Source organism: Pongo abelii, chromosome 5 (genome assembly GCF_028885655.2).
Source record: "Pongo abelii isolate AG06213 chromosome 5, NHGRI_mPonAbe1-v2.0_pri, whole genome shotgun sequence".
Classification (NCBI taxonomy): Eukaryota; Metazoa; Chordata; class Mammalia; order Primates; family Hominidae; genus Pongo; species Pongo abelii.
The window spans coordinates 56,265,300-56,553,657 of record NC_071990.2 but is presented as its reverse complement, the minus strand read 5'-3'; the positions used below and the strand labels follow the sequence as shown (position 1 = coordinate 56,553,657).

The following is a 288,358-nucleotide window of genomic DNA, read 5'->3' as shown; positions in this document are numbered from 1 at the left end:
AGAATCACATGAGCATCTGATCAGAACCTGAGACAAATACTATGAAAATAGAGCTCAAGCTTCCCTAAGAGTAGAAGGATCTGACTTTCCAAGAGGCAAGGTGTGGCCAAGGGATAGATGGTCTTCCTCGGGAAGGTGATGTTTGTCTGAGACAGGAAGTATGAAAGGGAGGTCAATAGGGTGTAGAATGGAATAGGGTGGTCATTTAGAGGTGTAGGAAATATTCTGGAGAAATTTCTAGGTAAAGAGTAGCATGTGTAATAGCTCTGGGGATTGAGGGAGGCATAATATAGGCTCTTAAGTGAGCTAGTGAGCCCCAATGCAGACAGTGAGGGAAAGGTAGAGGAGGCCTTCCTTAGGGAAGAACCTGAGAGGCATGGAGAAATGGACAAGAGACAGCACTGCATGTTGGAGGCTGGGGAAGTGGAGAGAAAATGTGCATGGATGTAGTGGGGAAATGGTTGTCTAGTGGGAACTGTACCCACTTTTCAATTTTGCCTAAGGACAGCCTTCCCTTACACCCATGCAGTTTTCTGCTTAAGAGTTTATATATCCTCCCACAAACCCATAACCTAATCTAATAATGAGAAAAACATCAGACAAACCCAAACTGTGGCAGATTTTACAAAATACCTGACAACTACTTCTCAAAACTGTCGAGGTCATCAAAACCATGCAAAATCTGAGACACTCAGAGCCCAGAAGCACATGACAAATAAATGTAATGTGGTATCCTGGACAAGATCCTGGAACAGAAAAGGACATTAGATAAAAACTAAGGGAATCTGAATAAAGTATGGACTTTACTTAGTAATATCAATTTAGGATCTTTAATTGTAACAAATGTATGATACTATTGCAAGGTGTTACTAATAGGGAAAACTGAGTGTAGCGTATGTGAGAACTCTCTGTACAATCTTGCACTTTTCTGTAAATCTACAACTATTCTAAAATAAAAAGTTTATGAAGAAAAGTTCTCGTAATTCAGAAAATGAATTTTGAGGGTTTCTGAGTGCCAGCAGCCCAAATCCCCAAACTATATGATATAATTTGGTTCTGTGTCCCCACCCAAATCTCATCTCTAATTGTAATCTCCATAATCCCATGTGTTCAGGGAAGGACATGGTGGGAGGTGATTGGATCATAAGGAGCGGTTTCCCTCATGCTGTTCTCATGATAGTGAGTGAGTTCTCATGCGATCTGATGGTTTTATAAGTGTTTGACAGTTCCTCCTTGACATTCTCTCTCTTGCCTGCTGCCATGTAATATGTGCCTGCTTTCCCTTCCTCCATGATTGTAAGTTTCCTGAGGCCTTGCCAGCCACGTGGAACTGTGAGTCAATTAAACCTCTTTTCTTTATCAGTTACCCAGTCTTGGGTAGTGTCTTCATAGCAGTGTGAAAACACACTAATACACTATATATGCTAAAATTTCTGAACTTCACGGATCAAATACAATAATTCTATTGAAGATTCCACCACTTTCTTCCTTAAACAAAATAAACATCTCTGCCACACATTCTGAATTTGTTCGATGAAGGTAAAATTGCTTACATTAAACCTTGCATTCTAGTCATAATAAGCCTTTTTAAATTCTCTAACCAGGTTATCTGAGACTTTTATCTTCCTTGGTTGATCCCACTACCAGAACATACTTTTGTTTTTTCTGGGCTACAATAATGCTTACTCCTTTTTGGTATGCCTGCCCAGCTTTAGTGACAGTTCCTTCTAGAAGCTATCTCTGATTTCTTCAAGTGTGTTTCCTTTCTTTCCCCATCGCTCCTTTTGCCTCATTCTATCACAGCACTAGTCACACTATTTTGGGGCTAATTATTTACTTTCTGTAAGCTCCTAGGCAGGAACCCACGTCTTATTCAATGTGATATTACCAATATCAGTCATAATTCTCACAACTACAGCAAGACAGTCAAATAGTTTGGTTAAATGAATAACTGAACAAGTGTTGGTAATCCCTTTAGGATACCTTGAATCATATCACAGGTGCTGTATAAATGCACAAGGATAACGTCTAAAAACTTATCTCTTGCTCACCATAGGATGCTGTGATGAGAAGATTTTGGCTACAACAAAAACAGATGGCTCATCAAGACTGTCAAATGGGTCAGTTGGTATCCTGGGCATCACATCACAGTGAATTTTGGATTTTCTTCCTAAATGAAATAAGCAGAAGTCAGTGGAGCATAAACCACCTCCTTCTGCCCCATCCCCCACCAATGGAAATTGAGAACAAGGGTATTTGGCAAAGAAGTTTATTAAGGACTTGGTAGAACAATTATCTCCAAACTTCTTTTTTCTTAAGGAATCCACTCTTGAGAAGTACAATTACTGCTCCATTTAATCTTGTGACTCACTGTATCAGAGGAGGCAGAGGTGCCTCCCAAATTACGAAGCAACTTGGAGGCAGCTGGGAAACTATTTCATGCTTACTTATGGGTTCAAGCTATACTGTCTGACAATTTTTCTTTGTCCTCTAGAGGTGTGTCCTTTGAGGTCTTCCTGCAGCTGGGAACCCAAAGCATTCTAAGGGCCCTGTGAGGCTTGTAGTACCCACTTGCCTTTTCCTCAACTCACATAGTATTTATTTTGGGAAAGGAGGGTCATGTTCCTCATTAGTCATATTGCTGACTGTCCCTTGATCCCCAGCCCCAGAGTATTAAATGGATGGAACGAATTGGATTTAGGGCACTGTGCTAGAAGGATGGGAGTGGGTAGAGAGGGTGGTGGGATATCATGAGAAGCAAATGGAGTTTCAAAAAAGTAGGGTGGAGAGTGTCACAGAAGAGCTCAGAAAGGCGTTTTGGAGAGTGCTTGAAACACTTAAGAAGGGAATGGGATTCAATTTCTTCGGATTCCTTTCTTGGACTTTAAAATGTATCAGATTTAGTTCACAGCCTTGTTTCCTGTGGACATCTACATAAAGACAGCAGTGTCCACTCAGTGGCAAGATGTAAACTGCTCAATTAGCAATGGCTGATGGTTCAAGCTGGGTGTGAGAGAAGAGAGCAATGAGGAGCAGGGCAGGGGAAGTTTGCAGTATATGCCAGAGGAAAGTGACTCTGGTAAGAGGCAAGAAGTGGTGTTTGAATTAGACCAATAATAAATCCATGAAAATCCATGCTGGCACAAATCAATACTAAATCTTCATTACTTACAAATTTAGTTGTAAGAAGAGAAGTTAAAGCCAAGATGAAAATGCCAAAGGAAGCTAAAACACTTTGGTCAGCCTACATTTTTTTTGGCTTCCTTAAATATTCTCATACTAGCTTCTGATTCTGCATTAGCAAATTTGCGTATCAGTTTACTACTTACTGCTTAGAACCCTGTTGTCTATTGTCTTGTTAATAAATTGAGATTTCAATTACCAGAGTTACATTCCAAGAAAATGATCAAAAGATGATGAATAAAAGATTATTGTTAATCTTCATGGAAGAGAAACTCTACCTTGTTGACAAGAAGTAGTTCTTTTATTTAATCTTTGATTTCTAATTGATACCACTTGATGATGGATGTTGGTGGATGGGAGTCAAGAACAGAAAAATAGCAGAGATAGAGGTTGCATTTGTGTTTCCAATGGGAGCAGTTTTTCAGGTGACATTTTTTTCAGATTTGCTTATTATTAACCTACAGCTTCTTCTGAAAGTAGCCTCTCCCATTAAGCTGGAAGGTATTGCATTCTTTCCTTATCATCTCCAGGGAAGAAGTCTTGAAAGGGAGACACTGCTATTAGCTTTTTTTCTCTACCTCTCTTTCCTTTTTCTGCCTGCAGCTCTCTGACCTCACTCTGACAGCTCACTGACATGACTATCTCCAAGATCACATGTGGCCTCCTGATGAACAAATCCAGACAGTGCTTGCAAGAATGTATTGTATATGATTTTTCTGTTCCATTTGACTTCAGGAAGTCTTTGTATTTGTTGAAACTTTTCCTTGGTTTCTGCTTTTCTGATCCTTCTCTTGAGTGACGGCTCTTTCTTTGTCATTTTCTTCTCTTATTCTAACATGTCATTTTCTTCTCTCTTATTCTAAAATGGTACTGACTTTGGTCTTACTCTTTTTGTATGTTCTATACTTTTCCTCAGTAGATTCTTTGCTTGTTAGCTATGGATAGACCCCTCTCAAAAATGCATGATCTAGTCAAAACCTTCCTTTTGAGATCTCCACAAAAATTTCTGACTGCTTTCTAGATAGTTGCACGTAGATATTACACAGGTCTTCAATACAACTTGTTCTTCACAGAATTTAGCATTCTTATGCCATGTGCATAAACCCATTCCTTTTCTAGAATTCCAAATTTCATTTGATGATAGTGTTGTTTAACCAGTCCCCATGCCAGAAAGATATACAAGGTCAGTTGTCCCATCATTCTGTAGATCAAATCTGTCCCCAGTGAAGTGGATTTTACTTGCATATCTTTCTCTCTGTGTTTTGAAAACAATACAAGTAATATGTAATTATTGTTAAAAATTATATGACCCAGAAACATAAGGAAGAAAGAGAAAAAAATTCTCCTTGAATCTGTCTGGTCCATAAATCCCAGATTGCACAATAAAATTCTGTCCACAGCCCAAAGAAATAGCACCCCTTCAGCCACTCTTTGGGTCTGCCCTTTGCACACCCATTACATAATCTGCTCTGGGTAAGATGGGCCTAGAGAGGTAGAACTACACAGCGGCTTCAGTGAATCTGTGTCTGAGACACCCAGAGTATGATGTGAAAGGTAGCCCTATTGCACTGTCCATGGGAAGGAGAGTAATCCTGGCCAGAGGCAGAAGGGTTGTTGCTGAAAGAGGCCCAGATGAAGTCCAGGGCTCAGGGCAGAGAACCCACTTGCCTAAGGGTAGCAATAGCGCATAGTGTAATGCAGGTTTCATTTGAATTAATGCAGAAATTGAATAGGGCCGAGACTACAAATCATTTATTTTGTTTTTTATTCATTAGATATTGAGTTTTTACAATAAACTGAGTCCTGTCCATGTACAGAAGAAACAACTGGTGAGAAAGCACAATTCCTATTTTCAAGGAGTTCTCATTCATACAGAACACCTTAAGGTTTTATGTAGATCTTTAGCAATGTGGTTGGACAGGCAGAGACTATAATATTAATATGGAAAAATTCAGTGGTGACTATATTTCTGTGAATATTCTCTAAGTATTATAAATAAATGTCATATTGCTAATATCAGATTAAAGTATTGTAATTATTTCAGAGTGTAAAATGAACTTAGAGTCTATTATGTAAATTTTATCTTCAAGAGAAGGGAAACTTTAGGCTTTAGTTCAGGATTGCTGATATCCATTATTTTGAGTGCACTGCCCTCTGGTGGTTTGAAAAGCACTGTTTTCATTTTTGTTGGTTTTCCCTAAGGCTCCCTAGAAAGAAAAGATCTAGGGGTCTTTGTTGACAAGATTTTTGACATTGTGAATTTTCTCATTCAGATTTGTTGTTCTATTTATTCCTTTTTTTCTTGCAAAGACTTCCATACTTATTCAAATTATGTTAAAATAAAATTGAGCAAAATAACTACCTCATGGAGAACTGTAAACAATATTCTGAGAATTGCAGAACCAATTCTAATAAGATTAGGAGAGAAATACCTCATTAAAAATTTTTAAGATTTATCAGAATAAATAAACATGAAAGAATGGCCCAGAAACTCTGCAATGCTCAGCTAAAAGAGAGGAGGCTTTCAACAAAATACAAATACAAAAAATATTATATTACAAAAGATATTATAAAGATATCGTAGTATGAAAACTGTGGAACTACTGTCAAAATAGACATAATGATAAATAACATAGAACTAAAAAGATTACAGTTACAATTTTTTTTGGTTTTACAAATGTAGCATTTCTAGGCTATTAGCCTATTTATCAAATAACATTAGAATAACTGTGCTGCTTGGAAAAAAATTTGAATTGATACTCCAAGCTTACATTAAAACACTTGATATGTTGAAGTTTAAAGAAAGAAATAAAACTAGGAATATTACAGAGAAATAATTATGTTATTTTGGGTTGTTAATGGCCTTTGAAATGACATCAAAGTCACAAACTAAGAGGAAAATTTTTGTTGGTTTGTTACATAAATAATAAAATATATTGATAATAAGTAATATAGTGTATGGCATTAAAAGCAAATGCACAGAACAGAAAAAATTGCAATATATGATGGAAAAGGCACTATATAATAGTGCTGTATAAAGAACTTACATATTCATAAGAAAAAGTTCAAGAAGAGCCAATTCATAAAGAAGTATTAAAGGAAAATGAACAGAAAATGCTTTATTTTGTAATCACAGGAATGCAAGTGAAAATAGCAATGCAAGATTATTTGTCACACATCATGTTGACCAAAAAGGAAGCATTGACAAAGTTCTGGGTCATTTTGGGGAAATAGGAATTTTATATACTTGTGAATGAGTATAAAGCAATGTCAGTTTTTTCGAGAGTAATATTGCAGTGCAACATGTAAATATACTTCAAACATAGCAATTCCAGTTACACTAATTTTCTAAGAATGCCATCACAAATCTGAGCAAAACTATGTACTTTTAGGTTGTTTACAAAGCTGGTTGAATTTTGTGTCATTTTTATTTTCTATTTTATGTTCTTATACATTAGTCTGAATTTTAAAAATTATTTCCACTAATCTTTTAAAATTTTCATGGAATTGACAAATAATAATTTTAGTCATGTGTCACCTAACGACAGGGATTTCTTCTAAGAAATGTAACCTTAGGGGATTATGTATCTTTAGGCATAGTATGTAAGTACAGTGTACTAAGTACTATAAACTGTAAGTACACTGTGTAGTAGGTTATGAAAGTATAGTGTGTAGTAGGTTATATAAGTACAGTGTATTTACATAAACTTTAGGTCACTGTGTAGTAGGCTATGTAAGTACATTGTGTAGTTGGCCATACCATCTAGGCTTTATGTAACTACTTTATAAACCTAGATGGCATAGTCTTCTACAAAACCGGATTATACGCTATAGCCTATTGCTTCTAGGCTACAAACCTGTTCAGCATGTTACTGAATACTGTAGGCAATTACTACACAATTTGTGTATCTACACATATCTAAACTTAGAAAAGGTCATGCTCTATGATGTTATAATAACTAGCCCACTAGGCGATAGTAATTTTTCAGCTTCATTATAATGTCATGAGACCACTGTTGCATATGTGGTTCATTGTTAACCAAAACATTGTTATGTGGTACATTACTGTATATATTATATATTTATGAGGAATAGTGAATCCTTACTATAACAAATGTTGTGATAAATGCTGGAGGTACAATGAACAAGATAAATCCACTTAGTTGGAAGAGTTTTCTTTGCTACTTTAAAAATTAAGTAAAGCAATGTAATTGCTTACACTTACTTTGGCAAATAGCTTTAAAGGGTTAATTACAGCTTTATATTGTTTGTAGAATAGAGATTCTATTAAATGTAGAATGCATGAAAAACCTCTGTAAACAATGATCTGTGGATTTTTATAGGATCTTGTGTTATATCTATGTATCTGCATGCCTATCTTTCCAACTGTACAGTAAACTCCTTTAAGGCAACCATGTATCATTATTTTGTCCAGAACTCCTAACGCAATGGCTTCCATATGGAAATTGTTTAGCAGTTATGTGCTTTGGAGCTGAGATGAAAGCTAAAAACACATTTTGGATTAAGAACAAAGAAATCGTGACAAATTGTAAGCAATTCAGTTCTCACTCTAGTGTTAATTTAGCTCCAAATACATACATTTCAACTAGAAATCCTGTATCTTGAATTCTGTTTTTAGTTAGTTCTTTCTCAATAAAAACAAAATCACTGATAAACCTGAATCTGGTGGCGAAGGTTCTAAGTTCTGAGCTGGGATGGCCTGCATTTCTCATTTCCCAGGGTCTCCTTACGTGGGGTTCAGTTCACTTCTTGCTTCTTATTAATAAGGCAGAAAGATCTTAGTTTTTGCTAATGTACTTACTTAGCATGCAGTCTTTGTTAAAAACTCCTATCAAACATTTTGTTCCCATTCTGTTTTTTTTCTGCACAATTCTACAAAGTATAGGAATTTGGTGAGGCAATGGAGAAGTACTTCAAAACTCTCTTTAGAAGCAGAGGTGTAAACTAACAGACATTTCCTGGTGGGTGACACCATCATACTTTGTTTGGAATATGATTAAAATATACCTCCTTTGGCAGCAGCAAGAGGGTTTAACCATTTTACACCAAAATTCACATAGATGACATATGTATCAGTTTGTAGGTATATACAAACCCGAGTAATCATTTATTTTGAGAAGTCGTTGTTGAGTATACAGCCATACCCAGTTTGCAAGTGTTTCTGAATTGCAAACATGTGCTTTATATTTTGAGACCTAGTGAACCACATTCCCCTAAGAATCTGCTAGCAAAAGTGTGAGAAAGCTTCTCAGCATGTTAGTTCCTCTCTGTTATTTCTAGTTAAAAGTGTCTAAAAAGAAAGATGCCTTCACCAGCAATACTGAATATCTATACTGACACTCTACTTTGACTATCATAGAAGAGGTCTTGCTGCTGTTTTGGAGAGGACCTTTTAAACCCAGCTAAAGGACAATTATGAGGAATTGCTCACTTTTTGATGGTCGTTCTTTTGTTTTGAGACGGAGTCTCGCTCTGTCACCCAGGCTGGAGTGCAGTGGCGCAATCTCGGCTCACTGCAAGCTCCGCCTCTCGGATTCACGCCATTCTCCCGCCTCGGCCTCCCTAGTAGCTGGGACTACAGTCGCCAGCCACCATGCCCTGCTAACTTTTTTTTTTTTGTATTTTTAGTAGAGACGGGGTTTCACCGTGTTAGCCCAGGATGGTCTCGATCTCCTGACCTCGTGATCCGCCCGCCTCAGCCTCCCAAAGTGTTGGGATTGGGATTACAGGCGTGAGCCACCGCTCCCGGCCTTGATATTCATTCTTAATGAATCTACCATGTCTTTTGATGAGAGAAAAATCTGGACTCTTGAGGAACAATTTTGGAACAATTGCTAAAATTTTAGATAAATGTATACTACAACCAGTCAATTCTGTTTTCAGAAGTCTGACCTATAAAACGATAAGGACAAGTGAGTAGTTACAGGTATAATTAAAAATGTTTATTTTAGTATTTTTTGTGATAGCAAAACAATAAATAAGACAAATCAGTATAAAGGCTTATCAATAGAAGAATGGATAAATATATTTTGTTATATCATAATGTGAAATACCAGACAACTATTAAAATGGAAATTAAAAAGGCATATATGAAGTGACTTGTAAAGATAGATATATCCATATATTATGAAGTGAAAAAAAGGAATTTTGAAAATATGTATTAATTAAAAAATTCTAGACGTAATAAATGAGTTCAGCAAGATGGCAGGACACAAAATTAATATTAAAAAATTAATCACATTTCTATACAGTAACAACTAACAATCTAAAAATAAAATTATCACAATAATTTCATTCACAATAGCATCAAAAGGAATAAACATACTAGGGAATAAATTTACCAATAAAACTTCAAGACTTGTACCATAAAAACTACAAAACATAGTTGAAAAAGTTGAAGAAGATTTAAATAAATGGAAAAGCATTTCAGGTTCATGAATCAGGTCAGAAGACTTAATATTGTTGAAATAGCAACATTTTTCAAATTGATCTGTAGATTCAATACAATCCCTACCAAAATACCAGTTGGCTTTTTTTCCCCTAGAAATTGACTAGCTGATCCTAAAATTCGTATGGAAATGTAAGGGACCTAGAATAGCCAAAAAATTCTTGAAAATGGCAATAAAATTGGAGAACTCACACTTTCTAATTTTATTTTTTATTTTATTTTATTTTATTGAGACAGAGTCTAGCTCTGTCACCCAGGCTGGAGTGCAGTGACACCATCTCACCTCACTGCAACCTCCACCTCCCAGGCTCAAGAGATTCTCCTGCCTCAGCCTCCCAAGAAGCTGGGATTACAGGCGCGTGCCACCACACCTGCTTAATTTTTTTGTATATTTAGTAGAGATGGGTGTTTTGCCATGTTGACCAGGCTGGCCTTGAACCCCTGACCTCAGGTGATCCACCTGCCTCGGCCTCCCAAAGTGCTGGAATTACAGGCGTGAGCCACTGCACCCTGCCATCTAATTTTAAAACTTACTACAAAGCTTTAATAATCTAGACAGTGTGGTGATGGCAAAAATATAGACATGTAGATCAACATAATAATATAATATAGAGTTCAGAAATAAACCTTTCCTTTAGTAGTGAATTGATTTTCAACAAGATAATAAAGCAATTCAGTGGGGGAAATATTCTTTTCCACAAATGATGTTGGGGCAACTAGATAGCCACATTCAGAAGAATGAATTTGGAGCCTTATCTCGCATTATACCCCAAAATGTACTCAAAATGAACCAATGAACAAAATGTAAGAGTCAAAACATAAAACTCCTAGGGGGAAAAAAAAAACATAGGAACAAGTCTTCATGACTTTGGATTAGCCAAGGACGTCTTATATATGAAACCAAAACCACAAATGATAAAAGAAAAATAATTAACAAGTTGAACTTCACTACAATTAAAAATTTTTGCTTCAGACAACACCATCTACATGAAATGGTATCCCATCTACAGACTGGGATAAAATACTTGGAAATCATGTATCTAATATGGAATTTGTATCCAGAATATATAAAGAATTCCTATAACTCAATAACTGGAAAGCAAATAATCCAATTAAAAATAGTCAAACGATTTGAAATAGATATTTCTTCCAAGAAGATAAAAGAATATTCAATATGCACACTAGTAGATGTTCATCATCATTAGACATTAGGGAAATGCACATCAAAACCATAATGAAATACCTCCTTATAACCAGTAAAATGTCAGTAATAATAAGTACAGACAAAAGCAAGTATTGATTAGCATATGAAAAAATTAGAACTCTTACATTTGCTGGGAATGTAAAATGGTGTAGCCACTTTAGAAAATAGTTTGGCAGTTTGTCAATGTTAAACATGAAGTTACCATATGGCCCAGCAATTCCACTTCTAGGTATCTATCCAAGAGAAATGAAAACAAATGTCCATAAAAGACTTGTGCACAAATGTTCATAGCAGCATTATTCATACAAAACAAAAAGTGGAAACTACCCAAATGTCCATTAACTGATGAATGGATAAACACAATATGTTATACCCGTATAATGGAATAATATTGGACAATAAAAGGAAAGGAAGTACTGAAACATGCAGCAACATGGATAAACTTCCAAAACATTCTAAGTGAAAGAAGCCAGACAGAAAAGACCACATATTGCATGATTCCATTTAAAAAATGTCCAGACTAGGAAAACCTACAGAGACAGGAAATAGATTAGTGGTTGCCTATGACTTGGGGGTTGGGGCTGGGGGAAAAGGAAATGACTGCTAAGGTTTCTTTTTCAGTGGATAAAAATGTTCTAAACTTTGAATGTGATAATGGTTGTATGAAACTGTACAATCACTAAAAACCAATGATTTCAAAAATGAATAAATATTATGGTATACGAATTAATTCTCAATAAAATTAAAAAAGCATTATGTGTAACAAGATTCAATTTTTGTTTAAAAGTACATATATGTCTATGTGTTTAAATATCTATATTTTGTTTAAATATATGTATATGTATTTAAATAAGCATAGAAAAAGATGGGACTATATACATTCAGGAAATTGTTAATGACTCTAGGGAGGGAGGAAGAAGGATTGGGAGGGAAGTATTCAAACCCTACTTTATTCAATTCTGATTTATTTTAATATGTTTTAACACACAAATTGATTTAGTGTTTCTTATAAAGAATAAGTCCATCATAAATACATACTCAGTAGATTAGTATAATACATCATGAATATAGCTCTTGTTAATGATGGGACCTGTTCATTCGTCAGTTAATTATTGACACTAGACTAAGTCCTGGAGATAAAAAGGTGAATGATATAGTTCCTGATTCCAAAGAACTTACATCTAATTGATACAGAACTATAAAAACAAATCATATTTATAACTTGAACACTGTTTCTCTTTTAAAAAATCACGATTTCTCATAATACTATTTTATATCAAGTGGGAAAGTAATATAATTTTTTTCCATATCACTATTTAAAAATCACTTTTCTTTATAACATTAAATAAATAAACCTTAAATCTGCTTTCTCTTTTATATAAGATTAACAACTACAGTGTTTTCTTGGATGCATGGACATTATGAAAACAAAACCCTAGCATACTGCATTTACTTCTACATCCCTATAATATAAGTATTTCCCTATCCTTTAATAGTCCACCCATTTTTAGAATGAATTATAAAAATTATTTATCTGTATAAGTTATTTTATCTCTGTATTTATCTATAGAATGGACCAATGGTTGTCAATAGCAACAGTAAGAGTTCTGAAGTAATGAAAATGAACAAACTTCAGTTAAGCTTAATTTGCAATAAATAAAGAGTATTTGTGTAGTATTCACACCTTTTTTCAGTAGCTTGCTGGGAAAATAATTCAATTACAGTTTATAATTCTAATCAGGTTCACTTCAGTCAGACGAATTCAAATAATTCATGTATCACCCTGTTTCTCTGTTTAGTGATTTTCCATGTATCAAGTTGTGACATTTGAAAATGTAATAGTATTTTACAAAATTAAAAATATCTGACATAGGGAAAATGTATAATCTTCTGGAATTGAGGTTTGACATATATAGCGCTAGAACAAGATTTTTTAAAATTATGCTTTCTTTATATTTTTAAATTTCTGTTAGTATAGGCATTTTCCATGCATGCATTTATTCGAGATACATTTATTGAACTGTTGCTAAATTCCACACACTCTTTTAGGTAATGAGGAAGGGAAAGTGAGTAGGATATAGTCTCTGCCTTAAGGACTCATGGTCTCTCTAGAAAGATAAATAATAATAATGGTAAGAAGCAAAGTGGTAGAAAGTGAAATGAAGAGATCCATACAAAGGTGATAGCAAAGAAATCATCAAAGAAGTATCTGAACATAAAAATGTATTTAATTGAAGTACATGCAAAGAAAAGGAACTAAATAATTTTATTAACATATTAGTATAAAATTGATTATTGCAGCAAGGGTCTTGAAATCATAGATAAAAAATTAAAAAATTTAAATGACTTCAACTTGGGTCTTAAGAATGTTAATGCATTGTAAGAGGAGATATCTTATTTAAAAACAACTCAAATTTAAATTATATTTAAAAATTTTAATGCTATGGCATCATAAGTCAAAGCAATATTGATACTTTCTATTTTTCTTTTATTCCTCTAGTTTAAAAAGTCATTTAAAAGTGAAAACTAAAGTTGCTTTTGAAAAAAAATACTTTTTTAAAAGTAGCCCCTCTTGTTACACAAGTGTATTAGTTGTCTGATCTCTCCACCCTTTCTACTTTCATTCAAAATAGAAAGGTATGTCAGCATCTTGCTGCCAGAGTCCTTGACTCATGTGTCCTTTGAAACCCTTTATCATTTCAAGTTATAGTTATTTGTAGAGACATTTTAGCTTGTCCAGACTATAAGCTCCTTGATGACAGGAGCTTTGCCTCTTTATTCTTGCATCTGCCACAAATCCAGCGTAGTTCTTGTAGAAATAGGTGCTCTGTATTTATAGCATGCATAAATAACCGGCTACTAATCTAAACTTGAGCTACTGAAATTTACATCTCTCCTAAATGACAAATGTTGACTTAGAAATATTTCTCTAAAGTCCCTGGAAAAAATTAATCAGAATCTAAATATATCATATCACTTCTTCTGTACAGTCCAGCGCAACTATTCTTCCAGGCCCATAAAAGTGTCTGGGACATTTGCCACAATGTATTACTTTAAAATTTAAAGTTTCAGCACTTTTGAAATTGTTTTCCCTTTTAAATGCTTTCAGAATAGTTAGGATTTCCTGCCACAAGGTAGCACTAACAAGCACACTACCTTGAAAACAAAAAGGATTCACTGGGATCTAGACTCTTATTTCCAAAATAACCTAAAATAATCAACTAGATCTAAATAACATTAAACAGATCCACAATTAAATATTTGAAGAGACAATGACATGCTTTGGAAATTTGTTAACTTATTGCAGTTCATCAAGTATAGATGCCTTTCATTGTAACTGGCAATATTCTTTTTTGTATGACTAAGAAGGAAAATACATTGCTAATTAAACAGTAATACAATGCTTTCTTATCACTTAGAAATTTTGTTTTATACTTATTGAAAAAGTTATTTTGTAATTATTAGACATAGATGTTTACTTTACATTACACTAGACTGTTCCCACGTTTTTCTGGGTATATGGTAACTTTTTTCGTTGTTGAATCATACAACAATCTTTTTGAGGGCATTTTGTGGCTATTACACTCAAGATACGTGCCCCAAATGGACAAAACTATTAAAATTGTGACCAAAGAAATAGCTATTATGAAGTTGGTACATGCTTAGGCATAACAGTTGCATTGAGAATGACACCAGAACGACAGTAAATTTAAGATGGCTGATTAAAATACCAATTTCAGAGGTCATTGACTATTTTGTTATGAAATAATTTGAAGTTAGAATGAATAAAATACAGTATGTTTAACTTTTCCTGTGTTAATTCAACTCAAACTTTAGGTGATAATTGAAAGCCCTGTTCCAAGTTTTGAACTACTTTTCCCACAGCAATGTCTATTTTTACTGTCGTTTTGAGAAAGCTTGTGCCCAACCTAGTCAAAAAGAGGTCTTTAATTTGCTCTCCCACTACTACTGAACAGTTAGAAAGACACACATTTTAGTGTCTGACTCAAATATTTCTTCCAACTCATGAGACTAAAGAGGAAATGAAGAGGCAAGCTCACAGTCCTCTGAGGTTAAGAGTTCTATGACTAGATTCTTCCCAATCACAGGAGTAATTTTCAACTTTGATCTTTAAAGGGGTAAGATATATGCCCCAGCCCCAAAATCATCTTTCTAATTGTACTTAGATTTTACTTTCTGTGTCTTACCAGTGTCTTAAAAGGAACTTGGCATTTGAGACTTTTCTTGCTTTGGCCAGTGCTAGAACATCGTCTCTCTCACTCTCATATGGTTGAAGGCTTATTGGAATTTCAAAAAAATGTCCATAGGAGATCCCACTTTCCTTAATTCTGTATTTAATGATTCCAATTTAGCACAAACATTAGGATTCAAGAAGGGTTATATATTTTAAATATATTTATATTTTAAAAAATATAACCTATGTTTTAAAAATATATTTTTTATATAAATTATATAAAAACATTAATATAGTTTATATAAATTATATAAAAATATTAATATGTTTATATAAATTATAAACATATTAATATAGTTTATATAAATTATATAACATTAAAATACATTTTATATAAATTATATAAAATTATAAACATAACATTTATATATTTTAAAACATATAAATGTATATTTTTTAAAGTTCTAAGAAAGACAATAAAATCTCAGTATAGTACAAACTGAACTCATCATTTTTCTTTTAATCTTTTAAAATTCTGTGTGCTCCCTCTTGAGGGTTGATGATAATTGCCATTCACTCTGTTGTCCAAGCCAGAAACCTGAAACATTCAAAGATTTTTCCCATGGAGGCTCTTATCTCCAGTCTTTAATTAATTGCCTGTCTCCCACTCTAGGTTTTAAGCTTTGATAGGACAGAGATCATGATTATCGTGTTTACTTTTGCAACCTCACTCCCTGGTACATCATATATATATTAAGGTAAAAACTCAAATGAAAATTTAGTTACTTTGTGCTTTAAGCAAGTGAACTCAGTTATTTTTAGTCAAGGACTGAGGTTGGAGGGAAGCATGGATTTTAATCTCCTACATTAAAGATTTCATTTTGTGCTTATTTTGTACCTTAATAGGGCAAACTCATGCATGGTGCCTAATAATTGCTTAAGACAATCATAGTATATACAATATTTTAGAATTAAAAGAGAACTTAGAAATCAGTTTATTCTAAATACCAGGCCCAAGGATGCTATATATTATCTGAATTTTTAAAAAGCAGCAGCAATGATGCAGGGGTTGGGCAGTAGGTTTGACTTGAGTTTTCTTTGTGTCTCTGGGAGTCTAGTGTTGTTAACAGAATGTCTTTATAAACAAATTAAAAATTGTTGGGTTCAACTTACTTTCTGATAAAAAGTTAAAGAATCATTTATATCTGGCTCTGACTTTGGCTGGTAAAGTTAATATGTTAACTGATACTTTGATATTGAAATTTAAAAAGCATCTAAATATGGATTTCTTTTCTGGGGTATAAAAAGCACTTTGGAGGATATTCAAGACTGTTACAAGTGAAATGAGAGGGAAAAGTTATAGAAAGTTAAGCCTTTCATTTCTTAGTTTTGACAAGCTAAATCCAAGTAGTAAGAGGCAAGATAGTATCCTAATAAAGCATGCCTCACGGGTTGTAATTGAGTTTATCTGTTGTCATCTCTAGCACATCCAGCTGCCAAGAATTTTAACAATCGCAGGAGGATTAGGGAAGCTGTATACAGTTAAGTTGGTTAATGAAGTAAAGTGTTACAAGAAGTAAAGTGTTACAAGATGGGAAAAACATTCAGCAAAAATTGACTTTGGTTTGAATATGTCATCTATTTGCTTCTTATTTTGAAATAAATTATGTAGGAAGAAATGTTATTATCCTCTATACTTTCTATTTACTGTCTTTGTTGGCATCAATTGTTCACTAAAAATATACTTATTAATAGAAAATATTTTGTAGAAAAAGGGAGCGAGGAGTGTTTTAATACCTATGGAATCCTTTCTAAGTGCCAGATATGTTAGGTGCTTAGAGCTTACAGTAACCTTATTGGATGGTTCTTATTATTTCCATTTTAGAGATGAGGAATGTGAGGATTATGGATGTTAAGTATCTTGCCCACAGTAAACTGGAAACCAAGATGCCAGGTGGAAGAGTCTGGATTCAATTGCAGGTCTGTCTCAACACCAAGTTGATTTTCCTTCTACTCCCTTTTGGCCGCTTCCCACTCCACTACAGCCCTGTAAAACATTTTTCATATGTTCTAACTCAGATTTTGGCTCAGTGCATGGAAAATTGCATCTACAGGACATCAGAGCATAAAGTTAGTCTTTCTTGCTATTACAAACATTTTCTACTACAATAGTAAATCAGAGAAAGAATAGATCACATTAAGATGATTCTTATTGTTTGCCCCAGAACTACAATCACGTTTTATTACATCCCAAACAAATATACAACATTTTAAAAGTGGTTAAAATAAAAACAATAACTCTTTTTGAAGGTTAAAAAGAAATATGATATGCTGGTACAAGTAAGCAATTGGGAATCCTAAAGGAATATAATTTGGATTTAATGTATCTTCTCATGTTCTCGTCCCCTACCATTACCCTATTTTACGAGAAAAATAAAGAATAAAGGTAGTTTACTTTATTTCTCCTTCACCCTGAAATCTTCCCTATTTCTATTACAACAGCTACTATGGCTGCCAGCAAAACTTTCTCTGGTCCTTTGAGATTATCAATCAGCTTCAGAAGAAGGGATCAAATGGTGTGTGTGGAATTCTTTTCATTATTAAAGAACTAGCTATTACTTGATCAGAATGGAATTTGTTTTTCCTCTTTTAGGGCAGCAAATGGTTAAAGGATAATACAATTTAAATCAGAGGAAAATCAATAAAAATGTCATCATAAAACTAAAAGTTAAGGCTAACGTATATAATGATAAATTCAAAACCATCTATCTAAGACTGAAGTTATTAATAACATATGCTTAACCATAATTTGAACAATTTTATTCAAAATAAATAGTTCAAGTACTTAAGGAGGCTATCCATTATAACTGATTTTTATTTTTAAAGTTTAACAATCATATATTTAATGTAGTAATTACTTTAGAAATGTATACAACTTGGATATTATTTAAATATTCAGAGAACTCATTCCAAATCAAAGTGATATATTTGAAGCCTGCACTTCTTTGGGTCAACATTCTTATCTGAAACGTAGGGAAACCTATGTTAAAGCCACAAAATGAAATTACCCATGTTAATGGCTTATGCTTAAATAATAATCTTATAACATGTTGCAACAAATACAATAAATACTAATTTTCTCACAGGTAAGTTTTTACATATGTTCAGTGAGTTTGTTATTCAGTAAAATGAGTTAGAAAATAGCTCTTTCCTTAAAAAGGGAGATTATAGCACAGGTTTTGATAATTTAATTAAACGTAGCCCTTCAGTTTACAGTCATTCATTTACACAGTATAAATCTTAACACATCCACATCACAGCACCATAATCAATTTAAGAAAACATTAATAACAAAAAACTACTCCAGGTTCCCAAAATGTTAGCTAATGCCTTAAAGTGATTATCTTCTAGAGTCCCTGTGAAAAGTATTCTTTTAGTTAGTTCGCTTATTAAAGAGTAAGAAAGAAAGATGCTCTATATAACCTACAGAATCACATGACTAAAAAAAAAAAACTTTACAGTTCAATATATATTATGTTGTGTCCTTGATGGTTTGAGAATTGACATGTTAAATAGAACAAAACTACAGTTATATTTTCTTACAGAATGGCCTAGATTCTAAGACTGTAAATTTCTCTCATGAAGTTTGTTCCTAATTCCCTAATTTTTTGTTCCACTTGAGAATCCAAGAGTAGGAACGGTTGGGAAGATTCCTATTTCACCACCTAGAAGAAAAATCAAAGCTCTGCTTTGAACATGATCTTTCCCTTTTCATCAGTAGTGTGGGGTTTTAGGAGAGGTTAACCATGACTACATACCAAAATCCAAATTTGGAACTAATTGAAAGATAGATATAGAAGTCAGACGTAAGATGGGGAAAATATCAGCTTCAGAGGAGACTGAACCTGGAGAGACAGATGTGGTGCTGGCATGTGGCCACACTGGACCTTCTAACCTTGCCTGGTGAAGTACATAGGTCTGTCCACCCAGTTGTTGGAATCACAGGCCCCCCTGACAGGGGCAAAGTGGTTTCTCCTGATAGTGGAGAGGGCATCTGTAACTGGAAGATACGTTGCTTTAATGGAGAGCTCCAAAAGGTGAGCAGCGTATCATAAAACTCCTTTTTCCCATATTCCCCAATCCAAAAAGAAGAGTAAGAGAATGAGCAAAGAATGCACTTACTAGACAGTATAAATTTCTTTCTCCCTAAGACAAAGGTAAGAGTGGGAGATGTGTGTTCTCTCTCAACCCTAAATTTGCATGTGAAATTGCTGCCTAGTCGGCCAGTGCAGTGGCTTACGCCTGTAATCCCAGCACTTTGGGAGGCCGGGGCGGGTGGACCACGAGGTCAGGAGATGGAGACCATCCTGGCTAACATGGTGAAACCCCGTCTCTACTAAAAAGACAAAAAGTTAGCCAGGCGTGGTGGCGGGCGCCTGTAGTCCCAGCTACTCGGGAGGCTGAGGCAGGAGAATGGCGTGAACCTGGGAGGCAGAGCTTGCAGTGAGCGGAGATCACGCCACTGCACTCCAACCTGGGCGACAGAGCCAGACTCCGTCTCAGAAAAAAAAAAAAAAAAAAGAAATTGCTGCCTAGTCATTATGAATTTACTAGGGCAATAGGCAAAAAATGCTGTGTTAAGTAATGTTGACCATCAAGAAGAAAGGGGATTGTTGCAACCAAATGGATGCGTGGAAACCAAGACTGGGATGGAGGGTGGAGGTGGGTGGTGGAGGGAAGGATGCCTGGGGATACTTCATTCTACTGCTATAGCCAATAGTAAACATTAACACAGTACTACTGCATCCTACACAGGCTTCCTCAGAACAAAAGATAAAGGTTTAAATCACCCCGCCAGAGGAAAATCTTCACTAGCTGACGGTGGCCGAAGGTAAGGAAAATAGGGAATCAATGGTGAAGGAGAAAGTTATCAATTATAGTTTAGAACAAGTTGCTGAAAATGAAAACTCTGGTCTCTGTCTATTATCCTTAATGTGTTTCCTCTTCCTTTTCTTTCTTTTTCTAGTGCATCTAGGGTGTATTTACTGTTTTGCCCAAAGGTTGTAGAATATTGGGAAGGCACTGTCAAGAAACTGTGAGAATGAATATTTCCCAAGATTCAAGATTCAGAGAACAGAGGCCCTATAGCATTACACAGAACATTCTCTTATTGATGGTCCTTACTCTGTGAAAAGTTTGTTAACTTCAAAGAAATATAAACTTTCTGTATCACTAAGTATAGAAATACTCTCTATGTTACCCATTATATCTTGTATAAAAATACAAGATAGAGCAAAAAACAAAAAGAGCTCTGCATTTGAAATAATTAATAGGACATAGAGAATTGCGGATCTCAATGATGATTTCCATCTTGTTAATGCCTGCTTGTAACAAACTGAAAAAATAAAATCAGAAACAAGTGAGGTTATGATATTTTCAGGAAATAGCAATGGATAATAGACTTTACTCCATGAAGTCCTGTTTTATATATATATAAATTCCTAACCATTACTAAAAATCACATTTTTATTTTCAAAATAATTTTTATATACAACTCTAAAAGAGATCAGTTTTAGAGGGTGCTTCTGGAAAGCATACTTTCTTCTTAATCAGAATGCTTCCTTAATTTGGGAGGATTCTCCATTTTTGGTCTTCCTCTTTTGAGCTGTCATTAAATATTAATTTCTAATATCCAAATACATAACTGGTGCCATCCCTATGGAAATAAAGAAGAGATAAATGTAATGCAAATGGCTATGGTAGTATTTAATAAAATATACCTTTCTGGCGTGTTCCGATATTTTAATCTGGTGTTTTGCCTCTAATGGATCCAGTTAGATTTCATATGAATATTCCTCCCCTATAAAATGCATCTTTAAATATATATTTTTCCTTTCTTTCAGCATGTTTATTTTACTATATCATTTTTTCTTTATTTTCAACTTTTCCACCGCTTCTTAAGAAAAATCATTCATATGGGGCAACAAAAAAAAGAGCTGGCAGGAAAGAAAAATTTGATGGAGGCTAACCGAACGTGAAAATTGAAAATCAAATGGGTGAACCATATTCAGAAGCAGACAAAGAAACTTTTCCTGGTGAGTGTTTCAGGACTGAAGTGGCTTTGTGAAGACATTGGGAGAGATGGTAGATTGTTTAGAAGTGTGTAGCCCCCTTCCCCTCCTCCCCGCTTTATTGCTCCTGCTCCCACTATGTGAGATGCCTGTGCCCTCCCTTTGCCTTCTGCCATGATTGGAAGTTTCCTGAAGCCTCCCCAGAAGCAGAAGCCACTACGCTTCCTCTACAGCCTGCAGAACCGTGAGCCAATTAAACCTCTTTTCTTATAGATTACCCAGTCTCAGGTGTTACTTTGCTGCAATGTGAGAGTGAACTAATGCAAAGACTAAGTTATAAAATGAAGGGAAGATTTTACTTTTATGATATGGATTTTTAAATAAAGCTGTTCTAGTGACATCTAAAATAATTTGTTACTTACCTGAGATTCATTAACTAATACAGAGCGCAAGGGTTTTTGTGTTGTGCAATGCAGGTACTGCAGGGTATTATTTAAATAGGGTTCCTCATTTAGCTAAAAATCAGTGATAAGAATTGAATGGTTCGGTTTAAAAGTGTACAGGGCTAGGGTAGTGAAAAATAAGTTTGTCTGTTACATTCAGAAGAAAAATTAAAATTCTTAAAGTGACTTATTTGTTTGGGGAGCCAATTTTTTTACTTTTGGTGTTTTCAGAATAAAAGGGTGTCATAACAAGGGCGTCTCTGGATTTGGGCCCAGAACAGTGTGATTCTGTTCCACCCATGCTGAGAGCCACCTGCACGTGTGTGGAAGCCTATTCACAGTCTCATGTTGGCATCTCTGCAGGTCTTTCTTACACAGAGGGGAAGACATCTATCTCAGATATCTAGAGTGGCCAACCATACCAGTTTACCTGGGAGTTTCCTGGGATTTGGGACCTTCAGTGTTAAAACCAGAGCAATCTCAGATTGCTCTGGGGTCTCTCTCCTCCATTTTCAGTAGAGGATTAGACATTTTACCACTAACACAGAGTGAGTAAAGAAACATTGTGGCCACTGTGTATCAATGAAGTGGCCTTAATATCCTGATGGGAGCCAGATATTTTTCTTTATCTCTCAGCTAATCCTTCAGAATCAGAAGGTGGCAGGTCTGAAATCTTCAGATAACTTCTTGCCACACCTCTTTGATCAAGGAGTCATTAGATCTTTCACCACTCTCAGAGAATGAACAAAAAACCCCCAGTTATCTTGGTCACATCTCAGTGATGATCTGCAGTGCAGCTCAGATCAGAGGCAGATGTGTTTCCAGAAACCTCAGTTGATGTGCTACAACCAGGTGGGTGATTATCCAGAGGCATATACTTATTTTAGGCATTTCCCTTTGGCAAAGTTTAGAAGAGAAAGTTGTGTTAATCTTCAGGCATAAGTAGTATAATCTGTCACCTCGGGGATGTCAATCTAAATGACAGAGAGAAGCTGTCTAAAAGAAAATGATAGTTATTTGGGAATAGAGCTCTGTAATGGGAATGTACATGCCATAGTGAACTCTGCATATTCAGAGAGGTGAAGACAGGCAAAGGTTTTTAAAGGAAAAAATGAGGAGCATTACATCATTGTTCTTGGCTACAAGGATCAATAACAAGAGTGGCGCCAGCTGGAGGTTGGACAGGCAGTTGCAAGGCAGATGTCCTTGCAGAAGTATTTCTTGTATAAGTTTGTGACGGCCTTTTTGCAAAATTGTGGTTTCTGCAGTCTTTTGTGATAGTTCTTGTTATCAGTCCTGTGTGCTGGAGAACTTTCCATTCTTGACCTTTCCTGGCTCTATTTGTTAGGGTTTTCTTTTGTTTGTTTTTGTTTTTTTTCACCAAAAGTGAGTCTATATAAACTCTAACAACTTTCACAGGGCAGCAGAACCAAGCTGTCTTTTGGATGTCTTTCTCTGAGAGGATCTGATGACCAGATATTTCTGGAATTAACTTTGCATTTATTAATCTTTGAAGCATTTTGGGGTTCTGGTTCAGAAGATAGCCTGTGTATTCTTTTTGCCAAAATCTCTTCAGCAGAAATAGTCATTTGATATGGATTTTCTGATTAATAATAACAATAACTTGGAGTCTCCCTTAATTCTGAAATTTATGGTTCATTTATTGAATACAGTGTTATCCTTCACTTCTATGTCTGTCAACTTCTGCTTGTTTCCCTCCACCTCACAATTTTATTGAATAAACTTCTGTTGTAGAAATATAAGTTGTCTGATAGAGCTGTTTAAGGTTCTCAATTTTAAGCTAAGGGTTTTTCTGTGAATATCCATTGGAATTTTGGCCAGTTTTGGTTAAGAAGTGTCATGTGGCATTGTGTTTGTTTGTTTCTCCTACAAGACAACTCATTTTTCAGTTTGAACTGGAAAATAGTCTCTTTATTGTCAATTTTTGTTAACATATTTCATTTTCCAGAGAGAAAGGAGAAAGGAATGGAAGGGAGTGGAGGGGAGAGAAAGAGAGAGAGAGAGAGAGAGACGTAGAGAGAAAGACAAGAAAAGAAAGAAAATTTAAAAAAGAGAAGCAAAGAAGTAAAAAAAAAAAAAAAACAGCAGCAGGTAGGCAGGCAGGAAGGATAAAAAAATAAAAGAGTGACAAAACATTCTTTATTTCTTTAAAGAATGTGGAAGATCCTCTAGTTAAAGTGTTGTGTGTGTACAGGGCTTTAGTATTCTGGTGAAGAAATGGCTATGTCCAGCCTGCTGTTTGATGTGGACTTCCTGGGCTGGCTGTCTGTTGATGAGTCTCCATAGGATCCATTTCTTGGCCTGGGTGGCTTAGAATCTAAATTTTATAATTTTACTCAGGTATGATCAAGTTTCTAGTGAACTCAACGAACTCAATTAAAATATTGATTGAAGGGCATGTCTGCTCTTGTACCATCTAGCTATGAAACAACATTATAAAAGACAAAGTAATTTGAAAAAGTTTTAGAAAATAATTAAAATAAATCAAGATCCTACTGTCGCAGGTTCTGCGTTAATTATAATTGGGAAAGGTATCAATTTGAGTAAGATGTTTCAAATGTAGATGGAAATGTTAAACACAACCAATGAAGTATTGTGTATTGTTCTGGAAAAGTCTTTACAAAGATTTATGATATCTATATTCTTATTAGCATCATGCCAAAAAAGTGACACTTTCACTTCTTGTTCCTAGAAAGTCTGATTTAATTTGGCCTATTAAAAGCATGCTATCAGTGATTAGTTTCCTTCTACTGGCACATTTTACTGTCCTTTTTTTTGTTTTGAGACGAAATTTCACTCTTGTTGCCCAAGCTGGAGTGCAATGGCGCGATCTCAGCTCACTGCAACCTCTGCCTCCCGGGTTCAAGTGATTCCCCTGCCTAAGTCTACCAAGCGGCTGGGATGACAGGCATGTGCTACTACACCCAGCTCATTTTGTATTGTGAGTAGAGATGGGTTTTCTCCATGTTGGTCAGGCTGGTCTTGAAATCCTGACCTCAGGTGATATGCCTGCCTTGGCCTCCCAAAGTACTGGGATTACAGGTGTGAGCCACCGTGCCTGGCCACTGCTTTTTTTATTATTTGCAATTATAATTAAGGTTTATGATCTTCAAAAATAAAATCTTGAAAATATTAAAAATAAACCATAGCATTTAAAGTATGCAAAAGCTCCTAAATATTGAAGTCTAATTATTGTTTTCCAGCAGTGTCATATTTTAATAAGGAGTTGAAAATATTTCCATGTACTAATATTTAGCTCTTTCTACAAAGGATATTTTACAGCCTAGAAGAACTTATAGAGACTGTGTAAGTACAAATTATACTAGAGAGGACAAAACCATCTATTTTATATATCATGTGATAAAATAATCTATTTTTATATATATTATAAAAATAGACCTTTTATATATAAAATCATATTTTTAATATATATTATAAAAATAATATAATTTTATATATATTATAAAAATAGATCATTTCATTATGAAATTCTCTATACGTTTTTGTTTTTTCTCATTTCTCATCATATATGGCTTAACAGTAATGCTGTATCTCTAAAACTTAATGACTTGACATGTAGCGTCTAAATAATTATTATGTTGTACAATAAACAGGGAAAGTCACTTAACTTCTTCGGCCTTTTCTATTCTTTAGAATGAAAGTTAAAACCCCTCTAACATGTGGAGTTCTTGGATGAAATGTGCTTTAAAGTAAAATGGTTCCTCTGTTTACTTAGTTTGACATTACTCAGCCTTAGGACTGTTGACTTCTGTTTATTGAAAAAGGTGTCTCAGAATGAAGAATATCTCTTACCAGAGATGCAATTCTTGTGTTTGCCTTAGAGCTGTGCTTATTGAGCACAAGGTCTTGTCATAATAGGCACTTGATTTATATTTATATTTACCCCTCTTCTGTGATATTTGCAAAATGAATATGTGACCTGTCATGGGAAAGTTCTGCCTTCAATATCTTTCTTTTCCTAATCTAAATTTATGGGAGAATCTGTGGGACTGAAATTAATGGAAATTACTCATGTTATTAGTCCAGATTCCTGACTTTTGTTTCCCTGTTACTGGTAAAACTTCAAGACCCGTTTCTTCTGGGTATAAATCAGGTATGACTAATATGCTTGGTAAGAATAATTTAATCAATTATTTTGTTAAAAAATACCTATTTATCATGACATGGAGCAAGTCATGGATTCTTTTGCAGCCTAATTGTGAAAAAGACACAGCTCAATTTCAGAGCTCTGCTCCATGTCCTCTAAGGTAGCAAGGTTGAGTATTCTTTGGCACAGCAGAACTTAGAGAAATTGGGATGATAGTAGTGGGTTCTGCATGGTAGTTTTGATTTAGAACTAGAAGTTGACCAATGTGTTGTCACTGGTTTGTATCTGGCATTGAATATTTCATAACTTGAAGTTTACGTCCTTACTTGTGAGACTCTTAAGATCTATAAAGAAGAAAAAGCATATGAATTTTTTTTTTTTTTTTTTTTTTTTTTTTTGAGACAGGGTCTTGCTCTGTCACCCAAGCCAGAGTCCAGTGGTGTGATCTCAGGTCATTGCAACCTCCACTTCCCAGGTTCAAGCGATCCTCCTGCCTCAGCCTCCTAAGTAGCTGGGATTACAGGTGTGCATCACCATGCCTGGCTAATTTTTATATTTTTGGTAGAGACTGGGTTTCGCCATGTTGCTCAGGTTGGTGTCGAACACCTGGGCTCAAGTGATCTGCCTGCCTCAGCTTCCCAAAGTGCTGGGATTACAGGCACCACTGCACCTGGCCAGAAATTGTTAATAAAAGTCAACAATCTTAACAAAATAGAAGTAGTAATTTAAAATTTGATAGTAACATTTATGTTTCAAATTAAAAGTCAGCATCTTTCTCTTCAGTTGTAATGAATGGTATAAAAACTGCCATTATTATCATTATTAGCCAGGCTGTTCCAGAAATATTGGCTTATGCAATTAGGAAGGTACACAAAATAAATGGTAGGAATGCAAACTTCAGCCTTTGCAGATGTTACAATTACACAACTGGAAAACATGAGAACATGTTTTCTGAACTAAAAAAATAATAGTAAACGTGATTACAAAAGTGAGTAAGTTATTCAGAAAACAAAAAGATATAAATCTTCATCCAAATAATTACTGGATAAAATATAAAATGGAATAATATATTGTAGAAACAAAAATAATTGTGCACTACCAATATCAAGATAGCTATAAAAAAACTTTAATGAAAGGCATGAAAGAGACTGAAGTGAAAGTACAGATGAAGACATACTTTGCTCCTGGACAAGAAGACTCAGTAGTATTAAGTTATTAACACTGTCTTAATTTATACTTCCTTAATAAATTTTTATAATGCAATCTCAATAAAAACAAGGTTATTTTTAGTGAAAGCAAAGTGATATTAATTTGAAAATAAACTAACATTAAAAAACACAGAACAATTTCTAAGAAGATGAATAATAAAGGTACGGCAGTCCCAACTTAGTGTTACAATATTTTATAATGTGGGAGAAACTAAAACTGTGCTTTACTGGAGTATGAATAAGCAGATGGATCAGGAAAGAGAACAAAGAGTCCAGAAATATTCATAAGTGTGTTTCTGGCTGAGAACGACTTAATGAAATCAGAACAGATCTCATCACTCACTTGATGCAAATTACCATCTTCATTGCAGCAGAATAAACTGGTTCCAGTTTATTTAGGTCATTTAGGTTTGGTGATAAAAGGAAGAGCTACTACCAGCCTCCTTGTATTCCTTTGTGTAGGTATTTTCTCTCTTCCACCAAATCTAAATTTGTTTCCTCTCCCTCTCTCTCTTTTTATCCATTGCTTCCTATTTGGGGCTTTTCTACCATTATCATGGAGTTGTTTTTTAAAAATGCAATCATTTGTGCCCCTTGTCTCCAGGACCAAACATTTATATTAAAATACATCAAATGTACTCAAAGGGTCTTTCTCTAAACTAACATGTAGGTAAAAAATGTATGGGGATAGATCTTTTTGTTTAAAATTTTTAGAGAAACAATATATTTTGATGGGGCTTGATTTAATAGCGTTTGTCAATTAACCAAGTTACATGAACTGGAATGAAAACATGCAGGTTTCCTGTGCTACGCACCTTAAGAGCTGTGAAAAACAGCAAGACCTTGGCAAAGATCGTCTTCAGAGGACGAGCAATCTGGTTTCAGTAGGATCTCTCCATTTCGTGCAACTCATCCTCTATCTCTTAAATCCTCTGCCTTTAAGTCTGCTCTTCTCTGCACCTTACAGCCTTCCCTCCTCTTCCAGTATATAGGCTCCACGATTCAGCTGATTTCAGAGTCATCCCTGTTTGCTCATGGATTTTCTTAAGGATCTCCACTTCCTGAAGCAAAGTTGTGCAGATGTTTTTCATCAAGCTTTGGTCAACTGAAAGGAAAAAGTGACATTTGCCAAACTATTTATCTGTCTTTTAATTCATCCTTAGATGGCGGGTCATGATTCAGCATGGATTGTCAACAGTCTGTATCTTAAACTCTTTTTATTAAGTTTTTATCTGTGAGATAGACATCATTTTCCATTTTCTCACACCAGTGGCTAGTACTCCATTGGCTGAATTTATTCCATCTCCATCAATTTCCTTCCTTATTACACATGCCCCTAGATTCAGAGTCAGTAGCAACCCCCATCATCAGTACACTGCAATTATTCAGAACTTTAATTTCAATCATTTTGTAAGTGAAAACTTCTATGTCTGAGACTTCTGGCTTAATTTGGTTTGCTCTCTGACCTGAGTATTATTATAGGAATTATTAAGAAATTATTTTAGGCAGATAGAAAGGATAAGGGGTCCCTTGGTAAGGTTTTTTTGTCTTTTAAAGCAGCTCCAGAAACATTTCTTGTCTAGCAGAAAAGCAGCTTGAAGGGCCAGGCTGGCAAGCTTTGATAGGCGAATGCAGGCCATTAGAAACTGGGTCCATCCAATATGGCGATTCCGCCCTCTTCTCCTTGTCACCCCCTATGGCAACCATCATGGCTGTCCCCAGAAAACCCCACATGTGCAGGACATCATGGCACCCTGCATTTGCATATTTAAAGGCTAGGGTGAGAGGGCCAGTTTTTTGGCTGGCTACGTGAATGACATACCTGGTCAAACCAATCCCCTGGGCCCTATGCAAATCAGACATCACCTTCTCCAGCCTCCTAGTATCCTAATATACCGCCGTTCCTGCCTCCCCCTGGCCTGCCCCCTACCACCCCAGCACTTGGGGTTTCTTCTCTGGGTTTGGAGCCCCCTCCATCTGTCTCTGTATGGGGGAGCTTCTTCCTTCTTTATTTCTTGCCTATTTAACTCTCTGCACCTTAAAACCACTCCATGTGTGTCCCATATTGTTTTATCTAAATCGGCGTGAGGCAAAGGACCCTGGTGTTCCTCCAGTCATCGGAGCCTTATCAGTATGTTGCTCAGCCCACCTGTTGATTTCTCTTCTGTGTTCTTCTTACATCTGATATTTTCTTCTTAAGCAAAGGATTTTTATTTGATTTTCTCTTTATTAGCTTGGCTTCATTAAAGGACTTTGTTGCCTTTGAAAATTTTACTGACTTCCTTATAAGAGTAGCTGAGCAGAAATAAAATGTAATATAATACTAGTTCTATTATCTGCTATTTAGAAGACAGTCTCTATACAGTTAAGAGATGTTTAAAAATACTCTAGCTTCCTTCAAACTTAATGTCTGTCAATTACAAATAATTCACTTGTCAATTCCAACTTGTAATTAATATCAAATGTTGTCAGTCGTTACCATGTGGCTGTTTAAGCTTGTTATTTCTTTCATTTCAAATTCCCAGCATTCATTTATTATATAAAGTGTGAATGAGATTCTTAAGAAATAACTTGGGATGAATTTTTAACTTATTTATAGCCTATGCTAGTGGTTTGCAAACTTTACTATTTATCAGAATCACCTGAAGGCCTTGTTCTAACCCTGACTGCTGGATCCCACACACAGAGTTTCTATCTGGTAGATCAGGGGAGGGGGTAGAAGAATTTGCATTTCAAATAGATTCAGGTGATGCTGATGCTGCTGGCCTGAGGATCAGACTGATCTACATTCATGTAAGAATTTTACAAACATTTTTGTTTGCATCTTTATTTCACTTAGTTTTAAAATTTCACCAACATACTCCATTTCCTAAGTTCTAGAATCTGATGTTTTATATGTAATGCTATATATTAAAGCTCTTTACAACACATACATACACTAAGACGTGTTCCTGATCCTCTTTACATATTCCAATTCCTTTTGCCAGAAACAAACATTTTCTACCCTCAGAACTCCTGATGAACATTAGATCAGGCTGGTTTTTTATCATCTAGGGCAACAATTGGTATCTGAAAGAACTGCAGTATCAAAAACTCTAATACTTGGGAATAAAAGAGGACAACAGAGGATAAATACCAAAGTAGGTGTTAGAATAAAAATGCCTAAATAGAATAATGGCATGTTTGAAATTGCTGGGCAATTTGAACATTAGTGCCTAGAAATCCAGGAAGTCACCCAGGAGCTGAGTTGAGGAAGGTTTGGCCATAAGTATATTTATAAACAAAGATAATCCTACAGATTCAAAGCAATAGCTATAAACAAATATCTGCTTTGAAAGAGCAAAAGACTTTGGCCTCACCTAGTGAGTCAGTGTCCAATTTGACTCTGTGACATGTGGACTGTCTTCTCTCTAGAGAAAAATTGGACACCAGAAGCTGTCCTTGCAAGGCTCTACTGGCCCTTTGTCTTCCAGGAAGCCTTTAGGCAATGGCTTGACTGTCATTCCTTGTGAAGTCTCAATTGCCAGGTGTATTTTATTGTCTTGAGAACCTGTTGATTCTTTCAAACCACGAATTCCTCCAACTTCCCATGGTTCTCTTGGGGGAGTTCTATTATCCCAGTTTTTTTCTGCAAGACAAAGCTCCTTTTCTTTTTAACATGTCTGTCTTCTTTCACATTATTATGACTCTCATGACCTAAGTGTTGAATCTTTTTAAAAGTTCCTTTTAATTATTTTATATAATTATTTAAAAATTTCTGCCTTTTAAAAAATGCTTGAGTCTTATTTTTCTATTTCATACTGATTTGTTCTGTTTGTAACTTTTCAAGCTTTTCCTTGTAAAGATTATAATAGAAGGAGTATATTTCATAGATCATGTGCCTCATGATAATTGAGAAAATCAAAGCCAGCTCAGTAGCAATAGCTGAAAAGAAGAAAACATAATTAATGTTATATGTTGATATCTAAGGAGGCTAATAATAAGTTATGCTACTTTCTTCACCTCCAAAGTTCAGAATTAATTGAGAACTAAGACACAAGTGTCAGGCCTGTCAAGATATCAGTCTTATTACAGATAAATTTAATAGGAACTGTGGATGGGAACAGGGGGCCAAATGAAAATTTCTAATTTTCCCTTCTAAGTTTAAATTACTATCTAATCATAGACTGGGATGACTACAGTTTCATTCCTCACCCACCCCAGCTTCATCACAGTGTGTGCCACGAGAAACTTAATGCTTGATGATTAGTTCTTAAAACTTAGAGTTGCTAAAACTGTAAGAAAAATGAAAACAGTTACCTAAAAGAACAGAATTTGCTAACAGGATTTTCAAAAACCACAAAGTAGATGGAATCTTTACTTGAACTCCATAGAATTAGCTTGGAAATAGTAAAATGAATGAGTTCAGATATATAGATGAATTAAGAGGACTTGCAAGCAATGTACATTGCTAATATCAATTGAACTCTTAGAGCTAATTTCATGAGTTTGGGCTTTCATCCAAAATTATTATCTATCAGGCAATGGAACACTGTGGAGAGCAATTCCATTTGTAATCTGAAATAGCTCAGATTTATGTATTCTGCTGGTATAGCCACTCAGAATAAAGATGTCCATAAGGCATGTTCACACTGAGAGCATTTCAGCATTTAGGTTCAGCAGATGGACCACAGAGATCTGCCAAGGGAAAGAACTTGATAAGCCTGGGAATAATGCCATTGCCTATGAGGACAAATTTCAAAGGAGGATTTTTGTCTACCTGTCTCCAATTAGCCTAATGAACACACATCTATATTTTAGGGCCCTCTGGGCACTTGGGCAATATGTTCAGTTCTCTTCTGGGCTTCATGAAGGAAGCTGAATGTTGTGACTGCTTACTTTACATATTATTTCAACTTGAATAAAAATTAGTGAAGTTTCAAACATCTGTCAATAATTCAGTTCAATCATTTTAAATCATTCATTTGTTAACATTTATTGAAAACTAATAGATACCATACATCATGAGAGTTATTGGAGATATAAAACTGAATATTACATAGTCCCTTTAATCAAGAAATTCATGAGCCCTTTGCAAAGACAGGCTTGAAAATGAATATTTAAAATATAGTATAATACTACCATAATACTAGTGACACAAAGGTACGCTAACAGCACAAAATGAGTGACCACCTTGGGAGAAATCAGGGAAGCTTTTATAGAACTAAATATCAAGAAAATAAATTTGTACAAGGTACTTCCACAACATTCAAATAATATCTGTAGTGTATCATGTACAATAATTTTTGAGATAATAAACTTTTGATAATATTAAACAATGCTCATTGGAGGAGAAAGATAATTTATATAAAGGTATTTTATTACAGAGAAGAAAGTTGCTGACAAGTAAATGTTTTGTTTTTGTTGTTTTTAATGATAAAAGGAGATGGCATAATGTAAAGGAAACTTGTGAATTTCCCATGACTTTAAAAATATAAATTTCAAAATGAGCCCAAGGTGAAATGTGCAGATTAAGCTGATGAACTCTATTCTTTCCTCTATGTTTAGGAATTTTATTTGTAAAATATCATGAAAGAATATTTTGCCAGTATATATAATGAGAAATCATAAAATGAAGGGGTGTGTGTGTGTGTGTGTGTGTGTGTTTATTTTAAATTTGGAAGAAGCAATTTACAGGCCAGGTTGTACAAATGATTGTTGTTCACTAGATGGCAGAATACGAAAAGAATACTCTGGCAGAGTAAGCTAGTACTCTGGTTACATAAGTGTGCTAGTTAGTTTGATTTAAGGGATTTCATAGCACTGCAAAATTCCGTGATTCATTAAGTGACATTAAATATATGCGAATATTTTGAAATAGCCTCTGCCACAGATTAAGTTGAAGGTAGTTTCCGTAAATAAACTATAGCATCTTAGATTTGTAAGCGACCTTTAAAATCATTCCCGTTTTATCTGGCACGCTCCCAAATCTTTGCTTTTTTCTGTTTTCTAGGACAGTTATTTTCATTATAATCATCCTGGCTTCCCAACTCATAAACCTAGGAGGTATTCTTGAATCCTTCCTCCATCTCGCCCACCCTTAACACAATATTAAGTATCAGAAACAAAGGTCTATTGCTGTATCTCCTCAACAGCTGGACTTTTTGATAGTGCCTCTATCATATCTATTTCCCCTAATACATTCCAGGCACTGCCCCAGTTAAGCTGTCTTCATCTGTTACACAGTCTATTGTAATTGTCTCCTCTCCATCTCTTCTGTATTGAGTCTTGGTGTCACCAAGCTAAACTCCATATTGTCTCAGCATGAGCTTTCCAAAACCCCGTTTTCATCACATCGAGCTATTTAAAAAAATGCTATAGGGTTCACTTTTTACTCGTCAGATGGGCAAAACATTTAAAAACAAAATTTGATGAAAACTTGACATTGCCAAGAATGTGCGGGTAATAGACACTCTCATGATGGTAAAGCTATTAAACATTTTTATTTATGATGAGGGCTTTTGTGTTATTTTTCAATATTAGAAATGTTTCCTTTGAACAATTCCACTGATATTGGTTTTGTTACAGCATTATTTCAAAGACCCAAACCCGTAAATAACCTAAACATTTATCAATATAGAAATATAGAAATATCTCAATCCAGTTTGGAATGTTCACATAATGGAATACTGTGCAGTCCCTAAGAATCAGGTTGTGTTGTTAAGAAAATATCTTCAAGGTATATTACTAATTGGAAGGAAAGGGTGCAGAATAAAATATAGAGTATGTAATTTGTATTAGAATATTTGTTTCATTTTTTTACACACATACATACAAACACATGTAAATATATGTAGCACTGTAGCATAATTTTCAACAGCATACGTCATTTTTCCACACATGCATACAACATGTAGACATACGAAGCACTGTAGCCTAGTTGTTAAGAACATACATCATGGAGCCATAATTGCTAGGTTGAAAGCCTAACTCCACCACTTTAACAAACTCTAGGACCCCATGCCAGTTAGTCTTTCTGAGCTTCCATTTTCTCTTTGTTAAATGAAAACTATAATCATAACTACATAATAGGGCTGTTGTGAAGATTAAATGGGTTAATAAATATAACTTACTTTCAACAGCATTTGGCATACACTAAGATCTGTATTAGTGTTTTCCATAAATTTGTACATTAATCAACTTGTTTCTGGAAGGTGAGTCAAAGGGCTAATTAATCTTTTTGTTAAAAACAATGCAAAAATACTATTTTAATAATACTAAAAAGGGGTAGTTTTTTAAAAGCCTTCAGTGGTTCTCTAACGCTTCAGGAAGAATTTCGTATTAATGGGCATATTGTGAAATGCTTTTCATAACCATAGTTGTCTCCTTGTTCAGCTTCATCTTGTCACTCCGCTATGCTATATCACACGACTTTTTCAACATTGTTTGAATCTATGCTGTTCTTCAGACATTCTGACAACATGCCTCTCCCTCCTTCAGATTTCTGAGTGATGTGCAAGTGTGCCCGGAATTGGTGGGTTCCTTGTTTCACTGACTTCAAGAATGAAGCCGCAGACCCTCGCGGTGAGTGTTACAGTTCTCAAAGATAGTGTGTCCGGAGTTTGTTCCTTCTGATGTTCGGACGTGTTCAGAGTTTATTCCTTCTGGTGGGTTCGTGGTCTCTCCGGCTTCAGGAGCGAAGCTGCAGACCTTCGCAGTGAATGTTACAGCTCTTAAGGCGGTGCATCTGGAGTTGTTAGTTTCTCCCGTCCGGAATTGTTCATTCCTCCCAGTAAGTTTGTGATCTCACCGGCCTCAGAAGTGAAACTACAGGCCTTCGCAGTGAGTGTTATAGCTCATAAAGGCACTGCGGACCCAGAGTGAGCAGCACCAAGATTTATTGCAAAGAGCAAAAGAACCAAGCTTCCACAGTGGGGAAGGCAACCCGAACATGTTGCAGCTGCCGGCTCCAGCAGCCTGCTTTTATTCCCTTATCTGACCCCACCCACATCCTGCTGATTGGTCCATTTTACAGAGAACTGATTGGTCCATTTTACAGAGAGCTGATTGGTCCGTTTTACAGAGAGCTGATTGGTCCATTTTGACAGGGTGCTGATTGGTGCATTTACAATCCCTGAGCTAGACACAGAGTGCTGATTGGTGCATTTACAATCCTCTAGTTAGGCATAAAAGTTCTCCAAGTCCTCACCAGATTAACTAGACACAGAGCACTGAGTGGTGCATTTACAAACCTTGAGCTAGACACAGGGTGCTGATTGGTGCGTTTACAAACCTTGAGTCACACCTTGAGCTAGACACAGAGTGCTGATTGGTATGTTTACAATCCTTTAGCTAGACATAAAAGTTCTCTAAGTCCTCACTAGATTAGCTAGACACAGAGCACTGATTGGTGTGTTTACAAACCTTGAGCTAGACACAGAGTGCTGATTGGTGCGTTTACAAACCTTGAGCTAGACACAGAGTGCTGATTGGTGTGTTTACAAACCTTGAGCTAGACACAGAGTGCTGACTGGTGTGTTTACAATCCTTTAGTTAGACATAAAAGTTCTCCAAGTTCCCACCCGACTCAGGAGCCCAGCTGGCTTTGCCTAGTGGATCCCATGCCAGGGCCATGGGTGGAGCTGCCCGCCAGTCCCACGCCACGTGCCTGTGCTCCTCAGTCCTTGGGTGGTCAGTGGGACTGGGTGCTGTGGAGCAGGGGTCGGTGCCCGTCGGGGAGGCTCAGGCTGTGTGGGAGCCTACCGTGGGGTGGGGCTCAGGCATGGCAGGCTGCAGGTCCTGCGCCCTGCCCCGCAGGGAGGTGGCTGAGGCCCGCTGAGAATTTGAGTGTGGCACAGGCGGGCCAGCAGTGCTGGGGGACCTGGCACCCCCTCCGCAGCTGCTGGCCCAGGTGCTAAGCCCCTCACTACCCAGGGCTGGTGGTACCAGTGAGCCATTCTGAGTGCGGGGTCCGCTGGGCCCATGCCCACCAGGAACTCGCACTGGCCTGTGAGCACTGCATGCAGCCCCAGTTCCCACCCGCACCTCTTCCTCCACACCTCCCCACAAGCAGAGGGAGCCGGCTCCAGCCTCGGCCAACCAAGACAGGGGCTCCCACAGTGCAGCAGCAGGCTGAAGGGCTCCTCAAGCGTGGCCAGAGTGGATGCTGAGGCCGAGGAAGCACTGCGAGTGAGTGAGGGCTGCCAGCACATTGTCACCTCTCACAAGGCTCTCATGTCAGCCCTGAGGAAAGCCTTCTCTTGCACACCATGCCTCATGTGCACTCACAGCACAGTATTCCTCTGTAATAGAGCTCATCCCCTTGGTAGTTGCTCCTTTAAATACTTACCTCCTCCACTTACTGTGACATTTGAAGGCAGGAACTATGCCTTTTTATCTTTAGATATTGTTTGTCACAGTAACCAAGTATTTGCCTAATAAATGTTAAATTAATAAATAAATAGAATGTAAACAAAATTCCACCCAAAATCCAGAAACGCCTTCTAAAGCAGTTTATCAGAAAGCAGAAACCTCACTAGAAATTTCAGAGTAGATTATGGGAATTGGTGACATAGGTGTAGGAATGCTTAAAGAGTGTAAAGGCAATACTAAGGTATTTGAGTTGAATGACTACAAGAAAAAGCTAGGATAAAACAGGGAAGAGGCAGGTTACAGAAATGATGAGTTTGCCTAAAGCACTCTGTGAAGCTGGTGCTTTGGAGCTCTGAGGGGAGCTCTATTCAATTTGCAGTGGGATTCTGAAGAAGGTGTGTTGAGGGGGTAGGGGTCCTGGTGGGTGTCAGAGCTCTCTCTGAAGGGGTTGAGACCTGGTGGGACTGAGAATGCTGAGGCAGTTTACAAGTGGGTGCTTGGATGGTCCCAGGCTAAGACTCAGTTGGTGGGCACATGGCTTAGCTGATTCTTGGACTGCCAAAGTAGTGCTGCTGGTTACTTCTGGTGTCTCTGAGGGGGTGTGGAGAAGCTGGTGCTAGGATTGTGGCAGGAAACAGGGAATGGGACCAGTCCGCAGCTACAGAGGCAATGCTGGCAGGAAGTGGAGAATAGGAAGACAGACCTTTCTCTCTTCCTCAGAGCCTTCCAATTTTCCCCCATTGCCTACCATTGGAAGACCTTAACAGGAAGCTAACTGGCAAGGGAGTGTGGGAAAAGTAGTTGGCAAAGTTTTAGCTACAACATAACAGAGTAGAATACAGAAGGTTTGAATTTTGGTAAAAGACAATAGCAAATTAACTAGCTCCTAAAATAATTATACTAAAGGTTTACTACCCACCCCAAAGTTGGATTTGTAGATCTCTCATATCATTGACAGCATCTATCTCTCCTTTAAGCTACTGTCTCAGAATTTCTACAAAATATCTTGTATTTATATAACACTTTATGATTTTTCAGTGCAGTTTCACATATATTATCTCTTTTTCTGCTTCATGACAAAATAATTATTTCTATCTAATCTATTTTTTCAGCTTAGGTCACCCTGTACTTCTTATAGAAATTTTGAGGTTTTATTGTTAATTTTTTTCAATTATTATTTGAGAATATTTTTAGCCTCAGAAAATTTGCAAAAAGAGTTCAGAGATATATTACCCCAGCAATGTATGAATGTGCCTGTTTACTCCATAGCCTTGCCAACAGGACGTGTCCTCATACTTTTAAAACTTTGCCCTTTAAAAATGGTATCTCAGTGTTTTTTAAATCTACAGTTCTCTAATTATAACTGAGTTTAAACTTTTCTCATACGTTGAAGTTTATCTTTATGTATCTCATGTAAATTTTCTATTTATATCTATGTCTCATTTTTCTACCATTTTTTTGGATCATTGTCCCTCAATTATTAAGAGTTCTTTATATATTGAGGATTTTATTCCTTTGTTTGTGGTATAAGTTGCAAATATTTTCTACCAGTTTGTTCATTGCTTTCGAATTTATTTATTGTGTTCTTTACCATGAAAACATGTATTTTCTTTTTAAATTTTTATACAGTCAAATTTATCAATCTTTTCTTTTATTGTCTCTGAATTTGGAGTTAAGGTTGGATAACGTTTTATTACCTTGAGGTTAAAGAGGAACTCTTCCATATTTTCTTATAGTATTTGTGTTATTTCAATTTTTATATTTAGATTGCTAATCCATTTGGAGTTTATTCTTATGTGTGGTGCAAAGTATGGATGTATTTTTCCCTTTTTCTAAATGACTACCAAATTGTCCCTGCACAATTTATTAAAATGTTCATATTTTTGCTGGTGATTTAAGATGCCATCTTCATCATCTTCTAAGCTTCCGTATGTATTTGGGTCTAGTTTGGGCTTTCTATGGTGTTTCACTGGTCTGTTTTTCTTCATGAGCCAATACTAGGTACTAGGTACTAGGTACTAGGTACTATGCTGTTTTAATTATGGAGACTCTATATTATGTTTTATTATTTGATTGGGCAGTCTTCCAAAGAACTCATAGTTCTTTGTCCATGTTTTCATGAATATTTCTGCATGCTATTTTTCTCTATAAATTTTAGCATTAACATCTCTAACCCCATAATATGCTTATTAGTATTTTTATTGCCATTGCATTACATTTATAAATTAATAAAAGGAGAATTAAAATCTTTATAATGCTTCATTTTCCTATCTAAGAATAGGGAATTATATCCCATTTGTACAAATCTTACTTTATGTCCTTTCGGCACATTAAAATTTCTTCTTTTAGGTTTTGCACATTTCTTAAGTGTTTTCTAAGTATTTGATATTCTCTGTTGCTATTACAAATGAAAGTTGCTCTGCCTGTATAGCTAAACTTGGTTATTATTTATTTAATTTTTACATCAATTGAATATCCTGCTACCTCAATTAATTATTTTTGTTTTGAGTTAGTTTTATGCTTGATTCTTAGATTTTCTAGGTGTACTCTTATCTCATCTGCAAATAGATAGTTTTACTTCTTTCTAAACCCATCATATGCCTCTATTTCTTTTGTCTAATTGCATTAGCTAATATCTCTATTACAATGTAGAATAGTAGTGGAGAGAGTAGGCATATTTGTAGGCATATTTGCCTTGTTACTGGTATTAGGGAAACATCTCCTATGTTTCTCTACTAAACCAGACACTAGCTTTAAAACTAAGATATGCACATTTTACAATATTAAGAAATATCACTCAATTCCTGTTTTTGAGTTTTATTTTTTTATCATTAATGGGCATTGGATTTTGTCAAAGACTTTCTTAGCCTCTATGGTGACAGTCATATGATTTTTTCCATAGATTTATTAATGTGGTGTATGATATTAATGGATTTTCTAATATTGGACCACCTTGCATTCTTAGAATAAATCTACTTTGTCATTGTGTACTATTTTCAATATCTGGTGTTGGATTATGTTTGCTAGTATTTTACTTAGTATTTTTTACGTATGACTATATGAGAGATATTGGCCTGTAATTTTCTTTTTCAGTCTTTATCAGGTTTAGGTATCAGTGTAAAATTTGTTTCATAAAAGGACTTTGAAATTTTCCCTTCCTTATCTCTGGAATAATTTATAGAGCATTGGACATTTCTGGTCTTTGAAGGTTTGGCAGAATTATCCTCTAAAACCATTTAAGGTTTTTGCATGTGTGTGTGTGTGCGTGTGTGTGTGTGTGTAGTAGTTCCTGTTGTCGATTGAATAGTGACCCCCAAAAGGATATGTTCAAGTCCTAATTTCTAGAATCTATGAGTATGACCTTATTTGTAAAAAGAGTCTTTGGGTCTTTGCGGATACAATTAAGGTAAGGATCTTAAGACAGGATCTTGGATTAGAGTGGGCCCTAAATCCAATGGCAGGTGTCCTTATAAGAGACAGAAAATGATAGAAAACACAGACAGAGAAGAAGGCCATGTGAAGATACAGGTAAAGATTAAAGTTATGCTACCACAACCCAAGGACTGCCCAGAGCCTCCAGAAGCTAGAAGAAGCAAGGAAGGATTCTTGCCTAGAAACTTCAAAAGGAGTGTGGCCTTGCCAACCTTTGATAGTAGATTTATGTCTACAGAGTGAGATAAAAAATTTTTGTTTGAAATTATCAAGTTTGTGAAAATTTCTGACAGCAGCCTTGGAAAACTTATACAGTTTCTTAATAACTGTATTAATTGTTTGGAGATTGGTCTTTTGAAGATTTCTAATTCTAATGAGGTGAATTGTAGTAGTTGGCATTTCCCTAGAAAATTATCTATTTTATCCAAGTTTTAAAATGTATTTGCATAGATGTCAGTAAGTTATTATTTTCTGATTAACAATTTTTTCTTGTTTATTTTTCCATTGACATTTCTTGTTTCTTATGATTTCTTTTGTTTCTGTTGATCAATTTAGGTAGTGGTATCTACATTTTTAATTTTTTCAAAAAATCCATATTTTTTATTTATTTTCTGGATGTACTATTATTACATACTCTGCCTCATTATTTTCTTTTTTTCCTTTATTATTTCCTTATGTTTTCTTTTGGTTACTTTGTTACTCTGCTGTTCATTTTTTAATTTTTAAAATGGGAAATAAATTCATTTATTTCAGTTATTTTATTTTTACTGACAAAAGTATTTAGTATTATAAGTTTGTCTTTAATCACCACTTTAAATATATCCCATGGATTCTGGTATGTACTGTTTTCGTTGTCATTGTCGTTATTTTCACCTAATGTTGTTTAATAGCAGTTTTTTGTTGTTGTCATTGTGTGTGTGTTTTAATTTTTGTGTGGAAAGACCTGTACTTGAAAACGTGAGTAAAATTTACCCAAGTCCCTAACCCACATCTTATCATATGTACAATGACTTTCCTGTGACCTCTCAGGGTTCTAGAAAAGAGCTACTCCAAGGTAGGCTAGCAACACTCAATCTGAGAAATACAAGTATTTAGGAAATTTCATCTGTTGGGTCCAGAAGTAAAATATTAGGGAGTGAGGCAATTGGTCCCATTTCCTCTTCTTTATTTTCAGCTGTATCCAAATAAATACACTTTTTTAATGCTCTTCTTTTCATACTGCCCATTGTAAAATATTTTGATTAAAACATGTAAGTAGACTATGTAAAAACTGAAACAGGCTAGACTCAAACTACAAAAACTAGCTCAGAAGCCAATTCTACACCATAAGTTTATTAAATTGATGAAACTTTTTTTACATTAGAAATTAGTTTTTCAGGAATCTACAGTCGAAAAAAGAGTAAGAATATTAGAAGATATTTTGGTATGACATTTTACATATTAAAGTTTCTAATTGAGTAAGTTGTATGACTTTATAGATTCACTAGCTTAGCTTTAATTTTGATATTTAGATGACATATAAAACCAATAATAGATACATTCAAGGATACAGAAGATATCTTAGGAAATTTTCACTTAAACCTAAATTTGAAATCTTTAATTAAATTATTTGAGAATATCATCTGGCTTTTCTTTTGTTATCACCATAAGAGGTACTGTTGCTCTTAAATAACACCTTTCCTGACTCCTAACATACAGTATGAATGTTTGAATGTTGGTCTAATTTATTTGAGATTAGTTCTAAATGAGGTAAAAAAATTAAATAAGGGCTGATTTATTAAAGTGCTTAAAATATAGTATGAAATAAGTCAAGTTTCTGAATTCTTATGCTTAGATAGAAAAGCAGTGTAAGTAAAAATAATATCCTAGGCCTATTAAATTATCATTGCAATATTGTAGGTATTGAATGGACATGGTGAGTGGAATGAAAATAGTTCAAAATCCCCTTTGAATAAAAATAAATCGATGACATATTTAGAGACTGCAAAATTGAAAAGAATAATTAGTAATGTCTGTTGAAACTGAAAGTTTAAGATGAGTTTCAATAGCGAGTTCATCTTTGATTGCTTAACAGGAATTTAATAGGTTAGTAGCATTCTCAGTAGTAATGTGCAATTTGATAATATAACTCAAACGTAAACCCCCTAGAAAGCGTTGAATAAAATAAAAAAATATATACTCCATTTTATAAGTAAAATCAACAGCTTGATAACTACGCCAGATTTATAATCTAGAACATATAATTGGCCATTAATCAAGTATAGCACAACAGTTATTGTGTATTTTAAATAAATGCTGAAAGAGAATAGTTAAACAAATCATCTAAAGTTTATTTGGATGGTTCATGGGATTTGGAAACTGAGAACTGAAATTTATAATGTAGGCTCTTTAAACCTAATTCCTGCATTGAACTGTGTTGGTAGAACCACGTAAATGTAAGTTTTGGTCAGAGAAGGGTGATTAAACGCGCAGTTTCTAGATGAAATTGAGAAAGGAAACAGAATGAAATCTATCTCTACATAAACACATCATGCCTTTTATTAACAATACTTCCACTATACAGGATAAACTAGGAAGATTTGTAATACCTCAATCCTCGTATTCAGTAAAAACAAGAAAAATGCAAATCATAATCCAGGATTTTACTAGGATAAATGAGAGATTTATTTGGTTGAAAGGACCATTGTGTGGAAGAAGAGGAGGAGAAATAAAAGTTCCAAACAAGAACTCCAAGAGACATGAAGAGGCAGTGGGGATGTTATTTTCAACTTGTCACCTTCAACTCTAGGAATATACAGGGACAATGGGGAAAGCAGACTAAGTGATGGTAGTCTCCTTGTCAATCTGACAGAATCTCATTTACATTTCATTAGGATGAGTTTGCACATTGGTGTTTGGAAGTTTCCCAGTAGTTATTTCACTATCTTAGGTGTATATAAATATATTTATATTATTTATATTTATATACTTTTCTAGAAACTCCTGAAAATTATCACGCTATCTGATATTTTGAAAAACTGAACTATTCTGAAATTTTCTGATGATTTCTTCTCTGTTAACACAATTCTATGACTTGAACATTTGTTAGTTCTCGGTGGTGCACAAGAATGTCAGTGAATCGTTAAATTGCTCTAGAATCATTCAAGCTTGGAAGATCTCAATTCTATGAGGCCAACACTTCCCAGAACACCTAATTTTATCTAAAGTACAAACCAAATATCTTCCACATAACCATTAAGAATTTTAACAGAGAAATTCTAAAATCATATAAATCCTCTCATTCTCCATTCATTAAACTTCACTAGTCATCCACTTCATCCAGTTCAGAAATTGTCCAAAAACTGTGCTGTCTGCTGCCAGAGAATTAAAAAAAATAAGCGGAGGAGAGTTATGCCTTTAACAAATATTTACTGAGAAACTACTATGTGGCAAGGGTATAGGATGGTGTTTAAATATTATTTTAATTCTTCATAAAACCTCCAGAATGTATGCTTCAAAGTTTTGTGACAGAGGAAAGAATCCTGTGAAAAACAAAAACAAAAACATTAAATCCATATCCAATCTGGCTAAGTCTGCTTTTGGGAAAACAGTGACAATGCATCTGAAACAAAAGTAAATTTACCAGATGCTCCAAAACAACAACAACAAATTTAAAAAAATCAATTTTTGTACTTTTTAAAGAAATTTTTGCTCTATTTTCCAGTATTCCAATATTGTATTCAAACTTATTCATATTTTATATAAATTTTGAATTGTCACTTATTGTTTAAAAGGCAAAAGTCATGTTCACACTTTAAGGATTTTTATAAAACCCAGCTTCATCATAAAATATTTCTATTTATGAATGGGATTTTCATTTATTTAATCTTTCTTTTATTTTTCCCTTGCTAACAACCTTTTTTTTACCATATTGAAAATATATATTTGTCATATTAATTGAATAAATTAACACCTCACTGTCATCTGACTTACAGAATCAGCAGAGTAATTTATAAATTAGTCCTTACATATACTCTTATCTTCTCAGTGCTATTTTAATATTCTGGTGCCAGAGAACTATTAATGTGTTTATTCATTCCTTCATTTATTCATTCTCTCGTTTATAGTGTAGACTCTAATGGGAATATCTGTTTATTGTTTTCTTCTAAGACTTGCAGCTGTCTCCTCTGCTTAAAACCCAATAGAGAATCTGGACTGGGGACTAATCAAAGCAGGCTTTCTATACACGGTGAAAAACCGCAGCATTTAAAACTGGTTTCTGCTAGCAGTCATGTATTCTTTTGTATGAACTAGAGAAATCGACAGAGAGTGTGTAAATGAAAGAAATGTGACAAGAAGAGAGATGGAGGAAGAACCTTGGCAGCATTTGGTTTCCAGGTTTCAGTTGAACCTGACAGCCCACTCTATTTCTGCTGTTGGAACTGTGAAAAGTCTCCGTTTCTTTTCTATAAATTCTCGTACATTGAACCTAGTCTCAATGTGGAGCCTCTTAATTGTAAGTAATTCACTTCTAACCAACATAATTTAATTTTGTTAAATGAATGTTACTGAATTTCTAATGGTAATGGGCCATGTAGTAGGCTCTGGGAAACAAAGATAAATAAGACATTACCTTGATCGCAAGCACCCTTAACTTACCCAAATGCTTGCGAGCACAAGGGAATGCAGACAGCGTATCTTAAACACTGGTGAATTTCTCATAATATCTAAAAAAGTCAATAGGGGTCTCTCAAGATTCACTGAACCACTTTTCACAATGAATTTCCAAAGTATTTATGAGCTTATACATTTTCTTTTCATAATAGGTTACACTAAGCAATTATATGGGAGTGAGTGAGGTGGATTTTGCTTTACAGTGCCAGAACATTTGCCATCCTCTGAGATGCTGAAAATATCTTCTCCATAATATAAGAGTTGAACTTTCCATTTCAAATATAGAATCATTAGAACAATTGTATTAGTTGTTACTGAGGGGACTGCAGTATACCCATGCAATACTAGAAGGCTGTAAGACAAGAGACTCCCACACAAGGCACTTGTGTATATATCAAGACTAAAGGACAATTAATCTGTAAGAAATAGAAAAACCTAGATTAAAATGAAAATGTTGCCCATATTCCTGTTGACAATATTGACAATATTCTCATTGACAGTAGAATGAATGGCTTTTTCTTTATCCCTCATTTGTGTAACTAGGGTTATGTTAAGAAATTTGTAACTGGTGAACAGATATTAGTTCTTGACCTTAAAAATATTTTGCTGATTCCTCTTATACAATTAATCCCTTTGTCTGAAGCTGCAAGTATGCTATGTGTTCAAGGTCAGCTTAAATGCATTGTCAAGTATAGATGATTAGCCATCTTGGTGATTAAGGAAAATAGGTTAATGAGACTGGTTATGTGATGTCCCCTGAGACAGGAATCTGGTGAACCAGATATGTGTCTGTATTAGTTCGCCAGGGCTGCCATAAGAAAATACAATAGACTGGGTGGCTTAAACAACAGAAATTTATTTTTTTCACAGTTTTGGAGGCTATAAGTGTGAGACCAAGGTGTTAATACTTTTGATTTCTTTTTGAGGCCTCTCTCCTTAGCTTATAGATGGCCTTTTTCCCGATAGCTCCACATGGTCTTCCCTCTGTGCATGTTTGGCATTTGTGTCCTAATGTCTTCCTACGGGGACACCAATCACATTAGGACCCACTCATATGACATCGTTTTACCTAAATTACTTTTTTAAAGATTCTAGCTCCAAAAGTAGTAACGTTCTGATGTTCTGGGCTTAGGACCTTAGCATATGAATTTTGGAGGGATACAGCTCAGTCCATTACCATAACAGACAGCTTAACTATATTGCCATCTACAGATGATTAGTGGGTAGCTTATAGAAAAAAACAGGTTAAGCCCTGGTGTGATTCTGTCCTGAGGAGCTGTTCTCTGGAGCAGTAGTTGTTTATCTCTGTCCACCTTCTCTCCCACCTAAGTGAGTGCCACCACCCCATGGAAGATTCAATGGACATGGCAATGAGCCCCCCGAGGCCTCAGAATTATCTTTTTGGTTGTGAACTAAAGGCCGGCAAAGATGATCACTTTAAGGTGGATAATGGTGAAAATGATTACCAGTTATCTTTAAGAATGGTCAGTTTAGGGCCCTGTGGAAAAGACGAATTGCGCATTGTCGAAGTAGAGGCAGAGAGTTATGAAGGCAGTCGAATTAAGTAACCCTGGCAACTTTGAAAATGTCTGTACAGCCAACAGTTTCCCTTGGGGGCTTTGAAATAACACCACCCATGGTCTTACAGTTGAAGTGTGGTTCAGGGCCTGTGCATATTAGTAGCTGTGGAGGAAGATGCAGAATCAGGAAGTGGAGGACAATGTAAAACTCCTGACTATATCTGGAAAGCGATCTTCCCCTGGAGGTGGTAGCAACCTTCCACAGAAAAAAGTAAAACTTGATGCTGCTGAAGATGATGATTTTGATGATGAGGAAACCGAAGAAAAAATTCAGTGAAGAAATCTGTAGAAGATATTCCAGCCAAAAATGCACAAAAGTCAAATCAGAATGGAAGGACTCAAAACCGTCAAAACTAAGATCAAAAGGTCAAGAATCGTTCAAGAAACCAGGAAAAAACTTGTAAAACACCAGAAAGACCTAGTTCTGTAGAAGATATTAAAGCAAAAATGCAAGCAAGAATGGGAAAGTATGGTTTTCTTCCCAAAGTGGAAGCCAAGTTCATCAATTATGTGAAAAATTGCTTCCAGGTGACTGATCAGAAGACTATTCAAGATCTCTGGCAGTGGAGGAAGTCTCTTTAAGAAAAGAGTTTAAAAAGTTTTCTAAAAACTTTTCTTTAAGTTTAGGGGTACATGTACAGGATGTGCACGTTTGTTACATAGGTAAATTGGTGTCATGGGGATTTGTTGTACAGATTATTTCACCACCAGGTATTAAGTCTAGTACCCAATAATTATTTCTCTTGATCCTCTCCCTCCTCCCACCTTTCACTCCAATAGGCCCCAGTGTATGTTCCCCTCCATGTGTCCATGTGTTCTCATCATTTAGCTCCCCCTTATAAGTGAGAATATGCGGTATTTGGTTTTCTGTTCCTGCATTAGTTTGCTAGGGATAATGGTCCCCAGCTCCATCTATGTCCCTGCAAAGGACATACTCTTGTTTTTTATGGGTGCATAGTGTTCCATTATGTACATGTACCACATTTTCTTTATCCCATCTATCATTGATGGGCTGTTAAAAATTTTCTCTCATTTCATTTTTGTAACAGTTGATATCTGGCTGTCCTTTTTGTAATGCAAAATAAGAACATTCCCCACCATGTTTGTTAAATGTTGTCCAGGTTCTGCTGCTAAGAATATGTTGTCCAAAATGCCTGTTTAGTTATTAAAGATGGAACTCCATCCTTTGGTTTTAAGTATGTGTGGAATATTAGGATAGGGCAGTAATAGAGGTCAGACATGGAAATGGTGGGACACGGAAATGCACATATGAAATAAACTCATAATTTTAATAAAGTAAAAAAAAATACACACACAGGTTAATGAGACTGGTTGTGTGATGTGTCCTGGGATAGGAATCTTGTCAACCAGACCTGTCCTGTTGCTATGTTAAAGGAGATTTGTACCATTGAAACTGTGGTTGCCCAGGCCTGGATTCAGGTGCTTGGAAATACTGTTTTTTTTTTTTTTTTTTTTTTTTTTTGTTTTCTAGAATCTGGTCCCATTTTAATTCACAGTTTAAAATTTATTTCTTAAGTTTTCCATGTATAAAAAAAGTATTGACAAACCTAATCAATGTCATGAATTAAAGTATGTGTGTGTATATAGCTGTATGTGTACTCAATTTAAACGTTTTGTGGATGTTCATTAATAAGAAGTCTTCCAACTTTTGCTAATAGGGAGTTGGCTTCTATAATATGAATAGGTAGCTATTGTGTTTTTCTTTAAGCATGGTTCCGTGGAGAGTTGCATTCCCTGCTAAGCACCAAAAACAGCCCACTCAGTAGAAGAGCTGCTAACCATCAGCTATTAAGTAGTACTGCCTCTAAAAAAAAATGAATATCAAAAGAAGAGAGCCATCTGGGATACAAGAAAACGTTTTTATGAGTCTCCACAGGCTCCTTACAAGAGTACATATACAAGGAGGGAAAGAAGTCCAAATCTTCGGAAAACCAAAGGGTAATTTAGAAAAAAGAAAAATAGTGTACTGAAAAGAAGGCTAACAAAATTATTTAATGCTTACCATATGATATTTAAAGTTAAAATTGATTTTGTTGTTAATCTGTTTGTATGTTTAATGTTTACTTAACTGTGTGTTTATTTTTAAATATCTGTTTTCAGCTTTTCAATGTTTTCCCAAATAATTATTCTATGCAGTATACTATGTATGATGCTACTAGAATTTTTAGGGGGTCAGGGAGTTGGTAGAGTTTATACTGACTGAGCCACTAAGTTGAGTAAGAAGATTCTGGGAAACTGTAAGTGCTTTATGGTCTCCAAAATCTGTAGCACATCAGCAAATGTTTGAGGAATACAGTATCTTCCATTAACTATAGAAAGACAATTTAAAGGCAACTTATTAATGCAATACAGATTTTACAAATCAGCTATAAAAATGGATCATCTTCCATTTAATCAGCTATTAAATATGGGTCTGGAAAAATTGGATGAGCCTTCTTGTATTCAGAGGGAAAAAATTGGTCAAGTGCCATTTCTTTGAAATAGTACCTCTTGATCATCTGTAGCAGCACAGAAAGAGACAAACTAAAGTAAAATTAATGTAGAATCTTAGAAGCTGGAGTAGCTGTTAGAAAAAAACTGTCTATGGTTGTTGGCTTTCTAAGAGTAATGATGTCTTGTGCCTTGGCTCATAACCAGGGAAGAGCAAGGAGGGAAGCATTCATTTTGAGTCCAGCTCTTGAGTAGCTCCAAACAATAATACATATTTAGGATGTTACCTGGTAGGAAAGTAAGAGGCCCAACCCCAACTCTCGGTTGAATACTTCGGCCATAATTCTTGGACACTCCTTATCTTAACTCCTAGCTACTCTAAACATTAAAAATGCCTATACCACCCTCTGAATTGTAAGCTGATTGTGTGTGTGTATATCATTTTTTGTTTCTTCTACAAAGAGTTGCTAAATTCAGTAACGGAAAGTGATGCAACGTGAATGAATGTAATTTAAAAAGAGACATATAGGCAGTGTTGCATAATAGGAGTATGAGCTGAAGCATCAGACTGTTGGCTGGGCATGGTGGCTCATGCCTGTATTCCCAGCACTTTGGGACATCGAGGTGGGAGGATATCTTGGGCCCAAGAGTTTGAGACCAATCTGGGCAACATAGTGAGACACTATCTCTACTATAAATCTAAAAAATTAACTGGCTGTGGTGGCATATGCCTGTTGATCTCACCAGCTACTTAGGAGGCTAAAATGGGAGGATTGCTTGAGCATGGGAGGTTGAGACTCTAGTGAGTTGTGGTAGCACTACTGCACTTCAGCCTGGGTGACAGAGTGAGATCATGTCTCAGAAAAAAAAAAAAAAAAAGAATCAGACTATCTAGGTTCAAACTCTTGTCCTGTCAGTGTGATCTTGGGCAGATTGTCATCTTATCTTGCCTCAGGTTTCTCCTCTATAAAATGGGCATAAATATAGTGCGTCTGCCTTGTATGGTTGGAAGAATTAAGTCTGAATACTATGATATACATAAGAAATCGTATTGGAGTCATATTTATCATATATTGAACCATTTATCATATGGGAAAAGTGATAGCCAGCCTTGTTTACCAGATAAAGTTCCTACCTATAATTAACCATCCTGGTAATTTATAAAAAATGTATCAAATTTAAAAACCTACCAAAAAATCCTGCTAGATTTTTTGTTCTATCATAAATATTTATGGTGTGCCTGATCTTTCCTGATAATTTTGATCAAGACCTGTATAAGTATGATATGTTTGTAGGAACTATGGGGATTATCTCCATACCTCAGTTGCTCCAGAGAGCCAGCTTCCTTCCCTCCTTTGCCTCCTCCTTCCTTCCCTCCTCCTTCCATTTTCTTCTCTTTTTTCTTTTATTTGTCAAATATTTATGTACCCAATTTAAAGCATTACACTAGGGTTTTAGATATGAGTAAAGCCAAAGCTTCTAACTTCAATCAACTGACAGTTTAGGCTGACTGAGTTTGTGGCACAGTTAAGTAAACAATCAATTTCAATAGAGCCTGGTTACTGCCATCCCAGGATGTGGCACAGAGTTTTAGGTGAGCTATCATGAGAGGCATTTAACCCAAACTGGGGCAACAGTCTAGATGAGCGTGTGGAAAGCCTTGGGCAAAGCTGCCTGAGAAGGATAAAAACTGATTCATCCTGCAGACTGAAAGATGAATTGGCCAGATTTGGGTGGGAGAGATAGACTGTTAAGGGATGGAGGAGTTGGAAGACATGGTCTAGAGCAATGTCAGTTGGCATGTTGAATAATCTAGAGGTGAGGCGCTTGACATATTGGAAGACATAAACAGATCAATGAAGTGCATGAGTCTGGTGAGATATGAAGGAGGGCCAGTTAGTAAGGGCCTTTTTAGTCCATGCTAAGGAGCTTGAAATTTTTTCAGAAACTTTGAAGAGTCATTAAAATTTAAGGCAGAAAAATGGCATCACTTGATTTGAGTTCTAGATTGCATCTTCCTAGCACTGTGGGGAATAGATTTGAAGGATCTAAGATTAGAAGTAAGGAGGCTAGTTGAAAGGACATTTTAGCAATGTTTATGAGAAATTGAAGCCTAGGCTAAGGCAGTGTCAGTGGGGTGAGTGACGTGGATAGAACTGAGAAGTGCAGTTCTCAGAACTTGGTGACTGCTCAGATTTGGAAAGTGAAGAAAGAGGGAATCCATCAGGATGACATTTGCTGATTAGACTGGGGAAACTACAAGTAGTAAACCCAGTCACTGAGATAAGTGGATAAAGGTATGGAGATGGCTTAAATTCGTATCTCAGACTTTGAATGTGAGCTGCCTGTAGAATATATCTATAGAGTCTGGAGCCCAAACTGTGTGGAATATAGAAATAGATTAAGGGACCATGAGGATATAGATTATAGTTGGAGACATGGGATTACATGTAGCATGCAGGTAAATGGTGTGGAGTGAGATGATAACAAGCTGAAGACAAAGGGCTTTGGAGCATCTACATCTACAGTGTGGCTACACTTTCCATTTGGCAGATGAGGAGGGATACTGTGAGCTTCTGTCAAGACATTCAGTGAATATGGGAATGAACATAGTCAAGTCAGGATAACAGCCATAAAATTCAGAAGAACAATTTTGTACATGAACATGAAGGGGCAAAGAACCAGGGTGCCGAAGAGAAGTCACCAACTGAGAAGGCTGTGGCAGAAAGTTGATCTCTGAGGAGAGCCAGGTTTTACTTAAAGAATGCAGGTGCAGAGAGCATGCAGGGAAAGGTGAATGAAGGTGAGTTTGGTTTAAATAAATAGAATGAAAATCTCAGGTCAACAGAAATAATTGATTGTGAAGGTAACAGTGGGAAAATGGATTTTTGAAGTAGCATAGCAGTGTAGACATGATAGCACCAGAAGTTGAAACATGGTCAGAGAGGTGAGCATGTGACAGTGACCAAGGATGTTAGTAGGGGTCTGATGTAAAGATGCTTCTAGCAGGCCCAGGCTGAAATGGAGTGAGTGCCTTTTGACATTTGCAGTGTGAGCCTTGGTGTCTTGCCACTGCAGACTTCCTTCCTAGCATCAGAAACTCGGTTTTATCAAATGTTCTTGTGACTGGATTGAACTAGACACTTTCCTTTGATTCACAGTTGAGAAACTTAGCAGAAGGTAATTCTGAACAAGCCCATTCTGCTTCTGCCCAGTCCCCAACTCTTTTTTTTTTTTTTTTTTTTTTTTTTTTTTGAGATAGAGTCTCACTCTGTCACCCAGGCTGGAGTGAAGTGGAACAATCTCAGCTCACTGCAAGCTCCACCTCCTGGATTCACGCCGTTCTTCTCCCTCAGCCTCCTGAGTACGTAGGACTATAGGCACCTGCCACCATGCCCGGCTAATTTTTTTTTGTATTTTTAGTACAGACGGGGTTTCACTGTTTTAGCCAGGATGGTCTCGATCTCCTGACCTCGTGATCTGCCTGCCTCGGCCTCCCAAAGTACTGGGATTACAGGTGTGAGCCACCACGCCCGGCCCCGGTCCCCAATTCTTTAAGGATGAGAGTGTTTTCATTTATATGGTGCACCTAAAAGAAGGAAATTAACCTTTCTTGAGAATCTATCTACTATATTTCCAGAATTTTGAACCTCTTATATTACCTCAATTATTTTACATATAAGGAATTAAATTCATCAGGTATAAGTAACTTACTCAGAGCCACATAGGTATGAGGTTACATAGCAGTTCTCTCATAAAGGAGCTTTTGTAATTTTCTACCATGTTATTATGGTTCACACTTGATTCTTTTAGTTAAAAAATTGGCATTTGGGAAGAAAAGTCCTCTCCACTCCTACCACTGTGGCAAGTTAGTTATCATCGGAAGAAAAAATAATCAGAGTTATTATAAAAATAGAAGTTAAAATTCATTCCCTGCCTGTTATATTCAGGCAATGTGCTAATCACCTTTTATAAATTTTTTAGGTTAAATCGAAAAGCAGCTGTATTAGATAAGTATATTGCTACCCTAAACTTATTAAAAAAAGAAAATTGAGGCTTAGAGAGGTTACTTAACTTACCCTGTGTTATATAACAGTAACTGCCAGAGCCAAGAACTTGAATCAGAGCCCTTCAACTTTGAAGCCTGTTCTTTGAAAAAGTGGTCCTGAATTTAGTACTACATAGAAGTATTTTTGTTGAAGTCTAATGTCATATGTTGTCAATGCTTTTTTAGAGCATTGGCACTTTAAAAAGTTGCATTTGTTGAAGTCTTTGTTCATTAGGTGGTTCAGCGCTCTGTATGTAGAGACAGATAGGATAGGGGAAGAAAAAAACACTAAGCAAATTAGAGATGAGAAAAGAGAAGCAATCACTGATAAAGAGGAAATTAAGATAATTAAAGAATAGTAAGTAAAATTTCATGCTAACAAACTTGAAAATTTAGAAGAAATGGGCACTCTTCTAGGAAAATATAGACAACACAGGTAAAACTAAGTTTACTAGAGTAGAAATGTAAAATCTAAATAAAGAACCATGGAAGAAACTAGAAATATTGTTAAATAATCATCACAGAAACTAGTGCCAGGTCTGGATAGTTTTAACAGGAAAACCTAGAAGCATGAAACATTTCTATGTGGTTTCAACTGTTCCAGAGCCACCCCCTACAAAATTTGCCAAATATATGTATTTTTTGTTTTTTACAAATCCAACATTTGTAACACAGCACAGAAAAATAAAACCACAGACTAATTGCAATTATTGGTGTTTATTACTATTTATTTCAAAATGTGAAATATTAAGCAAATCAAAACATATAACAATACTAATTATAATTTGCCATAATTATAATCTGGAGGAGGAAAAAATGATCAAGTTAGTAGATATTAAAGGATTATAAAATAAATATACATTCCCAATAAAGAAAAAAAAATTTGTGAAAGTATATATACATTATTTATATGATTTTAAAAATATAAATCTTAAAACAATCAGCGGCACTGTGTATGATGGTGAAAAACCTGAAGCTGTTCCAATACTATCAGGAACAAGTTAAAATGCTCATTTTCACTACTATCAGTTAATATTACTCAAATGTATTTAAACAAAAATAGCAGATTATAAATTGCAAATGATATACCGGGTTTCATTATGTGACTATATTCCATAAGAATCATAAAAATATTATTAGAATCACTACTTATTATACTAACGTTTATTGAGCACTTAAAATCACTGTGAAAATTACACTGCATATTTTATCACATTTAATCCTCCTAATATCCTTATGAGGTAGATTCCATTAAAATCATAATTTTATAGCTAAGAGAATTGGAACTTGAATATATACTTGAGGCTTCACGGAGAACACAAGGCATTCTGTCAGAACCAATCTCAAGCCCATGGTTTCTTGTTTGACTCAGAACAATGTCTTCACATCAGTGCTCTACTGTTGGAACAAGAGAGTTCTTAAGATGGTTAGCAAGGGACAAGTGCATACGGTCTAGCTCATATATAATATCTACATCTATATCTATACTATCTTGGGAAAGGTAACAGGAAAAGTATCACTTTTTACAATAGCAACAACAAAATTATAAAACAAAGTAAAACAAAACAATGACAATAAAACCCCTTAGGATAATTTACCAAAAAATGTTATATGGAAGTGTGTAAAGGATGACTTAATAAATGGGAAGATATATCTTGTGCTTGGATGGAAAGCCTCTATGATATTAACACTTCCTAAATTAGTCTATAATTCAACATAATTCCATCAAAATGCTAATGTTTCCATTTGGTAAAATGTTTCCATAGTTTATTTGAAAGAAAAAAATATAAGACTCAAGAAAATTATTGAAAAGAAATGTAATAATGGGGTACTTGCCTTTCTAAGTAATGTAGGCATATGAATTTTTCACCCCTGCTGGTTTATATAATGGAGTACTATCTAACTCTTAGTATGATGTATATCCGTATTCATACACACATAACATATTGAATTGAAAAAGCAGAATAAAAATAACATGTACGAAATAAAATTGTTTATGTGAAATGATATATGTCTATAATTATTTGTACACATAGAATTCTGGAAGAATGTGTACCAAAATGTTGGTGAATGTCTTCAAATAGTGATGCTTTGGTAGGTGGTTGTTTTTTCCTAGATAGTTTTTGTATTGTTCACATTTTGTAAAATAGACATCTATTAACTTCATAAAGACAAAATATACGTAAAAAAGTAAATCAATCATTTAGTGAATAATGTTAGATCCAAATACATGAAATCAAGGTTTGCTGTTTGGTTTGGAGGAAGAGGTTCTGGAGAAGTGGTGGGAAGTGTACCTTTCCACCAAGTGCGTTTTATCACAGTAATTGGCATTTTGCTAAGCCCATTGTTGATTAGTCTAATTGCCTCTAGCTGGAATACCAGGTATTTGTTATAAAAGTAATACTAAAAAAATTCACTGTTAATTTTTCAGATCATTGCATAAATTATCTGCCTGTGAGACTGTGCTATTCATCCACCTTTTTGTAGGAACAATCCTACAAAAAGTAGAATAACAGTCTACATTTAAGCTTCTTGGCTTTATGGGCTTGAATTCATAGCCATAAATGATACTATAATGAACTTTACAGCTGTTAGTTAAGTATTCTTGGAAGATGCCAGTGTGTTCAAAGACAGAAAAACTGGAGAAAGAAAAATATTTATCTAATGTAAAATAAGAAGTGTGAAGGTGATGTGACACTGCAGAAAATTTTAGAAAAGTTATTCAAGCTTTAGGGATAGCTTCTTCCCTGGGTAGCCACATATGAAGCCAAGTAAGGTGTTTTGTCACTCTAATGTATTGTAATATCTGATATTTTCATCTATTACATTTTTCAGTGTGCTATAGGTCAATATCATTGCTAATATTTTGAGCATTACTTTGTCATTAGTTGTAAAGGTGGGTTTTTTTTCTCCTACATATAATCTGAAGAGATTTCTTATCTTCTCCAGTATAATTACATTTGGAGCTCATAATATTTAGCAAAATTTGTTTCTGGCTTGCTTTTATATATGAAGCATATTTTAAAGAAGTAGTTTGGAGACTATATAACCCAGGAAATAATTCAAAAGTTTATCTGACATATTAAGAAACAGAAGAAACTTGGAGGGAAGGAGATGTTAATGAAGCTTATATCTTAATAAGTAAAGTAAAATGAAAGATAATCCAACAGGTAGATAATATGGACTACTCAGAGACCTATCAAGTCAGTTTAATTTATATCTTTATTAGCTTTTAATTATCTTAATAATTCACATTTACCATATGTCCTTAGCCCAAATAACTTTACATTTATGCAGGATCTTCCCTTAATCAAAATCTTTACAATTTATAGAACAACTTCATGTGTATTATCTTATTTTATCCTCACAAAACACTTCTGAAGACTGAGAAAGTACTGTTAGACCCAAGTTATAATGCATACTATTATCATTATTAATAATTCTAAACTTTATTGTTTAAAAAGTAATGGAGGTTGGGCATGGTGCTTCACACCAGTAATCCCAGCACTTTGGGAGGCCGAAGCAGGCAGATCACAAGGTCAAGAGATCGAGACCATCCTGGCCAACATGGTGAAACCCCATCTCTAAAAATACAAAAATTAGCTGGCCGTGGTGGTATGTACCAGTAATCTCAGCTACTCGGGAGACTGAGACAGGAGAATCACTTGAACCCAGGAGGCGGAGGTTGCAGTGAGCCCAGATCGTGCCACTGCACTCCAGCCTGGTGACAGACTGAGACTCCTTCTCAAAAAAAAAAAAAAAAAAGGAAGAAAATCCACCTATAATCTCACCACATTACAACTATTTCCATATATTTTATTGCTCTTGAAGTCTTTGACCATATGTATATATGATATATAGTATATACAGGAAGATATACTCTAGTTCACGTATTCAACAAATATTTTGTGTGTGCCTATAGTTTCCTAGGTACTAGAAATTCAGAAGAAAAGACAGATCATGTTTCTGCCTTCATGGAGCTTACTTGCTAGCATATAAAGTGGCATGCAGATACATCAATAGTTACCACGTTAGGTAACGATAGGTACTTTAAAGAAAAGTAAAGGAGACAAGGTAGAGAGTGAAGGAATGCTGTATTTTATGAAGTGTGGTCAGGAAGTGGTTCTCCGATGGACTAACATTTGAGCAGAAACCTGACTAAAGTGAGAGTGTGAACTCTAAGCATGTGCAAAGTCCCCAAGACAGGTGTCTTCAAGAAAAATCAGAAGGTCCATATGGTTGGAGAGGATTGTAGGTTACAAAAATATTGTTAAGGCAGAAACGCAAATCAAAACCACAATGAGATACCATCTCACACCAGTTAGAATGGTGATCATTAAAAAGTCTGGAAACAACAGATGCTGGTGAGGATGTGGAGAAATAGGAACACTTTTACACTGTTGGTGGGAGTGTAAATTAGTTCAACCATTGTGGAAGACAGTGTGATGATTCCTCAGGGATCTAGAACCAGAAATACCATTTGACCCAGCAATTCCATTACTGGGTATATACCCAGTGGATTATAAATCATTCTACTATAAAGACACATGCACACGTATGTTTATTGCAGCACTATTTACAATAGCAAAGACTTGGAACCAACCCAAATGCCCATCAATGATAGGCTGGATAAAGAAAATGTGGCACATATACACCATGGAATACTCTGCAGCCATAAAAAAGGATGAGTTCATGTCCTTTGCAGGGACATGGATGAAGCTGGAAACCATCATCCTCAGCAAACTAATACAAGAACAGAAAACCAAACACTGCATGTTCTCATTCATAAGTGGGAGTTGAACAATGAGAACACATGGACACAGGGAGGGGAACATCACACACCAGGGCCTGTCAGGGGATGGGGGTGGGGAAAGGGGAGTGAGAGCATTAGGACAAATATGGAGATTAAAACCTAGATGATGGGTTGATGGGTGCAGCAAACCACCATGGCACATGCACACCTATGTAATAAAAGTACATTCAGCACATGCATCTCAGAACTTAAAGTAAAATAAAAAAAAGAATAAAAAATGTCTCCAATGTTATAAAATTTGCATTTGACTCAATTTTCACTTTCTACAGCTCACTTTGGTGAATAAAATGATTTTCCTTTGAAGCTGGGTTGGATAGTAATATGAATGACAAAATATACCAAATTATCTCTTCCTCTCTACCTTGAACTTCTTTTCCTAGACTAAATTGGTATATCTTCATTATCTCCTAAAGTTTTCTTTCCTATTAAAGGAATGTAGTTACTCTACACATTTTCACCTTCTCTTTCCTTTTCCTCATTCTATTCAGAAGACATGAATTATTGAACTGACTGGTAAATTTGGGAAGGAGTAACCTGGGCACACTCAGTTCAGCTCCTCTCACTTCCCTCTTCGGGAGCAAGTGTCCCTGCAAGAGGACCCATTCATTTTGAGCTTCCCCTTCTCCCAAATTGGGGTTATATATTACACATGGAGTGATAAAGCTTTGTCATAGAACCAATATTTGGAGTCTTGAACTTCAATGTATAAGCAAGGCTTTTAAAACATTGGTGGTTATAGAGCATTTATTACTGCTAAGTCATGGGCAAAAGGCTTTAAATCCTAGGTAGCAGTTTTACTTTGGTTGGTGTCTGTAGGTCAGTGGATTTTTACAGCAATGGGATTTTTCAAGCTTAAGAAAAGGCAAGGAGTCATTGAAAGTGCAACAGGAAAGCAACCAGGCTTTTGTGGGTACAAACTAGAATACCTATAGAAAAGAGAATCCTTACAAGTCTTTGAGGCATGGTGCCTTGAACAAAATTTGCTTTCTTTAAACTGGAAAGATCCTAACACTTGTAAAGCTCTACTTTCAAATATCCTTAATGCAATGATTAAATAGGCAGTGCTAGGTCAAATGTCCCAAATTTAATTAAGAGTCAGGGAGAAAATTTGGAGACAGAAACCCTGAATTCATATGGCTTGTTCACAGACTTAAGAAAAATGTAATTATTGCAGGTTGACGTGCAGGCATTGCCTTCACCAAGAGGAATCAGGCCTAAGAATTGTATGCAGTTAGAAAGTGGAGGAAGAATTGTATGCAGTTTGAAGAACATATTGCCGGGGTACTAAAACTCATGAGGACTCTGGACACAGTCCAGGGTATAAGCATCAATAATAACTTCAGTTCACATATCTGCTGAGGTTGATTCTCCAGTTGAAACAAAGGTAGGGCAATAACTATATTCTTTAATCGTCAAGCTTTCAGGCCTAGGAAAATTCCTAACCAGAAGTAGGAGCATTATCCTTGTGGGTTCCAAATGGCAATTATCCTTTTCTCAACCCTAAATTCAGTCTTTTTACAGTTATGTGACTGTGTAGCTACTCTACTCAAGAGAAGCTCACATTTAAAAATCATTTAATATAAAATGAAACAAACTACCATGATTGAGAGTAAGCAAAAACAACAATGATTAAGATCCTCAAAGGCTTAATAATCTAAAATGACTATTTATAAATTTTTTGAAGAAATAAAGATACACTAGAAAATCGTGCCAAGAAAAAAGATGATGAAATAGCCAGCAGAATTCAAAAAGAATCAAAGAAAACATCTAGAAATCAATAATGAAATGTTGAAGCTGAATAATTAATAGGTTGAATAACATATGAGGCACAGGTAAGGAAATAACTAATAAACTAGAGGATGCATTCATTAATTCAACAAATATTCACTGAGCACCTGCTATGTGCATGTTTTAGTCCTTTGGAATATATCAATGAACAAATCTGTTAGGGAGTTTGCAGTCTTATGGGAAGTGAAAGACAAAAGACAGGAGAAATAGATATAATGTATAATATTTTAAAAGGTAGAAAATTCTATAAAAAGAAAAAATAGGTCTGCGTAAAAAGTATTAGGTATAAAAAAGTAAAAAGGAAGAAGAATTTTAAATAGAATTAACAGGGTATCATTGAAAGAGTAATAATTTGAGCAAAGATTTGAAGGAGTTGAAGGGGTTGATCTAAGAACGGGGTCCTAGAATATGGCAGAATAGTGCCATATGCCCACTAATCTGTTAAAATTTCCCCATCAGCACCCAGGAAGAATACTTTCCCAGGCCTCTTGTATCTAGGTAAAACTGTGTGAGCAATTCTGACTAATGGAATGAATGTAGGAGAAATTGAGTCATACATAGCATGTTCTCTGATCACAGTGCAATTTTAGTTTAAATCCAAGAAGCAAAAGGCAAAATTCAAAATGCATGAGTTTGGAAATTAAAACACCTTATAAGTAGCTCATGGGAAATTCTAATAGAAATCTAAAAATATTTTGAACTAAATGATAATGACAAAAGAAACAGCATTGAGAGTTCTAAAGCACATGTGAAACTTTGATATATTCACAAATGTGACATTTCGAAACAGTAGGGTAAGTAGGAGTTCTGAGATTATTTGTATACAGATGGAAAAACAAATAAAATTAGATCCCTGCCTACAATATACTAAAATATCATATTCAGGTTACTTAAATACTTAAATTTGACACAAAAACCTTAAACTTTTAGAATAAGGTGTAGGAAAACATCTTTCTGGCCTGAGAATAGAAAAGGATTTCCTAAAGACGATACAAAAATTGCTAATCATAAAGAAAATTATTGATATATCTTGATTTATTAAAATTAAAAACTCCTCATGACATAATATAAGACAAATAAGCCACTGACTGGGAAATGATATTTTTAATACATATTGATAATAAATTATTAGTATCTGGAACATATAAAATGGTGCTACAAATCAATAAGAAAAAACAAATGAATAGAAACCTGGGCCAAAGACAAATATTTTATCAAATGCAAAATATGTAAGACTAAGAAACACATAAAAATATGTATAAGCTGCTCACTAGTCAGAGAAATTAAAATTAATACCACAATAAAAGGTCATTTTTCACGAACTCTTGGTTCTTGTGTTTACTAAGTGGTAGAAGAACTGTTGCAAAGTAAGATGATATAATATATTCCTTCACACTTTATGTCTAGTAGTTATTGTTTTATGAAGCCAATTAAATAATAAGATTAAACATTGATTTTTTTCATTTATTCATTCAACAAATACTTATTGAATGTATACTATGTGCCAGGAATGCTGCTAACAATGTACTATTTTGTAGCGCAAATCATTTATTTGTAGAAATATGATGCTTTACAGAAATGTCCCTAAACATTGTCATATTAATTAATTTATTTTAAACTTTAAGTTCAGGGGTACAAGTTCAGGTTTGTTATACAGGTAAACTTGTGTCATGGGGATTTGTTGTACAGATTATTTTGTCACCCAGGTGTTAAGCCTAGTAACCGTTAGTTATTTTTTCATATCCTCTCCCTCCTCCCACCCTCTACCCTTCACCCTCTGATAGGCCCCAGTGTATGGTGTTCCCCTCCATGTGTCCATGTGTTCTTATTATTTAGCTCTCACTTTTAAGTGAGAATATGTGGTATTTGGTTTTCTGTTTCTGCATTGGTTTGCTAAGGATAATGGCTTCCAGCTCCATTCATCTTCCTGCAAAGACATGATCTCGTTCTTTTTTATAGATGCATAGTATTCCATGGTGTATATGTACCACATTTTCTTTATCCAGTCTATCATTGATGGGCATTTAGGTTGATTCCATGTTGTTTTTATTGTGAATAGTGCTGCAGTGAACATACATGTGCATGTGTCTTTATAATAGAACAATGTATATTCTTTTGGGTATATACCAATGGGATTGCTGGGTGGAATGGAATTTTTGTTTTTAGATCTTTGAGGAATTGCTACATTGTCTTCCACAATGGTTGAACTAATTTACACCTTCACCAATAGTGTATAAGTATTCCTTTTTCTCCACAACCTTGCCAGCAGTGGTTATTTTTTGACTTTTAAGTGATAGCCATTCTGACTGGTGTGAGATGGTATCTCATTGTGGTTTTGATTTGCATTTCTCTAATAATCAGTGATGCTGAGCTTTTTTTTCGTGTGATTTTTGGCCGCATGTGTGAAAAGCATCTGGTCATGTTTTTTGCTCGCTTTTTAAAGGGCTTATTTGTTTTTATTTGTCACTGTCATAGTAAAAGTCACTTTGTTGGTTTACATTTATTGTATTATCAAATATGTTTCCAGAATAGTTGTATCAGCTTATAATTTTACCAATAGTAGATGATGCCAGCACTGAATATTACTATTAAGCGTATTTACTCTATGTAGGGAAAGGATATTGATTTTTAAAAAGAAGAAATACACATCATCATTAACAAAGTAAAAAAAATGACAGTCTCACTTGTATGTAAAGAAATGTAAATTGCGAATTAAGCAGCTGCATATTTTGTTTATTAGTTTGGCAAAGATTAAAGGATGAAACCAAGTGTTGGCATGAGTGGAGGGAAATGAAGAACCACAGACACAGCTCTTAGGAGCAAATATTGGCACAGTCTTTCTAGAGGAAAATGGTTTCAAAAGGTTTAATGGGTGAAGTCTTTGACTCAGAAATTTCATTTTAAAGAATTTTTCCCTCAGGAAATTAATTATACAGATGCACAAAAATGTCATGCAGAAAACTGTTCCTTGATGAAATCCTTTGCTACAGAAACAAATTGTAAACAGAACATCAAGAAAAAGGTTTGTTTAAATAAATTTTGTTATTTTTATAGTGTGGGATGATAAACAGCTATTAACAATATTTGTGTGGATATTTATTAATATGTGGATATTTATTTTCACGTTCCATGAAAAGATATTCATGGGACAGTAAGTGAAATAAGCAAGTTTTAGAACAATATATGTTATATGTATTTCAAATGCGTGTACAAATTTACATATGTATGTACATGGGAAATATCAGAATGCAGATCCAGGAAAATATAAACAGTGAATATCCCTGGATGTTGGAATTTTAAGTGATATTATATAATGTTTTTTTCTTTGGGGCATTTTTATTTTTAATCTTTCTTTTATTAAATGAACATATATTAGGTGTATAATAATTTTTACAGAACCCAACTTTATTTGAATGGCAAAATGGTGACATCACTAACTTATATTATTTGAATCCTCTTGAAGTTGAATTTTGCCCAGTAGTTATTTCCTTGTTTTTCTTTTGTGATTTGTATTCTCACTTTTTTTTTTACAATTTTTTATTAGTAGTTTGTTTCTTTCTTGTAGAGTTTAGAAGTCTTTATATATTTACAGCAATACAACTTGGTTTCTTATTACAATCAAATTTAAATTTCATCATGTGACCAGATGTGCATACATAGCAATACAAATCTAACTTTGTGTAAGTCTTCATAATGTAGAAAGCATTTTCTTGCACTTATCACAAACAGCCCACAACAACTATTCCAAACCATCACAGCCCAACTCAAGTCAAAAGTGCCATTCCCTGTTCTCACAGTCAGCGGGTAACCTGACTTATTTCTTCAGAGACTGAAACTCTTTCAAATTCCTTCCTATCCCACTTCTGTGCCCTCCCCACTCACAGTCACATAGACATTTATCTATATGTATATATATGTCCCTATCTCCATCACATCACTTTGGTGGAGAGAATTGCCCTTCCACCTGTGTCCTGGATTCCATTCCCCGCCATCTCTTTAGTGACCTTCAATCCATTGGTAATCACCCTAGTTCTTCTGTATGCTCCTCTTTGCTGCTTTTCTTTTCTTTGTATATAAGCAAGTTAAATTTCCATCTGACTAAAATAAAAACAAAACAAACCCGCTCCCCAGTGCAAAACCCAAGTCCTTCCTTGAGGTTTCCTAACACAGCTAGTGACAGTAAAGATTTATGATCCTGTTGTGCTCCAAGCATTTATTGAGCACTCAAAAAGAGTCTGGTACTACACTAGTTTCTAGAGCTACATAGATGAATAAGTTACATACCTTTGAGGACTTTACCATTGTCCTTTGTGTACTTAGGGCTTTGGGTGCGATTGACACAACTCTTTTTTTTTTTTTTTTTTTTTTGAGACGGAGTCTCGCTCTGTCACCCAGGCTGGAGTGCAGTGGTGCGATCCTGGCTCACTGCAAGCTCCGCCTCCTGGGTTCACGCCATTCTCCTGCCTCAGCCTGTGGAGAAGCTGGGACTACAGGCGCCCGCCACCACACCTGGCTAATTTTTTGTATTTTTAGTAGAGACAGGATTTCACTGTGTTAGCCAGGATGGTCTCGATCTCCTGACCTCGTGATCCGCCCGCCTCTGGCCTCCCAAAGTGCTGGGATTACAGGCGTGAGCTACCGCTCCCGGCCGACATAACTCTTACAATGGAGATTCATTCGGGTATGAACAGCTGTAAATTCTACAAGGAAATCCTTGAATAAAGGAGGAAATGACTAATTAATTAAGTGAAGATACTAGACCTTGTTCAAATATGCAGAGGGGAACAATGGATGTCAGCTGGCTAACAAATACCACTGCTGCTTTTTCCTTCTCCATCAAGATTCTGAAAAGAATATGATTGTCACATCCATGGAGAGCTAGCTTCTTCTCTTTGTACTTCGATAAAAGGACAACAGACAGTTTTCTATATTTTTTGTCTTTCTTGGCCTGTCTGAGACATCTGACATTTGACTATCTCTCTCTTTCCTAAAACCCTTTCTCCCTCCAATTTAAAGTTGCAATGATGCCCTCTGCACCCCCACCCCCAACGCTGCCTTTTTCCTGACCCCATTTATGAAACTCTTGTCCTCAGTCTTTCTGTCCTGATTTTTTTCATATTTTTCCTGGCCTATTTTTGTCTTCATCTACAACTTCTACTCCCATATGTATTTTAATAGTATTTAGTGAGGAATGGATTTATAATTGCTTTAATCCACCAGAAATCCTAAGCAAACTGAGTAAAAGAGAACTTGTATCATTTCCAGTATCTAATGTCCAGTAAGCACTAGAAAAATCCTGAACTCGACCTGGATTTCCTACCCCAAATCTCATCCAGATATTTCTATGCAATTCTTCCAAAAATAATTCTGGAACCATCCTATTCCTCCACGCACTAGGATGTTACATCAGGAATATTTGAATGGGTGCTTTCATCCTCTTCCAATGACTCTTTGTTTTCTTTTAATGTAATTTTTTTTTAGTTTTTTTATTATTATTATTATTATTATTATTATACTTTAGGCTCTATGGTACATGTGCGCAACGTGCAGGTAAGTTACATATGTATACATGTGCCATGCTGGTGCGCTGCACCCACCAACTCATCATCTAGCATTAGGTATATCTCCCAATGCTATCCCTCCCCCCTCCCCCCACCCCACAACAGTCCCCGAAGTGTGATGTTCCCCTTCCTGTGTCCATGTGTTCTCATTGTTCAATTCCCACCTATGAGTGAGAATATGCGGTGTTTGGTTTTTTGTTCTTATGATAGTTTACTGAGAATGATGATTTCCAATTTCATCCATGTCCCTACAAAGGACATGAACTCATCATTTTTTATGGCTGCATAGTATTCCATGGTGTATATGTGCCACATTTTCTTAATCCAGTCTATCATTGTTGGACATTTGGGTTGGTTCCAAGTCTTTGCTATTGTGAATAATGCTGCAATAAACATACGTGTGCATGTGTCTTTATAGCAGCATGATTTATAGTCCTTTGGGTATATACCCAGTAATGGGATGGCTGGGTCAAATGGAATTTCTAGATCTAGATCCCTGAGGAATCGCCACACTGACTTCCACAAGGGTTGAACTAGTTTACAGTCCCACCAACAGTGTAAAAGTGTTCCTATTTCTCCACATCCTCTCCAGCACCTGTTGTTTCCTGACTTTTTAATGATTGCCATTCTAACTGGTGTGAGATGGTATCTCATTGTGGTTTTGATTTGCATTTCTCTGATGGCCAGTGATGGTGAGCATTTTTTCATGTGTTTTTTGGCTGCATAAATGTCTTCTTTTGAGACATGTCTGTTCATGTCCTTCGCCCACTTTTTGATGGGGTTGTTTGTTTTTTTCTTGTAAATTTGTTGGAGTTCATTGTAGATTCTGGATATTAGCCCTTTGTCAGATGAGTAGGTTGCGAAAATTTTCTCCCATTTTGTAGGTTGCCTGTTCACTCTGATGGTAGTTTCCTTTGCTGTGCAGAAGCTCTTTAGTTTAATTAGATCCCATTTGTCAATTTTGGCTTTTGTTGCCATTGCTTTTGGTGTTTTAGACATGAAGTCCTTGCCCATGCCTATGTCCTGAATGGTATTGCCTAGGTTTTCTTCTAGGGTTTTTATGGTTTTAGGTCTAACATTTAAGTCTTTAATCCATCTTGAATTGATTTTTGTATAAGGTGTAAGGAAGGGATCCAGTTTCAGCTTTCTACATATGGCTAGCCAGTTTTCCCAGCCCCATTTATTAAATAGGGAATCCTTTCTCCATTTCTTGTTTTTGTCAGGTTTGTCAAAGATCAGATAGTTGTAGATATGTGGCATTATTTCTGACGGCTCTGTTCTGTTCCATTGATCTATATCTCTGTTTTGGTACCAGTACCATGCTGTTTTGGTTACTGTAGCCTTGTAGTATAGTTTGAAGTCAGGTAGCGTGATGCCTCCAGCTTTGTTCTTTTGGCTTAGGATTGACTTGGCGATGCGGGCTCTTTTTTGGTTCCATATAAACCTTAAAGTAGTTTTTTCCAATTCTGTGAAGAAAGTCATTGGTAACTTGATGGGGATGGCATTGAATCTGTAAATTACCTTGGGAAGGATGGCCATTTTCATGATATTGATTCTTCCTACCCATGAGCATGGAATGTTCTTCCATTTGTTTGTATCCTCTTTTATTTCCTTGAGCAGTGGTTTGTAGTTCTCCTTGAAGAGGTCCTTCACATCCCTTGTAAGTTGGATTCCTAGGTATTTTATTCTCTTTGAAGCAATTGTGAATGGGAGTTCACTCATGATTTGGCTCTCTGTTTGTCTGTTATTGGTGTATAAGAATGCTTGTGATTTTTGTAGATTGATTTTGTATCCTGAGACTTTGCTGAAGTTGCTTATCAGCTTAAGGAGATTTTGGGCTGAGACAATGGGGTTTTCTAGATATACTATCATGTCATCTGCAAACAGGGACAATTTGACTTCCTCTTTTCCTAATTGAATACCCTTGATTTCCTTCTCTTGCCTAATTGCCCTGGCCAGAACTTCCAACACTACGTTGAATAGAAGTGGTGAGAGAGGGCATCCCTGTCTTGTGCCAGTTTTCAAAGGGAATGCTTCCAGTTTTTGCCCATTCAGTATGATATTGGCTGTGGGTTTGTCATAAATAGCTCTTATTATTTTGAGATACGACCCATCAATACCTAATTTATTGAGAGTTTTTAGCATGAAGGGTTGTTGAATTTTGTCAAAGGCCTTTTCTGCATCTTTTGAGATAATCATGTGGTTTTTGACTTTGGTTCTGTTTATATGCTGGATTACGTTTATTGATTTGCGTATATTGAACCGGCCTTGCATCCCAGGGATGAAGCCCACTTGATCATGGTGGATAAGCTTTTTGATGTGCTGCTGGATTCTGTTTGCCAGTATTTTATTGAGGATTTTTGCATCAATGTTCATCAAGGATATTGGTCTAAAATTCTCTTTTTTTGTTGTGTCTCTGCCAGGCTTTGGTATCAGGATGATGCTGGCCTCATAAAATGAGTTAGGGAGGATTCCCTCTTTTTCTATTGATTGGAATAGTTTCAGAAGGAATGGTACCAGCTCCTCCTTGTACCTCTGGTAGAATTCGGCTGTGAACCCGTCTGGTCCTGGACTTTTTTTGGTTGGTAAGCTATTGATTATTGCCACAATTTCAGCTCCTGTTCTTGGTTTATTCAGAGATTCAACTTCTTCCTGGTTTAGTCTTGGGAGGGTGTATGTGTTGAGGAATTTATCCATTTCTTCTAGATTTTCTAGTTTATTTGTGTAGAGGTGTTTGTAATATTCTCTGATGGTAGTTTGTATTTCTGTGGGATCGGTGGTGATATCCCCTTTATCATTTTTTATTGCATCTATTTGATTCTTCTCTCTTTTTTTCTTTATTAATCTTGCTAGCGGTCTATCAATTTTGTTGATCCTTTCAAAAAACCAGCTCCTGGATTCATTTATTTTTTGAAGGGTTTTTTGTGTCTCTATTTCCTTCAGTTCTGCTCTGATTTTAGTTATTTCTTGCCTTCTGCTAGCTTTTGAATGTGTTTGCTCTTGCTTTTCTAGTTGTTTTAATTGTGATGTTAGGGTGTCAATTTTGGATCTTTCCTGCTTTCTCTTGTGGGCATTTAGTGCTATAAATTTCCCTCTGCACACTGCTTTGAATGCATCCCAGAGATTCTGGTATGTTGTGTCTTGGTTCTCGTTGGTTTCAAAGAACATCTTTATTTCTGCCTTCATTTCGTTATGTACCAAGTAGTCATTCAGGAGCAGGTTGTTCAGTTTCCACGTAGTTGAGCGGTTTTGAGTGAGATTCTTAATCCTGAGTTCTAGCTTGATTGCACTGTGATCTGAGAGATAGTTTGTTATATTTTCTGTTCTTTTACATTTATTGAGGAGAGCTTTACTTCCAAGTATATGGTCAATTTTGGAATAGGTGTGGTGTGGTGCTGAAAAAAATGTATATTCTGTTGATTTGGGGTGGAGAGTTCTGTAGATGTCTATTAGGTCCGCTTGGTGCAGAGCTGAGTTCAATTCCTGGGTATCCTTATTGATTTTCTGTTTCATTGATCTGTCTAATGTTGACAGTGGGGTGTTAAAGTCTCCCATTATTAATGTGTGGGAGTCTAAGTCTCTTTGTAGGTCACTCAGGACTTGCTTTATGAATCTGGGTGCTCCTGTATTGGGTGCATATATATTTAGGATAGTTAGCTCTTCTTGTTGAATTAATCCCTTTACCATTATGTAATGGCCTTCTTTGTCTCTTTTGATCTTTGTTGGTTTAAAGTCTGTTTTATCAGAGACTAGGATTGCAACCCCTGCCTTTTTTTGTTTTCCATTTGCTTGGTAGATCTTCCTCCATCCTTTTATTTTGAGCCTATGTGTGTCTCTGCACGTGAGATGGGTTTCCTGAATACAGCACACTGATGGGTCTTGACTCTTTATGCAATTTGCCAGTCTGTGTCTTTTAATTGGAGCATTTAGTCCATTTACATTTAAAGTTAATATTGTTATGTGTGAATTTGATCCTGTCATTATGATGTTAGCTGGTTATTTTGCTCGTTAGTTGATGCAGTCTCTTCCTAGTCTCCATGGTCTTTACATTTTGGCATGATTTTGCAGTGGCTGGTACCGGTTGTGCCTTTCCATGTTTAGCGCTTCCTTCAGGAGCTCTTTTAGGGCAGGCCTGGTGGTGACAAAATCTCTCAGCATTTGCTTGTCTGTAAAGTATTTTATTTCTCCTTCACTTATGAAGCTTAGTTTGGCAGGATATGAAATTCTGGGTTGAAAATTCTTTTCTTTAAGAATGTTGAATATTGGCCCCCACTCTCTTCTGGCTTGTAGGGTTTCTGCGGAGAGATCCGCTGTTAGTGTGATGGGCTTCCCTTTGATGGTAACCCGACCTTTCTCTCTGGCTGCCCTTAACATTTTTTCCTTCATTTCAACTTTGGTGAATCTGACAATTATGTGTCTTGGAGTTGCTCTTCTCGAGGAGTATCTTTGTGGGGTTCTCTGTATTTCCTGAATCTGAATGTTGGCCTGCCTTGCTAGATTGGGGAAGTTCTCCTGGATAATATCCTGCAGAATGTTTTCCAACTTGTTTCCATTCTCCCCATCACTTTCAGGTACACCAATCAGACGTAGATTTGGTCTTTTCACATAGTCCCACATTTCTTGGAGGCTTTGCTCGTTTCTTTTTATTCTTTTTTCTCTAAACTTCCCTTCTCGCTTCATTTCATTCATTTCATCTTCCAGGGCTGATACCCTTTCTTCCATTTGATCGCATCGGCTCCTGAGGCTTCTGCATTCTTCATGTAGTTCTCGAGCCTTGGTTTTCAGCTCCATAAGCTCCTTTAAGCACTTCTCTGTATTCGTTATTCTAGTTATACATTCTTCTAAATTTTTTTCAAAGTTTTCAACTTCTTTGCCTTTGGTTTGAATATCCTCCCGTAGCTCGGAGTAATTTGATCGTCTGAAGCCTTCTTCTCTCAGCTCATCAAAGTCATTCTCCGTCCAGCTTTGTTCCGTTGCTGGTGAGGAACTGCGTTCCTTTGGAGGAGGAGAGGTACTCTGCTTTTTAGAGTTTCCAGTTTTTCTGCTCTGTTTTTTCCCCATCTTTGTGGTTTTATCTACTTTTGGTCTTTGATGATGGTGATGTACAGATGGGTTTTTGGTGTGGATGTCCTTTCTGTTAGTTTTCCTTCTAACAGACAGGACCCTCAGCTGCGGGTCTGTTGGAGTACCTGGCCGGCCGTGTGAGGTGTCAGTCTGCCCCTGCTGGGGGGTGCCTCCCAGTTAGGCTGCTCGGGGGTCAGGGGTCAGGGACCCACTTGAGGAGGAAGTCAGCCCGTTCTCAGATCTCCAGTTGCGTGCTGGGAGAACCTCTGCTCTCCTCAAAGCTGTCAGACAGGGACATTTAAGTCTGCAGAGGTTACTGCTGTCTTTTTGTTTGTCTGTACCCTGCCCCCAGAGGTGGAGCCTACAGAGGCAGGCAGGCCTCCTTGAGCTGTGGTGGGCTCCACCCAGTTCAAACTTCCAGGCTGCTTTGTTTACCTAAGCGAGCCTGGGCAATGGCGGGCGCCCCTCCCCCAGCCTCGCTGCGGACTTGCTGTTTGATCTCAGACTGCTGTGCTAGCAGTCAGCGAGACTCCGTGGGCGTAGGACCCTCTGAGCCAGGTGCGGGCTATACTCTCCTGGGGCACCGTTTCCTAAGCCCGTCGGAAAAGCACAGTATTCGGGTGGGAGTGGCCCGATTTTCCAGGTGCTGTCTGTCACCCCTGGAAAGGGAACTCCCTGACCCCTTGCGCTTCCCGAGTGAGGCAATGCCTTGCCCCTGCTTCGGCTGGCGCACGGTGCACTCACCCACTGACCTGCGCCCACTGTCTGGCACTCCCTAGTGAGATGAACACGGTACCTCAGATGGAAATGCAGAAATCACCCGTCTTCTGCGTCGCTCGTGCTGGGAGCTGTAGACCGGAGCTGTTCCTATTCGGCCATCTTGGCTCCTCCCAATCTCTTTTAATGTAATTTTTAAAAATTACCTATAGGAATAAAACTTCCCCTGGATGCTATGATAATTCAAGGATACAATTCTTAATGTAAGTGAGAGTAACTTAAAACAATGCAATGTGCAACATAAGGTAACAAAATTTTTTTTAGAATAAGCTTATATAGTTCAATGGTACAAGAAAACTTATGCATGTATATATACAGTCATGCACCACATAAGGATTTTTTGTTCAACAATGAACTGCATATAAGATGGTGGTCCCATAAGATTACAAAACCATTTTTCATGGTATGTTTTCCATGTTTAGCTATGTTTAGGCACACAAGTCCTTACCACTGTGTTACTGTTCCCTATATTATTCAATACAGTAACATGCTGTAGAGGTTTGCAACCTAGGAGCAATGTAGCGTAGATGTGGAATAGGCTAAACCACCCAGGTTTGTGTGAGTACACAATGATGAGATTGCCTAAGCATGACGCATCTCTCAGAACATATCTGCTTTGTTAAGCGACACATAACTGCACACACACATACACACGCATACAGGTATACAGATGTATATCTTTTGCAGAATGCTTTAGAGACATCACATAGCAGAGTACAGGAAAGGGCAGGTTGCTACAGCCTTGACAGTGTGTTTCAGCTGGTCCATGTGCTGCAGGTCCTATGTCTGTCTAACAGACAAGTTGTCTGCTCAGTTTACTACTGTGCCCTGCTCTTCTGATTTCTTTCTGGTTTGCTAAGGAATCTCCATGGAGCCCATAACTACTGCACGTGTGCAAAGGGAGGAACAGCCCTTGTTTCCCAATGCCCTGTCCAGGCACTCAGGTTATCTGGGCAAGGAGGGGCTAAGGAACTTCTGATTCTGGGTCTCTTGCAGAAAGGTTGACGGAGAGATGAGGCCAGCTTTCGTCAAGTGGGCACAGCCAGTAGGGTTCTATTAGGGTCTTCCTGGTGGAGGACTGTGACTGTGATCTTCTTGTCTGCCTGCCAGACAAACCTGGGCACATTTGAACCGTATCAAGTAGGCTTTGTATTAGGCATGCGGTGTGCGTGTATGTGTGTGAATTTCATTCTTTGGGAATATAACTTGATATATTTACGTGCAATATATAAACATTCAATTACTTTAGGCCTCTAACTTTTAAATACATTTCCAGGAAAGCCAACACATGTAAATAGAGGACTTTCTGTACATGCATATAATGAAATACCTTGAAAGAATAAAATAAAAATATAAGTTTGTTTCTAAGCATTATGCATGCTTATTATTGTCTCTGTTTTGGTCTTTATAGTTTTCCAAATTTTAAAAATAATCATCAAATATTACCTATGTATTTCCTATCCCACTTCTGTGCCCTGCCCACTCATAGTCACATAGGAAACATATCATGACTAAGAAACTTTAGTCTTTTTGTATTAGGATCAGTGGCCTCTAATCTGCAATACTTAGCAATTAATTGGTAGTTTAGTGTAGATAATTATTATTAGGATTAGATTTTTAACCCTCACTAAGAATTGTTTTGCTGATCTTCTTTAAATGGTCATTTTACTAAATTTTTGCAGGATTTGTTTTAAAAATGAAAATTTTATAGGCAAATACTTTGGGTATTGCTCAATCAGAACACTTTATTCCATCAAATTCTCAAGCTGTTAACCAAAGAATGAAATCATGATGAGATCACTCAAAAGGCAACCTGGCACTTTAGAAACCATTCCACACACTATTTAAGAAAGACTATTATCTATGCCAATGAAATTATGATAATAGTTTTAACATTTATATTATTATGATGCATTAAAGTCCCTGTCTAATTATATCAGCATCTCAGCATGATATATAAATCTGTTTTGTCAGAGGATGTATTACCTTCATTTACCAGAATGAAAAAATATAGATAAAAGTTAAATGATTCACCCAAGGACACACGTTATTTTAAACTCTAACCTCTAATTTCCAACATCTAATTAAGTGCTCTATTTATTAGAATATATTCCTATTAAGCATGTGATTTTCATTAAATAATCCCTATAGAATTAATTTATTTAAAATAGGCTTGTGATGAGTAATCAAAACTTGACTTTCCTTGTACCTGTTAGTTTGGATTCTGAAAATTACTCAGATCTTTATAAAGGAGAAGAGATAGGATATAGAGAGATATCATATACTAAGGAATACATTTGAAAATGTTTGAAATAAAAATTCTGTGATAAGAATTTTTCTTCCAAATTTTAATTATATTTAAATTGATGACTCAAATTTTGAAGCAAGGGAGAAGTATCATGTGGAGAAGCTTTATAAATGTTAAACATTTGCTTCTGATTTGAGCAACATTCTGTCAGTGTTGCAGCTTTCTTTCTTACAATATCTTTGTTCTATTTTGTTTTAGTCCATTGAAGCCAGGAAAAAAGTGCAAAAGAGAACATTTTAATATTTTTAAAATCTGGGTGAAGTTTGAGATACATGAAGGTCTTACTTTATTATTTGTTTTTAGTTGCTTTGTTCACTTTTAGTTTTAATAAAATGTGAAACAAGACAAAACTCTCTGGGGTATAAGCCTGTTTATTTTATTGTGCTCTGTTTAGTTATTCAAGGGAAAAAAAGTTACAGAAGTGTAATCGTTGCCATCTGTTGTATTTGAGTAAAATCTAGCCCAAAAGTCAAAAAAGTCATGGCAACAACTTATAAAAACAACTGCAATAATATCAACTCACTATGGTTACTGGTGAAACTTTATTTTTCTCCCAAATGAAGTAAATTTCCTCAGAGGATTATTTTAACATTTGATTTATATCATTATTAAATTTGCCTCCAAAATCATCAAAATCTCTAATAACACTTCTATTTAACTCTGCCTAATAGCAGATTAGCAGATTTTCCTGTCACTCTGACTCAAACCTCATCAAAACTCCCTCTTTGGAGAGTGTTATTTTAAAGAACTTCTTAGGATATAATTTTAAGGAGAAATGTATGTGTGGGTGTGTAGGTGTATACATTTTCCCATAGTATTAAATGGCTACCTGTTACTGGCAAATATGAAATGCATGCAAATTTGGTGAAGTATAGGGTTTTTATTGTGACTTAAAACATTGTTCATATAATGATATTGCCTTAGGCCATATTTTTGTCATGTTTTCCTTTAGAAATTGTAGTTGTAAAATATTATGTTGTCTTTAAGATAGACATGTTTTATACCAGACTGCTCTCTCTAGAGAAAATAAAGGTATAATATGGCATCACTTGGCTTCTTTTGAAATCAGCAGAATATTTAAAGACACTCATTGGAATTGCCTATGTATTTACTCACTTTGATATTTGAAAAGGGAACTCCAATTACCTCTACCAAAGGAAAAATGACCTGCTACATCCATATATAAACACTTAAAAATTGCAGATTTGACCCCTTCTAAATGTTTTTTAAAACATAATCAGAGTTATTGTAGACATTCAAAAATATAGCATATTTTAGAGAAATTAGCATAAAACTTACCATGCAGTGGGATTTAATTTTTTTCTCTACTTTCATTTCGAGTGAAATAACTATATAAAGTGAAAAATTAATTTAAATTATTGATACTAAATTTTCATTTGAATATAAAATTACTATGACTACTTTTAATGTCTATGAAAAGCCTTGTGATTCATAAATAAGAAAACACATTTGAAAGTACTTGGGTGTTTTCAGGACAATATTTTTATGTATACCTATTATTGTAAATTATTCATTAGTGAAATTTGAATTAATTTGATTTACAATGTTCGCAGGGTTTGTGTATGTATGTATGTGTTTTGTAGTGAAGAAAAATATGTAGAAGAAAAGTGCACTCATTTATCTAATACATATATTGTTCACTTATGTATGAGGCAGTGTGCTAGGTATTGTGTGGGATTCATAAATTAGCTTTAAGAAGTTTACAGTCCAGATCAGGTAAGGAAAATAACATGTATACATATCATTGCATACCTATAAGTAAATATAGAATCATATTTTTAATAACAAACATTATTTCTATTATAGTCCCCATCACAAAAACTATTTTTCAGCTATTTCTAGGAGTCCATAGATGGTGCTCATAGATGTTTAGAGTAAGGTGATTTAGCCACAGTAGTCATGTGCCATTTTTTCTTTTTCCTCTGAAACAATTTGATTATGCATGCTCAAAAATCCTGGTAGGTGACTCATCTGGGCTACTCAGTTGTTATCAAAAGCTTTAATTTTGTGTGTCTCACTTGTTGTCTCTTTTCATTCTCATAGGCCCCATGGGAATTTTTATCCTGTGCCTCCAAACTTATAATTAGCAAAGTGATTGATAACCACAGGGTTTATGTGAGTCTGCCAAACTTGCTGTTGGACCAACTACTGAAAATGTGGTGTCAAAGAGACGTTGTAGCTGAAACTGCTCTGTCAGCTGTGTGAAGACCCTTTGTGAGCTGGGAAAGCTGGTGGTCTTCAGGCTCTATAGCTATGGTACGCAACCTCAAATATGGAAAATTTTTTCTACTTTTATGGTGTGTATACCAATAATATTCAGAATTTTAGTGAAGCAGTCATTTATTGTTGCTTGCCAATAGTAGCTCCCTATCTCCCTGGGATTTAGACATAAATAAATCCTCAGGAATAGGAAAGGAAAACTGTATCAAAATCACCTGGACCCTCTGATAATGAGAGCATTGTTATTCAACCAGTTTTGTTTTTCCATATGTATTTATGTTTGGTTAATTTATTTCCAAGTGCTTATTGTCTTCTTGCAGATATGTTACTTGTGCACACCTAACCTGTCCTGCCAACCTGATGGAACTTGTGTACATTTTAAAGTGAGACCACTTTGTACATACCTGGGCCCCCTATAAGAGTTTGCAGACAAGGAGGTATAGGGCTTACGAAAAAAAATTTGTCTAAGAAGGTTTCATAACAATGTAATATTTGAGCTGATATTTAAGAGAATTGAGGAGAGGACACGACCAGATATGCAGAAATTAAAAAAAAAAATTAAAGTTGTAAATGGGTGCCAACAAAGCCAGTTGAATAGCAAATTTTAAGCAGAAAAGGTTTAAATTAAAGGCTTACAAAATGTGTGGAGGGCTAAGGGAGGGGATCCTCTCCTGGCCCTCCAGGGAAAATTTCCAGAGCATGAGATAATTGATTCACCAAAATTTCCTCATGCTTCCGTATGGTTGCTATGGGCACTACTAAGTTTAAGACTTGAAGGGAGCTGGTTTCCTAGGATTAGAAAGCTGTACCTGCCAGTACTCAGGAACCTGAAGAGGGGGCAGTGGAATGATTTGCAGGAACATCTCACATCCCCACAACTTTGCCTCCTAGCAGAGGAAGTTGACTTCAGGCTCACTTGTCCCATTATAAATATTATGAGATATATCTAACTGTTGGTATTGTGTTTGTATTCAGAATCGTACCTGAAAGATAGATATGGAAAAATTATACCATGAAATAAATATATTTACATATATTTAAATAATAATATATAACATTTATATATAATTTAATAATATATTATTAATAATATAATATATAATATATAACATATATAATTTATATAATATATAATAATATTTACACCATGAAAATTGACAAATAGTACAGATCAGACCCCGCACGACCACTAAGAGCCAGCTGATTTTTAAACATTTATTAGTACATCCCTGGTACATCGACTCAATCCATATTATCTTCCATATTTTGCACAGTATATATAATATGTAAATAAAATATACAATACAATTAGAATATTATAAGATTAGAATTTTGATGAATTATTTGGTGTTGACAAATATGAAGCTATTCCTTTTGTTAATTTTTGTAAATAATCTTATGAATGAAGGCACTGGACTTAAGCCACTCTGGTGTGATATATTAAGGAACTAATATATATACATGTTTATTATAAATATACATGTTTATATATAAATATACATGTTTATATATAAATATATGTAAACATGTAAATATATGTTCCTATTAAAAAATACCACATTTATTAACAACCTATGTCTCTGTCTTGACCCAGTTTTACAGTTTGAAGCTGGCGCAAAATAAATATTGTATACATGGAATATGATGCAACAACTAATTTTTTCTACCATCCAAACATCACTGATAGTATGTTAAGTTGAAATTTAAAATATCGTTAATGGTGAGGCAGTTTATTTGCATGAAAATAAACATTATCAGTTTACATTACGATGAAAATTCTAATACTAGCTTTAAAAGAACTTGCATGTAAGCTAGGAGAAAGGATTTCAATTAGCCTTTGACTTTTTCTTTATAATTAGTTAATAATAATTAAATGCATTTTCATTTGAGCCAAAATAATCTTTTTTTTTTTTTTCTCTTAAATTTCAAAATGTTCTTAAGTGCCTTATGGAAATAAACTGAAGAAAAGTTAAAATGGCTTGGTTGTTTTCATAGAACCAAGGTTAGGCCTTGTATAGAAAGGACATTCTATCCTCTCTTAAACTGCAATTAAGGGCACTGAGGAGATAAAACTTTTAAGAATGGAATTAACTGTGTCACGTAGAAATAATGACAAGAAAGCATCTGTCATCACGTGAGCTCTTGATATTTATTGAGCACTTAGAGTCTGACACTGTACTTGACCCTAGAGATGAAAAAGTCACATAATTTTGAGCAGTTTACAGTTGTCCTTTTGTATTTTTTGGGTCCTAAAATTGATTGACACAACCAATGAAATTGGAGCTTCTCTCAGGTAAGGGCAACTTCTGTGAATTTTGAGGAAAATGTTTGAATGAAAGGAATCATGGATAATTACTCAAGTAAAGAATGAGGATAATCTCAACTCTGCAGGAGAGAACACTGGCGGTCAGTTAATTGTAAGGTCAGCCTACCTGATGGGACTGTAAACAACTCAAGCACAGCTGTCTGTCCTGCTGAGTGCAGGGTGGTGAGCTGATCCTGTGAGAAGGGGCTTACCCCTGAAAACTTTGTAACAGGAAGTAAAGTGAGCCCTGTAAGAGGAGAGTCTATAGCCAAGGTCTGTACTTGACTTTGGGGAGGTTACCTCCTTTGTCTCTGTGAAATCAGGGAGTCTTGCCTGTCAACTATTACTAAATATTTGCTTGGCTCATTTTTGTTAGCATCATGACAAATGGGAGAGAGTCAGCTTGTTTAGACGGGCCGATTTCCCACATTTTCTGAGTAAGGACTTGAGCCAAGAGAGGGCTGATGTACTTAAAAATAACCAATTCCTAGTGATATTGGCTTTTTTGATGCTAGTGTTACAGGGATACACAAACCAGTGTTACAACATGAAATCCCTGAAAAGTTAGTGTTACTTTCCTTCTTTTTATTTTTATTGATTGATTGATTGATTGAGATGGGTGTTTCGCTCTGTCACTCCAGCTGGAGTGCAGTGGTGCGATCAAGGCTGACTGCGGCCTGGACTTCCTAGGTTCAAGTGATTCACCTGCTCAGCCTCCCGAGTAACTCTGGGACTACAGGCATGTGCCACCATGTCCAGTTTTTTTTTCTTTAGAAATAGGGTCTCACTCTGTTTCCCAGGCTGATCTGGAACCCCTGGTCTCAAGTGATCCTCCCATCTTGACCTCTCAAAATGCTGGGATTCTAGGTGTGAGACACTGTGCCTGACCACTTCCCTGATTTTTAAAATGTTTAGTTGAAAAAATCTATTTGAGGGACTGTCAGATAAAATGATTACCTAAACACTGACTTCTAGTTCCCCCTCTTATATGCTCTTATATGCTCTTATATGCTCATCTTATATGCTCTTATATGCTCATCTGTAATGACAAAAATAATAGAATGAGGGGAAAATACTGTAAATTTGCCATAACATTTCAGGAATTTGTGCTTGATGGTATAGATTGATGAGAACTCTGAGAGCCAAATTTGAAATTTTCCCTTTTGGTGAAGTAGGTTAGCACAGAGAATTCTGGAAGACTTCCACAGAAGGCAAGAGCACCACTGGGAGAGGAGAAACCTTCCACTTGGATTCATTTTCACTGTTGTAATTTAAGACATTTAAAAGAACCTGCATCCAAGGATCCAAGGGCCCCAGACACCTGGCAGTAAGGTGGGAACAATATTTGGCAGCTCCACGCTTACAAGATCCTTCTAAAAGTAATGAAAGATAGAAAGTTAAGAGAATGGATAGAGAATAAATGAGAACCTGATTCAGAAACACTTAAAAACACAGAAGGAGTTAGCTGTGTGAGCTAAGAAAATTAAGCATGCAATAACATAATTAAAACCTGCATTAAAAGTTATCAAGAGTATAGTCTGGTATCACTCTGATGCAAGAAAGTTAAATTCTCATAAAAAGTCTAGAGGTTGAGGATTAATTTAAAAAACCGTAAAAAACAGATAGCAGAACATGAATATAGATCATTGCTCTTAAAAAAACAAAACAAAACAAAAAAACAGCTTTTGCACAGCAAAAGAAACTATCAACAGAGTAAACAGACAGCCTACAGAATGGGAGAAGATATTCAGAAACTAGGCTGGGCATGGTGGCTCACGTCTGTAATCCTAGCACTTTGGGAGGCCAAAGTGGGAGGATACCTTGGGCTCAGGAGTTCGAGACCAACCTTGGTAACACAGTGAAACCTGTGTCTACAAAAAATACAAAAATTAGCCAATAATGGTGGTGTGTGCCTGTAGTCCCAGCTACTCCAGAGGTTGAAGTAAGAAGATGCACTGAGCTCGGGAGGTCGAGGCTGCACGGAGCCATGATAGTGCCACTGCACTTCAGCCTGTGTGATGGCTTAAAAAAGAAAGTTTTACTGTTCTTTTATCTAATTCCTTAAGTTGCACAATTAGTACATTAGTTATCTACCTTTCTTCTTATATAAGCATTTATACTGTACGTTTCCCTTTAAATTGTCTTTTACTTATATTTAACAACTTTTGTATATAGTATGTATATGTCAATTTTAGATGCATGTTTATTTCCATTGTATTTTTAATTGACTTATGAGTTAACATGCGTCTTATAATTTTTTAAATAAAATTATACAACATTTTATCTTATCTACAACGATTTCTAATTTACTTACATTCTGATCTGAGGATATATTCTGTATTAAATTACATATTTTTAAAATTTGTTGAGACTAGATTATGGCCTATTACATGATCAGTTGTCTGCATTTAACTTAACAGAATGTGTATTCCTTAATTACCAGTTTAAAGTTCTATACAATCCCATTAGATCAAGCTTGTTAATTGTGCTCTTTAAATGCTCCATGTCTCTTCTGGTTTGATTGACTTATCCATTATTGAGAGATCTATGTAAATGCTCCTACCATGTTGGTGGTTGGTGATTGTTCCATTTCTTTTTGTGATGTTCTCAATTTTTTTTTACCATATCTATTTTCTGGCTATCTTATTAAGTGCATAAAATTTTTAGGCATTTTATTTTCCTTGTTAATTAAAACTTTTATTAGGTTGTAAATCTCTTTATGACAAATCATGCTTTTATAATAGCTTTAAGGTTCATTAAATTTTAGGATATGTCTTACAAATAATATATAGCTTGATTTTTAAAGTCCAACCAACATGGCATTTTTAAAATTTGTTTCCACTGGTGAACTCAATCCATTTAAATGGATTGTAATTACTGCTGTATTTGAATTTATTTCTAATGTTATATTTTGGGTTTCCATGTTTCTTTTCTTTTTTTCTTGCTTTCTTTCAGATCAAGTTTTTCTTTAGTTCACCTTTTTTCTCTCTGGTTTAGAGATGATTTGCACACAATTATTTTAATTGGTATCTTAGAAATTGAAACATGCAACCTAAATTTAATGAATTTTAAAATGATTCAATTAATATTTTTACTCTCATTTGGAGACTACTTTAACTGTCTTTAGCATATTCCCAGCTCACACGCTGTTAATATGTAGTATTAGTTCAATCTTTTGTATTTTTATTCCTTAAACAATAAGCTTATTTGGATAAACAGGTTGAGTATCCCTTTTCCAAAATGCTTGGAACCAGAAGTGTTTCAGATTAAAATTTTTTTTGTATTTTGAAATATTTTTATACATGTTATGAGCTTTCTTAGAATAGGACTCAAGCCTAAACATGAAAATTATTTGTTTCATATACACCTTATGCACCTAGCCTGAAGATAATTTTATTCAATATTTTCAATAATTTGTGCATGAAGCAAAGCTTGTATACATTGAAACAACAGAAAGCAATGGGTTCACTATCTCAGCCACCCATATGGACAATCTGGTTATTTGGTATCACCATAATGCTGAGCAAATTACTGGAAGTTGGGGACCAGTCAGGACATTATTGCAATTATCCTTCTAAGATGTAGGGTAGATGAGTACATGATAGTGACTCATTGAGACAATGTGAATTTACAATTAACAGTGACAGAAACAAAAGGAATAAAAAATACCATTAATCAAAGACCAAAATCTCTACAAATAGGTGCGTTTGTTCATTGCTAGAGGAAATATAAATTAGCCAAATCTCCAGATAGGGAATTTGGGAATGCATGCCAGAAACTATAAAAATAGAAGTATACAGTATACCTTTCACCAGCAATTCCATCTTCAGAAGTAATAAATTATTCAGGCAAACACGTGAATGTGTATGAACAAAACCTTTTCCTGAAGCTTTGTTTTTTTGATTATTATTTTTTTTTCTTAGAGACAGGGTCTCTCTCTGTCACCCAGGCTGGGGTGCAGTGGCATAATTGTAGCTCACTGTACCCTCGAACTCATGGGCTCAAGCAATTCTCCTGCCTCAGCCTCCCAAGGAGCTGGGACTACAGATACATGTCACCATGCCCAGCTAATATTTTAAATTTTTTGTAGAGGCAAGGTCTGGCTTTGTTGCTCAGATTGATTTTGAACTGTTCTTAAGTGATCCTCCTGCCTTGGCTTCCCAAAGTGCTACAATTACAAGTGTGAGCCACCACATCTGGGCTTGAATCTTTGTTTTTGAAGTAGCAAATTAGAACCAATCTATATATTTGTTCAACAAAATAGAATACAGTCATCAAAAATGAAGATATAAATCTGTATATTTGGTCATAAAAAATTCACAGTCTATTGCTAAGTGATAAAAATGGATCACTGAGTAGTATGTAAAATACATCATTAAAAATAATATGCAGGCATGTATAGAAAAGGTTTGAAAGTATATCTATAGCTATAGCTATAATTCTAAGAGTGCTTATATTACTTTTTTCTATTGTCTTTTCTTTTTTGATAATGTATGTGAATTACTGTGTTTTGGGAAAATGGTGGTGCCATTAATAGGTACTTCAAAGAAGCCAGCATAGGATATTGATTTAGTGGAAGATATAATGAATTTAGATGTCATTTAAAGCTCTGGCCGAAAATCCAATTGGATATGTCTGATTATCAGTTTGGAAGAGACTGACTATAAAGAATTTAAAATGAAATAGCTGATAATGGTTACCAGAGGCTGGGAAGGACAGGGGGATTGGGTATGATAAAGGGATGGTTAATGGGTACCAAAATTCAGTTAGATAGAAGAAATAAGGTTTAGTGTTCAGTAACACAATAGGGCAACTATGGTTAATAATAATTAATTGTGTATATAAAAATATTTACAATAGTGGAATTAGAAAGTTCCTAATGTAAATAAATGATAAATACTTGAACTGATGAATATCCTAATTACATTGATTTGATCTTCACATGCTTGTATCAAAATTTCACATGCACCCCAGGTATATGTACAACTGTTATGTATCCATAATAATTAAAAATAAAAAAAGAAATGGCTAATGACAAACTTTTAGAAAATTTAAGATGAAATGGCTGACAGATTTTTATTTTTTAATTAATTTATTTTTTTTGAGATGGAGTCTCTGTCACCCAGGCTGCAGTGCAACTGTGCAATCTTGGCCCACTGCAACCTCTGCCTCCCAGGTTCAAGCGATTCTTCCACCTCAGCCTCTCAAGCCACTGGGATTACAGTCACCCACCATCATGCCTGGCTAATTTTTGTATTTTCAGTAGAGACGGGGCTTCACCATGTTAGCCAGGCTGGCCCTGAATTCCTGACCTCAGGTGATCAGCCCGCCTCGGCTTCCCAGAGTGCTGGGATTTCAGGAGTGAGCCACCATGCCTGGCCAGAAGTTTTTTAATATTAAAAAATAATAACTGGCTTCCAGGAAGTCTTGTGCTTATTTTTTAATGCTAAGTTTGAAGAATGATGTAAGTCCATATTTTGGTTGCATTTATCAGCCCTTTTCTTTTACAGAGCTTAACTCTCTTCTCCCTGCTTATTCTCAGTCCTATTATATACAATTGCCTTTATCAGTTATTTGAAATCTTTTATAGATTGATGGTCTATATAGTTTAAAAACATATAATGTATAATTAAATAATGATTCTACTGGTCATTATTCAGGACAAGGCAACTGAGAGGTCACTTCAATTAATTTCTACAATTGAATAAAAATCCTATAGCTATCACTTCTGAGCATCTCACTTTTCCAGGAAATCTTCGAATGACATATTTTTTCTATGATTATTTTGCCAATTTGAAGTTTTGATCTTTTAAAATGATCAAGATTTGATCGTTTTTTAAGGAACAAAAAGTATTTTTATTTATTATGAGAAGTCATTGCGTGTCTTTGTGGTTCAGGTAAATCTTTATTGACCAAGGTTTTTTAATTTCACAGGTTGGAAAATTCTTCACAAATCCTAGGTAACCGAAATGCAGATAAAAAAGTAAAGTTTATTTCTAAAACTGAATCTGTGTGACACAGTTGAAAATGATCCACTCTCTCCATTTCTGCTAGTTCAAACCCTTTTTGCTCTGTGTGTTATTGCCTCCACTTGTTCTCCCTGCTCTCAACATCTCCTCATTTTATGTCTTCTCCACATTACCACTATAGGTAGTTGATTTTGTAAAATACCTGACTAATAAATTTTTCACTCCCCACTCCTGATGGGCTAAAAACTTTCATAAGCAATGTCTGTATTTTGGTTCTGTGCTGTTTTCCTGATTTCATTTTCTTCTGCTCTTCTTCAAAATGCACTCTGCACTTTAGCTGCTCAAAGTTCCTGGGGGCACAAATTGAATTATTTTGTTTTCTGCTTTTGTAAAAGTACAGAGAACTTCTTTCCCATATCTTCTGAAAATCCTATTGATCTGTGTTTTCTTTTCAGCTACTATAGATTTATTTTGTTTTGAAAATTAATTGACATAATAATTGTACATATTCATGGGGCATATGTGATATGTTGATACATGTGTACAAAGTGTCATTATCAAATTATCAAACTACAAAGTGTAATTATCATCATCCTCAAGTATCTATCATTTCTTTGTGTTGGTAACATTAAAAATCCTCTCTTCTAACTATTTGGAACTATACAATACATTATTAAGTATAGTCATCCTGCTGTGCTATAGAACCCTAGAACTTATTCTTCCTATCAAAGTGCAATATTTTACTCATTAACCAAGCTCTTTCTATCCTTCCCTCCCTGCTACCCTTCCTAGACTCTGATAACCACTATTCTACTCTCTCCTTCTTTGAGATAAACTTTTTTTTTTTTTAGCTCCCACATATGAGTGAGAACATGTTGTATTTGTCTTTCTGTGCCTGGCTTATTTCACTTAGCATACAAAAAAATCCTAAAATAGAAATACCATATGATCCAGTAATTCTGGATATATATCCAAAGGAAAGAAAATCAGTACATCAAAGAGAGATTTGCACTTCCATGTTTATTGCAGCAGTATTCACAATAGCCAAACTATTAAATCAACCTAAGTGCTTATCAATAGATAAGTGGATAAAGAAAATATGGTATATTGATCCATTTTTGACAGGGAGGAAAATTAGTTGCAAAATCTGTTGTGGCAGCTCATTCATCTAATGACTATATAGATTTCTCTGTTTTCCTTCCTGTGCCAATTCTGGCCCAAGCCTCTTAAAACAGCATGGAGTTGATTGAAATGGGTAACCTTTTTAGCTAAAGGAAGACCATTCTGTAATAAAGAATTCTGTAATAAAGAATGGGCTTCCTTGAGGACTCAGATGAAATAGCACCATGTCTGGAATGGTCATGAGTTTATTCCTTTATCCCTTGGCCCCATGAACATTTCTGTTGTTGCCCATGTGTATTTCCTTCTATTCATGTCAATGCCATTATTTGTTTGTACTATTCATAAATTTCCTCCCTATCTTTGGTCTGCGGAGGATTCTTTCTGTGCATTTTAGTGCCCATTCAAGGGAGGACAATAACTTTAAAAGTATAATTAATGAGAAAAATTTAAATTTCTGAGCTCCTTGGGGTGGTGGAGATGAAGATTTTAAGTCAAGACATAGAAAGTAGAGTGACATCTCTTTATTTACCCCTCTGGCATCCTGAGACTAGAAAATATTCTTAATGATACAGTTCTAACAGTTATTGGTATGTTCCATGCACTGAATGTTTGTGTACCCTCAAAATTCATACGTGGAAGCTTAAATACCCAGTGTGATGGTTTTGCAAGATGGGCCTTTGGGAGATAATTAAGTCGTGAGAATGGAGCCCCCATTAATAGAATTAGTGCCCTTAGATCAAAGAGGAGAGAGATGATCTCTCTCTACTATGTGAGGATACAAGGAGAAGATGACCCTTTGCAAACCACGGGGACAGCATTCACCAGACTCCTCATCTTTGAGTACCTCAATCTTGGACTTCCAGCTTCCAGAACTGTGAGAACTGTGAGAACTAAATTTATGTTGTTTAAGTCACCCTGTCTATGGTATTCTTTTATAACAGCCTAAACTGACTTTGACAGTGTGTTATTGGCCTTATTAAATTAACACGTGCATAAAAGAAAGTGTCACCCTTCCAAATTCCACCAGACCCCCCCCTCCCACCTTGAAAAAAGTGCAAAATAGAAAAAAATTAAAGAGTGCTTAGAGAAAAATTTATATGAACTTGCTTCCTCATATTAGCTGGCTATAACCTTGCAGGCTTGGGCTCTACTCAAGATCATTGCCCTTCATTAGTCCATGTAGTAACTGGGATTTTTTTTTTGAAATGGGAAGGAAATGAATCAATTGTCTTGCATTGGTAAGATGCTTAAATTTTTTTCAATAGATTGTTTCTAAGTCGTGGGAAATGTTCTGTTTCAACTTTGTTCAATTGGAACAAGATTGCACTAAATAAGGGATCCTCTTTCTTGGGTCCCTTAATAAATTGCTTTAAAATTAATTTTCTTTAGATGCTTTGTTACATAACAGTTTCTTACTAAATGCTTTAAAAAGTAATAATTTTCTTTTGGATAAAATATTTTCACTGTTTGCATTTTTAATTTTTCTTTTGAATTAGGCATTATAGTAACTTTTCCCGAAATCAGAGGTATGGGTATTATTTCTTCTTCATTAATTATATATATTTTTTTCCTTCTCATTTGCTTGCTTCTCTGCTGACAGACACATAGAGAACAGGGCCAAGCTATAGCTTTGCTTTTGTCCTTTGTTTTTAAATGCCACCTGATAAAACCACAATAATTTTTATCTTCAATGTTTATTTTAGTTTGAGCACCTCCACCTTGATATTATTTGGCAGAACATCGAATACTCAAGTTTGACTGCTCTCTGGTGAGGAGATGAGACCATACCTGTCTCTGCTTGTGTTGCTATCACCAGTTTCCTGACCAATTCTGAGTTATTTCTTGGTTTACAAGCTTTCTCTGCCCTCAAAATCTTTATTTGGCTTATTGGACCTAATAGACATGTCTCTTAAAAAAAAATTGACCCAGCCTGGGCCTCTTCTTTGACTGCCCCAGTCCTCAACAGTGCTCCTTCCCATTATCTCTTTGGAACTTGAACTCTTTCTCTGAACAAATGAGTCACGTTTATCTAAACCTTACCTTTCAACTCTGTATTTTTTTTTCCTTCTTTTGCTTATGTTTGGGGCCTCTGGAAATCTGAACCTAGAGAAAGAAAAACAAATACTCTACACTTTTCTTCCTAAGAATGCCTTGGCTCTTACCCTTTCTGTGTCTCTGCAGCAGACACAACGCCTCCATATCCATTTCACATAGATCCTTCTCCCCAGAGCTCTTTTATTCCTAAGCAAAGTGAAGAATTTATAGTCATCTGGTGATTCCAGCACAGTAATTCAATTTTTGTACTGGAAATTTTACTGCTTAATATTTTGGCTAGATTTATCTTATTAATAAATAGTATTAATTATATTAGCAATAATGACTTTTATTAACTGTTTTTTTATGTACCTTGTGCTGAGTTAAGTAGTTTACAGTTTTGTAAGAAATCTAGATTTATTAAATAACAATCACCTCTTTCTTCTAGTCAACATTGTATTTTATGAACCATGTTGCAGACAGTCAATAAAGCATGTTTTGGAGCATGGTCAATGGATCAGAGACCTGGGTTCAATTCTGTGTCTGCCAAGTAATATGTGTATGACCCTGTATAAGTTATTAAACATTGTTTTATCTAACAAGTATTTTTGAAAAAAATTATGCCTTTTATTTTTAAATTAATATTAAAATTTAAAATTGTATTGACTGTATACATTTTAGAACCTGGGTTACATTATTAAATCAAAAGAAATGATATCTAACTAATAGAATTATAGTGAGGAGAAATGAAGTTACATATGCAAAACACTTAACTTAGTGCTTGGCACATAACAGGAGTCAATAAATTGTAGCTCTCCTCCAGTTCTCCTCTCTCAGAGTTATCAAGCTGCTAAATTCCTGGGCCAGGGTCAGTATCTTATTCTTTATGTATCACAGTATTTTATAACAATTTCTAGTATTAAACTGGCTAGGACAGAAATAACGTAAGGCCATCATAAAGTAACTCCTAGTTAAAGTTTTACACTTTTTCCATTTTATTTTTTATGTAGGGTGAAAATTGTTATTTCATCCAGGAAGTAACTGATTAACCATGAGCCTGATTCTCTCCTTTCAGATAAAATTTTAAAGGCAAAGCCACTCAAGATGTGATGTAACCATTACTAGCACTAGTTTTCTCAGAACGCTACAGAATAATTTGTAAACTTAGAAAATGTTGACAAAAGTAAACAAGAAGAGTACAACACATGTTGATTCATAACAATATTAGGCAGCTCTAATCTGTCAATAAACAAAGACAAGGAAACAGTTCCATTATTTTTGACAACTTATAAATAACTAAGGTCAGGTCCATACACCTAAGCCCTGAATTCAAGTTCCAGTCTGCTTTTCATTTTCTTCTATTTTTTTTTATGCAGTGCACCCAGACTTGAACATTTGCTCCTCCATGAACATATTACACAGTTGATGCTTTTGAAATTATGCTCCTATGATGCATTGTGTCGGGATTTCCACCTCCTGGCCAGCCCAGGCTTATTCTCTATCATCTTTCAAATCTTAACTTAGGGCCTACAACCTCTTCTGTTTCTCTTTAGCTATCTTAATTTTTAATATTTTGACAGCAATTACATCTGTATCTGTAGTATAGCATTTCTTTTAGTCTGTCTTTTCTTATGACTTTTTAAAATAGAAAACTTGGGTTGTTAAATAACATTTAAAGACATTGAATCATTAGTTCATCTTTCCACAAAGAAAACATCAGACCTAGGCAATTTTATAAATGAGTTCTACAAACTTTTAAAGTTATAGATGATTTTGGTCATAAAAAAATTTCTAGGCAATAGAAAACCACAGAATATATATTTTTTGCAATACTAAAGTAACCTTCATATCAAAATTAGATAGATGGAGTAAAATAAAAATAACAGGCCCGTCTACTCATGAACATAGAGGCAAAAACACTTAAGCAAAATAGTAGCAAACTGGATTTAGATAATATACCAAAAATATTAAATTCTTGTATTCTAGTTTCACGTTTGGCTTCACATTAGAAAGTATATTAATAAATTTGCTACATTAACAGATTAAAGAATGAAAAAAATTCAGATGTTCTCAATAGAAGTACATACATCATTTGATAAGAATAAAAATTCATTGTTGATGAAAAAACATTACAAGTTAAGGATAAGAGACAGCACATACTAACAATCTAGAGCAAATATTATACTTAATAGAAAAATGTCAGATACGCTTTTTTTTAATCAAGAATAAGGAGGATATTCAATATTACTCTTTATATTTGACATTATTTGGGACCTCCAGGTCCTAATGGTACTTGAGTTTACATGATAATTACCACTGGAAAGGCTCAGAGGACCACATGTTCCTTCCAGAGTCTGGTAACTAGGGTATTGTAGGGTAGGCAAGGTGGGCATGCCCAACTTTACTGTATTGAGTGTCTTTTCTTTTCTCAGTCTCCACATGGATGTCAAATGTCTAGAGCTTTGCAGTGCATTATGATAATCTGTATGTTACAAGTCTGAATTCAAATATGGCTACTCTGGATTGAAATGCACTATAAGCGTAAAATACAACACTGGATTTGAAAGACAGTATAAAAATGCAAAATATATAAATAATTTTTGATAACATGTTTACATGCTAATATGTTGGATATATGGGCTTAAATATTACTAAAATGAAAATTAGTTTTACTGGTTTCCTTATACATTAAAAAAATGTGGCTACCAGAAAATTTAAAATTACATTTGTGGCTCTGATGAGTGGAATGATTATTTCTACTGAGCAGCTCTGATTTGTGGTAAATCTGAGTTGAAGAGCATTAGTGCAGGGTGTAAGGGGTGGAGACAGCATAAATGCTGGCAGGGTGGAGGAGAAGGAGGAAGAGGAGATGACCGGCTCTTCCTGTGCACTAGGCTGTAGCCATCATGCTTGGGAGACTCAAGCTCCACAGGCTGAGGAGCTGGAGCTGAAGACCTTGGAGTTATCCAAGAGAAGATTTCCAGCTCTGGTCTGTAGAGGCAGAGGCGCTGCAGAGACGGCCCTCTGAGACAACAGTCAGTCCATAATGGCAGTGGGGCCATGAGTGATTTCTGGTGGCTTCCCTGGACATGTTCAGCTTAGGGCTGGATCTTGGAGGCTAGGTGATAATCTCAGGCTATCATCAATTTTCCTGCCTCTCCTGTTAGACTTCAAGATTCTCGAGGAGGTCCTGTGGCTTACCTTTTTCCTATCTCTTACTATATAACAACAAACTGTTTTGAATAGAAAACAAGCTCCAGACTTACTTGTTAATTCAAACTGGAATTACTTCTTAGTTCAGAAGCTTTCCATGGGACCATTATTCTTAACTTCATTCACTACTACACCCCTTCAGGATAATAAGCACCCAGTACCCGTTACCTCTCTAGCACTGGCCAGAAGGTAAAGAATTCTTTCAAGGTGCATAGCTTCATAGTGTTTTTAAAGTATGTTGGAGACTCTACTATTAGTATCATTATCATTTGTGTATAATGATTTTTTTTTTGAAATGGAGTCTCACTCTGTTACCAGGCTGGAGTGCAGTGGCGCAGTCTCAACTCACTGCAACCTCTGACTCCCTGGTTCAAGTGATTCTCCTGCCTCAGCCTCCCGAGTAGCTGGGACTACAGGTACTTTCCACCAGGCCTGGTTAATTTTTGCATTTTTAATAAAGATGGGGTTTCACCACGTTGACCAGGATGGTCTCGATCTCCTGAGCTCATGATCCACCCGCCTTGGCCTCCCAAAAGTGCTGGGATTACAGGCATAAGCCACCGTGCCTGGTCATGAATTCATTTTTAAATGGATTTTTATAACCCTGATTAAGAAGTCTTAATATATGATCTGTGAATGTCTCAGTTTACTGAATAGACAGTAAAATAATTCTGACTCTTTTGCACCTGCTTTTTTTTTTTTGGACCTTTCTTGCACTAACATTACTAACAAACAGATTCATATATTTACTGTTGTTGTTGAACATCTACTGTGTAAAGTTTTGTGATGGCTAAAAGATACACAAGACACATTCTCTATCTTCAAGTTGTTTACTGTCTCACAGAAGATTTAAAGACACCAGTAACTTTAACACAAACGGCATAAGAGGGTGATGGAGCTGTAAAAATTCAGGACTGTCACATTGACCAGGAAAGAGGGATCTCTGTCACCTGAGGAGATTAAAGCAAATATCATTGTTGAGATGACTTCCAGAGTGAGTCTTAGATGATGAGTGGAATTTGGATAGTGGAAAAAGTGAAGAGGACATTATCTCTAGGCATAAGAAATGGCATGAACAATGGTAGAGTCTTCTAAAAATGAGGTTTATGACTGTTGAGCTGAGCAACAATTTGAGATTTTTTTTGTTTTCTCTCCATAAGTAAGAGTAGTGTTTAGTTTATCTGTTAGGAAACAGGAAAGTACGAAAGACAATGTGAAGATGTGTGACACGATCCAAGCAGTACTTCAGTAAGTAAGAGTGTTGTGCAAGGTGACTTAAGGAAGAATCAAAAGACGTTATACTTCATGGGAGTCATAATAGAAGAATGAAAGAAACGTAAAATTCTACAGGGAAAAAATTCAAAGCATTTAGCAACTGATTTTGATGTAAGTTATGTTGAAGAGAAGAGTATAACCAAATATCTGTTTGAGACTAACAAACCGACTAGTGAAAAAGTTATGTTTTTCAATTTTAAATGCAACCAACTATTCAAAATTTCACTCTAATTTTGTCTTTGGTAGCAAACCTATCTCTCCCTTTCCTTTTACTCTTCTAATTTTTTATAAAATATTTCTTTATTATTTTCATTATTTTGCTTTCCATACCCTTTGAAATCTGGCTTCCATCTACACCCCTCCACCAAAATTTTTTAGGCAAAGGTCTTTGATGCTGATCTCTTTGTGGCTTAATAGGCTAGATAATTTCTATTCCTTGTCTTAACTTTACTTCACTAACTATTTGATAATGGTAATTAATTAATCATTTTCAACTCTCTCCTATCTTGGTTTCTGTGACACCATAATCTCTTAGTTTCTTTTCCTACATATTTGGCTGTTTAAAGAACAATGCTTCCTTAACCCATTTCATATATGTTGGAGTTTCCTAACTTTCTATTTTCAGCCTTTACATCTTATAATTCTACACATGCATTCCCATAGTTTCAACCTTAATTTCTAATGTTTTTTTAACAAATATTTATTGAGTACCTGTCTTTACCAGACATTTTGTTGATGAATCCCAAAATCATCATCTCTAGTTCACCTTTTCCTCCCGAGCTCTAGATCCCAGATGTCCATCTGCCTAGTTGAGTTAATCTCCTGACTGTAATCAAAGCCCTGCAAAGATAACATTCTCTGTCCTGACCCCTCCTCAGACTAATTCTTACTCTTCTATCTTTTTTCTTAGTGAACTGTAATAACATTTATCCAGTTGACCCAATTAGAATCTCAAGAGCTCTGCTTAACTCTGCGTTTCAGTAGATGACAGCATGGACAGTTGCCAATGGCCAGAGACCAGATGTCTTTCTTTCATGAATTACCCCCTGAAGAGAAACAGGAGAAGGACAGAAAGTCTTGCATAGAAAGCATTTGAATTTGAAATAACTGTTTTTCCATAGAATTGGCTAAAGAATTATAATGGAGATTCAAAATTGAGGTTGAAGTGCATTTCAGAAAACGTATGTTAAATTTTTGCTCACCTGAATGCATAGCTTAAAAATATGACTTAAATTTGTTCAATTACAGTATACTTCTAAACATTTTTCGGAAGTTCCTTATAACTTTTAGGATAAAGTCCAAAAACTATAGCATTGGATCCAAAGCTCTTTACAATCAGATTCATGCTTGCCTCTCCAGCTTCATCTCTGGCTACAACCATCCTTGCATTCTACCTTTGAATAAGCATGGTTTTTCTGACCTCTATATTTGCTCTTACATTTTCTTAGCATATTTGTTAGCCAATATTCACTTGAGTAATTCTCATTAATTAGTTCATCCATAAACATTCCAGAACATCTAACAATGTGCCTAGTATTGTCTAGTTCTGAATCCCAAAGATGAAAAAGCCAAAATCCTTGCTCTCAAGGAACTCATTATCTATTGGAAGAGGCAGACACAAGAGATAAGTTTATTGATAGGACATTGATAGAAGTGTATCACAGATGGTGTCTCTGGAATTGAGGGAAAGGTCTTGAAAGACTTCATGAAAGAAGTGAACTTATGTGCTATGGTTTGAATGTTTGTGTTCACTCCAAAATTTTTATTGAAACATAACCCCCAGTGCTACAGTATTAAAAGGTAGGGCCTTTAGGTGATAATTAGGTAATGAGGGCCTTGCCCTCATAAATGAATTAGTGCCTTCTAAAAGGACCTGAGAGGGCAAATTTGTCCCTTCTATCCCTTTCACCATGTGAGGACACAGTATTCATCCCTGTTCAAGAATGCAATAAGATGTTATTCTTGGAAACTGAAAGCAGCCCTCACCAGACAGAAACTGCCAGCACCTTGATCTTGGACTTCCATCCTCCAGAACTGTGAGAAATAAATCTCTATTATTTGTCAATTGCTCAGCTTCAAGTATTTTGTCATAGCAGCACAAATGGACTAAGACTATGAGAGCAGCCATGTACTTTCCCAAGTTTTTAATGACTAAGGAGTGCTTTCCTATGTTTAAAAGAGATCTTTCTCTGTAGTTGATTTTAGTTCTTTCCATTAGGGGACCAATCAATGATATCCTAAATCAGTGACAAAGTTTAAAGTGAGGAGCTTTGGAATGATAAAATGGTTTTGCTCATACCCTAACCCTGCCAAAACAGGATTTTCAGGTGAGGTCAGGCACTTCATCTTTGAAAAACAGTTCTGGAGATCACTGCGATACACATGCATGGTTGAATACTGTTGTTAAATAATAGCTGGCGAGCACACAAAGAAAAAACAAACAAGAACTCTGCTAGTGATTTACATTTGTTCAGGACTTAGCTTAGATAACATACTTTCAGAAATTTCTTTTGTATTGTCGTAAGTCTGGGATAAACACCTGCGGAAATCTGGATTTAGCTCTATTAAAATACACTAAATTCTATATTTCTGTCTTCTCCATTAGACCTGAGGATAGAAACTATATCTTTTATATTGGCATTGACAAGACACAGCGTAGTACCAGAAACATAGAAAATGCTTAATTGACATTGACTATAATGTAGGGGATATGCATTATGGAATATAGGGGACTCAGATTTTAAAGGGGGACCAATAAATTCTATTTTGTTCATATTGAGACTAAGGTGCCATTGGTTTATTTAGTTTTGAATACCCAGTGAGCAACTAGAAATGTGGGACTTGAAGTTTAGAGTTAAGTCAGGACTAGAGATGCTGGTTTGCTAATAATCTTCAACATAGTAGTAGCTGAAGCTATGAAAAGTATGTATCTATCTATCTAAGCATAGGAGGATAAAGAATTAATAAAAAAAGATACATCAAAGGCTTTTCTAAATATACAAAGGAAATAAGGAGAATCAGTGCCACGTAACTCAAGAGAAGAAAAAAATTCACAGTGAATAATGGGTCAACATTGTTAAATATTATAGCTACAGTATCAAGTGCTGTTGAGGGTGGGGTGTGGTGGCTCATGCCTGTAATCCCAGTGCTTTGGGAAGATGAGGTAGGAGGATTGCTTGAGACTAGGACTTTGAGACCAACCTGGACAACACAGTGATACCCTTTCTCTACAAAACATTTTTTAAAACTGTGGTTGGGATATACAAGAAAAGTTAAGGATAGAGAACATCCATTTTATATTATAACTAGGAGATGAGAGTTGACATGTAAGGAAATAGTTTCAGCTAAGTTGTGGGGACAATAACTTAATACTAGTAGATGACCAAATACATAGTGATAAAATGGTGGAATTTTGGACAGGTGAGAAATTGCATGACAACTTGAAGGACTGACAGGCGAACACAAAAGTTTGCATTATATTGAAATATTGGAAAAGAAGGAGCAAATGACTGATAAAGGTGGGATGGTAGAAAATATTGAAAAAGGAATGACTGGTGAAGGATAAACTTTGGCAAGGCAGTATGGTATGGCGTTGCAACCACAGAGGGACATTGTGACGATTTGGGAGGCACCTCTTTGCATGACATAGAAGAGAAAAAGAAAATAGATATAGAATCATTTTGAGGTTGAAAGGGAATTAATTTTAGGTTTATTAAAACTTCCCAGGGCCGGGCACAGTGGCTCGCGCCTGTAATCCCAGCACTTTGGGAGGCTGAGGCGGGCAGATCACGAGGTCAGGAGATAGACACCATCCTGGCTAACATGGTGAAACCCTGTCTCTACTAAAAATACAAAAAATTAGCCAGGCACGGTGGGGGGCGCCTGTAGTCCCAGCTACTCGGGAGGCTGAGGCAGGAGAATGGCGTGAACCCGGGAGGCAGAGCTTGCAGTGAGCTGAGATCACGCCACTGCACTCCAGCCTGGATAACAGAGAGAGACTCCGTCTCAAACAAAACAAAACAAAACAAAACAAAACAAAACAAAACAAAACAAAACTAAAGAAAACAAAAACAAAAACTTCCCAAGAAATTATGGCATTAGCTGAAGATACGTAAGGCATAGAATTAGTGTCAAAGTCTGAGGCAACTAAGCAAGCCTGTGAGGAACTACTGTGAATATATTAATACAGATGAGGATGCTAAAAATTTAAGGAGATGAGAAATGTGGAGATCTTATGAAGAGCAACACTGAATTAAGTGACCATTTGGACTGTGGTAGGTTAAGGCTATAGTGAATGAATGGATTGGGAAATATGGTGTAGAGATCCAAGGAAATATAGGAAAAAAAAAAACAGGTTTAGAAGCTCTGAGAGTAACTGAGTCAAAACCACAGGATAACAGGTACTTTTAGTTAGTGAAAGGAGAATCTTTTTTTTTTTAGTTGGTGGGTATTTTTTTCAAGTTTTTCCTCCTCTAGTGGCCCACGTGAAAGTCTTATTATTAGAGTCTCTGTGATTCCCAAATACAGTTTCAAATTTTGATGCATAAAATTGCCACCTTTAGAATTTTTAAATTTATTTTTGACAATTACGGGCAATAAAAAAGAACTTCCATCTGCTCTATGAGAAAAAGCAAGAAAGACAAAATATAAGAATTTAAAAAATGGATTTTCCAAAAGAGCACATTTTGCAATTATGTTAATACCTGAGTTTATATTTATATACTCATATATATATGCATATACATATGATATAATAATAACAGTAAAATATGTGTGTGTGTATATATATGTGTGTGTGTATATATATGTGTATATATATATATAATCCTTATTGTATCATTATTGTCATAACTTATTTTTTGGTTTATTTGGTCATGAAAGCTTTGTCATGATCTGGTAAGACACTGATGACTAGACTTTGGGTCCTGAAGAAGTGATATTTCTTTTGAATGCTGAAGGAATAGGCATAATTTAGGCAAGTAGGTGTTACAGAGAAGAGTATTCCAGATGGGAGGAATAGCAGTGTAAAAGCCTCATAGCAAGGGAGATTGTGGCAAGTTTGAGGAACTTAAATGTGAATGTGACTGAAAGGTGGAGGCTGCCATAAAATGAAGATGTATAATCTAGCTGGAAAGAGGAAAGAGTGGGGGCTGAAGGTGAAATGGTAAGTTTTTTGTTTTGTTTTGTTTTTTTCCCCTCGCTGACTGCTCACCTCCTCCACCACTTGCTTGCACTTTGGGAATTTAAACTACGGGCAGGTAGGGAACTGTACTGAGTTGAATAGAGTCCTCAAAAATGCATGTCCACACAAAACCACAACATCATTCTCATTTGGGAATAGGCTATTTGCAGATGTTATTAATTAGGATGAGGTCATACTGAAGTAGGGTGAGTCCTAACGCCAGTATAACTGGTGTCCTTGTAAGAAGAGGAGAGACAGACACATAGGGAAGGTCATGTGAAGAGGAAGGCAGAGATGACAGTGATGCATCTGTAAATCAAGGAACACCAAAGATTTCAGCCAGCCACCAGCAGCTAATAGAGGCAAAGGAGGAGCCCTACCCTAGAGCCCTCAGAGAGAGCACTCCTTGTTCACACCTTGTTCACACCTTGTTACACCTTGATTTTGGACTTCTAGTCCCCACAACTGTGAGATAATACATTTCTGTTGTTATAAACCACCGAGTTTGTGGTAATTTGTTATGGAAGCCATAGGAAACTAAAACAGAAAGATGAAAGCAACAGATTATTTCTTATTTGCAAAATTTCCCGTGCTTGTTTTATATTCTCTGGGCCTGCAGGTATTCAACATTGACCCCTTTCTTTTGTAAAGTACTTATGTGAATTATTTTTTATTTTAAAAATATTTAACTAGAAAATAAAAATTATATATGTTCAATGTATAGAATGATGATTCAATGTGTATATATGTATATACATATATGTATTGTATTGTAATGATTATCACAATCAAATTAATTAATACATTCATTGTTACTCATGCTATACATTAGATCCCCAGAACTTGTCATCTTATAACTGAAAGTTTTTACTCTTTGATCAATATCTTTCCCTTTCCCCCATCCCTGAGCCCCTGGAAACCACTATTCTACTCTGTTTCTGTGAGTGCAACATTTTTAGACTCCACATATGAATGAGACTATATAATATTTGTCTTTCTGTATCTGGTTTAGTTCACTCAGCATAATGTCCTCTAAGTTTATCCATGTTGTCACATAGCAAGATTTCTTTCTTTTTTGACTGAGTAATATTCCACACACATATATCATTTTCTTTATCCATTCATCCACTGATGAGCACAGGTTGTTTTCATATCTTGGTCATTATGAGTAATGCACACTCAACAGGGGGGTGCAAATATGTCTTTGAGATACTGTTTTATTTTCTTTGGATATATCCTGAGAAATGGGATTGCTGGATTATATGATAGTTCTATTTTAATTTTTTGAGGAATCTCCATACTGTTTACCATATGGCTGTCTCTATTTACATCCCCAACAAGAGTATACAAGGGTTCCTTTTCCTCTATATCCTCACCAACACTTACCACCTATCTTTTTGATAATAGCCATCCTAACAGGTACGAAGTGGTAGCTCGTTTTGTCTTTGACCTGCATTTCTCTGATGACTAATGATGTTGAACACATTTTCATATACTTGTTGGCCATTTGTATGTCAATACAATCCCTATCAAAATTCCAATGGCATTTTCACAGAAGTAGAAAAAAAACCCCATAAAATTTGTATAGAACCACAAAGACCTCAAATATCCAAAGCAATCTTGAGAAAGAAACACAAAGTTGGATGCATCATGCTCCCTTATTTCAAACAATATTTCAAAGCTGTATTAATCAAAACAGTATAGAATTGTCACTAAAACAGACACATAGACCAATGGGGGACAGAATGGAGTATAGAAAAAAAACCCATGCATATATGGTCAACGAATCCTTGACAATAGCATTACAAATACACAATGAGAAAGGAAAATCTCTTTAATAAATGGTGTTAGGAAAACAATAGCTCATGCTTTTGTACCTTTGTCTTACACCATATTAAAAAATTAACTCAACATAGATTAAAGAAAAACATAAGACCTGAAATTATAAAAGTTTTAGAAGAAAACCTAGGGGAAAAGCCCCTTGACATTGATCTTGGCTGTATTTTTTTTTTGGAATATTACATCAAAAGCACAGGCAACAAAAGTAAAATTAAGTAAGAAATACCTGCATCAAACTGAAAAGCTTTTGCACAGCAAAGGAACAATCAATAAATGAAAAGGCAAACTGTGGAATAAGAGAAAATAATTGCAAACTATATATCTGATAAGGCATTACAATAGAAAATATATGAGGAACTTGCATAATTTAATGGCAAAAAATAACAAATAATTAAAAAATGGTCAAAGGACCTGAATAGGCATTTTTCCAAAGAAAGCATAGAAATGGCTGGCGGATTTACGAAAAGTTGCTTATGTGGATTCTTATGACCCACTGCTGCCCTCCAGCAGGATAGATTTCTCACTGACTATTTCTTGATGTAAGTGATGTTTTGACCTATGATTCTTTTTTTTTTTGTAGTCTCTAGGAATCCAGGGTGGCTTTTAACTTCTCTCTACTGTAACCAGTTCACTCTTTAGGTAGCCTTCATGGGATGGGCCCTAATATAACTCAACACACTGAGTCACCCCTACCTGTGGCCCACATCTGGTCCATAGAAACCTTTAAGTTTGTTTTGCTTTATTGAATTCTGGGAATACAGGCTCATTCCAACTCAGCTCCCCCCTTTTGCCTCACCATCAGAGCCATTCGCCTGTTGTTTCTTGTCTTAACACTTCCCAGATGTGAGGCATGGCAACTTCCAACTTTAAGGTGCACATATCAAGTTCTCTGAGGAGACTCCTTGAAGCTTCTGTAATTAAGTTTGAAGTTAGAGGCAGATACCCATCCTCAGCTCTTTCCCCTGAAAAAGAAGAGAAATTCACAACCCACCAGTTTTCTACTTCTGACCCCTTTCTGCTCTGGAAGTGAGGAACTTACTGGTTGTTTAGCTGGGTTTTATATAAACCTCCTTTGAAAATACTTTTGTCTAGCACCTCTCCTTGATTTCTGAATCTGCCATTTTAAGGTATTGGATAAAACTCCTACTTTATCATCTTTTTATATGTAGTCAGTTGTTTAATGTTTGCTTCTTCCTTAGAAGAATAAAGTTACTTCCATGAAAGCAGAGATATTTTACTTCTAATAAATATATTCCTGGTACCATCTTAAATGCCTAACTTATGGTAAGGCAATGAAGTATGTCTTCAATGAATGTGTAAATGAATGATAAAATTACAAAAGAAACACATTTCCCAGGTACTACATTTTAGAAGAAAAATTCATGTGATGCTTGTATAGGAGTTTATGTAGAGATGAACAATGTTCTCAGCATCAGTGTTATAGATGTACTAAAATAATATGGCTTATATTATACTTTATCTCTAAAATCAAATTTTCTCAAGGGGTGTATTAATGGCATGCTCATTAAGTTATCTTTTCTAAGTAACTTGTTTCTTAGCTCACGTTAAAGAAAATCATAAAACAGATTTTTGTATTTATTTTCTTTAATGAGTATAAAAATGTTAGTATCTGTAAGATTGATTTATGACAGGTTCATATTCTGTAGACAGTGGATTATCAGGTGATATTGTTTAACATTTCATTATACATATTGAGATATTAATATTAATCATTTTTCTAAATCAAAGGATATTTTAGGTAAAGAAACTACTAATGCTGTATAACAAATTACTCCCTGCTGTGGTTTGAATGTGTCTATTGCCTCCAAAATTCATGTTGAAAACTTAATCTCCATTGTGGTGGTATAAAGAGATGTGGCCTTGGGGGAAGTCATGATCTTATGAATGGCATCAGTGTCTTATAAAAGGGCCGGAGAGAACTAAGTTAGACACTTTTTGCCCTTCTTTTTTCTGCCACGTAAGGAAATAATGTGTCCTTTCTGCCATGTTAAGTACTCAGCAAGAAGGCCCTCACCAGACAGAGACTGCTGGCATCTTGATCTTGAATTTCTCAGCTTCCAGAACTATAAGAAATAAATTTCTGCTCTTTATAAATGATTCAATCTCAGGTATTTTGTTATAGCAGCAAAATAGACCAAGACATTCCTATACATAGAAAGTAAAAGCAATGAACATTTATTATGTTACATTTTCTGTGCATTAAGAATCTGGTGACAACGTAAATAGATACCTCTGTCTTAAGGTCTCTTTTGAGACTGTGGTTAAGTCATTGAATGTAGCTGTGGTATCCTCTGATGGTTTCATGGGGGTGGGTGGGTACAGGGATTTGCTTCCAAGTTTATTCATGTGGCTTTTGGCAGGCCTCAGATCTGCTTCGAAGCTCAGGCATGTGGTTGCTAGTAGGCCTTAGTTCCTCACCATGTGGGCCTCTTCAGAGGCCCTCTGAAAGTCGTCACCACAGGACAGCTGGTGATCCAAGAGACAGAAAGCCTGAGAGTGAGAAAGAGAGAACACTCAAGTTGGAAGTTTGTCATTTTATAATCTAATAGTAGAGGTAACATTCCACTACTTCTTATGTATTTTATTCATTAGGAGCAGTCAATAAATTCAGCCCACTCTTCAGGGGAGGGGATTACACTAGGGCAGGAGGACCAGGGGCCATTTTAGAGGCTGCCATTATCTGTATCAGGACCTAAACCAAAACATTTTCTTGAGGTATTCACATTTTTACACTGAAGAACATACAAATATTCTTTAACAATTTTGAAGACATTCTTACTATTTGGCTACCTGCACCATGGAAACTTTTTCTATGATTGTTTCAAGCAATACTTGAGAGTATTAATAGTAGTGACTATTAGGGTAGTTGTTATTGAAATCTCTTTGTAAATATTATATTGAGACAAAGACACTGTTTAAGAGAAACCTGCCATGTATTGAAAAGATAGATATCCAACTATCTTTTTTATATTTCTTTCTCTATCTTTTTTGCAATACATGTGGATACATTTCCCAGATCTATCTTCATTAATTTTTTCCCTTCAGCTGTGTGAAATCTGACCATTTATTGATTGATGTTTTAAAAAATTGGTGTTCATAATTTTATTTCTATTAAATTTTTATTAATTTTCAAATCTTCCTGTTCTTTTATCAATGTCCTGCTTTAAAAAATTATGATTTCTATTTCTTCTGTTGTGTCTTTACCATTTTAAGCATAGTTTTAAAAGTGTACTTTGGATGGTTTTATTCCCTCCAGTTTGGGGATGTGCAATACTTTCTGCTGTCTTACTTGACAGCTCTTGCTCAGGTTAGATTGCTTCTTTATATGGTTTGTAGTTTTTGATTTTAAACTTTTCTTTAATAAGTATTTTCTCCCTGTGCAGAATACTGTGGACTCTAGGTGCTTAAAGGGAAGCTATTAATATGTATCTATGCTATGTTTGTTCAATTGGTTTAAAACAAGGTTTTAATATTGAGGCTTGGGAATTCTACCACTATCCTTAAGGACAGCAGAGTACCATGAACTATTGTGTTTTATTTATTTATTGTATCGTATTGTATGGTATTGTATTTTTTTATTTTTTATTTTTTGAGATGGAGTCTTGCTCTGTTGCCCAGGCTGGAGTGCAGTGGCGCGATCTTGGCTCGCTGCAACCTCTGCCTCCTGGGTGAAAGCAATTCTCTGCCTCAGCCTCCTGAGTAACTGGGATTATAGGTGCCCGCCACCCTACTAGGCTAATTTTTGTATGTTTAGTAGAGATGGTTTCACCATCTTGCCCAGGCTGGTCTTGAACGCCTGACCTTGTGATCCACCTGCCTTGGCCTCCCAATGTGCTGGGATTACAGTTGTAAGCCACCACGCCTGGCCTTGTTTTAATTTTTAAAGGAGAATTTTAATTTATTTTTTCACTTAGATCCTTAGGCCAAATCAAATATCACTTCACTAGGGGTTATTATTTTATCTCTCTCTTCAATTGCTCAGAGGTCCCCCCTTTATTTTCCTAGCTCTCTATAAGGATCTCAGGTTCAACATCTATCCTCATGTAAGTCCAAGGTAATATTCATGTCTCTATATGGACAGTTAATCTGCATCCCCTAGAAATGTGGCTTTTCCTGAGCCTGATAACCCCATAAATATCTATTGAGTCATTTTGTAAATTCTCTGGTTTTACATTTCTTCTTTGTTGTTGGTGCCTAGGAATTTCTCTTATTTTCTTTTAAGCTCATCTAATATACTTCACTTCATTATTTTGATTACATGTTATTTACTGTTTACTTATGTAGCAAGAGATGTGCTTTTTTACTACAGTCAGGTTGTAAGAACTGTACTGAAAAATAATAATAGAATTTGTTATTAAACCAATTCCTTTATTTACTTTTGAAATTTGTTGTTGAACCAATTCCTTTATTTACTTTATTTATCAATGTTTGTCTTCCTTCCCATCCTTGATTTCCTTTATTTTACATTGACCTCATGTAGAGACAACCTCATAATTTCAGATCCTGTCCTACGTGAAATCTATGTCTATGTAGAGTCTTTCATTTCTTTTCACCCGCCAAATTAGTCTCTAGATGTGCCTAGGTACTTACTGTAGAACTTTTTACCCTATAATTTAAAACTGTGTACATAAAATACTTATGGGGTGAGAAGGTATAAATCCTTCTAGCTGAAAGAAATGCAATTAGTGTTTTGGCAAATTTGAGTGTGTCATTGCAAAGTTCTGTTCTGTAGGTTAGTGGTGTGGTTTGGTATAAAAGAAGTAATAGAAATGTTCACAACAGAGACCCAGGATATAAAAGTCCCTTTGTGTTTTTCATTACAAGGTCATTACTTGCCATTCTTTACAAAATAAACATGAAGAATTGTTTCCAGGTTCTAAAGTTCAAGAGTTTTTGGACAAACTTAGCAAAATGGTAAGTGAAATACTTAAAGAACTGTAACTGAAAAGCAAAAATTTAAAGATGTATATTTTCATAGCAATAGAGATAGGATTATTATTTCTAAAAGCTTTAAGTGTGTCTAAACATTTCCATTCAAAAAGGTTACAGTAAATTTCTGCAACTTTACAATTTATATAACCAAGAGGTGGCAGTGTTCCATTTAGTTTCCTATGGAAACTCATTCTACAGAGGTAAAAATTTCAGATGTATTCTAATTAACTTTTAAAACAATTAACTTTTATTAAATTAATAAATACTACTATCACATGTACTTAAAATAATTATAATTGAGTAGCATTTTTTGAGAATAAGAACATTAAAGCATTACTGTATAGAATAGTTTGATTTGAACAGCCAAAAATTAGACATTTTCAACATCAGCATATGGGTGTTTTATATCTAAAATACTTTGTTACTAGATTGTCTCTTTGGTGTTCTACTCTGTCTTAAATATTGATTAATTTATTTTGTAACACTATGAAAACAGTGATTTATCTTCAGGTCTAACTAGTTAATAAGGGGAATAGTTTGGATTGAGGGTTCCTAACAGACAATATAATTTCACCATTATCTTTCAACATTTTCTTCAAGAAGAAAATAATAAACATTCATGAATATTTTCATCTATTGAAAATACATACAAATACAATCTTCAGCTATTAGTATTACAGTGAAAGCAGCTAACATAAATAATTGAAACAGATTTCAATCCCAAATTCTAAATCTGTTCCAGGAAATCTTAAATGAAAGCTTATTGGAGGCACAAATTCTCTTTTACAAGTATATCCTGGCAAGAATTGACTTAACAGTCAATTATTACAAACAAAATCCAGGTTTCTTAATTAAAATACAAAATATTGGCTCTCCTACTTAGCCTGAAATAAGTTATGTCTTAAGGAGACTGCAATTATGGTGGCGCCTTCTAATGCCACTGATGGTCAGAGCCTGTCAGTGTTTGTATAAAAACTAATTTCTTTAGAGGTTTGCAACAGTGCTGTGGATTGTTACTTCCTTAGCAAAGGCTTGGCATCAAAATTCTAAAACAGAAGTTTAGGGATTTTTTTTGAGTTTGGTCTGAACACCAAAAGACTTTCATTTTTACTCTCATAAACGTGGAAAAAGTAAATTCTACCATTTATTATAATTACGTTTTTGAACTTGAGAATTTTATCTTTAAATATGTATATAAAAGTTATGAACTGGATATATTTGGCAAATAATACTAAATATAAATTAATGAACCACTCATAGCAAATTTGAAACAAGTTTTAAACAAAGCCTTTACATATTTGAATGATAGCTATTTTTATTTGGTAAGCCCAAATAAGTTTTTGTAATTGATTTTATCAAAATGAATAAAATGCATTTATTTTTCAGTTATCAATGTTAGTGACAAAGTCTTTTTAAATGACTTATTTATTCATGTAAGGCTCCTTAACCAGCTAATTTAAGAAAGACTTCTAGGACAGAATAGGTTACGCTAGTTATAATTTTATCTTTCTTCTACTTACTTGCTTCTCAATTGAAAGAACGGAAATGACAGTCAAATTGTCTACGGCTGGTCAGTGAGACTTGGGAAGAGAGAGAGCAAAAACCATGAACTGATTTTTATATCTTGGATTCATACTATGTTTGCTTACTTCTTTGTAGTGTTTCTCAAGGAATTTAGTGTTGTTATAGGTCATATTGGCATAAGAAAATATCCTTTAGTAGATAAGCATTTTGACTGCTATGTATTAAACTGGAGAATGCATTTTTTTGAGCTGCGTTGTCATATAAACTGTGTAAAAGTTTATATGGACCAGTCACAATTATGACATACATTTCTTAGACTTTGATACAATATTAGTAAAGTAATAAAATATATGAATAATTATTAATGTTAATTTAATAGTTGTCATTGCTTATAGATGGTTTGTAAATATTTTTAAGCAAATTTATGAATTTCACTCTATGAATATTCATTCTATTGGACATCTATATATCAAACACTGTTCCTATAACACTGAGGCAACAACAATGCATAAGAAGAAATTTCCATCCTTCAAGAAGTAGTAAAATATTATAACACTTGACACTTATTATTTATTTTGTGTCGGGACCCATGCCAAGTCTTTTTATGTTTATTAACTTATTTAATCTTCATAAAACCCTAAGTGATAGCACCTGCCATTATCTCCATTTTACAGATCAGGAAACTGAGGCAGATAGTGCTTACACAATTATGAAATGGTGGAGTGGGATACAAATTTAGTCTAGTTCCTGAGCAGAGGCTTTTAATTGTTGTGTTATTTTGCTTCTCCATTTATAACAAGACAGACGTACTCTTTTCCAGATGTTCTGGTTGAAAATAAGTCTTAGGATATGTTTTGCATGATGGCAATCAGCTCCTTAGATAATCACCTTCTTAGCTCCTTAGATACTATGATTCCATAGTAAAATTTGTTTGGAAAATGCTATATACTACACCTCCCCTTCACTACCATATTTTTAAAAATCTAAATGTGCAGTAGCATGCTAAATGCTTTTGGCGATCTCTTTGTAAAGGTATGAAAATTATACACTTCTCCACAGTGATCTGAATAATGTGACAAATGCTATGATAATGATTACTTTACATTTATGAAAGAATATTCACATACTGCATCCTTTAATGATTATAAAAATCTTCTGAAATATATCCTATTAATATCCCTTTTTTAAGGTAAAGAAACTGAGGCAGAGGTGTTAAGTGACATTTCTTACATGTAACAAGGCAGGCAGTAGCAAAACCAGTGCTTGAATCAGTTCTAATTCAAAACCCAGTGCTCTCAATTATGTAAATGTCTCTACTGTCAAATACCACATCCTTGTAGGCAATTATCTATATGCTTTAGATGGTTCTTTTACCAAGCTGTTAGTTGGTTGTGTATTGCTTACTTCAAAGATGAACAAGCTAACTTTTTCTCTTTTCACTCATCATATTCAGAAGTTGACAGCCTCCCTTAACACTAAAGAAAAACCTCAGGGTAGATGTGCATTTTAATTTTATTGCCTTGTGCAGCGGAAGAGCAGTTAGTGAATCAAGCCTATTTTTCTCTATTGCTACTGCACTGGGTTACCATAAGAACAGATTTGAGATGTGCTGTTAAAACAATGAAGAAATATCACCAAGGAGAGAAATGCTTTATGTCCTCCAGGATATTAGGAGACTGTACAGAAAGATAACAGTATGAAATCCCTGGCTTTGTCTAACTTTGTCTATCTGTAGACATAACAATTTTATTTGGTGGAATGATCTTTTCATAGTAATTCTTAAGACTTTTTCTCTTCTTCGAGTGATGAAACAGAAATACAAACATTGAATCCCAGGTTGTCAGTGTGAAGTAACCAATGGAAAAGCTCCCAAGAATCTCAATTTTACTGGGCGAAGTGCCCATGATAATAAGTTATGAAACATGTTGACTTTCATGAAGCATTTTCTCATACATGTTCTCATTTAATGGGCTCAACAGCCTCATGATACGGGACTCTTTTTTTCTCCATTTCACAGATGAAGAAACTTAGATTCAGAAAAGTGACTCTTTGCTGTTACTCTGTAGTTGTGTGATTCCATTGTGACTTTTCCAAGGTCATTCAGACAGTAAGTGGCAAAAACAAGATAGAAACCTTGTTTCCTGGCTTTAAGCCCTATGCACTTTCCTTGGCAAGCACCATGCTTCTTAAATATCCCTGGCATTAGTCATGGAAGTGGAAAAACCGTAAGCAATGAGAACTGAAGAATTTTTACAACATTCTTTGATCACATGATAAGTGATAAGGAATAGAAACTTTCTACTAAAATTTTTCAAGCATCCAAATGACATTTGGATAGTTGCAAAGATATAGTATTTGTATCATAGAGTAATGAGTTTTAAGCTTATGCCCTGTAGTTATTGATTTTATCCATCCAAGAGATTCTGATTCTATCATATATGGATGATTTATATTTCAATTTGGTAGGAAGATCATGCTAGCCTGTTCTTGGGCTTACAGTTGTAGAGGCAAGCACCCGTTGAAATCTGTATATTTAGATTTATGGAAAAAGCTGAGAATATTTGAGCTGCTCTAGATTTCCATGGAAATAACTTTGGGCATCTAGAGAGCTCTTGAAAAGCTTGACTAGTTGTGAATGTTGACAGTTGTCTGACTCTGTTTAAGAGATGCTATTAGATTGATCTTTTTCTAATGTGCCTTTATCACTGATTTAAGAAGCATGCTTAAAATATATATGTAGGTGTGTAGTATATTTACATATGTGGAGTTTCTGGATTATTGTAGAAATTGTAGACAATTTGGCTTAACTTTATTTCCCTAGAAGTGGTTGGAGGAAAACACAAATCTTAGAAGACTTTTTAGAAGACACAGTATTAAGTGAGATTGCATATTGGATTAGAGCCTACTACTAAGATAAAGTATCTCATGCCAGAATATAAAATTATTGGATAGTAAAAAGTTAATTCCTTAGACTCAAAGATAATTATTCATTATAAGTGTGAACTGACAGGATATAATTTCCACAGCTACTTAGGTTATTTTCTTGTATTCTTACTATGAGGCTGCATATCTCATTAAAATTCAGAGTTATTGCTGGATTCAGTGGCACATGCTTAAAAGTGTTAGCTACTCCAGAGGTGGGGGCATTGCCTGAGCCCAGGAGTTATAGTTTGTAGTGTCCTGTGATCATGCCTGTGAATAACCATTGCACTCCAGGATGGGACACATAGTGAGACACATCTCTAAAAAACAAATTTAGAGTTATTATTACTGTTATTGTTATTATTATTATTATCATTGTTTTGGCCAGAAATAGTGAAAAAGTTGTGAATATTTCAAAATAATTTGTATCTACATCTGAAAACACTGATCTTCTTGGGTTGGGTAAATAGGGTACAATATTTGCATCTGTTTCCACAAAAGCAGTTTAAAAGTAAAATGAAGTTGTAAGATGGGAAGAATATTATTATACTGCAGATTGATGTCATCACTGTCTTGCTGATGAATGTACAGCTATAAAAATACAACTGTTCTAGAAGAAAGAACTGGAGATTAGGAGAAGAGATGGTAGGATTAAATCCCTCTCTGTAGGAAGAAAGGGGTGGTGAAAGGTGAGAGATAAAGAAAACAGTTACACACTTGAAAGAGAGTTCTAGATAAGAAAACTAGGAGGCATAAGCCTTTTAAAAATGGAGATGCAAGATAAAAAGTTTATTGTAAAATAGAGGAACAAAAGACATAAACAGAATGCAAAGTATAAGAAGATAAAATCAATACACTTTAAATGTAGGAAGTAACTGGGAAATGAAGACGGAAAGGAGATCCAGTATAAAAGGAAACTTCAGAAATAAACATGCACCTCTGAGGAAGATGCATGTGCGTGCATGCACACCCATGCACACGGCTCTCTCTAAAAACCAGGAAAATGGGAAAACTTCAGAACTGAACATATCCAGTATAGATATGAAGCGTTCTTTTTATGTGAGTTCAAATAATGACCGAATTTTTAGAAATTAGATTTTAAAGCTTTGTAGTAGAGGAGGCTTTATAATTCACATTATATTATAATCTAAGAAAAAAACTTCATATAAGAGCAGAGGACTGTGCAATAAGTAGATACCATTTTGAAAAATATATTCTTATTCCCTCTGTGAAATAGTAGCACTTTGGGTCTAAGAAACTGCATTTTAAGCTTAGTATTCGAAATACAAACAGTTAAGGAAATTGTTCTAGAAACAACTGACCTCTAATTTTGGGAAGAGTAGGAACTGTTTTAATTACTGCTATAGTAGGTACAGAATAGCCTAGTATTTAGTCTGTAAATGGATGGAAAAGGTTTTCTTGATGCAAGCATTGTGTATCTGTTTAAAGAATAATTTATTTACATATAGAAACAGTAGCAATCAGGGAAAAAAATAAAAAAACTTTCTCTAATTTGAAGTTGTTATGATACTGAAATATATAGCTTATTATTTGTGCAGTGATTTATATGTTGCCAAGATTATTTGTTAGTCATTCTCAACTTTGGCTACATATTAATCAGTACTGAAAAATACTAATGCTTGGGATCATTCTCAAGAGTTGTGATACAATTGGTCTTGGGTGTGGCCCTACTCTTAGTATTTCTTAAAATGTCCTCCTGTCCCCAGTTTGTGATTCTAATGTGCAGCCTGGTTTGAGAACCTTTGTGTTAGAGGGATATTTACATATACATCTTGAATATTAATAATTATTGTTATGTTCCCCAGTATTATATTTCTTTAGTGTATTATGTCTTAGGAGGCAGATAGTCCATATCCTCTCATATCACAGAATATTAATGGATCTTGGATGATGTACACACAAGTTATTTATATTCCTGATGGATAATCTCTGTCATATATCTTGGGCCAATTTGTTAGGCTGTAAATTTACCTTAAAGGTTTTGAAGAAGACCCTATAAAATATTATCTGCTTCCTAGGAAAAAAGAATGCCATGGAATAGTAGGGCCATTTCATTAAAACATTACAGATAATAGTAGGTCTGCCATCAAGGCCATTTTGCATTAGATAATTTTTAAGTTTTCTTCAAATAGTCTCATTGTGAACATATCATGACTAGTGACATTTATAGATTTTACTTTCTTCTGAGGATCAAGATGCTGTTAATGGGAATTTTGGGGTAACTCGGCAGCCGTGCCTTTCATGAACTATCACGGGTTTTGAATTGGCCAACTTATTGGTAAGATACTTGTAGTTAGAGTCAGCCATCTACAAAAGTATAAATAGTGTGGGCTTATAAGCATTTACTTTGATATTCACAAACATGCCTTTAGTGTATTCTTCCATGCTCCAGACCCCACCTCATCCCAGGGTCTACTATGTGTTTCATGTCTGCATGTACCTACTGAGCCTTAGCAGGTGTGCTGTTAGTTGCTAATGTTCCTTAAAAATGGTCATTTTCAGGGCTTCTTGCATTGTAATATGGGTCATAAAAACAGCACCAACAAAACAAAACAAAACACATACAATAAGCAATTACAGTGCAAAGGAATGAGCTGTTAACTGACAGGAATAGAAGTTGCTCATTTGGGTCAAGGGCTACTTTAATTCAATAGGCTGTCCTTGTAATGATAGATCAAAGTATTTTGCAAGTTCTAATGTAATTATTTATATAATGCTTTCTCTTCTGAGTTATTACAATTGCCTAGTATTGACAGAAGTTTGTAGTTAGATTCAAAACTCTGGGGTAAGATGTGTAATTGGCAAGTTTCTTTATGAAAGGAAACTTTAGAAGGTTGGGGGGCTACATACTAAGCGATGCAGCAATTCATCAACTCATCAGCTTAAGGAATCCTTATAACTATCACTTCAGAGAGAACTACCCTTAAAAAATTCCCTGGAATATTGTTCATCTTTGTTAAGAAAATAGACTGTTACACAAATATTAACTGAGCCACTAATATGTACTGCTTTACACTGGTGACCAAAATAAATTCTGCCCTTATTTTTGTGCAGTTTGCATTACAGTTAAAATCTCAAGAAAAAAAGTAGAAATCTCCCTTGATTAATAACTACATCGAAATAATAATTTTGTGTCCTTAAATCTATTGATAGGATAACATTTGCTCTCAAGAAATAATATAAAAACAATCTTAGGAACATGTAATAATATGAAGCATATTGAAAAACCTTCTGTTCGTTTAAAACTGTTCGGTAATGTCCATGAAAAATAATACCAAACATTTCAGAAGTTTTTGGTGACTGTATTTTATTATGCATTTCCAAGACTTCTTTAACAACTAGAAATCAAGATGGACAAAAAGCCTATGCTGCCCATGATTACAGTTCCCTTTCAGGTTATAACAAGCAAATCTAAGTCAGATGGTAGTGGTGTAGCACTGCTCTGCCTTCCTTTGGACCATACCATATTCTCTATTTATATGTTTTTCACTCAGAGAGTGAACTGAAGCAATTTAATACTATAGATGCTGCTTTGTTACGCATTTGTCCATGTAGTCACCAAAAAGATTCTAGAAGGTGATACCTTCTCTAAATTCTCCCACTGCTTCCAGCCCCTTCAACATTCTAAGTGGCCTTATCTCCACCCTTTCCTCTTACTCCCTCCAATACAATCTAAGACAGCTTTTGCTTAAGATTTATAATCACATTCAAAGGATTTTGAATTTTGTTTTAATTTGAGAGACAATTTAGAAAGCAAATGCTATTTATATTGGGTATTTGTCTTTCACTGCAGTCATATCTTTATATTAGGAGATTTTTCTCCTAATAAAGAGAAGGGAGAAATGTTTTCAAGGAGAAAACAGCACAAAAACAAAAAGCCAAAAGTGAAATAGAAAGGTCCTTGTGAGCAAAACAGACTTAAACGCTTCAAATTTTTTCAGAGCAAGTTTCTTTTAAAAAGCTAAAAAAAAAAAAATAAAATTGGTTGATTGGACATAGTTCGTTTATATATCAATGAACAAAATGTGTCAGATTTTAATGAGGGAAAGAGAAAAATGATCAGAAAGAATGACAGTGGAGAAATACTCCTTACATGAATTCCATTATCTCTGTTCCTTACCAGAAGGTTCCTAATATTAGGATATACCCAGGGAAATACTACACTGTGAAAGGTAGATTTTTACAAGGCTCCTTTTTTTTTCGTTGAAATGTGCTTATCTTTAGACACAATTTTTGTGATGCCCTGGGTGTTTTTCCTTTCCCTATGTCTTCTTTCTCAGCATATGCTTATTCCGTATGTTCAATGCATTATACAACTTTAAATACATACTCTGAAATTTGGAATGTTTATACTTTTCAGTTGCAAAATACTTTATCCTTCGAATTGCTCTCACATACAAGTCTACCTGAGAATTCAAATGATGGAGTAAAATACATGTACTTTTAATTGAAAATAAATCTGACTTTTTGTTTGGCGGTTACTATTTCCTCTTTATTCCTGGAAGGCTTTTTCTTTATTTTCTTTCTCTCACTGCACAAGTTGATCTTTTTGAAAAATGAGTGTTTGCCAAATCTAGTCTGAGTTGGAAGGGAAGGTCGGCAGGGAGGGTGATTACTTAATATTCTGACTAAGAATACTAGCAACTGATTTCCAATCTAGAGGTAGGCTATATGCCTGGTGAAACAATTAAATTATAATTACACTCATTGATATTATAAATCATGCTTTGGGAAAATGAGTTTTTAAGACTTGTGATGCCTAGTCTCATTTTTATTTTTCACATGTATCTTAGAACAAAAATCAGCACATATGGAAGATAATAAGAGTTGTTTCTTTCTCTAGTGTGGTAAATTTTTACTTTGTAACTCTATGCTGTGCTCTACAGACAAATGAAGCAAATTCATAACTTTGATGATATATTTTAAAATATTGAGAACTGTAGCCCACTTTATCTAGGATGTTTTATAAATGCAAAGAAACTTTTTGTCTTGAAGTAATTGATTTGACTTTGTTTCTTAGTTTGGTTTGGATATTAAATAAGCAATGTCAAGAATTTTAGCCATTTAAACTATTTCTTTTTGAAGTGGTATTTCTTAACTTACTTTCAACCTGTACTATTGCTATTCTTTGTGATATCTATTTTACAAGGGTGTTGCATGTATGTCAGCATTTGCATCTGCTACTGTGGCATCCTACATGACTATTAATAATTAAATTTCAGTAAAGCAAATATTAAATAGGAACATCAAGTTTTCTTGCAATAACTTTGTATAAGAAAATGATGCGTACAATAATATTCCGCAAACCCTTTCAGTATTATGCATTCACCAATAACTGAAGACTTCTAAGAAATATGACTTTTCTTTATACATTCAGAGGAAATATTTAAAAAGAAACAAGAAACCAGGCACCTCTAGGTAGAGTAAAGGCAAAACATTAAAATTTCATAACAGCTCTAGAATTTGCTCGATAAATTTACGTTGGTATCAGAATACTATCCCAGACAATGAAAGTACTGTGAGCCCTAAGGTTAAGTGAGAGCCTGTAAGGAAAATTATAGCTGCACAAAAACATTGTAGACTTCCAAATTTTAAAGGCATTAAACATTAAGGATAAACACATACTTTGCTCATTTCCTTGGATTAAGTATGGTATTTTAGAAAGGTGTGCACTTTCCCCATTTTAACCATCAAATTTTAAAAACTCAAATTTCAATCTGCATGTAGTCATGCCGATTTGATTTGTGTTTATTTGCACGGGTTAAAACAAGTCAAAGTATTGAGTACAATTTATGGGAAATATCTAATTTGTAAGTCTGTGTATATTTCAACTGAAATAACTTAAAAGTTATGAATCATGACACTACATCTTAGGATATTTGTATTTCAACTTTCTGCTTAAAATTTTAATAAAGACGCTTAAAGCTAGGTTATCTAATTACTGTTATTGAATTATTACAACTACTATTTTGGCAGCTAGAATATATTTATTAGTGATTAATTCTCTGCTGTATTCTATTTTAAAAGGATCTGGCTGTCATTAAGAAACAGTGAATTAACCTCAATTTACAACTCATCCTTTTATTTTTTAAGAAGTGCATTTTAATGACTTACAAAAACTAGAAATAATCTCAAATATAGAACTGAGATTCATCAAGCTAACTTAGGCACAACCTGAGACTTAATACAGAAGTGTATTAAGTACATGTCATTGAAAAAAAGATCTAAAGAAGTACTATGTAAAATGGATGGCAAAATTTTCAGTGTACTACTTGAAAACTGCCTTTTATTTCCCCTAGAATTTGTATGTCCCATGCATCACTGTTTTATGTTAGATGCGTGGTTATAAAATTGTGAAAATGGAGACTTTTCTGGTAGCAAAAGGGTTAAGTTCTTTTTGCTTTACCAGTTTCAAATTACAATGAGAAGCCTCTTCTTTCCCAGCAGGGTTGTGCTTACATTACTCTTTAGATCTCTCTTGAAGAGGGCTGGTATATTTGTGCCTGCTGGAGGTGGAATTAACAGTAAGAAGGAGAAAGGGATTGAATGGACTTACAGGAAGGATTTCAAGTAAATTCAGGGAAACACATTTACTTGAATAGTACAACCTAGAGTATTATTTTACACTAAGACGACACAAAAGATGTTAAAGTTATCACCAAGCTGCCGGACAGATATATATTCCAACACCAAAGTGCAGATCAGCATAGATCTGTGATTCAGAAATCAGGATTTGTTTTGGAAAGAGCTCAAGGGTTGAGAAGAACTCAAGAGCAAGTGAAGATTACTTTGGGAACTACAGTTTATCAGAAGATCAACTTTTGCTAATTCAAATACCAAACGCTTGATTATCATAAATTCATATAGGAATGCATAGGTCATCTGATCAAATAATATTAGCCGTCTTCTGCTACATCAATGCAGCAAAAACTCTTAACAACTGTGGATAATTGGAAATCTGAGTTTCAGCTTTCTTAGAAATAACTACTCTTGACACATTCCAAAATATTTAAAATAGGACAGGAAAATCGGTGAGGATGTTGTGCTCAGAAATGTCACTGTCATGAAAAATAGGTAAATTTGTTTTTTCAGTTACTGGGAAACTGTACCTCCTAGAAACTTAGGTGTTTTTTTTTTTTCTTTTTTTTTTTTGAGGACAAGAAGGACTAAAAATATCAACTTTTGCTTTTGGACAAAAATGCATCTGACTGTATTTTTACTTAAGGGTATTGTGGGTTTCCTCTGGAGCTGCTGGGTTCTAGTGGGTTATGCAAAAGGAGGTTTGGGAGACAATCATGTTCACTCCAGTTTTATTTATAGAAGACTACGGAACCACGAAAGACGGGAAATACAAAGGGAAATTCTCTCTATCTTGGGTTTGCCTCACAGACCCAGACCATTTTCACCTGGAAAACAAGCGTCCTCTGCACCTCTCTTTATGCTGGATCTCTACAATGCCATGACCAATGAAGAAAATCATGAAGAGTCGGAGTACTCAGTGAGGGCGTCCTTGGCAGAAGAGACCAGAGGGGCAAGAAAGGGATACCCAGCCTCTCCCAATGGGTATCCTCGTCGCATACAGTTATCTCGGACGACTCCTCTGACCACCCAGAGTCCTCCTCTAGCCAGCCTCCATGATACCAACTTTCTAAATGATGCTGACATGGTCATGAGCTTTGTCAACTTAGGTATGTTGTTCATTTATTTGTTAATCTATGTTATTACAAAGTGGAAGTTTTCCCTAATGGTAAAGGAGCTGCTTGGTAGGTGGTCATGTTTATATAAAGACATTTTCTCTAACTCTCCGGTTTAGCTTCTGTTTTCTTTCTTTCATTGATGCCTTAGGCAAAAAGTCATATATATATATTTAATATGAATAGTTAAATTTAAACACTTATAGTGTGGGTCTTTTCAGATCTTGTTAAAATTTCAACTTCGCTTAAATATACAAATGCAAAGGCAATAGTCTAAAAACAGGGAAATTTATGAGGATAGCTATGCTATAGGCAACAATAAAAAAAAGAAGCACTTACAGATGGGAAAGTAAAAGTGACATTCGGAAGCACTTTTTTTTTTAAGTGATTTAAAGCACATGTAAGTGTATATTCACATACTACTTAAAAATCTCTCATCTAGGGGAGGCAACTACTGTAAAAATATAGATGTAAAATTAACCAAGATTGAATAGCACCATAAAAGATTACTATCAAGGAATCAAGGAAGGGATTCTGAAATTCTATAGTAAATATTTCAGAAATAAAGTTTCAATCTAACAGTTTTTAACTGTAATGAGTAAAGTATGTTATAGCTACTTGATTTTTTTCACAGGCAAGAAAAATGTAAAACATGCTTTAGTGGTCTTTATCTATACAAAATTTTCCTTCTACATGAGATAAAATATTTGAAATTTTCTGTAAACCACAACAATATTAGTGAGAAAATTTTAAAATTATGTCTTAGTCGTAGCTGGTACTTCATGGTGGTTTTTAAATACTGATAATGTCAAATGATAATTTAGTTCCCAATATTCCCTCTCACAATAATATTATGGATTACCAATTTCAAATTATTTTATAAGGGCTGTTGTTTTCTTTAAATGTTTCAGTAAAAATTGAAGGTGAAATTTACTATCTTCTGGCAGTCAAAGGAAAATAACATCAAATATATTTTGTTTTTGAAGATTAAAAACTCTATCAACAAATTTAATCCACTGGGAAGAGTTGAGAACTTTATGATGTTATAGCTTTTAGAACTTTGTTTTAAAAATGCAATCTGCTTTGACTTAAAATTAACATGTTTTATTAAACACTTAATTAAAAACTTCCTCATGTAACATCTTAAAGGAAATATTCTTTGAAAAGTCAGATTTTCAACAAATCTTAATAACACATGGATGCTTTTATAATATATGTTGCTTAATATACTCTGCTCATTTGCTCTTAGCAATCCTAGCATGAAGGATAAGGTACTTAATAAATCATATGTTTTATGTTGCTAGAGACAAAGGTCTCATTATTAAGTGAGTAAGTCATAATTTGTTGCACTAATCAGGTGTCCTAGAGGCCTTTTCTTCTACATATAATTAACAGACTTCACATGGAACTTTTTAGTCATTAAAATATAGCTTAATTATTTCAAATTAATGTGATTGCTTTTACCTAGTATAAGGGATATGCAAATGTAGCTTGTGGTACATTTTGCTTTGTAACATTTCTAAAGTATTATTCAAGAATTTAAAGTAGTTTAAATATTTTAATAGAAAAATTTCAATCTAGCAAAATTTATATATTCATAAACCATTGAGAAAATCGGGTCATATCATCTAAAATCTGACAAAGAAGCACATGTATGTTACATATTTTAATAAACAATAGCTCAGTCATGAATGTCATAATATATTTTATTAGAATTGTTCTGATCATTCACAAGAGAAGTGTAAGCATGATTTTTGAATTTATGTGTTTACTTTTTATAAATCTACATAGAGTAAGAAAGTCAAAACCAATAATAGTTTTATTCATTGATTCCTAGAACTTTTTTATTATTGAGAAACACATTTAAAAATAAATGACATTTTGGTTACATTGTTCAGATTGTAATAACATAGCAGTTTATTAGTTTATTGCCTATATGAAGAAATACAATTATTCATTTAACTCTAGAGAAACAATGTTAGCTATAAGCTTTAGAGAAACTGTGTATTTATTTTTATCATGCTTAAACTGCTGAGTAGTTCTTTATATTCAATAACAAACTCTGTTGTTTCTTCTTTATTTAATAATTCCAAACTAAATGTCTTACATGAAATTACTGACAAACTGATTCTGATACTAGGTGAGTTTTTCCTGGTAGACTTTAAGGAAAATTAAACCACAGTTTAATTATCCTTTGATCATGCCATCAAATACATCCAAGATTTATAGTTGATCACTACTTAGTAAAAAGCTTCAACTTTTGCATTTCTTTTATAATCAAATAAATAAATAAATAAGCATACTCAGAAAAGGTGAAGGTGTAATAACATTATTAGCTGCAATAAGAGTGTCAGTGCTTTTTAAATGTAATATCCATTAGCAAATATTACCTGTAGTTTATTTCATGTTCTTATAAGACTAAAAAGGATTAGATTTTATTTTTTCACTGTCTTAAAAGATATGCATATAGTTGAGACTAAGTACAAATGAGTCACGTTAGTAATAGGCAAGGGATTTGTATTGAGGAAGTCACCTGGATATTTAAGTATGTGAAAAGAATCTGTTGACATTTCCCATAATTAGAAGAATTATATAAAAAGGATCTAGTAGCATCCTTTTAAAAAATGCTTGTGTGTTGTCCTTTTCAAGTCAAATAATGGATTTTCTACAGTTACCTTGTCATTCAGAAATTCTTTTTCCAACATAGTTTTGGTCAGGAAGAACAATTAAACTTAATCCAAACTCAGAATCATGTTTAACAAAATACCTACTGTTTAAAATTCAGATGAGATTAGCTTTCTATTCATAAGTGAAAAATAGATTTGAATTTACTAAAAGCAAAATAAAATGTAAATAAATTGCCTAAGGCATGCAGACATCTGAATATGAAACCAAACACATCATTTTAACCTTTATTTTAGTGACTTGTTTATTTTGAAGAAACAAATGCAAATTATTAATCATGTGAAGAGAAATATTCCTTCGATCATATTCATTATTCTTAGGCCACTTTTATCAGTCTCATAGTATTAAATTTTACAAATTGAATTCTTTGCTTCTTCCCTAAAACTGTTGAATATCAGTGGAATTTTTGCTTGGTCAATATAACATTATTTTGTTAGTAATAAAAATGTTTTTCTGTTTAGTTTTATTTTCTTTTTTAACCATCTCTTTGTCAAAAGTGCTAAGTGTTAGTATATGTATTAAATACCAATACAAGTTAAAGACATGATTAGATAATTAACTTACAATATTCATCTCTTGTTTACACACAAAACATGTAGTGTATTTCTAAGATCTTTTAGTTAGAAGCCAATTTTATTTGATTACTTGGTGACATTATCACCATAATGACATGACACTAGATGTTTTAGTGGAAGTAAAAACAGGAAAATTACTTTTATATTATTATTTGTATCTACATATTCCTCTGGAAAAAGTTGAACTTTGAGTTTATTAATGGTTTTTCTCTTAGATATATTTCAAGAATATGTTTTAATTATAAGCACAAAAGTATTTAAATGTGTTGTTAAATTTTTTAAATATAAAAACATATTTAGTCCGTTATCATGAATGAAAAAACGCTTTCAAAAACTAAACCTTTTTTGCCTACTTACCCTAATCATTAAGTTCTCTTGGTACTGGAAGGAAAAAATGCTTACGTTCTCAGTTGACAGATTTGAAAGACATCACTGATAATTTATTATTGTTTTTGGCTGAATCAAGTGCCCAGTGGAAAGGAATTTATATACAAATCTACCTAAAGATGCCTATCTATGTACTCTCTCCAACAGAGTTATTAACACTTGTGTAACATAAACACACCCATAAACACATGGAAGTTTTTTTTGAAGGGGGATGGGTTGGAAGGAAAGATAATATAAAGCCATTATAGTATATATTCATAAATTATGCCTGGAGTAACTAATGCTAATAATGGATAAAGCAACAATCATTCTGTAAAAGTTTTAACCTTTGAAGAGAAAAATATTGCTGAGTGAGAAGACCTTTTTCTTTCTTCTTCAACAACTCTTCACATTCATAATCATGACCAACGGGATTCTTTTTCTCCTTTAAAGATGGTTGATTATCAAGTGATTGGCATGACAGACAAACTCTGGGTTGCCAGAGATAGTTATAATTATAGTTTAATTAAATGCTGTTTTTTTTTTTTTTTTGCAAATTATAGTGGTTACTCACAAATATCAAATTTTAAAAGTTTAATGAGATGTATTGGCTGAAACTAAGAAGGACTTGGGACTACCTCAGCTGCCATCTCTCCTTCCCTTTCATTCTTCCATTTTCTGTAATATCACCACTCTCCCTCCTCCCTTCTCATCCCGGTATTTTTTGGCCCTTCCTCCTTGTTCTTGGTCTCTGTAGCCCCAGGCTCTCTTGGCACCCCTCTCCTTACCACTCCCACCCTTCCTGGGGTCTGCCTTTCGTCCTGGTTTGCTAGAGGCTTAAATTAGTTGAAAATCAATTAGTTACAGTTTGAGAATTGAGGTACATTCTCCTGTTTTCTCTCCAGTTGAGAAGGAAAAGGTTATGATGTGCCAATTGCAGCCTCCACCCACTGGGAGAAAAGCTCCCCAGGGCATCAGAGCTGCCCTGGTTCTTGCCATCCCCTGTAATTGTTTCTCCATCATCCCATTCTTCTTTGCCTCCTCATCTCTCCCTAAGGATCCCATTGACAGAATTTAATTGTGTTTTGCCTTTATTTTATAAAATAACATTTAAAAGGGAAAATTTCAAGAAAAGGAAAAGAAAGAAAAAGAAATCAACAATGAACAAAAATAACACTCATCAAACATGGCATTCCTATTTAGTTTATAAACAGCTTTTGGGTTTATTATCCTTATTTAATATTCTGTCACTTCCATGAATAAATTATTTTTTTTGAGAAGAGATAATGAGAAAGAATAAAGAGGCGAAGAGTAAGATACAGAGACATACAGGAATAAGGATGAAACAGAGAAAGAAAGAAAATATTTTTGAAAAAGAGCCTGAAAGAAAGAAAAGAAATGAAATGAGTCATTAAAGGTTGGTTTTTGAGTTGTACAGGTGGAGGAGGTGCTGGGAAATCCTCAGTCTACCTCATACTGAACAGCAGCTAATTCAACATCCCCAATCACGTCAGCTCGAGGGGAAAACCCTTTCATCCTTACACACTAAAATACTGAAGTGGGGAAGGAGGGGGGTTGTCTCAGTATGTGCGTACAAGGAGCATACAGACAGGCTACTCACATTTACAGTCATAAATAATGTAGTAGCTCAGCTTTAAAAAACCACAGGTTAAAGGAAGAGGCTTCCCTGACGCACAGGAGAGGGGCTGAGATCAGAGGAACCACTGAAAGGGCTGGAGAGACACAATGAATCCCTTGTTCTAAGTAATATTTATGAGTGCTTCTTTGCACCTTAAGTTCATATTTTATTGGCTGGGCTGTGGGGTTTCCCCATTTGCTCATCTCTTAAAATAATACCCTTGGCTAAGATATCCTTTAAAACACACTAGTCAGCCCTGACAAACAGCTTATTTATTTAGGGGAAAAAGGGATCTGTTTTGATTTTGATGTCAGATTGGGATGTTTAAGATTCAGCTCACAAAGTCTGACAGTAAGATAAAAATAATGGTGGAGTATTCACCTGACTTTTTCAGAGATGTTTAAAACAATCTGCACAACCAAGTAGTAGTAACACCTAGTTTGTATGAGTCTTGACCAAGAAGTTGTGGATAAATGATAATTTTAAAAGGCAGAAACAAAATCTATTAAAATGTACATCGTTTAAAAAGAGAAAAAAATGACGATTTGTAGATTAGTAAGAAAAGTCTTTAGTGGTTTGGGGAGAAAAAAACAACAAAAACAAACAAACAAAGAACCCCATAAATCAAAAAGAATGCATTAACCTCGGTTTGGAAGGCAGTGAATTAAATACGTATTACATAACTCTTAGAAACCAAAACCTTGTATAATTCTGAATAGTTGGATGTTGAAATTAAACTGGAGATTGTGCTGTTTTATGACTTCTAAGACAATGAATATCCTTGTCTTCGATATTGTGTTTGTTCAATTTCTTTCTAGAAAAAAAATTAGCAAATTTTATTGTTCTTGTTAAACAGGTTTCCTGGAGTTGTTAGGAATAAAGAAAATAGTTTTAAAAAGTCAGGATCAACAGATGTAAATCCTATTTAGATTTTATTCAGGACTATAAGACGTGTCTAAATCAAGAAAATATTTATTAATATGTATAAAATCCTTCAGCTATTTTAATGCTATAATGACATGAAAAGTTCAATGTTATTTGTTGTTCTGACTCTGTGATTACCCTTTCTATATAGGGGACACAGCCATCTCCAGAATCTTAAGTTCATGGCATATTACTGCTCACATGACTTTATAGTTTAATTATGAATTAAATTTAATTGCTTTCTTTTCTGTGCTTCCATGGCAGAAATAGAGTAGTATACAGGAAGCCAGAATGCTTGGATTGGAATCCCATATTCCATGCTTACTAGCAGCGTGAACTTGAGCAAGTTATTTAAATTATTTGTGAGTCTGGTTGCTTATCTAAAAAGTGCAGATAATAAGATCACCTTCCTCTATGAATGTTGAGATAATCTGCATGAGAAGCTACATAATCTGTGGACCCTGATGCAAATGAAAATGCAAGCCCCTTGTTCAAAAATTATTAAGAATTTCAAGATGGTGGCAGCAGAGTATTACACCAAGAGCAGGGCCCTTCTAAGCCCGGGGCCCTGTGCAACTGCACAGGTCACTTGCCCATGATGCTAGTCCTACATGTTTGATTACATGTTGTGGAAACAGAAACCATGTCCCATTCATCCCTCCCCGCCTGCCCCACCCACTGAGATGTATCAGCATTTCCAGAAGAAAAGAGACAGAACGTGCAAACTGAATTATTTAGGAGAGTTTAAATAATGTTATAATTTTTATAGTGTTGTGGGCAGAGGTTTTGTTTTGTTTTGTTGCAGCAAAACAAGGGATCATATAGTATCTTGGGATGGCAGGGTAGCCTTCACTACTCCTGGGCAGGGGGCATAGTTACCAGAAAGCTCAGAGGAGAGATATGTGGGGAAGGTGCCCTGACAGAAACTGTGGCATTAGGAGAAAGATGCCATGCATCTAATCCTTAGATACTCAGCAAGGGGGGATACAGATACCAAGGGATAAATACCCAGACCATATGCTTTGGTCTTCCATTGGTTCACCCTCACTGAAAGCCAGAGAGCCACAGAACCCATTGGTGCAGTTTCTAAAAGTTAGTCTCTTGGTGAGAATAGCAGAATAGGGAAATGTGGAGAGTGGACCTTGAGTTACAAATGGAAGATATTTGGCACAAGTGGATAAATAAACATTGGTTGTTTAGTCAGCAAGTGTTCTAGAATTACTTCAATTTCAGTGCAAGTTACTGATATATATATGTTAATCTTTGTCTTAGTTAATTTATAGTAAAATTCAAGAGAGAAAAATAATTTAGTGTGAGAGATAATTACTTCAGGAATTGGTGAAATAAAGTGGTAAATATAAGCATGGCATGCTGAAAAAAAATCCTTAAATTGTACATGGGTCAATAATTTCAGGTGATATATTAAAACCATTTTAGAGAAAATTGAAATTAAGAAACAACCAGAAAACAAAAGCCCCTAAAACAAGGAAAAGCAGCACTTTCAGATCACAATATGAACTGCAGACTGCAATTGCCAATGAAAAAATTCAGTATGGGAGCGAGTAGAATATATGCAAGTATGTAGAGCAAAATGAAGAGCAATATATTTTTCAAATCCATGTTTATTCTTAATTGTATGCCATACCTCCTGAGATGATCCATAACTGTGTGTTAAAGCTTTTTTGAATTCTGAGTGGAATCATATGATATTCTCACATGCAGCATTCGCATTCCATAGTTAACGTTGCAGGCAAAAATAATGTTAGACTGAGGTAGACAGGGATTATTGTCTTTCTTCTTTGCTACCTTTATTCTCCTCTGGCAGACCATCTGTGACTCAGAGAGGCAGAATTTAGTAGTGGAGCAGGTATGTCAGCTATTTAGTTCTCATAAATAATCAAGCACTAAACCTTGAGGCCAGAGCCACTCCCTGCCCTTCAATCACAGAGAAACACTGAATAGAACAACTCCTTTCCAGTACAGTTTGTGTTTTCCCTCAAATTTGCTACAGTTGGAAATTTCACTTATATAATTATTAAAAGAGGAAGAGAGGGTGCAACTCAGAAACTGTGTAGGCTCTTCTGCAAATAACCTTGATGCAGACACACAAAAGACTTATTTATCTAGTGGGGAAGAAATGAAGGTTATTAATTAAATATGCTTTATGTCAAAATTTTTGTAGATTTATTCTTTGCTCTGGGTGAAGAAGGGTCATTTGGTTCTCCCTTAACTGTTTTAGTAGGGTTTCAGTGTTAGGGCTTTGGAGCCAGACTGGTTTGAATTCCAGCTGCGTATCCTTGAGCAAACCATTTCACTTCGTTGAAACTATTTCCTCATCTAAGTGGAGCTCATAATACAGAATTGGAGTTAAGATTGTATAAGGTAAGGTCCTAGACTTTTGAACCTACGTGAGACAAATACTAAATTAATGGTCTCAACTGCTATTACAACTATTTCTACTAGAATATACTATGGAGATCTAATGTTAGAGGAAATCTATGTTCAGCCTACAATACTTTGTCAAATAAATGCCTTGCTGAAATTCTGAAACATTATGCACATAATTTTTCCTCTGTCTAAAAGAAAAACCTTGAATTTCATTGACTCTTTCTTCAAGTTGGACAGCTGATGGACTCTGTTCCCCCACTAGAGTGCTTTGGAAAAGGTCAGTCTATGGCAGAGCCTTCATGAGACGGACTGTGGTGCTTTCCTCTGAGGACCCAAAAGCAACATTTTCTGTGATTAGCTGCTGAAAGGTGCTTTTCATATTACCTTTGGTCAGAGTCCTAGAACTATTCCATGGTTTTACTTTAATTTTAGATATTACCTATTCCATTTCCTTGCTTGTTAAGGAGAAGGGGAAACTGATTAGAAGCCAAGGTAGTAATACACAATTAGAAGATATTTGATTGTAAAGACATGGACAGTCTATAAAGAACACTTTGAAAGAATGTGTAAAATAAATGAAAAGTTTTTAATGCTTATTTTCATAAGTCAACTCACTTTGAGGGTTTTAATTTTTAAGAAGTTGATTCATGATGAAAATTTAGGTGTATAAACTCTTAAACTCTAAGCAGGAAAGTCACTCTGTTCAAATAATCTTTCAATCCTGGAGCTTTCAGTATTGTCTGTAACTCAAATCATGTCTGAATTTATGATTTATAATTTGCAGCTATTCTCATTACTATTTAAATCATTATTATAATTTTGTTTCTACTTAATACCATTCAGCCTTAAGTATTGTGATGTTCCTCGACTATTTGTTTGGGTTGTTTTTTTTCAGATGAGGCTATTAAATATTTTTGTTAATTTTCTTGAGTTGTTATAATAACTTATAATTTTTTAAACAGGATGAAAATGTATTTGTTTGGTCTCCAAAGCCACACAAAAGGCCATACATAAACTGTGGACATCTTCTATTATAGGATGCACATTGTAAAATCATCACATTGATTTTTGATATTTCATAATATATTGAGTGGGAAAACAGATTTATTGTTTTCTCATTATTTGATAAAATGCTGAAAGATAAGTCATTAATATGATGTCTCAGTCTGTTTGTGTTGATGTAACACAGTACCTGAGACTGAGTAATTTATAAGGAAAAGTTTGTTTGGCTCGTGATCCAGGAGGCTGAGAAATCTAAGATCAGGCAGCCCATTCGATGAGGGTCTCATGCTGCTTCAACTCTTGGTGGAAAGTGGAAGGGAACGTGAGTATGTTTAGAGACACACAAGACAGACTGGACTTACTACAGCCTGCTCTCAAGGGAAATAATCCATTCCCAGGCGACCAATAACTCCCTCCCTCCCACAAGATGACATTTATCTATTCATAATGGCAGTGCCTTCATAATCCAAGCACCTTCCACAAGGTTCCAATTCCCAACACTGCCATATTGGGAATCAACTTTCAACATGAGCTTAGAAGAGGACATACTCAAATCATAGTGATAATCACTGCTAGATTTTTAATTGTGATGGGTAAAATTATTAAAATAAGTACAGATTCCAACTGCATATTTATTGATATATTCAAACCACCATTTAAGGTTTTTCTCTTTACACTTTACATTAAAAGTTATCATTCTTCAGTAATTTACATTGAAGAATAATTTTATTTATCAGAATTAAGTGAGCTTTTTTTTTTATATGTGTGATGCATTCACAGTTATGCATCTTTAAAAATGGGGGTGTACATTCTGAGAAACGTTTCTTTAGGTGATTTCATCACTGTACCAATATTATAGAGTGTATTACACAAACCTAGATGGCATAGCCTACTAAACACCTCGGCTAGATGGTAAAGCCTGTTGCTCCTAAGCTACACACTTCTATAGCATGTTACTGCACTGAAAACTGTAGGAAATTGTAACACCATGGTAAGTATTTGTTTATTGAAACGTATCTGAAAACACGTAATTGGTTGTGCTACATTATGATGGCTATGATGTCACTAGATGATAGGAATTTGTCAGCTCCATTATAATCTTATGAGACCAGTGTTATATATACAATCCATGTTGACCTAAACATTGTCATCCTGTGGCTGCTTATCGTATATAAAATTTTCAGGTCGTAGTATAGTTGTAGCAGTGATAATTAAAGGAACAATAACAACAATAAATGTAGTTCCCATGACAGAGACTGGACTCTGTGATTTTTATGTGTTATTTCAATTTATCCACATCTTAATTCCCTAGGTAAATATATTTCTGCTAATGTATTGATGTAAAAATTGAGGGTGTTCAGAGGGTAAATAACTTATAAAAGTCACCCAGCTAGTGAATGGCAGAATCATTACTGCAGCCATGCTCTGGCTACAGTTTTTATATTCTTTGCCATTGTTCTTTGCTTTGTAACAAACTTTTGGAGAAGTTAAAAAGTATACAACTTTTAGCATCAACAATAATAATGGCTTATATTTTTTAAAAGCATCTGTATATACATTATGTGGTTTGATCTAAATTACTGCAGTATATAGCACTGAAGGAAGTAGATATGATCCCACAACACACATCTATGGAAATTGGAGTTCTGAAAGGTCATTCATTCAGTCATTTAACAAATATAAGCTGATTACCTACTATTGGGCCAGACACTGTGCGAAAGACTGTGCTTGTTTTGCTGCCAAGATCACAGGGCAAAGGATCCAGGTCCAGGCCCAGAATCCTTCATTCTTGTGCCAGGATTTTTTTTTTCTTTGCTCAATGTCACATACTTTAAATAAATCACACCCAAAATCTAGCACCAAGTAAAATTAAGAACACCAACAAAAATCCCTTTAAAGGATTTTTTTTTTTTTAAAGCCTGTTACCAGTTAACAGAACCTATGGAAGCCTTTTAGTCCAAAAAGACTGGAGTAAAGGTAAAACCAAGTTGCAGCAAAGCTTGGAGAGTCTGTTAGAAGCCTGCTTGTGTAGCTCTGGGAAATTATTAGTATGGAGGCTCCAGTGACTTTCAAGGAAATATCCGAAAAGAAGGTTTTATATTTTACACTGGATGCTAATTGTATATTCCAAAATATAAGTGTGTCTCAAACATTCATTGTTTGTGTTGTATTCAGGAAATAAGGATTCAAAAGCATTCAATTTTTCAAAATTAAGTTGTTGGAGCTGTCTAAATCTTACCCCTGGCCCTATATTACTTCTTCAATTGTGATGGATAAAGATTTTCACCCATATTTTACTGCTAACAAGACTGTATACAGCGTTTACTTTGCTACTGTATACATTGAACATAATTGTAGTTTCAGGATATAATAAGAGTCAATGGAGATACAATTATAAATTGAAATAAAAGGGAATTCTGAGAATTGGTATAAGGACCACTTTCATACATTTCCTTGAATCTACTTACGGTATTGGGGATTGGGCAATGATTAAGTTGATTGTCAAGGAAAATTGACCAATATTCTATGACTTCCCTACTCTTTCCTGGTAGTTTACTGTGATTGTGAAGTAAAAATTATATCAAAATATGGATATAAGTGTACTGGTACACCATTACAGTTGTTAGCGTTCATCTGTCAGTTCACATCAACAAAGCATTCTATCATAAAAGTGAAATAATAGAAGTGGAAGAAGTTAAGACCATAATGATCTCTTCTCTAGTGGATATTCTGTTTGCTACAGCTAGTGTAGTGCTTATGATGTGCAAGAGAGCATGCAAATAGCATTTCAAGTGCTAACATTTTAATTTTTCATAAAGTCACTCAGTTTTATCGATGAAGAAATTGAGACCGTGAAGTCCTTTGTCCAAAGTCCTACTTCCTGTAATAGGAAGAACTGGATTCAGAGCTCAAGCTATTCACTAATATGCTGTGCTGCCTTTGTCAATGCTATTGAGAAGGCTGCTGTTGTGGGGATATTGCTTGAATTCTTTGTAAAGTTCTATATATTTTCCAACATATTATATATTGAATTTACATTATTTTCACTTCATCAGTAATGGACATAAAATGTCATAAAATGAAATAAAAATATTTTAGAAGAAAGTCTGTAATAATGAGCTTACCAAGAGTCTACTCGCTGGAGCTCAACTGTTACGGGCTTTTGATAGATGAGTTATGTTGCTGGCCTTCCAAAGGAGGCAAATACTCACGAAAGAGAGAAAAAGAAGCACTTTGCAGACACCAAAGATACTGACATTTGTGACATGCAATCTAGTTGGTCAGTAATGAGGAGTGGAAAGATTGATCTGTGTTATTGATTCCCACTTTTAAAAGACAGATTTGGCATAAACAAGATTAACATTTGGAAAAATAGAAAAGAGGTAAAATATCGAAGTTGCAAATAGTAATAGGCCTTAAAAGAAGTGGTTGGAGATTGGAATAAAGTAATAGTGAGTTTATTTGGATGCTGGATGATTTCCAACCTGCTGGCCGGTCTAGAAGGCCATATAAGCAGGGCTGCCATGCTGCTAAGTATGAGTGCCTTGCCTCAGCTTCTCTGACCCCACTTGGGATTGGCCAGCAAATTAGTAGAAACCTACTAAAGTGGAAGTTTGGGCTGCAGGAACATCTACAGCTTACAAGTTAGGAATCTCCTACTGCTTGCTGCAGCTAGAAACTGACAGATAACTTCTGCTTCATCCTGCTAGTCATGACTGAAACTCCTCTGTGTTCTAGATAATATTTAATAACATCCCATATTTAATACACATCCTTTGATTTGTAGCAGTTACAGCCCTAATCTCTTGCACGTGTAAAGTGAGTTTCTTTCCATAGCTCACTCATTGCCCCTGTATCAAACAAAAGCTAAATATATTATTTCTGCTCCTTGTGTATCTTATGAATTAAAGGGTAAGGACTTGAAATATATTTGTTTTCCAAAAAAAATATTTCTGGAGCTACAAAATTTCTCAAAACAAATGCAGAAGTACATGAGGACAGTTCAGACCCGGCTATCCTCAGCTCTTGATACCAAACAGAGGGAACCAAACAATGAATTATAAAAAGCAGGTACAGTTGTTAACATACTGACATGTAGCTAAAGCACTGAAAACTAATCTCTGCTTTGAAAAGCAAGGCAAGAGGTAGCTAAGAGTAAAAATGAGCATTTAAGACATCACCTGCTGCTTCCTAAAAATTCTATTTTATTTCTCTCTCTCTCTGTCTCTCTCTCTCTTTACCTTTAGCCACTCGTACCCAACCTACCAATAGCCCAATTGTAATGTTAGAAGTGTGAAGGATCTTTATATCTGATTTCTAATTATTTAGTCTGAGACATGCTTAGGAAGTCAGATGAATTTATGAATAGGTCAAACATTTTATTTAATTTTTATTAGACTAATTTCATTGATATATGATAAAGCATGTGCTTAACTATAATTATATTGAAATCTCTTGGCCACTTTCAATCATTTACTCTTTTTAATCAGAGTTCTTTGTCAGGGTTTCCTGAAATGAATTTCCTTGAAAACATTACTTTTTAAAAAAATTTTTTGAGACAGGATCTTGCTCTGTTACCCAGGCTGGAGTTCAGTGGTGTGATCTCGGCTCACTGCAGCCTCACCTCCTGGGCTCAAGCAGTCCTCCCACCTCAGGCTCCCAAGCACCTGGGACTACAGGCCCATGCCACTGCACATGGCTAATTTTTAAAATTGTTTTGGAGATGAAGTCTCCCTGTATTGCCCAGGCTGGTCTCAAATCCTGTGCTTATGAGATTTGCCTGTCTCAGCTTCCCAAAGTGCTGGGATTATAGGCATGAGCCACAAAAACATTTCTCTGTCCTTTTCAGAGGTGTTGTCTGAAATTTTGTGGCCAAATAAATTTGAACTATGCAAAGAAACTAATTCAATAGGTTCTTATATTTTCAGGACAGGATTCCTCAGTGTGTTTATTATGCTAATGAGCATTATGAATCTCTGCAAGGAGGATATAAGTTATAGTGTTTCCCATGATTGATCATTGGTATTTGAGAGAAACTTTCCTTTATGGAGAAACACTGTTTATAAAAGCCATTCTGGAAATACAGCAAACAGAATGTTATGATACTTTAATTTGTTGACATTGTAGTCACTTTTATGTCAAATTAAATAGGATCAGGAAAAAAGTTACAATTCCATTATCTAGAGCCAATTATTGTTGATGTTTTTGTACATTTCCTCTTATACTTTAAAAATATATATTTTTGTATAGTTGAACTGTTTATGTAAGGTTGTACCCTTACTTAATTCTTGAGTTTTAAGTTTTTGAGTTTTCTCATTTGTTCATTTTCTCCTTATGAATGTATTTTTGATGACCGAATAATATCAGCTAGACAATTCATTGTCATTTGCATAAACAGTATTTTATTATTGGGCATGCAATATTTTTAGTTTTTACTATTGTGTGCTGTGTTGCAACAGATATCTTTACTCATGTGTCTATAAACATTCCTGACCAATTTTTTAGTCTGTTCTTAGAAAATGAATTATTAGAGCAAAAGGTGTGACCTTTTTTAATGCATTTACACAGAATTACATTGAGGAGTTCCTGAGGAAAATGAACCCAGGAACACTGATAATTGAAACTAACCAGTGTTTCAATATCACCGCTAAATCACTTGCTATCCTATACCTTTTTAAACTTTTTTTTTTTTAATTTTACTTTAAGTTGTGGGATACATGTCATGTGCAGAACATGCAGGTTTGTTACATAGATATACATGTGCCATGGTGGTTTGCTGCACCTGTCAACTTATCATCTAGGTTTTAAGCCCCGAATGCATTAGGCATTTGTCCTAATGCTCTCCCTCCCTTTGCCCCCCACCTGCCAACAGGCCCCAGTGTGTGATGTTCCCCTCCTTGTGTCTATATGTTCTCATTGTTCAATTCCCACTTATGAGTGAAAACATGCAGTGTTTGGTTTTCTATTCCTGTGTTAGTTTCCAGTTTCATCCATGTCCATGCAAAGGACATGAACTCATTCTTTTTTATGGCTGCATAGTATTCCATGGTGTATATGTGCCACATTTTCTTTATCTAGTCTATCAATGATGGGCATTTGTGTTGGACCCAAGTCTTTGCTATTATAAATAGTGCTGCAATAAATACATGTTTAAGCCTCCTGAAAAATACACTAAATTGCTTTTCAGTAAATTTGTTTCAATTTCTATTTGTACGAGTGTAAACGTTAGTATTATTTTACCAAAATGAAACCTGAATTAATATTATGTATTTACATTCTTGATAATCTAAAACATATCTCTTTTGTGTTTCTTCTGAGATTTATTAATCTTTTATATTTTCTCTTTGGGGAGTTTTAAGTTTGCAGCTTATGCTTAGAAATTCCTCCTGTGACTAGTTGTTAATAATTATTTACTTTTTTTTCCATTGTTTGCTTTGATCTCTTTTCAGCTAACTCATTATTTGTAAATAGCAGTCATGTGAAGACATTTCCGGATATTTAAGAATTTTAAAAACATACCATCAACATTCTATTTTGAAAATAATTGCTCAAAGTCATCCTATAGGTAATTGCTGAAAAAAAATTGAGAAGAATGAGGTGTTTATAATATTCAAGGAGTTAGAGTTTTAGAATTAAATGAGGTGAGCAAATAGATTTGGTCTAAATAACTTGATGTTCAAATAACCTTCTATAATTTAATTATAAAACGCTCAAGTATATATGAGCAAAGAATAATTTGGATGGCAGAGTTGTAATACCTCATTTATAACACTATTTAAAGGTGTTTCCCAAGTGTGGTGGCTCACGCCTTGTCATCCCAGCAGTTTGGGAGGCCGAGGCGGGTGGATCACCTGAGGTCAGGCGTTCAAAACCAGTCTGGCCAGCATGGTGAAACCCTGTCTCTACTGAAAATACAAAAATTAGCCAGGCCTGGTGGCACATGCCTGTAATCCCACCTCTTGGGAGGCTGAGGCAGGAGAATCGCTTGAGCCTGGGAGGTGGAGTTTGCAGTGAGCCGAGATCTCACCATTGTACTCCAGCCTGGACAAGAAAAGTGAAACTCTGTCTCAAAAAAAAAAACAAAAATAAATAAACAAAGTTGTCATTTTGGGATTGCAGAGAAGGATTACTAAATAAATGTATACATTATTTTTTAATTGAGTAGTAATTGCATGCATTTACCCACAAATTATGTACTTTATAGTTTAGTATCAAGTTTGATTTTTGAGTCAAAGCATTTATTTTCACAGAATCTCAAGATGTTTTGGAACTTTTTGCCATCAGCAATTATTTAAATGATCACAATGATATAGGATATTCATAACCCGCTTTTAGCACCTTCATCTCTTTAGTATCTTCTAGATTGATAGTTACTTCTAAGGGATATGAAAGAGTGCGAAAGTATGGCTGCATTTTTTTTTGGCTAAACCGGGTCTCTAATGATAGGTTTTCATTATACATGTTTATCATCTTATTAACCTTTCTTAGCTTTAAACATTTTATAATCATACATAATAACTTTTTGAGTCTCAATACAGTATCATAGCATAGTTTTAAAAATGTCATTTAAGCAAAAATTACTAATGTAAATTCAAGTAACATATTGTGTTAGCTGCAAAAATAATGCCACTGAAGAAGCAGTTGAGTGATCGATAAACTCTACATCAAATAATAAGGTATATCAGGACTGCACGGGCAGAAGAAAAGAGGGTTCAAAATTTTATATTAGTAAGTCTAGGATTCAAAAATGAATGACATTGAACAAAACAAGTCACTATGATCATGAACTACATAAAACTTTACAAAGCTTCAGCAGTGTCAACTCTGTGTATGGAAAGTAATAAAATGTATAAGGTAAAGATGATTAGAAATGTAAGTAAAAATTGGTAGGAGCAAAACTGTAGTGTGAAATCTTTCCATAAAATTAATACTGCATAATAGCATGCACACACACACAAATGTAAAATAATTTTGTACTTAAATAATGCAATTAATAAGACTAAATTAAATGGTACATAATGAGGATTGTGCTTTGAAATATATTGATATGTATGAAATCATGATTTTTTGAGATTGCATGGTACAGTTAAATCAATCACTAATCAGGTGGTATATAAGTTTAAAAACATAAAAAGTATAGATAATTAATAAACATGTAAGAAAATGTTCAACCCTATCAATTATTAGAGAATTGCTAATTAAAACTAAAATGAGATACCACTACACATCATTAAAAATGGCTAAATAGAAAAAGAAAAAAAAACCCTGAACTCAGAAAACCAAGTGTGCCAATGATGCAGACCAACTAAAACACGTATAAATTGCTGGTAGGTATGCAAAATAATACAACCACATAGAAAACATCTTACAATTTTTTAATAACGTTAAACATATGCTTGCCATCATGACACAAATCTCACTTCTAGGTATTTACCTAGAGAAATGGAACCTTGGGTTCACAGAAAAGCCTGTACATGAATGTTTATAGTGATTGTATTCACAATTCTCCAAAACTGGAAACAACTTAGACATCCTTCAATGACTGAATAAACAGTGACACATCCATTGAATTAGACTTCTTGGCAACATTAAAAGGGGAGAACTATTGATAATGCTAAAACATAAACCTAAAATACATCTAGCTAAGTGAAAAATACCAGACCCAACGGGCTATATATTGTGTAATTTCATTTGTATGAAATTCTAGAATAAGCGAAGTTGTAGATGTAGGAACAGATCAGTATTTTCCAGGCATTAAAGGTGGGGTGAAAGATTGACTACAAAAGAGCCATGAGCAGGTAGTGGAACTATTCTGTATCTTGACTGTGGTGGTGATCACTGATTCTGCATTTGTCAAAAGCCATAGAGCTAATGGTAGATTTCATTGGTAAAGGCAAATTACAGAGGCAGATATATGCCATATTTACAATAAAGTATTCATAAAATATATAAAAGAGCTATTTAAAATAAATAGCTATATTAAGAGAGGAAATTACATGTTTAAAGGGTAACATTTAAAAAATACTTAAAAATTTATCAAAACATAAAAGTAGCAGCCAAAGACGAACTGTATGATAAATTAATGTGTTTGGAAGTTTGGTACCAAAAGAAGAAGATCAGAATAAATGTATATTAATAAATTAAGCATCTGATTAAACATACTCCATGAAATCCTAAAAGGACTACATGCAGGAGTGAAAGCAAAATGTGCTGAGTTAGAAAACAAAAACAATAGGATTAATTCGTCTAAGGGTTGTTAATTTGCAAGACCAAGTAATCAACAGACTTCTGGTAAACTTAATAAAAATAGAAAAATCCCAAACAAATAAAAAGAGAAATAACATACTATAAATATTCACTAGCACTTCAATGATTATTACATTAACTCTATGCTAACATCTAATATATTAAAAATCTCCCCCTATTTTTTTCTTTTGAGAGAGTATCTTGCTCTGTCACCTAGGCTGGAACACAGTGGCACTATTCTAGCTCACTGCAGCTTTGACCATCTGGGCTCAAGTGATGCTTCCACCTCGACCTACCACACTCTCCCCCAAAATAAATAAATAAAAATAACTAATTGAATAAAAATAAAAACAAATAAATAAAAATTAAAAAAGGAAGTGTTGAAATTACAGGTATGAGCCAGCATGCCCCACCCACCTTATTAAAAATCTTATCGAGATGTCCCAGGAATGAGAAATATAAATAGGTAAACAATATTGGTAGTTGCTGAAAATTTGATCAAAAGTTTTTTTCTGTTTTCTAAAGGAGATGAGGAAATTTGTCATTTTAGGGGAGAGAGAAAAAAAGAAACACATCAAATTCTACATAAATTGGTCCAGAATATTTTAAAAATATGAAAAACTGCATAGTGTTTTTTAATAAATTAGCATAACATGCATACAAAAATATAAAAAAGAGAGTCTTTTTGCATAGAAATCTTACTTAAAATTATTTGCAAATCAAAATCAAAAGTACTGTGGAAAAATCTTAATTAAAATACTTGCAAATTGAAATTGAGTACTTTTAAAAGAGTCATTTGTCTTTACCAATTGATTTTAATTCTAGAAATGAAAGGATGATTTAATTTTAGGGAATCTATCAATTCAATGAAGCATATAAGGTAAAATTAGGAAACTGATCGGAATTTATGGCATACCTAAAATACTTGACATTTAGAGCCAATCATTTCAACACCTTGCTCCTCTATGTGACAAAATTATCTTCAACAATAATTGTGAAATGAATCTAGTAAAATAAGGCTAAAAAGAAAATACAGTGAAAATTATATTCATTGAATGATAAATATATATGCATATATACACACATATATATGTGTATGAATGCCAATAAAATAAGAAAAAATACAGTATAAAAAAGAGACATTAGATTAACACTCTTAAATTCCATTAATTTTTTTGAAATGAAAAAATATTGATCAATATCAACATCTTGGTCAATTATATAAGAAATAGTTTTCATTTCCAAGGTTTCTACAAATTTGTCAGTGACTTTATCAAAATGATCTTTATATATTTGTGTTTAGTATCAGGATGTCCAGATCTGCTAATCTGTCTTCACTCCTACTTGATAAAATCATAATTTATATAAATCTTATTTTTGAAAGTTTTTTCATGCACACAACATATATAAAAGTAGAAAATGTCTTAAACACAAAGAAATTTTTTAGAAATTCATAGAAACCTTTTTCTCCATCAATTTCAGAAATTATAATGCAGTCTGTCATTATTTCTTTGGATTTGTTGTGGTTTCCCAGAGTTTTCACATTTGAAAATGTTTCCTAAACTATCCTTACAAAAAATAAAATAAAGTTGTATTATATTTCGTAAAAAATTTTGAAGTATGTAATGGTTTTGAAATTGGTTGAGCTTACTTAGGGTACTATTTGTGTCTCTAAGTCACGAGGTACTACATATTCCTGCAAGCAAACAGTAGATTTGATATAAACAATGATAGCACAGTGAACGTAAAGAAAAAATATAACCGTACTTCAGTTCTTACTCACCTCATGTGTATTGGGTTTGACTGTATAACCAGCAGTTCTCTACATTAGCTTCCATGGAATACAATGTTTATTAAAGGATAAATAATAAAAATGTGCTAATTGGAAACTCACATACATATTATGAAAATACAGCAGTTACAACAGCAATTTTTAAAACTTTGCTCAACACATATTTTTTCTGGGAGGAGTATTTTGTCATTGACACTGTTTAGAATTGCTGGAGGCATGGTGACAATAAAAAGCAGAATGACTAATAGTTGGTTGTATTACTGTTTTTAAATCCTCTACAGAAAGTGAATCTTTTTCTTTCCTGAACCCAGAGGGGCTTGCTCTCACCACCTAACCTTGGTACAGCAATGATGTTAATAGGAGATTAATGGCATACACTAAAACTTGATTCTGTTTCCTATTAAGGAGAGTCAGAGGAGAGAGAGAAAGGGGGGGAGGGGGAGAGAGAGAGAGAGAGAGCTAGGAATAGAAAGATAATTTACTCATATGATAAATAATATCTATCACAAATTAGCAACAAATTTATTTTATTTTATTTTATTTTATTTATTTATTTGAGATGTAGTCTCCCTCTGTAACCCAGGCTGGAGTGCAGTGGTGCGATCTCGGCTCACTGCAATCTCCGCTTCCCAGGTTCAAGTGATTCTCCTGCCTCAGCCTCCTGAGTAGCAGGTGGGCACCACCATGCCCAGCTAATTTTTGTATTTTTAGTAGAGACGGGGCTTCACCACGTTAGCCAGGATGGTCTCGATCTCCTGACCTCGTGATCCACCCACTTCAGCCTCCCAAAGTGCTGCAATTACAGGCGTGAGCCTCTGGGCCCGGCCAGCAATAAATATTTTAATAATAAAATTATGTCTAATGAAATTCCAAATTAAGGCAAAATAAACAACAGAAGCGTGACAGCAAAACAAACTAGTGTGCTGGTTATCACTATCAATAATTAACAGAGGTCTGGAAGTTTGAAAAATGCTACAAGTTTTAACTGTATACAGTTGATAATATTGCTTTCTTTAGGAATCAACTGAAAACATGTTAAAATTAATTGGTATGACTAAGAGAGTAGAAATAAGACTAAAAATAAAAACACAATGGATTTCTTCTATATAAAGAGCACTCAGAGACTATGATGAAAATACTATATACCAATGACAGTAGAAGTAGAAAAAAACACCAAAATAATAGTGTGAAAAGTTTAATTAGAATTCTTAACAAGAACATGTAAGATTTTCATGACTAAATTTTATATAAATAAAAACTGGTATAAATAAATTGTGACACAATTTTCTGAATGAGAAAAGAGAGATGAAATATTGTCTTTCTATCTGCATATAGATTTACTATCAATCTGAAACTCTTAACTGAATCTTTCTTGGATCTTCACAAAAATATACAAAAAAAAACCTCATCTTAAAATAAAAATCAGCTAAGAACTAGTGGAACAGCAAGTTTAGTAATCTTCCTACCAAATTTTAATGTACATTGTAAAGCCCTATTAAATATTTTAATATTTTATATATTGCTATAATAGAAAAAATTCTATATAGCATGCTTCCTGAATTGGATAGATTTTAATATTATGAGAGTAGATAGATATACTAACAGAAATAAATTAAATTCATTTTACTAATAAGTGCTTGGCATATAAAAATAATATTTTGGGGGGATAGAATAGGAGGCATGAAAATTTGGGCTAATACAATTTCCTTCCAAGTTTACTGAAAAATGAGAAGGATCTTCAACTTTCTTGCGGAGTCATTCACTCAAGATACCTTTGCAATAAAGTAAACTTCCTAACATCTGACATGGCCCATACTTAAAAGGACGCTTTTCATACCTTTTAAGGAATCTTTTCTGTGATTTACTAGAGGGAATGTAGATTTTTTATTATCAGATGCTTTCTATGACATCTAATTAGAGTATTAACACTGTGGCCATGATAAGTGTTTAAAATTTAAAAGTACTTTTGCAATACTTAATCCTCTTAAGTTGATTTTTATTTTTTACCAAAGTTATACTTGCACATGGTCTAAATCATGCTATAAAGTTTTGTTAAGTAAAACAGAAGTTCACTTTATTTTCCAAGTCCACAGATTCCTTTGCAGTTCAGTGGTTCTACTGCCTATTCCTGTCTCCAGAAATGTTCTAGTAATATTCCCTGGGGTGGAAGCCAGCTTTCCACACTTCTTCCGGAGGTACTACCACCTGCCTCCATGGGAGAACTGGTTCTGGACACCTGCTCTAGTCTTGCTTTGTCTACTGCTCCTGCCTATCTCCCTTAAAAGCATTAGCTTCTCTCTCTTCTCCTGTGACATACATGGCATATTCCTCACTCCACGACGTTGTCATAGGACTGAAAGAAGCCAGGAAGGGAAGTTGTGTACAAGCTCTGTTTTCTGTTTTAAAGCACAATCACCCACTGAAAGAAAAAATAGCACAGAGACCTGTCTAGCTGCTTAGAATAGGGAGAAGAAAATTAAGAGAAAAAAATGATAAATAGCTTTTCTTTTCCTTATTCTATTAAAATAAAAAAAGCAACAAAACAAAATAAAACAAAACAAAAACAAAAAAACCCACAACACTAATATTTTGTGCCACTATGCTCTTTGCTCTAAGGAATATCAAGAAGGATACACAAAACTGCTTTTAAGAAATTCAGTGTGTTAGATCAAAACAGTAACTTTGGTAATAGCTATCTTTTACCATTCAACTGCTATGCAGTGCAGAAAATGCTAGATGGTATACAAACATTTCATCATTTAAAGCATTCTACATCTTGTAAGGTAAACTGTTTATTATCTCCTGTTTGCAATGAGGAAATTGAGGTTTGGAGAGGCCCACATTTACACAACTAATGAGTTAAGAAGATGGGACTGGAACCTACTTTCCTAATCACTATGCTAAACAGCCTCCAGATACACATTTAGTGGATGCTAAATAAATATTTGATGAAAGAATTTCTAATAAAAGACAGACATGGCTTATGATGAATGGCAGTGCCTTTATCAAATAGGCATTATTGTGAATGCTTTGCCAGAAGAGGAAAGGATTACTGCGAGGAGACAGAAGGTAGAAAATGTGCACAAAATAAGGCTTACACTGGATAAAATTTGGGACAGAGGAACTTTGTGGGATAAAGTAATAACTTGAGCAGTGGTGTGAATATATAAGGTCTGTATATATATCACTGGGGCCCAGCATCCCTGATTAGGGATATTAAATATATCCTAGGTAGGAATCTATCTATCTACCTCTTATCTATCATCTATCTATCTATCTATCTATCTATCTATCTATCTATCTATCTATCCACCTACCTACCTACTTACCTAACTACATATCTATAAATAAACACATAAACTTGTCTATCAGGTAAATATTTATGTCCTACTTGACATTTGCCAGGCATGTCTAAGCAATTTATATGTATTAGCTCATATAATCCCCAACAACAAAATTATAATATAAATACTATGATTAATCCCTGTTTTACAGATGAATGAAAGCTAAAAGTGAAGTAACTTGGTAAAGGTTGTGCAACTTGTAGATGACACCTGAGATTTGAATCCAGATTTTTCAAGGAAAGGTGATGTATTAGAGATAAACTTGAAGTGTTGTTCTTGGTCAAAAACTAAAAAAGTATGGCCCTGACAGACCTTGACAAATACTATGTATGCAAAGGACTTCAAAATGCTGTTTAAGCACAAGTTTCAGAGGAAACAAATTGATGGGTCCACCAGAAAATGTACTGTAAGTTTACGTTTTATTAGTAGAATAGATTATCAAGGGTAGGATGGAAATAGTCCTCATCTACATGTTGATCAGAGAAATCTAGGATGATTTTCATTCACTTCTGGTCTCCATAATTTAATAAATATATAGAGAAAATTTAACATGTTCATAGGAGGTGAATGCAGGGTGTGAGGGTGTTCTAAATCATATATTAGGAATGCTTGAAGGAAATCTTTTAAAAGCTTTTCATCTTACATATAATAAAATTCAAACTCCTTACTCTGTTCTACAAATCCCTAAATAATATCTATTTTGGCTAGCCCTTTTACATTTTTCCTAACTCTTCCTGCAGCTCACTCAGCTTTAGTCTGCTCCTTTTGCTCTTCCTTAAATAAGACAGTGTCCTTCCACAGGGCCTTTGCACCTGCCATTCACACTGCCTAAATATTCCTCTCCAATCTATGTATGTTGCTTACTCTCATGTTAGTAAATTGCCAGTTTTTCAGAGATTTCTTCCTCAATCATCTTGTCTAAAATAGCATTCATATTGCTCTCTATTCACTTATCCTGGTATATATGTGCACATGTCTGCATATATATATGTTCATGTGTAGGTATGCACATAAATAAGAAGGCCTTTATCAGCACCTGATATTATTTATATATTCACCAATTCTTAGTTCTTGCTGTTACAGTTTTCTCCGGTAGAATATGAACTCTATAAGGATAGGGACTTTGCCTCTTTTCTTCACTCCTATAGCCTCAGACCACAGCAGTGTGCCTGAAACACAGAAAGGTCACAACAAATATTGATTGAAAGAATAAATGATGGACCATTTAGCTTCAAGAAGAAAAAAATGCAATGAGGCTAATTGTCATCTTCAAATATTTGAATTGCTTTTGCATAGAAATGTGATTAGACATAATCTAAAATAGAGCTAAATTAATGGTAATCCCATTTTTAATAACAGTCACAGTGGTTCAGAGATGAAGTGTGTTTATTCTCTGTTACTGAAGAAGTTCAAGCAGTGACAGTCTAGTTTCTTAGGTAAGATTTAGAGAGGATCATATTTGGACTAAAGGAATTGTAAGAGCTGGTCTAATCCTGCAGTCTTTGATTTTATGACTGGAGATAAGGGAAAAATGATTCCTGCTGCATCCTTTGTCCCACCTGATACCTGGCTCATATTTAGAATCATAGCATTTTAGGGCTGACAGAGACTAAAGATCACATAGAGACAGAAGTTGAAAACCAGGAGATGATATTATCTTTCTGCAACAAAACCAACTATGATCATCCACCAACCACAGCATAAACTCCCAACTCCTCAGTCATCAATAAATATTTATTAACCTCTAACTACTTGCTAGGCAATGTTTTCAACCCTGAGGTTACAGCAGCAAATGAGATAAACAAGAACTTTCTTTTCAATGTGATACCATTTATCATATCATAGCTAGACTTACATGTATGTGTATAAATGTATGTATATATTGAATATATGAATAATATGTATATATTGAATATATGAATAATATGAGTATATTGAATTATAAGTAGTATATCACTCATCTAAATTTTGTGTGTTATTACTAAATGGAAAAAATAGGGAATCAAGTGTAGTGACTGGGAAACAGTGTTTTCTTTGTTTACAAATTTGCATTCTTTTGGCTTTTGAATGATTATACCAAAGTGACAGCTGTTGGTCAACCAGAAACCAGGAGTCGGCTGAATTTTTGCAGGATATTTATTCGTACATTAGGGTGGTCTTCCAGGAAACAGAACAACAAACAGAATATTTTACAAGCAGTGTTATAGAAATATACACAAAGAAGCATTCTGGTTGAAAGTAGAAACTTTTGACCTCACACAGGGAAGTCTAAATGTAACTTAGGCTACACCAGCGGTTTTGACTAGGAAAGTAAATAGAAGTTTTTAAAAAGTTGTTTTTAAAATAATGGCTTAAAAGATTAACTGTACAAATTAAAATCCAATTAATTATCCTTTTAAGGAAAATTAATTGAAGTAGAATTAAAAGCATCCTTAACAATAATGGTGATCTATATGAAAAAGCTATAGGAGTAGAAGTGATATTATTTTCCCTAGGAGTCCTTTTAAAAATTTTAGAGTGCAATTTTTATTTTTACAATATTGAGATATATCAATGATATTTTGATGGCTAAGATACTCTACAGTAATGGATATTCTACACAGTGAAGAATTGACTACATTTTATAAAATTTCTGACCTCCTTTTGGACATTCCTGTAGATGAAAAAATCAAAATCTAGATTCTAAACTCACTTAACATAAAAGTAAAAAATATTATTGCATTTTTATATACATTGTTTTTTTTCCATTAATATGTTTGTCATTGAAGGCAATGAATAATAGCACTTTTTTTTGGCCCAGGAATTTAATAAGCATCAGTTTCAGTTTTGATAAATAATATGACCAATGGTAATGCAATTGTATCAGTCTACCTTTAAGGCTGTTGCATTCCTGGGGGTGTAAACCTATGATCCCTTCTGTTGTATGCTTACGTTACTTTGTAAGATTAATTTTGTATTGATGTTTTCAAGACAATGAGGGTAAGTAGGACACATTATGTAAAAGTTTTGTCTCAGGATAGGAAAAGGACACATTACAAACAGCATAAAATGAAGTGCTGCGACTTCCCTGGTTGACAATGACAGGACAAGATGAGAAGTCATGGATATTTATCCCGGGTCTGCAAAGATGACCACAGGGGCTTTAATGTATTGTGGAATGCAATGACTTTGAATTTCAGTTCCACCACTTTCTAAGCTGTGCTAACTTGGGCAAACAAATCTCTTGGAATATTATATTTTACATCGATAAAATAGGAACTGCAGTGCCTAGTCTATGAGATAATGGAATAGAGGGTATACAATGTTTGGGACTGGTCTGGGCCCCTTGCTGGCTACCCTTGCTGGTTATTTTCCTTTTTTTTTGAAATTTTAGAGCAAAATTTCATATTGAAGCTACTTTTTAATTATAAATATTTGCTTCCCTGAAATGAAAATCATTGAAAAATATAATCTACCTACATATGATTATAAAATATCAGCTGAGGCATATACATAAAAATAAAAAGAATAAAAAATTATTAAATATTATATATTTGAATATATAAAACTTGGGTATTACTTTGGTAGATAAAACAATAAAAATATCAGATGTTTGCACCTACCAGTAATGAAGATATTCAAATTTAAGAGACATGATGTTAGAACCCATTCCATTCAAGAAATACATTAAAATGAAAGAGCAGACATTCAGAGATATTTGAGCATATAAATTAGTGCCTGGATAAATAAGAAACTGGGTCTGTTGCACATGAAAGAGGATACTAATTTGTGTGTGAATATGAGTGCAAGTTTAACTGAAGAAGAAGTACATGACAAGAGAAATGGTCTACTAGAGAAGTTGAGAAAATGAGAGACTATTATAGTTTTTCAAATGAGGGTATTAAGTAATGCTACCATGAGCACTTCAGGTTGCCATCTTTTCTAAACTACTTTCGGTGGCATTTCTCTGTAATAATGTAAGTGAGAACCATCCTGAACAACTACCATGTGTCTTCAATAACACCAAATAAAATATTAACCAAATGAAAATTATCAAATCAATATTTATATTTCCCTTTCTATTTTATTTCCTATCTGCATGTAGTATTTGAGTTGTACATTTCAAGACAATGTCTTGGCTCCACTTATGCTTTGCTCTCCAAGTTGAACATTCACTGAATTACTGGTATTTTCGTGTACATTCTTGTAAAAACTCTTCATTATTATTTGCGACTAAAGAATGAACAATTTATATTTATGGGAGTTTAGTCTAGTGGGCCATTCAAAGACTGTGTGGAGCCCAAGAAAATAAATTTTTCACTATGAGGGACTCATTAGAAAATAGCACTTGCTCTTCCAGCTAAATTCCAAGTCTCTACATAGTTCCAAACTCTCTCTAGGAGACAGCATTGCTGCCTCCAAGATTTTCTGTGCCTTAGAACGAGGAGCGGGAGTAGGAGTAGGATCAGGATGGAGAAGAAATTGGATTTGGTGTTCCTGTTCCCAAATACCTTCTTCTATAAAAGTATGGGAATAAGGAGTTAAGAATAGCTGCCTAATTGACCAATATATGTTTTTCAAGAAGACTGACATGAAGGAATTTGATAAACTTGAGTCCATGGGGTTCATGGTGTAACCTCCAAATCATAGAAGGGGAGAAGCATCACAACCTCTCTCCCTGTATAAGAGGAACCAATTCTCGATCCACTGTGTTTCCTTCAAAGGCTTCTTTTATGGTGGTTCAACTTCATATTTTAATCAGGGTCCATATATTGGATATTAAAGTAATTTTAAAGTGTCAGTACAATATTGCTATCACCCAGAGATCTGCATGGTAAATAAGAAACATCTTAAGGTAGTAGGAGACACCTTAACAGTAAAGGAAGTGTTACATATTCACACAATCCATGGAAATCCCATCACCTTCTGGTTATATCACTACATCAAAGCATCCAGATCATTTTTTTTTTCAAGAGTTGCTCCACAGACCCATTGTAGTAGGTTCCAGGTGAATGTGCTGCAGAGTGATTTAGTTCCTTCAGATGTCAAGTAATTTGTATGGTAAAATCATATCTCAGAATCATTCAGAATAAAGTTCCATGTTTATTTTTCATTGTCTCAGCATAACTGATTAGTTGTGAAACTGAAATATCTTGGCAAAAAATATAAATCTCATTATAAATGTCCATTGAAGTAAGTATGACAGCTCTGTTTCTTATTATGCACAAATGCCATGTAAAGATATTAGCCATAAAATTTGCTGAATGTCCTTTAGGGGATTTCAAATTTTAGTATGTTTCAAATAACTTAAAGAACAGCATTTGTTTATGGTTTTTCATGTGTATAGACAATAATAAATATAACTGATAGTCACGTACATGGTGAATAAAACTAAAGCTATATGATATAAACAAGTTGTCTTTTTGTTTTTGAAATGAACTTAAAATGAATTAAACATGTCAAAGTCAATATTTCAAAATATAGATTTCTAGCTAAACATTTAGGTCTTTTGGAAAACATTTTGGTTGGTTCTAAACAACATTATTACTTTTTTTCTAGATAAGTTTTATTTCTTGTATATTTAATTTATATGAAATTATAAGTATTTTTAGATTTTCAAAACTACTTATGGCAAGAGTTAAACTGTATACTTACTATATTTTAAAGGTCAAGGAAAAAATTTTCAGAAGATAATGTAATTTATAAAAATTTTAATAAAAAGCATTGGTATTCCTATTATTGAATTCACATTGAATTTTAACAATCAGCTGTAAACTATTTTGGCATCTCAAGTTTGGAAAAGAAAGTAATCTGTTAATTTGTAGAACTCATAAAATCACTCTCAAGAAAAAAAATCCATTATAAGAAAGGAAATCACTTCTAAGTTAAATATATAACATTAAAAATGAGTTCACAAATATGCGTAATCTGTTGTAGCTATAAAATTGTATAGCTTTATGATACTATATCTTCCCTATATTGATAGTTTTTGGTTTTAATTTTAAAAGCTTGCTATCTTTAGATTGATGTGTTAGGAAAGAGAATCTGCCAATGTTTTTATTTGATTATCCAAATAAAAATTAGATTAATGAGGCATGACGACAGCAGCACAGTTAAAAGAACAGATAAATCATCAGTGGACCAGCTTCAAACTTTACTTGCTTTTGCTCTTCTGAATATAAAATCTTAGGGGAAGTGGCTTAATCTAGAAGACAGAACAATCAACTCTTAGGCTCATGCTGTGTTAGGATAAATAATATCATACTTTGTTGAAAGTGTGGGTGGAAAATTTATTAAACTGAAAACAACCCTTCCTGTATCATAAATACAGATTCATATTCAAGCTTCTCCCTAGATCATTCACCCTTAGTGTACATGTTTATATGTGAATGGAGCTAAGTTTGACTTTTCATGAAAAATCATGACTGATACCTAGTAAAATTTAAGGACAATTTCTCTTTGAAAAAACAAGAATGTCATAATTTGTATTTTAAAATTATTCAGATAAATCATCTTTTTTTGTTCAAGGCGGATAATAAAAGTATGAATTTTGAAGTCAGGCAAACCTGCATTTAAATCTTGGCTCAGGCACTATTAAAAAGCCTTATTAACTTATTCAGCACAAATTTATTAATACTTTGTGTCAAAGATTACATATGATATGATAGTATACCAGAAAGTTTCTCCTATTTCAGATTATTTTTTCCCTTAATCTCAGATTACTCCACCGTAAAATTGGAATAATAATAGATCTATAGTTGCTTTTTTTCTATTCCTAAATGAATGTGCTTATAGAAAAACCGTTTAGTTCTTTAGCGATAAAGGCAGCTTAATCTCTATGAAACACAGCCTCAATGTGTTACATTACAGCAGAAAACAACATAACTATGAATTTGAGAAAAAAAATACTACAATAAGTATGATCAAATGGTTAAGATGGTATGCAAGTATTTGAAAACTGAGATCCCAAATGTCATTATGGAGATGTATTCTTAATCTTAAAGTAGTTTTTATTGACTTCAGAAATGTCTTAATTATCTAGTGGATAAAATGCTTAAATATTTAAAGAAAATTTTAAAAAATTGTATGCCTCTAGGAAACAATTTAATGAAATAGCCAGGCTGCTTTAAACGCTAATTATTTATCAGTAAGTTTATAAATATATATATCCTAACTTACGATATTAGAGAAAAACGTGTTTTGCATGGTGTAACATAGCCGTGCAAATTACTCTTATAAAAAAATTAAGCAAACTAGAAAAAAATCTTAATGCTTTATTTACTTTTTTTGCTGTAAAGTTTTCATAAGAATCTGTTTCAATTATAGGGAGATTTAATGATGTTTATTCTTAGGTGGCTGCATCTGGTGTAAACAAGCAATCAGATTCTTTTCAGTCTCACAGCAAAGATGAAGCAATTAAATGGGTGAAGCAAAATAATATTTTACAGTTGATATATGTAATTTTAGCTGAAATATTTAAGAAATATATAAATGTGATTTGCTCTTTTGCCTATGGTAGATTAATTTTAGACTTATACCTTCAAAGCTAAGAAATATAACACAACAAAACAAATAATTCCAATGAAATTGTAAAAAAAAGAAAAGGCAACTTTTCTAGGTATCAGACAGCAGACAATGGAGGATTATAATCTTCAACAGAATGTGTACACACAAAAGAAGACCCAAATTTGCTCAGGTTTTTTGTGTCGGGGCATTTTTTTTGAGGGGCCGGTGTAATGCAAGAAGGTGAAACCGCAGCTGAGAGCAGCAGCCAGTGAATTGAGGAGGCAGTGATTGGAGTCTGGGGTTCCCGAGGCAGTTCGAATTTTCTAGGAAAGACACTATAAATAAAGGTGCTATGTGGAGGCACTGAGCTTTCCTTGTAAACCTGGGGGAGTGTTGCATTCTGTATGTGTAGGCTGAGACTCTGCAGGGCCTAGCAGAGAGCAGCTGTTACAGAGGTGACTTCAACAGGCACACCAGAAGCCAAGTCACATACACATGGACATTCTTGTCCAATCAGGGTGGAGGGAACTTGCTGACTTCTTGGACATTTGGTTAGGGCCCCAGAAGGGCCACATCTTAGGAGTAAAGATACCTAAGATAGGGCCATGCCTTAGAACTAAGAACAAACTGAAATAGATCCACTCTAAGAAATCACCAGACATTTAGTTGTCTTCCAGAACAAACCTCAACAGACTAGAAAATGAAAATATACAAACTCTCTGCAACATATCATTCATAATGTCCAACTAAATTTTTTTTAAAAAAAGTGTTGTAAAGTCACGATCAATAGCAGTTAATAGAAATGGACTGCAAGATGATACAGATATTTGAATTAGCAGACAAGGATTTGGAAATGTATAAATATGTTTAAGGATGGAAAAATCTCTCTCTCTTTCTCTCTCTCTCTCTCTGCTATGGGCTGAACTTTGTTCTCTCCAAATTCATATGTTGAAGCTGTAACTTCCAGTACTTCAGAATGTGACTGTATTTGGAGATAAGGCTGTTTAAGATGAGATTAAGTTAACATAAAGCCTTTAGGGTGAAACATAATTCAACTGAGCTAATGTCTTTATAGAAAGAGGACATTTGGACCCACAGAAAGACCCCAGTGGGTATGTATGCACAGAGAGACAGCCATGTGAAGAGGCAGCAAGAGGGTGACCATCTGCATGCCAAGAAGAGGACTTCAAACAAACAAACAAACAAACAAACAAACAACCACCAGACCTGTGACACCTTGAGTTTGGTCTTGTAGTCTTTAGTACTATGAGGAAATACATTTTTGTGGTTTAAGCTAACCAGTCTGTGGCATTTTGTTGTGGCAGCCTTAGCATAGTAACACAATATATATGGACTCTGGGCCATTATACTTGAAGACAAATCAATAGAAACAATTTAAACTGAAGAAAAGAGAATCAAAATTTTTTTTGGAGAAAAACATAGCTCCAGTGATCAATGAGATTCTGTTCAGTGTATTAAAATAACTTTTAAGAAGTTCTAGAAGGAGAGAAGAGAAAATAAATGAGTAGAAAAAAATAACTGAAAATTTGGTGAAAAACATCAACATCAGCCTAACGATCTAAAACAGCAGCCCCCCAACCTTTGTGGCACCAGGGATTGGTTTTGAGGAAGACAATTTTTCCATGGATGCAGGGTAGGGGATGGTTTCGCGATGAAACTGTTGCTCCATCTCAGAACATCAGCCATTAGATTCTCATAAGCAACATGCAACGAAGATCCCTTGCATGCGCAGCTGAAAATAGGGTTCGCACCTAATGGCTCTGCTGGTTTGACAGGAGGCAGGGCTCAGGCCATAATGCTCCCTCACCCACTGCTTATCTCCACCTGCTGTGCAGTCTGGTTCCTACAGGCCACCAACCAGTACCAGTCTGGAGCCTGGGGGTTGGAGACCCCTGATCTAAAATGCTGAGTGAAGCCTAAGGAGAACTATACTACAAAATGTACAGCTAGTTACATCATCTTTAAGCAGTTGAAAATCACAAAGAAAAATCTTAAATGCAGCCAGAGGAAAAAAAGACACATTACATGGAGTAGTAAATCAATCATATAAATGATGGCTCATTTCTTATTTGAAACATTGGAAATCAGATGACAAAGCAATAATATTTTAAAAAGATAAAAATCCATACTTTTACAGGAAAACATGACTAAAGTAGATAAAGATGTATTTTAAATGAATGAAAGTACAAATATTTCAAAGCAACACAATCTACATTATAAGAAATGCTGGAAGAAAAATGTCAGAGTACCAGAAAAATAGAATGAGTATCATAAAGGAAATCTATACAAAATTTACAGTTAACATTATATTGGAAAGTAAAATACTGAGTAGATTCCCTCTCAGATAAAGAATGAAGTAAGGTTATCTATGCTCACCATGTCTATTCAACATTGAATTGGAGGTCTTCACCAGGAAAATAAGTCAGGAGACATAGAAGGCATAAAGATTTAAAAAGAAGAAATAAAATACTCTTTATTTACTGACAACGTAAGTATTTTTAAAGTCCTAAGAAAAACCTACACAATTAATAAAAGAAAAATAGTTAGTGGATTCAGCAAGGTCACAGAATACAAAGTTAATATAAAAAATTGTATTTCTGTATACTGACAGAAAACAATTAGAAAATAAAATTAAGAAATATTTACTGTAGCATCAAAATAAATTTAACAAAACGTGTTTAAGATTTCTATATTAAAAACTGTAAAACATAGCTGAAATAAAGAGGTGAACTGTGATTTCATCAAAATAAAAAACTTCTGTTTATAAGACACCATTAAGAAAAGTAAAGTCAGAGCTTCAGACAAAATATTATCAATATACATACAGAACCAAGGACATGTGTCTAAAGTATATATTGATTTCTACAAATAAGTAAGTATAAGATAAATAACCTAATAGTATATAGACAAAAAACTGAACAGACACTTAGGAGGAGGCAGAGCTCCTGTTATAGGTATATGAATGGCAAAAAAAGTCTGAAAAGGTATTTAATATCATTATTCACTAGAGAAATGTAAATTAAAATAACACTGTCTACAATAGCAAAATTTAAAAAGGATAACAGCAACAATATTGGTAAAGAAAATGTACATATAGCCTATGGTACAACAATTGTGCTCCTATGTATTAGTTAATGTTATTCAAGAGACAATAAACACCTTTGTTCACAGACCAAGCATGGTGGCTCATGCCTATAATTCCAGCACTTTGGGAAGCCAAGGTGGGAGGATGGCTTGAGACCAGGAGTTCAAGACTAGCCTGGGCAACATATTGAGAGCCTGTCTTTACAAAAAGTTAAAAAAATTAGCCTGGTGGTGATGCATGCCTGTAGTCCTCCCTACTTGGGAGGCTGAGGTGAGAGGATTGCTTGAGCTCAGGAGGCTGCAGTGAGCTATGATTGTACCACTGTACTCCAGCCTGGGTGACAGAGTGAGATCCTGCCTTGAAATAAATTAATAATAAATGATGAATAAATAAAAAATAAAAACCTTACAAATAAAAGTAAATAAATAAAACCCTTAAATAAATAAAAATGAAATAAGAAATAAAATAAAAATAAATAAGTAGAATATTTATTGGAGATTTATTCGTATAGCCCTAAATTTGAAATGACACAATGATTCATCAATAGATTTATGCAATCTAGGTGTGTTATGGCATACTCACAAGATGATATAATATTAACAATACTTAGCACTACAAAGAAAATGAACATTGATAGACCTGAGAACACGAATGAATCTCCAAAACATTTTCTATGGAGATGCAAATTATATCTTGATTGGGAATTCAGTTAGATAAGTGTATTCATTTATTCAAACTCATCAAATTATACAATTGTACACTTAAGATCTCTGCGTTTCACTATGTCTCAAGAAAGAGCTCTGTTAAAAAACAAATATATGAATTTGAGCAAAACAGAATTAGAATGAAAACACCATGTGGAACATGTTATTTACAGTTTATAATTGTTCTAGATAAGCATGGCAGCAAAAGCATCAGTAAAATAAATGATTCTATAGATGTTTCCAAGGGGGAATAATAGGATAGATTTTTTTAAATGATAAGGATTTTTTAAATGATATAAATAACCTGGAGAAGTTCAGATGTCAAAAACATCCCCAGGGGTTTGGGATCACATCAAATTAAAAACCTTCTGCACAGCAAAGGAAAAAATCGACAAAGTGAAGAGACATCACATGGAGTGGGAGAAAATATTTGCAAGCTACCCACCTGGCAAGGGATTAATAGCCAGAATATATAAGGAGCTCAAACAACTCTATTGGAAAAAATCTAATAATTTAATTAAAAAATAGGCAAAAGATTTGGATAGATATTTCTCAAAAGAAGACATACAAATGGCAAACAGGTATATGAAAAGGTGCTCAGCATCACTGATCATCAGAGAAGTGCAAATCAAAACTACAATGAGATATCAGCTCACCCCAGTTAATATGGCTTATATCCAAAAGACAGGCAATAACAAATGCTTGTGAGGGTGTGGAGAAAAGGGAACCCTGGTACACCGTTGCTGGAGATCTAAATTAGTATAACCACTATGGAGAACAGTGTGGAGCTTCCTTGAAAAACTGCAAATTGAGCTATCCAATGATTTGGCAATCCCACTGCTGGGAAAGTCAGTATATCAATGAGATAACTGCACTCCTGTTTGTTAAAGCACTGTTTACAATAGCTAAGATTTGGAAGCAGCCTAAGTGTCCATCAACAGATGAATGGATGAAGAAATTGTGAAACATGTACACAATGGAGTATTATTCAGTCACGAAAAAGAATGAGACCCAGTCATTTGCAACAATATGGATGAAACTAGGTATCATTAGGTTAAGTAAAATGATCCAGGCACAGAAAGACAAGCAACGCCATGTTCTCACATTTGTGGGATCTAATAATCAAAACAATTGAACTCATGGACATAGATAGTAGAAAGATGGTTACCAGAGGCTGGGAAGCGTAGTGGGAGGCTGGCAGGGAGATGGGGATGGTTTTGTTAACGGGTACAAAAAAATAGAAAGAATGAATAAAACCTACTCTTTGGTAGTGCAACAGAATGACTATAGTCAATAATAACTTAATTGCACATTTTCAAATAACTGAAAGAGTAAAATTGAACTACTTGTAACTCAAAGAATAAATGCTTGAGGGGATGGCTACCCTATTCTTCATGATATGCTTATTTCACATTACCTGCCAGTATCAAAACATCTCATGTATCCCATAAATATATACACCTACTATGTATCCACAAAACTTCAAAATAAAAAAATTTAAAAAATAAAGGAGTACTTAATGAAACAGATTTAAAAGACTTGGCTAATTTAGCCCAAAGTAAACCAAAGTAAATATCTGTCTGTCTGTCTGTCTGTCTATCTATCTCTTCTATCTATCTATCTATCTATCTATCTATCTATCTATCTAAATTAGTTATATTTTATAAGGATATAAAGAGTCATTTTTTTTTCTTTCACTGTTTTATTGAAAACATAAAGTTAAGTCAATCTTCTTAAACATACTGTGTTAATTATCATGATTAGTCAAAGAAAAAATGCTCTGTGGTCACCCATACCTGTAGTTCCAGCTACTCGGGAGACTGAGTGAGAAGGATGGCTTGAGCCCAGGAGGCAGAGGTTGCAGTGAGCAGTGATCATGCCACTGCACTCCTGCCTAGAAAACAAGCAGACTCTTTCTCAGAAAAAAAAAAAAAATTTACTTTAAAACTTTTTCTAGTTACATAATTTTAGCAATTCTTCCCATACTTTCAATACCAAAAAGCACATTTGACAGCATTACTTCTTACAAATTTGAAGAAGTTTGCTTACAATTATTTTATTTTTCTACATATTTTGCCTGATATAAAATTTTTATATCCCTGTAGTTCACTTTAAGAAGCGTTTTAGATTTTAGTGTGAAACAACATTTGAGATAGATTCAAGACAGTTCCTAACACTGATTCTTTGCACTGGAATAAAAAATCATGAAAGTACAGCTGTGTGAACGTAGAGTTGACAGCACTCTCTGGAATATGTTAGTTGGCACCAGTCTAAACGCTGGGAGGGTAAACAAGATAACCTGGGAGGTCTTCCAGTAATGCCTACGCATGTCTGTGTGTGTGTGTGTGTTTATGTATGTTTGTGTGTGTGTTGGTGGGGTGAGATTAGGCAGTTAAGATCTTTACAGCCCAGATATTGTCAACTGGCAATCTACAAAGTCAGTAGACAAAAATCTCATTCTGACTACTGATTTATCACATAACTTGGCTAACCAAGTTTTGTTGATTTAGATTTCTCATGCTGGACTTCTAGATTTAAACCTCTCTAGAGTAATAGAAAAAGGTTTCTGTTTGTTTGTTTTTACTTTTAAAATATGCTCTCTAGTCTTTGCAAGAGAGTTACATATGCACATGTTATATAATTTGGTTAATATTTGCTACTTAATGCTAACAATTTCGTTGCAAAAATTCAATAATAATCACTTTCAAGCTTAGTTTGAACAGTAGTTATTGATTTTTACATAGTACTTAATAAAACAATGTGTTTTTAGTCCTCAATTTATTTCATGAAATACTTTAAGCACTCAATAAACATCATCTATAATTAAAATAATTGTTTATCCTGTGATCTTTTATGAGTCTTTTGGATATCTTAATCAACTTTACAAATTTGTTAATTTTTTGGTTGGGAAAATTGAGCTAGGTAGCCTACATTTAAATAAACATATAGATGATGTTATGATTTTATTTAATATTTAAGAAAGAAAGAAAATACTGTATTGTGTTAAATCAAAATGTATTGAAAACATACCATCAGTGATATAGATTACATCCCTATTCTTTAGTTCCAAACTAAAGCTGTTTAACTTTAAATTCATCTCTTACTTTAGTTTCACATTTAAATTGAAAGCTGTTTGTAATTCTTTTCCCCAAATTGTTTCTGACAGAAAATTCTTTTCTTGACTTGCCACTGAAGCGATTTTCAAGTGTTGCAAATTTGCTCTAACTGTTATCTTTGCCTCTTGAACACAATGTAGGCTATAGTTGGCATTTTAGAAAGGAAAAATGGATTTCTAGAAATTGAACATAATCCAAGCCTCAGACAGAGGGAGAAGGAAAAGTAGGACCATGTACTCCTGAGCAATGAACAACATAGCTTAGCATTAAACACAAAAGTACTGTCTATAACATGCATTGTTAACAATGAAAGCTGCTTTTCATTCACAACTTCAAGCTGAGCAGCTTGTATCTAATAGGTGCTTAGTAAATATGAATAGAGCTAGATTTGCAGTTTGAGTTGATTTGCAAGTTAGTGTGTAATGCTAAATGTTAAACAGTATTGCTTAACCAAGTCAAAGTGTTCCTGTACATGTGCATTTGAAATTCAGGAAATAATTTCTGCTCAGTTAGGAAGTTTTGCCCCACCCATGTTACACATTTGCATTTGTTTTTATATGCTTTTTTTTTCCTTGGGTTTTCTTATTTTTTCATTGTTGAGAATTTGGTGGGAAAAATTGGGGACAGGGTCTTGGTTCTCATAAAAGTATTTTTCAATAATATCTTGAAAAATAAGGTAAATGTTTTTCTGCTAATGAAGCTGTGTCAAAAGACCAAATAAGAATTGCTATTCATAATGAATTTTTCTCAAACTAACTCCACATATGATTTTTTTTTTTTTTTTTTGAGATGGAGTTTCACTCTTGTTGCTCGGGCTGGGGAGCAATGGCACGACCTCATCTCACTTCAGCCTCCGCCTCCTAGGTTCAGATGATTCTCCTGCCTCAGTCTCCTGGCTAGCTGGGATTACAGGCCCCTGCCACCATGCCCAGCTATTTTTTTTTTTTTTTTAGTTTTTAGTAGAGACATAGATTCGCCATGTTGGCCAGGCTGGTCTCGAACTCCTGACCTCAAGTGGTCCACCTGCCTCAACTTCCCAAAGTGCTGGGATTACAGGCGTGAGCCACTGCACCTGGCCTCCATATGGAATTTTATGTTATTTGTTTGGTATGTAAGCACATATAGAATCTGTTTCTGTCCATTTAAACATGTTGTTTTATTTATTTTTATAGCTAAGTCAATGAGGGTTTGTAAATTATGAGTTTTACTTTTTTGGGGGAAAGGATGGTGTGTATTCCCTTGACAGCTAGTATAGTATCTGCCATATGAAAAAGTTTAATAAAATGATAGTTAAATTTTTATAGCCATAATCTAAATGAATGTATATTGGCCTGAAAAAACAAACAAACAAACAAACAAACATGAAAGCAGCTGAGTGCAAGGTCCCCTTTGAGTCAGTTCAGAATCCTCAAAAACAATAAATATGGCCTTCTATGTCAGAGATAAGAGGCAAGGCACATTACATACATGAATATCTAGTTTTGCTTATCAATCGAATGCAGATAATATTAGTAATATTTACTTTTATTATTGAATTCTTTTCTCAGAATATAACTAGGGGTAATGAAAAGCAGGATTAAAGGAGCAAGGAAAGGAAGTTTCTGTTAGTAAAGTCTACCGTAAAGTGACTTCAAGAGAACAAGACAATTTAAAATTTCAACAAGCAACACATTAATCACAGATGAAAAAGTGCTCAATCTAACTAATGCTAGTTCCATGACCTATATTTCATCTAGAATCAAGCCACCTCAGAGGGTAATTAGGTGATTGCTTGCAGGAAGTTATCCTTTGTTCCCCGTTTTCCCACCTTCTCTTTGTTCCCCAATCATGTGCCCAAAATGGTGGCTAAATGATAATCATTCAATAGATGTGAAAACTGTTTTCCTCTTTTTTCTTTTACTAAATACATATTGTATTAAATGAAATTATAGATTTTTGCATAATGTCTGATAACTGTTATTAGAATTTTTATAGTCATCATCATTATTGTTAGTGGTTCTCTCTGGACATTGTAGGACTTCTGAATATACACCAAAGCTTTATAAATTCATTAAGATTCCATGATTGAATATGGGATATCCTGCATGATTTTGGGTAAAAAGAAAAGAGACACTATATCCTTTAGTTTCTGTGCCACTATTAACATAGTTAAGGACACAGACTTTTATCCTTCAGAGATTGCTGTCCTGTTTACATATTGCATGAATTTACTAGGTAATAAATATTAATGAGCTTTATTAGCCCTTCATTCTTTCAGATGCATTCAGTTTCTCTTTCAAATGAGTTCACCTAATCCTTTCCATTACCCTTTTCAGCTCTGTTCTGTATAATGATTATTTACATGGCTTCCTAGAGTTATTTTAAGTTTTGCTGGTTTCCTTCAAAAGCAGAAAAAGAATAAAGCCTGTCATAACCGGAAACATGTAAAGCACAACTTAGGTTTGAGATAATTTTTGTTTTCACTATGTGTTAAAACCAATGTGGCATAGGCTGGTTAGTAATGTTGATATGTTTTCAAAGTCATGCCTTATTTGAGGCTGTGAACACACATCAAGGGGCGAGAAAGTGAAGTAGAACTTTAAGTACATTTGCTATTTCTATACAAGAGCAATTTTTGTTGTACTTAGTTGTGATTGTAGGAATAACACTTGCATTTTGCAGAGTCTAAACATCCTGTGCTGTGGTCAATGCCATGCAGATTACTGAAAATGCTCCCTAGTGTTAGATATTCATAATATCTCTGATTTATTTATTTTTTATTTTTTAGAGACAGGATCTTGCTCTGTCGCACAGGCTGGAGTGCAGTGGCATGATCATAGCTCACTTTAACCTTGAACTCCTGGGCTCAAGTCACCTTCCTGCTTGAGTCTCTGGAGTAGCTAGAACTACAGGCATGTGCCACCATTCCCAACTAATTTTTTTTTTTTTTAATTTTTGTAGGCACAGGGTCTTGCTATGTTGCACAAGCTGGTCTCAAACTCCTGGCCTCAAGTGATCCTCCTTCCTTAGTCTCCCAAAGTGCTGGGATTATAGGCATGGACCACTGCACCTGTACTATGATTTATTTTTAAAGGAACAAAACTCAAAGGAAAAGTGAGACACAGAATTGTGGAATTTGCATTAACACTGTGACAGAGAAAAAGATAAAGCTCAAAAAGAAATTCAGTAAACTCCTGGCACATTTAATAGGAGGCATTGATGTGGTTAGGTACAGATTTGAATGCATGCTCCATAGATTACAGATGAACTTGGATAAGTTAATTTTTCTTCAATTAGATATGTCATGTTTTATCAAATATATTTCACATATAAGTACATGTAAAACCAATTACTATTAAAACAGATGAGAAGCACAAAGCTAGATATTGAAATACAGGTGCTTAGTGAATTCTTTCAGAGGATGAGATAAACACAGCCTCTGAGTAAAATCCTGGCTTAATTTGCCTAACAGTTTTTAAAGACTCTTTTCTGGGGAGGTATTGTCCTGGGGATGTATTGTCCTGGGGATTTGGGGGATCTGCCATGTGGCAAGCCCAGGTACAATCCAGCCAACTGAAACATGGTGAGGGGAGGTGAACTTTTCTGCAATCTCAGTTTCCAGGCTCATTGTGATCAACAGACAGCTGTCAGGAGTAGGGGGAAAAAAAAAAAAAAAAAAAAAAAGAAAACAAAAATTCACTGGGGAGAAGTGAGTGTTCTCAAATGACCCAAGAGGCAGCATGGCTTTGAGGAGAGAGCAAGAACTTCATGAAGACATGTCAGGAGAGCTACCTGTAGGTACAATTCAAGTCTTGGCTCACCTAGACTTTGTCAGGTCCAAAAGATGGTACAAATGGTAAATGGGATATTTGTGATGTTAGCTCTTAATATATCTTTCTGTTGAATCACACTGTTCCAATACGGACTATTTGCCTCCTATACTTGGAGCACAGCTGTTGTCCTGAAATCTCCCTTCTTAAGCATTATTTTTGTCTCTCTCTGTGTTAGACCTTCTCTTTCCTGTTACCCATGTTTTTGCCTTCTTTCTGGTTTACTTATTTCTTGTATGTATGTGATTTGTATTTTGTCTCTGGAAGCCTGTAAAATCTTCTGTTTGCCTCCAATGTTCTAAATGTTCACAACGATGTGTGTCCACTGAGCTGGGAACACTGGTTTTTAATCTTGAAATTTTTTGTACTTCAGATAAGTGAATTGAACTATTTCTTTGATGATTTCCTTTTTCTTTTTTTATTCATCTCTCTTTCCGGAAACTGTTATTTGGCTAATTCTGGACTTCTTTTTATTTTTTAAAGTCTTCTTTTCTAATTTTCCACTTCTAGTTGCTCTCTTTTTTTGAGAATTTGCTCAATTCAGTCTTTCAAACTGAGATTAACTTTCTGCTTTACTTCCAAGAGATGTTTTAGCATTGACTATTTCTATTTCTATTTTATAGGATTTGTATTAGTACTTGTTCCATGGATGCAATAGTTTCTTTTAGCCCTTAAAGGATAATATAGTAGTTTTTTTAGTCGGTTCCTTCAAGTTCCTTTCCTTAAAAAAATCAATTTTTACGTTTATATCTCAAGGTGGAGAATTTTCTCAGCTATCTGGTAATAATTGGTTGTCTGTGCTTATTTAATAGTGAGATATTAAAATTCTGATTAGCAACTTAGCATATGGGTGGAACTTGTCGTATTATTTTCCCTTTAGGATACTGTTTCTTTGCTATTTTGTGGAAACTTAGTCTTTTCCTCTTGGATTTGTCAGATTTCAAAAAGAGGATTGTCATTCTCTTGCCTAGAAGGTATAACCCTAGCTGTCGACATCCTGGCAACCAAGTGGGGAAAGAAGCCGGGAACTTAGCATTCAGGGTAAATATTCTTGTCTAGTTCCTCTGTCTTGAGTATGCTAACACACTCTAACTGTGCCTGGTGTTGCCAGTGAATGACCCTCTGTTTTCCCTTCTTTAGGAAAAAAAATGTCTAAACTTCTCATGTAGGAAAGAACAGTCACTCAAAAGCACAGAATGTGAAGAGAAACCTAAGAATCTACCTGCTTTGTAAACTTCTAATACTCAAACATGCTTATTGTAACCTCAAACTTGTATCTGCTTTACACAGTCATTTCTGGAGGTAGTAGATATCATCAATTCCTGACCATTTTGGAGAATATGTGGCTTAAATTGTTTTAATTCAGCCTTTTCTATTGTAAATTTAGGTTTTATGTAACAGTACATATGAGTGAGTTAGATGGATTACTAAGTAACATTAAGAACAAGTCAAACTTAACAGCAAAAGCTTCAGAAAACAGATCATCTGATAACTAACATAACATTGTATTGGAGACTCAGGAAATTATTAAATTTGAATCTAAAATAAGATGGTCTAACATAAATCTCAAAAGACTTATTGTTGTTTCCAGGTTTGCATCTTAAGAAACTTGAAGGGTTTGTATATTTGAACTCAAAACCAGATATTGCTCAAAGATACGTAGCTGAATTTTGCTCTGAGTTTTGTGGTTGACCTGAAATCCCAAAACAAAGGAAAAGTCCAAGAGTGTGAAACCAGATCAACCCAAATATGAGACTGTTCATGTGAATACTCTGTGAACTGAGACCACTAAGGATCGCTTGACTCTAATTACAGTGTGGTCTCATTCAATAAAATGTAGGAAGATCATGTGATTTCTTTATTGATTCTGGCACCTGTTACATCTTTATTAAATACACATATGTTCTGAAGTAACTCTCCAATTATACAATACATCTTTAAATACAATACATTGATTCATATAACTCACAATTTTAATAATGTGCTATAAAGAGATGTTAAGCAAGTCATGTATTATGTATTCCAGTTTCCAACTGTAAATGTAAAGACTGATAAATTTTAATTTGTAAGGATGATGTTAGGGAAACTTATGACATATAATAGCAGTCCTAACAACCAAATATAAAATAAACACACAAAACAACCATACTTTTGAAGGGACCAGATGTTTTTAATACCTTAAAAAGAAGCTTAAAATTTATAAATATGTTACCAAAGATTTGGTTATATTACATATACACAGTTTGGTGGAATATTTTTATATGCATAAGAAAAAAATCAATGAGAATATAGAAATTATTGTGTTCAAAACATCACGTATGGTCTTTTACAATGCGTAATTCATTCTGTGGATTACTTTAATACAATTCTGATAATGACCATAAGATAAATGTTATTTTTTTGCATGGTTATGTATTTTTTGAATTACCTTTTTTTCTTCCTCAAGAGTAATATATTCATTAAAGAATTATAGAGATTCTATTACACTAGCATATGTTTTTAAGTACCAACACAGGTAGTGTGAAACTGAAAATAAATGTGTGACATTAGGATTCTGTCTAGCTATCACTATTTATTTGAATTTCTTTTGAAAAAGAAATTTTTATATATATATACTATTAGAACTAATATTAATACTATTTTGTGTCATGAGCAGGGCTGTGCCACAGTAGATGGTTGAGGGGTTCTGCTTTTGAATTCACTGGAATGGCAGAATCTGGATTTAGCCTCCCTTATGAAACAATGAAACAAAAAACAAAACAAAAGCTGAAAAAAAACAATAAAACCAACATATATTCCTATATTTATTTATTATACATGTATATGAATACCTGCTGTGTGCTAGGGATTGAGGTAAGGAAGAGTGTACGGTAGTAAGACAAACAAAAGTGCTGCTGTTATCAAGCTTACAATCTACTGGGGGAGACATAAAGCAAATAATCACTCCTTAGGAAACAAACATGGGCCACTTGCAGTTCTTGCCTAAACAGAACAGATACATCAGCTACTCCTATATTAATTTTAGAGTGTATATGTAATATATTCTTATAGTTTTATTCCTAATCTTAGAAACCTGTAAAACTAACGTGTCTCTATTAATTTTATATTATTCCATATGATAATCACATTTCTTTGTGATTACACATTCATGTACTAAACTTCACTGATGCAACCCATTTGGCAGAAAAATTCATAGTTTGTCTTTTTTGCAAAATGACAGATTGAACCACAAATTGAACTTGAGTGAACTCTATTATATTATACCAATTTAAAATTAAAAGTGGTTGATTTGAGATAATTTGTTTGTTCAGCTACAAAAATCCTCATATCCTTTAAACTATACAAACTGTGTCTTAAACCCACTCCATTTCCTCCATAGAGAAATATTGAGCAAATGTAATATACTCGTCAACTTCTTTATTTTTTCAAGTGTTGTCTTCATTGAGTATAATTATTTTTTCTAAATAAAATGTTCCTAAAATATACGAAGATGAACATTGAATACACTAAAAATGTGATTTTTTAAAACAAATTTTCTTTATTATGTAAATAAAATATGCAAACTCCAACTATTGATATGCTTAGGGTGAGTGGCTTCACTTTGACATCATATGTAAAATGTCATGGAGATTACTTGTAAATTATAACCTAAGGAAGTGAGAATGGATTTCAAGCTAGGCCAAGAGCTATTAAAGGGGATAATAGACTTTTGATGTCTGTCTTTTCACAGTAGCACAATAGCTAATTCATGTGACTTCTGACCTTTTAGTGTCTTGTAACCAAGTATTGGCATTAATCTACTACTTATCTGTCACCCACCACATTTGATAGTCCCAATCTCTGTTTTCAATTATCAGTCATTAGAGAAGGCACTGAGCAATTTCAGAAGAAAACTCACAAAACCTTTGACCTGTTTTTGTCATGTAACCACAAATATTCACTGTAGATAAACTATCAACTCACTGATTTCAAGATGTAAAAGAAAGTCTTTTGTGTACATAGACTTACTGTAACCTCTATCACCTAAAGGTGGTTAAAAACTGTTTTATTTTACTGATGGAGCAGAAGAATTCAAAAGAACATTTAGTGAAATCTGGTGAGATTAGAATGGTTGACCTCTAGCTGCCAGACAATCTGTAAAAGGAACAGATTTTTTCCACTAAAGAGAATGTAAGAGCTAAATATTGACCAAAAGATGGCCATCAGACAGTTATGCCTTTATTTTAAGTTGTTACAGGTAAACACAAAACATTCTCAAATATTTGTACATAGTGTCATTGAAATCTGTTATTTGTGTAGTAAATACACTCATTCATCATTAACCATTTTTCATTATACAGAATCAATCAGTCAAGTACCATCCTCTGTGAGTATTCTAAGCTAATTTTTGACATTTAATATTAACATTCAACCCAAAAAAGATATATATTTGCTTCTAACATTCAATTAATAATTTTTCCTTTCTAAAATGCTCATAATAAAAACAATAGTAAACTGTGTATACTTCGGAATGCATTGTTATCCTCAGTGGTAAAAATAACTTAATGATTTTAAGACTTCAAAAAAATTTGTAAGAACCAGTAAATTTGATTACAGTGATATTTCTTGGCAATTTGTGAACCTTCAAATATGTGCTACTATGTGTTCCACCAATATATAAACAAGATGTCAAGTAAATACAACTATTTTTTATCTATCCACTGTTGTAGAAACCTAGCCTGCAGTTTTTTTAACTCCACAATAGCAAACATTTTTTAAAAAACCACAATGACATCTAGCTTCTAGAAAATTTTATTAAGATACCAAATTATTAATTTACCTCTGCTTCCTAAGAGCACTCTGGCCAGAGGAAAACCCTTCCTCTTAGAACTTTCTACTATATTACTTAACAATCCTAATGAGTCCTTTCTAACAGGATTTTACTGAGATTTGCTGTGGCATCCATCCCATAATACAAGTTGAAACAAGTCAATACACCCAACTTTGTTCATCTGCAAGTGTGTTCCCAGTGTTCTATTGTCTCCACAACACTGACTTAAGGTAGAGGAAAAAGGAAGAAACTAAATGCACAGGAGGAGAGAGCACGCTAAGAATGAGCATAGGAGCTTGAGAGTAAGGCTAAAGCAGAAACATTGTTCTGGAATGGAATAGGAAAACTTTGCCCTGAGACAGATGTAGCAGTTATTATTAGTTGAAACTTTCATGCAAAGAATATTAGGAGTAATAAGATCTAGATATTGTCTCTGGCTTTGTGATAACTAACCTGTGACAGTGAGAAAGTTAATATTGTTTATCTGTACCATGAGGGAGATAATGGAAGCTCCACCTTGTTGGATCAAATTAGGAAAGAAACAAAAAATTAAACTTTATTAATTTTATTAACTCCATCATTAATTAATTTATTGTTACAATTGTTTATTTGTTATTAATTTAATGGTTAAATATATAATTTTCATACCAATACTTGGTATGCATAGCTGTTATCATTACAGTATTCTAAATAATCACTGAAAGCTCATTGCTAGGCCTAATTTAAAGGAAACAGGAACACCTTGAGACTAACTTCATTCTAATTTTAGAGCTTTCTTTATGTAAGACTTAATTCTTGTTTCTAAACTATTATATTTTTAAAGTAAACTAATATTCGATCAACAATTAAATTTCTTAATTTTCAAAATTTTATGCATTATATTTAAATTGATTTTGAAAATCAATTTGTTTAGAGTATTACAAGTATTTAACTATGTAATAATTCTTTGAGATTTTACTTCTTTATAAAACTGTATTCATGAAGTATTTATGAGTAAGAGGATCATAACTACAGAAAATTTGAAAGTCAATTGAAATTGTTCTTTGAAACAAAACATTCAGGGGGACAATTTTCTTTCATTCAGGTCACACATTACTGTGTATTAACAGGCTCTTAAGACTTCTGGAATCTGGAGTTTGCCACACTCTCTGGAATGGTTATCCATTCATGGAAAACATGTGCATATTCTTTCACTGACCAATAAATAAGTCTTTATAGAACTAGGTTTATGTTTTTTGGTGGACTAGTTAGCAAAGGATATCTTGGAAAGTGATGCATCTTGGTAGTCACATGATATCTTTGCTTTTTTTTCCACTTTTACAATGCAACACAGATTAGTAATAATTCTATGAGTAATCTCTTAATGATTTTTTGCACTCAGCAGCAAACAATGATCTGTATTCTTTCAACAGCTGGCTAGGCTCCTGGGAGAATGCTATCTTTGCATACAAATGCTGCTATTTGTGTCTTCCAAGTTACAGCTCTTGTGTAGGAGATTAAGAGTGATTGCCCATGAATGCATCTCCTTAAAACTGCAGATAAATCACTACATAGATAAAACTGTAATCCTCTGTTAATTAATTCTACTCTTCAGATAATGTAGACATGAAAATATTTAGCCCAGGACAATTTCATCCAGTTTCTATTAGTGATAAAGTCATTCAGAGAGATATCTGCTTGGGAGGAAAAAAAAAAGAAAACTTCTATCAGTCATTAACTTCTGTTAAGTTGTATCTCAACAATAAAAGTCTTCAGTGTGTGTCTTAAACAGAGTTTAACCTTTGCAGAATTTGACAATTCAGAGCACTTAGGACATAGTTTGGTGCTTATATAAAGGTAATTCTGCTTCTTTTCACTATCAGTGCATTAATCATGGGATGTGAATAATTTGATTCATATTTTACATCTTGTATGCTTTGATGTTACCACTTTTTAAACCAAAATATAATAATAAATTATTTCTCTTCTTCTAGCAGTGTAGTTGAGTTTTCTGTTTCTCTAGATAGCTGTGTAGTTTCACATAGTTTGGAGTACACACAAAAAATCCTGCTCCCTAGAAGCAGAAGGAAGTGTATTCACCATCATTGTTGTGTTTGTGATTTGGGTGGTAAAATGTATACGTTTTGCTGAAGTTTTGATGTTTTATTTTCTGTGAGTTTGCGTATGTGTGTGTGGGTATAGGAAAGCAACTTGTTTTAATTTTTTTAGAGAGCACTGTTGGCAACCATCAGCTCTAATAAATAAACAACTCTATGTTGATGTACTTATTTGAATGGAATAATTTTACATGATAATATTTGGGATGATCTACACCTCCACCCATAAAGTGTATCATTGTAAAGTTTCCTTTTTTCATTTTTATGGTGATATTAAATGGCTTACACCTGGAAATCTTCAAAACGTGTGTGTGTCATAAATGACAATGAGAGAAGAGTCTGGGATTAGTGAAGTCTATGTACGGCTGTTTGGCAAAATGCACCCCCTCTTGGTCTTGTTATTCAGGTCAGCACATATAAGAATTTGGACAGGCTGCTGTGGTCTCCTTTTAAATACAATTATTAGAAGCAAATTGATTGACACAAGTGTTTGTTACTAAACACTCTTTCTATTCTCACATGAGAGAAATTTCATTTTTGGTCTGAGATAAGGGATGGTACTAGGAAAAAAAGCATTAACCCGTGATCTCAGTATGTCTTTATTCTGTGTCCTTCTATCCCCTTTAACAAGTCTGGGTCTGGCTTAAATGAGCCAAACCTTCTGCCTTTTCGTTTGTCTTGTTTTATTTGTTTTTATATGGTAATTAAGAGACGCTTTTTCACCACCAAAGAGGGAATGTGTTTAGGGCTTTTATGGAGTCTTGCGTATCTATATCTGATAAAACAGATTTTACTAGAAATACTGGTGAAGATTCTGGAAATTCATGGTATTTGGTTGACGTAAAATATACATTAAAGAGTGAATTAAAAGCGCCAAATACATGAATCTCAAAGCCAATAATAGTATGCACTTCTCTGTTTTTTTTTCTTCTCATTTACTTGTGTATCTTTTAACTTTCCCAAGTCATTTACCACTGCAGTAGGTTATAGCATACTGTAATATACAGAAAGACAGAATGCTTAATATTTACCAAATTTGTCACAATGTGAATAAGACAAAGATCTTTCTTAAAAAGCTGACATTTAAGGAGTGTTAAATGTGTGTGTTTGTTCTTTTTCATCTACTTTGGGAGTTTTGATTTTGGTAGCAGCTCTAGTGAATAAAAGGTTGGGTATGAAGGAATTCTGCCGGTGAATCACAATTATGTCAAAATTAAAAGCTATAATTAAATTTCAACATATGGTTGTAGTAAAAGTATGATGTTACATTAACATATATAGTATATAATACTCAAATTATATAATCATTTGTTTATTCATAAAATATGCCTTAGATAAGAAATGTAATCAATATTAAATAAGTGAATAAAAACACATGTGCTAAGATAAAGATAGGAGGAGATGTGTTCTAAAAGAATGAACTGAATCCAGAAAGAATGGCATGTCTTTATTATGGGAGGATCATAACGGGAAGGGGAAGGGTTCTTTGGAGAGAGGATAATGAAAGCACTGAAACAAGGTCAACTTTCCCAAGAAATAATTAGATTGAAAACATAACAAAACAAAACAATATTCAGAAAAACACACTCCGGCTGTGTTAATGAGGGCTTGGAAATTGAAATCCTGGGATGAAATCTGTTATCTTCCAATTACAAGTTTTAAGCTCTTTGACAAGTTATAAAACTGATGGACATAAGTAGGGTCACGAGGATTAAATGAAATATGTACCATGCAAATGATACTTAAATAAGTTACCATGGCTTCAGCCAAGGGGGAATGCAGCAGGAGTTGCTGAGTGGAAAGAGATGACTAGATTTTGACCCATTCATGCAATTTTTCATTCAATTAATATTTATTAAGGGGCTTCTCTGGATTTTGTATTGTGATGTGTTAGATGCTACATAATTTTTGGTGATCAAATTCCTTATTCTGTTCTTCACTTTTTTGTGTACTGCTGAAAGACATTGTTTAAACTAACAATGAACTAGCCTCTAAGTGCAGAACAGTAGGATGTCATTATGTAGGTGGTATAGGTATTGAACGAAGATTTATAATAAACTTTAGGAGACAGACATCTGTTACCATGTAGCTGTCATCACCCAATTTCTTATTCTTAAGTCAGGGATATTAATATTTGCCACCTCCCTAGTGTTACTGTTTGAGGTAACTGAGATTACCTTGTTGAATATTTGTGGGCATCATTAGGCTGTAAGTCTTATTCCATTACTCATTCCAATATGTCCCATGGAATTTATTGTTGCAATTATGATTCAAAGCAGTAGGATATAAGGATTTGAGTCACCAGACAAGTCTGCAATGCAACTTCGTTCTGTGTGGTATATTTAATACAAAATTTTATTAAACTCTTTGAAAATGAGTACCCTTAAGGGTTTAAGTTAAATAGCTTGGATTAGAAAACTGAAATTTTATAATAATGGCTGAAATTCTAGCTTTCTACTTTATTACACTAACATCTCACAGGGGATTCCAGAACGGTGGATTACTTTACATAACATGAATTCAATACTCATCTGCATTAAGCAGGTGCACACTTTAGATTGGATCCTAGCAAACTCATGTCTTAGCCTTTATTTTTAGGACTGTACTTGTTGCTTTTTGGTTAAAATTGTAAATATACAATTTAATGTTAATGAAAAAATGAATAGTGGTTGTTATCACAGAATTATGAATATTGTCCTTCAGAATGGAGAAAATATATTTTCAAATGGCTGGTTGGTGCATATATCATGAAGTATAGTATTTGTCAAGCAGGGTCTGGGACAGTGCCACCTAGGCCAACACATGACAATTTCTGCAGCAAAGCAATAAATATTTATAGAAACTGGGATAAAAAGAGACTTTAAATCACTTCATGTCAGTTAACTTCTGGTTCTTCTGTCAAAAGAGCTTGAAAACAAACTCGTAGTTTTCAGAATGTTTTGGATTTTGGACTTGTAAATACAAGATTTTAGGTCTGTGTTAATAAAATAGGACAAAGCAATAGTGTGTAAGCAGACGCAGCATATCCTGACATTTAACAACCGTGGATTGGTGACACCAAATGCCTGGGTTCAAAGTTTTTGGTAAGGTATTTATTCCCTATGCTTCCGCAGTTGCTTCATTTCTAAAATGAGGATAATAAGAGAACCTACCTTGTAGGCTGTTATGAGGCAGAATATGTTAATATTAATAAGATGATAAAATACTGAGAATATAGTCTGGCATATAAATGCTATTTAGATATGGTCACATGATGTCATCTACTTCATTTAAATTTAGGATAAGAAAATAAGAATACAGTGAGTTAGATTTAGTTCTCTGAAAGCAAAAGTTGTGGCTAGTTTTAGCATTCTTACATGCACATCAGTTACTAGCTACTTAGGTAGCAGGTATTTTCTTCCCCTAGACTTCCACTCTCACACAGACCAGTCAAATGGACAAAAGGCAGAGGAAGGAGGAGTGTGCAGTCTGCACTGTCATGGCAGTCTGCACTATCACCAGAGAAGAAATTTAAATTATGGACCAAAATAACATCTTACAAATGGGTTTTTTGTCCTTATTTAGGAAAAGTTGATTAATAATCTCTCTGGAAATGGACCTGTCTTAGGACCAAGATAATGATATTTTAAGAGAATAATTTTATGATTCATGTGAGGTAGTGTTACTGTAGTCAGACAGCCAAAGAGCATCATCCTTGCCAAGCTCCACAGGACAAAAATGCTTCCAACTGGGTGCAGTGGGGAACACCTACAGTAGTCCCAGCTACTCGGGAAGCTGAGGCAGGAGGATGGCTTGAGTCCAGGGTTTGAGTCCAGCCTGGCTAACATACAGAGACCTCATCTGTAAAATAAAATTTAAAAAAATATGCCCCCAAATGTGGCTACATTTTTCTGTATGCCTGCTTTAGAGTCTGAGATGGAGGTGAGGATCAGCTTCTTGCTCTCTCCTGAACCACCTTCTACTCTTCTGGGGAAAATAAACCAGAGATTATTATGGAGGATGAAGGCAAAGAATTGTGGGTTCCTTTGTCAGGAACTTCAAATGTGGCCACGCATCTGGCCTTGGAACATGACGGTCTAGCAGCCTGGGCTCCGCAGCATCATTCCTGATGGTCATTATCATCTTCTACCTTCCATAATCTTAATGCTCCTAGCTTAGGATCCTAAGTTTCATACATGTATAGCAGTGTTATAAATTTTAATTAATGTTCTAAAGATTTCCAATTTTTGAGCTTTGTGAATCAATTAATACCACTTGTACAATACACTATCTTACACAGCCAGATTATATAATAATATGTCTGATACTTACTGTCCTAAATTCTTCAGCATTTCTTAATATTCCCAAAAGGAACAGTTCTTTGACTTCATTTGTTTGGAAGGTTACTAAAGAGGGAAAATACGTTCCCCTCTCAATTCTGAATAATGACAGAGGTTTTTGAGAGACTTTATACTGGACCAGGGGTAAGAATTTATAAAAATGCTTTAAAAACAACCAACCAACCAACCAACCAACCAACACGGGGCAGGGTAGCTCATGCAAGTAATCCCAGAACTTTGGGATGCCAAATTGGGAGGATTGCTTGAGCCCAGGATTTCGAGACCAGTCTAGGTGACATAGTGAGACCCTGCCCCTACAAAAAATAAAAAAATTGGCTGGGTGTGGTGGTGCATGCCTGTAGTCCTAGCTATTCTAGATGTTGAGGTGGGAGGATCACTTGAGCCTGGGAGGTCGAGGTGTCAGTGAGCGGTGATCACACCACTGCACTCCAGCTTGGGCAACGGAGTGAGACTTTTCTCAAGAAAAAAAAATGTTTTTAAGAAAAAGAATATTTTATTTGCTGAAAAGAGAAAAAATTTTCTGGGGAAGACATTTTAGAAACAATCTTTCTTGTAAAAATTAGTTTGCTTTATTTACTTGAACTTTGAAAGGCCATAAACACAGTCCTTGTATACTTGCAACTCCTTAGTCCTCTTTCTCATTTCTCTCCCACGGCTGTGCTGTCTCTTCAGTCATTTCACCTGGAACTCTGGAGGTTACCGTAACATATTCAGAATTTCTGTATAAAATTTTCTATGGTCTGATACTTGATACATAGTAGTAATCATTTTACAACTTTCACTTTTAAAAACATTTTTGGATAACCTTTCCATTTAGGATCCAGGAATTTGTATAAAACCACAGAGGTTATATTGCTTTTGAACTAAAGGCTGTTGGTTTGTGGAATTTCCTTTAACTGGAAACACGTTTCAGTTTGTGGTTTTAGTGTTTTTCCAGTTTTATACTATCCTGCTTGTTTGTTTTCTTTCAAAGCTGGAGAATTTATCATTAATTTCCATATTTTATAAAAGACTAACTTTTTTCCTCCTCAACCCCCTTTATTTTTTCAGTTGAAAGAGACAAAGATTTTTCTCACCAGCGAAGGCATTACAAAGAATTTCGATTTGATCTTACCCAAATTCCTCATGGAGAGGCAGTGACAGCAGCCGAATTCCGGATATACAAGGACCGGAGCAACAACCGATTTGAAAATGAAACAATTAAGATTAGCATATATCAAATCATCAAGGAATACACAAATAGGTATAATCTTTTTATTTAACTTATTATCCTGGAAAATATATGTAAAATTTTAGTAAAAGCCATTGATAACTCATGTGATCTATCAAACAAATTATTTTTTTTGGGGCAATGTAGTAACATTTAGAGCCAGGTAGAGATATTGAGAGGTAACAGTAATCGATCTGAAAATTTTCTCCTACATTCCAGAGCTGCTCCCTACTCCTGACACCAATTCGTATACTAGTCTCATGCTTCTAAAAATGTGCTTTCTAGGTCTGTTGTCTCATTTTGTAAAGTTGTCCTTCATCCCAGAAAACTTCCACTTTGTTCTGCCCACATGAAATGTATAATTAAGATAATGAAATTACTTGGTGTTCTGGAAGTTAGAGAAGCACTGCTTTACTTTTCATTGACATGAGTGTAAAAATTGTATGTTCATTTTTATGTGTATTTTGATGTCCTCTGTCTATAAGTTGGTTAATTCGGAATGGTACAAAAATGGACAGATAGTCTGAAATACTAAATGCATAAAAACCTCAGTTGATAATGACTGCAAATGAACCATTGAAAATAAGTGTTAAAAAGGGACCTTAGTCATTTTCTCTGACATTTAATAAAATGCAGAAATCACTTGGATAACACATTTTTTCAGGTGATGAATCACCTTTGTCAGACAGCTCAGATCTATCTATCTATCTATCTATCTATCTATCTATCTATCTATCTATCATGTATCTAAATCTATTTGAAATCCTATATTGAGGTGATATTTCTCTCACAGTAGCTTTCATTCCTCACATCTAGATCTTCCTTTAGATGAAATAATATATCCTTTTTTGATGAGACAAATATTTAAAGATTGCTATCCTGTCTCCTGTAAGGTACTGTTCTCTCCTTGTTGACTATTTGCAGTTCTTGATGTTTAGATTGTCTTGGTCTTCCAGTTTGGCAGAATTTCGCAATAGTGCCTTGCAATACACAATGAAGAAAAAATTAAAAAACTTCTGAGGTCAAGTCTATTGGTAAAGCCTTCCTGTTAGACTATCCTCTCGGAGATTCACAATGCATATCAGAATATTAAAGTCTTTTTTAAAATTTTTTATTTTAAATCAATTTAATTTTGGTCTTGAATTAAATACAGTCTAATTTGGGACATTGTGATGTGCCCAAAGTTTGAGACTAATAGTTTATTTTAAAATAAGGGAAGTTCTTGTTCTGATTCTTTAGAAAAACAAACAGCAACAGAAAAACAAAACAGTGATTATATTTGAGAGCCAGAAAAACTTTGTAAGGAGGTAGAAACTTTTTATATGCATCTGGTATAATAATCAGATCACTTATGTTTCTCATTTTGAGTGGCTTTGGAAATTAGGTACCAAAAGATTAAAAAAAAAAAAAATCAGACACTAACGCTGCTCTACCTCTGGTTTAGAATCCGCCCTGTATACATGTCATCTAGAGTCATCCCATCTAGACAACCAGAACCCAAAAGGAGGCTGTGGACAATATAGGAATATATGCAGGTCCTCCAGCCTAATGGCACCTCCCGATATTCCTGACACAGAAGGGCTTTATGTTATCACAGTACGGTTTACGCGGAAGTTAGTCTGGGGGGTGCCATTCATCTGAGTTGTTTGGCTTGAATACACAAAGACTTTTGTCTCTACCTTGGCTATTTTAAACAAATTATTATTATTATCATTGCAACCACAAGAGACCACCAATATGATGGGCTCATCAGGGTTTCCATTATGTACATTGTTTTTCTGGTTTCAAGCTATTTCAGCTGCTTAACATTCAATTAGGCTATGCTTTGGCCTCTGGATTGTAGGAGTGTTTGTCATTGTGGACAGTTCTGAGGCAGATTTCTTATTTTACTTTATTTTATTATTATTATACTTTAAGTTTTAGGGTACATGTGCACAATGTGCAGGTTTGTTACATATGTATACATGTGCCATGTTGGTGTGCTGCACCCAGTAACTCGTCATTCAGCATTAGGTATATCTCCTAATGCTATCCCTCCCCTCTCCCCCCACCCCACAACAGTCCCCGGTGTGTGATGTTCCCCTTCCTGTGTCCATGTGTTCTCATTGTTCAATTCCCACCTATGCGTGAGAACATGTGGTGTTTGGGTTTTTGTCCTTGTGATAGTTTGCTGAGAATGATGGTTTCCAGCTTCATCCATGTCCCTACAAAGGACATGAACTCATCATTTTTTATGGCTGCATAGTATTCCATGGTGTATATGTGCCACATTTTCTTAATCCAGTCTATCATTGATGGACATTTGGGTTGGCTCCAAGTCTTTGCTATTGTGAATAGTGCTGCAATAAACATACATGTGCATGTGTCTTTATAGCAGCATGATTTATAATCCTCTGGGTATATACCCAGTAATGGGATGGCTGGGTCAAATGGTATTTCTAGTTCTAGATCCTTGAGGAATTGCCACACTGTCTTCCACAATGGTTGAACTAGTTTACAGTCCCACCAGCAGTGTAAAAGTGTTCCTATTAAACCACATCCTCTCCAGCATCTGTTGTTTCCTGACTTTTTAATGATCGCCATTCTAACTGGTGTCAGATGGTATCTCACTGTGGTTTTGATTTGCATTTCTCTGAGGGCCAGTGATGATGAGCATTTTTTCATGTGTCTGTTGGCTGCATAAATGTCTTCTTTTGAGAAGTGTCTGTTCATATCCTTTGCCCACTTGTTGATGGGGTTGTTTGTTTTTTTCTTGTAAATTTGTTTGAGTTCCTTGTAGATTCTGGATATTAAAGTCTTAAAAAGGCTTTATAGTGACAACACACACACACACACACACACACACACGTACGTGCACATGCCCTATCAATTCTATTTTAACTAGTCTTCCTCAAAATTATCTGGCTATGGATTCATTGGATGTGTATTACTTATTAATATCCTATGGAACACTAGTTCAGCAGAACTCACTTTAATATGTACTGACTGATATGCATTGTTATTTTTAACAGCAGTAATTTCAAGGCAGAAAGGCCTACATTTGTTTCTCAACTTTAACACTGACTAGCTATTTGTCTGCAGATAAGTTATGTTTTTAAAAAATCTCAATCTAATGGTTCCATTTATAAAATTAAGATACTAATATTATTTTCTCATAGGGCCCGGCATATATAGTGAATACTATAATATGTTATTTTTATGTTAAATAATAATAATATCTTTCAAAATTAGTGAGAAGAGTTGAAAATAGTATTCTGAATGTTAGTTAATAATATTGCCAAAACTAACAAATTGTTTTATTCATAGTTATCTTTTTCTATGTCTGTTTTCACACTTGGATTATGAGTTTTTTAAAGAAGAGATAAGGATAAGTTATTTATTTTTATCCTCAGCACTACCATTTTCTTCGGTATGATTCAATGCTTTGACATCATTATTACTCAAATTGGAATACTACTTCCATATACATATCCTAAAATGTTTGAATTATGTTTATTTTTGGTCAGTTATATATATTTTTATGTATGTTGAGTTTGTAGTTGGTTATTTATATCCTAAGCATTTTTTTTCAGGAATGATTGGCATACTAGTTTTCAATCCTCTAGAATATTTTATTAATTGTATCTAATTTCAGAATTTTACATTGATCACAATTAAAATTCCTATCTTTTCTGTATGCCCACTGTTCTGTCTACTCAGTATATTTCTTAATGTCATCTAATGAAGCTCCCTTTGAGCTTACTTTCACCTTTCTATTTTCTAAGGATGTGAATGGTATAATTTAACACATGACAAAAATGATAAAAATAAAGAACTAAGAGTCTATTAATACTTTATAGTCTATTTCTAAATAAACTAATGCTTATTTTTATTAACAGTCCATTTTGGAATATTTATGGATATTGATGCTTAGTTCACGTGACTTTATAGTTTTGGGAAATTTTAATTCTCTTTACAAAAATGAGATGTTTGTTTATCTTGCACCTCTCGTATTTACCTGATTTAAAAAATACTACTCTTAATGTTTCTGCTACTATAGCTACATATTCTTTCAGTATTCTTTGGTATAATTTGGCTAAGACTTTATTTTAACATGTGTTTAAATCTGCTCTCAGATTTAGGATTTCACTGATATTTTTCCTAATTCCTTTGACTTAATTTGTAAAATCTAAAGTGCATGTATATCTTTGCCTGGCATTCTCTTCCATTGCCATTTTAAACTCTGGGATGATATAGATTTGATAGGTTTCTATTTAATTTGCCAAATAGTATTTTTAAAAATTCAATTCAATCTTAATTCAGTTCTACCAAGTTCACATTTTTGAACATCTGCTATTGAGTAGTGTTACTGAATTATGATTGTTACTTTATCTTCTAGGGTTATAGTATATTTATTGTCCTCTGTGATATTTGTTTTTGCTAATGTATTTGGAATTTTTTACTAATTATTTTTTCAATCCTGAAATATTCACAGAGACTCATACTTTGTATTTCAATTCTTTTTTTTTTTTTTTTTTTTTGAGATGGAGTTTCACTCTTGTTGCCCAAGCTAGAGTACAATGGCACTATCTCAGCCCACTGCAACCTCTGCCTCCAGGTTCAAGCGGTACTCCTGCCTCAGACTACTGAGTAGCTGGGACTACAGGCACCCACTACCACACCCGGCTAATTTTTGTATTTTTAGTAGAGAGGGGGTTTCACCATGTTGATCAGGCTGGTGGTCTTGAACTCCTGACCTGAGGTGATCCACCCGCCTCAGCCTCCCAAAGTGCTGGGATTACAGGAATGAACCACCATGCCTGGCCATATTTCAATTTTATATACTTTTGATCAGGTACGACAATCTCTAGCAAAACACTTTTTTAATTTTAAAATAAGCATTTGTTCATTGCCAGGATTCCTGTTCATTATTCTGCATTGTAAGAAAATGCAATTCTGTGCCCTGTTATTACCTATAGATGCAGGATTCACTTTCTATACTCCCCCTTTTCCTCCAAAGAAAGATGTTTAAGGGAAAGAACATATAGAAGCAGCGATATGTCTTATAGAATATTTCAGGTTTCTATGAAGGACTTCAAAGTCACCATAGAAAATAATAATATAGTGCCATAAGAGCATAGACTTGAAATTCCCAAATAGGGAAATTTCTATATTTCTTGGAGTCTCAGTTTACAAGTCTGAAAAAATAAAAAACAAATGAAAAAGTGTTTCAGATCAAGAAAAATAATTTCAGATGATGTGGGAAGGGCTAATGCATATCCCAATGCAAAGACCATAGTTGATAATAAATACATTCATTAATATATTTTCATATAACTTCATATGAGCATCTATTTTAGTTTACAGAACTATATACATAATGGCAAAAAATTGGTTTTTATTATAATAACAGTAGGTACTGTTTTCTGACACCTACCTTTATGTAAAGATAAAGTAAGTAAAATGTTCTAGGTGTCTTTATTTAATAAATAATTAGTTTTATTACATAATTTAATATATGCTAAATAAATCGGTAGGTTTTGAAGTGTAATAATAAAATAAATGCCACCCAATTTAATAGCAGTATCATTGAATCTTTCTGTGAAGTTAATAGCTGAAAACACAAGTTTTAGATAAATAGTCAAACTCTTTAAAATACATTTGAAGAAGTATGGGGAAAGGGTAGTGTGGGATGAGAGAGCTCTTATTTATGAATTTATCTTACAGAAACATTGCAGATATAGACAGATGTAGACAGATTCATGTAAAAGTGTTTATCGCTGTATTATTGTTTACAATTCACAAATTGAACATAATTAAACAAGAAAAAAGTTAAGGTATAATTTTTGGAAAACTAGCACAGAGAAAACACAAATTACTTTTTTTTTTTTTTTTTTTTTGAGTTTGGTGTCTCGCTCTGTCATCCAGGCTGGAGTGCAGTGGCGCAATCTCCGCTCACTGCAAGCTCCGCCTCCCTGGTTCACGCGGTTCTCCTGCCTCACCCTCCCTAGTAGCTGGGATTACAGGCACCCGCCACTACGCCCGGCTAATTTTTTGTAATTGTAGTAGAGACAGGGTTTCACCGTTAGCCAGGATGGTCTCAATCTCCTGACCTCGTGATCCGCCCGCCTCAGCCTCCCAAAGTGCTGGGATTACAGGCGTGAGCCACCGCGCCCAGCCAAATTACATTTTTGAAAACTATTTACTAACACTGAAAAATGCTCAAATAATAATGTTAATTGACCAAAACCAAGAAACATTATTATATACATTATTATACTATTTTAAATAAATTTATATACAAAACAGACTGAAGGAACCCATCAAATATTCATTGCAGGCTGTGGGTAATTTACATTTTAATTCTTCATCACTTTCTGTGTTTTTAAAATTTTTATGATAAACATTATTTGTATAAACAGAAATGTGAGTAATTATAGTTGAGAGAAAAAAGGTAATGAAACGATTTTATGCTACACACATCTTTACAAAATAGCATTCCCAACTTCTGCCAGGTACAGAGAGTAGAAAATCAAAACAAAACAAAAAGAAAAACACTAGGATTTAAAAATCAGTTGCTCTCAATTTTTCTCAAGATATGGAAGGTATTTTTTTCTCATAGGAAATGAAGATAAATAGTATCTTTTTATTTTTCAAAAAAATTTACCACTGCTTTGGAACTTTGACTTTAACTCTCTGAGAATTCTCTGAGAAGAGTAAATATTTTTTGGAAAATAATTACCACTACTTTGGAACTTTGACTTTAATTCTCTGAGACGAGTATTGTATTAAAAATACTTTATTTACATATCACATGATCAGAGTTAAAATGGAATTTCAATTTGAAAAGTAATTTTAAAATCCTATTAATTTTTTTAAGTATTGATTATTTATGGCTTCATATACTTCTTAAAGAACTAAAATGGAAGTAGAAAAAGGATCTAGTACCTCTGGCTATTTTTAAAGCAGAGTCACCTCTCAAAACTTCCATGTCAAAGTTGTGGATTTTATCTACTTCGTATTTTCAATTAAACTCAGAAACAATTGAAAAGTCAGGGCAGACTGTACCCTTTAATGTAATTTATTTGACAATGCATATATGTTTTCACACATGTAAAGTTTCCTTTCCCTAAGGTACTGCCTAGCAGTGGCTGGGTGAGGGAGATCTGTACTGTAATTTAGACTGATGTTTTATGGATATGTTTTATATTCAAGACACAGTCTGACCTATTAACCATCTACTCTATGAATTATTTGACAGTGTTTTGCAATCAAATTTAAAATATGGTAGATCCATTATGTCACCTCTTTTCTTATTTATTTATCTTAGTGAGACTTATAGCTCTTAAAATTATATATTTTATTCCTACCATTTCTCCCTCCTTCCCAATTTATCCCTACTCATATTTAAATGTGTGTAATTTAAAGGAGTGTTCTGATATTTATCCAAATCTATATTTTACTTGGTAAAAAGTTAACACGCTTTGCATCATTTCACTTATTTAATCTTTTCATACAAGGCTGACAGCCCCAAATTCTATATAGAAGGCATTGCTCTTTAGTCACACCTCATATATCTGGCATTATTGGGAAAGGAGGTTTCCACATGATTGAATTTTCCAGATAATTCAGCTGAGCTTGGAGTGCTTTTGTTGAGCGCCTACCATGTGGCAAGCACAGAGGACATAAGGCCGAGTAAATAGGGCCTCGAAAGCTCATAGCCTGGAGGCCAGGGACTGTGGTGGGGCTGCCACACACAGACTTTAATAACTATAATACAATGTGCTAAGAACGATGATGTAAATATACACTAAGTGTTGTGGAAATAGAAATGAAGAGAAAGTTAATTTTTTACTTGGAAGGGTAAGGGACCTTAGGGAAAGCCTCTGAGAGGAGTTCACTTTTGAGCTGAACTTTTCAAGAAGAGTAGGAACTTTCCACAGGCAAAACAACAAATGGGGAAAGAATAGGGAGAGAGAGAGAGAAAGAGAGAGGGAAGGAGGGAGAGAGAGAGAGAGAGACAGAAAGAGAGAGGACAGAGGTGTATCCCAGAAGAAATGTTCCTAAGCACTGAAATGTTTAAGTGTATAAAAATGTTTAAGCGTATAATGAATTAAATTAATACAATAAAATGATCAATGCCAGTGTTACTACTAATAAGAATAGCAGCCAGCACTTACACATTTAATGGACACTCACCATGTGTCTGGCGCTGTGCTAAGTGCTTTACTTGAATTAATTTTTTCACAAATATATATATTTATGTATTCCCTAAAGAAAATGTGCTATGTAGAATCAACCTTTTCCTAATGCTCTGCTATGAATATAAATTTCTGTACTCCATTGTGAAAACATTTTAAGCTAGCCTGCTCGATGTCATTAGCCACCTTCAGTACTTGGATATATTTAGTTAAGCTGTCATCATTCCAGTTCACAGTCAGCTTCATATTTACATCATCTCCCCCTGCCTCCTTCTTCTCTAAGATTTGCGATTCTTCTGTGGACATACTTCAGAAGGTACTCTGACATTTTCCACTCAGGAAGATTTCCTGAGCTCTTGAGAGCAGGGTGCCAGAGCAGGACACTCAGATGGGAGATTATGTTGTTTCTAAAGTGTCTAGAACGGTACACAAGCATAGCTTGCATATCTTCAGTGTGTGGGGATCATGCTCTATTTTAGAGGTTCTTACCTGGGGTGATTTTGGTCCCTAGGAGACATTTAGCAATGTATGGAAACACTTTATTTTGTCATCCACAATTGATAGGGGGCAGATATGTGTGTGTATTGTTACTAGCATTTAGTGCGTAGATATGCTGGAGTAGTAATGTGGGTAGGAATGCTGCTAAACCTTCTAAAATGGACAGGACAGCTCCTCTGCCTCACAAACAGTGGTTTGATCCAAAATGTCCTTGGTACCAAGGTTGAGAAATCTTGCTCTAGTTGAAGATTTAAGATATAAACCTAAAGTGGAAATAGTTTGTGCCAAAAACTAATATATCAGTGAATTTTGCTTTGACCATTTAATATTTCGGATCATAAGACTCATAAGATGAAAGAGCTCTTAGGAGTTTGTACTGGGTACATTGCTCATTCACTGCATGAAAAATGGTTGAACTGTCTGTGTAACAGCCTCATGGCCTTTTTGCTTGTTGAATGAGGGGACCTCCTGGGTATATACCTGGTAGCACATGTTTAAATTTCTCTGCAGGGGAAAAATATGAGATGATGTAATGCCAGGAAACCTACTAAATATTAAAAATGTCTTGGCAATTAAAAAAATTCTGCTCAGTGGAAAATGATTAAATTTTCTTAGTGAGATTCCAACTTTTTTTCATTTGTGCCATGCTTTTCATTCAATTGCATCTAATATTACTATTTTACCAGTTTTCATCTGTACCTTTTAAATGCAGCATGGAATCAGATATTCTGAAAATTAATGATTAGTAAGATTTATAGAATTGTATACTTCCACATTTATTTTGGGGAAAAAAAGTGATTTACCATTTGAAAACATCAATCAGACACCCAATTCAAATTCTAGCCCATATAAGCTAAAGCTGCTCATGAGAGAAACTTTGAACCTTATAAACTCTAGAATTTACCATTATTAATTTGTAGTCTCTTGAATAATATGATGGTATTTATGACAAATACCCAGAGAGAGATGTATGCTTTCTCCTTGGGTGGCCATCATTATATTTTTACTGGACTTGATAAGCTATTCAAGGAAAAAAGGAGATGGAAGAAAGTGAAATAGTTATAATAATAGAAGCTTTGGCAAAAGTGGAGATGTCGTTGTGGACTACAAGGTTCGTACTTTATGAAAATAAAGTAGTGTGGCATCCTTTCCTCTAAAATTTGTCTGTGTAGCTTCTAGATAATTTCTTAAAGCTTTTCTGGACCAGGTTTAAGTGCTTCATGATTAGATAGTAGAGTGGCTATCCGATTGGTTTCTCCTTTTTTGTTTCTCTTTGTATATAAAAAAATATGTGGCTATCCTCTTGGTTAAGTATCCTTTTTCTCTCTCTTTCTCTCTCCATATATATATGTATATAATATATGCATACATACACACATATACATATATTCATGTAATTGAAACCACAACCACAACCAGGGTTAATATTCCTTTTATTATCTCTTCTTCTTGATTATATAAATGATTTTACTTCTTTTTGATAAGTTTTCAACGCATTTTTTTCTCCAGTAGAACTGAGAGGTGGTTTTATTATGGATTATGTATCAAAAATATTCCTAAAGTTAAAGAAGATGAATAAATTTCTATTTCCAAAGTTTCTAAGTACAGGTTGTTAAATAACCTTTACATTAGTAATTGCATAAATCACTTCTGACTATAAAGAGTTGGATGCAAGAATAATGCATGCAACTCATATACACTTACACACTATACATGTAGTTTGTTAAGAAAGTAGCAATTATATTAATTTGTATATCATTTTTATTTGTGTATTCTTTTATCCTTGCAATAGATTTTTGAGGTAGAAATTACTTTAATTTTCATTTAGAGAATATTCACTTAATCTTCTTTTAATCTTCATTTAAAGAAGAAGAAAGATAACTTTAGAAAGGTGACTTTAAAGAACATAATGATTTTTTTCTAATAAGCAAAGCCTAAGTATAGCAAGTCAGCGTTGAAATTAAGCAGGCACCAACTCCATCTATGATTGTGGTTCGTAGATTCATGAAGGTACATGGATAGTGTGGCTCTTTAAAGTATCTGTGGGGTGGGTCAAGATGGTTGACTAGAAGCAGTAGCGATAGGAGGCTGCCATTGAGAAGAACCACAACAGCATGCAAATCCTACACCAGCAACCGAGGTATCCAGGTTCTGTCATCAGAACTGACTGGGCAGCTGGCGTGACCCATGGAGAGGAAGGAAGAGCAGTGGGGTGTAGTGGCCCACCTGAGGGCCTCATGGGGCAGAGGGGCTGCCACCCCCCAGCCAAGGGAGGTGGTGAGTGAGCATGCTATCCAACCTGGGAATACATGCTTTTTCCACAGAACTGTGCAGCCCACAGATTGGAAGATCCCACGTGTGAGCCCACACCACCAGTGCCTAGGGTCCCAACCATGGACCTGTGCAGGTTCTCAACAGCCACTAAGCTAGAATCTACTTAAGCCTGCTGAGTTCACAGAGGGAGGAGTGACCAGAACCACAGCTGTGGCTGACTGCTGTCTAAGCCATTTGAGGTCCTCAGGGGAGGGTGAGAGCCAACCGGGACAGATAACTGCCTAACACATAACCTCCTATGGCGGGAGAAGGGCAGCAGCCATCTCTATAGCTCCAGGCTGCACTTTTCCTTGGCTGGACACAGGGAGGCTGGATGGCTTGGTCCCAAGAAGTATCCCTCACAACCGAACACATCAGCTGTGGCATACTGTGGACAGAGTGCCTCTTCAGGCCTGACCTTGACCCATCCCTCCTCACTGGGCAGGGCCTTCCTGCAGGAGCTTCTAAAACTCCAACCAGGTGCTCAGGGACAGAACTCTGATCTCCCGGACCTGATCCCCTAGTGGGAGGGGTGGTCACAGTCTCCAAAGACCAGCAGACTTAGTCTTCCCTCTGGCTAGTTCTGAGGAAGTCAGGCAGCCCAGAAGGGTGGGTTTCTCCCCCCACTGAAGTACACCTCCTCCATCGAGGAACAGTGAAAGTGCTTTGTTAAACTGGTCCTGCTCCCCATGCCATCCAGCTGGGTGAGAAACTCCAACAGGGATCGTCAGACACCCTATACAGGAGCGTTCCTACTGGCATCATGTCAGCGCCCCTTGAGGTCAGAGGTATCAGAGGAAGGAGCAGGCACCCATCTTTGCTCTCCTCTAGCCTCCTTGAGTGATATCTCCAGTGGGTGATGGAGTGAACCAGATTAATAGGGCCTGAAGTGAAGTCTCAGCAAACCACAGCAGCCCTACAGAGAGGGACCTGACCATTCCAAGAAAAACAAATGAACAGAAAGCAACAATAGCATCAACAACAAAAAATCCCCTCAAGAACCCCATCCAAGGGCCAGCAGCCTCAAATATCGATACTAGAGAAACTCATGAAGATGAGAAAGAATCAACAAATAAACACTGAAAACCCAAATGGCCAGAGTGCCTCTTCACCTCCAAATGATTGCAGTGCCTTTCCAGCAAGAGTGCAGAACTGGACGGAGGATGAGATGGACAAATTGACAGAAGTAGGCTTCAGAAGAAGGTGGGTAGTAACAAACTCTGCTGAGCTAAAGGAGCATGTTGTAACCCAAAGCAAAGAGGTTAAGAACCTTGATAAAAGGTTACAGGAGCTGCTAACTAGAATAACCAGTTTAGAGAGAAACATAAAGGACCTGATGGAGATGAAAAATACAGCACGAGAACTTCATGAAGCACATACAAATATCAATAGACGAGTCGACCAAGCAAAAGGAAGGATATCAGAGTTCAAAGATCATCTTGCCGAAATAAGGCATGCATACAAGATTAGAGAAAAAAGAATGAAAATGAATGAACAAAACCTCCGAGAAATATGGGACTATGTAAAAAGACCGAACCTAGGACTGATTGGAGTACCTGAAAGAGATGGGGAGAATGGAACCAAGTTGGAAAACACACTTCAGGATATTATCCAGAACTTCCTCAACCTAGCAAGACAGGCCAACATTCAAATTCAGGAAATACAGAGAACACTACTAAGATACACCATGAAAAGATTGACCCTAAGACATAACAATCAGAATCACCAAGGTTGAAATGAAGGAAAAAATGGTAAGTGCTGCCAGAGAGATAGGCCAGGTAACCTAAAAAGAGAAGCCTATCAGACTAACAGTGGACCTCTCAGTAGAAACCCTACAAGCTGGAAGAGAGTGGGGACCAATATTCAACATTCTTAAAGAAAAGAATTTTCAACCCAGAATTTCATATCAAACCAAACTAAGCTTCATAAGTGAGGGGAAATAAAATCCTTTCCAGACAAGCAAATGCTGAGGCATTTCATCAGGCCTGCCTCATGAAGGAAGCACTAAATATGGAAAGGAAAAACTGGTACCAGCTACTGCAAAAACAATCCAAAATATAAAGACCAATGACACTATGAAGAAACTGCATCAACTATTGTGCAAAATAGCCAGATAGCATCATGATGGCAGTATCAAATTCACGCATAACAATATTAACCTTAAATGTAAATGGGTTAAATGCCCCAATTAAAAGACATAGACTGGCAAATTGGATAAAGGGTCAAGACCCATCGGTGTGCTGTATTCAGGAGACCCTTCTTATGTGCAAAGACACACATGGGCTCAAAATAAAGGGATGGAGGAAAATTTACCAAGAAAATGGAAAGAAAAAAAATGCAAGGGTTGCAATCCTAGTCTCTGACAAAACAGATTTTAAACCAACAAAGATCAAAAAAGACAAAGAATGGTGTTACATAATGGTAAAGTGATCAATTCAACAAGAAGAGCTAACTATCCTAAATATATATGCACCCAATACAGGAGCATTCCAATTTATGAAACAAGTTCTTAGAGACCTACAAAGAGACTTAGACTCCCACACAATAATAATGACCCCACTGTCAATATTAGGCAGATCAGCAAGTCAGAAAATTAACAAGGATATTCAGAACTTAAACTCAGCTCTGGATCAAGTGGACCAAATAGACATCTACAGAACTCTCCACACCAAATCAACAGAATATACATTCTTCTCAGTGCCACGTGGCACTTATTCTAAAATTGACCACATAATTGGAAGTAAAACACTCCTCAGCAGCAAATGCAAAAAAACTGAAATCATAACAAATAGTCTCTCAGAACACAGTGCAATCAAATTAGAACTCAGGACTAAGAAACTCACTCAAAACCACACAACTACATGGAAATTGAACAACCTCCTCCTGAATGACTCCTAGGTAAATAATGAAATTAAGGCAGAATTCAAGAAGTTCCTTGAAACCATTGAAAAAACGGACAATGCACCAGAATCTTGGGGAACACAGCTAAAGCAGTGTTAAGAGAAATTTATAGCACTGAATGCCTATATCAGAAAGCTAGAAAGATTTCACTTTGACACCCTAATATCAAATTTAAAAGAGCTAGAGAAGCAAGAGCAAACAAATCCAAAAACTAGCAGAATACAAAAAATAACCAAGATCAGAGCAGAACTGAAGGAGATGGAGACAAGAAAAACCCCTCAAAAAAATCAATGAATCCAGGAGTTGGTTTACTGAAAAAATTAACAAACTAGATAGACAACTAGCTAGACTAATAAAGAAGAAAAAAGAGAAGAATCAAATAGACACAATAAAAAATGATAAAGAGGATATCACCACTGGACCCATAGAAATACAAACTACCATCAGAAAATACTATAAACACCTCTCTTCAAATAAACTGTAAAATCTAGAAGAAATGGATAAATTCCTAGACACATACACCCTCCCAAGACTTAACCAGGAAGAATTTGAATCCTTGAATAGACCAATAACAAGTTCTGAAATTGAGCCAGTAATAAATAGCCTACCAACCGAAAAAAAACCAGGACCAGATGGATTCACAGCTGGATTCTACCAGAAGTACAAAGAGGAGCTGGTACCATTCCTTTAGATACTATTTCAAACAATTGAAAAGGGAGGAGTCCTTCCTCCCTTTTATGGGACCAGCATCATCCTGATACCAAAATCTGCCAGAGACACAATGAAAAAAGAAAACTTCATGCCAATATCCCTGATGAACATCTATGTGAAAATCCTCAGTAAAATACTGGCAAACCAATTCCAGAAGCACATCAAAAAGCTTATCCACCATGATCAAGTCGGCTTCATCCCTGGTTCAACATACGCAAATCAATAAATGTAATCCATCACATAAACAGAACCAATGACAAAAATCACATGGTCATCTCAATAGATGCAGGCCTTTGATAAAGTTCAACATCCCTTCATGTTAAAAACTCTCAATAAATTAGGTATTGATGAAAAATATCTCAAAATAATAAGAGCTATTTGTGACAAACCCACAGCCAATATCATGCTGAATGGGCAAAAGCTGGAAGCATTCCCTTTAAAAACTGACACAAGACAAGGATGCCCCCTCTCACCACTCCTATTCAACATAGTATTGGAAGTTCTGGCCAGAGCAATCAGGCAAGAGAAAGAAATAAAGGGTATTCAAATAGGAAGAGAGGAAGTCAAATTGTCTCTGTTTGCAGATGGCATGATTCTACATTTAGAAAACCCCATCGTCTCAGCCCCCAAACTCCTTAAGGTGATAAGCAGCTTCTGAAAAGTCTCAGGATACAAAATCAATGTGCAAAAATTACAAGCGTTCCTATACACCAATAATAGACAAGCAGAGAGTCAAATCATGAATGAACTCCCATTCACAATTGCTACAAAGAGAATAAAATACCCAGGAATACAGCTAACAAGGGATGTGAAGGACCTCTTCAAGGAAAACTACAAACTACTACTCAAGGAAATAAGACAGAACACAAACAAATGGAAAAACATTCTATTCTTGCGGATAGGAAGAATAAATATAATGAAAATAGCCATACTGCCCAAAGTAACTTATACATTCAGTGCTATTCCCATTAAACTACCATTGACATTCCCCACAGAATTAGAAAAAACTACTTTAAATTTCATATGGAATCAAAAAGGAGCCTGTAGAGCCAAGACATTCCTAAGCAAAAAGAACAAAGCTGGAGGCATCATGCTACCTAACTTCAAACTATACATCAAGGATGCACTAACCAAAACAGCATGGCACTGGTACCAAAACAGACAGATAGACCAATGAAAAAGAACAGAGACCTCAGAAATAACACCACACATCTACAACCATCTGATTGTCAACAAACCAGACAAAAACAAGCAATGGGGAAAAGATTCCCTATTTAATAAATGGTGTTGAGAAAACTGGCTAGCCATATGCAGAAAGCTGAAACTGGACCCCTTTCTTACATCTTATAGAAAAATTAACTCAAGATGGACGAAAGATTTAAATGTAAAGCCCCAAATCATAAAAACCCTAAAAGAAAACCTAGGCAATACCATTTAGGACATAGGCATGGGCAAATACTTTATGATGAAAATGCCAAAAGCAATTGCAACAAAAGCCAAAAGTAATAAATGAAGTCTAATTAAACTAAAGAGCTTCTGTACAGCAAAAGAAACTATCATCAGAGTGAACAGACAACCTACAGAGGGGGAGAAAATGTTTGTATTCTACTCATCTGATGAAGGTCTGATACCCAGAATCTACAAGGAACTAAAACAAGTTTACAAGGAAAAAAAAATAACCCCATCAAAAAGTGGGCAAAGGATATGAACAGACACTTCTCAAAAGAAGACATTTATGCGGCCAACAAACATATGAAAAAAAGCTCAACATCACTAATCATTAGAGAAATGCAAATCAAAACCACAGTGAGCTACCACCTCACACCAGTCAGAATGGTGATTATTAAAAAGTCAAGAAACAATAGATGCTGGTGAGGATGTGGAGAGATAGGAATGCTTTTACACTGTTGGTGGGAATGTAAATTAGTTCAACCATTGTGGAAGACAATGTGGCGATTCCTCAAGGATCTAGAACCAGAAATACCATCTGACCCAGCAATCCCATTACTGGTATACACCCAAGGGAATATAAATCATTCTGCTATAAAGCAAAGATGTGGAACTAACTCAAATGCTCATCAATGATAAACTGGTTAAAGAAAATGTGCTACATATACACCATGGAATAGTATAAAGCCATAAAAAGGAATGAGAACATGTCCTTTCCAGGGACATGGATGAAACTGGTCAAGGGGAGGGAGAGCATGAGAACAAATAGCTAATCATGTGGGGCTTAAAACTTTGATGATGGGTTGATAGGTGCAGCAAACTACCATGGCACATATATACCTATGTAACAAACCTACACGTTATGCACTTGTATCCTGGAACCTAAAGTAAAATAATTAAATAAATAAAATCAAGTATCTGTGAGTCTTACAGCTTATTGGCAGCTGATACCAATGAAAAATGTTCAATTATATTTTTAAAATAAGCAAACAGTTTTGCCATGTGTCTATAATATAGTACTCTTGATAAAAGAGATTTCAGCAAAAGGTGAATGGGCATCCCACCCAGTACATATTAGTTTACCCAATGTCTCTTGCTAAGAGGTGATTTCATTTATAATGAAATTTTGCATTTGAATTCTAAGGATAGTGTTGTAGAGAGGTAAATAAGCATTTGCTTATTCCAGAAGATTTTCTGTACTGTCTACATACATCTCTTCTTACATTGAAATAGTGCAAGATGTTCTATCTTCCACATACAAACTTAAATGCATCCTATAAGTAGCCTCATGATTATCACATTAAAAATCCCTTTACATGACTGTTTGCACCTATTTCCCCAAATTCCACACTATATTTCCTTTCCACATCATAACCGTATTCACAGATATAAAACTTTACTTTCAATTCCTTCTCTTTCTCATATTTAATTCACCCCTCAATGCACTGTAATTTGATTTTCATAACTCCACTCAACTAGTCATCTACCATCAGCCTCCTCTTTACCAGATCTTGTACTTTTTCTTTCTTCTTATTCTCCTCAGTATTTGATATTGTTGATCATTCCCTATTTAATATGTGAAATATCCTAATCAGGGGAATATATTAGTTTCCTAGAATTGCCATAACAGATGGCTAAAAACTATGATGGCTTAATACAATAGGAAGTTGTTTTCTTACAGTTCTGAAGGCTAGGTTTCCCAAATCAAGGAATTGGTAAGGCCACGCACCCTCCAAAACCTCTACAGGATGATTCTTCCTTGCCTTTTTCATCTTCTGGTAGCCCTAGAAGTTCCTTGGCTGCGTGAAGATACTGTAATTCCAACCTCCTCTTCTATCTTCATGTGGCTGTCTTCCTTCTGTGTGTCTCTATCTTTGTGTCTCTCCTCCTCTTCTTATAGGGATACTGGTTGTATTGAAATATGGCTTACCTCATCTTAACTTGATTACATTTGCAAGCATATTTCCAAATAAGATCACATTCACAAGTATGAGGGACAAGTACTTCAACATATGTTTTTGAAAGACACAATTTAACCCATAACAGGGAGTAAACTAGATAGTGATTGATAAGAAAAATAAAATTATTGTGAGTCATAAGGAATAAGAGATTTATTATAGGGATTTGACTTTCTGCAATCATGGGACCTGGTTAAATAGTTCATGTAAGGCTGTTGCTTCTCCATCTTGTGATGGGTCTAAAGCTAGCTTCCAATAGGCAGCTGGGAAGAAAAACAGATACAGAATTGGAGAGAAGAAGAAGAACTAGAACTTTTCAGGATATGCTGGAGCCCCAAGGACAAATTGGAACCCATGTCTTTCTCATGCTTTTGGAGTTCCAACTTTAATGATGTGTGTGGCCTGCAGGGGAGATTGGTATGCTTCACCATGAATTCCACAACCTCCTTTGCTTAGGATGTAGAGAAGCTGAAGGAGGTGATCTTGCAGAAGGAATTGTGGGCCAGAATTTGGAGAAGCTGATGGAGCTGTCACTCAGTGGAAGCTGAAAGAGCCCAGGTGCTCCCAACAGTAAGGTGAGCTAGCAGATCAGTGACAATGTATGCGAGCAGCAGAAAAGCCTGGCACTTTACCAATTATCCAATCATAAACTTGGGTGCTGCTACCATTCCACTACCCAACTCCTGTGCAGATTTCTCTGATGGCTAACTTCAAAGCAGCCCCAAACAAATTCCCAAGGGAATTCTGGAATTTATTATTTCTGTTTAGGTAATATGACAATGTACATAGCCACAACAGTCCATCCTTGTCAATTTGGCACTAATATACACCTTTTATAACCATTCATAACTTCTTCCTGTTTTTTTGTTTGTTTTGTTTTTGTTTTATTTTGTTTTCTTTGAGGCGGGGCTTCGCTCTTGTCACACAGGCTGGAGTGCAATGGCATGATCTCAGCTCACTGCAACCTCTGCCTCCTGGGTTCAAGTGATTCTCCTGCCTCAGCCTCCTGAGTAGCTGGGATTACAGGTGCCTGCCACCCCCGCCCCCCTGCCCCAGCTAATTTTTGTATTTTTAGTGGAGACGGGGTTTTGCCATGTTAGCCAGGCTGGTCTCGAACTCTTGACCTCGGGTAATCTGCTTACTTCGGCCTCCCAAAGTACTGGGATTACAGGCATGAGCCACTGCACCCGGCACCATTCATAACTTATAAAAAATGTAATAGCAAAGTAATTCTGCCTTTTAATCCATCTTTGGATGTTGTTCATTCCTTTTCTAGCTGAGCCATACTCCCCCTTTGAAGTATTGTAACTTCAATACTGAAATATGTGATTAGCTACTATCAACACTGCTTATACTAGATGGAAGGTAGATGGGGAAGAAAAGGGGAAAAAAATTGTTTAATATATATTAGGTAGGTGCAAAAGTACTTGTGGTTTTTGCTGTTAAAAGTAATGGCAAAAATACACATATATTTAATACAAAAACATAAATATATTAATTTCAAAATAAGGAAGAAATACCATATTACAATACTCATTTCTGCAGCTAGTCACATGGTTGCAGTTGGTATTTATAATTTCCTTCTTTTACTATGCAATCAATTTTCTGTTTATTTTGACAAGCACCATGGCTGGTCACTTTTCCTTATCTAGTAAGGTAAATCAAACATTTATTGTTGAAGTGTCTGGGCCATTAGCAATAATGCCTGCAATGAACTGTGATTTTCCATTTACTTTTGTCATATGACAAGGGAGTACGAAGTAGTGTTCCAGGTGATCTCTTGTACTCTATGCATACTCCTCATCACACATATTGTGGTAGTAGTAGTCCAATTTCCCTTTGATATTTAGAATCATTGATTCACATGGTATAGTAACCACTTACTGGCTTCTTGATTCACTGGCATGAGGAGTCAAAGTGGCCAGGTAGCTGTTTCAACTTCCAATTTAATAGAACTATTGCCATGGACACTAGAGTTAGCATTGCACCATTGGGAACTAAGAGCTCTGGACCAACAGAGCCCAATGTCTTGGGAGTCAGAAGCACAGATTTTGCTAGTAGAATCATGTATAGTGAGTTGAGAGGAACCACTTCCATTTCCACCCCTTGATTTCCAGACCATGAGACATCTGGCTATGAGAGAAACAGTCATCCTTGCTATATTGGTTACTGATTTAGATCATATAAAGCTTCCCTGAAGGATATCAGTTCATTCTTGTAAAATATTGGTACCCAACTTGTGGCATAACTGAGTCTTCAAAAGGCCATCCTTTTGATGGGAAGCATGGGAAGACCAGTGACTTCTGTAAGCATGAGCCCATTTTTTTTATCAGAAGCAATGCAGTATGGAATTATATGAATAAGTGAATAAGGCATTCTGGAAGTTCATGTGTAGTAATTTTGGGGAGAAGCATCATGGACAAAGAAGACAGATTCATATGCAGAGCACCCTTTCCAGAGAGAAAAAAGTACTGCCTTTCCAGTACTGAAGTAAGTGTTCCAGTATAATTATCCAAGAGCAAAGTGGAGATTTATCCTCCTGGGAAATGCTTCTGCAAGGATTTATGGTAGAGATGTGACCTTATGCATTCCTAGAGCTAACAAATCTATTTAAGTCTGTTGCTCTGCATCTGAAGCTGGGCTTAAGGTCCACAGGACAGAGAGTCAGAAAGGAAAGATGCACTGGGGGAAACAAGGACAAAACAGAACCTGTGAAGATAATCTGGAACCCATGAGGACAAAGTGGAACCTACCTCCAAGTCTCCAACTTCAATGATGCAGTTGACTTTCTAGCCGCCAAGTCCTTTCTTTTAGAAGTGAATGCCTTGCCCTAGATTCAGAGGAACTAAATAGGGAGAATTAGTGGGATCTGAAGGAGCTTCCTGCCCAACACCAATAAGATGAACCAGCAGATCTCCACAATATGTCTAAGTTGCAATAACACTTGATCACACGGTAGTCTTCTAAGCATAAATATGGCTGCTGCTTCACTGCCACCTTCTAAATGTTACCCAAATTTCCTTTGCAGCCAACCCTAATCCCAAACCATACACAGTAGTTCCAGCTTAGTTGAATTGATATAGTATAAAACCACCATGGAGTGTGAAAATACGTTAAATTGGAAAAGTGAATAAATGACTTAATAGATAGATGGATTTGTGAAATGACAGCCAAAGTCACTTCTTAGCTGTTTCTACCCATCTTGTTTTAGGCTAGTGGCTCAGATCAGCCTTTCAGTGGTCCAGTCCAAATAGCAATGCTTTTCTTCAAGAAAAGGAAAGCAATTGAGTCATGGTTTGGGAGTAAAGGGAGCTGATTTTTTTTTTTTTTTTTTTTGAGGCGGAGTCTTGCTCTGTCGCCCAGGCTGGAGTGCAGTGGTGCGATCTCAGCTCACTGCAAGCCCCGCCTCCTGGGTTCACCCATTCTCCTGCCTCAGCCTTCCAAGTAGCTGGGACTGGAGCTGATATTTTATAAGAGAAAGTGTTCTGAAAACGGAAAACTGGGTTCTGATCCCCTATTGACTAAGTGAACATGGAAAATTATTTGATTTCTCTTTAAATTTCCTTATGAAAAAATAGTTTGGCTAAGTAATTTATATCTCACTCATTTCTAGTATTCTGTGATTTATTTTGGTCACTTTCAGAGTTAAAATCCCAGACTCATTGATTTCACATCAAACATTCTTGGTCAATTTTTTTTGTCTTATAATGAGAATACTCCATTTATTCAGCTGACTAGAAAAACAGAAGAAGTTAACATTTCCAATACTACATGCCTGGTGTGCTACTAGGCCTGTTCACATCCCTTATATGTCTAATTATAAGGAGAACACATTATCATAATATAATCATATAAAATGATATTCCCTTTACTCAAGTAAAAGATCAAACAAATTAGAGCAAGAAGTTGAATGTTTATACACTTGATTTTTTGCATAAACATAGGTAGATAATGAATACACTTAAAATAGACAAAACTATAATAGTTTGTTAATATTTTGCATATATATGTTAACTCACATGTTACATGAAATGATTAATATAGTATTCCTTGTTTCACTCTCAAAACATATATATGATGGCTTTTTCTTCAAACTTGTCTCATGCATCTTTGACATTATGTCTTTATCACTAGAATCACATTTTTAATCATATATCACAGTGTTAATAAGTATATCATCTTCAGATCCATGTATGTTTTTTGAAAAGTAGCATTTTTGTATATTTGTATATGATACTGTCATTGGAAATACTATGCCATCGAAAGTGCAGGAATTCACAGGTTGTGTGTGTGTGTATATGTGTGTGTTTGTTGTTGTTTTTTAGCATTTATTTAAATGGATAAATGTTATATCCACAATGCAACCTCTAACTCTATTCTTATATAAGGAAAGGGTACTTATATAAGTGCTTTTTAAAAAGGTGATGTTTCACTGTGGGGAGGTCTGTGTAAACCTACCCTAAAGTCCCAGGAATCTGAGAGGCTGAAGAGAGAGGCTGACAAAACCAGTTTCCTTAGAAGAAATATTTAATAGGGACTTAGGAACAGAAGCCATGTCTGTGTCTCAGGCAGCAGCAAGTTGAGATGGTGGATTCCCACAACATTACCCAGGGAGGAGAGATGGTTCAGAAGGGAGCTGTAGGACAATTGAAGTATGATAACATAAAGGTTGTTTGACCTAAAGGCAGAATTTGTGTAAGTACCTGCTCTTTCACAAGGAAGATAGATAAACTGAAATATTAGAGGGCTTCCCAGAACAGAAGTTAATCAGAAGCCAATAGAGTGGATTAGCTTTCAAGATGGAGTTGCTTTGGCCGCCACAGGTAAACTTCTAAAGACAGTCAATAGTTGAAGTTTTGAAACAACACTCCCAGAAATCCTTTCTAAACTTTTTGTGCCTTGTTTTCTCTACCTCCTCCTTCTCCTTTTCTCCTCCTTCTGCTCCTCTCTTTTTCTTCTTCTCCCTTTTTGTAAATACCAAATTAACACTGATCGAGGTTATTTGAAGGTAATGTGCTTCCCTAAATAATACTTTCCCAAAACTCATAGGTCAAAATGAAGCAATTTAGAGACATTTGTATTATGGCAGACCCTATAAAAGATTGCAGATTTAAGTGTAATTTACCTCTTAACCAGAGAGATATTCAAAGTATTGCACTTGGTCTTGATCAAACCTTTTAAGGCAAGGATTATCATACCATTTTTAATATACAGGGAAATTGAGGTTGAGGAATTCCTTAATTGTTCAAGATCTGTCTGATCTCCAAATCTTTATAGCACTACATTGATATTGATAAAAAGATGATAAATATTAATTTCTTAGCTATATAGCTTCAATTTTCTCATTGCACCAATTAGCATTTCCGGTTGAGTTATGCTAATGGTAGTAACTTAAATTCTGCTGAATTTTGGTTCCTGCTGTTTAGTCTTTAGTGTAGTGTCCTTCTGGTATTTTAAGATTCTCAAGGTATGTATGCAAAACTCTTTCTTCTTTCACTAAAATAAAAGGCACTCATGCAAGTAAATATACACAAACATACCAATAGCTGATGTATAACTAGACGTGTTTAAACTTCTGGTCATGATGAGTCAGACCTGCTCAAATGTATTTGTATTGACAATAAATGTATGTACATATTATATATTACTATTCACCTTTGAGTAGCTAAACTTAATATTCCAAAATATTTCATATCTGATAAGCTTATTTGATACTACAAATCTAACTTTATCTGTTAAACCTGACTCTGTATTTAACAACAGCATGATGACTTTATTAACCATAGAGGAAATTATTATACTGATCTATATCATACTCAAGATGAACAATGAAATTTTACCTGAAAAAGAAAAATGCAAATTTTAGTCATTATGATTTCTATTAATATAAATTTACTTTCACATATTTGTTTTTGAAAACCTCTCAGTCTTGATAAGTGCTATGTTGTCAATAAAGACAGACTATTCACATCCAGGAATATTTACATTCCTGCCTTAAAACAACCCGCTTTATTAGTATTATGTATTAGTATTAGTATTATGGGTTGAATTGTGCCCTCTTCCCCGATGTTGAAGTCCTAACCTCCAGTAACTCGAATGTGACCTTATTTGTATAAGGCAGTTGCAAAGGCAGTTGACCTGAAGTGAGGTCAGTAGAATGAATCCTAACTCAATATGACTGGTGTCCTTATGAAAAGAGGAAATTTAGACACAAAGACATGCATAGGAGAAAAGATGATGAGAAGGGATACAGGGAGAAGACAACAATCTACGAGCCAAGGAGAGAGCCTGGAACAGATCTTTTCCTCTGGTTTCAGAAAGAACCGACCCTGCTGACACCTTGATTTTGGAATTCTAGCCTCCAGAAATGAGAGAAAATCAATTGCAAACTCTAGTCTGGTGTTTTGTTATGACAGCCTTAGAAAACAGTCACACGCGGTGGCTCACGCCTGTAATCCCAGCACTTTCGGAGGCCGAGGTGGGTGGATCACGAGGTCAGGAGATCGAGACCATCCTGGCTAGCCTGATGAAACCCCGTCTCTACTAAAAATACAAAAAATTAGCCGGGCGTGGTGGCGGGCGCCTGTAGTCCCAGCTACTCGGGAGGCTGAGGCAGGAGAATGGCGTGAACCCGGGAGGCGGAGCTTGCAGTGAGCCGAGATCGTGCCACTGCACTCCAGCCTGGGCTACAGAGCTAGACTCCGTCTCAAAAAAAAAAGAAAACAATCACAAACACCATTCAGAAATATTTGCTTATGCACATTCATGTAAATGGGCTTTTTCTTTGCTATAATGTAGGCTTTAATTTCAAGTATTGTAACTGCACCTTATTTAAAGGATTTATGGAATTATTTTTGCTACAAATAAATGTTTTTTTCTTTATACATGTATTTTCCTCTATTGCACTGTTCTTAAATGCATTACTATTTAAAATGTTCTTTTATTGGATATTGTAATAATTTCTTTAAAAAAGTGAAGTAAAACTGGTGAGGCAGGACAACTTTAACAAGTTTATTTTATACTGTTCATGGGAAATACTTAGGATATTTTACTATTCCTGGTAGTATAAGTGCCATATTTTAGTGGAGAAATTTTATACTTCAAAAGAAATCCCCTCTAACATTCTACAGAACGGGGTTGGGGGGGACTTGTTTTTAAGAACCTGCTATGAAAGGGGCCATATGAGTAAAAATTACAGAATTATTACCACTGTGTTTATTAGTCATAGTCTTGATTCTCCTCAAGCATATTCTGTTGTCTATAGGTAATGCAGAAGAGCTTCGTATATGAAAGGAGAAAGGAGAAATTAAGTAATTTGTCAGTCAAAAGTAAAATAGCTTTGACCATTAATAGAAAACTGTGCACTTATGAAATCAATTGAACTTTCATAACTTTTCAGAGGTGAACTAGAAATATATGGCTCTTTTTTAGACCATACCACTTCATGTTCCTAGATTTACTTTCCAATGAATTGCAGTTTGCATCACTGAAATTCAGATATTTAGGCCATTCTTGATGCTTTTTCTGAACATATACACTTAAACTGGAACTGTTTCCTTCATAGACATGCTGGAAAGTTTTGGGATTTGAACATGGAGAGTTTGGAGAATTTTTTTTTCCTGAAGAGATGGCACAATTTAAAAATAATAGAAAATATCATTGAAATGACTACCAAAAGAAATTTGTTAATTTTGCTTCTGAAAGTTTACCTCCTTTTTCTTTTTTGTTTTTCATGTCTTTATTAATATCATGCCAAGGGATGACATTATGAGCCTTGCAGCATTGATTAGGACATTTTTGCCATATTTCAAATGAAAGCAGACCTGAAATCAGTGTAACACTCAAGTATTTCCCAAGGTACAGGGTGACTGCTCCTGTTTAAGAAGTGAACAGTGTAAATGAGTTAATTCCAAGATTAAGGTCTCAGAGATATTTACCAAATGTCTCAAAACTCTTAAGACAATTCTTATTTTCTTGTCTGCTTATTTGGAGGATTTTTCAATTTAGAAGGAAGAGGAAGAATTTAACTGACATGCTATCACACTGGGACTATAAAGGGTTCTACAAATTTTAGTGAGAACTAAAGGAATCATTTTATTGCTTTGTATGATATGCTTGTTATAAGTCTGCAGTATCTAAAACTGAATCCTATATCAGATGTGAAAAAAGCATTTCAAACCTTCCTTTGGTAAACACTATGACTGTAATTGTGAAAAGACAATAAAATATTCATAGTTTGTATTAGGATATTTAGATGATTTCATTATCATATTACATTTATTTGAATTTCTCTAGATTAATAGAAAAAAATCTAGTTAAGAAACAAAGATATAGTTTCTAAGATACACATTTTTTAACTTCATTTTTGTTAAAATGGTTCAATTTTAAATTTTAGAGTATTTTTCATTAAAAAAGTATGATTTATTAAAAATGTGTTTTCACATTTTGTAAGCCACCCTTAAAGTGACTTCTGTGATGTATACAGACAGAAAATGCAGTAAAGTAGTATTTAACACAGTATGTTGATATTTAACATAGTATAATAATATTAAACAATGAATAGCTCTATTGTTTTCTATATAAATAATATGCTCTTAAATAGATTCAATACAATATCAAAGGTCATAAAATGTATAATGGTGTTATTTCTACTCTACCTTGAGGGAGATACAGTGTTTTACAGTTAACCTATTTGAGTCTGAATGTTTTCAATACGAACGAGCTGTTGTAAAGATTAAATGTCAGAAATAGGTAATTTTAGCTCAGGGACTGCCTGTAGTAAGAGAATAATAAATTATTCATTATAATTCAACAAATGTTTATACATTTATAAATATAATGCTAAAATTAAGATTCAGAAATACAAGTATAAATATTAATAACAGTAACACTGTGCAGATTATTCTAAAATATATAAGTTCATATTCACAGCCATTACTGTCCCAAGGGGACTTAAGCTTGCAGAAGATATTAACAAAAGTTCTCATAGATTGTGCCACTCAACTTATGGGATTTATCCTTAAACCAGTGGTATTACTCTGTAATACTCTCTTGGTGTTTGGTATCCATAAAATAATTATATGATAAAAATAGAAAAAATGTTAGAAAACTCTTTCTAAAACAGATGATTGCATTACATCCTGCCTGTGTTCCATTCATTTGAGAATTCACATTCATCCAAACTGGAACAGCTACTTTCATTTGTCTCTATTTGGTTTAATCCTTTTTTTTGAGGACTACTTACAGATGGTGGTTACCAGGAACACTGATGACCAGGGATCAAATTAAGAGCACTAAATCAGTTTATAAAGGCCAGTGAAAAGCAGGAAAATGGAAATTACTTTCAGATAGAGATTACTAATCTGTACCAGGTTGGGTTGGGAGCCTAGTAACAAAGGGTTTTGTATCTTATTACTCATCACTTGAGTCACTTGTTCCTCTTGTTCTTTAACTAACTGCTGTTATTTTACAGACTGCTTTTGTAATGTTTTCACTTAAGTCTAGGAAATAATGATGTTCATTTAAACCTTTAACTTTTTTTGTTGTTCCTTTTCTTTTTAGGGATGCAGATCTGTTCTTGTTAGACACAAGAAAGGCCCAAGCTTTAGATGTGGGCTGGCTTGTCTTTGATATCACTGTGACCAGCAATCATTGGGTGATTAATCCCCAGAATAATTTGGGCTTACAGCTCTGTGCAGAAACAGGGGATGGTAAGCACTGAATTTTATATATTTTTTGTGAAACTTGTTTGACACATTGAGAATTATCATTTTTTATGTGATATAACCAATATATGTTTTATATTTATGATGTCCAAGGCAACACATTCCATAGGGTAGTGCAAAACTATATTAGTTAGTTAATCAATTTATAACACATTTATCCAATACATTTATTGTCAGGCTCTGGGGTGGGAGGTAAAGAAGACGTAGGTACTGCTATTGCTCTCAAGGAATTTTTAGTCTAGTGTTGAAGACCTGTATATGTAAGTAAGTAGCACTACTCTAATACAACAATACCAAAATAATATAGTTGTGCTGGTTACACAACTATATAATTTGTAAAAATTTATGGAACTGTACATCAAATAAGAATAAATATTACTATATGCAAGTTATGTCTTAAAGCTCGACTAAAACAATGATAAATATGTATCAAATATGACACTAGGGAAGTAAAGGAGCTACCAATAATACAAAGTGGGAGAGAGGAGATGGGGATGGAATGAGTCACAGAAAACTGCAGAAAAATAATACCAAGTTAGTTCTTTACGTATTACAATGTTTGATCAAAGACTAATGCTCCAGAATTACTTGTGGAAGAGTCTGTAGGAAATCTTCGCTTTTAAGAAGGTCCAGAAGTAATTCTTATGCTCACAAGTATTTATTGGGAACTACTATATGCCCTAATACTGAAAAATAGTGACACATCAAAGACACCATGGGAAAGCAGAACATACATGGCTAAAGACACCTGGGATGGAGCCAAAAGAGCCACTTGGTGAGATTCTGGAGATATAAAAGTGAGCCAATGCAGATGGCTTTACGAGACTTGCATTTGAGTGATGCACGAGGTAGTAATAACACAATAGTATTAGTGAATGCATATCATAGCACACTGAGGAGTTCAATGGATCTGTGAACATAGGATGGTGACTAGATTTGAGCTATAATCTGAAACACAAAGATGTGATTAGGGGAAGAAGTTGGGGCGCAGGCAATTCAGACACATGGAACAGAATTTGCAGACTGTGGTGATGGTGATACTGGCATATTTGCTCAGAAGGCTCAGGAAGCCAAGGCCAATATATTCAGATCTTTGTTGCCGTTTGATCACTCAAAGTTCAAACACTCTAAACTCAAATCTAGACTTGCAGGTCATTTAAAATTATATTTGTCATGATAGGAGGATAAGACATAATTTAATGGTGTCCTACCTTTAAATACTTAATATTTAATTTTAAATATTTACAAAAAACATCATGGAGATCTACATTGTGCTCTTATTCTCTACCCTAAAAATGTTATCACCAGGGACAGGGAGGATAATTTTTAAAAAGATCATTAATAAGAGAACGTATCTTATTTAAGTTTCACTGCTTCTAGTTGTCACAGAATCAGGCAAGAAAAACATTAGGCCTACAGTCTACCTCCCTCATTTTTCATTGCTGTGTTACACAAAAGCCTTGTTTAATAAACCACAGAGGTAAGTAAAAGTTGTGTCTGTCTTGGACCTTTTTCAAGGAGATTTATTGCTATAAATACTTAAGACTTCACTATGGCGTTGTTTTACCTGCAGCCAGTTTCACAGCCTATGGATAATACCATTACTGATGCTGTGACTGCAAAGATTGTATATATGAAATGAAATTCACACACAAATTGAATATATTAAAGGGTTAGTCTAGTGAATGTTTTATAGGTCTCAATTTTTTTTTTTTTTTTTTTTTTTTTTTTTTTTTTTTGAGACGGAGTCTTGCTCTGTTTGTTGCCCAGGCTGGAGTGCAGTGGCGCGATCTCGGCTCACTGCAAGCTCCGCCTCCCAGGTTCATGTCATTCTCCTGCCTTAGCCTCCTGAGTAGCTGGGACTACAGGCACCTGCCACCATGCCCGGCTAATTTTTTTGCATTTTTAGTAGAGACGGGGTTTCACTGTGTTAGCCAGGATGGTCTCGATCTCCTGACCTTGTGATCCGCCCGCCTCGGCCTCCCAAAGTGCTGGGATTACAGGCGTGAGCCGCCGAGCCCGGCCGGGTCTCAAATCTTGATCTAGAAAAAGAAAGTTTTTACTGAAAGTATTACAGGCAAAGTTTCAGACCTTCCCTATGCTCTCAAATCCAGATTTTTCCATAGCTTTTAATTACAATGTTGAATTTTCATAAACAATTCAAATATTCTGTATTATAGGTTAGAGTCCAATTATGGCTTTAAGATTATCATTAAAGGATCCTCAGAGTTCAAGCATTACAAATGTAGACTGAGTAAAGCACAAATTTAAATAAACTTCCAAGAATTCTTACAATGTTAAGCTACTGTACATTTATGGTCAGAAATGTGACTGGGAAATTGGCACTGGGGAGATAAGCCAATCGTTCCTTCCTTGGTATGTGGCCCAAACAAGAAAAATGAAATTAGTGGTATGTGCTTTTCCCACTCTCCTCTTTGGGGATATGCTAGAAATGTCTAACTAAACAAATCAAGAAATCTATGAAATATGATCAGCCTGTTTCCTTTTAATTTCCATCTTCCCTCATGCTCCACGTGGACTTTCTAAATTTTCTCTTTTTGTTTTTTCCCCCACTTTTATCTTGTATTGGTTCTCCCTTTTACTATTTCCATAATTTAACTTCTATGTTGTTTTCAATTTATCTTTTTCTCTCTGAGAACTAGTCTATATTTTGACTTTCCCTTTCTCTATGATTAATTTTCTCTTATATTACATGGGTAATTTTACTTTAAATTACTAGTATGTTATTTTTTAGCCCAGAGTAAACTAATGTTTTACTCCTTTAAAAGGTTTCCAAATTCTATATTTGAGAGTTCGGTTTGAAATATAGAGCCTTTTGTTGCTTTTCCTTCTCTCTTTGATATTGTCTAATTTGAAGAATTTTCAAATGGTTAAACATGCTAGGCTAGCTGGCTTTTTGCTTTTAGGCAATACTTAAAACAGATTTTAACCAGAGGTGGAAGAGATAGGGCCTTGGGAAAGCAACTGATCCTCTGGGCACCTTAGTTTTATTAACTGCAACCTCATGGAGAATATACATGTGACATTTCCTTATAAATATGAATAACCAGATGCTTCAGCTTATTACAGCTTCACTCATTACCACTGCTTGTATTCTCAATGTGACATTGCTTCAGAGCAGACAGACCATCTTTTATTTTCAGTAATATATTCCTAACGTTTTCTTCTAAGCAAAAGGAGTTGAAAATCATGAAAGGATGATAGGAAAGTCTGCTTTCAAATTCATTTGTAAACTATTACTCATTTATCCATTTGTCCAACATACAATTATTGAGTATCTGTGCATGCAAGGTAGCAGGTTACAAAAGCATATTACCTAAGAGACAGATATAGGTAGCGAATTTTAGAAAGAACAAAGTGCCCTAATACTGAAAAATAGTGATACAACAAAGACACCATGGGAAAGCAGAACATACATGGCTAAAGACACCTGGGATGGAGCCAAAAGAGCCATGGTAGAGGTTGCTTGAAACTGGGTCAGCAGTTAGATTCCTAAGAAACACAGATGAAGAGGAAGAGAAGTCATGGAAGTGTGCGAAGTGATGGTGAGGGCAGGATAATTCATTCCTGGATGAAGAAACAGTAAGTAAATGCACACTATGTCAAAATGGCGTGGTATATTCTAGAAAAATTTAACAGTCCAGGATTGGCTAGAACAATTTTCATGTATAAAATGTGATTGCAGATGCTATTAGGCAAGTGATCTGTAAACAAATCATGTAAGGAATATGAAATCTAAATTAAATGTAATATTCGCTTGTAGCTTGATCGTGAGCCATAAAAAAGAACTAAACTTACTACTTTAATCAATCACAGTAACACCACTGTGATTACAGGTTTGAATGAATGTCAGTTTCATGAGGTCATGGGACATGTATCACTGATTCGCACTTGTACCCTCAGTGCGTGGCACAATGCAGGTCGTAGGTATTGAAAATGTCTTGAATGGTAATTGAGTGAGTTTGTAATTAAAAAGGTCTTGTAGTTCACTTGCCACTGAACATGTTCCTCTTAAGAGGACATTCCAAACTGTGAGTTTTGGAATTAGTAACTAAATCAGTTTAATGTAACATAGGAGCAGAATTTTGTTGAGTAAACCACAATACAGAAATTAAATAGTTTAAATCATAAGGAAAGGAGAAAGTCAGTGATGTGTATTATTAAATTTTGTTTAGCCTGCCCTGTGAAGAAAAGATACCAAAAAGATCTAAATATATTTTGAGAATCAAAAGGCTGCTGAAATCAAAAGTAGCATTTTGATTCCTCAGAGAGCCTGTGGAAATTATGTCAGTTTATGAAATACTCTTTTTAGAAATTTGACAAATGAACTGCAATGGATTTGGCAAGAGAGTTCAAGAATATTTTATTATTTTTTCATGCTGAATAGATAATTCTCAGAGCTCCATATGTTTGTTTCAGCAAAATAATACAAACATATGAGCAAGCAAATGAAAAAATATATTGCTGCTTCTTAATGGCAAAATTTAGACATTCCAGACAAGATGTTATATCCAGTTTTACAAAATTGGTTTTAAAGTTCTCAAGCACTTTCTCATGGTGGTTAATAAACCTCTATGATAAAATAAATTCTATTTTTGTTTTTAATAGCAAATGAGTAGGCTTAAATCTGTCCTAAATTACTGTAAGATTTCCAGTTCCCTACATTATAATGATACATTAATTAACTGACATACTAGGTCTTTATTAACATTGCTAATAAATCTACAGTAACGATTTTTCCTACACACATATGCGCATAGTTTATTACACAGATAGCAATTTAATCTAACTTTAAAGACTTGAGTTTTCCCCCCAAACACTATAATTTTCCGTTGTTTGATGCTTTATATAGCTTAAGCCTTCCAAGTAGATTAATTCTTTTTTTCAAACTTGGGTTTATAGAATAATTTAGAGATGGAAAAACAAAGATAGTATTTTGGGGTTCATTAGAATGTCTTTTAAAAAGCCCTATGTTTTCAGACATTTTCGGTTTGGCAATACTCAGAATGAATTTTGCCAGTGACTTTTTTTCTTTCTATTCAAACTTGCTTATACATCAAGAAAAATTCAATCCGTATGTTTCTGATTCATTTGTATTCAAGTCATCAAAATGTTGTTTGTTTAATGTCCAAGAAACATTATAAGGTTATTTTTTAGAAGTAGGACTCTAAGAGCCATTTTGAAAACTAAGTCATAGCATAATTTTCAACCACATCAAGGTAAAACTTTAGGTTTAAAGTCAGAGAGTTTAAAGTTTCACTAAATTTTGTACCCAAATCAAGAAAAAAAAAAGATTTCAGAGGTATTACACTGTCAAATTAAATTATATGATAACTGATACCTAAATGTAAAATAAAGAAACTCATTGCTTACAGTAACTTAGAATTTAAAGTTTTGATATTTAATTTAAATTAGGAGGATAAATGAACAGATAGCTGCATTCTGGAAATAAACATTTTAAAAAGAAATCATTAGGAAAATTAGATTAAAATCTGGGCTCTGATAAAATATTTACCATTTTAGCCATTGCATCAATAAAATGAGTGTGATAGTAATTACCTTACAAGGTGTGTGAAGTTGTATTAGATGATAGTAGCTGGCACATGGTAGGGCACAAAGTTGTGTATGATAAATTGGACTAGAGATTGCACAGACTTTTCACTTACATTAGCTCTGGTTATCACTCCTTTAACTTGGGACTAGTTCTTTTATTGTGGAGGTTTTACAGATGATTTAAATACATTTTAGATAAATTCACAAGTGATAGTCCACAGGGAAAAGGTCAGATTGATATATATTCTGAAACTTTGAGTTGACAGCAGAGTATATAGGCAGTTATGTTATTAAGCTCATGTTTAATAACATTGGTTGATAAAATAATTACTAGTAAGAAACTTTTAACCTGTTTCAATCTAGGGTGTGAAGTCAATAGAAATGAACCCATTTTGTTCTTAGAAAAATAACGTATTTTTGGAGATTACTAATTTAATCAATGAAAATAAGGGAAACAAGCTTTTTGTAATGCAATAGGATTATATATGGGGCTAATTTATTAAAGGCTGGCCAACATTAGCATAAAAAAACTCCTGTTTAAAAATGTCTCAGGACAAATTACTAGTATTTGAGTTAGGAAACCTATTAGTAAGTGTTAAACAGTAGAATGGATTCTTACAAAGATAATTGAATTACAAGCAGGATTTTAATGTTCATAGAACACAAGATCAAATAAATATTAGTAGTCTTTGATAAAGAGTAGGGTCCAATGGTCCCTAATACATGTTGTGCTGATGTTTATAGCAAACCACATAAAATCTCCACCATATAAGTGGTATTTCCCAAAAAATGATTGGAAAGCTGAGATTTTAGATTTTGAGATTGAGATTTTAGAAAATCAGAGATTTTCTAAAAGTACCAACAGTTTAATCCTCTTTTATTTGCACCAATATTATTCTGCAAACTTCAAATAAAGTCTTTTGTTATCAGGACAATTATCTTGAAAGTGGGTAATTTTATATTTCATTACCCAGGATGTTGCTGTGTTCTCTCCTTTTCAACCTGTGATAATTTTTGTTGTTGTTGTTCATTCCCAGTAATTGACAACTGTTACAGCTATGTTAACAAAGAACAGGATTCATTTTTTTCTTCAACATTGGGTTGTTTTTCATTCCTACCTGCACAATAATTTAACATACTGATAACATTTCTTTTCCAAATTAAAGTATCCAGTAATATTTCCTAAATGTATTCTGTTAAAATCAGTTTTTCCAAAATTGCCACATCTTTTGAATTGCAGTATATTCCTAATTAGAAACATATATTCCAGTATCTAAAGTCCACATGTGATTATATATTAAACAAAGATATAATTTACAACTGAATATTCTTTTATGTTTATAAAATTTAAGTGTATTTGTGTGAGAAATGCAGAGTTCTTAATATAATATCTACTTAAATTTAATAAGTCCTAGAATCTGCTATTTTTAAATGGAAGTATCTGGCTAAGTCTGTTGTGTTATTCTTCGTATCCCTAAGAGAGACGTTTTTACCTCAGGGAAAGAGCTCCAAATTAAGCCTCTGTGTTGTCAGAGGTTTAATTTATCTGTGTCAAAGGTTAGATGATCTATATGGCTGGGTAATCTGAATATCAGCTGACAGTGCTAATAAGTAGCAGAAGAAATTCAAAGATCAAGGGTGATATTTTTCTTTTTCTCCTGCTGTTTTGACTACAGTTTCTCATTATTATTTATCTAAGTTCAAAAAGTTGAATTATGTCCACTTATCTGAGGATCTTTTAAACATTCTAAGATTTGATAATATTTCCTTCTCTTATCTGAATCTTATCTTTTGAAGTAATTAAGTCATTTTTGTTCATAAAACCATATGGCTCCCCTTTTGCTGAATTTATGGTGATGACAATTGGTTTTAAACAAATAAATGAGAGAGTATCCATATCCAAGAAACTGAAAGAATCACATATCTTGCAGGAGGTTCTGAAAGGAAAAAAGAACATATACACTTATGATTTGCTCTAGATAAATATTGTTATAAATAAGTAGTTCTTTATGTATTGTCTAATGTTTAAGGATAATTAGATATTGACTTCTGGATTAATATTTAAGAATAAATTAGAAAGACAGCAGAAGAATAGTTGTCTTCCAGTACCTGAAGAAATGAAATTAATAAATAAAATTGAACTTTTTCTCTACAGTCCACAAGTTAAATCAATGTGCATAAAAGGCAAACTGAGGGCTCTTTACAAAGGAAAAAAAAAAAGCCTGAATAATGGAAGCCAATGGCCATAGAATTGTTTGTTCTGTGAGGAATAAGCTCTATGTGACTTGTAGAATTCACTATTTAGTTGACTTCTTGTCTAGGAATTATACAGCATAATATAAATTTTCAGGTAATTTCTACAGTCACTTACAACCTTGCTGCATCATGGAATGGTAAGCCAATTGTAATCTTTAAGCATATATTTATACTTTAAGCATTATATTCATGTATAAAAAAACACTATATGTAGAGAGGGTACAGTGAATGGAAATGCATTGTCTTAGAGGAGGCTGGTATTAAATAGTTACATTCAAACCCCAACTTAAGATATTGTATAAAAATAGTGATGGAGAAACTGGTAAAGAGAAGCGAGAAAGTTAGACATGTTTTTCTGTGCAGGTGCATGGGTGTGTAGACATGGAATACCCAGGCATATACACATTCTCAAGTAATTGTGTTAGGGATCAAATATAAATTCATAGTTGAAAATATATAATAAGATTTCTAGAGAGTTGTTTTTACAGCATTTAGCAGGATTGTATTTTCTTTTTAAGTGCCATACTAAATGTTTTAGTATCATAGCAAAACATAAAACTCAATCTAAATTTTTCCATAACATTTTAGAGTGGCTTCTGCTTCTATCAAATTTTTTCATCAAATTTCAAAAACATCAAAACATAAACTATCTATGGCCATGTGTTACTTTCTGAATTTTTTTTTTTTTTGCAAGAAATCAAGCCTTGGAGAAATATTTAAAAGATGTGGCTAAGAGAAACAACTATGTTGGTCATTTTAATGTGAATGTTTAGCAAAAGTGTCCATTGAGAATTCCTGTACATTTATGGTAAAAATGACTAGATTTCTACTGAAAATAAATATGACATAGATTTCCCTTGGGGTCTGAAATCAGTATTTGTTAATTTTCCAAACCCATGTATGCTGTGACCCATGGGTTTTCTAACTTGCGTAATGTCTTAAAGCACATCGGAGAACATAAATCTTCCCTGTATGCTTTAGTTTTTTTGTCATTTGCCCACTGCATACAAATGAGCAAAATGTCTTTCATGGCAGGAGTAACTGAACGTAAATAATGGATCACTGTTAAATTTCTACTTGGTTCAACCAAAGATCTCGTTAATTCTCTTATTAGCCATAGAGAATTTTCATAAAATATACTCCATGTATTTTCAAACATTCTTCTTATCAACTTATTTTCTGTCTACACAAATATCCTCTTTTTTATATGCTGTATCTGTTGGGAATTATTTTTGGGTTTTTATATTTTCTGCCTGGAGTTTAGTTGTGATGTGGACCACAATACGTAACAGTAATTCTGTCACATTTTTTATTTTCTAAATCAACCTCTTCAATGTTTTTTTATCCCTTTGTGTAATTATAGTTAATTTGATAAATTAATAAATAGGAAAGGAGAAAAAGAAACTTTTCATCTGCTGATGATTCACTTCAACATGTAATTTAGTCAAATTTAATTTTTTTGTTTAGAACTTGATAACAAACCCCCTCTTCTTAATTTAGTCTTGTGTGATGATTCATAGGCAGAAAATAATTTCTCTTTATAGTTATTGATTATAGAATATATTCAATAATAAATTGAAAGGCTAAATTTTGCTGTTTTATCATGTACATTGTATAAACAATATTTTAAAACTAGTCTTTTTTTCTTTTGAAGACTTCCATCTCTTTGTTATGTCCTCTTAGGATAATTACATAGCAGTAAACATTTTAAAAAGAATAATATGTGAAACATTTGGCATAGTCTAGTTACTAAGAAACAACAGTTCTCTTCTTCAAGTCCCAAAGCAGGTAACATTTGTAAGTGGAGACTTGCAGGTTTGATCACACTTAAGAACATCTTACACTGGCAGATCACAATAACTTAATTCGGAAGTCTTAGCTTTTGTTTTAGTTTAGTTTATTTATATTTGAATGAGAGCCATATGGTTAACACAGTTTGCTTATCCAAAGTTCAGCATCACAACTAAAAGACATATATGAAAAAAGGTTTTAAAATTATTGATTTAAAGTAAACAGTTACAAACAAGAGTTAGTTGTGGTTCACTATCTGGTGAAATATATATTTTACTAATTTTTAAGGTTTCTTTTAATGAAAAGGGGTTCAGAAGTGCTTGGCTACATCTGTATTTCTGTTTTTGATTTTCCGTAATTCAGAACAGTAACTATGGAGCACCAGTCTTACCGAACAAGTGCCAAAGTCAGAAATATATTTTAGTTTTTGTTGTTTGTTATATTTTATCTTCTAGACTCTGTAGCTAAACTAATGATCCATGGGGTAAATATTTTCATGGTAATATCAATTTAGGATCATGAAAAATATAAAATACTACTTATTGTCATCATACACTAGAGTTGACTCTTTCTTTTCTTTTCTTTCTACTTAAGTTTAACTTATTGTTGACATATCTCTCAAAGATATATTGCAAAACTAGCAGTAGTGCTGGTATTTGTATCCTAAGCAGAGAGCACAAGTGGGAAGAAAAGAGAACCTTTAATCCTTATAAGGCATGAGCAACCACTGTGTGTCTATGCTGCTGAGAGTTAAATTTTGGCATGCCGGTAATAAGATTATAAGAGAGAGAGGAAAACCAAAACAGAAACAAACAAACAAAAAACAAAGGCATCTAACCATCAAATCCAGTAGTATATATTGGAAGTGGCAATCAAAATTTGGATTAGACTAATACTACTTTGATAATTAAATTATATATCCCCACTCCTTAAAAATGTATTCAAATTTCTCTGTGGTATGACAGTAATTGAATCTAAGTTTCAATTAGAGTGGAATAGGAACTGGGGAAGCCACCTGCCTTCTTATGGCTAATAAGAAGTATTGAGTCTTCATCTTCCTACTTACTTACTAAGGAAAGTCTGATCCTGAACTTAACGAAAGAAGCAGCTATAACATTATTCTTGAAAACTACAATATGTATGCCACTGACAGGCTATTTTTCCTCCATTCTTCTCAAGGTGAAAATATTTATACAGAAACCCAGGATGAAAGTATCCACCAATCTCTAAAAAGTGGACTACTGTGTACTTAGAGGGAAAAGCATACTACTTTAGTAGTGTGACAAGGCTGAGTTAAAAATCTGACTCTTTTTTGAGCCTTATTTTAAGAGGATAACAGTTGCTTTGCTGTGAGGAGTAAATAAGATATATACAAATCAACTGGTAAAATACTTGTCTTCAATACATGGCAGCTGTTGCTTCTCTCTTAATTTCAGAAATGTTGAATTGGCTTTTTCAATTCCCAATGTCCCTGATCCTTTGAGACATGCTTCTTATTGTTCTCAGGTACCAGTTATGTTTATATATAGAAGCATTCTTCACATTATTTTTCTCTGAAGTAACACAACTGATAGAAATATGGAAGTTCTACTTATGCTATGAGGTCAGACGACACTGCTGACCTAGACTGAGCACAAGAAAACACTCTTGGAAACCAGCTATTATTTTGCATGCAAATGGTTCAGGATGCTTTTGCTCTCGGGGCCAGCAAGGAATCATGGTGGTGTAAGATTTCACCTTGTAACTCGTCCCTTATGTGGGGCAGGCTAGATGGCCTTCTGGCCGTAGCCAGATACATGAAAAAATGGTGAAGAAAAATTCTGCTTCTTTTTACTCAGAAGAATCCTTTATGATCAGCCTTCATGTGTGAAGAAAATAAGCCCCAAATACTAAAACTCCACATTTTTAAATTTATTTTTTATTTATAATTGAAACGATATTGCACATATTTTTGTGGTACAATGTGGTGTTTCAATGCATATGTACAAAGTATAATGACCAAATCAAAGTGATTATCATATCCATCATTTTAAACATTTATTATTTCTTTGTGGTAGCAGCATTCAAAATGTGTTCCTACAGAAGTAGTTACTATGGCATATTACCTTAGGTATCTCAGTATCAGTTCTCTACTACATATTTTAGAAAATATATTTTACTTTTTTTTCCACTTTCTTTATTAGGTGCCGAATAATTTATTTTTCTTCTATTTTGCTGGTACTAGACTGATCCAAAGATCCTGGAAGTAGCCTATGATCATTTGATAGGTTCATGTACAAATCAAAAGGGAAAGTCAAATATTTAACAAATACGATTTTCTGTATGATAGGCCGAGGTGGGTGAATCACCTGTGGTCAGGAGTTCGAGACCAGCCTGGCCAACATGGTGAAACCCTGTCCCTACTAAAAAAATACAAAAACTTCACCAGGCGTGGTGGCACATGCCTCTAGTCCTAGCTACTCATGAGGCTGAAGGAGGAGAATCACTTGAACTTGGGAGGCTGAGGTTGCAGTGAGCCGAAATCACATCACTGCACTCCAGCCTGGGCGACAGAACAAGACTCCATCTCAAAAAAAAAAAAAATTTTTGGAATAATATAGTAGCTGGTAAAAGAGTATCTCCTTTAGATACTCAATAAGTTTCCCAAGTAACTACTCTAAGTTTCAAAGACCACTTTAATCACTATAGGTAAAATGTAGAATACTAAAATTTCACTGCTGTGAAACAAACTAAAATGTGTTTGACATCTAAAAGCTTTTTGTCATTGATGTTGTAACACAGAGTTTTTAAAGTTTTTGGTTGATTTCTGCTGAAATTCTGCTTCACTATAGTTTTAATAAAATCCCCCAGGCTTCTGAAGGAAAAGATTCTTTCATTTAAGATATGTATAATTTTTATTTTAAAAAGTCACATAATAACTGGAGAAAAAGAAGAAAAATAATTCACTGTTCTCATGGTTTTGTGAAAAGAATGTTTCTGCTTTCTTAAAATAAATGAGGGCTATAAGACCAACTGCTAACCAGTCTTTCTGGGGCATGTGACAGATGATGTCTGTAAAGTTCATAGGACCTCAGGGGAAAGGTGCTATATATAAAGACAAGAGCTATTAAAAAGTAAGTGCTTTTGTGGAGGTAAACTACAATCCCTAGCGTGAGATTCATATTTCTAGCGTCTGAAAATAGGGACCAAGTAAAACACATTTGTTGGGCTTGTCATGCCCGAGACAGCAAGCCCCTCATTTCAGAGTGATGTCCCATGGAAGGAAACTAATCATTTTCCATCACCTCAGTCCTGCCCTCCATGCAATAAAACACTTCAGCATTCTGGACAGCTTCCACAACTGGGCACAAACCTCTGGCCATGCTGCTTTACAGTTCTCAGTTTCTCTGTCCTCGGGCCCTACTTCCTGGAGCCTCATGAGCTTGGGTTCTCAAGGGTTTGTGTTTCTCCCCCTGCATGACTTTAGTTATCCTGCCAATGTTTCTGACCAAATATCCCGTTTCTTTTCTAAGCCCCGTCACTTTATCAAACTGTGGGCCACGACAGTATCTTCTGCAAAATTTTTAGAAAGAATGTCAACACTTTAAAAAATCTCTATCCCCTTTAAACTTCTTTTTTCCCTAACACACCCCAATCATATAGAAAAATGGATTTCTTCTACTGTTATATGTTACCAGGAGTTGTAACCACATTTCTTCATTTCTTTCTTTTTTTTAGTAGTGACAGGGTTTCACCGTGTTAACCAGATAACCAGAATGGTCTCGATCTCCTGACCTCGTGATTGGCCTGCCTCGGCCTCCCAAAGTGCTGAGATTACAGGCGTGAGCCACCACGCCTGGCCATAAGCACATTTCTTATCCACAGAAAACTCTCAACTCATAGTTCCTATCAGTGTGTCAGGGTACTGCTACTAATAGCCCTTCCTGGATTTCATTTTTCCAGTCTGTCTTTTTTTTCCCCTTTACTTATGAGCCACAGAATCCTATGCTTGTTTGTACATATTATTACATTTGTCCCTTCCTTTGATTTTTACACATTACCAATAATATATAATTATCAATATATAATATTGGCAAAGTGGCTTTTTTTTAGATTACTCTTTTAAATGTCAGTAAAAAGAAGAGATGAGAAAAGTCCAGCAAAGGTATTGTACACCAAACCTCATTTGTTAAACAGAACCCCAGAATTACTGTGAAGAATCACTCAAAAATCTTATCCTGTTCTCTACAGTTAAAAGAAAATTTTAATACTTAAAAAATAGTTTAAAATCCCAACTTTTCCTTATTTTTGTTTGAATTTATAAAGCAATGTAAACCATTTGAAAAACAAGAAAGTAATAAGGAGGAACGCTAAATTTCTGTTTGTGATACTTGCAGTCTGTGTACTTAAGTCTGGCAACAGGTCTGCGCTTTTACAATAAAACTAAAAAAGATGCAAATTTTTCATCAAAGTATAACAAAGTTGAAATTGTAGCTAGATTACAGTATACTTAATTTAAGATTATAGTAAATTTAAGTATATATAGAAATATACTTAAATAAATACAGTATATATAGAAATTAAGTAGACAAGATTCTATCTTCCCCACATTCCTTAAAATCTGATATAAAAATGATTTATTCTGTATGCTGGGTGGTGAATTCTGTACGTTCTAAATGATCAGTTTCTAAAAAGGGTAGAATTCTAGTATAATTTAGAGTCATATAATCCATAATTTCACAGTACCAGAATCAAACTTAATCACAGGTTGAAAACAGGTGAAGATCAGATAGATGTGTGGATGTGAGACAATGCACTGATTTGACTACTGCTAAGGAGTCCATAATGGATACTGCAAGAGTCTTTTTTGAAATGAAGAAAAGATAATTTGTGCACAAGTTCCATCACAGGTGTTTTGGGTTAAGCAGTCAATTACTGTGGGTTTAGAGGAGAAAAAAACAAACTGGAATGTATGCTAACATCTCAAAGTGATATCAACGTTTAGATTCTGATAAATCCTCAAATGAATGTTTTTCAAACTGTGTATCCTAGAGGGAAACTCAATGATCATATTTGGAACCACGTATCCTTATAACATCAACATGTGTCTGAAGAGCTGTTTTATGTCAGAATCTCCTTCAATAACTCTGTTTTTAAAGAAATAAACATTTTGAAAATCATATTTTCCAAAAGGAGTGGTCTGAAATACAAAACCAGTGAGTCTGGGATAGAGTTTTGGTTTGCCAGTCTACCTTCCCTGTGACTATAAATTTGAAATAGTTTCAGTTGTGTTCTTAGGCAAATGTGACCACAATACCCTGACCTCAGTACTTAAATGAAGTCATTTGGGTTAGAGTAGCAGATCTAGAAGGATTGACTCTCCAGCCCCAATTATGACAAAATTTAGTAGTTCAGAGCTCCAGCCTCATCTACATCCTTCTTGATCTCTGTATGAATAGAATAATAATTTCTTAGAAGATATCAGTCCAATCCTATCTTTGTTCACTGAGTTAATAAAACTGTAAAATAATATACCCATATATTTGCTGCTCAGATTGTTTCTTTATGATTCGTATACAATAATTTTGAGGAGAAAATAAGATGGACAAGGTACAAATATTTCTTAAAAAAACTTTTCACTAGCAAAGATTCAATGTTTTTGTTTGTTTTTTGTTTTGTTTTGTTTTTGTAAATCCAAAAAGACAATATCTATGCCAATAACAAACTCTGGATGCCTACAATTATAGTCATTACCACTTTCATTTCATAATCCAAGTGTTATATGACACCAAAACCTGAAATAATTGGGAATAAACAATGTTACTTTGGGTCTAACTGCCACCAGCAAGATCACTGAAATGTTGGCACATCCTTCAAGAACGCTTTCAATCTCCTCTCTGCTGTCTCTTCTTCCCTCCCATTTGTGTGTTTAAGCTTGAACAGCTTCCAGCAACCAAGCTTTTTACCTCCTATTACCGCCCCATCCATTTCGCAGATCACATCCCTATCCTCTTTCCAGTGTCCACATCAAGACATGGATATCATACAAGGGAATTTTTCTCTTGCAATTGGAGCCACTTTATCCCATCACTGGCATTGTCTCTTGCTTTGGTATAGTTATTGATGCACATTAAAACTCCCAGTGTTGTCAGATTGCTGCTGCTCCGCTCAGCTTTGAGCTGGTACTACTCTTTGAAGTCAATGCTGATGAATAATACAGAAGATAATTTTGGGGCTCATTCTGTTGCTGCCGTCCCGACCCAATGTGGAACTGCTCAGAAGCCATTCTTCTTATATAGAGAGAATCTTTGTTCACCACTTGTGTCGCAGTCTGTTAACTAAGTTCCAAAGTAGTGCTACCTTGTCTTCCCAGTATTTTAGAGACTTTGGGTAAAAGGGATGTATTAGATTTTCTTTGATTCCCTTTCTTTCTAGGAGTTAAACATGCATCTATTGAAGCTGTGCCAGAAGTAACTCTGAGTTATAGACTTAAAAAAATCACTACAGCTCATCTTTTTCTTAAGATGACTTCTTGCCCACAAAATTGCTCAATCTTCTTTAAATATATGCTTGGTGAATCAAATCTATCACTGTTCTAGCTATGCCTGGATGTGTCTGAATCCTAAGGTGACTAAGCTTGGGCTCAAGCTGGTATCCTTACCATCCTTTATTTTAATGTTCTTTTTGTTACCTCACCCCCATTTTCATTTCCACTGTATATTCAATGCTTCATCTTTATGTATATTTTTAAACTAGAAACTACTCTAAAACAAAAATCAGCTTTGAAAATTTAATCCATGGTGAGACACACACGTAAAGGTAATGTGTTTCTAAATCAAAATTCTTTAGTTAGGCTTCTTCAGTTATACATTTGCAATATCTAAAACATACTGTATGTTTAATAATACCACTTAAAAAGTTCAAATAAAGTTTTATAAAGAATTTACTTTTTTTAATACATGCAGTGTAGTCTGGGTTTCTATCAGTACTTCTACTAAAACAACTATTCAGTCTTTGAAAAGGTTTAGTCAACATAATCAATATAAGTGTATTGTTTCTGAAAGACTAGGTCAAATAGTTAATGCATCTATGGTGTAGCTCAAGACCAAGGGTAACTGAGCAAGCATTAACTTATGGAATCTTAATAGTCACTCCATTGCTGAAGTAAAAAGGAAACCAAGAGGAAACTTAATAATATTAAAAGTTATTTTAAAGGGAGTTCACATTGGTTTGGAGGGTACTTTGCTTCACATACAATATCCACCTTTGTAAAACCCAAGAAACCTGTATTTGTAACATACACTCATCTTTACAGTTTTTAGAACATAAATCTTCAGAGCCGTATTATTTCTCCACAGATAAAAATTAAAATATTGAAAGTCTTTGGAATAATAACAAAAGAAACCCCCTGGCAACCCAAAGGAAACTTGGAACTTCTTGTTAAGTGCTTATTTAACTATAAAAGAGTCAGTGTGTGTTGTAATGAATGGAAAATTGATTTTATTGTATTCCATTTATGAACATCTCACAGCAACCTATTTCAGTATTAGAAAGATCGTATATTAAAAATGATTTCTGCAGTCATCAATGTATACAAGTTAAAATTTAGCTCCTGTTAAATTAACACTTCATTAAAATATCAAAATAAAAGCTTCGACAAATACTTTTTCATGTTGTACTCCAAGACAGAAAAAAAAATGAAAAAATTTAAAGAACAGATTGCTAGTTATTCTATTCTATAACAGTTAAGTTTCTCAGTTCTTTTTTTTTTTTTTCTTTTGCTAAGCTCTCTGTCACTGGAAACATCTTAAACCAATTTCAAGTGCTACACCTGAATAAACATGTTGTAAAAGTGTTTATGTATTGAAGTGGGTCAGTTCAAGGTATGGTATTTGGCTGGAACTTCTAATTTCTCTTTTTACAGTGAAAGGGCTGCCAGAAGGAGGAAGTCTGAGCTGAATTAATACATTTGTTACAGTGGAAGTAGAATGGAAACTGCTCGGCCCACAAATCAAACTGCCTCTTTCATTTATGCCAGTGATAGAGTTTTTCTAAGAAATATAGACTCTGGCATAGAGCCACTGTAAGTTTGCATTTAAAAGAGAAATCTATATGCTTATTTGTTTAAGGTTTACTGCTTTGATTATTTGTAAGTCCCTTCTCTTGTAGAACTGAGTATAGTGGTATTTGTGAGGCAGATGGCCATTTTAATACTTGTAGGAATTGGACAACTTTTCCCAGTAGGTTGTAGGACAACTGTGGAGGATACCTATGCTGTCTGAATTGATGCAGCCTTTTTTTTTTTTTTCAACCAATACCTCCACATTTAAAGAACCCCTGTGTCCGTCCCTCTCAACAGCTGCACAGCCTCATATGACACGGTCTCATTTTCTGACGGTCTCGTTCTCTGCACAATAGAAGTATACACAAAAGTTTTTATGCTGCCAAAATAAATTTTGTTAAGAGCAAGGGTTTATTTGCTAAAATGCCATTGATGCCATTTTGGGGACTTGCTTTCCTTTCCTTTCTTCTAAGGTGGGTCAGGTTTTATAATGGACTGAGGTTGCTCCACAGTCTTTACTGAATAAATATTTTAAGAAAACGTGCACATCTCTCATGGGGCAAGCCAGAGTCAATCATGCACATATTTCAAACCACATTATATATTACTCTTAAAAGATTGCTAACTTTTGTATCTAGAGTAGCAACTTTGCATAAGATATAAGTAATTCTTAACGAAATTTACAATTTAAGGTTAAATATCATCTTTGAATGATTTTCATTGAACCAGATATCAATGGTTTTCTTTTTCACATATATATAAAATATAATTTTCAGTGATTATTTTAAATTAGAAGAGCCTAATAAAAACTATTAAAAGAGGATACTATTAATACCTAACTCCAGGGCATTTGTGGAATCAAATTCAATAATGCATGGAAACTACTTAGAAAGATGCCTAGCACAGCAACCACTCCAAAGTGATTTGATATAGTTTTAAGTATTATTATTACTACCCACATGGGAGAGGTACTTTATCAACTTTATCTCTAGGGCACCTTGATTTTTAACTCACTCCTATATAGGTACTTGTTGTGTCCCTTTTCACTGATACATAACCACATCAAAGAACTCATAAGGGTCTGAGACACAGGCTAGTTTATAGGCAAATTTGAGTCTTGAAGCTCACTTGGATTGTTTTTTCTTCTTTCTGAGAGTCTCCAGGCTTGGTTTGCCTCTTCTGAATTCCTTTCAGTAAACATTTAGGTGTGTCAAAACTCAGAAGGGGAGGAATTCCAAAATTTCTATGTTTATTTCACAATACTTCATATTGATAATTATCAGGTTGGTGCAAAGGTAATTGCAGTTTTTGCCACTACTTTTAATGACTGCGGCTTAAAGCAGACCTCCATCCCCAGACTAGGCTTCCAGAATGACTTGTGAAGAACTTTAAGTGTAGTGCAGCTTAGTAAAGGTTGCTGGGCACTGGCCAGAAGTGAAGGTGGAAAGGCTATCAGCACTAATTAACACTTGAAAGGCTTCGAATAGGCTGGAGAAAGGAGAAACACCCTGCCAAGTATTCGGCTTTTATAACTTAAAGGAAAATTATAGGGCATTTAGTGCCGAAGAGCCCATAGCTAATATTTTTTTAAATTGTTATTTAATGTGGACATTTCCAGGCGAATGAGTAGTCAAATCTTCCAATTTATAGTATTCCTGACTTCAAGGTCTGAGAAGCTCTCAGTGAGTGAAAGCAGCTGGAGGGTGTTCTGTGGTGGAAGAATGATGCAAGATGAAACACCATAGATGGATAATTGTCTGTAATAGTAAGCCTCAATATTTATAAGAATCTTGGCCTGTAAGGAAGGCATTCTGATAATGTTTTAAAACTTTTCCCCTTTTCAAAGTACCCTCAGAATTCATTCACATCAGGTAATTGTTCTTTCTTTTTCATAAACCAAGTGCTTTTGTATTACGTTCTAGGACGCAGTATCAACGTAAAATCTGCTGGTCTTGTGGGAAGACAGGGACCTCAGTCAAAACAACCATTCATGGTGGCCTTCTTCAAGGCGAGTGAGGTACTTCTTCGATCCGTGAGAGCAGCCAACAAACGAAAAAATCAAAACCGCAATAAATCCAGCTCTCATCAGGACTCCTCCAGAATGTCCAGTGTTGGAGGTAAGAATAAACCCGAGCAGCAGTTATGCACAGAGAGTTATGGGGTCGTATGCTGCAAATCAAGTAGCCACAATAAATTTACCCTCTATATATACCTTCGGATGGTACATTAAATCTTCCAGTGATGTTTCTAGCATCCCAGAATGTTTCATCAGTGAATCACTCAGTAATTTATTTTAAAATACATATGAGTTGCTTTCATATGTTGAAATATTCAGTTCAAATTAAAGTCAAGATGACAGTAATAAAATTATGAAATGGCTAATCAACAAAATCTAGCCAGAACTGAGCTACACAACTTGCTGAGCTAACTTCCTCAGGACCTCTCAAAAATGGATGGTCAACCAGGTAAATTAAACATAAAATCCTTTCTTTCGTACTTAAGTCAATACATGTGAATTATGCTACTCAGTTTTATTTTTCTGATATTAGGAGGAGAAAGACATAAGAAAACAATGATTAAAATAGGATTTATCTTTTTATTATTTGGAGGACCATTATCTAGATAATTTTCTTCAGGTGTGTCTACACACACACACACACACAATCTTTCAACAAAATATTACAAATGCACAATTGATGTCAGTCTTTGCAAATTAATCTGTTAATTATAGAGGGATCAAATTTCAATTGATCAGAAAGCATCTAACTGCCAAAATTTGTAGTGGCTTAATCGTATTATTTATACCAAGAAGTACCTTGTTTAGTCCAGAATGCAAACAGTAAGCTGTTAGAAGAAAATGGTGGCTATTTTAGTCGAAAAATTGATTTTGTGTATAAAAATAAATTTGAAGGGGGAACTCATCCTGGAACATCTCAATGTTGTACCACATACTTATCTATTTGTCAAATATGCATTCTTCTGTGATAATGGCCAATTTAGGCATAGCACTCTGCCAGGCATGATGGATGAACTGATAAACAAAAGATACATGATTCCTATATATATTATTTTAGCAAATTGAAATTCTAACTTCAAACAGTCTTTGTCATTATTCCTAAAATCTTCATTTTTCCCAGGTTACTTGAAAATGACAGGTCATACAGCAGTTATTTATTACTCAAACATGCATGAGTGTTTAGATAAGAAATAGATGACGACCTTTATTTGTTTTTATTTGCTCAGAGACGCTCCATAAAACTACTAGGTGGAATTCATTGGATTTTTCCTAAAGGGTAGGCACCAGGAGAATCATGTTAGAAAGAAGTCCTATTTGTGTGTCAAGCAACAGAAGCAGGAGGGAAGATTTCTGTATGGAATTGCATTATACTGAATTAAATGCTGCTTATAAGGTGATGTTTTAAAATAATTTTCCAACAAAGAAATTTAACCACTTTTAGTAAAGCATGACACTAGTGCCTTATTACAACGCTATTTTTAAAAGATCTTCACAAGATATTTAGTTTGGCAAAAAGTTGTAATTACTTAATATGAAAGGTGGAGAAAAATAACTTTCTAAGACCTTTTCTTCCTGGTAAATACTAGGCTGTCAAACTTGTATATTTTTCTTTTCATGTAGAATGGTTCTAAGTTTGGTTGAAATGTTTTTAATTTAATGTAGCAGACTGTATTAAGAAAAAGTTTTGCTAAACCTTAAATAGAATAGTAAATAATTTTGGAGGAAATTACAAAGGGAAAAGTATAAGTCACATACTTATTATTAGAGCTCATAATGACCCTGGCAGAGGTGTTCCAGTGACTGAAATCATCAAAGTCCTTTTCCCTATTGGTTAACTCTATTTATCTTCTCTTCCTAACCACAAGAAACAAATGTACATCTATAAGCAGAGATGAATAAAACACATGGAGCAGAAATCACGTAACTTTTCACCAGTTTCCTAACACCATTTAGAGTACAAAATTATTCTAATATAGACCAGTATTTTCTTTTTCAAATTTTGTCATTGGCAACAATTTCTGTGAAATATGTGGTAAATGGTTTTGGAGTGTGTTCATATTTTGATAAGAAGAAGAAAGAAAGTAGCTGGTTGTGTCTATAAGACTTAACCTTTCAATAGGTAGTAATCAAGCAGTCTGGGAAAATCCTCATAGGATTTGGTCTAAAAGACAGGGCTTTAAGGAAAGGGAATGCTAATATAAACAGAAAATTTGATACTGCGGAGACTTGAAATGCCAGTGAAATTTAAAAATTATCCAAATATAAATAACAAAGTTGTAATAGTAACAAGATTTTACAATAAGATATTGTGCAAAGGCTCTATGGATAAGAAGGGGTGGGGTGGGGATGGAGTTAGGGAGGAAAGTTGTATTGCATGTTTGCCTGATTGCTGGGTTTTTTGCAAAGCATATTGTCAAATGTTGAAAATCTCCATTAGTACAGAAGAATTAAAACCCAAGTCATTTCTGCTATCTTTATCACATTTCTTTTCTACTTCAACGATTCTTCCTTCTGACTTCCCGATGTTCTTTTTTTCTTCCATATTCCTGTAGGAGAGCTTAGAACAGAAACCAGCACAAAATAGGAGTCCCCAAAATACTTCTTGAGTAAATTAACATGTTGACAGCATAGGAAAACCTAACTTTGTTTTTCAGGTAAAGGTATATAGAACCATTACTTCCAGGTTTCCTGCAGAAACTGCCCGGCACTGCTTGTTCCTCTTTAGGTTTTTGGCAAGATGCTTGAACAGACACATTGTGGAAGATATTTCCTGTTTCATGTTGAGGCAGTGCAAAGGGTATTTCTTTGAATTTGTGTATGAGAGGAAAGAAAATGGAGCCAATGGCTAAATTCCAAGCTAGCTATCCTTGAAGATATAAAGGCACTAGGAGGTGGATAAGATTTTTTTAAAAACCTCCAGAACATGATGCTGCTTGAAGGAGTATATTCAGTGTTGAAAAGAATAGAGTACAGGCATACCATGTTTTATTGCACTTTGCTTTATTGTGTTTCAAAGATAATGTGTTTTTTTACAAACTGAAGTTTTGTGGCAGTCCTGCATTAAGCAAGTCTATTGGTGACATTTTTTCCAACAGCATTTGCTCACTTGGTTTCTCTGTATCACATTTTGGTAATTTTTGCAATATTTCAAAATTTTACTGTTATTACTATATTTGTTATGGTTTATGTTACAGTGATCTTTGATATTTATTGGTAATTGTTTTGTGGCACCACAAACTTTACCCATATAAGATGGGAAGTAAACGTTGTGTGTGTTCTGATTGCTCCAACGATCGGTCATTACCCCATCTGTTTCCCTTTTCTTGGGTTCCCTATTCCCTGAGACACAATATTGAAATAAGTTCAGTTAGTACCCGACAATGGCCTAAGGGCGTTCAGATGAAAGGAAGATTTGCACATCTCTCACTTTAAATCAAAAGCTAGTAATGATTATGCTTATTAAGGAAGGCATGTTGAAAGTCCAGATAGATTAAAAGCTAGGCCTCTTGTGCCAAACAAACAGTTGTCAAGTTGTGACTGCAAAGGAAGAGTACTTGAAGAAAATTATAAGTATGACTTCATCAATACAATAATGATAAGAAAGCGAAATCCTTTTCCTGCTGATGTGGAGAAAGTTTGAGTGGTCTGGATGGAAGATTAAACCACCCACAACATTCTCTTGTACCAAAGCCTTATTCAGAGCAAAGCCCTGATTCTCCTCAATTCTATGAAGGCTGAGAGAGCTGAAGAAGCTGCAGAAGAAAAGTCTGAAAGTAGCAGATATTGGTTCATGAGGTTTAAGGAAAGAAGCTGTCTCCATAGTAAAAAAGTGCAAGGTGAAACAGCAAGTATTGATGAAGAAGCTATAGCAAGTTATCCAGGAGATCTATCTAAGATCACTGATGAAGGTAGCTACACTGAACCACAGATTTTTAATGTAGATTAAGAAGCCTTATTGGAAGAAGATGTTATGTAGGACTTTCATAACTACAGAGGAGTCAATGGCTGGCTTCAAATCTTCTGACAGTCTGACTGTCTCGTTATGGGCTAATATACCTGGTGAGATTAAGTTGAAGACAATGCTCATTTACCATTCTGAAAATCCTTGGACCCCTAAGTATCATGCTTAATCTACTCTTCCTGGGCTCTGCAAATGGAACAACAAAACCTGGATGAACAGTGCATCTGTTGATAGCATGGTTTACTAACTATTTCAGGCACACTGTTGAGACCTATTGTCCAGAAAAAAGATTCCTTTGAAAATATTACTGCCCATTGACAATGTACTTGATCACCCAAGAGCTCTGATGGAGATATACGAGTAGACTAATGGTTTTTATCATGCTTGCTAGCACAACATCCATTCCGCTGCCCATGGATGAAGGAGTAGTTTTGACTTTCAAGTTTTATTATTTTAAAGATTTATTTTGTAATGCTATAGCTTCCATAAATAGTGATTCCCCTGAAGGATCTAGACAACCTTCTGGAAAGGATTCACCATTCTAGATGCCATTTAAGAACATCCATGATTTATGAGGGGTTAAAATAGCAACATTAACAAGGGTTTGGAAGAAGTTGATTCCTACCTCCTGGATGACTTTGATGGGTTCAAGACTTCAGTGGAGGAAATCATTACAGATGTGGTAGAAATAGCAAGAGAACTTGAATTACAAGTGGAACCTGAATATATGACTGGATTGCTGCAATCTCATAATAAAACTTGAATGAATGAAGAGTTGCTTCTTATGGTTGAGCAAAAAAAGTGGTTTCTGGATATAAAATCTTCCTGGTGAAGATACTGTGAATGCAATTGTAATGACAACAAAGGATTTAGCATTTTAAATAAGTTTATTTACTAGAGTAGAGGCAGGATTTGAGAGGATGGACTCCAATTTTAAAAGAAGACCTTCGCAAAGTAAAGTGCTATCAAACAGCCTTGCACACTACAAAGAATCTTTGTGAAAGGAAGAGTCAATCAATGTGACAAATTTTATTGTTGCCTTTTAAGAAATTGCCACAGCCACATCAACCTTCAGCAATCATCAACCTGATCAGTCAGCAGGTATCAAAATTGAGGCAAGACCCTTTACTAGCAAAAGGATTACAACTTGCTGAAGACTCAGATAATCACTAGCTTTTTTTAACCAATAGATTATTTTTAACTAAGGTATGTACATTTTTAAAGATATAATCCAATTGCCACTTAATAGACTGTAGTATAATGTAACCATAACTTTTCCATGCACTGGGAAATCAAAAAATATTGTGACACTCACTTTATTGTGATGTTCACTTCATTGCAGTGGTCTGGAACTAAATTCACAATATCTCCCCAGTAAATGTCTCTGACATATGCCTGTATGAAGAATCCAAAAGAATTAACAGGGCAAATGGCAAGTCCTGGATTATTACAGAACTGCTAAGAAAGGTTGCTTATTGTATGCTGGATACTGAGAATCTTTGAAAAATAATCCAATCATGTAGTGGCCCTGCCTACATCCATGGTGATTTCGTAGGGCAAGTCTTTGGTATACAGGTGCTCTTCAGCTTACAATGGGGTTATATCCCAATAAACCCAAATAAAGTTTGCAGTACCATAAGCTCAAATATCATAGCTTAGCCTAGCCTCCCTTACACATGCCCATAACATTTACATTAGCCTACAGTTGGGCAAACTCATCTAAAACAAGGCCTATTTCATAATTAAGTTTTGAATGTCTTATGTAATTTATTAGACACTCTACTGAAAGTGAAAAACAGAATGGTTGTGTGGGTACTCATAGTATGATTTCTAATGAATGTGTATTGCTTTCAAACCATCATCAATTAAAAAAATCTTAAGTCAAAGCATTGTAAATCAGATAAAATGCATAGTTACTAAAATTGAAACATTCTATTCTTGTTCTCAAATTTGATAGGCACTATCTCTTGCCTAATAAATACAATGTAAATTTATGCCTCTTGGAACAACAGATATTAGTCAAAACAAGAAAATAATTCATTGAAGTTATTTCCATTGAATGTTTTATATTATATAATTAGTACACTGTTTTAGTGTTTAGAAATAATAAAATCATAAATAAAGCTAAAGTTCTCCCCTGTTTACCTAATCCATACATAATAGATTACCTTAATATGCTGATATCAACATGGTACAAACCTCTCTCTCATCTCTTTTGAAAGAATATATTTTTGTTATATGCTTTTAATTACATGAATTATATATTTTACAGGTTTTATAAACAATATTTAGCCATATTTCAAATAATGTGAGCTAATTCTTTTCAACTGTTGCAACTTAGTATTGGCATCAATTTATTTGATCATGCCACTCCAAAAAGACATTTTGCTTTTTTTCCAAGTTGGCACTCTCAAAATAAATGCTGTACTGAAAATCCTGCAATGCTGCACAAGTGAGAATATTTCTAATCCACGTAATTATGACAGTAACTAATATTAAAAGTTGCTATCTCTGCCCTGAATCATGAAAAATTCTGGAAAACCCTCCTGAAACAAGTATGTTGATGCATATAATATGTTGTTAGCTAGCTCTCTCTATCTATACATTTATCTACCATCTATCCATCATTTAATATCTAATACTGACTTCACTACTTGCTAGTTGTATAATCTTGCACAAGAGATGTTACCTCCCTCTGACTGTTTCCTCATGTATAAAGTGGGAATGTTAATTATACCTGCCTTGCAGAGCAGGATTACATGAGTTGTGAGGATTAAATGAGTTATTATATATAACTAATTTAAAATAGTGGTACATGGCAAATGCTCATTAAGTGTTGAACCTTATAATTGGTTTTATAGAACTGGTACACAAGGAGTTCAGACTCTTACATCAGAGAAAACTAGAAGTTCACACTCTCTCTTACAAGTACTCATACCTGTGGTCACAGGATTTCTTATCTTTTGAGACTTTAGAAGCAAGAGAAATTTTAGAGTCTTTAACCTAATTTGGCTAATCTATATTAGCAATTAACTACACACTTTAAAAAAGACTTGCCAGTAGACATTAAGGCATTGTGTCTGTTGTTAAATTTCTCTCTAGGAAAAATCCACAGGAAGAATATATCTGGGTATAATTTCTTATAAATAATATTTATTCAATATCAAATAAACTCCCATTATATGCCAGGCACAGCATTATATGCTATATAACTATATGCTATGCACTATATTAACTATGTGGCCCAAAATACTGCATGAGGGACTTATCTGAGAATAAATAGACATTTTCCAGAATTAACAGACATGGATGAAACCATTTCAGGTTGTAGAAATGAAATGGCTCTACAGTTGTAGAGTCATGGATCATTGTCAAATGGGTGGGGTATGCATGTATTTTTATGTGAGAGGAATGTGATATCAGCTAGGAGATTATTAAGGGGCCAAATCATAAAGAGTAGGGTATGTGATTATAAGGAGCAGTGATGTCTTCGCATAGGCAATTGGAAAAAGAAGAATCATAACCAGATATGCATTTTAAAAAGTTAATTTTGGCCACAGAGTGCAGAATGGAATGCCAAGGGTGGAGACAGAAAACTCAAATAATGATTAGGGTCTAGTGTAATACTCCAAGCAATGAAGATCATAGATTGGAGAGAGAGATGTAGGAACCAAAACACACTGGATAAGGCCAGCAGGGGTTTGAAGAGGGTGGATAACCCAGGACTCTGGAGAGGGGAGTGTTGAGAGTAAGTGGAATGTGTAGGGAAAAGATATGGCTATAAGCCAAATTGTTAGATGTAGGATGAGGCTGACCAAATGCCACAGGAAACAAAGAAAGAAAAAATATAAGATGGAGCCTCCTTGGGGAACATCAACACTGTACGTACAGGCGGAGGAGAAAAAGAAATTCCATAAAATAAGCCAAAAAAAAATCAGAGATGTCAAAGAGGAGCAGGGATAAAGTGTTATTTTAGAAAAGGTTACCAGAAGAGGACATCGAGGAAGTATGAGGCAACTAAGAGTGCAAAGGGCTTCCAACAGGATACCTAGATTAAATAGTGAAATTGATCAACTAATGAGGCTTTGTGGATCTGCTTAATATAGGATCTGAGGGGAAAAAATGAAAATCAAGAAGCTTATTAAATTTTCTGGCCTGGCCGACTGATGGTCCTATTAACAAAAATAGTGAACATTGAGTGTGAGGTCAGAAGTAGAAATAGTGAGCTGGAGACATCAGGGAACTGTCATTTAGAGGTGTCTAGAAAATTCAGGTTTGTGGATAGATTTTTATGTCAAGGAGCTCTAAAGTGAGGATGTTAATTACATGATCCACATGGATACTTTGCTGAGCAGAGTTATGCAAACACATTAGAGAGTTATTTTGTGGTGTTTTGCGTCACACATTGGTACCTACACAAACACAAAATTGTGTTAATATATCTACAAAATAAACAACAGTACTTACTACTGGCTTGTGTGTAAATGCAAGTGAATAATTAACTGGGTATAGAAGACAATGATTAAGCTAGAGCAACAATAGCATTTTAAAGCCCCTTATCTTTGGGTAGGATTGTTATTTATTTTTGGGCTTATCCTGAATTTTTCTGCCCCCAAGGTCATATCAAAATTCACATTATGGTGGCAGCATTCCTGCTTTTTCAACTCTTGTACCTTCATTCATTTATCATTTTAAATTTTTATAAATAAATTAAGGTCTTCTGTCCTGATGCTTTAGGTGTCAACTTCCTTTTTCCGTTTTTCTCTTTGGGAAATAAGAGTGAAAAAACTAACATCTCCTCTTTTGCTTTGAAACAGCAGCATATCATCATATTTAGCTCATTTATGCTGTTGTCATGGTTAAATGTTAAGTTTTATTTCTGATTTTTCTTTGCTTTTATAGCTATATCTGTGTTTCATCCCTTTAAGAAACTAATACTATGTTCTGAAGAAAAAAAATGGTATATGAAGGTTTTTGGACTGGATTGTCTTTGTCCAGTTCACAGCAAGTCTATCCCATGTTTATTTATTTGTTTTTTTCAGGAGCTAGTATGCAGAGCTTTGACAGTCCATGCAGATTTCTGGAATTTGTTTTTATTGATACATAATAATTATACATATTCATGGGGTACATGCAATATTTTGATAGATGTATACAATGTGTAATGATCAAATCAGGGTAATTATGATATCTATCACATCAAATATTTATCATTTCTTTACATTGGGAACATTCCTAATCTTGTCTTTAGTTATTTTGAAATATAGGATTAATTATTGCTAACCATTGTAACCATACTCTGCTATTATCGAACACTACAACTGATTTCTTCTATAAGTTTTTTAAAAAGCTGTATTTTTGTATTTGTTAACCAATTGTTCTTCATCCCCTCTTTCTGCTACCGTTCCCAGCTTTTGGTAACGACCATTCTACTCTCTATCTTCATGAGATCAATTTTTTTTTTTTTTTTTTTTTTTTTTTTTAGCTTACACATATGACTAAGAACATGGGATATTTGTCTCTCTGTGCCTGGCTTATCTCACTTAACATCTTCCAGTTTCATCCATGTTGCTCTAATTGACTTTTTTTTTTTTTTTTTTGAGACAGAGTCTTGCTCTGTTGCCCAGGCTGGAGTGCAGTGGCACCATCTCGCTCACTGCAAGCTCCACCTCCTGGGTTCACGCCATTCTCCTGCCTCAGCCTCCTGAGTAGCTGGGACTACAGGCGCCCGCCACCACCCCTGGCTAATTTTTTGTATTTTTAGTACAGACGGGGTTTCACCATGTTAGCCAGAATGGTCTCGATCTCCTGACCTCGTGATCTGCCCGCTTTGGCCTCCCAAAGTGCTGGGATTACAGGTGTGAGCCACCGTGCCAGGCCAATTTCATTCTTTTTATGGCTGAATAATAAGCTGTTGTGTATATGTACTACATTTTCTTTATCCATTCATACATTGATGGACACTTATGTTGCTTCTGTATCTTGTGAATAGTGCTGCAATCAATATGGGAGTGCAGATATATCTTCAACTTATTGATTTCCTTTGTTTTGGATATATACCCAGTAGTGAGATTGCTTGATGATATGGTAGCTCTACTTTTACTTTTGGGAGGAACCTCAAAAAAATGGTTGTATTAATTTACATTTCCACCAATAGCGTACTAGTGTTCTTCTTATCATATTCAGGAATTTTTGTGTTTTACCAACTTTTACCTCCACATATTTATTTTGTTTTTCATGATTTTATTCTAAGACAAAAAAATCAAACTAAAGAAAATCAAACTAAAGATTAAGTTTATACAATATCTAGAAATTGACCATAAAGAAATTTGCATAAAGTATTTAACGATATTTTTACTATTTTGGCATTGGCTTCCTAATATTACTATTAAGAGACAAAACAGAGAAATATTATTGATAACACTTGCACTATGGATAAGACTTGTTGGTTTACTTTTTCTAGTGTTGATTGTAGAACATTTTAATAATTTATGCCATGACTCTTCATTTGTAGGCAGGCTCATTAACAGTAGAATTATATCCATTTCATACTAATCTCCTAAAGGCTGCCCATCAGTATTTTAAAAGACATAAATCTAACTGCCTTGCCCTTCCTCCCACAGCTTATTCTGCCAAGCATTTAGAGTAAACCTAACTGCAGGCTTTTCTAGTTTGGGTACAACATTGACTTCACTCACTATCCATTAATTTTTATTTCTGACAGAATAAGCATATGGTCCTAATGCTCTATGAAATCAGACTCTTGGAACCAGATTCTGTTATACATTTCATTGCTTGTTACATTTATGTGATGTTACATTATATACATCACTTAGCCTACATAAAAAGACATATATATGGAACAGATATATTTTGACTTTTAAGTTTTATTTTCTTTATTTTTTATATACATAGAATTCAAATAACCATATTTGTAGTTTATGGCTTTTCATATAAACATGTATGTGCTATTGGCTACAATGTTGTTATTCATATTTAATATTTTTAATTAAGACAAAGATGAATAGATAAAAATTCCCATCATTATCTAATGCAGAGTTTGAAAAAGTAAGGCCTAATAACCAAATTAAGTCCATCATTCGTTTTTGTATGACCTACTGAGAGTGGTCTTTACATTTTAAAATGTGTGCTTGGAAAAGAAGGACAATATTTTGCAGCCTGTGGGAATCATATGAAATTCAAATTTTAGTATCCATACGTAGTTTTACTGGAATATAGCCACACCCATTCATTTACATATTGTCTATGGTTGCTTTTATACTACAGCAGCAAAATTGAGTAGTTGCAAGATCACTTAGCCTAAAATATTTACTATCTGTCTCTTTAAAAAAAAAGTTTAAAGAAGTTTAAAAAACTTTAAAAAATTTGCTGACCCCTGGTCCAATGCATAGCTAACATTTGTTTTTCCCCATTTTGTATATCAAGGAGTTTATGAAATCAAACCAATAGTAGAATCAATTATTTCTTTTCTCTAAACATGATCGAGGAAATTTAACCATTTCATGTTTAGTGTTAAAGTGTATTTGTCCATTGCCTGAACAAAGTTAGCTGCAAGGGAGATATTTCCCTGAAGAAGAACCAGAATGTAGAGTCTGAAATAAATCCTCTCTCCTCCATTTCCCATTATCTACTTATTTAATCTGTTTTAATGAAGTTAATTGCATAGTAGGAATAAATAACCTAGAAGAAAAATACCTTGATTTCAAAATTTAATCATTAGCTTGTTTTTTAGATTAACATTAAACAAATAATTACTTGAAGTAACCATGAGAAGCGAGGCCCTCTATGATGGGCTCCTTTGATCTCTAACTTGCCTACACTTTCATTAGAGGTTGAGAGTAATTAAACAGGAAGGTGACACTTAAAAACTGTAAAACAAATTATTTTTTAATTTTATTTAATATTTTATTTTAGAAATAATCAAAGTGGACTAGTTTTTCGAATGTTATTTGTACAAAATGTGAGCAAATCCCACATAAGACAACAATGAAAAATGTTCCATAAATCTCTGTGTTTCTTCAGTATTTTCTTTATTCCAGATGCAAGATTGAAATTCTACATTTATATTTAATCATTTAAAACAATTATAAAAAGTTATGGGTATTTCAGATTACATTCCAAAATATGTAATGCTAGTATTTCACTTGCCTCAAATCACTTATGGAACACTATGAGAAATTTGTCCATTAACTCCTCAGATACTTTTTTGTATGTTTATTGTATGCCAGGCACTGTTCCTCCACTAGGGATACATCAGTGAGCAAAACAGAGCCAAACGAGATTCTTGCCCCCACGAAGCTTATATTTTAGTGGGAGGAAACAGACAAGAAGCCATGCATAAATAAATGAGGAAATGGCATAGCATTTCTAAAAGCAATAATTGAGATGGAAAAAAAATCAGAACAAAGTGAGAGAAATGAGGTGTATCAAGGTGAGAGTTGCAATATTAAAAGGGTAGTGAAGGCCTTGTTGAGACGTTGCTTAAGCAAGGACATGAAAATGCAGGAATTAGCCATGTAGCTATCCAGGGAGAGGGACTAGTGAGAGAAAAGGCTCTAAAGTGGGAGCAAGGTTGACTGTGAGTGAAACGGCAAGGAGGTATGGTGGCTGGAGCAAGGTGAAGGAGAAGAGGAGTGAGTCAGAGGGGTAATAAGACCAAAATGTAAAGAGCCTTGTAACCACTCTGAGAATATTTCACTCTGAATGATATGAGGACCATAGAGGGACTGGCAGGGAAGTAATGTAATTAAGTTTACTTGTTAAAAGGTCCACTGGACTAGTTTGCTGTAGAGGAGCAAGGGCAGAAGCAGGGAGACTAGCAATGAGGATATTGCAGTAATTCATGCCAGAGGTGATGGTGTCTTGGACCAAGACCAATTATGAAGGGCGTGAGAGCAGGTGCATTTTGGACTTATTGAAGATAGTGTGTGAGATTTCCTGACAGATTGGATGTGTAAATGAAAGAAAAAAAAAAGAGAACTATTTTGATTCTTGTTGTTTTGTTTTGGTTTTTATTTTTTAACCCAGGCAACTACCATCAGTCAAGAATGAAGTCTACAGGTGGACAGGATTTTGGGGGATGATTAGAAGCTCAACTTGTGGTATCCTGAGGTTAAGATATTTATTAAAATAAAATCAGCTAAGTAAGATCCCAGTATCTGCCTCATGGAAGATGTTACAAGTTATTGCACAAATATTATATATATATAATCTCAATATATTAAGTACCCCAGGGTATGAATGAATTAATGAATAAGTATTCATTGAGCAGATGGTACTCAATGAATGACAGACACCACGCTGTGCCCTGTCAAGTAGATGGCCTAACAGAATCCATGTTAGAGCTTCATCAGGTAAATGGTATTGTCTACATCTCACAGAAGAAACTCAGGACAAGTAACTTGACTGAAGTTCACATGATTAGTAAGTAGTACGAACTTTAAGATTGAAACTCATTTTCCACAACTTCAAATAAAACCCCTTTAAAAAATCTTACCAGTGATCTCACAAAAGAAGTATTAGTATATCTGTAAGCAACCATTTATTCAAAATGTGGTTTTCATCTTCAGATTATAACACAAGTGAGCAAAAACAAGCCTGTAAGAAGCACGAACTCTATGTGAGCTTCCGGGATCTGGGATGGCAGGTAGGAATTTTCAGTCAACCTAGGTGCTTCTTTTCTGAATTATCATAAATCCTAAGTAAGTCATAGTCTTTGGCAGTAATTTTCCAATGTAATACCCAATGATTTTTGACATGACCATTTAGAATATGGCTTATTCACTTTATTATCATTTCTCAATTAACCTCTTACCATTGAAACATGATTAGTAGGTTTCACAGTCAAACAAAAAAACTACCCTGAATGAGACAGAACACTAAGATATTTAGGAAGAAAAAAAGAGTGCTGTTGTTTAAGTATTCCAAACTTTTAATTTTATTGTAAATAGAAGATTTGTTCATATCAGTATAAGTAACTCCACTAAGACTCTGAGGGTCTCCAACTATTGGGCTAGGAAATAGAGCCCTCAACTATAATGGCCCTGTCATGGGGAAGATGGCAGATATTTTTTTTTTCTTGCACTTAAAAATGTATTGCTATCTTTTAGATAGCCTTTAGAAACAGGATGAGGAGGAAAATTTCACCAAAGTAATTTTTTAATGGCTCTATGTGGTGACAGTATAAAATGAAATTTTAAGACTTCCAATACTCTATTACAATGGATTCTCATATATGAGTTCCTGTATTGAGAAATACTATTAAAATGTAACTATATTCAAAATTTATGATAAACTTTCAATGTGAATAACTAAATAATTCTTACATTTGTGCCAAGTTTTATTTCTCTGTGGGAAAAATATTACGGCAACCATTCATGTACCAATTCTTTAGCTTCCCGAAATTTATCATGTTCAGTTTTTAGGAATTTGCTCCAATTCATTTTTTCTAAAGAGACCATAAAGTTAATGCATGAATGGAAAGAAAAACAGCATGCAGAAAAAATATTAAGGCTTTAGGATGTTTTCAGACTTATAAAACTAAGAATGAGTTCTTAAGAAGTAATGAGAATGTCTCAATTAACTTGATTCTCCTTTTTCTTTCGGGTTCACTTGAACTTTCCAGAGTTCATCATTTCCTGTTTAAACAATATTTAGAATGCTATTTTCTTATAATAGTTTGTTTTATTTATGAATACATGTTTAACACATACTATGAATATCTTACATTACTACCTCTTGGGAGTAATTAGAGAGGACAATTTCTTGTGAAAATATTTATACTTTTGTCCTAAACTTCAGCTTAAAATTAAAGGGTGTGGGGAAGATAATTCCATTAGAATAATTGTTGGACCAAGAATATAAACCTATTCAGATACAATATATTTCAATAACTTTTAAGATTTTTTTTTTAAATTTTTACTTTGGTGATATTATTTTTTCTTTTTTTTTTTTTTGTTTTTTTTTTGTTTTTTGTGTGTGTGTGTCAGGACTGGATTATAGCACCAGAAGGATATGCTGCATTTTATTGCGATGGAGAATGTTCTTTTCCACTTAACGCCCATATGAATGCCACCAACCATGCTATAGTTCAGACTCTGGTAAGCTTTGTTTTTGAAGGATTAAAAATAGCTTAGAATGCAAGCATATTATAAAGTTGTTTTAGAGGAAAGCATCTATTTACAATTTTTAATGCATTATTTTATCTTCTCAAACTCATTTGTTTCTTTTTAGAGCTGAAGTAACAACTGTGGGTATAGTCAGGAAACTCGGGCTGGTTTAGAGTAATCCCAATTACACAATGGAGAAGGATTCAGCTAGGAAAACTGGAGTAATAACATGAAATGGTCATCTTGAACTGTTTGTTCATTACACAGTATGACTAAGCACACAGGTTCCCTGGGGCTGTTTCTAACCTAGCAATTCATTAGTAATCATTGAAAAAACATTGAGTAATAGCTGTACTAAATTTCATCAGAGGGTTTTTAATTATTTAAGAATGGTCTATAACATAGTTTGTTATTATAAAAGTTCTTCAATGTAGTATACAAATAGGAAGCTAATTTCTATTTCTTATTGTTCTCTCCTCTTCCTCCTGTAATCTTTAAAGTAGAAATTATACTTCCTTTTCTTTATTCCTCAATCTCAGAAACTTAGCAGTGATTAAATCTCTAATAATCTAGGCTTATTTTTATGAATAATGTACTGAAGTGTTGACATGATTAACTGATTGCATTCTACCTAATGAGCTCATGAAACCTATTGAGAGTCTGATGTACCTCATAGTATCTGACCTATTGATTTGGCAGAGGAAAAGTCTCCCTAAGACTAAATGAGAGGCTCCTAGAAAACATACCAGACTATGTGATATAATTTTAAATCAATGTTTGGGCTAATATAAAAATGTTAACTTTTATATTTAAGAAGAATGGGAAAGAACACATTATTTTAGAATCAAGGCTTGATGGGAGTGGAATTATTTGGTGGATGCCAGTAAGAGAAAGGTAGATAGTAGAAAAACCTATCTTTGTGGGTGAGGCTTATTTATGGAAAAAGAAATAATTACTCTTAGAATTTGTGAAGATTTGACTCTCCATAAGTTTGCTATTTTCCCCCACAATTAATTTAAAATTTAAAGCTGAATTAAGGAATAAACAATGATATCTATGAACTGGCAAAAGCAAATACTTGAATGACTTGATATTTACTGGCACCTTTATTGACTTCATAAAATACTACAGAATATCTAGACACCAAAAAATGCAATCTATAACAACTAGAGCATGAACATTATCAAAGACTGGAAATAACCTTGGGCTAGAGAGCAACAGAAAGATAAAGCAAATATACATTTTGATAATAAGTGATTTATAAATATTATTCTTTTTATTGATTCATGACCAGTGAGAATGCCTACTTTAGTGCCATATACAAGGTATAGAGTAAATTTCTGGGGGGATTTTAAAGTCTGATATGACTTCACCTTTGCTATCTGTAAATATAAGCTCTTCTTTATACGGAATAGTGTTTCCAGGAGTATGGAGAGTAGGTAGGCTTTGCAAGGATGGATGTTTTGCATTCAAACTTCTATCACTAAAAGAATTTTTAAGAAGCTAACTTTTCTCTTTGTATATGAGAATTCATGTTGACATGAAAACATATCAGATAAAGAAGAATGCTGTTGTTTCATCCTATGAAGAGAACTTCATGATCACTGTCTTTCTGTAAGGTCATAGAATAATTCCTATCAGTTGAAGTAATACTACTTAATTTCTCAGAAAGTTCTTTGCCTCTTTTTGTCATCATTTCGATGACTATGAAAGCAGACTTTTGCTTCCTTAGATATGGATCTAATGTATCAAAGATTCCCTCAGGCTAAGCAATGCCTACTTATTGAAAAATATCCTTTGTCAAATACTCCCCCTTCTCTCATTTTTTCTTTTTTAAAATAAATACATACATATTTTCAGCTCTTATGGCTGTAGTAAAGTATCAAAAAACAAACATAAAAAAAAATCCGACACAAACTTGGAACAAGAGTCTGCTCTGTATCTCCACCCTGGGATGTAGGACATAAGTCATTGCAAAACTGGAGCATACACGGGAAGTTTGATATTTTTTTCCTGGTGTTGTGCACGCTTTATGTTTGTTCTGTGAAGGACATGAAACAAAAAGACGGAGGAAAGCATGTTTGTGACTAATATATTGAGAAACCATTCAAGAACAATCCATTTTTTTTCCGTCAGGCTGCCAAGGCCATTGAAACAGCAGGATTATCAATCATGTATGTGTGCGTTATGGAAGATAAAGCTGATGAAGGACATAAGCTGCATCAGAAATTTGTAGAAACTATCCAACTTTTAGTTTTGTGAGGTCTTAGGAAATTTCAAGTTCATGTCAGATCACCTCATTTTTCCTGCTGTTTCTGTCCACATGCAAGGCTCCTATATCATTTCAACCAGGACATTGTACAGCCAAAACTGTAAGAGGCTGTATTTGCTTTTTGTGGATCCCGTAAGACTCATCAGTGGGATTTCCCATAAACTCCTCTGGGGGAAGGGCCAGAATAGGTGGGTGGGAAAGGGGGGAACTGTGTTCTGGCTCTTTGCGCAATTATTTCAAATCATAGGCAGACTGCCAGTCTGATCAAAATTATTATCAACCCTTTACTTAAGCATTTCACTTTTCATGTACAGACACGTTTTTAGGCTTTTGGGGAGGTGGATGTTCATTTGTAAAGTCTCTAGGCCCTTTGCTTCTGATATAGCTTAGCCTGCTTTTTGGCACTTGTCTAGGGGGCAGGCAAGGGAGAAAAAAAGTAAATGGATATTAAACTCCAGCCAATGTGATAAAAAAATTCTATGAAGAGCTGAAATCATTGCTTTAAGGCAAGTATTGGATTATATGTGGATTTTATTTTATTATGATTTTTATGCTTCTTTTACCATGGAAAATTAAGAGTTGGCATAAAATGTATGATTTATTGTTTAATTTTCCTTTTAAAAGATAATTCTTAGATCCAAATCTTTCTGCAACTATGTTTTCATTGATTTGCTCTTGTAACTTCCATATTCCTCATGATATATATAGAAATAGTCATTTCAACTAAAAGCAACAAAGTGCTAGTTGCTGTGTTCTTTCCCTAGGAAAACTTCCACTGAATATTCTATAGAGGAAGTTTTCTTTATTTGGTGAGATATTTTTCAAGGTTCAAACACATAATTGAAATGGCTGGGTTGATTCCAGGTGTTAATGCTTAAGAATACATCCTTCAGTCCCCCACCCCAGTCATGAAATAAATGGGAGAAGGGCGATCAGCTTAATGGTGTGCCTGATTATGAGTGATAAAATAAGCATATCATTTTAAAACTGCAAAAGAATGTGTATTTTATTTCTTAATAAAACAAAACCTTTTTTCTTTCCCAGGTTCATCTGATGTTTCCTGACCACGTACCAAAGCCTTGTTGTGCTCCAACCAAATTAAATGCCATCTCTGTTCTGTACTTTGATGACAGCTCCAATGTCATTTTGAAAAAATATAGAAATATGGTAGTACGCTCATGTGGCTGCCACTAATATTAAATAATGTTGATAATAACAAAAAGATCTGTATTAAGGCTTATGACTGCAATAAAAAGCATACTTTCAGACAAACGGGGAATTTCCTAAAATTAGTCTGGCTCCTTTTGACTCTTTTCCTATGTACAATATCATGTATATAGTCATTTTTATTTATTTAAAGGTATATATTCTCTTTTGTGGATGCTTTATCAATAAAATCTATTTCATAGGCTACTACATTATACAATAGATCATCTAGTCTAATTTTCAATGGGTTATGCTGAGTCCATTCAATTCCATTTCAACATTTGTTTCTAATACAATTTTATATAATTTTCTGAGATTAGACAGAACTCCTTTGACTGTTTAATATTGTGGAAGGAAATTGAATAATTTAGTTATATTATGCCAATGAAAACCATGATAGAATATTTATTTAGAAATAATAAGACTTAAAAAAATAACAACCCAAACAAAAATTCTTGGATAAACACAATTTCTCTTTTAGAGTTCCTGCTTCATTAGATAAAGTGAAATGTTGAACTGGATTTGAATAAATAAACGGTAGGCAGAACATAGAAGCTGAAAGATTGCACATAATTGTTTTAACTGTTTGCTTTAATAGAAGTGGTGTAACTGTAGGAGCATGTTCCTTTTTGGCTTGTGGATAGTAGATTTTGCAAAGAGCTCAAAGCTTCAGGAGACAGGCTTGAGCCTGTGTCCATAGCTTTCCAAGTTAACACTAATTGTAGTACAACCTTCTTACCTCAAATAAATCATGTCTGCCTATTATCTAGAACACTACTGCTGCAGAATTTTTTTTTTTCAGATTTAAAAACCTAGTCCAAAATAAAGAAACATTTACATGTGCTCCACTTTCCTCCCCACAGGCAAGAGTCACTGCATGCATAAAATGTACAAGAGCAGAAGATGCCGAAAGAACCATTTTCTTTAGCTCTCCTTTATAACTGAGTTTGCTGATTGATGTGATGCGAGGGATTTTATTTAGAAGTAAAAGCACTGAAACTAAACTGGAGGAAATTACCAAAAGTCCCAGAATGGCTTTGACAGAATTGCCATTTCTAAAGAACAGCTGAAATTCATTTTTCATATCTTTGAGAATGAGCTCAATGAAAACCTTATTTTGTAAAGGGATTTTGTAAACCTTCTTCCAAGCACAAACAATTCCAAACAGGAAGGTTCTGTTGTGTGTGTGTGTGTGTGTGTGTGTGTGTCTGTGTGTGCATGTGTGTTTTTCCCTCTAAAATTAATTTATTTTCTCTATCTATTAGAATGCCCTCTAAGGCCTTTCTTTAACACACACTGACTTTTTGAAGAATGATCTTTGGATTGATAATTTGCTATTTATGGTGACTCTGTGGTTAGGCTTATTTACAGTTAATCTAAAATATTCATAAAGCACCATTTATTAATCATCCTTTTGGATCTTTCAAACAAAACTTATATCAAAAATGACTTCAAAAATGTTATGGCTTTGTTTGTAATTCAGGTATATTAAAATGTTTTGAAATACAGTTTATCTTAAAGAAAATTTGACAGTAACTATATTAAGGGGTACATTAAGTAATATATTTTTAATTAATGGTGTGCCATTGAGAGAATAAGAAATAGAAGTCTATTGTTTTATTCTTTAAATGTGCTGTTTAAATATATTTCCATATTTTAAAATATATTAAACGGATGCTAATTTCTGCTGTTCTTGATTTGGTTCTTTATTTAAAAGGAATACAAAATGTAAGCATATCATAAATTGAAACAATAAGAATATTTATCAAATGTAAAGTGTTTGTGGATCACATGATTCTTTATGTTGTTCTTAATTGCCAAAATTGTTTTTTGTGTTGTTAATAATTATCTCACTATTAAATCTGCAAAGCAACAATCCATGAATTAAAGATTTTCTTAATCTGTTCAAACAACAAATTTTAAAAATAGCAAAAAATAATTAGAATGGAGAAATACCTCAATTGTTCTTTTTCATGTGAAAAGGGAGGTAATTGGCATCAGTGCTTTTGCATTTTCTAAAATTACCTATGTGTATAATATGCACATATACTCAGTTACATTAGTTTCTAATAACTCTTACAGTAAACTCTTAGTATCACCTTGGTGATACTCAAGCTATTACTAGACACCAGAATAATTTGGCCTATTTTAACAGGTCTTCATTCAGGTCTTTTTAGTTAGTTAATGATGTACTCACTTTTTTGATTGTTTATTTTTAATTTTTCTGCTTTATACTTGTTTTTACTTTGTAAAGTGGCCATAATTCTTTTTGGAAATAGAAGGGCATAAATCATAAACATTCAAATTCTTTAAAACTAAGGCAAAAATAGTCTACATTAAACTAAAGAAATTAAGAAAACACAGGCAGAAAATCCAAAATTATTTTTTTCTCAACTAAGAACTGTCATTTTATAATCCTTGTATCATCATCATCAAACCCGAGCCAGAGTCTACTGGGTACTTCACAAGCTGGCAGATATCATCTCCCAAGACATTTACAATGAATAATTAGCTTATGTTCCAGTTCCATTCAAGGCAGAAGAAATCCTCATTCCCAAACACAAGTAACCATCTCATAACCATTCAGTCCAGTGCTCAATCTATTATCTGATTTCCATCTCGGATTACTTATTTTTCCTTTCACAAATTTTTTTTTGGTCTGGAATTTTTTAAAGTTGGAAGTGAAGATGCCTTTGCTGATAAAGCACAAAAATTGTTGGTATACATCTGTGTTTTGTCAAGTTTCTTTAAGATCATAATTGAAGAGAAAGTACAAAAAGTAACAATCAATGTCAATGCTTATTTAAGTAGAAAATGATGCTATATCCAAGTTAGCAATTTAAAAAAAATAGCAACGGCTCTGCAAAATTTTAAAAGTCTATTGTGATATTTGTTAAAGGCTATTTTAAATACAGAGATTTCAAAGACAGGAAAAGTCACATCAGACACAGCCTTTAAAAATTACAAAGAAATTTCAAAAATTATTAAAAGCATGTATGTTAACTTTTGCATCCTTGTTTCAACTTCACTAAGGCAGCTAGCCTAAAATCAATTCTGGGCCAGGCGTGGTAGCTCACATTTGTAATCCCAGCACTTTGGGAGGCTGAGGTGGGTGGATCACCTGAGGTCAGGAGTTTGAGACCAGACTGACCAACATGGTGAAACTCCATCTCTACTAAAAATACAAAATTAGTTGAGTGTGGTGGCACATGCCTGTAATCCCAGCTACTTGGGAAGTTGAGGCAGGAGAATTGCTTGAACCTGGGATGCAGAGGTTGCAGTGAGCTGAGGTCATACCATTGCACTCCAACCTGGGCAACAAGAGCGAAACTCCGTCTCAAAAATCAAATCAAATCAAATCAAATCAAATCAAATTAAATATGAAAGGTCAAGGTAGGGGATGGGTAGATATAGTAGAGGCTCAACTTCTGCAAATTATAGAGAAGAGAATAAAGTAGATAATACTGCATAAAGAGCCTCAAGAATCAGTCAGTCTGGAAACAGGACCTAACCCAAGAGTTTAGTGGGCTATAAGCAATATATTTTTCAGTTCATTGTGCATAATACTATATAGTGAAATAGAGTGGAACTTACTTAAAAAGCTGGACTATATTTATTTTCTTTCAGGTATCTACAGAAAAAGCCGAGTAGGAGAAAAATTCTCAAACTTGAGCATAAGCCCAATAAGATAGCTTAGACTACATATCACTTTCTCCAATACACACACACACACACACACACACACGTACAGGGGAGAAATGAGTACTGTATTAGTAGCATTTTCTGATTTCTGTTAGCCTGGAGCTTTGGTCAATGACCATTCCACGGGGCAAGAGCCAAAGCCTTAGGTCTGGGCAGGGCAGGAGCTCAGATCAGAGCTCAGATTTCAGAATAAAAGTCACACTATGTATGACATCTACACATGCACATATACTCGTGTGCAGTTATGGCATAAATGTAAGTTTTAAAAGTCTCTGATCTGATTAGTGAAGCTGAAAAAGCATTTGAGAGAAGCAAATGCAAAATTTATCTTTTGGAACCTAGGACTCAAGGAACTCCCACTGAAAATATGCTAAGGAATATAAGCTCACACCAAAACAACCAAAGGGACAAACAAACAAAACAAAAACTATCACAATAAATGTACAAACAAGGCACCATAAGAGCTATAAGAAATAAAAAAGGGTAACACCAAACTCATAAATGTCCTGTTTGCTGAATTATTGGAGACAGAATATAAGTAAGTATATTTTATGTGATTTTTCAAAAAGAAAGAATAAGAACATAAGTATAAACATATGTTAAATGAATATATCGAACATCTAAGAAGAAAAATCTTTAAGCTTTATTGGATGTGATAAATAGTGGTTTTGATATCAAGAACAAGAGAAATAGTGAGCCGGCAGACAGATCTGAAGAAACTATCCAGAAGGCAGCATTGAGCCAGACAAAGATGGAAAATCTAACAGAGAACTAAAAGTACATGGGGATTAAAGGGAGTTCTAACATCCATCTAATCAGTCTTCCAGAAAACTGGGGAGAATTTTTGGGCTAACAGTTGGCTTCTCAATCAAACTGTTTTCTCAACTTAAAAGTCAGTCAACTTGTAATTACTGTCTTTAAATTGATAAGGAAAAATAACTGTCATTTAGAATTCTATATCCAGCAAAACTATCTTCAATAATTAGGGCAAATTAAAACATTTTTGAGACAATAAAACGAAAACTGAAAAAGAATTTATCATTAATAGCAAAGCCACCGCTAATGGCTATACCTCAGGAAGAAAGAAAATAAACTCCAAAAGGAAATATATGCAAAACTGATAAGTAAAAAATAGTAAACATGGGGGATAGATTAAAATAAATAATATTGTCTAACAGCCATGGTTAAAAAAGCAGTGTAGAGTTAGAATAGTGTTAAAAGAGTTAAGATAGAGTTTAAAATACAGTGAAACTATGGAATGTATGCAAGAAGGTAGATAACTGAAAATACATGTTTTGCATTTTACTCGATGATGATTAAATTTGATTTGGCCTCAGAATTCATGGTAAAGTTTTAAGTGCAGAGATAAAATACCAGAAAAATAATATATATCTTCTAAATCAGGGTCAGCACACTTTTTCTGTAGAGACCTAACAGTAAATTTTTTAGGCTTTGTAGTTTTGTTCCAACTACTCTACTCTGCATCTGTAGTGTGAAAGCGACCATAAACAATACCTAAATGAATGAGTGTAGGTCTATTACAATAAAACTTTATTTACAAAGATGTGTTGGATTGGATTTGGGTCCTTGAATTGTAGATTTTTGACCCTTGTTCTAAATCAGTAATTGCAATGTGATAAAATGCAATTATTTCAACAAAATAAAAAAAGGAGGAAAAGATAAAAGAGACACATTAAAAGGGAGAAATGTTGCATAGAGTAATAGGATAGAAATAAATCCAGGCTGAGTGTGGTGGCTCACATCTGTAATTCCAGCATTTGGGAGACCAAGGAGAGAGGATTGTTTGGACTCAGGAATTCGAGACCAGCTTGAGCAACATAGTGAGACCTCATCTCTACTTAAAAAAAATAAAATCAGCCTGGCATTGTGGCATGTGCCTGTAGTCCCAGATACACGGGAGGCTAAGGTGGGAGAATGACGTGAGCCTAGGAGATGGAGACTGCAATGCACTATGATCATGCCACTCCTCCCTGGGTGACAGAGTAAGACCCTGACCACCCCCCAACCCCGCCCGCCACCACACATCCAGATAAACTCATGAAATTTTAAATGTTTAAGTGGATTGAAAAGTCACTTTTACCATATTAGATTTAAAAATAATAACTTCAACCAGTAGCTACATGCTATTTAAAGACCCAAAACCACAGAAAAGTTTAAAGTAAAATGAAGGGAAATATATATCAGGACAACAATAGTCAACAACAGAAACAAAAACTCTGACTTAATCATATGTATAAAGTGTGTTTACACTTTAACACAAAACAATCATTACTAGAGACAATGAAGATCAACACATATTGATAAGGTTTTCAATCGTCATTATTATTTTAAGCTTAATAAGCTTAAGTGTACCTAATACTATGTTTTAGAAGTGAATAAATTATAAATTGTTAGAACTATAAGGATAAATCAAAAGTGTACAATTTTAGTGAAGGATTTTTAGCAAACTCTATTGTTAATTGATAGATTAACAGGAAAAAAGATTACTGAGATACAGCAGATGCCTCATTAACGAATATGACTTAATGGACATATGTAGAACATGGCAGAAATTACATTATTTTCAAGCAAATATGACAGGTGTATTAGTCTGTTCTCATGTTGCTATAAGCACATACCCAGGAATGGGTAATCTATAAAGGAAAAAAGTTTAATGGACTCACAGTTCCACATGGCTGGGGAGGCTTCACAATCATGGAGGAAGATGGAGGAGCAAAGACGTGTTACATAGTGGCTGGTTATTTGACAATTACTTGTTTTAAAGGTGAAAGTCAATAATATTGTACCAAACAATACATCTTGAGGTCAATAAGCCTTTCTAAGGTGTTCTACTTAGGACTTTAAATAGTTTATTTAACTTTTAACTATTAGGACTTTAAATAGTTTATTAAACTTTAAATAGTTTATTTGAGTTTAAATAGTTTATTTGTGATGGCAAGCATTTCTCCAAGGATGTCATGATAGAAAGAGGAAATATTTGAAAAATCTTGGCTATTGAACATAGGGGCCCAATGAATCTCATCTCACACTAACCTTCTATTATTGAGGGCTGTTATTAAGTGAAAATAAGTTTAACTTATTCAACTCTGTATCGCCCAATGCACCTTGAAAACACTTTTTTTTATTCACCAATAATGTCCTTTCTAAGTTTTGCCTGCTGATAGTCTATTGATTCCTAGAGACTTTTCTCATTTGCGGATTCCTTCAAAATGACCAAATACAGCAAACCATGTGTATTTAATCCCTCTAATAAATAACTGTAGCACTCTTATTTTGATACATGCTTCACATCATCCCATTATGTCAGTTACTACAGTTATTTGGAAATATACTCCCTCTACATTGAAAGACAGGGAAATCTTACCACGTTCATTAATTTATCAATTCCTTAGAAAGTTATCACAAAGGTATTCTCAGAGTTGATGCTCAATAAATTATTTAGAAATAATTGGAGATGTGGTTCTTTTCAGAGATGATTCACTCATGAGGGCTCTGCCCTGATGAATAGATTGATGCCATTATTGCCAGAGTGGATTAGATGGGAGTATTTTCCTAGTAAAAGGAAAAGTTCAGCCTCCTTCCTGTCTTACTCTCTCATACTCTGTTACTCTTCTGCCTTCTGCCATGGAATGACATGGCAAGAAGGCCCTCCTCAGATGTTGGCACCTGGATTTGGGACTTCCTGACCTCTAGAACTGTAAGAAATAAATTTATTTTCCTTATAAAAAAAGAAATAATTGGAAAATGGCCTAATTTACTGTTTAATGGGAAATAAATAGCACATCTAAAAGAACATCATCAAAATTGCGAAAGTGAGGGGACTAATTTCCTTATTTTAAAACAAATAGATCCCAAGTATCTTTCACTTTTAGAGTACGCTAATCTAGATATGAAACCCACAGGATGATTTTGTTTTTCTAAATTATAAGAGGGGACAAAAGCTTCCCACCAAGGTAGAAAGTGTTGCCTAATTCACATAGCGGTAATACAGAATTGGGCAGAGACAAAATGAATGATTTATGTAGATATCCATGAGAAGGGCATTTCAGGCAAAGATAGCAGCAATTGCAGAAGTATTGTTGGCATATTAGAGACACAGCAAGGAGGCCAGTGTGGCCATGCAGAGTGATTGGTGGGAAAAGAGGAAGAATATAAGTGTAGGCTGATAGTAGACAGCCAGGTTGTATAGGATCTTGAAGGCCACTGGAAGGACTTTGGATTTTTACTCAGCGATGCATAGCTATTTGGAGTTTTTGAGCAGAAGAGGCCATGACTTGTATTTTAAAAGGAATCTGGCCACGTGAGGAGACTACTGGGTGTTACAGTAAAGTCAGAAAGAAAGGAGGGCAGGTTAGAAGACACTGAAATAAGCCAGGCCTAGAGAATAGGGTAACTTGGACTAGTGTGGTAATGGTAGAAGTGATGAGAGGTAATTGGAATCTGGAAATATTTCACAGGCAGAGTTGATAAGATGTGTTAATGGGGTCTGAGAAGAGAGCGAATGTGTTATTCCATTCTGCATGGCTCTAAAGAAGTACCTGAGACTGGGTGAATTCTAAAGAAAAGAGGTTTATTTGGCTCATGGTTCTTTAGGCTATACAAACATGGCACCATCTGCTAGGCTTATGGTGAGGGCTTGGGAAGCTTTTACTTAAGGCAGAAGGCATAAAGGGGACCCAGCGTGTTACATGGCAAGAGAGGGAGCAAGACAGAGGAGAGAGAGGTCCCAGACCATTTCAAACAACCAGATCTTGCTTGAACTCAGAACCACCTGGAAGACATCATGCCATTCATGAGGCATCTGCCCTCATGACACAAACCACGCCCCCAGGTTCCACGTCTAACACTGGGGATCACATTTCAACATGAGATTTGGGGGGACAAACATCCAAAGTGAGTTAAGAACTCCTGTTAATAAGGCTCAAGTAACTGGAAAGAAGGAGGAATCATTTATTAGGTTCAGCATAGGACAGAAAGGAATTGTTCCAAGGAGTTGAGACCTTGGTTATGGGCATGTTAATGTCGGAGTGAGATGCCCGGAAAGCAGTTAGAAATACAAGTCCTGATGTTGCAGGAGACATATGGGCCAGAGATATAAATCTGTAAGTCATCATCATGTAATGGCATTTAAAACCATATCTCAGCAAGATTACTACTGTAGGTGCAAAGTAAATAAGAACCGTTCTCCAACTTTTACTACTCAGCTAAATCACACCAGGGTCTACCTGTGGAAAACAGGTACTGAGGTGCAGTCCATCAGCATAGTGCTGGGGATGTTTCTTATGGAATCATGTTACCTCTGTTTAATGAGAAGGGTCATTTGGAAATCTCTATATGTTTTTCAGAAAATAAAATCTAGGTACTAGTTACTAAATGTCTTCACTTGCTGAAACTTTTAGATAGTCCAAGGAGCTTTTGGGAAAATGAATATGGCAGTGAGAAAAAAAAATGAAGCTAAACATCTGGGAACATTTGTATAACATTTCATTGATGTAAATGCTACATGAAGATGAGTTTTTAATGAAAAACAAACAAAAAAAGTAATATGTATTTTTCACCAATACTGTATATGTGGTGAGAAAAAAGAGCTTAAATTGTAGCATAAAAGGTTTAGGAGAGACATAAAGAAGGTTTCTCTGATTTAAAATATCACTGAACATTAAAATAGCTCTCCAAGAAAAGGCTTTGAAAAACTCTTTGCAGAAGAGATGTTAATATTTGATCATCCTCATTTCTCACCATTGACAAGATAGTTCTGCCTTACTTTCGATTAAGTTCCTTTATATATTCCTAAGATTTACTTGATTTACACAGCTTCACTTTGTGCTAAAATTACATCTACTTTCTTTTTATAAACTTGCTATATTTTTTGCATTAAGACCTAGTTATCAAGAAAGTTGGTTTTCCAAGAATAGTAAGTACTAGTCCAGAAGAATTTGTGTCATGGGGAAACAATGTTAATATTAATCCAAACACTTCTAGATGTTGTAGTATTAGTGTGATCATTCTGTAAGTGGAACATATTATTGGGTTAAGATATGTTATTATTAGACAAATAATGTATTCTGTGACAATACTAATTTAGAAAATATGTAGAATTTTTGGATGACTTTTAAAAATCTGTGCTGGTTTCTCTTATTTCAACTTTACTAGTTGTAAACATCAGTACCTCAAACTTTGTCTCTAGAGCCTGAAGAAGTCTTCTAAAATGCTTCGTATTTTATCTGTTTTATTATTCAAGGTTTCTAACAGCTCTCATAGGAAATGCTACTTCCTAGATAATGTTGTAGGAGTTGATTTCAAAGAGCTTATCCTCTTTCATGGCTGTGTGTTACACTAGAATGAACACATTGAAGAAGTCTGCTTTCTTACTTTTTCTTTCAAGCATCTCCTCATAAGGACATAAAGAGTGCCAAACCATCATTTAGAAAGAAAAATACTTTATCTGTTTTGAAATAATTGTTATCAAGCCAGTTATGGCCAAGTAATATATAAAACAATGTTCAACTCCACTAACATTTATGAAAAGACAAATAAAGACCAAAGTAATGTCACAATACACACTGGATTGGCAAATGATTTTTAAAGAATGTTTTAACATGGTTGAAGAGAATATTATTATGTATTATGTTGCTGGTGGGAGTATAAATTGGTAAAATAATTTTGAAAGCCGTTAATATAATAAGTTAAGAAGAACATTTACATACCTACCACCTAAGGATTCTTCTCCTAAATTTTTACCTTGGAACACTTCTGGAGATCTGAACCTGGAAATTATGCAAGAAGGTTTAGGACAAAACTCTTTATCTTGGAGAATAATAAATACATGCATGTATGTTATAACTAAAAATATGGATGTCACACAGATATTGATCTGTAGAAAATGGACAAATATATCACATTATATATCAGTGAAAATAAATTAGTCAAAATTCTATAGATGAATCCCACAAACATAATGTTTTAGAAATAAAGTATATCATAGAAGATTACATATAGTATGATACAATTTTTATAAACCTCAAAATAAAGCAAAACTCAATATTTTAGGCATATATGTATGTACATTAAGGGATAGCAAGGGAATGATTTAAAAATTTTAAAATTCATAATGGTTATCCCAAAATTACGGCACAGTATTTAATAGGTGAGGGAGATATTTATAGTGTTACTTCTTAGTATAAATGATAGTTAAAAATCCGATCTTATAAATTTTTAAAAATGTATATGCGATTTTTACCTCGGAGATAATGACACAAAAACACAGCTACGAGAAGAATGAACAAATTGAGGGTTATTACTGCAACAATCTATCACATTTATTTTTATATATGACTTTCCATATGTGCAATATTCAATAATAAAAGTGCTTAAATTTTGTAAAAATCAAATGATTAACACCTATGAAGTGATATATGTCAAGATCTCAAGATGTTCAATGGAAGAAGGGTTATTCTGGTTGGTGGGATCAAGTCAGGCTCTGTAACAGAGAAAACATTAAATATGGGATTAGAAGACATGCAGGCTTAGGGTTTTTGGAAGTCAGAATGCATTGCAATCTAATAGAAAATATAAGGATAAAGCAAAAAAGGGAAAAGAGTAAGGGGGAATTTGTTTATTTGTTTATTTTTTTACTAAAACAACAAGGTTTAAATGACAGCAACAGGAAATAATACCCTGTATGTAGGAAAGAGTCAGATAAAACAGGACATGAATAATAGGAGAAAGGGTTTAAAGTTTGTTTGGGCGGCAATTAAAATAATTGAAGAACTGTGTTTATGAGAATGACATAGAAAAACATAAGGAAGAATTTTGTTGTACACTTTCAGTTGTCATTTCAAATCCCTTTTTTCTCTTCATTATAGACATATAGCTGCCCTATTGGAAACTAGCTGCTTACCTGGCAGCTAGTCCTGGTGCCATAACTAAGTTCTCACTAAAGAATGGGAGAGGAAGTGTTGTGTGCTATATTCTTTTCATTTGGATAAAAAAAGTTGATTGTTTCTCTTTCCCTACCCTCCTACTGAAATGTGGGATATTTCAGTCAGTAGAGAGAGAGAAAGAGAGAAAGGGGGCGTGGGGAGAGAGAGACAGAGACAGAGAGAGAGAGAGACAGAGAAAGAGAAAGAAAGAGAGAAATACATAGAGTGAGAGAGATTTTTTCTTACTTTGGCTTCTCTTCATTAGGGCATTAGCCGTTGTTGTAGCTAATACAAGCAATCAGGCTGCAGTGTGAAAACGTGTGTATAGTAGGGAACCACAAATCTTGGCAAGAATAACAAAAATGATTTATATGCATGTCAATTATTATATATTTGTAAAGGCTGCATGAAAGACCGTTGAGAAAGGTCTTAGGGTAAGTTTACACATTAAAACAAATTAAAAAGCTGAAGTTCGTTAACAATGTCACTACCTTAATTCTAGCCTATAGTGTTTCTCATCACCCTTACTACACAAGCATTCACTTTCATTCTTGCCCATGGCAGATCACCCAAGGATTAGGTAAGTTCTGCCACCAGAATAATTTATCCAAAATGTAACTCTGATTATGTCATTCTCTTGCTTAAAATTCTTCAGTTACTTCCTATCACCTATTTAAAAAAAAAATCCTAGATTTCTAACATACAAGACTCAGTGTCCTGGAGTGTGTTTTCTCATTTTTAACAGAGAATAATAACAAAAACTACCTGATTGTTCTTCTGAATATTTGTAATAATATTTTCAAATACAGTTCTTGGCACAAAGAGGAAAATTAGTGAGTAGTAGCTATAATTCTGATGGCATGAGAATCTTGAGCAAACTCCATTAAAATTTACCATGGGGTATGACTGTAGGAAGCAAGAAATTATTAAGGCAAACAAATTGGCTAACAGAGTTCGCTCACTGAATACAAACCAGCCTTGAAGAAAGCCATTTTTACCATGGGGTATGACTGTAGGAAGCAAGAAATTATTAAGGCAAACAAATTGGCTAACAGAGTTCGCTCGCTGAATACACACCAGCCTTGAAGAAAGCCATTTTAATAATGGAATTAATAGTACAATATTTTTGAGATGATTTTTTGAATAACTGATCAAGTTTCCTGAGTTTCTGAATTTATCAGGGTATAATGATATTCTGAAGATGAGTCTTTCTGTAGCATCCTGAACAGGTTTGTACAACTTTCCTCTTGAATTCCTGACAGCTCAAGTCCATATTAATCAGGCCAGTGAAAAGAACACGGAGATGGTCCTTTATTACCTTCAAATGAAGCTACTTGATTCTTGAAAAATATAGATTACTTATTTTAAAGAAACTGAACATTTTCTTAGCCAAATATTTGTTATTTGCTGTTTGGTAATGCATGAGATGGGAAGTCAGAAACCCTAATACTGTAAGATTATTCTTGATTCTTCTTAGGATCCTTGTGAAAGTAATAAGCTCATTATAGAAACTCTGGAATTGGAATCTAAACAATTTCAGGGAGGAGAAATTGTTTAGATAATTGTGAATAAACATCTAAATTTGTTCAAAGTAATTGCTAAAACTATTGAGACTTGTTCATCTTCATTGTTTACCTTCTGTCACATTGCATGTATATAGCCTGTAAGGAAGAATTTTTAAAAATGAGGTGATGTAATAAAGCTGAAAAAGTAGGAAGAAAGAAATAATGTAAATACTACCCTAGCTTTAATTAGAGAATGGATAGGAGACAGGAGGCCAGGTAGGAGAATATCCGTTCCCCACACAATTTGTTATTCTTTCCTCTTTGGTTATTGCATTCATACTGTTGAGCACTGGTGTCTACTAAAGCCCTCATTAAAAGGTGATGCTCGAATGTTGGCCTTCAGTACCCCACACATTCCTACACAGAATGAGCCTCAGACATCACATTCTCCTAAATCACTTCCCCAAATAGGCAGATTGAAAGAGGTATTTTCTTTTTTTAAATTAATTAATTAATTAATTATTATTATTATACTTTAGGTATATCTCCCAATGCTATCCCTCCCTTCTCCCCCCACCCCACAACAGTCCCCAGAGTGTGATGTTCCCCTTCCTGTGTCCATGTGTTCTCATTGTTCACTTCCCACATTTGAGTGAGAATATGCGGTGTTTGGTTTTTTGTTCTTGTGATAGTTTACTGAGAATGATGATTTCCAATTTCATCCATGTCCCTACAAAGGACATGAACTCATCATTTTTTATGGCTGCATAGTATTCCATGGTGTATATGTGCCACATTTTCGTAATCCAGTCTATCATTGTTGGACATTTGGGTTGGTTCCAAGTCTTTGCTATTGTGAATAGTGCCGCAATAAACATACGTGTGCATGTGTCTTTATAGCAGTATGATTTATAATCCTTTGGGTATATACCCAGTAATGGGATGGCTGGGTCAAATGGTATTTCTAGTTCTAGATCCCTGAGGAGTTGCCACACTGACTTTCACAATGGTTGCACTAGTTTACAGTCCCACCAGCAGTGTAAAAGTGTTTCTATTTCTCCACATCCTCTCCAGCACCTGTTGTTTCCTGACTTTTTAATGATCACCATTCTAACTGGTGTGAGGTGGTATCTTGTTGTGGTTTTGATTTGCATTTCTCTGACGGCCAGTGACGGTGAGCATTTTTTCATGTGTTTTTTGGCTGCATAAATGTCTTCTTTTGAGAAGGGTCTGTTCATGTCCTTTGCCCACTTTTTGATGGGGTTGTTTGTTTTTTTCATGTAAATTTGTTGGAGTTCATTGTAGATTCTGGATATAAGCTCTTTGTCAGATGAGTAGGTTGCAAAAATTTTCTCCCATTCTGTAGGTTGTCTGTTCACTCTGATGGTAGTTTCTTTTGCTGTGAAGAAGCTCTTTAGTTTAATTAGATCCCATTTGTCAATTTTGGCTTTTGTTGCCATTGCTTTTGGTGTTTTAGACATGAAGTCCTTGCCCATGCCTATGTCCTGAATGGTATTGCCTAGGTTTTCTTCTAGGGTTTTTATGGTTTTAGGTCTAACATGTAAGTCTTTAATCCATGTTGAATTAATTTTTGTATAAGGTATAAGGAAGGGATCCAGTTTCAGCTTTCTACATATGGCTAGCCAGTTTTCCCAGCACCATTTGTTAAATAGGGAATCCTTTCCCCATTGCTTGTTTTTGTCAGGTTTGTCAAAGATCAGATAGTTGTAGATGTACGGCATTATTTCTGAGGGCTCTGTTTGTTCCATTGGTCTATATCTCTGTTTTGGTACCAGTACCATGCTGTTTTGGTTACTGTAGCCTTGTAGTATAGTTTGAAGTCAGGTAGTGTGATGCCTCCAGCTTTGTTCTTTTGGCTTAGGATTGACTTGGCAATGCGGGCTCTTTTTTGGTTCCATATGAACTTTAAAGTAGTTTTTTTCCAATTCTGTGAAGAAAGTCATTGGTAGCTTGATGGGGATGGCATTGAATCTATAAATTACCTTCGGCAGTATGACCATTTTTACAATATTGACTCTTCCTACCCATGAGCATGGAATGTTCTTCCATTTGTTTGTATCCTCTTTTATTTCGTTGAGCAGTGGTTTGTAGTTCTCCTTGAAGAGGTCCTTCACATCCCTTGTGAGTTGGATTCCTAGGTATTTTATTCTCTTTGAAGCAATTGTGAATGGGAGTTCACTCATGATTTGGCTCTCTGTTTGTTTGTTATTGATGTGTAAGAATGCTTGTGATTTTTGCACATTGATTTTGTATCCTGAGACTTTGCTGAAGTTGCTTATCAGCTTAAGGAGATTTTGGGCTGAGACAATGGGGTTTTCTAGATATACAATCATGTCATCTGCAAACAGGCACAATTTGACTTCCTCTTTTCCTAATCGAATGCCCTTTATTTCTTTCTCCTGCCTGATTGCCCTGGCCAGAACTTCCAACACTATGGAATAGGAGTGGTGAGAGAGGGCATCCCTGTCTTGTGCCAGTTTTCAAAGGGAATGCTTCCAGTTTTTGTCCATTCAGTATGATGTTGGCTGTGGGTTTGTCATAGATAGCTCTTATGATTTTGAGATACAGCCCATCAATACCTAATTTATTGAGAGTTTTTAGTATGAAGGGCCATTGAATTTTGTCAATGGCCTTTTCTGCATCTATTGAGATAATCATGTGGTTTTTATCATTGGTTCTGTTTATATGCTGGATTACGTTTATTGATTTGCATATATTGAACCAGCCTTGCATCCCAGGGATGAAGCTCACTTGATCATGGTGGATAAGCTTTTTGATGTGCTGCTGGATTTGCTTTGCCAGTATTTTATTGAGGATTTTTGCATCAATGTTCATCAAAGATAGTGGTCTAAAATTCTCTTTTTTTGTTGTGTCTCTGCCAGGCTTTGGTATCAGGATGATGCTGGCCTCGTAAAATGAGTTGGGGAGGAGTCCCTCTTTTTCTATTGATTGGAATAGTTTCAGAAGGAATGGTACCAGCTCCTTCTTGTACCTCTGGTAGAATTCGGCTGTGAATCCATCTGGTCCTGGACTTTTTTTGTTTTGTAAGCTATTAATTTTTGCCTGAATTTCAGATCCTGTTATTGGTCTATTCAGAGATTCAACTTCTTCCTGGTTTAGTCTTGGGAGGGTGTATGTGTTGAGGAATTTATCCATTTCTTCTAGATTTTCTAGTTTATTCACATAGAGGTGTTTATAGTATTCTCTGATGGTAGTTTGTATCTCTGTGGGATCAGTGGTGATATCCCCTTTGTCATTTTTTTATTGCGTCTATTTGATTCTTCTCTCTTTTCTTCTTTATTAGTCTTGCTAGTGGTCTATCAATTTTGTTGATCTTTTCAAAAACCAGCTCCTGGATTCATTGATTTTTTGAAGGGTTTTTTGTGTCTCTATTGCGTTTGGTTCTGCTCTGATCTTAGTTATTTCTTGCCTTCTGCTAGCTTTTGAATGTGTTTGCCCTTGCTTCTCTAGTTCTTTTAATTGTGATGTTAGGGTGTCAATTTTAGATCTTTCCTGCTTTCTCTTATGGACATTTAGTGCTACAAATTTACCTCTACATCCTGCTTTGAATGTGTCCCAGAGATTCTGGTATGTTGTGTCTGTGTTCTCATTGGTTTCAAATAACATCTTTATTTCTGCCTTCATTTCATTATGTACCCAGTAGTCATTCAGGAGCAGGTTGATCAGTTTTCATGTAGTTGAGTGGTTTTGAGTGAGTTTCTTAATCCTGAGTTCTAGTTTGATTTCACCGTGGTCTGAGAGACAGTTAGTTATAATTTCTGTTCTCTTACATTTGCTGAGGAGTGCTTTACTTCCAAGTATGTGGTCAATTTTGGGATAAGTGTGGTGTGGTGCTGAGAAGAATGTATATTCTGTTGATTTGGGGTGGAGAGTTCTGTAGATGTCTACTAGGTCTGCTTGGTGCAGAGCTGAGTTCAATTCCTGGATATCCTTGTTAACTTTCTGTCTCGTTGATCTGTCTAATGTTGACAGTGGGGTGTTAAAGTCTCCCATTATTATTGTGTGGGAGTCTAAGTCTCTTTGTAGGTCACTAAGGACTTGCTTTATGAATCTGGGTGCTCCTGTATTGGGTGCATATATATTTAGGATAGTTAGCTCTTCTTGTTGAATTGATCCTTTTACCATTATGTGATGGTCTTCTTTGTCTCTTTTGATCTTTGTTGGTTTAAAGTCTGTTTTATCAGAGATTAAGATTGCAACCGCTACCTTTGTTTTCCATTTGCTTGGTAGATCTTCCTCCATCCCTTTATTTGAGCCTATGTGTGTCTCTGCACATGAGATGGGTTTCCTGAATACAGCACACTGATGGGTCTTGATTCTTTATCCAATCTGTCAGTCTGTGTCTTTTAATTGGAGCATTTAGCACATTTACATTTAAGCTTAATATTGTTATGTGTGAATTTGATCCTCTCATTATGATGTTAGCTGGTTATTTTGCTTGTTAGTTGAGCAGCTTCTTCCTAGCATTGATGGCCTTTACAATTTGGCATGTTTTTGCAGTGGCTGGTACTGGTTGTTCCTTTCCATGTTTTGTGCTTCCTTCAGGAGCTCTTGTAAGGCAGGCCTGGTGGTTACAAAATCTCTCAGCATTTGCTTGTCTGTAAAGTATTTTATTTCTCCTTCACTTATGAAGCTTAATTTGGCTGGATATGAAATTCTGGGTTGAAAATTCTTTTCTTTAAGAATGTTGAATATTGGCCCCCACTCTCTCCTGGCTTGTAGAGTTTCTGCCAGGAGACCAGCTGTTAGTCTGATGGGCTTACCTTTGTGGGTAACCTGACCTTTCTCTCTGGCTGCCCTTAACATTTCTTCCTTCATTTCAACTTTGGTGAATCTGACAATTATGTGTCTTGGAGTTGCTTTTCTCGAGGAGTATCTTTGTGGCGTTCTCTGTATTTCCTGAATTTGAATGTTGGCCTGCCTTGCTAGATTGGGGAAGTTCTCCTGGATAATATCCTGCAGAGTGTTTTCCAGCTTGGTTCCATTCTCCCTGTCACTTTCAGGTACACCAATCAGACATATATTTGGTCTTTTCACATATTCCCATATTTCTTGGAGGATTTGTTCATTTCTTTTTATTCTTTTTTCTCTAAACTTCTCTTCGTGCTTAATTTCATTCATTTCATCTTCCATCACTGATACCCTTTCTTCCAGTTGATCGCATCAGCTACTGAGGCTTGTGCATTCATCACGTAGTTCTTGTGCCGTGGTTTTCAGCTCCATCAGGTCCTTTAAGGACTTCTCTGCATTGGTTATTCTAGTTAGCCATTCGTCTAATTTTTTTTCAAGTTTTTTAACTTCTTTGCCATTGGTTCAAACTTACTCCTTTAGCTTGGAGTAGTTTGATCTTCTGAAGCCTTCTTCTCTCAACTCATCATAGTCATTCTCCATCCAGCTTTGTTCCGTTGCTGGGGAGGAGCCGTGTTCCTTTGGAGGAGGAGAGATGCTCTGATTTTTAGAGTTTCCAGTTTTTCCTCCTCTGTTTTTTCCCCATCTTTGTGGTTTTATCTACCTTTGGTCTTTGATGATGGTGATGTACAGATGGGTTTTTGGTGTGGATATCCTTTCTGTTTGTTAGTTTTCCTTCTAACAATCAGGACCCTCAGCTGCAGGTCTGTTGGAGTTTGCTGGAGGTCCATTCCAGACCCTGTTTGCCTGGGTATCAGCAGCGGTGGCTGCAGAACAGCAGATATTGGTGAACTGCAAATGCTGCTGCCTGATTGTTCCTCTGGAAGTTTTGTCTCAGAGGAGTACCCGGCCATGTGAGGTGTCAGTCTGCCCTACTAGGGGGTGCCTCCCAGTTAGGCTACTCGGGGGTCAGGGATCCACTTGAGGAGGCAGTCTGCCCATTCTCAGATCTCAAGCTGTGTGCTGGGAGAACCACTACTTTCTTCAAAGCTGTCAGACAGGGACATTTAAGTCTGCAGAGGTTACTGCTGCCTTTTGTTTGCCTGTGCCCTGCCCCCAGAGGTGGAGCCTACAGAGGCAGGCAGGCCTCCTTGAGCTGTAGTGGGCTCCACCCAGTTTGAGCTTCCCAGCCACTTTGTTTACCTACTCAAGCCTTGGCAATGGTGGGCACCCCTCCCCAACCTCTCTGCCACCTTGCAGTTTGATCTCAGACTGCTGTGCTAGCAATGAGTGAGGCTCTGTGGGCATAGGACCCTCTGAGCCAGGTGCAGGATATAATCTCCTGGTGTGCCATTTGTCAAGCTTGTTGGAAAAACACAGTATTAGGGTGGGAGTGACCTGATTTTCCAGGTGCCATCTGTCACCCCTTTCTTTGACTAGGAAAGGGAATTCCTTGACCCCTTGTGCTTCCCGGGTGAGGCAATGCCTTGCCCTGCTTCGGCTCATGCACGGTGCGCTGCACCCACTGTCCGGCACTCCCCAGTGAGACGAACCCGGTACCTCAGCTGGAAATGCAGAAATCACCTGTCTTCTGGTCGCTCATGCTGGGAGCTGTAGACTGGAGCTGTTCCTATTCGGCCATCTTGGCTCCACCAACCGACACTTTGTTGATATAAGAAAGGATCTCAATGTAAATATTACTATGCTCTCATTTCTCAGCAATGTTAGCTCTGGGCAAGCACAGAAATCAATGTATTTTATAGCTTATTTCTAGAATAAATATGTTTATTTTTCCATAGGAATGAAACTCAAGATCTACTTTTAAGATCACAGTCCATATTACATTTATCATAAAAGAGGAAGAAACTAAAGTTAATTTTGCTGTTCATATCAAGTAAATTTCATTATGGTAGTCAAATCACAAAAGTGATTATTATAATATTCTTTAAACAAACAACATTTACTTACAGTTGAAACTACTTTCACATTATCTCTTATTCTTTAATTTTGCAGAAAGTAAACGTATAGTCCTATATCATGTACTTTATCTTCCATGAGTACTTATGGCAATTAAGAACAACTAATGTGTTTCTGTTGAAAGTTCTCAAATTGTCACTTTGGGGGACCTAAAGATTAAGTTATTTCCCAAGAATATTTTTAAAATTTCTTTTTAAGTAAATACTTAGTAAAGATCTTGGGGGAAAAAAAGAGAGTTTATAATTTAATTACATGGTAGAAAAATCCTGAGACTTAGACATTGTCTCTTACTAGCTAATATATTTTGTTTTATAATTTGTGTACCTGTATACAACTATATATTCATATATACAGATATCTGTTTCTTACCTGTATAGTTGTATTATATAGTTATTTGGCTGTCTGTTGGCTGTTTATGTTTTAAGTAACATAAGGTTATTTTTGACATGACTGATTATTTTTTGGGTGAGAGATATAAGATTAAAACTTCATTTACAAACTCAAAACACTTATAACTGGAAATTTTTCTGGAAGAGTATACTATAGTGAAAGAAATCCATTAGGAAAGTATTCACTATGTGACATCCTTCAAGGGCTGGTCCTGGAAAATATGTAGAATAGAAAGACTACATTCCTCTTCGTCTGCCCCAGCCCTCTTGCTAAGAGAACAATTTTTTCTTAGAACAGCATACCAATTCAGATTCCTTCCCTCTCAGGTAATTGGAAGGCTCATATTTCTTACTAGTCCAGTTTAGGAATGTCTGCATGGGTCTCTGAGGCCAGAAATTCCTTTTGTCTCTTCTCTATTCTCCTTAAGAAACCAAATACCATGTATCACTAGGTCTCATTCTTGATTGGTTCTGCTCTCAGTATGTTTATGTCTGGGAAGTTGTAAGGGTGAGATCATTAGTTCAATGTTTCATCTCACCTCAAGTAATAGATTTCAGTGTCAATAAAATGGAGACTCAATATGAAGTTACAAACTTCAGATACAATTTGAAAGTGGTTCATTTGATAACAGGAAATTTGGAAACTATTCAGTGGAGAAGAGACTTTTGTACAGTTGGGTCATATGGAGATACAAATGGGGTCAGTTACTGGACTTTGCTTGGCCAAGACTTGATCCTGAAGGATTTACTTTCTGTAATATTGAGTTTGAACCCCTAGCTATGTTCTTCCTTATAAAATCCAACCAATGGCATTGTGTCTGTAGCTCCATGGCAAAAAAAACATAACAAAAAACAAAACAAAAAAAACAACAAAAAACCTCTGAAACAGGAGCAGCAATGATAAACTAATAAACTATTGATAATTGGCTAAAAGTTCTATATGCCACATAAAACCAATGAAAAGTGAGTTAATAAATGCCATAGGCCTGGCACGATGGCTCATGCCTGTAATCCCAGCACTTTGGGAGGCCTAGGCAGGCGGATCATCTGAGGTCAGGAGTTCAAGACCAGCTTGGCCAATGTGGTAAAACCCCATCTCTACTAAAAAATACAAAAATTAGCTGGGCATGGTGGCATACATCTGTAATCCTAGCTACTTGGGAGGCTGAGGCAGGAGAATTGCTTGAACCTGGGAGGCGGAAGTTGCAGTGAGCTGAGATCGCGCCACTGCACTCCAGCCTGGGTGACAGAGTGAGACTCCCTGTGAAAACGAAAACGAAAACAAAAACAAAAACAAATAAATGCCATAGCAGGTTTTTTGTTAGCAGAGGAAGAATACTACAAATGCTTAAGAGAAGTATTTCAAAAGCAGTAGAGAAAGACCTATAAAATATTGGTCATTGGATCATATTAATCATTTCAATTAGTCTTGAATGTTGGTGAGGATCTTTTAAAAATCATATATTAACATTTTAAAATTTTGACTGAAGTATTTTTGGCTTACAAAAAGGGTCAATCTAGTTGAATCATGATTGCTGTCTTCTAGATTTCAGCAATTAAATTGACAAACCGGAGACATGGAGCCAATTTATCAGCATTCTGTTAGGCTGCTAAAACTTCCATTTTACCACAAAATCTGTGGATGCAATTTCAAACCTAGGAAAATTAAGCATAAATATCTTAAAGATTTAAATTTGAATATCTTTGGGGGAAATTCTTACAAAGAAATGTAACTTAATTACTCAATTACCATAAATAGATACAACTTGATTGTGTTATTTAATTGTAATATAAGTGAGAATAGTTTCTAGGATAGCAAAATAGTTTTATTTTGTCAATGGAATCTTATTTTCAAACCAACAATTATAAATCTAAGATGATATAAAGTGTCAATATGAAAATAAAATTTCAAGCTCATTTCTTATACCAATGAGAGTCTTGAATTCTCATTACACAATTGCCTGAATTTTATATTCATATGAGTAAAATGAAAGGTGAAATAATAAACAGTTGGTTAAATGTTTATGTATTTAACTACCACATTGATTACTTTTTTTATGGTGAAGATGATATGTAATCTAGTTTCTCAAACAGAAACTGAAGGAAACGTCTTTGTAAAATCAGGAAGAGTGTGTTGGTGGGAAGAAATTTGTGAGTTAGATTGGGCATTTTATCGGTCCTAAATTTTCAAGATAACTATTTAATCAACCATAGCACCTGTTGAACCTGCTTATCTCTAATAATCTAATTGCAAGAATTACATTATTATAAGACTTATAATGAAATCAAAGAACTTAAATAATATATTTAATATCTTATGTTTACAAAGATATATGTATATTTTATATTTGGGTTCCTATAAATGTCCTACACTATGAGACTATAAGCTATCTGCAGGCAAAGATTGTTTGTGAATACGTACAGTAGTATTTTTCTTTATTTCTAGCATCTAGACAGGTGCCAACATTTTATAGACATAATCAAATTATAAATGCATTAGTAGGCAAAAGGATACATTAGTTAAATAACTTCATTTAGGTTGTTTCATTTATTAGGTTAAGGGCAGAGATTCAGACATCAAAATGGGTGTTAGTGAATTTTGCCTTGAGCTTAATACTTAGTACTTAAATGAGTATCCTTTTTTTGTTGTTAACTTTTCAAATCCAGAATTAATTATCCATCTCTTAGCCTTTGATTTTTTTAATACTATTATATGTTTTCTAGCACCAGACTCACAATAGCCAGATATTTGCCTCTCTAGGACACTCTATTACTCATGACCTTCGATTATATCTTTAATCAGGTGTCATCACTTCATGGTATAAGCTGTTTGATTCCCACCTTGGAATAAGACTTTTGCTGCCTTCTACTTCATCTCATTTCTCTGAAGACTGATTTCCCACCCCACATTTTCTTTGTTGTTCATATTTTATGGTGCAAGGAATAGAAATGGATTGTATTTTAGTCAAGATAGAACTCTTTTGGATAGAAAACTGGAAAGTAGGGTTATAGAGAATCAGTTGATTGCTGGGGATCTAGGCTTGGAAATGGACATTTAGAGATGCATCGCCTCTCTGTGATTCTGAATATATAATAGCTGAGTATCTAAAAGGAAGATTAGGTGAAGAGAGGCCTAGCGAATAATGTCAGTGCTCATTCCAGAGCTCTGAATCCCTTTTGACAATCGTGTGCTCTCCCAATTTCAGGTGGAGAGCCAGAAATACCTGGGAATTTAACTATAACCTGAAAATATATAGGCATGTCAGTATTAAAGTCTGAACCCCTTGTCATCAGTGGGACAGCTCTGAGGCAGTACTTATACCATAGGACTCTCGTGTGGGATCAGGTCAAAGATGTTCTCCCATGGACTTTGCCTGAGAAGTCCAAAATTAGTTCCTTTGGGCTAAAATCAAAGTGTTGACAGTGCTTGGTTCCTTCTGAAGGTTCTCAGCAAGAATCACATCCTTGCCATCCTTGCCTTCCATCTTCTAGAAGCCATATGCTTTCCGTGTTGTGGCTCTTTGCTTCATCTTCAAGGCCAGCAACATAGTATCTTCAACTCTTTCTCAGTCTCTGATACTCCTGCTTCCTTCTTTCACTTTTAAGGGCCCTTGTGATTATATTTGGGCTACCTGGCTAATCCAGGATTATCTCACTATCTCAAGATCCTTAATTTATTCACAGCTGTAAGGTACATTTTGCCATGTAAGGTAATGTATTTACAGGTTCCAGAGATTAGGACTTGGACGTCTTTGGGTGTGGCAGTTTTTTGCCTATCAGACTTGGCATTTTTCCTCCTGCTCCCCCATCTTGCTCCGTGTATTCCCATACCATTTCCCTAGGAGCATCTGTCAATAAATCACTTGCACAAGACATGCTCAAGATGTGCTACCAGGGAACATGATCTAATACAGGGGGGCTGACAATGAAAAAGTGACAAACATCTATGAAAGTTGGGATCTATAATTGATTCAGCGTAGCTTCTAGTTTCCATGTTTATTTCTCCTCTTGCACACTGTTTCATCAAAATGGTTAGGATCAGCATTTTAAAATACAATAATGGTGTTGGGAAACATAAAAAAGTGCTGCCAGTGGACCAGAAAGTTTAAACAAACCCTGGAAACCAAAAAGTAGGTGGAATGGGATTAATAGAGAAAACAGAGCAGAAGAATTCAAGCCAAGATTCCAGAAGTGAGAGCAATCAATCCTGATGGAGCCCATGAGAAATTCTAAACTCAATGACATCAACACAAAGAATAGGAGAGGGTCCTGGGAATCATCATGGAAATTAATTAATTGAACAACTGCTTTATTAATAGCTGGGCCTAGAGAGACCTTTAACTTTTTCCTCCTCTGGAATATATGCAGATGATATGGCTGACAGCAGTAGTATTTGCCTCCAAGCTAGAACCTAACACTTGTCTGGAGGGGTATTCTAGAATGAGTTTTGGCCTAAGAGAGAAGTAGAGAAGGATTTGAAATAGCTCCAGACATTTACTTCAGACACCAAGAAAATATCAAGTAAAAGAAGAAAACAAAAAGTTTCATCTAGTAGTGAAATACAGTAAAATACTTTATCTCCAGAGTAAAACTCTTCTTAATTTGATAATTGAAGGGATCTCTAGCCTACCTGCTCCATACCTAAGCACCCTACAGTGGTATTGATTTGTTGACATGACCCCGCTCTCTAAGAGAAATCAGTGGTTGGCCCTCTCATTTAAAGGAGAAGCTCTTGGGAAAATAGGTAAACACAACCAGAGAGAAAATTCTATGACTCAACTTTGTACATGTTGAGAACTAGGAGCTAAGATCAACACATATTTGGGGGAAGAAAAACCACACAATAAAAGAAAGAAGAAAATATATCCATCAAATCCAGAGGAATCAAAAGCGATATATGGAATAAAGAGAATTTTTCATATTTCTAATAGTTATATTCCAGGGCTTCCCAACTTTGCCACTGTTGACTTTCAGGGCCAGATAATTCTTTTTTACAGGGGGCTGTCCTAGGAATTAATTATTAGCTATTTAGTAGTTTTCGTGGCCTCAACACACTAGATACCAGTAGCAACCCTCACAATTGTGACGAGCAAAAATGTCTCCAGATGTTGCCAAATATCTTGGGATTAGGGGGAATTCTCTTAAGAAACACAGGGTATTTTTACAGAGATTTGAGATATATTATATCAATAAATTAAAAACAGCTTGTTCCTAAAAATAAACAATTAGATATCAAGACAAAAATGACAAATATTATCTCCAAAAATGAGACAAAACAAATGAATAAACTAAATAATACAATGGGTTAGGCTAAAAAACCAAACTAGTGATCTACAACATAAACACAAAGAACTCCCCAAATGCAAAGCTAAAGACAGATATTAAAGCATGAGAGAAAGTAAGAGAGAAATGATAGATCTTGGGAGATCATTTTATAAAATATCCAGAAGCAGAGAAAAGAGATGGTAGAAACCAATCAAGTATATATATATATTTTTTTCCAAGCTGCCATAAGATACAGTTCTTCAAATTGAAAGGACTCCCAATTGCCAAAAGGGATAGACTAAGAGATACCTATATCTGAATGCTTTTAGGTGAAAAATTAAAATCTACCGAAAAGAAAAAAATTTCCAATACCCATTAGAGATCAAGAAATAGCTTACATACAAAGAAATTAAGATCAATTAATGACTAATAGAGGACATGAGAAAAAATACAATGTCTTCAATTGAAAACATATTTTAAACTTAAATTTTCATATCAAGCCACACTATCAAGAAAGCAAGAGTATAAAATAAAAACATTTAAAAGTATATAACCCAGAATATTTCCCACTCATTTATTCCTAATAAAAAAGTTACATGAGAAAAGTAAGTTCCTTAAGTAATTTAATTTCTAAAAAAAATTACTTAAGAAAAGTAAGGACAGTAAGGAAAAATGGAAAAAAAAAGGGCCATAAAAAGAGGATGTCTTCAAGTACAAGAAGAATGATAGCTGATTACAACTATATAAACATTAGCAGAGAATTTACTGGACCTTTGTGTTTGAGACATTCTTTTTTGGATTTCAGGAACTTAGTGACAAGCATGCATTTCCTCCCCTAGGTACTTAGTCTCATTTCTTTATTCTTTATTAAGTTGCATTCATTAATATATAACCATAATAAACTAAATTCTATTTTTATTTTAAAATATTTAAGATCATTCAACAAATTAAAATTGAACTTCTGACAGAATGCTGAGTCAATAAAACTTAAGAATATAAAATATAGCTGTAGCTGTTCCAGTTACCTATTGCTGACCCAAAGCCTGATAACTTAAAACAACAATAATCATGTTATTGTCTCTCATGGTTCTGGGTTGACCAGGTTCGCTAGGTGTTCTCAAGCTGGGTCTCTCGTCGTTACAGCCAGATGATGATGGGGACAATAATCGTCTCCAAAGTTTTCTTGTGAGTCTGGTGCTGGATCTGGCTGTCAGGAGGAGCCTCAACTAAGTCTATTGGCTGGAACACCTAAACATAGCCTATATTTGTGATCTGGGTTTCCTCAGAGCATGCTGGCTGTATTCCAAGAATAAGCATCCCCAGAGAACCAGGAGAAAGCTGGTTGTCTTATATGACCTACCCTTAGAAGTCAAGTAGCAACACCTCTACTGTTTTCACAAGTCTGTGAGAGTCAAGGCGAGGGAAAAAACATCCCACATCTTGATGAGTGGAAAGTCAGCATCATGCTGTAAGGTGAGAGGTGGGAGATCTTAATGAGGCTATCTTGGAAAATACAATCTGCCACAGTCACCAATATGAAGGATGTGAGTAAGTGGAGAAATGCCGTTTTGGTAAATTTCTCATCTTTTATAGTAGTGGCTAAGCAATAGGTACATTCTACATCAAAATAGAGAAGTGAAAGCATATTTTTGGAAGTCATAAGTCTAGCATTGGAAGATATAATAGGCAAGATTTACCAGTCCTGAAGTTAGAGAATTTGGTAGTGGAGTTATTTTTTAAAAAACTCTGTGCCAGTATTACTCTGTAAGAATGTCATATGAACTTTTACTTTGATATATAATAGAATATATTAATAACAAATTATGTGAACTTTTATTAGTATAATACAATTTTGTAAAACAAAGCCAAAAAGTATAAGTTCAAGTATTCAACAATTAAAGTTATTTATTTCATATCAAAAAACAAATATTCACTGGGCAGCAACTGATTACACGGCATTATATTAAAGTCAAGTCAAGTGATTTTAGGTATAGACAGCTGGAAGTGAAAGTTGACATTTATTTGGCCTAATTTCTGAGTTTTTCAATGGGAGACTATCTAAGAGGAGTTACGAAGCAGATGCCTGCTTTGCCAGCTTCACACAATTTTTTTGGTTGTAAAACAATTGCAGGCAGAATTCTAAAGATGTCCCCACAAGAGTCCCATCCTGGGTTACTTAATCACACACTAATGTAGATATTGTTGTTAAGATGGAATTCTGCTTGCTAGTCAGGTGACTTTAAAATAGAGAGATTATCATGGAATGTCTGAGTACACCCAATGTAATCACATCGATATGGTTTGGCTGTGTCCCCACTCAAATCTCATCTTGAATTCTAGCTTCCATGGTTTCTGCATATAGTGGGAGGGACCCAGTGGGAGGTAGTTGAATCATGGGAGTGGGTCTGTCCCATGCGGTTCTCATGATAGTGAATAAGTCTCAAAAAATCTGATGGTTTTATAAAGAGGAGTTCTGCTGCACAAGCTCTCTTGCCTGTCACCATGTAAGGCATGCCTTCCTCTTTCACCTTCTGCGATGATTGTGAGGCCTCCCCAGCCATGTGACACTCCGAGTCCATTAAACCTCTTTTTCTTTATAAATTACCCAGTCTCAAGTATGTCTTTATTAGCATCTTGAGAATAGACTGAAACACACATGAACTCTTAAAAGCAGGAAATGAAAATAGCAGAGCCAGACAGAGATGCAGCAGAAAAGGAAGGCTAGAGACGTGAGGCAGGAGGGGAGACTGAACTGTGAAAAATGGAGGAAGAGGGGCACGAGCCAGAAAATGTGGGCAGCCACTAGTAACTGAGAACAACCGTCAGCCAACAACCAGCAAGACATAGGAACCTCAGTCCTACAACCACAAGGAAATGTATCCTGCCAACAACCTGAATGAACCTGGAAGCAGATTATTTCCTAGCGCCTCCTGGTAAAAGCCTATCCTGCTGACACTTTGACTGCAGCCTTGTAAAACTCAGAGAAACCAGTTGGGCCAACTTAGACTTCTGATTTATGAACTTAGAGATAAGCATTTTGTGCTGTTTTAAGCCAGAGTTTGTGGTAATTTATTATGGCAACAATAGAAAACTTATACAAACACTAAAACCAAAACCAAGGTCTTCTGACACCTTGTTTTGTTCTCCTTTAAATGGACAAAAGTTAAAAGAGACTGTTTCTTCTCTCAAATTGTTTATAAGTTAATTTGCTTGGGGAAAAAATGTGCCCTGGAAAGAAAATATCAAAGGCAATCCAAACTGGCAGTCCTTTATTTGACAGATGTTCTATAGGCCACCCTCAATAAATTTCTTAACACCAGCCTCAGACAATAGCTTGCATATTAGATGACTGTTCAAAAAGCCTTCCCTGCTTTGCTTCCATCTAATTTGCCCTGCCGGTTTCTATGCCTCTACTTTCTGATATGTTTTCTGGACTCCTGATTTGGACTTATCTCTAAAGCTCACTAAACTCTGTTTCAAGCTCAATTCTTGATTCCTTAAACTTCTCTTATTTCAGTAGCCCCCACAGCTTTTGGTAAACGCTTGTTCTATCTGCCTATCCTCTGGAATTCACTGAATGACCCACTCCCCTTCCCAAGTGTGACTATTTGTCCCAAGCACCCAGTTTGATTAAAACTTTATTTTTAGCAATTATGGCTGACATTCTTAAAAGCAAGAAAAGGCTAGATTATAGAATTAAATTTTAAGTCAATAGAATATTTCTCAGACAAGTTAACATTTTCCTTTGTGAAACTGGCATTTTTTAAACAAGGGTCACACTATATAGACTGCAGACGCTGCAGTATATATGCTTCAGTGCATTCTATTTTGGCATGATTTATAGTCATGTCTACATATTAGTACTGTGACTGTGCATGTAAATGTGTAGAAATGAATGTGTGATTTCAAGTCATCAGTCTCTCAAATTTAAAAATAGAAAACTAATTTGTTTGACTTAAGCAAAAATATGTAAATTGTTGAAAATTCACACAATGACAGTGCTGTATATATAGAAATAGGAAGCAGCTATGGATTTTATTGAAAACCAGAGTAAGCACCATTAATAAATACTTCAAAAAAGCTAACAAACTCAAGTATTAAAATAAACATGCAAGACTCCACTATGTATGGAAAGAACGTTGCATCTCCCAGCTTTTATAAACAACTTCATCCCTTCCTCTCTCTACTCATAAGCTTTTCTTTGTTAAATATCCTTCTCAGTTCCAGTCTATATTTATATTAATAATATGTATGTGTTATTAATAGCATTTGCACAGGAAAGAGAACTCCATGCAAAGAAGTTTCTAAAAAGCAAAAGTATGTGAAAGTCTGTACAAAGTTAGTTTTCTCTTTCTTGTCCCATCTTTATTTTTTTCTCCTTCTTTTTCTTCTATGACAGAGCATCCCTTAGAGATATTTGGTTCAAGGGTAAAAATTAGCCCAGTACTTTCTCCTAAATCTTGGTGATTTCATAGTCTTTCATATGGTACACCTGTACTGATTTTAGACAATTTAATCATGTAAAAGGGTAGAAAATGTTATGCTTCCTCATTATTAAGAGACATTCCCCTTAATTCTGATGCTTCTTTGGAAGAAAGTAGACTTTTGTCCTTTGACCTCTTCTCCCAAAGAACACAATAATATATATAGGATATTGAAAATTACTTCCTTCTTTCATTAGTGTTGAAGATTTCTATAATGTAAAGAGTAAGAGTTTGCAGAATGTATATTAATACACTAGGACTGGATCCTAATCAGTAGTATAAAGAGCTTCAAAGCCTTATGGGTCAGATTCTTGTGTTTTTATGCTTATTCCAGCCCTTTCGCCTTGTAAATCACATTTGAGATTGAATAAAACAACTCATTGTTTTTCTATGTGAAAAAACGTTCATCAAATAGCATTTTCTGGTACTAAAAAAAAAGTCAAACATTATGCTGGTTTACCATCCACAGATATTCTAAAACTAATCTTTCAGTGGTATTAACTCATTTTAGTTATATAGGTAACTAATACTTTTTGAAAGAATGAATAAAGATGATCTAAATTTCCTTTTTTTTTTTTTTTTTTGAGATGGAGTCTGGCTCTGTTGCCCAGGCTGGAGTGCAGTGGTGCCATCTGGGCTCACTTAAAGCTCCGCCTCCAGGGTTCACGCCATTCTCCTGCCTCAGCCTCCTGAGTAGCTGGGACTACAGGTGCCATCCACCACACCCGGCTAATTTTTTTTTTTTTTTTGTATTTTTAGTAGAGACGGGGTTTCACCGTGTTAGCCAGGTTGGTCTCGATCTCCTGACCTCGTGATCTGCCCGACTCGGCCTCCCAAAGTGCTGGGATTACAGGCATGAGCCACCTCGCCGGCCTATATTTGCAATTTTTAGCATTTCAATTGTCTAAAAGATATTTCCTTTAAATAGTCTCTTTTAGTTAATAAAATATGTAATCCTAAGAGTATCTCAAACGTTTAACATGTCCATTACTAAATTCATTTAGAAGCACTCCTATTTGAAGGAATGAAACTGATGTTTAAATGTCAATTTTTATTTTGGAATCAACCTTATCAACTAAAATTACTTTCATATGCTCAATAAAGTCCTTTTGAGAAACTTCAGCGGTAACAATTTATACCATTTAAGAATTTCTTTAAGAAAAACAGACTAAGAATTAAAATCTAAACTTGAAGATAAAATTGGTGATCAATTCATAATGCTCTTTGATGCCAAAAATTAATAGATGAGAATGATTTCCTTTTGTGATTGGTGAACTTTCCTCAGAGATATTTAACATCATCATTTTAAATATGGCAATTCTGATGGCTAACACTATGGAGGGCAGCATAAATTTGTTGTGCTAAACTTATGAGTTCTGTTGATTTGGTTAATTTAAAGCTTAATTTTTTCATTTTCATATGATAGTCATTCTTAGACAAAGTCATATCTTTCTCCTTTAAAAACGTACATGGAATAAAATTTATCTCCCAATTTACAACATATGTTTTTAATATAAACAAATGACATAGTTCTACATGGATAAATAATTTAACTATTTAGAATTCATTTCCTTTCCTTTAGCTGCAGCATAACAGCTAACATAAGTATAATTATAGTATAACATAAGCATAATTATAGTTCTCCCCTTTAATTACTTTCTCTGCATGCACATTGAACAATATAAATGTTGAAATGTAGCATTTTTGCATTTCCCAGAGTATTATTACATAGAAAACCACTTCCACAGGACATTAATGTGTGTTCCAGGAAAAAAAAAAGAGAATTGCAATATATATTTGAAAAATACTGAATTAAGAAATTTAAACAGGTTTATTTATGGTAGGAATTCTGACTAATGTGCATTTTTGATTTTCAGAAGGGAAGTGTAATATTTATTATGTACCAGACAAGATTATTTGACAATGAAACTCTTTTACCTAGAGACTATCAAGATAGTACTGTTCTTCTGAATTTTTTTTATGAAACACTGATTTAAGGAATACTGAAGGTATGCCTATTTTATTTATTCAGAAATAATTCTTGAATCATCTCTTACAAGTTTAAATAAGACAAAGTCTGTCCTCAAACAAGTTACAATTCATAAATGAATTCAAACACATGCAAATGACAACAACTGGCTACGTACAATTACAATTCATTATGGTAAAATTAATAAGAATAATTAAAAATCTAATGAAACATACAAGAAGGAGGGAGAAAAGCAAAGAAAAAAGGACTGAATCTGGCTGAGGAAAACAAGGGAAAATTCCTCCATTAGTTGGTGCATCTGCTGACTGACTTTCTTTTTTTTTTTTTGACAGAGTCTCAATCTGTTGCCCAGGCTGGAGTGCAGTGGCGCTATCTCAGCAACTTCCGCCTCCCAGCTCCCAGGTTCAAGCGATTCTCCTGCCTCAGCCTCCCGAGCAACTGGGATCACAGGCATGCATCGCCATGTTCAGCTAATTTTTGTATTTTTAGTAGAGACGGGGTTTCATCATGTTGGCCAGGCTGGTCTCGAACTCTCGACCTCAGGTGATCCACCCATCTCGGCCTCCTAAAGTGCTGGGATTACAGGCGTGAGCCACTGCTGCTGACTTTCAAAGTATTTTCCAGAAGAAATAGAGAAGACATCTCACATGGGGAAATATACAATGTTTTTGTAATGTTTGGAACTACAAAGGACCTCAAATCATAGTTATACAGTTCATGTATTAGAAATTATTCATCCTTCTGAATCATGTCCTGTTTGTTTAGAAATTCAATCACTCATATAGTCTATATAACATACTATTTAACTACTGGTACGTTGAATATTGAAAAACCAGAAAACGCTTGCAAACTCTATGCAACTCATTAGCAACTCATGCTGAAGAATGAAACAAACTATACTAATATTTAAAACAATTACATTGCAAAGTTGATACCTGTATAAGAATACAGATTTGTATCGCAAAGGACTTGGAATTTTAATACTTGTTTAATCTGATGGCTAATCTGGTCCTCTGGCCGCATGTCTATGGTGAACGGCAAGAAACCCAAATTTAGTATTTCATTTGCTGAAAGATTTTTAGACCATTGGTCTCCATACTTTTTAGAATCATGCACTCTTATCACTGTAGTTTTGTAGCATGAACATACAATATGCGTATATTTATTCATATATAAATTACATGCATAAACCACTGGAATGGCAGAAAATTATTGTTCATTATGCATACCCTAAATATACATTTAAAAGGTGAGCTAAACTGTTAGCTTTGAAATAAGATTTTGAAATAAATTGATAAAATTGAAATCAGTATTTTTGAAATATAATATTTAAGGAATTTTTAATTTTTCTATTAATGGTAGAAACCATTTTAAATACCAACATTGTAGTAAGTGCAACACAACTGAATTTGCTGCATGAATTTTAGAATATTTGTTTAGTAATGTATGATACACCAATTTAAACATATCTTATGATTTATTCTATTTTTTTAACTCCATTCAGAGGGAGTATTTTATGATTTTGAGAGTTGTTTTGGCTTTCAAGCTTGGTTTTGATGCCATCATAACTAGAAAACTCACAATGACACATAGATCTAAAATTTTTGCAATTTGGCTAGAAAATTTTCATCTTCCTTGATTTCAATTGATTTTTCCTGAATATTCTTTTGAAGTTGTACTATTTTATTTTTATTTATTTTTATTTTCTATATCCATAGGTTATTGGGGAACAAGTGGTATTTGGTTACATGAGTAAGTTCTTTAGTGGTGATTTGTGAGATTTTGGTGCACCCATCACTGGGAAGTTGTACTATTTTAATAATGTTAATAAACTTGTTTAAAACCCATTGAAACTTTTCATTTGGAATGTTTGAAAAGTAGTTAACAATACTCTTTTCTCAAATTAATTTTATGTGTACACATAATTTTCATAGGTGAGGCACATTATTTTTTACCACAAATCTTGTAATGATAAAAATTTTTTGAAATAATTTGAAAAATTCTCTTATGTCCTTTTTACAAACACTATTTTTACTTTGAGGTTTACATAAAATGTGTTTCTCACTCCCCATCCCCAAATATGTCTTTGGCAACATATAAATGTTGGCCAGTTATCTTTTGCAGAAAAGGGCAGCACATTTGAAACATTTGTCTTTTTATAAAAGAAATATCCATAACTCATATTCTTTGCCTCCCTGAGGGCAATAATAATTTTTGTAATTGTAAAATAAGCCACATATGCAAAAGTGAATGAAAATTTACACGTATAATTTTAAAACAATAAAAAATGTGTATATCCATATGGCCACTACCAAGTTAATAAATAAAACCTTGTACTCTAAAAGCTCCTTATCTATGACTTTACTTGCCCACTTCCAGTGCCTCCGCCTGCAACCAGTTAGCCATAATACTGAATTTACTGGCTTTCCTCACAGATTTTATACATACATATATGTAGAAAATTGTAAACAGTAGCTTATTTGGCTTTGAACTTTATATAAATAGAATCATACCATATATTTATTCATGACTTCTTTTGCCCAACAGTACATCTCTGTGATTTTAATGTATTGATGCCTATGATTCTCATTAACCCATTTTCACTATCAAATCATACGCCACTGTATAAATACACCACCACTTATTTGTCTATTTCTACTGCTGATGGACTTTGGGATTGTTCAGAAGTATTTTGTTTGGCCGGCCGGATGTTGTTTGTTTTGCTATTATTAACAAGGTTGTTATGAACTTTATTATGCATACCTTCGGGAAAACATGTGTAAAAGCTTTTAACACCTAAAATAACTCTTGAGAAGTAGGCTTTCTTGGATACATGCTACATGCATGTTCAACCTTACTATGTGATACATACCATATTCCAAATATGTTGCCCAGTTTTTTACTTACACCAGCAATAGTAAAATGATTCTTGTTGTTTCACATTCTCATGGGCACATGGTATTGACAAATTGTGGATATGAAAGGGCATTTCATTTTGGTTTTAATTCTCATTTTCCTAATTACTACTAGGATTGGACATCTTTTAAGATTAGAGCCATTTTTGTATCCTACTCTGTGAAATTCCTGTTAATTCCTTTTATGTAAAATGGTGGTGGCAGGGTATTTTATGCTTTCTTACTGATTTGTAGAAGTTAAATGTACATTCAGAATATGCAATATGAGTTAGCAATATGAGTTAGAAATGTCTGTTCTTGAATTGTTGCTTGCTTTTATATACTTTTTATAGTATTTTTGATGAGTATACCTTCTTAATTTTTCACATAGTAAAATGTATTATAGTATTTTATGCTTTTTAAAATTCTTTTTTGGGTCAAGTTTTATATTCAACAACTCCTTTAAATATTTTGTCATTCAGTAACTGGTGAATCTATGTGGGATACACAAAATTTTTCATGATCATTTTCCATTTCATATCAGAGTTATAAAGATTCTGTTACTTATAATAATAAAAGCCCAAAATTCACATAAGCAAACAATGGCATTCAATCTGTGGCAATATGCTGAAAACAAAGAGTGATCATGTGGCACTCACTCTCCCCAGGACTTACTATAATGCTAGATACAAGGGATATCAGTGTGAATGCATATATTTTATAATGTAAAAAAATTGTTTTTAATTTGGGTCAAAATATAAATATAGTACCGGTTTATTCCTGTGCGTTGTTGTGGATGGTCTTCTGCATCCTTTTGGATTCATGCACCTCATTTGGAGACCACCATTCAAGACAAGCTGTCTTAAAACCGAGGCACTCAGACCTTCGGGTCTGGACTTAAGCAGACCCAGAATTTTTAAAGGAATCAGGATCCATATCCTCAACTTCCATCTGTACTATTGTAAAACTGATCTACCTGGAGAACATAGTTTTCTGTTACTCCTTTCCAGTTACCCCTTTCACTATTGTCCTTTTTTTACCAAGTTGTGAAATAAACACATCTCACTCACCCATCCTGATTCTTACTTTTTTAAGGGTAAAAACCCCCCATCCAGGCACAAAACTGAGGGACACTTGTTCTTAGGGTAACTAAAAAGATCATTACTCTTATGACTGTATAATAAAACTTTTTGCAATTCACACAACTTGTTTTCGTGCAACAAAATTAGAAATAATTTAAATAAGATATAACCTGGTATATTATTTAAAATATTTTTGGCTGGGCACAGTGGCTCACACTTGTCATCTCAGCACTTTGGGAGGCCAAGGTGGAAGGATCACTTGAGCTCAGGAGTGCAAGATAAGCTGGTCAACAAAGTGAGACTTCATCTCTTAAAAAAAAAAAATAGAAAAATTATCTGTGCATGATTCCAGCTACATGGGAGGCTGAGGCAGGAGGATTGCTTGAGCCCAGGAGGCCAAGGCTGCAGTGAGTCATAATTGCACCACTGCACTCCAGTCTGGGTGACACACACGTGCACACACTCATACACACACATATATATATTTAATGTAAGTTTTATTGTAACTTTAATATAAAACTTTGAAGGGGTATTAAAAAAATTAAGTGATAAATCCAGAGATAGACTTCTTTTTTTCTATGTAAACTATTTATAGGTAACTGAAGTATATACAATTTATATTCCCAATGTGAAAACGAACTATATAATTTATGTTGAGTCCTGTCTCATTCCAGCGATGGAAATATGCATCTACGTATGCACCAACTAATTTTAGAATCACACCAATTTTCACACACACACTTTCAAATACATTTTATTTTCATGTTTAATATATTAAACATATTTATTCAATAATAATCTGAATAACTGAACCTTGAAAAATTTTACAGTTAGAGTTACAGAAAATAATGTTATTTAATTCCAAATATGTGTATCCTTTTGTTATAGTTATGACAAGCTGTTCCATATGTAACCTATTTAGGTAAGATTATAATATATTAATAATATTTTTGGGTAGAATTAGATTAGTAGTATAATTTCAAAATAGGTAATGCAAAATTTCTGATTATCTTCTCATATATTTTTAAAATTTATGATAGGTACCAAATAGCTATGATATTTACATTTGAATAGTTTTAAATGAACAAATGATGTAACAATTTAGTTTTAAAATGTCAGTATTTGCAAGCTCCAATAATAACCTTCTTTGAAACCAAAAAAACTACTGATAAAAAGATGCTAATTTTATAATATGCGAGGATTTTTTCAAATATTTTCTAGGCTATGGAGAAAAAATGCTGCAGCACAATATTTAAGTGAATCAACAATCTGTGCTATAAATTGATCAATATTATTAGTGATGGTAGCATAGGGTGTTTAAAAACACCTCTGTTTTTAGGATGCTTATGGTGAATAAGGAACTGAGTTATTGAAATAAAATAAAAAGCTGCCTTAATCAATATTTAATACATCCTTTCTTTTGATTCAAAGAAAATTAGAAATTTTGACTCCATCTCACAAAACTCTACATTTTCCTAGATAAACAGTTAAAAGTTGTTACCAGCGCTCATTAAAGGAAAATGTTTATGATCTCCACTCATCAAAATCTTGGCAACTGTTTTTTTTTCCACTAACTTTCCACGATTTCTTTTTAATATCTAAGCTTTTCTTGGATATGCCAATTGACAGTTTTATACTGGTATGTATTTAATTTATTAATATATATTTTCTTATTCTTCACTAGTTTGACAGATATGTATTATACTAAGCACATTATTTCATCTACTCACCAACTATCCCCCAGATTCTGAAAAATGTACCTCCCAGATTCAATTCCACCTCTATTTCACAAGGCTTCCTCAAATCTGACAATTTTATAACTTGGTAACTTTTTCCCTGGTTACAGTTGGTTGGTACCAAGGAAGAACCAAAACTAAGCTACTTGTACATTAGTCTCATGGATTGATCTAAAGATGAGCCTTATCAAGGTTTATCCATCCTCAGCTCTTCTCTCTGCATTTGGACCCCAGAGAGTATAACCATTCTCTTCATTGTGTGAATCTGTAAGAAGTTAAGTTCTGGATGTATTGGCAGCTATGTTTTCCTTCATGTGGGCCATTGCAGCTAAGGCCTTCCATTGACAGAGAAAAGAAGAATGAAGTAGAGATTAAAGAAACAAAGTTATGATACACGGTAAATATGAATGAACCTTGAATACTTTAGGTTAAGTGAGAAAAGTCAGATACAAATGGCTATATATGATTCCACTTATATGAAATATCCAGAATAGGTAAATCCAAAGAGACAGAAAGTAGATTAGCAGATGCCTAGTGCTGGAGGGAGGGAGAATGGGGAGTGATTGCTAATAGGTATGAAGTTTTTTGGGGAGTGATGAAAGTGTTCTGAAATTATTGGTGATGGTTGCACAAGTTTGAGAATATGCTAAAAAATCACTGAATTAAACACTTTAAAATGGTCAACCTTATGATATATAATTGTATCTCAAGAAAACTCTTATTTTAAAAAATGAATGGAAGACATACTGGAGCAGGAGGGAAGAAGAAAGAGTGGGAAGTCTGATAAACATGTGGCTTGTTTTAGATGTACTTACAGCTTAGCTCTCTTCTTATTCAGGACAGATCAGGACTGTACCGTAAATTGTTCATAAAATATAGTTGATTTCCTTTCTTTCCTATGATAGAGTCAGACTTGTATCGCTTTTATTACCTTAGTTTTACACATGAGAAAATGCAGGCTCAGGTAATTTAGTTAACTGGTCTAAAATAAAAGGGAATATATTTCACTTCAGGGGTGTCCAATCTTTTGGCTTTTTTGGGCCACATGGGAAGAAGAATTGCCATGGGCCACATATAAAATACACTAACACTAACCATTGCTGATGAGCTAAAAAAAAATGCAAAATCTCAATGTTTTAAGAAAGTTTACAAATTTGTGTTGGGCCGCATTCAAAGACGTCCTGGTTTGCATGTGGCCCACGGGCCACGGCTTGAACAAGTTTGCTCTATATCTTTATTTCAATGTATTTCTACTCTCTTCTATACAATTCAAATCTATAGTAAGCCCACCTTTTCACCTGTAATATCGCCTATTTTATTTAATTGTTCTTCCCACTTTCCAATGTTGGCTATGCTGTTTTTAGGGTAGGATTTTACCTTCTCATACTTTTTTTCTGCTTCTGCATTCATCAGTGATACTGTATTTACATTCTACTTAAACAGTGCATTTTCTTGGAAACACTTCTTAAAGCACAGATCCACAGCAGGAGCAATTTTATTCAGTAATCAGAATAAAATTATTGACTTTAGGAAGATAAATTATAATACTATTTAGTTAATGATTCTTTAAAGTGCTATTAATTTCTTTGGAAACTTATTGCTTAGCTTTGAGAATGTCAATCATGAGCTAATTTCAACTGAGGTAAGGCCTCTGAATGGCGATTTCTCAAGTGAGCAAGAAAAGGGCTCAACTCTGTCAACCAACTAGAATAAAAACAATGGATTTCCTGAAATGCTGCAAATTTATTTAGTCTGTGTCTGTGTAATACCCAAGTAAAATCAGCTCTTTCAAATCATATGATCCAGGAGCCAAACTCAATAAAATGTAAAAATCAGCCCCTAGGGGTGTGAAATCTAACCTGAAATTTCCCTTTTCGTCATGGGTTTAACAATAGCCTAAAGAGCAGAAAACAATTTGGCTGGATTATATATTTCTTTTTCAAAATAAGAGGAGTCTGTGATTTTTTAAATGTTAGAATAGGCCTGATTGTATCTATTTTTCTTTCCTATTTGTTAACTTATTAAAGAGAGAGTTCTAGCTTTTCTATACTGTCAATGCTCTTTAGGCGAAAAGATTCAAAATACGCTTAGAAACACCAAATCATCTTTAAAATAAAATTGGTGCTGCTAACCATAGCCTACAAGGCCCAGTGAAAATTAGTGCCTGCCAAATTTTCCTGAGCTAATTTGCTTATTATGCTGGTTTTCTCTTTCTTCCTTGAGTACATCCAGCTCATTCCTATCCAGGACCCTTGCACTTGCTGCTCATTCTGCCTAGGTGGTTTTTAATGCTAGGCCTTCCCATGAATGGTTCTTTCATATCATTAAGTCATATCTGAAGACACTAATCTCAGAGAGGTCTTCCAATCCCACCAATCAGGTACCTTATCTAAAACAGGCTGCTGCCACCCTCATCTCTCTCATTGGTCACATGACTCTGTTTCATTGTCTTTCTAGCATCAATTACAACTTGAAATTAACTTTATTTAGTTGTTTAGTGTCTGTTTTATTCTCAGTCGAATTTGAGAGTCCACATCTGATCCTGTAAATCATAGTCTGTCTTGTGAACATGGTATCCCCAATGCCTAGAACATAATACTGGTCTTGTGCCTGGGACTTATTATTCTAAACAATATTTATTGAATGAATAATCTTCCTTCAACAAATGACATTTAAAGGTGTCAATCATAAATATGAAATTTCACATGAGATAAGGAATTAATGTGATTTATTGTTCCTAAAAATATTAACAACGTTGACAGGTAAGAAGTGAAAGAAAAGTAAATTTAACAAAAATTAACTTTGTGAATTAACATGTTTTAAAATCTATTTTCATTTTTCCATAGTAACAGTCTTTGTTTTCTTCTTGCTTAAACTTTTGGCATGTTCTCTGTATATTATCCTTATCCTAGACCAATTATTGAAAATCTGTAGTAAAATAATTCGTGTGTCTGTGTATGTGCACAGTTTTTAGCCCTCAGTTTCTAATAATACAACTGTTTGATTTGGACAGATGGGAGATTTCCTTTTTGCATGTTGGCCACATTCAGCCCTGATTTGTTATTGTTTAAAATTCTGAGAATGTTTTACACACGTTTACAAAGAAAAACATTTGGCCTCTGATAAACGAATGACAAGCATGATATAAACGCTTGGAGATGATCTTTTCAGATCTGTGCAAAGAGACCTGCACATCTGTCTCCAGCTGTGCAGCTACTCAGAACAGAAATGACTAATCCTGGTTTGGCCAATGTCAGTAATTATTTTTACTGTTGATCTGAAGATCAAAGGTTGTTTCCAGGAAGTAAGAACAGGGCAATGGACTTTACTATCTGAATACGGTGGAGATTTATGCAAGCTATTATTTGGTTCATGGTTATCACATTAACCTGGTGCTAATGCATATGGATGACAGCAGAAATGTAAACAGTCTTGAAGTGATATTAATTATAATTAGTTAAAAGTAAATTAATCTAATGGTTTTGAATCATCTTTACCCTTTTGTCTAGCCTCAAATCCTGACCCTAAATGTGAGGAAAATCTATAGCAATTACAGCACACTTTAAAAACACAGTGCGCTATTCTATGAAGGATTCTATGAATCCTTTGCTATTATTTTAACATTTTGATTAAATCATTCTACACTGAAATTCTTATTCAAAGATGAGGTTTTTCATTGGTGAGATTAGTCTAATTCTCCAGGATGTTGTAACAATTTTAAATTCATGCAAAATCTTAAATGTGTAGAGTTTCTATATATTTTTTCTTCCTACCCAGGGAAAAAAAAAATCTCAGGTCAGGAACTACACTACTCAGAAATGCTGCCCATTCCTATCCCCACAACAATCCATCCCTGTTTCTTTATCATTTCTGGCACATCTACCCCAAATCCTGCATTCAATAATGTGCTACATTGCTTATTCTAATGAATCCATATTTGAGATAGAGAAGGTATTGGTCTCAAATGCAGATTTAGTTTGGGATCTGCCTGTCAGTGTGTTAATTATGGTTAATTCCATTTATGTGTTAGGCACCAAGCTAGACATTTAGCATACATTTCCTCCAATCCCCACAATTCAAAGTGAATATGCTTATCCTCACTTACAGATAAGTAAATTGAGACCCTTGAATAATAAGGATGACATTACAGTTTACATTTGCTACAATTCAAAATAAGTCCTTTATATGCTATATAACATGGTCTCTAGTGAGACAAAATGTTGCTTTTAATTTTAATATTAACTTCTGTAGTCATTCTAGGTTAGAAAACCTGATTTGTTCTTCCTTGAATCTTTAGTTTTTACTTATTGTGATGTAATTGTTGCTTTGCAAATGGGTAAAATCCATGAAGGGTAGGACTTCCAGAGGTGGCTATATTTTTTCCTGGAGTCATTATAATACATAATTTATTTAAATAAACTGTCAAATGAATTGTATCTTCTCAGAAAGAACCTTTCTTATTTTGAAAAAAATTTTGTTTAGTTTGTATAGTGTCACTCATAGAAATTTGCACCAAACATGCACTTCATAAATTCAATAAATTTTTATACAACAAATAAAAATACCTGTTGACTTTAAAAATAGACCAAGTAGGTAGAAAGCCATTTGACTTCTTTCACCAAATGTTTGTAATTGTTTGCCTGGAACAAGCACATATAGACACAAGATTTTCTCTGTGGTTCATTCTATAATTAATAATTTTTAATCTCTCTTTTAAAGACTTTTCTTTATGAGGGTTTTTTTATTTTATTAAGTCCAACGAAATGTAAAGTCTTTTGTAAAAGTGTGCAAGTATATTGCTTGAGAAAAGAGAATGTGGGGGTGATGACAATTGGGGATAATTGATTTAGATAGAAATGATGCTGCCACGAGAAAAAACAATGCTTACCACGGAATTCATTTCCTAGTGTAATAATTTATTAGGTAGTGTGAAGCAGATCCCCAAAGCACCTCATCTCCCACAGCACCTCTCTAGACCCAGATCATATTTCTTTAGACTAGACATTGCAAAAATAAACAAAAAAACCCAGACCCTAATTTGTTTGATTGCCACTTTTGCCTCTTAATTCTGTTTTCCACACTGCAGTCAAATAAGAATCTAGCATATTTGTTCATGTACCTTATTGCATAAAAATCTCTCAGTGACTTCCCAGTATCCTTAGGATAAAGATTAACTTCATTAAATTGCTGACAGGTCCCTGTGATCTGGTACCTTGATACCTCTCCAGTCTCATCTGCTTCTTCACTTTCTAAAGTTGAGATTATCTGCCTTTTCAATCCATTGCTTTTAGTAATCATTCCTCTGGCCACAGGGCCTTGCACGTATAGTTTCTGCCTGTCTTCCCACCTCAGACAGTTGAATACATTATAGCCCAAGGCCACTGGGTCATTCCAGGATCTTCCTATGTGCCTCTTCTTTTCCCCTTTGAGAAGAGGGAGTAAAAAAAAAGTAGAGAGTGAGTAGGAAGAACATAAAAACTCCTATGACTGCTACCACAGCAACCATTTACTGAGTGTGCATTATCTACTAGGCATTTTATGTGCATTGAAACTTATTTAATCCTTGCAATAACCCTTACATGTAAATGGTTTCAAATGTGAGTAAACAAATCTCATATTGATGCAACAACTTAAACTAGTAAATAGGAAAGTCAGAATTCAAACCTAAGTGTCAAACTTCAAAGGTACTATTCATATAGCTTTTTAAAATATAAGTCAAACAAGGAAAATTATATATGCTTAAATGGCATATCTTGATTTTATGAATCTCCACTTTTTCTTTACTTCATCTGTCAATATAATGAATATTTAAAGAATTTCCCACCGTAAGCAACTGTATTAATGACAACAATTGAAACAGCAGCATAATTCAGTGGTTAAAAGCCGGGACTCTGGAGCCAGACTGACAGATTAAAAAGCCCCTTTATCATTTATCAGCTCTTTGTCCTTAGGAAAGTTGCCTAACTTCAGTTTCCTAGCTGGAAAGTGGGATTAATGATATCCTAATTTTTCTCATAGTGCGCGGATTATACAGTGCAAGTAAATAGGTACATAGTCATTAGCACAGAATAGGAAGTTAAGTGTTTGAAACTATTGAGAGCCTAGTGAGTGTTTTGAACTTATTGAGAGCCTATGGTATGTATGGACTGTGTTACAAATTTTCCATATTCTATAAATTGTTACATTTAATCTTGATCCAATTTTTCCATCTTCTACTAGCTCTGTGACTGGCAAAATCTCCTATAGGTTTTCCACTCCAAATAAAACAAAACAACAGAAAACAAAACAAAAATTGGTAGCACTGTGTTTTTTTTAAATCAAATTTTCAGGTATAGTCAAAATAGTTGACTTTTTTATTATCTAATTTTTAAAATGACATATATTTTCAAGGTAGATAAAAATCTAAAAGTTTTAATATCATGGGCTTGCAGACCCGGAAGAGACATCAGACCAAGATCAGTGATGGTGTCAGGCAATTGAAAAACTGCTGTCAAATAATTGCCAGCATTTCTCTCCAGAAATGTGTTACATGCTTTTCAAATGGATAGCCCACTATTATCTCCACACTTTATATAATAAAATTTATTTCAAACTTTCTGGACCAATGTTTACCTACACATATGAAAAAGATGTACAGTTAAGTTTTAGGGGATCTAAAAGATACTATCTCATTTTTTAATTAACAAGGAAGGAATCTACCCACTTAAGAATATCCTGAAGCCTGTGTGCACACAGGAGTTTAAGTTGAATACTTCTTAAAGAAAGGCACTTGTACCTGGGATAAAGCATAAAGGCACAGTTCAAAATAAGCAATAGCAAAGCATCCTTAGAATGGGCCATTATAAAAACTAATGTTTCATACCTTGAAATTTAAAGCTAATTTCAAAGGATACTAGAACCATCCTTAAAAAAATCTTACCAATTAGCATATAAGTGAACTGACCATCATATGATGATTGTATGTGTGTGTTTGTGTAATTAAGAAGTGAGCTTGACAAGGATCTACAAGATTCTAGACGATAAAAGTACACTTGTGTGTCTTTGTATCTCTGACTTCCTGTTTTATCTTAACTGAACTTAACAGCGCATGTGTTTCCACGTATTCCTCACCCTCTAGTAGAAGTCCATAAACCCTGAGCGCTCTTTCTCACTTGTTTCCCCCATTTGGACATCTCTCCACTTTCTTGGCCTGCCTTTATCTCATTCCTTTAACTGGCTTCATTAAAATACTTCTTGCTTACTTAATGGGTAGAAGACAAGGATCCTACACTTAAGAAACACAGGACTTTCAAAATAAGAAGCATGAGTTTGGCTCTGTCATTGCTGTTGAACAGAACTGTAGTATATGAGGTTCTACATTAGGGCAACACTGTGGGAATATGGAACGGTCCAGTGGAATGAGTCATGAATGTAGACCTATATCTAAATTTCAGAAAGGTCTTGCCACAAGCACTTTAACCATGACAATTTTTAAAGGAATTAATGTATGTTTCTTCTCTCTAAAAAGAAGATGGGCAATTCACAAATGTGATTTTTTCCAACTCCTTTGAACATAGTAGTGAATGACCTTTCCAGTGCTTTGTGTTTTGTGGTAAAACTTCATAAATTCTATAAAAAACACAGTAAACAGACCTTTAAAATAACTCAGAAAAAGTTTAGAGAGAAATTAATTTCTATTACTATGTTTATAACATGAAAAACCTTGTCTTTTCTGTGAACTTTTTACTACCATATTACTCAGGTAACCATTTCAAAGCTTTAAAGCTATAATACATACTTATTTAGAATTTCTCAAAGAGATTCCAAAAAAAGTATGTTTTCCAGCCAATTTAAATGATAGGTCCAAAATTGTGTTTAATTTAGAAATATTTGTATTGTATTTTGAGGGACAGAAAAAATGTTTTCAATTATGTTTATGTTGAATGCCAGCTCCTCATATATCACCAACTGTGGATAAGACAAAGTTAAGTTTATTGCTCACTGCAGTGTGGGAGAACACCACTTGAACAGAGCTTTGGGAATGTCTCAGACTAGGAAGCGCAAGATTGAATTTTATTGAGATTCTGGAACTTGGTTAAAGAAAGCAATGGAGGGAATGGGGCAGGAAGAAAGGGTTGTAGGAGGAAGCTTGATTAGCTTTGGGAAATTCTTATGACATAAGAGGCTATAATTGGTGCAAGTAGCAATGCCAAGATTTTTAGGCAAGGGGTTCAAAGAATCTTGTTAGGTTAACTGTCTGTTTATGTCTTCTATTGAAAAGTTGATAAGTCTTTTCAAAAGTTCCTGTAGTAAACAAAAAAGACAATTCCATAAAGACCACTGAAGCCAGGTTAATGTAGACATTAAGATATACAGGAATAGGTTTTTTTTTCATTTGTCAAATAACATAATTAAAAACATACTTAAAGATTACTGGTCAGGCGTGGTGGCTTATGCCTGTAATCCCAGCACTTTGGGAGGCCAAGGCGGGCAGATCATGAGGTCAGGAGTTCGAGACCAGCCTGAGCAACATGGGGAAACCCCCTTTCTACTAAAAATACAAAAAATTAGCTGGCCGTGGTGGTGGGTGCCTGTAATCCCAGCTACTCAGGAGGCTGAGGCAGGAGAACCACTTGAACCTGGGAGGCAGAGGTTGCAGTGAGCTGAGATTGCACCATTGCACTCCAGCCAAGGCGACAGCAAGAGACTTCATCTCAAAAAAAAAAAAAAACCAAAAACAAACAAACAAAAAACTTAGAGATTACTATAAATATTTCCTCCAAATAAGTGAAATTTTTATTGGAGCTTTATATATGCCCATAAAGAACACATATTTACCAAATTAAGTTTGGTAAATAAAATAATCATTATACATGAATATTTGTGGTTACAGACTTGCTAGGGTCATAAAAGAAAAATATAGCACTTATTTTTTAATCTTTTTAAAATTTTTTAAAAGCTAAAAAGCCTTCTTATTCAGGAACACATTGAAAATATTTGAAATAATAAAAACAAAGTAACACTGTTAAATTGAATTTTATTTACTTATGTAGAAATAAATTGCACAGAAATGTGTTATGAACACACTTAAAAAATATTTAGTTTAAAAAATAAGAGATTATTTAATAGATCGAAAAGCTTAATAATTCACCAGGAATAAAATATTGTTTAAATGAATAGAAAATATTAGGTCACTATTAAAAGACTTTTGAATTTATTGAGGCTAACCCAGGTGAAATGCTGTAATAAAAAAAGACTGAGAATTTTGGAAGTAGTGTTTATGATTACTTCTAAAATAAATGGTCTTTGAGATTTGTATTTTCTCAGTAGGAATGCCTACTGTCTTCTAATATAATTTCACAAGGTTACTTAGGTTTGTGAATACTATAAGAAATAACTTAAAAATTAGAAGTTTAGGATGAAGTATTAAAATCAGGATGCAACTGCAGAGGAAAGAATATATCAAGGGCAAGAGAGACAGATAATAGATAAGTTGAAAAAGGAAATAATTTAAATGTTCTAGCTTTAGAAAGAGGCTTTCATAAAGAATAAGTGCCATCTACCCAAAGACAGCATTTTTTAATCAAAATATTTCTAGGTTAAATGATCAATCCTAAGCATTCTTAAATCATTAGTTTCACTATTATAAAGACAGTTTTCCCCACCACTATACAGAAGCTGAAAGAGCCTAATGTGGAAGCTGACCAAGCAGTATGAAATACTTGAAATATATCTAACATAATTTATATCTTTTTGTTAAGCATTGCCCTCTTCAGAAAACTGCCCTTTAAAACATAAAAAGTCTCAAAAGAGCCCTTGGTAAGAATGGGATCATAGAACAGAAGGGATTCTGAAGCTGTGAAGTGCTATGAAAAGAACCTTAAGGGTTACGAGAAGACATTTCATTTGCCTTGAAGTTTTGCCTAAGATCTCTCCTGCTTGTAGGCATGAGGTGTCAGGACTTATGTGAGTCCAGTTGGGTGTTACACGTTATAAGTTTTATGCCTACTGAGCAGGAGAAGGTCATCCATCCATGTATATCTTGAGTTTAAAAAACAAAAGCCAACGTCTGCTAAAATATGATTACTGATTTACTGTTTCTAAATTGAAAATATGAAATTAAACCGTTCAGAATTCATTTTTGGATTAGAAAAACTTTGGACATATCCAGGCTAAAGAAAGTTTTAGTACTTTTAGGAAGTAACACATTTTTATAATGGATATATTCAGAGCTTCATAGCTTTTAACTTGTGTAATAACAAACAGTTGTGATGGTTTGCTACTAATTCAATAGTTGAAATGGAAAACAGAAGAAAAATAGCTCAAATTCCGAAGTTTGGCTGTTTTAGTTTGTAAAATGGCCTAACAACATGTAGGTATGAAACCAGTGTTCTCATTATGACTTATGTGGAAATGAAGGTTTTCAAGGAACCAATTTTACTCAATATCAAGAGCACAGTTTTACAGTGATTTTCACCAACCATCTAATCATTTTGTTTCTTTCACTACCTGAGATTTACAGATAGCAGATATAATTGTAGTACTTTTGTTTTCTAGCAGTTTTATGCTTAGACCTCTTAACATAATAGCACTTCTTTTTCTTTTGAAATCAGTGAGATCTCTCTACTGTGTCTTGCAAGACAAAGGTGATGTGTTATGTGGACTTAACTCCTTTGTGCTGTTTCAGTTCTTTGCAAAGCTTCCTTTTTGCCACAGCTTAAAATACTTTCAGTGCTGCTTTATGCATATGTGATTCAAGAAATAAAGAAATAGAGATTGAATCCTTTTTATTTTACACATTTGAAGATTCAAGGATAAGCATATTTTTAGCTTTTTTTTTTTTTTTTTTACATTCTTAGTCTTAACACTTTAGGAAATGAAAAAGAAACTTGCTTTGGCATTCTGCATGGTGTAATTTGGATCCTTGGTTTTCTGGCTTCAGTTTGCATGCTAAGGATTTGGTATAGTGAGGGAGGCTGAGACCATTATAAATAGACTCCCGGATTCTGTAATACTGGGAGCATTCTGTTCATAATGCAAGAAAGCTTAAAAACATTGCTTTCATTATAATTGGAGCTGCTATAACAATCCTGCAGACATACTGTTTATGTCTGGATTTATTTTACCCAATATTTCTTTGTAAAAGCCTTACATTTTTATTTTGTAGATGGCTGAAAAAATTGGTTAGATGAAGTCAAGATGCACTGATGCCAGAAAATTGTGTAAGTAATGAAATATGATGACTTAAAAAGTAGTTTTTTTTCCGACATCATCCAGGCTTACAACTTACACTATTCACAACCATTGGATACTTGCCATTTTCCTTCTTGCAGTAGGAAGAACTGGCCCACAAGTTTCCTCTTTATGTTTTTATGTGGGTAGAAAAGGAAACCCTCTGGAAAAGTTGCTTCAGTAAAGGTTATTGTAACTTATATGCAATAGATCTCAATACTCATAGATAGAAGAGCTTACTTTGTTTTGTAGCTTGATTTATTTTAACTGAATTGAGCAGATAATCAAATAGCACATGGACAGACTCAGTAAGAAGTTCAGTCACTCCTTATGTGCTTCTTAAATATAATACTTCAACATAATACTTTCCCATTATTGCTGACTTAATATTCTGCACTGCTCAGTATCTACATATGTTCTAAAATCAATTCTCTGACAACTAGATGCCCTTTAATTCAATTTAATTCTGACACTAACTACCTAGAGTTAGCACAGACCTCACAAGTTTGTACAAACAGTTGTGAAGATAAGACTACACCCACTTTGGGTATCAATTGCAAATCTCAGGGCCACAGGTACACCTGACTGACCAGTTATAAAGTCAAGAGTTCTCTCCGCTCCTTTCAGATTTGATAATTTGCTAGAATGACTCAGAATTCACCAAAATCACTGTATTTACAATTACAGTTTTGTTATGAATGATACATATCGGGAACAGTCAAAAGGAAGAGGCATAAAGGCAAGGTCTGAGATTGGGGTGGGGTGGGGCACAGAGCTTCCATGCTTTTCTGTAGAATCTGGCCTATTGCCCTCCTAGCAAATCAATGTGCTCACCAACCCAAAAGCTGCACTGAATCCCAGGTTCAGAGTTTTTATTGGGGTTTCATTACGTAGACATAATTTATTAAATCATTGGCCATGTGACTGAGCTCAAATTCTAGTACCCCTGGTTCTTGCCAGAGACTGAGCTGTCCCAAAGTTTCAATCCTCTAGTCACAATCATGTGGTGGGTGTTTTCAGTGACCAACTCCCATTCAGAATCTGCATAAGGTCCCATAATGAGTCACCTAATTAACCTAAAAAATACTCCGACTCAGAAAATTTCCACTCAGGAAATTCCAAGTTTTTTGAAGCTCTAGGACAGAAATGGATAACAAAGAGTAGAAATCTTTTATTATATCACACATATATAAACTGGAGTTATTTAATTGATAATCTCTAAGATAATGGAGACCAATTTTTTCTCAAGTGCCTTTTTTTTTTTTTACAGAGAATAATAGTGTTACAGTCTGTTAGAGATATTGTGGTTTGAATTATGATAATAGAAGATTTGAATATGAACTTGATAACTAAAAATACAACATTTTAATGTCACAAAAATTTGTGAAGAATGGTTGGTACTAAAGTATGTTTATTATGTTTAACATAACTTTTCATTTCTTATGAAGAAGCTAAATACATATGGATTAATGAAAAATAATAACTTCCTCTTTTCATGTTATTACTCTCCAGTTTTCGGATTTTTATTCTATTGTATGACAGATACTGGGTATAAGTATTTACAGAAGAAAATTTGGAATAAGCAAAAAAGAATACTGGGTGTCTCCACTGAAAAACTGCATTACTTACAATCTCCTACCCTGGCTTATCTGATTCTAATTCTGTGGGGCTCTGTGCCCTTCACTCTCTTGGAGTTATTTTACAACTCCCTAAATTGCACTTACTAGTGATCCAAAATAATTTTTCTCTATAGACATGCAAATAAATTCTGTCAAGTAGAGATTTCCCTGCTCCACTATGTAAAAAGTCAGTTTCGTGTCTATTTGAAAATTCATTTTAATATTCCTTATCCATAAATGTGTTTGTTCTTTGACTTCTCCTTTGAGCAGTTTAACACTTGCCCACTTATTTCATTAATAATGAATTATGTAAGATATTGTACAGATGCCAATTTTTTATCTGTATGAGAGTAATGATTTTACTTTTTTTGGGAAAGTCATCCTTAAACAAAAATTATTAAGAGATTGATTACAGGATCTGAAAGAAAGAGGGGAGAAAAGAAAATAAATAACTGTTGTTAGTTTAGTTAGCTTCAAATGGACCAGCTAGTCAAATCTCTTCAGAAAATCTGTGTTTAGCCATATAATAAATACTTTGTATTAGTTCAGTCATTCATCAATTATTGCTTTATAAATGTTTATAATAATTATTTGCCTAATTAACTAAATGTTTAAGTGTTTATAGATTTAACATAAGATGTAGGTAAGAAATACATTTGTATTGAAGAGTGCCTTACAGAAACAAAAATACTTTATATGACTATCCTGTTAAATACCAGCCAAAACATATTTTTAAGGAATTTTTTGAAAATAATCTATGTACTGATAATTCTAAAATTTATATTTGTAGCTCAGTTTTCAAACCCTAATTTCAGAACCCAAGGTTTCTAGCCTAAGCACCTAGAAGAATGAAACTGGATGAACATCAGGATTTTGGTTAGGCAGAGTGATTTTGACATGTTTAGTATACATCTAGGTGGAGAGTTTATTCAGATAATCAGATATATGAGGTTATAGCTCAATAGAAAAGTCTCTGTAAAAATACATCTTGGGAACTGCTATCATTTACATGATATCTAAAGCCAGGAGACTGGATGAGATCATGCAGGGAGTCAGTGTAGTTGGAGATGAGAAAACAAAAAATGAACTCTTGGATTCTGTACATTAAGAGTCTGGGGACATGAGGTGAAACCAGCAAAGACAACTGAGAAGGAAAAGCCAGTAAGTTAGGAGATGAAGGGAGAGATTATGCTATCCTGGAAGCCAAGTGAGAAAGTGTATCAAGGCCAAAGTGCTGATGGTCTGTGAAGATGAAATAGAATGGACAACCGAATTTACCTAGGTGGAGATCATTATTGTCCTTAATAGGAAAATGAGTCACAGCAAATACACCACTGGAGTGCGTTAAAAAGAGAAAGGGTGGGTGGGTATGGTGGTTGGTTCATACCTGTAATCTCAGCACTTTGGGAGGACAAGGCAGGTGGATCGCTTGAGGCCAAGAGTTCAAGACCAGCCTGGCCAATAAGGTGAAATCCTGTCTCTATTAAAATTATAGATAGATAGATAGATAGATAGATAGATAGATAGATAGGTTGATAGAGAAAGCGTAGAGAGAAAAGTGAAGGCAACATCTTTTTATTGATCTTGCTTTTGCCCTTGCCTCCTGGAAGACTTCCTGGCAACAGAAGTTCTAGTGATCCAATTAAAATCTAAATCAGATGTTGTTACTGTCTACTATAAACCCTTCAGTGCTTTCCCATCTTTTTCAGGGTATAAGCTAAAAATCTGTATCTGGCTCCTGCATGATCTTTCTGACCTTATCTCCCATTCTTCTCTCTCTAGTTCTCCTATCTCTAGCTATCCAAGCTTCATGTCTAAAGCCTTATGTTTCAGGGGCTTTGTTCTCATTTTACCTTTTAGGTGAAATGCCCTTTCTCCTTATATCCACAGCCCTCTCTCTTCCCCCAGATATCACTTCAGCAAGGCTTTTCTGGTGATTCCATTGAAAAATCACACATCCTTCACTTATGTTTCATGCAGATACTCCATTTTCGGACTTACTAGTACTATTACTAGCTGATATTTTATAT

At 34.7% G+C, this 288,358-nt stretch overlaps 1 protein-coding gene and 1 pseudogene across 2 annotated transcripts; both read left to right on the top strand.

Moving 5' to 3' along the window:
* The first annotated feature begins 45,684 nt into the window (after positions 1 to 45,684).
* LOC112133727 (nucleophosmin-like) lies at positions 45,685 to 46,500 on the top strand (annotated as a pseudogene).
* A 67,290-nt stretch (positions 46,501 to 113,790) lies between these two features.
* On the top strand, positions 113,791 to 237,517 carry BMP5 (bone morphogenetic protein 5). Of its 2 annotated transcripts, XM_002817024.6 has the most exons (7): positions 113,791 to 115,016; positions 169,500 to 169,692; positions 197,231 to 197,379; positions 216,979 to 217,173; positions 230,625 to 230,701; positions 232,044 to 232,154; positions 235,480 to 237,517. In XM_002817024.6, the coding sequence occupies exons 1-7, from the start codon at positions 114,527 to 114,529 to the stop codon at positions 235,627 to 235,629; spliced, it is 1,365 nt and encodes a 454-aa protein (XP_002817070.3). In that variant the 5' UTR covers positions 113,791 to 114,526; the 3' UTR covers positions 235,630 to 237,517. The 2 variants fall into 2 exon arrangements, with proteins under 2 accessions (XP_002817070.3, XP_024104312.2); XM_024248544.3 differs by lacking the exons at positions 230,625 to 230,701; positions 232,044 to 232,154.
* The last annotated feature ends 50,841 nt before the right edge of the window (positions 237,518 to 288,358 follow it).

What these genes read in the sequence shown, in the direction of transcription:
- BMP5 (XM_002817024.6), top strand. Translation starts at nt 114,527, where the DNA reads ATGCATCTGACTGTATTTTTACTTAAGGGTATTGTGGGTTTCCTCTGG. An exon ending in ATCAAGGAATACACAAATAG is followed by an intron (nt 169,693 to 197,230) that starts GTATAATCTTTT and finishes TTTTCTTTTTAG; the next exon opens with GGATGCAGATCTGTTCTTGT. An exon ending in TCCGGGATCTGGGATGGCAG is followed by an intron (nt 230,702 to 232,043) that starts GTAGGAATTTTC and finishes TGTGTGTGTCAG; the next exon opens with GACTGGATTATAGCACCAGA.